This window comes from Mustela putorius, unplaced genomic scaffold, assembly GCF_011764305.1.
Source record: "Mustela putorius furo isolate JIRA1106 unplaced genomic scaffold, ASM1176430v1.1 tig00003845_pilon_pilon_pilon, whole genome shotgun sequence".
Classification (NCBI taxonomy): domain Eukaryota; kingdom Metazoa; phylum Chordata; class Mammalia; order Carnivora; family Mustelidae; genus Mustela; species Mustela putorius.
In genome coordinates this window covers 67,693,878-67,982,235 of record NW_025421998.1, presented here as the reverse complement: position 1 = coordinate 67,982,235, position 288,358 = coordinate 67,693,878, and the positions used below count along the sequence as shown (strand labels likewise).

At 35.9% G+C, this 288,358-nt stretch overlaps 1 pseudogene; it reads right to left on the bottom strand.

Moving 5' to 3' along the window:
• Positions 1–138,034: 138,034 nt before the first annotated feature.
• Positions 138,035–279,542, bottom strand: LOC101684566 (annotated as a pseudogene).
• Positions 279,543–288,358: the final 8,816 nt, after the last annotated feature.

The window sequence follows — 288,358 nt, the reverse complement described above, 5'->3', positions numbered from 1 at the left end:
AGAGAAGGGGAAGCAGAGTCCCTGAGGGAGCCCAATGCAGGGCTCAATCCCAGGACCCTGGGATCATGACCTGAGCCGAAGGCAGAGGCTTAACCCACTGAGCCACCAAGGTGCCCCAACACATTGAGTTTTTATTAATGAACACGTCTATTCTTATGTTCTAGAAATGTGTTTGTTCCTGCCTATAGAAGTACTGTAGTCTCCTAATTAATATAGTTTATGTAAGTAAGGCTTGATATCTGATTGGACAGTTGTCCCCATATTGCCCTTCAACTGCACCATTATTTTGGCTATTTTCTGTCCTCTACTCATTTATACTAGTTTAAGGACCCACTTCTAAATTCCATACATAACTGTTGGGATTTTGATTAAAATGTCATTTGCATTTAATAGGTCACTTTGGGAGAAAATTATCACCTTTTACATGTTTCTCCATGTTTTTTAAGCTTTCTGTCTATTCTTCAGAAATCTTTATACTGTTTCTATGAAAGGGACTGCATGATTTTGTTAGGTTCATTTCTAGTACTTTAGAGTTTTTGTTAATACTGAGAATAGTATCATTTTCTACTGAATTTTCTATTTCTTAATTAGATAGAGGAAGGCTCTACCACCTTTCTATAGTTGATCTTATACCAATTGGTCTTGCTGAAGCTTCCTGCCAATTCTTATATATGTTCCCCCAATTCACTTGGATTTTCAATAATCTCACCATCTTGAAATAAGGAAAAGTTTCTATTCCTTTAAAATTCCTGTACTTGAAATTTTGTTTTCTAATCTTTACATATTGGCTAGGATCTCTAGTATAATACTGAGCAGAAATTAAAACAGCTGACATGCCTCATTTAAAACAAAATAATACTAATACAATTTTGATAAAGAAGAATTAAGTAAAGGATCAGAAGTGAGAACTGTGGGTTCTTTTGTGGGTGATAGACCCACAAAAATATGCTGATTCTTGACAAAGGGAGCAAAACCAATTTTATACAGGAATAATAGCTTTTTCAAAAAATAAAGTTGGAGTAATTAAATGTCCATATGGACTCTACCCTCATACAAAATTAGCTGAAAATGGTTTATGGACTTAAATGTAAAAGCATAAGCCTATAAAAATTTTTGGGAAAAAAATACTAGAACATCCTTGAAATGTAGGGTGAGTTGAAGAGTTATTAGATTTGTCACCAAATCATCATCCATAAATGAAAATCCAACGAACTGAACCTCATTGAAATAAATTTTAAAATAAGAAAATGACTTGATGGAAATATGTGAGAACATTAATATATCCAGAAATATTAAAATACTTTAGGTTAAAAGGGAGGGAATTAGAAGAATGCACACATAATGAATATATATGACCACATAAAAATTAAATTATTTTATCACAAAATATAGATATAAACTGTTCTGTTTTAGGCTCACAAACTTCAGTCACCTAAAAGGTCAACAATATTTTGGAAGAACATATAAGTTTAAATATATTTTTGCCATATTTGAGTATCAGTTTTATCTCCCTAGAGCTCTGAGGGTAGCTGGGTTAATAGATGAGTACTTAAATCAATACATATCAAAGTGTAAAATAACTCTAAAACTTTAATTAGTATGTATCTTATTCACAGTTACCTAGAGTGATGATTAAGTTATAAAGATGTATACTGCATTATATTTTCTTATTAAAAAATATTGCTACTCTATTTATAGTTTCTTTCAATAGAATTCCCTTTCTTAATGAGACATATGCAATACTTTCATAAAAAGAATTCATTTAGATTTGAATCATTTCAACATTAACTTCAACACAGATGATAAAAATTCAACCTATGGCTCTGAGAGATTTCTCAAGCAGTTTTGAAATTTTCATGTCTATATATACACTCCTTCAGAAGAATATACTCATTGTCAATATGTCCACTTTTAAAATAAATCCTTTAAAAATAATTTAGCATTCATATAACAAGATTATGTAAGATGGAAAAAACACTTCTGATGTAGTAGAATGAGAACAGGCTGAAGAAATGGTTTTTAGGGAAAGAGAAAGCAGAACTAGTAAAAGTAAGAGGACATACAACTTAGATAATGGAAAAATCAAAAGGACCTGCAGGACCTGAGAAGCAAGATTTAAGAAAGCACCAGGAAAATAATAACGGTAAAGGAAAGAAACTCAGAAATGACAGTGAAGAGTGAAAGAATATATTATGTAGTTATGTACTTGGCCTGACATTGATGCCAGGCATTGTCTGGAAAGCCAAAACTTCTCTCCCCCACCCCAGATACATTTTAAATATATGTGTTGTGTTAGCCAAAATTTTCTGTAATCTCCGTGGCAGGGCTGGAGATTGGTATTGTTGCAATCATTCCCAGAGTGGAATAGGTGTTGCTCCATGGAAGCCAGGCAAGGGTGGGAGGGAAGATACTAAGGGAAGATACTAAGTGACAAGTTGTGCAGGAGAACCAGAGAATTACTGGACACAAACAATATAGAAATACACAGTCAGGAGTAAGGACAACTCTAGTGAAGGAGGAGAAAACTAATTGTCATTTTGATGAAATATTCTGAAGCTAAGATTTAGGATATGCACAATTCTTCAGCGGACTGATCAAGAATGAGGGAGGGTGAAGTAGATTCTCACATTGTTTGACGAAAGATATATTCAGCTTCAAAGGAACACATTATTATTCCTTATTTCTCATTTTGTATGAATTCTGAAATGGACCCATATTATCAGGAACTGTTACCTGATACCATATTCTACCCTATATGTCAGATTCTAGATTCAAAGTCCTTTTTCAGTTTGGAGGGATTGCACACTTTCCACGATCTCATAAACATAACCCCAATTAACCTACAGTTGTGTGATCTTAAAGATTTTGCTCTGGGTAAGACTGGTTAAAAGAACATGGCATATAGATAGATGGTCACCTAAGATGTGAGATCTGAAGGGCAATGGGAACACTTCTGCTGTCAAGTACATCTTCCTCACTCTGTGCCATAACCTGAAATTCTACCACTGATGTTGCATAGATTTGGACTATTGTTCATGAGGATACTAATAGTTTAGTCTAAAAGGATTTACCAGGCAATTTTTTATCAATATAAAGGAGGAAAAATTAGGAGATATGATAACATTGGTCACATAACTGGGATTTGAAATGATGGGAAAGAGTTGTTTTGTTTACCATTGCATATAGAGTATTCATTGGGACTATCCCTTCAATAAATATTGGCTGAATGAATGAACAGAAGGAGTAAAGGGGTATATTTTAGGAAAGGGAATATTATACACTGGTTGAAAATGAATGAGCCATGCAGTAACATGAATGAATCCTGGCTATATAATATTAAGGAGAAATAATAAGTATTCCAAATTGAGTATAGCATAATTAGCTTTTCATAAAATTAAGACAACTAGTACACACATGCACACACACACACCTACCTCTATGATTTACTTTTTAGGAACAAATATATATTTGCAGTACTTAAAGGAAAGAAAGGAAATGTTGGATTCAGGATTCAGGTTCCAGGAGAGGCAGATAGATGAATCAGAGGAGGTCTCTCTATGAACTCTCTGTTAAATCAAGGCTATTTCTAAGGTTCTAGACTCTATTTGGATACTGGCTTCAAGAGTTATTGCTACAATATTACAAATAACTAAATAAATAACTAAACAGATGGAAACGCATGGATTATGCTATGTTACTAACCCAGAGATGACTGGTACACTAGAAGTCCAAAATAATTAAATAAATACATGCATAGAAGAAAAGAGAAAGAACTCAAAGTTTAGACTGAGGCACGCTAAAAACAATTTGCCCACATCAGAGTGCTTGTCTTTGGCTCAGGGAATGTGAAGTAGCAGACAGCCAGTGAGGAACATGCCCCTCCATAAATAGAGAGAAATATATAGTTCTTCCCACTTGTGGACTTGAGTGTTATCTACTAAAAAGTACTGGAATGGAGTTGGCTACATAAAGAGCAAATCATCCATGGTCATAGAGTCTAATTAGAACTTTGCAAATTACTGTCTTTCTTTTTGCCCTGATTCTCCAGAAATTTGGATCCTAATGTGATGATCAATCATTGGAAATCCTTTTCACAGTTATTAAATCTTCTGCCTTCTTTTTGTAAGCATGATTTTTATATTTTGTTAAATTACTTTACATTTAGTATATCATAAATACTTAAAATTGGCCTTTTAATGATGTGGGCTATAAATGACAAAAAATACATGCCACAAATGGCTGAAGTCCTTATTTTGGAAACAGGGAAATAATTAACTGTAAGGCTAGCAAAATCCACTTGTATAGGCGAAGAAATACTTTTCTTCTGCAACAACGTGTTAGTGATTTAACTTCAATAAGAAATATGTCTAGAAAATACTATTTAAAACACGAAAAAGCAACATATTCAGCTAATACACTAAAAAAGATGACTGACCTCACCTTTTGGCTACATGTTTCAAAATCCTATGTTTCAATCTTATGATCATCTTAAGGAAGCCTCTGTTCACCATTGTAAAAATAATGGCTTCAAGGTTCTCTTCTGCTCTCTAAAATAATCCCGAAAGTAATAAAGAAGACAAAAAAGAAACAGACACACAAAGTTCATATTCAATAAAAAAAAAGACATAAGCATCCCTAACCATAGGATGTGAGAGCCAATAGAGTTACTGAGTGACTCAGTATTTCTCAAAATATTGGCCAGAAGTTTCAATGCCAATGAGGGGCACTTTCATGTTTCAGATTCAGAAAGCAGAAGAACAACTCAAGCTGTTATGGCTACTTTAGGATTGGAAAGCAAGCATGTGATTTCTAGCAGGCTGCAGGTGTAGTCTGCCAGTGATGTTCAAGCATTCTCTGATGAAAACTGCTTTGGTATATGTTCCTTGTTTCCTGAAATCTAGGGGTGGCTGTTTCATAGCCTTTTCATAACTTTAAGTACCCATTTCTTTGAATTAAATACATTCCTAAGTGGAATAACTAGTAGAGTTTTCCTGACAGATCTCTGACTGATAAAATACTAGGTAGCAAGTACTGCTCCTTATTGTGTTTTATGTTTGAAGTATATTTCATCTATTTTTAACCATACCTTTTTATAGTATTCAAATGTCAATCATTAGAAAAATATACACATGACACATACAAAGATATGTTTTTGTCTTCTCACACTTCCTATTCCTATCCCAACAATATGTAACAATTTAAAATATATTTTTATCCTTCTAATTGAAAGTTTTTCTAATTTAAAATATTAGCACCTTGAATTTAAAAACAGATTAAAGAAGAGATATAGTATTTATGATATATGTTTGGAGATCACAAATCCATCTAATAATAGGTCTATAATGAGAAAACTAAGAAAATGGATGGGGCGTTATACAAAAATACAAAAATACAAAAAAAAGAGAAAAGTTTCCCAGAACTGAAAGATAAAGTTATGCATTCTAAAAGGTTCACTGCATGCTTAGCACAAAGATCTACTTGAAGGCATGAGAGAAAACTGGAAATAAACACCAGGGAATCAGAGAAGATCTCAAAAATTTCAGAAAGGAAAAAAAATCACACACACAAAACTAGGAATCATAATGGCATCAGACTTCTCAAAAGTAGTATTGGAAACTGGAAGACAGTGGAATAATGCCTTCGATATTCTGCGTGAAATGATTTTCATCCCAATTTTATACCCAGTCGAAGTAGCAGTCAAGTGTGAAGGTAGTATCAGGACATTTTGTTGAAATCAAATTCTCAATAATATTTAGCTTCTCTGAACTCCTTCTTAGGAATCCAGTGGAGGATATGCTTTACAAAAATGAGGAAGAAAACAAAAATAGAGTAAAATACAGAATTCAGGAAACAAGGAATCAGACACAGGAAAGAGAAGTAAGCATTCCAAGGGCATAGTTCTACTGTAGTGGGCTTGGTAAGTAATTAGGCAAGATAGGAACATGGGGACAGAAAGAAAAAAGAAACGGAAGTGACAGATTGTCTGCAGTTCGATGTAATGAGTATACAAGAGATTTGAAGAAAAATAAGCACATGGAAAATAACATTGTAGTTATACTCTCTGAGAGATATAAAAATTACATAGAAAGGAAATATAATGTACAAACTTGGATCAGTGATGAACCATAAAAGCATAGTCCTTTTTTTTTTTTTTAAGATTTTATTTATTTATTTGACAGAGAGAGATCACAAGTAGGCAGAGAGGCAGGCAGAGAGAGAGAAGAGGAAGCAGGCTCCCTGCCGAGCAGAGAGCCCGACACGGGATTCGATCCCAGGACCCTGAGATCATGACCTGAGCTGAAGGCAGCGGCTTAACCCACTGAGCCACCCAGGCACCCTAAAAGTGTAGTCCTATTAACAAAAACACTAAATATGGGCTTGACAACAACAGGAAAAATCATATTAACAAGAACAGGAGAAAGGAAAGGAGATGGGGTGGGGTGAAGCACTGCTGGTTTCCATGATCATTATTTTCACAAAGGTTAATAAGAATTGAGAATGTGATCAGATATAAACATGCTCATAAATTATACATTTATTTACTTCTCTGAATAATTCAAAGATTAGGAATGTTGACACAGCTGCAAATTCTAAGCTTTCAAGATCAACTCAGGGAGAATATCTCACAATTATGTCTGAGAAAATAAGGGTCACATCAAACTCTCTAGAAAAGTATCTCTTACCCAGTAGGACCACCTTTTCCATGTATCCTGTAGTTAGGATCCTGGTTATGTTAGAATATTCTCTGGGCCTGATATTTCTCTTCAATACTAGAGTTTCATAAAACAATGCAATGCATTTAGGCAGGAATATATTTCTTATATGTCACCTTCAGATTCTCTGGGTTACTTCTTCCAATTACAAGCAAATTCCTAAATTAAATGGTACTTAGCTAGAATAAGAGCCATATATCAAATTCTTGAAGAGTCTCTAAGATTAAGATTTTACACAAAAACAAAAACAAACAAAAATATTTTAGACAATAATGATTCCATGAAGACTTTTATCATTATTTTCTTTTTAAGACCATGTACATGTATTATGTTGATCGCTTAAAAATGCTAATAAGCTTATTTTAAAAATAAATAAATACTAATATTTCAAAATTAAGCATAAAGATAAGATTCTTAATTACTTTTATGTTTGGGGTACACTGGAACACAGTTTCAGATGGAAGATCAATACAATATTACTCTTTTGTCCAGATTTCTCACTAATAACTTGCAATACCTTTCAGCAGTCCCTTGACAAATGATTTGTACATGCCTTTCATTACTTTGCTAAACCCTCTTTTCAGTCACAGGAAAAAAAAAAAGACAGACAGAGGTTTGAAGGAGACACGTGTCTAAATCCAGTCTGTACGTGGAAAGTAAGTTAACTCTCTTTCCATCTTCCTCCCTGGATCTAAATTTGTGACGGGGCCCCAGTTTACCAAAGAATAGAACCTGCTAAAAAGATCACTGCATTTATTCCTAGCTTTCTAAATAATAATTCAAAAGATCAAATTTCCCATTTAATGTCTCCACAATATGGGAATAGTGGTTTGGAATTGCAATGTTCTCACTGCTTCCCCAAACAACAATTTGGTCAAAATTTAACTGGTTCAGTGGGAATTTTCCCATCATTCGGAAAGATCATAAATGAATCATATGAGCTGTTTGCTTAGCTCTTTGCCCTCTCTGTTAGCTTGGGGATAATGAAGCTTGATAGTAACATGCTGAAAAAATCATTTCTCTCTATGAAAGCTTTTAAATCTTACCCTATAAACTATATTTGATAGTCTTTAAAGAGTTTTTCAAAAATGTTTCATTGAACCAGCTAGGTCCTTAATTTTACTTATGATTTCTCTCCAACATTTAAAACATTTTTCCTCTTTGTGGCTTTAAGTAAATATTTAAGAAGCTCTGAATGGTTTGAAATGATTAAAGGGTCTATCAAGACCATCGCTTTCAAGCCAGTTTTAATACTGGTGTTGGCTTATGACTAAATATTAGCTTATTTAAGATACCTGTTCATCACAAGTAAAATAGAAAACTTCTGAAATTTTCCCATATTTTTTTTCATTTTCTTTATGCAGTCACAAAATGTTTAAAATCACTTTTGTTTATACCAGAGTAACATAATGTTATACACCTCTGCAGTGATTCTTATCAATAAACACCATTTTCCTTCCTTGTTTTTAAATGCAAACATAAAGCAGCCTAACATCTCTCAAAGCTCCCATACCAGACAGGGGACTACAGCAAGTCATCTGGTTTATTCTCCAATTTTCAGGCAGGAACATACTGCTGATTGTATTATCAAATGCAGCCAGCTGTAGTTTGAGACAGCCTATTAGTGAGAGAGGTTGATATAGCCAATCAACAAATAAACAGGTGAAAATCTTCTCATTCCATTTGATGTGATCCTGACAAATGAGAGGAAAGTGACCCTATCAGCATTAAGAACAATAAGGTAGAAAACTACTCAAAGGAAAATCAGTGAGGCAAAATTAGATCATGGTCAAATTGCCTCCCTTCTTTAATACACCTTTCACTCTGAAACCACCTATCCTGGAATGCCTAAATTCTGCATCAGGCTGATGCACTTATTGCTATATTATTTTAACTTGCCCAGATCAGTGTGCCATCAAATGCTGAAAGACCACCTTTAGATTATAGGACTCTGGAGCAATGATGAATATTAATACAGGTCTGCCAAGCAGTTGCCTTTAGTTCTTAGAGCAATAGCTGGTGTTCTCTTGCTATTCAGAATTCTTATAGAAGCATTTATGCCTAAAGCCTGCAGTGGAGGTGTACAGATGAGCAACTCTTCACGGAATTATCATAAGCAAATCTAGACTGCTTTTTTCATTTTCTGGAAAATTGTGTACCTAGCAAAATTTCTACAAGGATACCTGCTTTTAAATTGTAATTAGAGAAGCAATACATCTTAAGTGAAATAAATAAGGAGAAGAAGAGGGTAGGTATGATTCAAGTCGGGAGGGATATGACTTTCATTAGGAGGCTAGACAAAAGGTTTAAAGTTTAGAAAGATCTGATCGGTATTAAGTAGAAATAGGCAAAGCTCCCAGGATGTAAGGGATAATGGTTATTCTTCTAGAGTCATGCTGCGGCACACACCATCTGAGGTGGTGTGTGCTCTGAGATGTATAGACCCTTGAGTAAATTTTGATCATTGGTCCAACGGTCAACAGTTGACGGTTTAATGAACACCTAGACTATAAAAAGCAACATAGTAAACACCACAGATGATATGAGCATTGCTACATGGATTAGGGTAGAAATGATAAGAATCACATTTGTGGGATCAGACTTGCATGAACATTTGGGATGCCTGGGTGGCTCAGTCGGTTAAGCGTCTGCCTTCAGTTCAGGTCATGATCTTAGGGGCCTGGGATTGAACCCCACATGGGGAGGGGTCCCTGCTCAGTGGAGGAGGGGGTCCTGCTTCTCCCTTTCTTTCTCCCTTCGCCTCTCCCCCTGCTTGTGCTCGTGCTTGCTCGCTCTCTCAAATAAGTCAAAAAAAGCTTCTGTACCCCTGAAACATAATATATTATATGTTACTAAAAAGAAACAATAAATAAATAAATAAAATATTTCAAATAAAAGGTGCATAATCCTTCAACATAACAATGTGTATAAGAACAGGCAGTTGGTCCAGGGCAGTAGTGACTTACAACTGTATCATTGCTTCTTATGAACTAATAGCTCTCTTCTGGATGTTAATTTCTGCTCCATTGTCAAGATTCAACCAGGTCTGTCACGCTGGAATAGCCCTTCTGGTTTGGGCTTCCCCTCTTTCTTTCAAAGTCCTCCACTTGGCTTGGTTATGGTGAGCCAGTTTGATAAGGCAGCATTTCCTAAGCTCACTAGATCAAAACAATCACTTGTTACATGCAGATTCCCAGGGTCAAGCCCTAAGAATACTGAATCAATAGGGTAGAAGCTGTATTTAAAAAATATATATATCTCCCTTAGTTGACTCCCATGCTCAGACCAAGGTGGGAAACATTATGATGACTGGGAAGAGTCGGTCTATCTCATTCCAGATAAAATGTTTATTTCAAGGAATGAATGTTTTAAATAACACTTCAGCTCCCCAAGGTGTCAATCATTAGTGACTGTATGGAATATTCTGTATTCTCTAAGTTTTATAATGTGCTCATTGGAGATGTGTCTGTGAAAAAGCCACAACACACTCCTTGGTCTCAAGGAGCTTGTGAGTTATATTAATGGTTACATGTGGCTTTGTTATTATTTATAGACTAAATAATAAAAGTATAGGCTAACACAAGTTTACTTCATACATACTTTACACAATGCTTCTATTAGCAATATGATCATGTCTGTTCAATTAGATAATGTTGATGAAGGTGAGACAGAGCTGGATTTATCTACCCAAGACAAGAATGCTAGAGAGTACAGGATCCTAAGCTATGCTGCAAGACTTAACTGGAGACGCAGAGGAAGCTCACTTAGCAGTTCAGAACAGGCTGCATGTAGCTGTAATACAAAGTGAAAAGCAAGATTGACAGGTAATAGATTTTGTAATTGGTCGATTTTTCTTCCTTTCACATTTCTCAAAGTACTTATCTTGATCTACCAAATTCTTTGTTTATTAAGCTTATTATATAACTAACATGTGTTCATTGAATGACTTTTCATATTCATTGGATGACTTATTTCTGGACTAATTGTCAATTTTATGTATCTACCAAGCCACATCTTTCTTCATCCTAAATCCTAATACGATGGAAATCATATGCAGTGGCCAGATTCTACTGGCTTTTTCTGGAAGCAGAGAAAAGTCCAAGACTCTTGAAAGACCCAAGGGTATTGTGTAGATGGACACACGCTAGAAAGAGATTATACCCTCCTCTCCTTCATTTTCCTTTATCAGTTTGATGAATACTGAAGTTTTCTTTCCCTGAGATTAAATCAAAGATACCAGAAAAAATAACGTATGTTCTTAGGAACACAGAAAATTAAGGGGTGCTTGAGCGGCGCAGTTGATTAAGTGTCTGACTCTTGGTTTTGGCTCAGGTTGTGATTCTGGGTTGAGAGATCTAACCCCACTTTGGGCTCTGTGGTCAGCAAGGAGTCTCCTTAGAATTTCTCTCTCCCTCTCCTTATCCCCCACCACTCCCCACTAATCCTCTCTCAAATAATACATCTTAAAAATGAAAAAGAAGGTTACGATGCATATAATTAGGGCCAAGAATGAGAAATCATGAGCAGCTGATAGGCTGAAGTTCTCAGAAGAGGCACTGGTGGAGGGATTAGGCTCAGGAAGGAAACTTTAGCAATTTTCCTCTTTCCTTGGAAGGTTGATGGCAATGAGGAGATGGCAGAAACATGGTACTGGGTGTTCCATTTAACTTATTTCCAGATGTGCACCTCAGCCTCATGCATCCACAACAATGAAGGGGCCTTTGATTTCTACTTTGCCTTTAAGAAGGTACAGGTGTGTGTTTGTTTTTCTGGTTTGATGCTCTATACCAAACCAGACAAACCGTCTGGAAAGTTTGTAATTACATGTTTAATAGTTTTTAGTTCTTCTGTTGTAATTCTTTGAAGGCCTTAAGTTAGTCTAGCAGGACATGTGTAACCATCCTAGTTCACTTTTTCCCTCAATGTCATACTGTTCAGAGCCCAAAATGGCCCAACTCCTGGAGACAAATGAAATGGTTAGACAGCAGAAGTGGGGCTATCGTGCGCTGCTCACAGAAGCTGGTTGTGTGCATATATTCCCAGCTGTGTATTCAGTGACATCATATGAGTAGCACAACATCCATCAAGGTGGGAGTACTTGTGCCACAGGACAAGAAAATGCTACAAATCATGTTTCTTCTTTTGTTTTTGTTTTCCTAGTGAGCTTGCTATTAAACATTACCCAGCAGAGTACTGGCACAGCAGAGCTCTTCTCCTCTCCTGCATGCAGCTGGGACCACCCATTCATCCTTATGGTTTAAAAGGGTATCTTGGCATAACTGGAGCAGCAAAGGCTGGCATTAGCCAGTTTTTTTTGTTGGGTTCTTTTTTTTGGGGGGGTGGCGGTGGCTGGAAGAAAGAACCAATAGTGATCATGGACATCTCTGAGCACTGCCATTAACATCTGACTCTAGGGCATAACACAGCCCTACCCACAAATGGAGAAATACAGTTCTGTCTGGTCATATTGTGGGGGCCCCCAATCTGATAGCCTCCAAGCCAAGGTCTCAGGACACTAAATGAGACAAAACATGAAGACAATAGCTGTCCCTAAAATAGAAAGGACTGATAACCATTGGGTACTCAAAAGCAAATTCATCAGTCACAATTCAAAGATCTAATACTTACAAATGTTTTCTTTTGCCAATCTGAATTTGGAAGGGAAAGGACAGCATGAAATTTTACCTTCCTCTCTTGACCATGCACCACAGATAGAGATCTGGAAAATCTGACTTTGGTAAGGACTCTCACCATTTGCCAGCTTCTGCCACTTTTCCCAGGATCACATTGGAAGGCTCTAGAGCAAATGGGACATTCCCACTGGTCTCATCCTGGCTACCAGAAACTGGAGAGGAGGAAAAATAATTTTCCCTCTACCCTTTAAAAGTTGAGTGCCTACTGAGACCCCTTTTTCCTTAGGGTCCCTCATAAATGTACAAGCTTATATAAAGATAGTAGAAAGTTCTGCACTGCAGCCACTATAATTCAAAATCATCTTTTGTAATGTTAGCCTACTTGTTCCACCCTAAAACAAAATTATACTCACCTGAGGACTTACGAGGAACACAGTCTGACCCCAAGAAGCAGTCCAATTTCTAAATCAGACCCAGTCCAACTCTAGCCAGAGCCTACATCCAGTTCTGGAAAAAGAAAGGCTCAAATAAAGTCTGAAAACCCATAAAGCAAAAAAGTAGATCTGTGAGTGACTTCCCACCATCGCAGATACAGTGAGAAAGAGGGTCAGCAGGTTCTGCCATCTTGTTGCTCATTGCTCTTGGGGTCTCCCTAAGTTCACTCTTCTGACACCAGAGCTGATAAAAGATAAGCTAAGGCTTATTAAAAAATTATAAGAATTTATTTGAGCAAAAATTGATTTGGATAAGGGAGCATGCATTCTAGCAGATAAGTTCCAAGTTGCTGTACAAAATGGAAGACTTTGATAGTCAGCAAGGATCAGGAACAAAGGAAGTTACACTGGCAAGAACGCAGGTTGGCTATTGCAAAGTTACTTTCCTTTAGGAGATGGCAGGTTTCTATCAGGCAGGTTACCTAAGTCATACTGATCAGATAATTCCTGAATGACTGGTTTAAGTTTCCATTTATGGAAGAGTCAAAACTATAGTTAAGCCTTGGTTTGGTGATGGGGGATTTAGCATAAACAATTCCATTTTTCACCTATTGTCTTGTTTCTAACTCCTATTAATAGTTATTTTCATGGCTATAAGAAGCTAAATAGTCTTACTAAATATTTGCTAAGACTGGTGATCAAGTGTTCCAAATTAATTGGTTTCTAAGGTTTGAAAATTACAAAATTCAATTTTAAAATTAAATTATATTTTTTATTATTCCTACTGGTTTCTCAAGGATAGAATCATTCTGTATACTTTTATAAGTGTTTCTGTCCCTTTCTGAAAAGCAAACTATTTCCCCCCTTTTTTGACTCTAAAATTGCAGGTTTCCATGCTAATGCATTTGCCCAGTTTTCTGTTAATATGTTTTCACAAGTAGCTACACAGGCTTGCTTTTTGCATATTGTAAATAATTAGAGGTTCTTCAAGCCCCATGTAAATTTTCTTAGGTGGATTTAAATCAAACTTTAGAAACAATGCCACCATAATGGTGTCCTCTGGGGTTGGGTAAAATATTACAGCAAAGGTTCTTCACACTAATTACAAATCTTTTCCTCTTACCAAAGTCAAAAGACTGGCTGATATTTGCAACTTTGTCAGAAATCTTATCTCAAACATTGGCTAATACTGTAAGGAGATATAGGTAATTGGTCCATGGAGTGTTAAAATCAAGTTTGCATCTTAAAATATATATATATTTTTTGGTCCTGTGCTTTTGAATATGAGTCTCTGGTGGTCGGGAGAATCATGTATCTTACTGAGCATTCAGTCGGCTCCTGAAACATCTCTGTGTTTGTAAAGGGCAGATACTGAAATCTTATCCATTAGAACACCTTACGGGAGCTGTAGCTTTGTAATTTTTAAGGAGAAAATTTAAATTCACATCAACTGATTTTTCTATTGTTTACCCAGTCTCATGCTAAATTTCTTCCTTATTTTATAAAGTTTTATATATATATATAAAATTTGTTATTTTCTACCTTCTCCTGAAGAAAGAGAAATGAAATGAGCACATTGTGTTATTCCACAGCACTCTTTACCATTCCTTTATTCACCTTCAGGATATGACCTGGGGACTGCTAATGACAAATAAAGAAGAGGAGTAAAATATTTAATAAAAATATTATCCCAAAATTCTTTGAAAATATTTTTAGTCAAAAGCCAAATCCCTGCAAGACTGAGGGAAACAGACACCGGCTACTTTAATGTGTGTGGAAGTGTTGTTTTAGGGACTCTGGTCTTGATTTGTTCCCCTGACATTTTTCATTAGTGTATCGATTATTTATTTTTATTTTCTTAGGTTTAGAATGCTACCAATAGGTCCTCAATACTGAGTCCCATGTTTAGGGGGATATGAAAAATCTCTTTAGCTTTTTCTTTTTCCTTCTGCATTTTGGACATTCTTTTTCTTCTTTGCTTCTTTGTTCTCCTTCCAACTCTGGAATGTGTGCCTGCCCCAGATTCGGGACTTGGTCCTCCTGAATTGTGGCTCCTCATTCTCTGCCTCACGGGAACATCATCCATTTGTACATTTCTACCTACCATTTCTATGCACATAATTCCCATACCTGCAAGACTGATTCCAGCTTTGTTTCTAAAGTGCAAACCTGTACACTTAATCTTTCCAACTGTTTGTTTTGAAAGCCCCTTAATGTCAACATACCAAGAACTGAACTTTCACTTCCTCCTCTTGCCACCAGCATTCTTTCAGTAAACCACGCTCTAAACCTGGGGATCACATTTGTTTCCACACTCTCTTTTGCTGTCTACACTCGAACCAGTCCCAAAAGTCATATATATTCGACTTGTGCACCTTTTGGCAACTTTTTATAATTATGTCACCACCCTGGTTGATCTGTCTTCCTCCAACGGAATTGGTATTTTCTCTGTCTCTGCTCTACAATCCATATTATACATTAAGAGAAGTTCCTGTCTTAAGGTTCAGCTTCAGTTGCCTTGTTTCTCTGATACGATTCCTTCTGTGACTTCTCAATTACTGCATTATGTATAAGCTTCTTCTTTTATCACTCAGCGCTAGTTATAATGTCTTTTTGGCTTAATATTTTACTGAATGTAGTGCTCTGATGATGTTTCCATCATGAGTATTTCCTCACAGACATTCTGACTTTTCTCTCCTCTACTCCTTTCCTCGTATTTTCCCTTCAAGCCCAAACTTTCAGCTTTACTACTTTGTAGTTCCTACCAAAACCCTACCCTAGGCACACCCCCCCCTTTTTTTGAAGAGAGAGAAAGAGTGCTCAATTACATGCCTACATGGATGGGGGGAGGGGCAGAGAGAGAAGAAGAGAGAGAATCTCAAGTAGGCTCCACGCTGAGCTCGGAGCCCAACATGGGGCTCGAATGCATGACCCTGAGATCACCAGTTGAGCCAAAATCAAGAGTTTGTTGCTTTACTGACTGAGCCACCCAGGTGCCCTTATACACAGCTTCCCTTAAACCTCAACCCCTTCCAGATTTTTCTGGTGCTTTCAATATTGATCCAACTGATCAAAATATCAATACATTTTACATATGTAAAATATCACGTATATATTTAAACTAAGTAAGACTTTTAAAAATATCATCCTTGCTTTATCAGCTGCCTGTTTGAAAACTCTCTGAGGATACCTTTGTCTTCTTTCAAGTACTCTGCACCTTGCACCAAGGTAGAGCCACGTATTATTGATTTTTTAGAACTCTGAAGACATAGGTCCTACATGCCTGACTGCAGGGAAATGGAAGAAGAGAATGTACTACAAAGTTGCTGCCGGTCTATTATCCTTTTATTTCTCTTTCTTCCTCCTGCCTTCCTCTTAAATCTGTGGCCTTCAAGCATGACAGACCTGATAGATTTTTGAAGGAAAGGACAAAAAAATGGCATCAAGTATGTATAGAGCATTGATAATTTATAAGCTGCCAAAGATACACTCTTCCCACAGTTGAAAGTGGAACGGGTTTCTCACAGGTTTTGTGCAAACAGATGAACAACTGGGAGGTTGACAAACAACAACAATTCCCTCAGGACAGTGGTTACCTGGCTCTGGGATTTGTTTCTTTCTCTTTTTCTTTCTGAAATGAATGTAGGTAATTTTCTTGCCCAGAAAATGTGCCCACTGGGAAGAATATTCCCTTAAGCAACCCGATAGAAACAAGCAAAAACCACAGGGCAGAGTTAGTTCCATCTTCATCCTCTAGTTACTGTGTTACACAAGAAAATGTTCTGAGATTTCTGGGTGTAGGGAGTGGCTTAGGGGAGGAGGTGCTTTGTCCCAGGCAGGGGCAACATGATACTGTGTTCACCTCTCTGTAATTTTTATGACTACCTTTATCAAACCTAAATACTAAACACTTAAGACACAGAGATGGGAGGGGCACCTGGGTGGCTCAGTGGGTTAAGCCTCTGCCTTTGGCTCAGGTCATGATCTCAGGGTCCTGGGATGGAGCCCCACATTGGGCTCTCTGCTAAGCAAGGAGCCTCCTTCCCCTACCCCTGCCCCGCCCCCGCCGCCTGCTGCCCTGCCTACTTGTGATCTGTCTGTCAAATAAATAAATAAAATCTTTAAATAAATAAATAAAACACAGAGACGGGAAACCTATAGACAGATACCCCTTGTTATTTTAGCTTGAGTGAGGCTAGATTAAGGATATTCTCACACACACCAGTTCTATGCACACAAACCTAGAATGGTCTTCAGTATCTGAAAAGATGGTGGTATTTCTAGTGTCCTTGTTCTTAGCAATTCCCTAGTTTTGCTATAAGAATTTAGAGATTCTTTAACTTTGTATTCCATTTATGCAACCTACAAGTTACCTCTAACCAGCAACGGTTCTTATAGCCCAGATCTTAATTGGAAAATTTGTCTTGTTGGTGGTGCTAATAGGCGACCAAAGATAGTAGTGTTTTAATATGTAGCAATAAATGCTCTTTTCTTTTTTTTTTTTTTTTTTAAAGATTTTATTTATTTATTTGTCAGAGAGAGAGCGAGCGAGGGCGAGCACAGGCAGACAGAGTGGAAGGAAGAGTCAGAGGGAGAAGCAGGCTCCCTGCGGAGCAAGGAGCCCGATGTGGGACTCGATCCCAGGACACTGGGATCATGACCTGAGCCGAAGGCAGCTGCTTAACCAACTGAGCCACCCAGGCGTCCCGCTCTTTTCTTGTTTAAATCACTGTGCTCATTATTTTCATATAACCAGATACTACCATCTGAGCATAGCTGGCAGCACAGAGTTCAGGCATGTGAGAAAGTTCCAAATGCTAAAAGGCTCATTTTATGGCTGTTAAGATTACAGTGATTTTAATGATTCTATAAAAAGGACAAGCAGTCTAATCACTGGTTGCATGGGTTTTACATCTATTTCCATTATAAATGCGGATATTCTTTTGCTTATATTCATCAAGCTTCCTAGAATAGAAATTTCTCAGTTAAGTGTCCAGCAAGGGTTATTACATGGAAAATGTTGGCTCTGTCCACAAGTTATGAGTAGTCATATTCCAGCTGTATTTATCAGTTGGAATAGTTTTACTGTCAATTTTGAGTCTTTCTTAGGTACTTCTGCCATAAAGTAGAAAGGAGCATATTTCTTCTAAATAGCCCTTGGTTTGACCAAGAACTAGTGTAAAAAAATAATGTATATATCAAATGTCTCATCATCTCAGGTTCAAATAATGAATAGGTCCTGCTCCTAGAGCAAGAGTACTACTCTTGCATGGTTCTTGATTTGGGTTACAAGAATGAGTCTGAGCAATAATTTAGTTGAAAAAACAAATTGGTTCATTTAGAATATTTTCAACCTCTGGTTTTTCAAATGTAATTGAAATTGATAAGTGATTTGGTGGTAAGGCGAAATGCATCTTTCAAATTCCGTGTGTTTTTCAGAATTTATTATGCATTTTGACTTTTCTTTGTCTAATTATATTTTGTTTTCTGCCATGCATCACAATTTATATTTTATGCAGAAAAACAGAGAAAACAAACCAAAGAGCTTTCAGCCAAATTATTTCGTTGCACTGCTGTTATAATTTTTTCTATTTTTAATTCTAAGAAAGTTGGGTTCAGGAGGCTAATGTCTAAGGCATTAGAAGAATGAGCAAAATAACATGATCTAGAATACAAAGACTTTTATCTCACATAGGGATATGAGCCTTGTAAGTAATAGAACCCTTTATAAGTAATACAAATCTGAAATGTTTTACAGCATTAGAGTGTTGCTATAAGGACATGTAGGAAAATGATTATCTTTTCTTGAAAATATGTGGGGGTATTAGTTTCCAAATGTATAATGCAAATGACCTACATATTATTGCAATAGCTTATTGTTATGGAAGACCTTTACTGCTCTAATTTTAGAGTTTAAAAAAAATCCTTGTTAGGAATGGTACCGTGTAGAATTTCTAGGACTACTTTATGGAGGGCCATGATTTTTGTGTAAAACAAAATGCTAGGCATATTTTAGTTCCTTGCTTTATGAATGTAAACTTTGTAGGAAAAGGATATTTTTTATTTATTCTGTCACTAACATACTTATATTGACAGACTAATTAACGTTCTTTCTAAATAAGCATGAAGACAGAAAGCAAAAGTTAAAAACATATTAACCAAATTTCTGTCATTTGCACTTAATGTTGTAAAGCTAACAGTCCAACCAGTAGTTATATATCTTTGAGATGGAGCAAATAGTGCAAATCTCCATTATTTTCTTACTTTTCCTTCTTGTATCTCTAAATAGCGTAAATCTTCATTAAATCTGTATTAAACCTTACAAAATTTCAAATTAATGGAATAGCACATGAATGAATGAAATTTTGCTACTTTCATAAACAAACTGAGTAGAGAGTTTAGAAATCTAGTTCATATTAATTGTGGGGAGAGGGGCAAAGGAAGAGGAAGAGAGAGAATCTTAAGCAGGCTCCATGCCTGATGGAGCCCAAGGCGGGGCTGGATCTCACAACCCTGAGATCTACAACCTGGGGCTAAGATCATGACCTGAGCTGAAATCAGGTGTCAGACACTTAATGGACTGAACCACCCAGGTGCTCTTAGATCATATTACTTTCAAAAATGTGATGTGGATAACATTTTAATAAACGTTTCTTTTTCTAAAATTCTTAAAGAATTTGTTTTATCAGTTTCACATAGATATGACTACTCCCACAGTTGAAATAATTTTTCATTAAAAATAGGAGCTCTAAGAGTTTGGTTCTGTATCTTCCTAGCCAGACAGCACTGAGTTGCAAAAAGCTGTGGGTTTGAAGCTTATTTCTTACATTCCTTCTGATTCTTAGTTTTCTCGCCCATAATGTTGAGATTCATGTAGAATCTTAGGTCAGGTTACATACACATTAAACACATGGAGGTGGAGGAGGTTCACTGGAGAGAGAAGGTGCTCTCAGGAATAGTATCTGCGAAGAAGTAAGGGAAGCAAGAGAAGTTCATCTTGTATGCATTTGCAGCAAAGGTGTCAGCCAATACCATGGAGGACTCTGTAATAGGACTAACTGAATTAAGATGCCTTGAATTGGAGTCAAGATGGCGGAGAAGTAGCAAGCTGAGACTGCTTCAGCTAGCCGGAGATCAGCTAGATAGCTTATCTAAAGATTGCAAATACCGGAAAATCCATCGGCAGATCGAAGAGAAGAAGAACAGCAATTCTGGAAACAGAAAATCAACCACTTTCTGAAAGGTAGGACCGGCGGAGAAGTGAATCCAAAGCGACGGGAAGATAGACCCCGGGGGGAGGGGCCGGCTCCCGGCAAGCGGCGGAGCAACCACGCACAAAATCAGGACTTTTAAAAGTCTGTTCCGCTGAGGGACATCGCTCCAGAGGCTAAACCGGGGCGAAGCCCACGCGGGGTCAGCGTGGCCTCAGGTCCCGCAGGGTCACAGAAGGATCGGGGGTGTCTGAGTGTCGCAGAGCTTGCGGGTATTGGAACGGGAAAGCCGGCTGCAGAGACAGAGCCGACAGTAAGCTCACAGCTCGTTGTTACCTTGAACCGGTCGCAGGCTCGGTGAGCTCGGAGCGCGGCCGGAGGTCAGGCAGACGGGAGTAACTGGGCGCTGTTCTCTGAGGGCGCACTGAGGAGTGGGGCCCTGGGCTCTCGGCTCCTCCAGGCCCGAGACCAGGAGGCCGCCATTTGTATTCCCGTCCTCCGGAACTCTATGGAAAGCGCTCAGGGAATGAAAGCAAACCCGAGCGGTTACTCACCACGGCCCCGGGTAAGGGCGGTGTAATTCCGCCTGGGGCAAAGACACTTGAGAATCACTACAACAGGCCCCTCCCCCAGAAGATCAACAAGAAATCCAGCCAAGACCAGGTTCACCTACCAAGGAGTGCGGTTTCAATACCAAGGAGAGCAGCAGAATTCCAGAGGAGGAGAAAGCCAAGCACGGAACTCATGGCTTTTTTCCTGTGATTTTTTTTAGTCTTGCAGTTAATTTAATTTTTTCTTTTTCATTGTTTTTTTTTTCTTCTCGCCTTCGGGTAAAATTGTTTTTAACTGTTACCTTTTTCTTTTTTAACGATTTTTTACTAGTTTATCTAATATATATATTTTTTCTTTTTTACATTTTTCGTAGGTGTTTTCTTTTTTAAAAAATTCTTTTCTTTCCTTTTTTTTTCTTTTTCTTTTTTCTTTTTTTTTTTTCTTTCTTCCTTTTTGAACCTCTTTTTATCCCCTTTCTCCCCACTCACGATTTTGGATCTCTTCTAATTTGGTTAAAGCATATTTTCCTGGGGTTGTTGCCACCCTTTTAGTATTTTACTTGCCCCTTCATTTACTCTTATCTGGACAAAATGGCAAGACGTAAAAATTCAACACAAAAAAAAAGAACAAGAGGCAGTACCGAAGGCTAGGGACCTAATCAATACAGACATCGGTAATATGTCAGATCTAGAGTTCAGAATGACAATTCTCAAGGTTCTAGCCGGGCTCGAAAAAGGCATGGAAGATATTAGAGAAACCCTCTCAAGAGATATAAAAGCCCTTTCTGGAGAAATAAAAGAACTAAAATCTAACCAAGTTGAAATCAAAAAAGCTATTAATGAGGTGCAATCAAAAATGGAGGCTCTCACTGCTAGGATAAATGAGGCAGAAGAAAGAATTAGTGATATAGAAGACCAAATGACAGAGAATAAAGAAGCTGAGCAAAAGAGAGACAAACAGCTACTGGACCACGAGGGGAGAATTCGAGAGATAAGTGACACCATAAGACGAAATAACATTAGAATAATTGGGATTCCAGAAGAAGAAGAAAGAGAGAGGGGAGCAGAAGGTATACTGGAGAGAATTATTGGGGAGAATTTCCCCAATATGGCAAAGGGAACGAGCATCAAAATTCAGGAGGTTTCAGAGAACGCCCCTCAAAATCAATAAGAATAGGCCCACCCCGTCCCCCCGTCACCTAATAGTAAAATTTACAAGTCTCAGTGACAAAGAGAAAATCCTGAAAGCAGCCCGGGAAAAGAGGTCTGTAACATACAATGGTAAAAATATTAGATTGGCAGCTGACTTATCCACAGAGACCTGGCAGGCCAGAAAGAGCTGGCATGATATTTTCAGAGCACTAAACGAGAAAAAACATGCAGCCAAGAATACTATATCCAGCTAGGCTATCATTGAAAATAGAAGGAGAGATTAAAAGCTTCCAGGACAAACAAAAACTGAAAGAATTCGCAAATACCAAACCAGCTCTACAGGAAATATTGAAAGGGGTCCTCTAAGCAAAGAGAGAGCCTACAAGTGGTAGATCAGAAAGGAACAGAGACCATATACAGTAACAGTCACCTTACAGGCAATACAATGGCACTAAATTCATATCTCTCAATAGTTACCCTGAATGTGAATGGGCTAAATGCCCCTGTCAAAAGACACAGGGTATCAGAATGGATAAAAAAACAAAACCCATCTATATGTTGCCTCCAAGAAACTCATTTTAAGCCCGAAGACACCTCCAGATTTAAAATGAGGGGATGGAAAAGAATTTACCATGCTAATGGACATCAGAAGAAAGCAGGAGTGGCAATCCTTATATCAGATCAATTAGATTTTAAGCCAAAGACTATAATAAGAGAAGAGGAAGGACACTATATCATACTCAAAGGGTCTGTTCAACAAGAAGATTTAACAATTTTAAATATCTATGCCTCCAACGTGGGAGCAGCCAACTATATAAACCAATTAATAACAAAATTAAAGAAACACATCAACAATAATACAATAATAGTAGGGGACTTTAACACTCCCCTCACTGAAATGGACAGGTCATCCAAGCAAAAGATCAGCAAGGAAATACAGGCCTTAAACGACACACTGGACCAGATGGACATCACGGATATATTCAGAATATTTCATCCCAAAGCAACAGAATACACATTCTTCTCTAGTGCACATGGAACATTCTCCAGAATAGATCACATCCTCGGTCCTAAATCAGGACTCAACCGGTATCAAAAGATTGGGATCATTCCCTGCATATTTTCAGACCACAATGCTCTAAAGCTAGAACTCAACCACAAAAGGAAGTTTGGAAAGAACCCAAATACATGGAGACTAAATAGTATCCTTCTAAAGAATGAATGGGTTAACCGGGAAATTAAAGAATTGAAAAAAATCATGGAAACAAATGATAATGAAAATACAACGGTTCAAAATCTGTGGGACACAACAAAGGCAGTCCTGAGAGGAAAATATATAGCGCTAAAAGCCTTTCTCAAGAAACTAGAAAGGTCTCAGGTACACAACCTAACCCTACACCTAAAGGAGCTGGAGAAAGAACAAGAAAGAAACCCTAAGCCCAGCAGGAGAAGAGAAATCATAAAGATCAGAGCAGAAATCAATGAAATAGAAACCAAAAAAACAATAGAACAAATCAACGAAACTAGGAGCTGGTTCTTTGAAAGAATTAATAAAATTGATAAACCCCTGGCACGACTTATCAAAAAGAAAAGAGAAAGGACCCAAATAAATAAAATCATGAATGAAAGAGGAGAGATCACAACTAACACCAAAGAAATACAAACTATTATAAGAACATACTATGAGCAACTCTACGGCAATAAATTTGACAATCTGGAAGAAATGGATGCATTCCTAGAAACATATAAACTACCACAACTGAACCAGGAAGAAATAGAAAGCCTGAACAGACCCATAACCAGTAAGGAGATTGAAACAGTCATTAAAAATCTCCAAACAAACAAAAGCCCAGGGCCAGATGGCTTCCCGGGGGAATTCTACCAAACATTTAAAGAAGAACTAATTCCTATTCTCCTTAAACTGTTCCAAAAAATAGAAATGGAAGGAAAACTTCCAAACTCATTTTATGAGGCCAGCATCACCTTGATCCCAAAACCAGACAAGGATCCCACCAAAAAAGAGAGCTATAGACCGATATCCTTGATGAACACAGATGCGAAAATACTCAACAAAATACTAGCCAATAGGATTCAACAGTACATTAAAAAGATCATTCACCACGACCAAGTGGGATTTATTCCAGGGCTGCAAGGTTGGTTCAACATCCGCAAATCAGTCAATGTGATACAACACATCAATAAAAGAAAGAACAAGAACCATATGATACTCTCAATAGATGCTGAAAAAGCATTTGACAAAGTACAGCATCCCTTCCTGATCAAAACTCTTCAAAGTGTAGGGATAGAGGGCACATACCTCAATATCATCAAAGCCATCTATGAAAAACCCACCGCAAATATCATTCTCAATGGAGAAAAACTGAAAGCTTTTCCGCTAAGGTCAGGAACACGGCAGGGATGTCCATTATCACCACTGCTATTCAACATCGTACTAGAGGTCCTAGCCTCAGCAATCAGACAACAAAAGGAAATTAAAGGCATCCAAATCGGCAAAGAAGAAGTCAAATTATCACTCTTCGCAGATGATATGATACTCTATGTGGAAAACCCAAAAGACTCCACTCCAAAACTGCTAGAACTTATACAGGAATTCAGTAAAGTGTCAGGATATAAAATCAATGCACAGAAATCAGTTGCATTTCTCTACACCAACAGCAAGACAGAAGAAAGAGATATTAAGGAGTCAATCCCATTTACAATTGCATCCAAAAAACCATAAGATACCTAGGAATAAACCTAACCAAAGAGACACAGAATCTATACTCAGAAAACTATAAAGTACTCATGAAAGAAATTGAGGAAGACACAAAGAAATGGAAAAATGTTCCATGCTCCTGGATTGGAAGAATAAATATTGTGAAAATGTCTATGCTACCTAAAGCAATCTACACATTTAATGCAATTCCTATCAAAGTACCATCCATCTTTTTCAAAGAAATGGAACAAATAATGCTAAAATTTATATGGAACCAGAAAAGACCTCGAATAGCCAAAGGGATATTGAAAAAGAAAGCCAACGTTGGTGGCATCACAATTCCGGATTTCAAGCTCTATTACAAAGCTGTCATCATCAAGACAGCATGGTACTGGCACAAAAACAGACACATAGATCAGTGGAACAGAATAGAGAGCCCAGAAATAGACCCTCAAATCTATGGTCAACTAATCTTCGACAAAGCAGGAAAGAATGTCCAATGGAAAAAAGACAGCCTCTTCAATAAATGGTGCTGGGAAAATTGGATAGCCACATGCAGAAAAATGAAATTGGACCATTTCCTTACACCACACACAAAAATCGACTCAAAATGGATGAAGGACCTCAATGTGCGAAAGGAATCCATCAAAATCCTTGAGGAGAACACGGGCAGCAACCTCTTCGACCTCTGCCGCAGCAACATCTTCCTAGGAACAACGCAAAAGGCAAGGGTAGCAAAGGAAAAAATGAACTATTGGGATTTCATCAAGATCAAAAGCTTTTGCACAGCAAAGGAAACAGTTAACAAAATCAAAAGACAACTGACAGAATGGGAGAAGATATTTGCAAACAACATATCAGATAAAGGACTAGTGTCCAGAATCTATAAAGAACTTAGCAAACTCAACACCCAAAGAACAAATAATCCAATCAAGAAATGGGCAGAGGACATGAACAGACATTTCTGCAAAGAAGACATCCAGATGGCCAACAGACACATGAAAAAGTGCTCCATATCACTCGGCATCAGGGAAATACAAATCAAAACCACAATGAGATATCACCTCACACCAGTCAGAATGGCTAAAATCAACAAGTCAGGAAATGACAGATGCTGGCGAGGATGCGGAGAACGGGGAACCCTCCTACACTGTTGGTGGGAATGCAAGCTGGTGCAGCCACTCTGGAAAACAGCATGGAGGTTCCTCAAAATGTTGAAAATAGAACTGCCCTATGACCCAGCAATTGCACTATTGGGTATTTACCCTAAAGATACAAATGTAGTGATCCAAAGGGGCACATGCGCCCGAATGTTTATAGCAGCAATGTCCACAATAGCCAAACTATGGAAAGAACCTAGATGTCCATCAACAGATGAATGGATCAAGAAGATGTGGTATATATACACAATGGAATACTATGCAGCCATCAAAAGAAATGAAATCTTGCCATTTGCGACAACATGGATGGAACTAGAGCGTATCATGCTTAGCGAAATAAGTCAAGCAGAGAAAGACAACTATCATATGATCTCCCTGATATGAGGAAGTGGTGATGCAACATGGGGGCTTAAGTGGGTACGAGAAGAATAAATGAAAGAAGATGGAATTGGGAGGGAGACAAACCATAAGTGACTCTTAATCTCACAAAACAAACTGAGGGTTGCTGGGGGGAGGGGGTTAGGGAGAAGGGGGTGGGATTATGGACATTGGGGAGGGTATGTGCTTGGGTGAGTGCTGTGAACTGTGTAAACCTGGTGATTCACAGACCTGTACCCCTGGGGATAAAAATATATGTTTATAAAAAATAAAAAATTTAAAAAAAAAAATTTAAAAAAAAAAAAAAAGATGCCTTGAATTGAGGTAAGTTATTCAGGCCTTTGTAACTTATCATCAAATCATTGGATGTAGGCTCTTCTGAGAAAAGGGTATGTAATTTTGAGGGAGGCAGTTCTCTTTGGAGAAATGGCCAAAGGAATTTCCTAGGAAGTAGCTCAGAAGCTACTTCACCAACTGGCAAATAAATGCCTTGTTCTTAAGAAGGCACACACTGAGTGGCACACTACAGCCTACACTACACTTGTTTAAAAAAAAAAAAAAAAGAAAAAGAAAAAGATCTGTGTGTATTCCGTGTATACTTTGTACACTTCAGTTATTGAATAAACAGTATCTATTATTTATCATTATTATTATTATCACTATCATTATTTATTATGAGGATTCATAGAATTTTTCTGAGAAGCCCATGGGATTACCTGCACATTGTTTAATAATCAATAAATACCATAAAATACACAATTAAAATATAAGGTGGTTGTTTCCTTTTGAAGCCAATCTCCAGCAAGCTGTTTCTATGCACACACACTGAAAAAAGCTGTTGGATCATTTCAATCACTGTATAATCCCTTGCATCACAAAGAGTGCATTTATTTCTGCTGCTGTTGCCTAACGTGGAATGCACTACACAGAGGTTTAATTTAAAAGCCAAATACAGACATGCATGGTGACCCAAAATAAGTGTGTAGAAGAGACTTCCTAAAGCATTAATGTTTTTCATTGGCCAGTTAACTGGCTTTGAATTATTTTTAATGGATAAAACATTTTAGCAGCATTCTCTAGAGACTGCTCTGATTTCAAATGAAGCATTTCCAATTAATCTAAGAAAGACATTATATAAACACAAATTAACAATCTCATGGCAATAGATAATAACAATATTGCTGCAAATTATTACAGCTTATTCACTAAGCAATTCAAAGACTTCTTCTAGACATAATCAAACTCATCCTTGCATCTGCACAGACTCTGTGGATGCAGGTATTAGTGCCCCATAATTAACCTCTAGGGAAGATGTTTACAATGAATTATCATTTAGCCTTTTCTAAGCTTTGAATTAATGAGAGCCTATGACTGGTTGGTGGAATAACTTGTCAGTTCTACGGCTCTGTGGGTGTGAGGAGTGGTGAGGTGGTAAAGTAACTTTTGGAGAAACACATTACAACACTCAAAGAAGAGTAAATGTTTTTCACACACCTTTTGATATTATTTATTTTTATAATTCTCTTTATATATGCCAGATTCATGAATTTAGAAGTCTGATATTCCTGATTCAATAACTTCTCCTGATTAATCTCTAAATGGATTTCCATTATAATAGAAGTTTACCTTAAAGAAGCGCCTTGTCTCACTGAGTGTTCTTAAATATATAATGTCAAGGTACTTTTACATTAAACACTTTAATGTAAGGCACAGTGCCTTGAATTTAGTATGCATCTCAATACATATTTTTTTTAAAAATTAATATCTAAATACTTGTAAAGGTAGAGTAAATTGCTATGGAGATAGCATGACAAAATAGTTTGGTTTTAGATTGGCCATAGGCTATTGCGCTCCAAATTTCATATGCTATTTTGTGGAATGTCATTTGCAAATGAGGTTTCTGGTCTGAGTCCCAGTTATAAGTATTTAATTTGGATTTCATTAATAAGTGCTTATGAGGCTCTTCTATTCCAAGTGACACCCGCTTAATTTTACTTTACACAAAGTAAGATAATGTGCAGCAAGTACAAAGTCAGCCACGAAAACAACTGTAAATATAGTGGACCCACAGATAGGAATGAGAGCACAATCAGAAAGTAATTGGATGGTGAAATACATTGCCTATGCTAATAAACATGTCAAGCAGCAACAGGTTATAAACGACCAGTGTGAACATATTTCATATTTTCTCATTATCTGAGATATGGAGCTATTGACAACACAATGCCTTTTAGGTAATTTTTTTTTTCCTCCAGAAAATCTGGCTATGAATGTAAGCAGTGCTTTGGTTTATGCGGATTACAGAACATTTTCTTTCTAATGAGGGTTATCCACACTCAGTTGAGATGATGTGGAGTTGACATATATGAGTGAGAAAGTGGTAGCGTATATCCTGAAGCAGCTGCTTCTGCTCACAGACTGTTAAGCACAATGAGAAACCCAGCTGTTAAGATGATTGTCCAGGAATGTTGTTAAGAAAAAACAGAAAGTATTTCAGCTGTATGATATTCTAAAAAAAAAGTTACTGTGCTTGAGGAAAACTGTTGACATTAGTTTCACCTACTACAAAGTAAATGGACTATAAGTTTCTAAATTTTTCTCATACAGAAAATAATCTCAAAGATGATATAAAAAAATAAGTTCAGTATAAATTAGGCAATGACTCATTCAATTTGGCTTTCACTCAAAATCAACTCTACACTGAACTCTGCGATGCATATTCTGAAACTGTGGTCATTTTTACTGTGTCATAGGTGACCACATGCTATTAAGACAACACAAAGAAAATCACAAAATTGGGGTCACTTAAATTTTTTTTCTGGCAGTCAAGACAAGCACAAAATAAAACTTTTGAATCACAATTCAGAATTCTGTACAGATACTGCTATTCTGATACTTTTGAGCCCAAATGTTTCCCAGTCACTCACTATTCCAGCATTAGCACTAGTATTCACATAAATATATACACAGAGCCTTTTCTGAAGGTAGCTCTGTTATAGATGACATAACGGGCACGGTTTTTTCTGGGAGTATACAATCTACAACTTAGCTGGATTGGATGTAACAGAAGAAGCTGAATTTCTTCTTGCTACAGTTTATTACTGTGATCTTACAAATAACAACAATGACAAAGTAAGAAACACTGAACTCGGGATGCCTGGGTGGCTCAGTCAGTTAAGCATCTGACTCAGTTTTGGCTCAGGTCATGATCTCAGGGTCCTGATATCAAGCCTGGCGTCGGACTCTGCACTCAGTATACAGAATCCACTAGAGATTTTCTCCCTCTGCCTCCCCCTCAGCTCCTTCCCCAGCTCTCATCCTCTCTCTGTCCCTCTCAAACAAACAAACAAACAAACAAACAAATAAATACTGAACTCAAGAAAGCATCTTAAATCAAGACAAATCAGATAGAGTAAATGTTGATGAAAACCAATTTGCTTCTCAACCAGCTATATCCTGTGAGAGACGAAATCTTATTCAATTCAGCAATGATTTATTATGAAATACAAGGGCTACAAAGATATGTAAGACACAATGAGTTCTCTCTTAAGTAACTGACTTACTTATAGCAAGATAAAACAAGAATATAAGTAACCATTATGTATGGTAGATTATGATAAATTCAACAGAATAAAAGACAGACTATAGGTATTGAAAGGAAATAAATACCACCTAACAGAAGAGAAGGGAACATGCACAGAAGTCAGAGGTTGGAGGAGGGTGAAATAATGCGGATAAGAAAGGATGGAAAAAAGAGTGCAGTGGGTATTTAGGAGGGAGCAGCCACAAGAATCTATTTTGATGCATGTCTCTTTGGGAAGGAAGATAGTCAATCAGAGTTAGGAAGCTATGATTTTGGAACCAGCTCTGTCACAACCTGTGTGACCTTAGACAGTTATTTGAGATAATCGGTTAATGAGCTTAACATGAAAAAAAGAACTGGATCTGCTCAGTAAACTCTAAGATTCTTTTTTAGCTCTGAAATGCTTTTGTTCTCTGGGTTTTGGCCCACAGAGTTGCAAGGATGCCCTATTTATGCTTACACAGTTAGAAACATAGATTTATCAAAGTAGGTGAATTAGCAAGGCTTTGTCTCTATATTTCATGACGTTAAACAGCCACATCTTTTTTTTTTTTTTTTAAGATTTTATTTATTTATTTGACAGGTGGAGACACAGCTAGAGAGGGAACACAAGCAGGGGGAGTGGGGATCATGACCTGAGCCAAAGGCAGCCACCCAGGCACCCAAACAGACACATCTTTAGGTCAGACCAGAATTGTGAGAGTTGGTACAGATACAGAATCAGGAGACACATGGGATGACACGTTGGAAAGGCTTTTTCTGATGTGTAGGCAGTATGACATGACTGAGGGGGACCACAGAGTCTGTGATGAAGAGTTAATGTGATGACAAAGGGGAATGGAAAGCACTACTGACTACAGTATTCTGGGAAATGTATATGATTCAGGGATATGCTTGATTTTGTGACCGAAGAATGGAAGATAAATGGAAAGTGGGGAGTTGGGGAAAGAGTGAGGAGTTAGTTTATATGATGCTGTAGCTTATGAGTGGAGAGAAAATGTGTCATACTAGAAGATCAACTGGCAGGCTCTTTTGTACCACCTCTTCAGTATGGAAGGGGTAAGTGAGCAAGACATAATGCATTGTTTTTTGAGTATTAGCTGGCTAAGGAAAGTTGGTTTGTACAGAGAGAAAGAAGACTGGGTAGGGAAAGTAGCGCACAATATTGCTTAGTAATCACATTTTTTGTCAGCAAACAAATGGTACAGTATTATATAATTTTAAATCTTAAATTTTATTTTGCTTTCATCACCTATTTTTATTAATTTATTTTATGGCATATTTAGTATTTCCAGTTTTATTTCAGTTTTTTTTTCCCTTAGTTTTTCTTTTTGGTAAGTAATTTGGAAACTATACAATAGAAAAAGTATTCATTTCAGTTCAGGAGACATTCTTGGCTTAGTGAGACTAAGAATGGCTAATAATAAGTAAGTTTTAAAGAACTTCTCCATTACTAATATGCCAGATGTCTCAATGAGTGAGGTATATAGATCAATGTAAAATTAATGAGCACCACAACACTTCAAAGCTTTGGTTTGCGCATAAAAAAGAAAAGCTATTCATGCCTATGAATGAATTTGGAGGAAATCAGGATTTTATCATTTAGATGTTTTCAACAAATGATAGGAAGCTTTATACAGGAAAATCTATTCACTATTTTGACTAGTTGCTCCATGCATTTTTGTAGTTAGGTTTAAGTTATATCCTATTTTAGAAATAAAGTAAAATGATGTGGGGCAACTTCTGTGTGTTTGTGTATGTGCATGTTTTGGGGGGCAACTTTCTAACCTAAGATAGCTTACCTGGTAGTCAGACTGTAAGCTCTAAATGTTAAGTTTATAAAGGTATGTGTATGTAGTTACTTGCATACAGAAGATCTCTATTTGTGGAGTTGAACCAAACATATGTATGTGTGTACTATAGATAGATAGATAGAGAGATAGATGGATAGATAGATAGATGGATATATATATCCACACACATATATTTTTTACATCACTGTGAAAAAATATATTTTGTCTTTTACGTGAAAGTTCTTTGAATTCACAGCAAATTATAATCAACCTAAGATACAGGCTTCCAGAACCACTCAAACTTCAGGTCTGTCTGACAGACCGGCAGGGGAAGTGTGAGCCACCGCCCCAGCTGTCTAGACAGAACTAGCCAAAAAGCCTGCTGTCACTGCTGGAAACCACTATTATACAGCTTGGCCTGGGGTATGTGTCTTTGATGGCAGCAGGTTCAGGATATGAAAGATGGGCCGTGAAGGTGCAGAAACACCAATTGATCTTGAGATAATGAAAATGGGCTGGCACACTATTTGGAAAAGCTAGAAGAAGACTCACTTACAGACAACTGGGGAAAACACTACACTAATTATAGTGTTAGAGCAAAAAGAGTACTATCAATCCTCAATATTACTTTTAAAGGATTATTTTCTGCAAAGGTTTAATCTCAAACAAAAAAGTCATCTGACCTGGAGTCTATTCCTCACATTCCATGAATGGTACTCACTTTTGAATCATTAACATTTTCTCTTTCTTTTTCCATAATTAAAGAAAAAATAGTTCAGTGGTAAAATACTACTTTGCTTTTACAGAATAAGTAAATAAGAAGTAAAGGCTATGATGTCTTGAGATGGCATATAACTCCAACATATTCAGATAATACTTCCTGTATTTTAGGCAAAATAAGTATGTAATGGATATAATATAACACACATACATAATATATATTATTTATGTTCTATAGTATATATAATATATAATATATAATTTATATAACAAGTACATAGATATACAGTATATATAAGTGACTCTCAGTAACCTAAAATAATTATAACAAAACACATCACAGAGTATTTCAGCTAGAATAACTATATAATATTATCCCCATATTACATTCTTAGCACATCTTGTTTCTATAGCAAAAATTAAAATTAAAACTCTCCCTATAGAAGCAATCTGACTCTTTATGATGAGTGCTATGAAGTGTGTAAGTCTGATGATTCACAGACCTGTACCCCTGGGGCTAATAACACATATGTTAATAAAAAAAAAAAAAAGAAAAAGAAAAAGAAAAAAAAAGAAGGAATCTAAATTTAATTGATTCTGCAGCTGAACAGCAGTTGGGGAATGTTTAAGCTTTTCAGTTTAATAATAAACTGTTTCCCTTTATTGATAAATAAGTGGCTCATTTATTATTGATTTCCATCTTTGCATATCTCATATTGTCATTTCAGGGATTTCAAAACTTAATTTTAAAAAAAAATATATAAGTTCTATAATTTGAATGAAAGTGTGGCAAATTGGAAACCATCTGACACCACCTTGCAATTTAGCTCTGAATACTGCTGATTTTTCCAGAATTTGCATTAATTTGGTTTTCATCCTTAACTTTGACTTGTATTATGTTGGCTAAAGAGGCAACATTATATTCACCATGCCAGGCAAGTTAGACAAGATTCAAGTGCTAAAACTGCCTTGGCAGCATGTTGTGAAGACTTCTTTGATGTGGCAGCTTGGGAGTCTGGCAGCTAGAGAGCAAGAATAATGTGGTATCCCAGTCTAGTTGAGCTCTGGGCATCCTCTAAATGCACAGTGAGCCTGGAACACTTGTCTTGGAAGGATAAAGTCACAGGCAGTCAACTGTGGGGGTACACATCTGTATCTGGCTGAGGGTTGTTCCACCACACTGCTGACTTTCTGCTCACTTTCTAGACAGTGAATACAGAGAAACTTCCTCCTGGGGACTATAGGCTATCCCAGGTTCTATACCCAACTTAGAAGTTTTCTTTCTTTCTTTCTTTTTTCTTCTGAGGGTATCTTTTACTTTCACTTCTCTTTTCCCTTTGAGTGAGCTGGATCATCACTATTAGATCATGGAAGGTGATGAGCTGGGGAAAGTGGGGAGAGATGAAAGGTCTGGTATGATGTATGAAGTTTGGATATTACTTGAGTCAACAAGTACCCAGCAATACATGATTTTAAAGTAATAGTGATCAAATTTGTGATGCGGATAGATAATATGACAGCAGTGATGAGGAAAGTTTGAAAGAGATTAAGCTGAGCAGCAAAATGACCACAAGAGTCAGTTGCAGCAATCCAAGCAATAAATACGGAGAGATTACATTAAGGAAACAATAATGTGAACAGAAAGAAAGGTAACAGTATTGAGACCATTGACTGAACTTGAGTAGGTTACCACTGATACATGCATTAAGGAAGGGAACACATCAAGAATATCCCCCAAATGGCTAATTTGCATTCTTAGAGGGTGACCAAGATGAGAAGGCTTAGTGTTGACCTCATTTGGGGAGGGTTGACTTCAAGGTTTAGATATCCAAGTGAAGTAGGAAATTGTATATATGGGTACAAAAACTAAGAGATATGAGTCCAAGATATAGCTTTGCAAGTCATGAGCATTTATGTTGTAATTTAAACCACATTTGTTTGATAAAGTCATCCAGAAACTGTAATGGTCACTATTGCTATTTTCTGATATTCTGGTTTAGTTTGTGCACATTACAGGATTATACTGGCCTGTTCCCTTTGAAGTTCAGTTTGTATTACTTACTTTGTCCAACAAGATTGAAAGGCAAGAATTTAAGCCTTTTGGGGGCAGAAACTTTCAAGTTGGTGCATGCTTTTCCATGCTCTCTTCCCCCTACAACTGTGACCAGGATTATGCTAAGTGATGGAGAATCTGTTAACTTGTGCATCTAAATGAAGATGACATGATGAAGATCTTTGGCTGAACTGAGATGAACATATAGTATGTATAAGAAATCAATGCTGATTGTCTTAAGCCACTGAGATCATAGTGGTTGTCAGTTGTAACTAACTTACCCTGTCTTGATAGAGTAAAAGTATGATAAGGAAGATTCAGAGACAGAATCTAAGAAAACAGTAGCTTATATGCAAGAAGTAGTGAAGGAAGAGTTTACAGAAAGGAGTGAGGAAAAACACTCAGGAGAGGCAGGAGGAAGAAGAAAATGAAAAAAGAAAAAAATGGACCTGAAGCCTAGGGAGGATGAAAGTTCCCAGTAGGAAGGAACAGTGGACATCATGGGCACTAACTGGGAACCTTGGCAAGAGTCATTTCCATAAGAGTGTGAAGTGGGCAGAATCCCAACTTTAAAGTGTTGAGGAATACAGGAAAGTGAAGAAGAGTTCCAAACTGTACCTTGTATTTTTGAGTGGCCTGGTTCTCTTTGAAAGGAGAGACAAGTATTGTGTCAGGATAGGGGAGAGAAGACTTGAAAAAAAAAATATATATATATATATATATATATATGGCTGATTATGGAGGGGTAGCACTAGGGCATATTTATAAACTAAAAGGAAAAAGTTGAGAGGGAGAGATTGAAGAGAAAGATGAAAGTGGATAATGAGTGAATTCTTATACATTAGAAGGGACCAAAACACTGGTTCACTTGAAGTGAAGAAACTAGCTCTGGAAAATACTAAAGGGATATGGTTCTTATGTCTACTTTCATGAAAGACAGTGCTTAAGAGGACTTTCATTGAACTTTCTGCCACTGAGTTTACTCTACAGCTTAGACTCACAATAAGACTAAATATACAAGAATGACATCTAGGTAAAACGGAAAGGATGCAAAGCCATGATTCCCTACATTGGCATTTAAAAAATAGAGGGTATTCCATATTCATCCTACAGCAGTATAGAAAGAAAGGTTTCTTTTGAATAATAGTACAGAAAGAAAAGTTTATTTTGAGATTAACGACATTTATGCTACTTATTTTTCTTCACAGAGTTTGGTGCTGGTGGTGGGGGTGGTGAGGTGCAGCGGTATTTTGTTTAAAATTATGCACTAAGAAGGCAGATCATTTTCTAAGTTCTTACTGATATAAAATACCAGTGCCTTGCTGGTCCTAAGGGAATGTATGGATGCAACATTAAATTTCTTTTTAGAAAATTAGATTATGAATCTCTGATTAGAGTCAGTTCTTCTCCTTATATACTGTGCAATTCCCTATAAGAATTATTTACTATGTCTATTTGTTCTTTTTTTTTTAAGATTTTATTTATTTATTTGACAGAGAGAGAGATCACACATAAACAGAGAGGCAGGCAGAGAGAGAGAAGGGGAATCAGGCTCCCTGCTGAGCAGAGAGTCCCATGCTGGGCTCTATCCCAGGACCCTGAGACCATGACCTGAGCCAAAGGCAGAGGCTTAACCCACTGAGCCACCCAGGCACCCCTGTCTATTTGTTCTTGACCGTAACACACTACATAAATACTAAGGATATTTGAAAAACAAAAAGTATTTTATACATGTTAATTTGCATTTAATATTTTAATGATTATTGTGCCGATGTAGTGTTTATAATTCTTTCAGATAAGACTTAATTAGTTTTGGGCAAAGGCTTGAAAGTTTCAAGGTTCATTTCAAATGTTCTTTTATGTTGGTATTTACAGCCCCAGAATAAGGATTCTTATGCTTTCTATAACATTATAACTTTGATACATGGTCAGAAAATGGTCACCCAATTTTCTTTTCACATTAGCTCAATACATTTTTAAAAGTTGTTTTTATGTTTGGGAAATTCTTTGGGCTTGACTTTGTATGGCATTACAAAATGAACCAAAGTGACCCAAAGTTCCTTTTCTTATTTTGTTATTGGAAAACTGTTGTAATTGACTCCACTTAGTTTGCCCTTCCAAAATGAGGGATAATGCTAGTTTCTGAGATATGACTTTATTGACCCAGAAATGCCCTGATTTTTTTATTTGTAAGTATGACCATCATTCAGTAAAAACCTATACAATGGATACAGCAAGTAAGCTAACAACTGACTGAGCAAGGCAAATATCATTAGTGATAAGGTGAGAGAGATGAACAGGCTAAGGGAAGAGAATGGGTTATGTGGAATCTTGTTGAGGCTTATAGGGACTTTGGCTTTACTCTGAGCAAGATGGGGAGATACTGAAAAAGGAAAAAAATATATATATAAAATATAATATAATATAAAATTTATATATTATATAAATATAATATAATATAAATATATATATATATTATATAATATATATAATGGTAAGGCTAGCCTAGAAATTTGAAGTTCAAAAATTAAATACAAATTCTACAGATTATCTTATGTGAGAAAACTTGTATGATATTTCACCATTGTTAGGCAACTGTTTCCTTTTACTTTATTGCAAAACCCAACATTCTTCTCAGTTCACTTTTTTAAAAAAATTATATTCAGTTAACCACTGTATAGTACATAATTAGTTCTTGATGTAGTGTTCAATGATTCATTAGTTAAGTGTTAATACCCATTGCTCAACACAGCACGTGCCTTCCACAATACTCAGCAGCCTGTTACCCCCTCCCTCTCCTCCCCTCTGAAACCCTTCAGTTTGTTTCTTGGGGTCTATTGTCTCTCATGGTTTCATAGTCAATAGTAATTATCTTGTAAGGAAATTCCACTGAAAGGATTTTAGTTTAAGATGTAAAACTTTAGGTATAAGATGATTCTAAGGTCCTGTTCAATACCAGGATTCCATGACTCCACAAACTCTAATAATTTCCATCATCCTCAGTTGTCAATTGTCTTACACCCTAGCAGATTACTCCAAATTATTTCAGACTTGAGGATCTTCCCCCAACCATCTCCCTGAGTTTTGACCTGGCCAACTGATTTACTCTGTGTTTATCTAAATTATTCAGTTTATAACTCATGCTGTAAAATGGTGTGCTGAGTTAATTATACAAAGTAGGCTGAAAAGTTCTTTTGAAAGCAATAACAGAGTAAAACGAAGGATTGATAAACTGCCATTTTAACTTAAAATTTAATGAACAGCATTTCAAAGATGCATTCTTCCAGAATGGCTCAATAAGCTCCCAAGAGACCAATTTTCCTGCAGATAAAAACTACAAAATCTGGGTAAAATATAATAAATGATTACTTGAAGGCCCTAGAGTCCACAGCAGCAGAACAGGCAGATTCTAGAGGCGACCCTAAAACTTGATGAAGGGATTCACATGGGGGTGAGATTCCAATTTTTTTTCAGCGTTAACCCTGAAAGATATTATGGCAAATCACAGCCACTGGAGTGTGAGAAAATCCAGGAAACAAATAACAGAAACACCCTAAAATTGTGTCATCCTCTACCCAACCATTTACCGAACCTACATTCAAGAGGCATACTGTGAATAGTTGGCTAAGATATGAAAAAGATATGATTCAAGAGAGCTTGCTGCTTTAACCAGCTCTAGCCACCACCTGTACTATTTCTTTTACATTAAAAACCATGCAGTCACTTTGTGTGCCATCAATACCCCCAACCGGAAGGTTTTCCCCAACCATAGATTCATTCTAGAGCCCTGGGTACCTTAAAAGTTAAACAATGATAACCTGTCTTTGAAGGGATTTGCCAAAATTTTTCACCAATCCTATAAAGAAAGGGAATAAGAGGAGAGAATGAAGCTGAAAATTTTAAAAAAAGGCTCAATTTTCCATTAGAATATCACCCGACGATGGTGAAAATAGATTGTGTGAAATGAAGTGGGCCTTACACTTGAAAAAAATGTACAAATCAATCATTCCTGGGACTACATAAAACAGTCACTGTTAAAATGCATATTGTGTAACTTGACCCAAACCTGTTACCCAAAAGAACAGATAAAATCCATAAAAAATTTGAAGACCATATAACGTTGTGCAAGATGGCAGCAGTTTCTGTTCAAATGTCCTTTTTCTTCAAGAAAATCCCAAGGAACAGAAACAAAGAAAACTGAACAAGCAGCTGGATTCTTCAAAGCCTCAAGGGTCAGTTTTTTATGTGAATGTTGCAGTTCCTGGTTATTTGGGTTAATCTTCAGCTATGTCCTAAAATGAGCCAAACTTTACGTTTTTCTTCCATGTAAGAAGAGAAGATTTGATACTCCTTTCTGCCGAAAGGAGAAGAAAAAGTAATAAGATCCATGTGCTGTAATGAGGTAAAGAATCAGACATAAAATATTCATACTTGGATCTTTGTCTTTAAATCAGCATACAATTTTCGTGCCTGAATATATGATAACAGAAGCTTAGCACTGACTGACAGTCAAGAAAATTGCTATTACTGAAAATGCTCCATGCCCTGTTACAATTAACAACACAGCTCTGGTGCAGTGAAATGAAGCACATGTCTCTATTAAACAGTGAACAACAGTCAACAACAATCAAGTCAAACAGACCTATGTTCAGCTCTGGGAGGGGGTCGGAGGAGGACAAAGCAATAGCAGTGTCCTTGTGCTCAAGGAAGGTCGGTTTTACAACATGCTAACAGATACGTTCTCAAATAAATAAAAAATGACATAAGAAGAGTAAATACAAGATGTTTTGATGGTACACTGTAGTGAATGATTATTTTTCCCAGGAACGTTGCTGAAGAATCATCAGAGTGAATTTGGCCTTTGAACTTTGGGATCAGAAAGAAGCTTATGAATCACTAAAACTGAAGATTTGTTCTTTTTTGAGAAAGGCTAGTCATTTACTTATATCTCCTATGTTCTATAAAATGAGTTTTTACTAAGCTCATTTGTTCTTATTAATCTGATTATATTTCCACCATTGATCTGCTTCACAGTTAATGTAATTTGATTAAGAAATTCATGAAACAGGATACCCATATTTAGTTTATGCCTTAATTTGTGGAGCATTAATTGGGTGTTTATTGTATGCCAGTCCTCGTACTTTTCTGATATCAGCAGACCCAATAAGTCATCATCTGGCCTTTGCTTTGACAGCTGCAGTCACGGGAAGTCAATTCTAACTGATTTCATTGCACTTGAATGAAACATGCCTCCCACAATCTCCATTCACTCATCTAACAAAGATTTCAATAACTAATGTGTGATGGACGGTATATAGGACAAAGAGGCTAGAAATTAATGCAATTCCTGTTTTTACTCCCAGGCAAGTGACAGTCCACTGATTAATTTTGACATTATCATCAATCACATAAACTGGGGTTCCCAGTCTTGGCTGTCTAATTACAACCAAGAAATTTTTTAAAAATACAGATTCTCGGGGCACCTGGGTGGCTCAGTGGGTTAAAGCCTCTGCCTTCGGCTCAGGTCATGATCCCCGGGTCCTGGGATCGAGTCCCGCATCGGGCTCTCTGCTCAGCAGGGAGTCTGCTTCCTCCTCTCTCTCTCTGCCTGCCTCTCTGCCTGCTTGTAATCTCTGCCTGTCAAATAAATAAATAAAATCTTTAAAAAAAAAAAATACAGATTCTCAAGGGCCACTCTTAATGCTTCTTATTCAGTAGTTCTGGACTGGAGTCCCCAAATCTCCATTTTATCATTTTATATCCATCTCCTTTTATCATCTTATAAGCAATACCTAAGTATAATCAAGTTCTTCATCCTATGAAATAAATAATATCTCCCTCACATTATACCCATTTAGATATGTGAAAACAGATATTCACTATATTCAATTTTCTCTCCCTCTTCTGTGATTCATTTGATTTTAAGTCTTATATAGTCAAAATCATAAGCTCAACCAACAATTTGTGATCCTTGATGTTACTTTCTTAAAATATATCTGACCATATCAAACATGCAAGACATTATTATATTTTTTTTCCCATGTGCATTTAGTTGTTCAAATTTAATACCATATTAATGGTATAAAAAGGAATAAATTTCACCTTTATTTTCCCGGTATTTGTAATTGAAAAAGACCACAGCTCAAGTTTACCAAGACATACATTTTTATAAGTATATTAAATAATACTTGCAGGAATACATGATAACTATTTTCAGGTTCCTCTAAAACACTCATTTATAAATATTATTTATGCTAATTAAAAATGAATAATTTACTCATTATTGTTTAGCCAAAAGACTCAAACAATTTTTTTATTTAATTTCTAGTCTCTTTAACTGAAATAGGAAGAGAAAGGCCTTAAATGAAAAACAGTCTTACTATGAAATGACTTTAGTCAGATAGTATACTTTTTCATTTTAAGTAAGAAGCTGAATTAAATAAATGAAAACAGCTGAGTAGGGCGCCTGGGTGGCTCAGTGGGTTAAGCCGCTACCTTCGGCTCAGGTCGTGATCTCGGGGTCCTGGGATCGAGTCCCGCATGGGGCTCTCTGCTCGGCAGGGAGTCTGCTTCCTCCTCTCTCTCTCTCTGCCTGCCTCTCTGCCTACTTGTGATCTTTCTCTGTCAAATAAATAAATAAAATCTTAAAAAAAAAAAAAAAGAAAGAAAACAGCTGAGTATCAACAGGACCTCCATGAGTTAAGGAAACAGTATTTGCCATAAAAGAGCAAAAATGCAATGTGGACATAAAGGCAAAAGTTGGAAGACTGTGCACTTTAGACTAACAGCGGTGCTTATAACATTCCACTCTCTATAATTGTAATTTCTCATTTTTCATTTACAGAGACTATAAACCACGGCAACCCAGGAATGTTGCTTCTGTGTCATACATGCAGATCAAATACCCAGATGCTCATTAGATGAACTGAATCATGATTCCACAGCTGACCCAGCCATGCTACATGGCAAAAGATTACCTGAGACCACTCCCGCCTGGGAGTGTGCGCTGCTCCACAAGGTGACCCAAAAAAGAACCTCAGAAATTAGCCTCTATGTGTGGATGCAATATTAAAACAAACTAAAAAAAGCAGAGCCTCTCTGAGATGTTACAGGTAAAACCTCATTTTAATGTTGAATGCTGTAGTTCCAAATACCTTAAAAGATGAGAAGTTAGCCATGTGATGCCAAAATCTTCACTGAAGATAGGTACAGGGCTTAAAGTTTGGTACATAGGAAGACATGGTAGGAGGAATCATTTCATCTAAAAAGGAAGAGAAATTTCTCTCTTAACATGTTATTCCACATGCACAGAAAACATATTTGTAATCATCCATAACAATTGTTTTAAATTTGGGGGTATATAACATTCATTTTTAAACAGTGGTTCTTGGAGGGCCTATAAATTATGAATCTTTCTTGTAGGTTTTGAACACAAATATTTTCATTTCAGAAAAAAATAAAAAAACCCTGAAATTTCAAAGGCACTTTACCTCTCCACTTAAAATAACATATCCTTGGTCAAAATATATATAATTTTTCAATAAAGAAAGTGTGCCTGCAGAATTATTAATAAAAATATATTGGAATAGTAAACATCCTGAAATAGTGTCAGTTCTTAAATGCCATGCCCTGAATTTAAGTGGAAAAAATGTCCAAAGTTATTTCCTCATTTATTTTAATGCAATGCCAGCCTTTTCCTTCGTAGAGAGATAAATTCATTTTAATAATTTAGTTATATTACAATCATTTTATGTTCACCATTTACATGTCATTGCCATTTTAAGACTGTTGTACCTAAGGGACAGCCACTTTCTGCCTTGATCTTTCTCATCTGTCCTTTCCTTTCTGTCATGGAGTTCATTTTAATTTTAAAGAACCCTGATCCACTGGATTATAGCTAACATTCTCCTCCGAACCCAGAAAAGGCTGGGATATAAATATGACTAATTCCAGTAGTTTCTAAGGGCCTGGAAAGAAGAGGGACCTCTGGAATAAGGAAGTCAAATAGCCACTCAAAGGCCATTGGGGGTGAATGAATAAACAATAACTCCACCAGTTTGTAGGGTTGTCTGAGTCAAGAACAAATTCTTTAAGATCATCACATCATTCCTATTGAATTGTTCTGTTTTCTCATGTTAGCTGGTCATGTGTAAAATAGCTTTACACCTCAGCTTCAGATCCCAGCAATCTAATTACATGAGTCCAAATTTGAGGTATCATTTAACCTGCACTGCTTACCACTCTCAGCAGATGAAATGTGCCTAAATTAGCAAATGGCGGCTATGTTCCTGGAGCTCTACACATCAGGCTCCATCAGCCTCATCCTCACCATCCTCCCTACTAATAGGTAAAATGTGGTTATTTTCTTAGAATCGCTCATGCTTTGTAGACACACTCTCATTTGACCATAATGACAGTCATGAGCAAAAAGGATGGCGATGACTAATTTTCATTGGTTTAATCAACACAATTCAGGTTCTGACCAACATGTTTCTCTTATTATTTGATATAACTCCACACAAGGCTGACTCCAGTCAGATTGGGAATTAGGTGAAATTTTCACTTTGCTTACTTGCTTCTCCCAAGATATATTTCTTTGCATTCTTCCTTCTGACTTTGCCTCATTTCCTTCCTTAAGTTCTTTCCCTGAATCCCCCCCCACCCCACCCCCACCTTTATTTAGTGTCTGGGGCACTAAAAAATTAAGTGGAAAAATAGTTCACCCTAAAAATAAGCATTTACCTTTTTGTGAAAACAAAACTATATTCATTTGATACTTATACATATCATACCTGTAATCTCCATTTGCCATTTCTCAGTTATAAGTAACTTATTCAAATTCAAATGAGAGTCCTTAAAGATTCTTTAAATCTACACTCTGGAAGCTAGACTCTCCACAGTATGTGCATTGAAGAAGAGTGTGTCTGGGAAGAGTAATATTTAATACAAATGAGTGAAAGCTTAAAGAGTGAGAGTTTATGCTGCAGAGGTGTTTATTGTTATCATTATTATTACTTAGAACACCATCTGCCAAGCTCAAGTTGTACCATATAAGTAGATCCCCATTCTAAGCGACTTTGATATTCTGGTATATCATGATATTATGGTATATTAATGTATAAAAATTGATAGATATTTGATGGCCCATAAACTAAAACAACTAAAGGCATATGCAGATTGACTAAAAGTGGTACCAATTGGATAATTATGACTGAAATAAATGACACAGTTTTTCTCCTTTTCGGTCATTTTGGTATTAATGAAGGAATAATGTATCATAAATGTACGGAGGTTAGAAGGCTCATTATAAGCTACTTACCTTGACAAATTTTATGTTGTAAAGAATTAATCTTGGTTGAAGTATCCCAAAGCAATGCAACAAACAAAGTAGAGACATAGAATATAAAAAGGATGCATTGTTTCTTTTGAGGATAATCCAAATTTTTTAAGGGAAGGAATGAGAATAATATTAAATGGGAGAGAATAAACATTAGACCTTTCATGAGATATTTTTCTTGTTTTTATTTATATTATATAGTATGTCTCATTTCAGTAATGGAAATTGGAAGTAAAATTTTACAATAAATTTTTATTCTCCTAGTCTATTCCTTTAGATCATTATTCTTGACCAAAGAGTAGTCAAGTTTACAAAAAGTCTTACTTCTTCATTTCTATGATATAATTAACATAGAGAATCATTTTTAGTTTTATATCCCTAATTGAATTGCTTCTATGCAGGTTGATTTTTTTTAAACAGTAATCAAAATAAGCAGATCAAATTGAAATATCCCCATATTATAGTAGTTTTAAAAAAATCATTTGAACAATTCAGTATTCCTTATAACTCAGCCATTTTGATGATTAGAATTGTTACACAACCTGAAGGTAATTGATATATATATTATCTATGTAATATTCACTTGGGTTGCATCGAAAACAGAAACAAATCCCAGTTTCTTTTTATTAAGTATGAATACAAAAACATATTTCAGATAATCTATTAAATTATCAGCCTAGATGGGGGATTTTATAAACACATAAATATTTTCAGGATGGAGGATTTTATCTTCCAATCTCTTAGTAATGGCTAGAATAGTGGGACCAAAACTGCATTTTCTTGTTTACAAATAAGATTATTTTAAAATCAATAATAGCTTCAGTTTGGGAGACCTCTAATTAATCCTTCAAGAAAAATTATATCATAAGCTAAGATTTCTGTTCCTCTCTAAACATACTCCCATACATGAATATTTTCTGAGGCATGCTTTAGCTGTTTTACTGTTCAGTAAAAATGTGAGAAAAAAATTTATGATTAAAAAAACAAATCAAGGCTACCTTCCGGGGAAGTTAGAAGATTTAATATTCAAATGGCTCCTTCCAGAGTGCTGCCAGGTCTGTTCTGGCAAGAGATAACACCAAAACATTTAATTATAGGTAAATGCAGCTTCTATTTTCCTAAAATTCTAAACAGATGAGATTTAGTGATTTGACTAACTAGATTGAAGGTGATAAGCATTGGGAATTCAGGACTAGTTTTCTATCTAGTCGCTTCAGAATGGATATGCGAGCCAATTATTTCTTAACAGATGTATGTGGGCCTATCAATTAGCAGCTTTGGAAAGAAGGTTTTGTCAAGCAACTGGAGCTCTCTTTCATTTCCCGATTCTTCATTTTAATGCCTTACCCTCCTTCCTCATGATCTCTCAAGTATGCCCTGCTGTCACCCAGTGGAATAAATTACTAAAAGTAGAATTCAGCCCATAAAAGAGAAGTTCGGGGTCAGAAGCCACATTGGCACCTTTCAAATCACACTCCTTAACCACTCACTACCTCCGTGGGAAAGGCTGATCGGAATGCAGAACTGCACGTTGGCATTATGACAAGGGAAAGTGAGGGGAGTGTTTCCAGTGAATAAAGTTTTACTTTGAAGGAAGTTTCAAACAAAAATAGACAATAAAAGTAGTAAAATGACTTGCCAAACAACTATATATAAGAATGCAGGACTTTTAACTCATTTTCTTCAGATGTGATTAATTTGTTTAATGATTAATTTGTGGGTCTATTAATAGTCATTATTTCCCTCATATTTTTTCTTCTATTTTATTCTTTTGGGGGGCTTGTGTTTAATGTTTCTTTGTGCTCACTCTCTTTTTATTTATTTAATTACTTATAAAATTTTCTCTGAACATAATTTTAACTATACTCCACTTGTTCACTTATACAGTATTTTCATCATTATGTTCAATCACTCTAAAGTCCTTATTTCCACTCTTCTCTTACCAACACATTACATGAATGAGTTTTTTAAAAGTCTCTCAATAGAAGAGCTTTTGTGTTTTTATTTTGTCATTAATTTCTAGTTTTATTGCATTGCAATCTTTTGTAAAGCCTTTATTGACTTTGGGCCTCTAATCTATCTTTTTATTTTCTTTGTGATTGTTTCCCAGGAACTTTAAGAAGAAATTACATTCTCCATTTCAGGGAACAATGCGCATGTGCTTAGTTGTCTGTATCTGTTCTATGCCTTCTGTAGCATTATTTATTTCTGCTCCCTTGATATTTTACTACATTGATAAAGATGCATTAAGTCTCCTACTATGTTTTCTTATAGATTTCTCCTTTTATCTCTTACAATTTCTGCTTTCTGAATGTTGCAACTATGGCACTCCATGTATAGATATTCAAGACCATTAGAAATGTATGGTGAATAGAAATATTTCAGAATGCTCTTCTTATTCAGTACTTTCTAGCCTGAACATCAATATTTATATTGGAAACTGCTCTGTTTTGGTTTATATTGGTTACTCTATTTCTGTATATTCTTTTTTATTATTTTTAAAAACTATTTTTAGAGGAGTTTTAGGTTTACAACAAAATTAAAAAGAACATACAGAGATCTCCCAAATAACATCCTGACCCCAACATGTAAAACCTCCCTAATTATCAACATCACACACTAGAATGATATATTCTTTTTTTTTTTTTTACCAAGTATGAACTTATATTAACACATCATAATCATCTAATGTCCACAGTTTATCTTAGTGTTCACTCTTAGTTGTGTATATTCATGGGTTTGGAGTATACCTTTTTGTTTTTAAGCTTTATGAATTACTTTAGTTTAGATTTGTCTCTTCTAAAGAGAATGGTGTCTTATTTAGTGACAGAACTAAAAAATATTTTCTTCCCATAAGCACCTTAAACCCATTTACCATTACTGATGTGACAGATAGGTTTGATGTTAATTCTGACATTCTACTACTTCATTTTCCTTTTTTTAAAAATTTACATAAGTATTAAAAAAATTACATAAGTATAGGCTAAGAAGATGGCAGGATAAGAGGACACTAAGGTGACCTCATCCCACAGATACAACTAGATAACAGTCACATCAGTGTAAATAACCCAGAAAATGACCAGAAAACTGGCAGAACAAACTTCACAACTAAAGGTAAAGAAGAGGTCACATTGAAGAGAGTAGGACTGGCAGAGACACAGTGGGCAGTTAAACAGACCTTGGCTGACTATGGAAAGAGCCTAAATGTCCACCAACAGATGAATGGATAAAGAAGTTGTGGTATATAAACACAATGGAACATTATGCAGCCATCAAAATCCCCCAAATCTTGCCATTTGCAATGACATAGTTAGAACTAGAGGGTATTATGCTAAGCGAAATATGCCAGTCAGAGAAAGACAATTACCATATGATCTCATTGAAATGAGGAATTTGAGAAACAAGACAGAGGTTCATAGAGGAAGGGAGGGAAAAATGAAACAAGATGAAACCAGAGAGGGAGAGAAACCATAAGACACTCTTAATCACAGGAAGCAAACTGAGGGTTGCTGGAGGGGGAGGGGGTGGAAGGGATGGAGTGGCTGGGGTATGGAGTGGCTGGGTGATGGACATTGGGGAGGGTATGTGCTATGGGGAGTGCTCTAAATTGTGTATGACTGATGAATCACAGACCCATACTCCTGAAACAAATAATGTATTATATGTTAATTTAAAAAAACCACACACACACACACACATGCGCGCGCGCACACACACCCCTTGGCTGTCTGCATGGGGAGGGAGTCACAGTCACAGAAAAGGGAAAGAAGCAGACTATTAACACTGAGGAGCCCATCCAGGGAAGATGAATCCTCATAACAATTGACTTTCAAAGCAGAAACCTTACAACTGGCAGGAGTTAAAGCCAGGATTTTTAAAAAAATATTTATTCATTCATTCATTCATTCATTGTGCCAAATGGTGGTTTATTAAAGCACAGGGACAGGACCCATGCGCAGAAAGAGCTGCTGCACCAGGGTTGTGGGCAGTGGCTGATTATATACTAAGGCATTGGAGGAGGTAAGGAAAATGGGAGGTTTTGAGAAAGAACTTTCTTATGTTAAAGAAGACTGGCAGGATACCAGAGGCCTTGCCATTGTCAAGTTAAGGTTGTTTTCCCTCTAGCAAGGCATTAACATAAAATGAAGATAGTTGGGAACTTCCTGGAGGAACATTACACTCTGCTCATTTCAACTGGAGGCAGGGTATAAGGACATTTAATTGTATCTACATTTCCTTCTGGAAGCTAGGCCATTCATAAAGCCAGGAATTTAAAAACAAAATCAGTGGGTTCAAATCTGGGAGAGCCTAGAGGACAACAGGAAGCTGAGTTCTGGTCCTTAAAAAGAAAATGCCACAAACAGCTCCTGGGGATTACAGTATACCAACATCAGTTTGGAAAATCCCAAGGGGCAGGTTTCACTGGAGGGACTTCTCTAGGAACAAAGAAGTTGGCAGGTACCATTTCTCTCTCCCACTCCCAAGTATTAATGCATGGCCACCTTCTGGAACCAGTGTGAGCCAACATTTAGTACTTAACTTACTTATATCAAGCACAACCATCCAGCACTTTGGTGGATCCACATTCCCAGTCACATTTGCCTTAGTCCTCAAGATCCCCTAAGACTAGCACAAACCATGCCAACACCATGTCTCCTGACCCACGCATTTCATAGGCCCTTGGTCCTAGTGGTAGTCATGGAAGTGGGCCCTGTGAAAGCCTGAAATGCACCTTGTTAAAATTGCACTCATTGCCTATGTGTGCTTTATGGATCAACATAGGCTGGGCTAGTCCCAGCGGTATAGTACCTGCAGGTCTCATTTTGTAAGCAGACCTGACATGACCTAGCTGCATGACCTATCTCAGCTGGGGACCAAACACTGCCCACAACAGGAAAAGAGAGCTTGTACAGACAACTGGAGGAAAAGGCAGCCAGGATACAACAGCAAGGGACACACAACACACATAGGAAGACAGCCCCTGATGCACCAGGTTCTGGTGACCAGGGGACGCTGTGCTACAGGACATTACAGGACCTATTCTTCACAAGTCTCTTACTTCAAGAGCATGAGAGGTAGCTGACTTTCCTAATGCATAGAAACAGACACAGATGCTAAGACAAATGCAGAGACAGAGAAATACATCCTAAATGAAAGAACAAGACAAAAAACTATAGCAAGAGACCTACGTGAAACAAATATAAGTAAAATGCCTGATAGAGAATTTATCATAATGGTCACAAAGGTACTCACTAGACTTGAGAAAAGAGTGGAGGACATCAGTGAGATAAATAAGAACCAATCAGAGATGAAGAACATAATAAATGAAATTAAAAATTCACTAGATGGAATAAATAGCTGACTAGAGGAAGCAGAGGAATAAATTAGCAATTTGGAAGACAGAGTAATAGAAAGTAATCAAGCTGAGCAGGTGAGAGGGAAAAAAATGATGCAAAATGAGGATAGACTTCGGGAATTTAGTGGCTCCATCAAGGGAAAAACAGTCACAGAATAGGGTTCCTAGAAGAAGAGAAAAAAGGGGCAGAAAATTTCTTTGAAGAAATAATAGCTTCCTTAAGTTGGGGAAGGAAACATATCCAGATCCAGGAGGCACAGAGATACCCGCAAAAAATCATCCCAAGTAGGTCCACACCAAGATATATATTAACTAAGATGGCAAAAAGGTAATGATATAAGAAAAAAAAATTAAAAGCAGCAAGAGAATAGATAGTTATAATACAAGGAAAGTCCCATAAGGCTATCAGGTATTTTTCAGCAGAGACTTAAGGCCAGAAGGGAGTGGCATGATATATTGAAAGTGCAGAAAGAAAAAAAATCTACAACCAAGAACACTCTATCCAGGAAGGCGATCATTCTTACTATAACAATTGTAAATATCTATGTATCCATCATGGGAACACCAAGATACATAAAACAGTTAATAACAAACATGAAGGAACTAATCAAAAATAATACATTAATAGTAGAGGACTTTAATATCCCAAATATGTCAATGGACAGATTATCCAAAGAGAAAATCAACAAGGAAAGAGTGGGTTTGAATGACACACTAGACCAGATGGATTTAATAGATATATTCAGAATAGTCCATCCTAAAACACAATACACATTCTTTTCAAGTGCACATGGAACACTCTCCAGAACAGATCATATATTAGGACACAAAACAAGTCTCAACAAACTTAAAAAGATTGAAGTCATACCCTGTATCTTTTCTGACCACGGGGTATGAAACTAGAAATCGACCACAAGAAAAAATTGGGAAAGAGCACATAGACAAGGAGCTTAAATAACATGCCACTAAACAATGAATGGCTCAACCAAATGTTCAAAGAAGACATGAAGAATTACATAGAAAGAAATGAAGATGAAAACACAACAGTCCAAAATCTTTGGGACACAGAAAATTGGCTCTAAGAGAGAAGTTTATAGCAATACAGGCCTACCTCAAGAAGTAAGAAAAATCTCAAACAAACAGCCTAATCTTATACCTCAAAGAGCTAGAAAAAGAACAAACAAAACCCCAAGCCAGGAGAAGAAAGGAAATAATAAAGATTAGAGCAGAAATAAATTACACAGAAACTAAAACAAAAAACAAAAAACAACGGAACAGATTAATGATACCAGGAGCTAACTCCTTGAAAAGAGCAACAAAACTGATAAACATCTAGGTGGACACACACACACACACACCATGAATGAAAAAGGAGAAATAACAACTTATACCATAGAAATACAAACAATTATAAGAGAAAATTATAAAAAATTATATGCCAACAACTTGGACAACCTAGAAGAAATTCCTAGAAACATATAACCTACAAACACTGAGGCGAGAAGTAGTAGAAAATTTGAACAGACCAATTACGAGCAAATAAATTGAATCAGTAAACAAAAAATTCCCAACAAACAAAAGTCCAGGACTGGATGCCTTCACAGGCAAATTTTACAGAACATTTAAAGAAGAGTTAATAGTATCTATTCTTCTCAAACTTTTCCAAAAAATGAAAGAGGAAGGAAAAACTCCAAATTCATTCTGTGAGGCCAGCATTACTCTGATACTGAAACCACATAAAGACCCCACAAAAAAAAAAAAGAGAACTCCAGGCCAATATCTTTGATGAATATAGATGCAAAAACCATCAATAAAATATTAGCAAACTAAATCCAATAATACATTAGAAGAATCATTAACCATGATCAAGTGGGATTTATTCCTGTGATAAGAGTGGTTCATATTCATAAGTCAATCAATATGATACATCACATCAATAAGAGAAAAAATAAGAACTATATGATCATCTCAATAAATGCAGAAAAAACATTTGACGAAGTGCAACAGCTAATCATGATTAAAAAAAAAAAAAAAAAAAAAAAAAAAACCTTGTATAAAGTAGGTTTAGAGGAAACACACCTCAACATAATAAAGGCCATCTTTGAAAAACCTACAGCTAACATCATCCTCCATGGAAAAACTGAGAGCTTTTGATACCGAATCTTCTTTGTCCATCTATTCGATCTATCTCTGGATCAATAGATAGATACATGATCCAATAATACTCAGCCATAAAAAAGGATGAAATCTCGCCATTCGAAACAACATGGGTGGAGCTAAAGAATACAATATTAAGAGAAATAAGCCAGTCAGAGAAATCCAAACACAATATGATTTCATTCATATGTGGAATTTAAGAAACAAAACAAATGAACAAAGAAGAAGAGAAAAAAACTAAAAAACAAATCCTTAACTATAAAGAGAGAACAGAAGGTTACCAGAGGGGAGGTGGTGGGTGTTGGGTGAAATATGTGACGGGGATTAAGAGTACGCTTATCTTGATGAGCACTGAATAATATATGAAGCCACTGAATCACTATATTGTACACCTGAAACTAATATAACACTGTATGTTAACTACACTGGGATTAAAATAAGTGAATTTTTAAAAATTTACATAAGCATTTAATATATGGTATGATTTCATTGCCCTGGTGTGCATGTGTGTGTGCGCACATGTGTGTGTATGTCTAGCCAGGAGAGACGGAGAGAGAGAGGAGAGGTTTTGTTTATTTTTGAAGCACATGTTTTCATTTAGAACTGTTTTTTGGGTACATTTGGGTATATCAATACATTTATTCATTTCTGGTAGTATGATATTATTGCCTTAATGATAGTCCGACATACGAGTTATGATCATTTGTTAATTTGGGAGTAAAGGTGATTTCCAAATGTTTAGCTATTATGAATAATACCCTTATATTTGAGTTTTGGTCCTTAGCTCTAATTAGTTCCTTACAGTAGATTGTTAAAGACAGAAATAGCATGTTACAGAATATGGACATCTTTAAAGCTCTGTACACGTTAGCATGTTGTTTTTCAGAAAAATCTGAAATAATTTATATTTTGTCCATATTAAACATAGCTGCCTGTCTTCCAGCAACGACTTTGTATTTGTTTAATCTCTGTCAAATCATCAGGAAAAAAATTTTTCTTATCTTTTAGTTCATTACGGCTGCTATAGCAAATTACCAAAAATTGAGAGGCACAAAACAATGCCTATGTATTGTCTTAAAATCCTGTAGGCCAGAAGTCTAGGCAGTGGCTCAGCTGGTTCTCTGTTCCTGGTTTCACAAGGCTGAAATCCGGGTGTTAGAAGGGTTCTGTTTCTCTCTGGTGGTTCTGGGACATTTCTAAGTTCATTCAGGTTGTTGGAAATATTCATTTCTGTGTCATCGTACTGAAGTCTCAGAAAACTTGCTGGCTGTTGGCTCTCAGCTTTTAAAGGCCACCCAAATTTTTGGCTAGAGCCTTTTTGTCCATATTCAAAGTTAGCAAAGACAGTTTGAGTCCTTCTTTTGCCTCTACGGTCTGTGAACACCCCTTGTGTGTCATCACTCGTCTCTTCTGTCCCATCTCTCTGACTCTTCTGCCTTCTGCTGCTGCTTTTAAAGCCATATACGATTATGGTAGACCCATTAGGATAATCATGTTTTCCTGTTTTAGTTTTTACTTCCCTGGAGAGGAGAGACATATTTTTTGTGGTTTTTATTGGTTATATGTACCATTTCCAATTTTCTACATGTAGAAACCTTGGTTATTTTCTGATTTTCATTTGTGATAATAGAATTTCTATTTTTACATATTTATATATAAATGTACATTTTATACAAATTTAGGTATGTTATATAGTTTTTAATATTAAAACTGTTGAATTTTTCTTGTTTTCATAACCTGATGGTTTATAATTAATATTTTAATGTTTTTTGGTTTTATTTTCATGTTTATATAAGGTAAGGGTCAAGTGTGGTTCTTTTCTTTCTTTCTTTTATTTTTTTTTTTAAGATTTTATTTATTTATTTGACAGACAGAGATCACAAGTAGGCAGAGAGGCAGGCAGGGGCAGAAGGGGGAAAAGGCAGAAAGGGGAGTAGAGAGCCTGACTTGGGGATCAATCCCAGCATCTTGGGATCATGATCTGAGCTGAAGGCAGATGCTTTAACCCACTGAGCTACCCAGACACCCCCTCATTATTTTCTTATAGCCGATTTTCCAAAAATCTTTTATGTACTAATTCATTCCTTGCTTAACATTAGTATTTTAGAATATATTTCAATGTTCTCTTCAAGAATTCCTATTCTGCTCCTTTGATTTTCTTTGTGCAACGGTATCATGGCATGGGCAATACTATAGTATTATCTGGAATAATAGGTGGAGGTGTTCCTCATCACTTTTGTTTCAAAATTCATGACGACATATTTTTAAAAATTTAATTCTAGAACTGTTCTCTTATAAAGAAATCAATTAGAACGTCAATGGAAGCTTTATTAATCATATAATAAATTTAAGGTAAATTTCCCTCCTTAAAATTTATTTCACTTTTAAAAGGATCCTTTTAGGAGGAGTCAAGATGGCGGAGAAGTAGCAAGCTGAGACTGCTTCAGCTAGCCGGAGATCAGCTAGATAGCTTATCTAAAGATTGCAAACACCTGAAAATCCATCGGCAGATCGAAGAGAAGAAAAACAGCAATTCTGGAAACAGAAAAACAACCACTTTCTGAAAGGTGTATTCTTTTTTTAAAAATTCTTTTCTTTTCTTTTTTTTTTTCTTTTCCTTTTTTTTTTTTTTTTTTTTCTTTCTTCCTTTTTGAACCTCTTTTTATCCCCTTTCTCCCCACTCACGATTTTGGATCTCTTCTAATTTGGTTAAAGCATATTTTCCTGGGGTTGTTGCCACCCTTTTAGTATTTTACTTGCCCCTTCATTTAGTCTTATCTGGACAAAATGACAAGACGTAAAAATTCAACACAAAAAAAAGAACAAGAGGCAGTACCGAAGGCTAGGGACCTAATCAATACAGACATCGGTAATATGTCAGATCTAGAGTTCAGAATGACAATTCTCAAGGTTCTAGCCGGGCTCGAAAAAGGCATGGAAGATATTAGAGAAACCCTCTCGAGAGATATAAAAGCCCTTTCTGGAGAAATAAAAGAACTAAAATCTAACCAAGGTGAAATCAAAAAAGCTATTAATGAGGTGCAATCAAAAATGGAGGCTCTAACTGCTAGGATAAATGAGGCAGAAGAAAGAATTAGTGATATAGAAGACCAAATGACAGAGAATAAAGAAGCTGAGCAAAAGAGGGACAAACAGCTACTGGACCACGAGGGGAGAATTCGAGAGATAAGTGACACCATAAGACGAAACAACATTAGAATAATTGGGATTCCAGAAGAAGAAGAAAGTGAGAGGGGAGCAGAAGGTATACTGGAGAGAATTATTGGGGAGAATTTCCCCAATATGGCAAAGGGAACGAGCATCAAAATACAGGAGGTTCAGAGAATGCCCCTCAAAATCAATAAGAATAGGCCCACACCCCGTCACCTAATAGTAAAATTTACAAGTCTCAATGACAAAGAGAAAATCCTGAAAGCAGCCCGGGAAAAGAAGTCTGTAACATACAATGGTAAAAATATTAGATTGGCAGCTGACTTATCCACAGAGACCTGGCAGGCCAGAAAGAGCTGGCATGATATTTTCAGAGCACTAAACGAGAAAAACATGCAGCCAAGAATACTATATCCAGCTAGGCTATCATTGAAAATAGAAGGAGAGATTAAAAGCTTCCAGGACAAACAACAACTGAAAGAATTTGCAAATACCAAACCAGCTCTACAGGAAATATTGAAAGGGGTCCTCTAAGCAAAGAGAGAGCCTACAAGTGGTAGATCAGAAAGGAACAGAGACCATATACAGTAACAGTCACCTTACAGGCAATACAATGGCACTAAATTCATATCTCTCAATAGTTACCCTGAATGTGAATGGGCTAAATGCCCCTGTCAAAAGACACAGGGTATCAGAATGGATAAAAAAACAAAACCCATCTATATGTTGCCTCCAAGAAACACATTTTAAGCCCGAAGACACCTCCAGATTTAAAGTGAGGGGGTGGAAAAGAATTTACCATGCTAATGGACATCAGAAGAAAGCAGGAGTGGCAATCCTTATATCAGATCAATTAGATTTTAAGCCAAAGACTATAATAAGAGATGAGGAAGGACACTATATCATACTCAAAGGGTCTGTCCAACAAGAAGATTTAACAATTTTAAATATCTATGCCCCCAATGTGGGAGCAGCCAACTATATAAACCAATTAATAACAAAATCAAAGAAACACATCAACAATAATACAATAATAGTAGGGGACTTTAACACTCCCCTCACTGAAATGGACAGGTCATCCAAGCAAAAGATCAGCAAGGAAATAAAGGCCTTAAACGACACAATGGACCAGATGGACATCACAGATATATTCAGAATATTTCATCCCAAAGCAACAGAATACACATTCTTCTCTAGTGCACATGGAACATTCTCCAGAATAGATCACATCCTCGGTCCTAAATCAGGACTCAACCGGTATCAAAAGATTGGGATCATTCCCTGCATATTTTCAGACCACAATGCTCTAAAGCTAGAACTCAACCACAAAAGGAAGTTTGGAAAGAACCCAAATACATGGAGACTAAACAGTATCCTTGTAAAGAATGAATGGGTCAACCGGGAAATTAAAGAAGAATTGAAAAAAATCATGGAAACAAATGATAATGAAAATACAAAGGTTCAAAATCTGTGGGACACAACAAAGGCAGTCCTGAGAGGAAAATATATAGCGCTAAAAGCCTTTCTCAAGAAACAAGAAAGGTCTCAGGTACACAACCTAACCCTACACCTAAAGGAGCTGGAGAAAGAACAAGAAAGAAACTCTAAGCCCAGCAGGAGAAGAGAAATCATAAAGATCAGAGCAGAAATCAATGAAATAGAAACCAAAAAAACAATAGAACAAATCAACGAAACTAGGAGCTGGTTCTTTGAAAGAATTAATAAAATTGATAAACCCCTGGCCCGACTTATCAAAAAGAAAAGAGAAAGGACCCAAATAAATAAAATCATGAATGAAAGAGGAGAGATCACAACTAACACCAAAGAAATACAAACTATTATAAGAACATACTATGAGCAACTCTACGCCAATAAATTTGACAATCTGGAAGAAATGGATGCATTCCTAGAAACATATAAACTACCACAACTGAACCAGGAAGAAATAGAAAGCCTGAACAGACCCATAACCAGTAAGGAGATTGAAACAGTCATTAAAAATCTCCAAACAAACAAAAGCCCAGGGCCAGATGGCTTCCCGGGGGAATTCTACCAAACATTTAAAGAAGAACTAATTCCTATTCTCCTGAAACTGTTCCAAAAAATAGAAATGGAAGGAAAACTTCCAAACTCATTTTATGAGGCCAGCATCACCTTGATCCCAAAACCAGACAAGGATCCCACCAAAAAAGAGAGCTATAGACCGATATCCTTGATGAACACAGATGCGAAAATACTCAACAAAATACTAGCCAATAGGATTCAACAGTACATTAAAAGGATTATTCACCACGACCAAGTGGGATTTATTCCAGGGCTGCAAGGTTGGTTCAACATCCGCAAATCAGTCAATGTGATACAACACATCAATAAAAGAAAGAACAAGAACCATATGATACTCTCAATAGATGCTGAAAAAGCATTTGACAAAGTACAGCATCCCTTCCTGATCAAAACTCTTCAAAGTGTAGGGATAGAGGGCACATACCTCAATATCATCAAAGCCATCTATGAAAAACCCACCGCAAATATCATTCTCAATGGAGAAAAACTGAAAGCTTTTCCGCTAAGGTCAGGAACACGGCAGGGATGAACATTATCACCACTGCTATTCAACATCGTACTAGAGGTCCTAGCCTCAGCAATCAGACAACAAAAGGAAATTAAAGGCATCCAAATCGGCAAAGAAGAAGTCAAATTATCACTCTTCGCAGATGATATGATACTCTATGTGGAAAACCCAAAAGACTCCACTCCAAAACTGCTAGAACTTATACAGGAATTCAGTAAAGTGTCAGGATATAAAATCAATGCACAGAAATCAGTTGCATTTCTCTACACCAACAGCAAGACAGAAGAAAGAGATATTAAGGAGTCAATCCCATTTACAATTGCATCCAAAACCATAAGATACCTAGGAATAAACCTAACCAAAGAGACACAGAATCTATACTCAGAAAACTATAAAGTACTCATGAAAGAAATTGAGGAAGACACAAAAGAAATGGAAAAATGTTCCATGCTCCTGGATTGGAAGAATAAATATTGTGAAAATGTCTATGCTACCTAAAGCAATCTACACATTTAATGCAATTCCTATCAAAGTACCATCCATCTTTTTCAAAGAAATGGAACAAATAATTCTAAAATTTATATGGAACCAGAAAAGACCTCGAATAGCCAAAGGGATATTGAAAAAGAAAGCCAACGTTGGTGGCATCACAATTCCGGACTTCAAGCTCTATTACAAAGCTGTCATCATCAAGACAGCATGGTACTGGCACAAAAACAGACACATAGATCAATGGAACAGAATAGAGAGCCCAGAAATAGACCCTCAAATCTATGGTCAACTAATCTTCGACAAAGCAGGAAAGAATGTCCAATGGAAAAAAAAGACAGCCTTTTCAATAAATGGTGCTGGGAAAATTGGACAGCCACATGCAGAAAAATGAAATTGGACCATTTCCTTACACCACACACAAAAATAGACTCAAAATGGATGAAGGACCTCAATGTACGAAAGGAATCCATCAAAATCCTTGAGGAGAACACGGGCAGCAACCTCTTCGACCTCTGCCGCAGCAACATCTTCCTAGGAACAACGCAAAAGGCAAGGGAAGCAAGGGAAAAAATGAACTACTGGGATTTCATCAAGATCAAAAGCTTTTGCACAGCAAAGGAAACAATTAACAAAATCAAAAGACAACTGACAGAATGGGAGAAGATATTTGCAAACGACATATCAGATAAAGGACTAGTGTCCAGAATCTATAAAGAACTTAGCAAACTCAACACCCAAAGAATAAATAATCCAATCAAGAAATGGGCAGAGGACATGAACAGACATTTCTGCAAAGAAGACATCCAGATGGCGAACAGACACATGAAAAAGTGCTCCATATCACTCGGCATCAGGGAAATACAAATCAAAAACCACAATGAGATATCACCTCACACCAGTCAGAATGGCTAAAATCAACAAGTCAGGAAATGACAGATGCTGGCGAGGATGCGGAGAAAGGGGAACCCTCCTACACTGTTGGTGGGAATGCAAGCTGGTGCAGCCACTCTGGAAAACAGCATGGAGGTTCCTCAAAATGTTGAAAATAGAACTGCCCTATGACCCAGCAATTGCACTATTGGGTATTTACCCTAAAGATACAAATGTAGTGATCCAAAGGGGCACATGCACCCGAATGTTTATAGCAGCAATGTCCACAATAGCCAAACTATGGAAAGAACCTAGATGTCCATCAACAGATGAATGGATCAAGAAGATGTGGTATATATACACAATGGAATACTATGCAGCCATCAAAAGAAATGAAATCTTGCCATTTGCAACAACGTGGATGGAACTAGAGCGTATCATGCTTAGCGAAATAAGTCAAGCAGAGAAAGACAACTATCATATGATCTCCCTGATATGAGGAAGTGGTGATACAACATGGAGGCTTAAGTGGGTAGAAGAAGAATAAATGAAACAAGATGGGATTGGGAGGGAGACAAACCATAAGTGACTCTTAATCTCACAAAACAAACTGAGGGTTGCCGGGGGCAGGGGGTTTGGGAGAAGGGGGTGGGATTATGGACATTGGGGAGGGTATGTGATTTGGTGAGTGCTGTGAAGTGTGTAAACCTGGTGATTCACAGACCTGTACCCCTGGGGATAAAAATATATGTTTATCAAAAATAAAAAATTAAAAAAAAAAAAAAATTAGTCCAAGAATAATCTTGGACTACTTCTGGATTATTAAAATATAAATAAATTTCATTATATAATGTTAAAAATAAATAAATAAATAAATAAAAGGATCCTTTTAAACCTGTGTAAATGGATGTGATTCTCTCTCTCTCTTTATATATAGTTCCCACCCATTTCCCATTATGGTTACTTTGAGGAATTTCTATTATTCTATTGCCAATGGGATTTCTTGCTTTTTCAAGCTTGTGTATTCAGCTCTTTTCTGTCACTTTTATAAGTGTTTAAATTTTGAAATTATTCTAATGTTTTTTGACATCCTATGTAAATATCTATATTCTCTATAGAAGACACAATTTTGATTATTTTGACTCTTGTTTCTTAGTGATTGCATTTGATTATATTGATTCTTGTTTTCTGATGATTATACCTTTCATTTATTTTTCTTTCTTATTGCAAGAATACTAGCTTTCACTATGGTAAAAATTAATTTTATGCAACCTTATTAACTATAATGTGAAATCATCTGCCATCACTTATTTTGTCCACCTGTTGTCAGAAAGCTAATAATGTCCTATTAAATTAATGCACAATTATGTTTCTGGTGTTGTCTCCTTATATTTTTATTAATATTTGCTTTCCTTTTTAATGCTCTTTTTAATGCTCTTGCTACTTTTAAGTTCTTATTCAAATTCCAGATTGTTAATATGCAGTGTAATATTAATTTCAGGTGTAGAATATAGTGACCAACACTTCCATACATTACCTGGTGCTCATACAAGTGCCCTTCTTAATGCCTATCACCCACCTCCCTTCTGGTAAACAATAGTTTGTTGTCTATAGTTAAGAGTCTGTTCTTTGGTTTGCTTCTCTCTCTCTCTCTCTCTCTCTCTCTCATCCCCCTTTGCTTGTTTGTTTTGTTTCTTAAATTCCACATATGAGTGAAACCATATGGTACCTGTCTTTGACTGACTTATTTTACTTAATGTTCTTGCTACTTAAACCACAATGCTTCATCAATATTCCAATTTCTTTGTACACTGCATCTTTTGGGAGTGTATCATTAACTTCCTCCTCATTTAGTGTTTTGATATGTATTTTATTTTGCATAAAATAATGATAATTGTTTACATTTGATTTTAATTTATCTGGTAAAATGATACCTTTTTTTATTTTTGACATTTCTCAGAAATTTTATTTCAGGTTTGGTTCATATAAGAAGTGTAAGCTTATATTTAAGATTCTTTTGTTTTATAACAGGGGAAGAAAAGAAAAGTTTTATTTATTATCATAATAGATATGCTTGCCTGTACTTCCCTTAGATCTAATTCTTTCTAATTTCCAAGCTTCCTTATTTTACTTTTTCAATTTTTAAAAACTTTTGCTGTGTTGATTTTATCTTTTGTTTCGCCAGTGATTTTAATGTTATCAATGTTTATAGAGTAATTATTTACAAATAATTCCCATTAAAATTTTCTTTTTTTTAAATTAACATATAATGTATTATTTGTTTCAGGGGTACAGGTCTGTGAATCAAAAGTCTTACAAAATTCACAGCACTCACCACAGCAAATACCCTCCTCAGTCGTCTACCACCCAGCCAGCCTATACTTCCCACCCCTCCCATTAAAATTCTCAAAAGTATTTTTAACATTTATTATCCTATTTAGCTATAGGATTAAAAAATGAAATATTTGCTATATTTTTATTTTTATCCACTCTTGTTTTTGTAAGATACTATATATCTTAACATCCACCTCATCTTAAATGATTTATATTTAAACATATTCCCATAAAATTGAAGTCTCCAAATAAATGTATTTTTAGATGCAATTTTATTTAACTATTTTAAATGCTTAGTTTATATTCAAAGTCAATAATAATTTTATATTTTTGTGTTCTTATTTTGCTTAAATTCTTATTTTTGAGGAATATTCATGGCCAGTATTGTTTGAGCCCTTGAGATTTTTGAGAATATTGACCCTTTTCTTGAAATATCAAAACCAATTATGTTATTAGAGGATTTTGGGGTCACCAAACTCTTATCTCTCAAAAGTCTATAAACATTATTAGCTCATTCCTATTTTATGGCAAATAGAAAACCAAAAGTTTGATTTTGTTCTTTTGTAGGCAATTTGAGTGACTGTAGAATTATTTTCATTAACCTTTTATAGAAAGAGTAAGACAATTTTTCTTGGTGTCTCTTTTCATTAATTTGATCTAAAGTTTAATGAGCTCTTTTGATCTACATATTCATGACTTTTTAAGTCTCAAGAGAGATTATTTTAAATTATTTTATCTTTCATTATTGGTTCTTTCCAGTTTTTACCCTTCCATAACAGTAATATCTTTAATCCATAGGTTGACTTCTGTTCTCTGTCACATACACCTTTTTGTGGATAACAAGTTTTTTGTTTTGTTTGTTTTGTTTTAAATTTTCTTCTTGTCCAGGGGCTACCAGGTGGCTCAGTAGTTAGCATCTGCTGTCTGCCTTTGGCTCAGGTCATGAACTCAGGGCTTGGGATCTAGCCCCACAACAGGCTCCTTGCGCAGAAGGAAGCCTCCACCCTCTCCCACTCCTTCTGCTTGTATCCCCTCTCCTGTTGTCTCTTTCTCTCTGTGTCAAATAAATAAATAAAATCTTTTAGAAAAAATTTCTTCTGGTTCAAATAAGTAAACAATTTTCAGAAACCCATATTAATTTCTTCAAATCTTCAGGACAGTAATATATATATTCCTCTTGTTCTTCAAGAACATTTTTTACAGAACACAATTTTGGTTTTTTCTTTTCTTTTTCTTTCTTTCCTTTCTTTTTTTTTAAAGGTTTATTTATTTATTGGACGGAGAGAAATCACAAGTAGGCAGAGAGGCAGGCAGAGAGAGAGGGGGAAGCAGGCTATCTGCTAGGCAGAGAGCAGAGAGTCCAATGTGGGGCTCGATCCCAGGACCCTGAGATCATGACCTGAGTCCACTGAGCCACCCAGGCGCCCCACTTTCTTTCATTTTTTAAAAATGTAATTCAATGAAGTGATATTTGTCTAGGTCTGGGCTGTCTAATAGAGTAGCCAATAGTCACACACACATGGCCATTTACATTAAGATTAGTTAAGTTAGGGCTGCCTGGGTGGCTCAGTGGGTTGAGCCTCTGCTTTCAGCTCGGGTCATGATCCCAGGGTCCTGGGATCGAACCCCGCATCAGGCTTTCTGCTCGGCGGGGAGTCTGCTTCCCCCTCTCTTTCTGCCTGTCTCTCTGCCTACTTGTGTCTCTGTCTGTTAAATAAACAAATCTTAAAAAAAAAAGAAAAAAGATTAGTTAAGTTAAATTACAAGTTAAGTTTCTTAAGATGGTGGTTACACAAAATTGTACATGTATAATACTGTACAGAATTTTAGGGCAACTGGATATCCACCTGCAAAAGAATGAAGTTGGATTCCTACCTCATACCATATACAAAAATTATTATACATTTTATAATATATATTTTTATATAATTGTGTTATTATATATTTATCCTATTTTGTATAATATTTATACGTATTTTACACACACACACACTGAAGTTTACATCTTTTTAAAAAGTATTTTTATTTATTTATTTGATAGAGATCACAAGTAGCAGAGAGGCAGGCAGAGGGGTGGGGGGGAAGCAGGCTCCCTGCTGAGCAAAGAGCTCCTTGTGGGGTTCATTCCAGGAATCTGAGATCATGACCTGAGCCAAAGGCAGAGGCTTAACCTACTAAGCCACCCAGGCATCCCCAGAAGTTTACATCTTAAAGGTAGTCTTGTCTTTTCTTTTTTTTTTAAGATTTTATTTATTTATTTGACAGAGACAGTGAGAGAGGGAACATAAGCAGGGGGAGTGGCAGAGGGAGAGGGAGAAGCAGGCCTTCTGTCGAGCAGTGAGGCTGATGCAAGGGCTTGATCCCAGGACCCTGGGATCATGACCTGAGCCAAAGGCAGATGCTTAACCACTGATCCACCCAGGCACCCCTTAAAGGTAGTCTTAAGAGACCTTTACATTATTAAAGAAACACCAAGAGTTAACTATGAGGCCTCAGAAGACTGATGAGCTCTCTCCAAAACAAAGTTGCCCTTGTTTACTCAAGGTAGATTTATGGAGAGATAACTGACTCATTATTTATTTGACATTTATTTGTATTGAAATGTCAATGCAGAAACGTAAGTAGAAAGCCACCTGTCTTTCCAAAGCAGACACTAATAATGTATGGATTTTGTTCAGCTGGTTTGTCTCATACCTTGGTGGCCATGTTTACCAGAAACTGGCTTCATTCTGCTGCTGGGAGTCTTGCAGATAGTATCCTTAATTAAATGCCATGTGAGGCAAATTGAATGGGTTTGGTCTAGCTTCTGTTTATCATATAATTCAGTGGCAGATTGGGTGTCATACTTATGGAAGAATTCTCTTTAAGTCAAGGCAGTGTAAAAATGAGTTATGGATGTTGTTGGAAGTTTCTTGCATTTTTGTATGCCTACCAAACAGAACAAATTTTTTTGTTCCAGACTATTTCCAGGATGTTTCTTTTGGCTACGGTAACAAAATATTAAAAACTGAGTGGCTTAAAATGCAGAAATGAATGTCTCAAAGTTCTCCAAGCCAGAAGTCTAAAATCAACATGTCTGTAGGGCCCAATGCCTTTTGGAGGCTGCTGAGGAAAATCTGTTCCTTGTATCTTCTGGCTTTTGGTGACTATTGGCATGACTTGTCTTTTGGCCACTTGACTCCAAACTCTGTCTCCATGAGTACTTGGCCTTCTCCTCTGTTTGTGTGAATGCTTCCTCTACATCTATCCTACAAGAATACTTGTTATTTATGTATATAAATAATATGTAAACAATGTAAATAATAAATAATAATAATAAGTTAAGATTTACGTGTTTACCATATTTTTTTACACAAAAAGTCCACAATAAGCTAGTAAGTTATACATTTGTATTAGGTGATTGTTAAGTTGGTACATATCTACCATCTCTCATGCAGAACCTTTTGTCAGATGTGATACACATTGGTTAGATAATCAAATGTCTGGAGTTTGGAACTCATAGACATTTGCAAGATAAAATGATCAAACTTGGGATTCCTGATTGGCTTGGTCAGTTAAATGTCTGCCTTTTGCTCAGGTCATGATCCCAGTGTCCTGGGATGGAGTCCTTGCTTAGCAGGGAGCCTGCTTCTCTCTCGGCCTACTGCTCACCATGCTTGTACTCTCACTCTCTCTCTGGAAATAAATACATAAAATCTTTTTTAAAAAGTGATCAAAATCAGGATACTGTCCTCATGCATCACTTTCCATCTTGTAAGGTACCATAATTATAATTCAATCTAAACAATGTCCCCAAATACATCTACTAGTGAGTGTGACTTGACTTAAGTCAGGTTTCCAGTATTTTGTCCTGGCCATAGTTTTCTCTGTCTCTAGTTCCTATTAAAGAAAGGAGAATATGACAGATCATTTTAAAGTTCACCTTGCCCTTAAATTGGTTCTCAGTTCAGGCTTCTATTACTGAGAAAAAAAAACATGATACTTTCATTGCATTCCTAGATGCTACTTTCCCCAAAGTTTCATAGAACTTAACATTTATTTTTCATATTTGAGAATGCATGTTTAGTCCCTGAACTTTCTTCCCAGTTAAAGGGAGGAGAAATTTCTCAGTGCTAAAATGGCAATCTTTGACCATGTAGCCCTGTTAAAACAAATGTAGAACTACCTTGCCACTCTCCTTGCAGGGATACTGTGCAGGAAAGGAAACAATACCTTAAAATATTTTGCATGGTTTCTTGAGTATTATACAATAAAGAGAATATGAAAAATAAGACACAAAGTTCAAAACATTTGGAATAAAATCCCATGACCTCAACTACTACAGTCAAATTAGATGTAAGGAATGCATCAGGCCAAACAGCTGAGAATTGATGAATTTACCTTTTGTATAACTAATTGTTTTTTCTGATTCCTACCTCTTGATGTTAAATAATAACAACCTTAGTGCAGTGTTTCTCAAACACCTACTCAGTCACAATGAATTGAGATTTTTTAATAAAGATAACTCTTCTGCTCCATTTCATGGCATTATAACTTAAAAAGCTTGGGGTTCCTGGCTGGCTCAGCCACTACAGCATGAGACTCTTGAACTCAGTAGTTCAAGCCCATGTTGGGGATCTAGCCTATTTGAAAAAGGGGGGGGGGCTGGGTTTGGGGGGTGGTTAAACAAATTTGTGCTTTTCAAAAACCTCACCAGGTCATTCCAATGAACAGACAAGCTTGGAAACTACTGTGAAAAGTGAACTGCCCTAATCTCAGTCTTGCCAAACGTTGACACAGTTTTATAAAAATATTAAGAAAACATACCAATGTTGAAAAATGACTAATTTTCAGTTAATTTTCTTTAAGAGGAATCCCTTCAATTTGAAAATATTTTTATTAATATAGACATACAAATTATGCTATATTTATTAGCAATTTTATATTAAAATGGTTGACCAAGGAGTAATCAAAACCTACTCAATATAGGTAAGTTCTAAACAAACATCCTTCTCAGATCATGAAATTATGGACATAGATCAAAGTAAATGCTCTTACTTGACTAATTCAAGCTACTATTTTCTATTAACTCTTGCTATTTTGCTGTTGTTGCTGTTTTTGAGGTTTGTTTTCCGCAGAATTCTATTTTCTTGTTTTGAGTCCCTAGCAATATGCAAACTTTCTCAGTTAAGCAGCCACACAAGGTGGTTACAAAACCAATCTTAAAATTTCAACTGTATGATCACTGTGATTTTGGAAAACCCATGGTGTGGCCATTAATGATGGATTTGAACCTTACTGAACCTCAAACTCAGAATGAGTTTGCACCTATCCAACGATAACTTTCTGTGGAACTTCAAGGTTTGCATCAGAGGGTTAGTTGAAGGCTGAGAATAGATCAGAAGAGCTGAAAGCACTCCGAAAAGTAGATGGGGCCTTCATCAAGTGCAAGGCAACAATCTGCTAATGGTTGTGGTCAAAATAGGAGAACTAAGAAAAATTAGTCCATTTAATTCTATGCCATCACCAAGAGCAAGGCAAGAACTGTTTAGGAGAGCTGAGAAATCCATCTTTAATCTCTAAGCGTTCACTATCCATATTAGTTGCCTTCAAAAGCCTGGGGAAGAGGTGAGAACAATGATACTAATTCCTCTAAGAGTCTCCAGGCCATCTCTAAGTGCACAACAAATGTTTTACAAAGACTGACATCTAGGTAGCAGGAGAACAAAAATCACCTAAAGGCCAAAAAAGTGGAGAGTATAATTGGGTAGCAAACAGATCACACCAAAAATTGACAGCCAAACTATAAAGAATTATACCTTCCACAGTTTGGAGAGCTGGCAGGTAGGCTATACAGAAATATGAAAATTCTGGCTGATATTCAGATCCAAACTCGGCTGCAAGGAAAGTATGGTATACCCATAACAATTTTGCAGACAGTGGTAAAGCTGAAGTGATATAGACCCAAATCAACTTCAGATTAGATTCACTCAATTTCATACATTAAAAGTCTAACAGAAAAATGGGTAAGTATTTAGTGGTAAATATTTTTTTATTTTCTCCCTATTATTCTTTTACAACCTCTGCTGTGCAACCAAAAATTAAAGCATACGTAAAAATGCAGGAAAATGTGAATATCAGTCAGAAGAAGTATAGCCCAGAAGTTAATATTACTAAGCAAGGCATTTAAAAAATAACTGTGATTGATAAGTTAAAGGAACTAATAGATAAGGAAGAAAATGGGTATACATATGCATAGAGAGATAAGCAAATATTGTAAATATTAAAATGAAAAAATATATCAGAAAATATTGGTATGGTCTTCTAGGACACAGGGTAGAGCAAGAATTCTGTGAACTTAAAGAGATACATAGGAATTGGCAAAGCCAGACATTAAAAGATAGAAGATTGAAAAATTAGAAAAATAGCTGATATCTGTGGGACAATATCAAATAGATAACACATGGGTAATTAGAATTACAGAAGGAGAGAGAGAAATTGAGCAAAAAAAATTATTTGAATAGAAAATAATAAAAAGAGAACCATCACAGAGTCGAATTTACTGATGCTAGTAACTGGATATATTGACATCTATATATTATTCCATCCAACACCAGCAGAATACACATTTTTTTTTCAAGCTTACATGAAACATTCACCAAGACAGACCACATTCTGGGCCACTAAACATACATTAACAGATTTAAAAAGCAATCACACAATGTCTGCTCACAGATCACAATGGAATAGAATTAGAAGTTCAGAAAAGTAACTGGAAAATCCCAAAATATGTGGAAATTAAACAACACACCTCTAAGTAACACATTGGTCAAAGAAGAAATATCAAAAGAAATTAAAAGATATTGAGAACTAAATGAAAATGAAAACAAAACTTACAAAAATTTGTGGGATACAGTGAAAGCAGTGTTCAGAGGCAAATTTATAGACTTGAACACATATATTAAAAAGAAAGATACAAAATCAATAATCTAAAATTCCATTTTAGGAAACAAAAAAAAGTAGAGCATATAAAATCTAAGGCAAGCAGAAAAAAAATTAGAGCAGAAATCAATGAAATTGCAAATAGGATAGCAACAAAGAAAATCAATGAAATCAAAAATTATTTCTGTGAAAAGATCAATATAATTAATAAGCCTCTGGCCAGGCTGGGAAAAAAGAGAGGACACAAATCCCTAACATTAAAAATGAAAGTGAGGACACCACTACAGATCCAATGGACATTAAAAGGATAACAACAGCAACAAAATAATATGAACAAAGCTCTATGCCATAAATATGATAACCTAGATGAAATGGATGATTTTTTAAAAGACACAAATTGCAAAAACTCATGCAAGAAGAAACAGATAATTGAATGAGACTACATCTATTAAAAAGATGAATCAATAATTAATAACCTAAAACAAAAACACATGGCCCAAATGAGTTCACTGGTGAATTTTAATGAACATTTAAAGAAGAAATTATAATGATACTCTACCATCTCTTTCATAGAATAGAAGCAGAGAGAGCAGCTCCTAACTCATTCTATGAGGTCAAGCACTGCTCTAGTACCAAAGCCAAATGAAGATAGTACAATAAAAGAAAAATTAAAAAAAGAAAAATACAGCAATATCTCTCATGCATACAGGTGCAAAAATATTAGCAAATAGAATCTAATAACGTGGGGTGCCTGGATGGCTCTGTGGGTTAAGCCTCTGCCTTCAGCTCATGTCATGATCTCAGAGTCCTGGGATTGAGCCCCGCATCTGGCTCTCTCCTCAGCAAGGAGCCTGCTTCCCTCTCTCTCTCTCTCTGCCTGCCTGTGATCTCTCTCTGTCAAATAACTAAATAAAATCTTTAAAAAAAAAAAAAGAATCTAATAATGTATAAAAATAATTTTATCCCATGACAAGTGGAATTTTTCTGAGTAGGAAAGACTGATTCAACATTCAAAAAGCAATTAATGTAATTCATCACAATAGGGGCTAAAAAAGAAAAAAAAAGCAATCATATCATCATACAAATATATGAAGAAAAAAAGTACTTGACAAAATCTAATATCCATTCATGATAAAAACTTACAGTAAACTAGGAATACAGGAATACTTTCTCAACTTGATAAAAGAAATCTAAAATATATCTGTGGAGATGTAATAGTTGATAGCAAGAAAACATGAAACTTTCCCATTATGATCAGGTACAAGGCAAGATGTCTAATCTCACTACTCCTTTTCAACACTGTACAGGAAGTTCTAGCTAATATAACAAGAAAAGGAAATAAAAGGTATATAGATTGGAAAGAAAAAATAAAACTTTTTATTCACAGATGACATAGCCAATTACATAGAAAATCTGAAAGAAATGACAAAAATAATACACTCAGAATAGGTGATTAAAGCAAGGTGGCAAGATACAAGGTTAGTGTAGAAAATTCAATTGTTTTCCCATATACCATCAAAGAATAGACAGAATTTGCATTTAAAAACACAGTATTATTCCATCCATGTTGTCGCAAATGGCAAGATTTCATTTCTTTTGATGGCTGCATAGTATTCCATTGTGTATATATACCACATCTTCTTGATCCATTCATCTGTTGATTGACATCTAAGTTCTTTCCATAGTTTGGCTATTGTGGACATTGCTGCTATAAACATTCGGGTGCACGTGCCCCTTTGGATCACTACGTTTGTATCTTTAGGGTAAATACCCAATAGTGCAATTGCTGGGTCATAGGGCAGTTCTATTTTCAACATTTTGAGGAACCTCCATGCTGTTTTCCAGAGTGGCTGCACCAGCTTTGGTGAGTGCTGTGAAGTGTGTAAACCTGGTGATTCACAGACCTGTACCCCTGGGGATAAAAATATATGTTTATAAAAAATTAAAAATTAAAAAAAAAACACAGTATTATTTACATTAGTACTCCCAAACATGAAATACTTAGGTGTAAATCTAACAAAATATACAGAAACTGTATATGAGGAAAACTATAAAACTTCGATGAACAAAGTTAAAGAAAAGTAAGTAAATGGAGAAATATTCCATGTTCAAGGGTAGGAAGACTCAATATTGTCATAATGTCAGTTTTTCTCAACTTGATTTATAGATTCAATGCAATCCCAATAAAAATCCCACATAGTTATTTTGTGACTATTGACAAACAGCTTCTAAAGTTCAGAGAGGTAGGCAAAAGACCAAGAATAACTAACATAGTATTGAAGGAGAAGAACAAGTTGGAAGGCTGACACTACCCAACTTCGAAACTTATAAAGCTGGTGGGGAGGAGACAAGATGGAGAAGAAGTAGGAGGCACTGTTTCAACCTGTCCTCTAAAGTGAGCTGATTACCTACCAAAGAACTCTGATCACCCATGAAATCAGCCTGAGATTAGAATTATACACTTCTGGATCTCTACGGGGGCAGAAGACACCAGTGGACAGGTAAATTGCAGTGGGAACATCGGACTGATATCGGACTGAAAGTGACGGGATGAAGCATCTTTCATGCCAATGGGTCTCAAAAAAGGGCTGGGGTAGCGATTCTCATATCAGATAAGTTAGCCTTTAAACTAAACACTGTAGTCAGAGATACAGAAGGACACTACATAATTTAAAAAAAATTTTTTTTTAAAATTCACTTACTTATTTATTTGACAGACAGAGATCACAAGTAGGCAGAGAGACAGGCAGGGTGCGGGGAGGAAAGCAGGATCCCCGCCAAGCAGAGAGCCCTATGTGGGGCTTGATCCCAGGACCCCAAGATCACGACCCGAGCCGAAGGCAGAGGCTTTAACCCACTGAGCCACCCAGGCACCCCAGGACACTATATAATTCTTAAAGGGACTACACCCCAAGAAGATCTAACAATTGTAAATATTTATGGCCCCAATATGGGAGCAGCCAATTACATAAGAAAACTGCTAATCAAGATAAAGAGTCATATTGATATGAATACATTAATAGTAGGAGATCTTATCATGCCACTCTCAGTAATAGACAGATCATCCAAGCAGAAATTCAATAAAGAAACAAGAGCATTGAATGACACATTAGACCAGATGGACTTTATAGACATGTACAGAACATTCCACCCTAAAACAGCAAAATACTCATTCTTCTCAAGTGCACATGGAAGCTTCTCCGGAACTGACCACATACTGGGTCACAAATCAGGGCTTAACTGATATTAAAAGACTGAGATTATTCCCTGCATATTCTCAGATCACAATGCTTTGAAACTGGAGCTCAACCACAAGGAAAAGATTGGAAGGAATTAAAACACCTGGAAGCTAAAGACCACCTTGCTTAAGAATGCTTGGATCAACCAGGAAATCAAAGAACTTAAACAATTCATGGAAACCAATGGGAATGAAGACACATTGCTCCAAAACCTATGGGATACAGCAAAGGTAGTCCTAAAGGGGAAATACATAGCCATCCAAGCCTCCCTCAAAAAAACTGAAAAATCCAGAATATACCAGCTGTCTTTACACCTTAAAGAACTAGAGAATCAACAACAAATTAAGCCAACTTCACACACAAGAAGGGAAGAGCAGAGATCAATGAGATAGAAACTAGAGATACAGTAGAATGCATCAATGAAACTAGAAGCTGGTTCTTTGAAAGAAGGAATAAGATCAATAAACCATTGGCCGGCCAAACTAATCCAAAAGAAAAGAGAGAAGGTCCAAATTAATAAAAATTATGACTGAAAAGGGAGAGATCACAACTAACATCAAGGAAATAGAAACAATCATCAGAAATTATTATCAACAGTTATATGCCAATAAATTAAGAAACCTAGATGAAATGGATGCATTCCTGGAAGACTATAAACTTTCATAATTGATCCAGGAAGAAACTGACAACCTGAATAGACTGATATCTAGTAACGAGATGGAAGCAGTGAGCAAAAACTTCCTAAAAAACAAGAGCCCAGGACCTGATGGATTCCCTGGCAAATTCTACCAAACGTTCAAAGAAGAAATAACACCTATTCTCCTGAAGCTGTTTCAAAAAAACTGAAGCAGAAGGAAAACTTCCAGACTCTTTTTATGAAGCCAGCATTACCCTGATCTCCAAACCAGCCAAAGACCCCACCAAAAAGGAGAATTCCAGACCAATATACCTGATGAATATGGAAGCTAAGATTCTCAATAAGATCCTAGCTAGGAGAATCCAACAGCACATTAAAAAGATTGTCCACCATGACCAGGTGGGATTCATCCCGGGGTTGCAAGGATGGTTCAACATTCGCAAATCAATCAATGTGATAGAACAAATCAATAAGAGAAGAGAAAAGAACCACATGGTCCTCTCAATTGATGCAGAAAAAGCATTTGACAAAATCCAGCATCCATTCCTGATTAAAAGGCTTCAAAGTATAGGGATAGAGGGAACACTCCTCAACTTCATAAAGTCCATCTATGAAAAAATCACAGCAAATATCATCCTCAATGTGAAAAACCTCACAGCCTTCCTACTGAGATCAGGAACATGACAAGGATGCCCACTCTAACCACTCTTGTTTAACATAGTATTAGAAACCTAGCAACAGCAATCAGACAACAAAGAGAAATAAAAGGTATTCAAACTGGCAATGAAGAAGTCAAATTCTCTCTCTTCACAGATGACATGATATTTTTTTTTCTCTTTTTTTTTTAATTTAATTTTTTATTTTTTATAAACATATATTTTTATCCCCAGGGGTACAGGTCTGTGAATCACCAGGTTTACACACTTCACAGCACTCACCAAAGCACATACCCTCCCTAATGTCCATAATCCCACCCCCTTCTCCCAAACCCCCTCCCCCCAGCAACCCTCAGTTTGTTTTGTGAGATTAAGAGTCACTTATGGTTTGTCTCCCTCCCAATCCCATCTTGTATCATTTATTCTTCTCGTACCCACTTAAGCCCCCATGTTGCATCACCACTTCCTCATATCAGGGAGAGATGACATGATATTTTATATGGAAAACCCGAAAGACTCTACCCCTAAACTACTAGAACTCATATAGCAATTCAGTAATGTGGCAGGATACAAAGTCAATGTACAAAATCAGTGGCTTTCTTATACACTATCAATGAAAATACAGAAAGGGAAATTAGAGAATTGATTCCATTTACTATAGCACCAAGAACCATAAGATACCTGGGAATAAACCTAACCAAAGAGGTAAAGAATCTGTACTCGAGGAACTACAGAACACTCCTGAAAGAAATTTAAGAAGACACAAAAAGATGGAAGACCATTCCATGCTCATGGATAAGAAAAATAAACATTGTTAAAATGTCTATACTGCCTAGAGCAATCTATACTTTCAATGCCATTCTGATTCAAAATTCCACTGGCATTTTTCAAAGAGCTGGAGCAAACAATCCTAAAATTTGTATGGAATCAGAAGAGACCCCGAATTGCTAAGGAAATGTTGAAAAACAAAAACAAAACCGGGGCATCATGTAGCCTGATTTCAAGCTTTACCACAAAGCTGTGATCACCAGGACGCATGGTACTGGCATAAAAACAGACAAACAGACCAGTGGAACAGAGTAGAGAGTCCAGATATTGACCCTCAACTCTGTGGTCAAATAATCTTTGACAAAGCAGGAAAAAAAATGCAGTAGAAAAAAAAAGACTCTTCAATAAATGCTGCTGGGAAAATTTGAACAGCTATGTGCAGAAGAATGAAACTCAACCATTCTCTTACACCATACACAAAGATTAACTCAAAATGGATAAAAGACCTCAAAGTGAGGCAGGAATTCATCAGAATCCTAGAGGAGAACATAGGCAGTAACCTCTTCGATATCAGCCACAGCAACTTCTTTCAAGATATGTCTCCAAAGGTAAAGGAAACGAAAGTGAAAATAAATTTTGGGGACTTCATCAATATCAAAAGCTTCTACACAGTAAAGGAAACAGTGAACAAAATAAAGAGGCAACCCACGGAATGGGAGAAGATATTCGCAAATGACAGTACAGACAAAAGGTTGATATCCAGGATCTATAAAGAACTTCTCAAACTCAACACACACAAAACTGATAATCATGTCAAAAAATGGGCAGAAGACATGAACAGACATTTCTCCAATGAAGACATGCAAATGGCTATGAGACACATGAAAAAACAAACATTCATCATCACTAGCCATCAGGGAGATTCAAATCAAAACCACATTACACCAGTTAGAATGGCCAAAACTAACAAGACAGTAAACAATGTGTATTGGAAAAGATGTGGAGAAAGGAGAACCCTCTTACACTGTTCGTAGGAATGCAAGTTGGTGCAGCCACTTTGGAAAACAGTGTGGAGATTCCTAAGGAAATTAAAAATAGAGCTTCCCTATGACCCTGCAATTTTACTGCTGAGTATTTACCCCAAAGATACAGATGTAATGAAAAGAAGGGCTATCTGTACCCCAATGTCCATAGCAGCAATGGCCACAGTTGCCAAACTGTGGAAAGAACCAAGATGCCCTTCAACTGACGAATGGATAAGGAAGATGTGGTCCATATACACTATGGAGTATTATGCCTCCATCAGAAACGATGAATACCCAACTTTTGTATCAACATGGACAGGACTGGAAGAGATTATGCGAGTGAAGTAAGTCAAGCAGAGAGAGTCAATTATCATATGGTTTCACTTATTTGCTGAGCATAAGAAATAACATGGAGGACATGGGGAGATGGAGAGGAGAAGGGAGTTGGGGGAAATTGGAGGGGGAGATGAACCATGAGAGACTATGGACTCTGAAAAACAATCTGAGGATTTTGAAGGGGTGGGGCTGGGAGGTTCGGTGAGCCTGGTGGTAGGTATTATGGAGGGCACGTATTGCATGGAACACTGGGTGTGGTGCATAAACAATGAATTCTGGTACACAGGAAAGAAATTTAAAAAATTAAAAATTAAAAAAAAAAACTTATAAAGCTATAGTCATCAAGACACTGTGGTAGTGGCAAGGAATAGACAAAGAGATCAAAGGAACAGGATAGAGAGCCCAGAAGAGATTCCTATAAATAGAGTCAACTGAGTTTTGACAAAGGAACAAAGGCAATACCATGGATCAAAATAGTCATTTCAACAAGTGGTGCTAGAACAATTGGACATCTGGATGCAATAATATGGCTCTGGACACAATCCTTACACCCTTCACACAAGTTAACATGAACCACAGATTTAAATGTAAAATATTAAACTATAAAACTCCTAGAAGATAACATAGGTAAAAACCTAGATGACCTTGAGTATGGTGATAACTTTTTTTTTTTTTTAAGCTGGGGAATAGAGGGAGAGGGAAAGAATCTTAAACAGGCTACATGCCCACTGCAGAGCCAGAGATGGGACTTGATCTTATAATCCTGAGATCATGACCTGAGCCGAAATCAAGAGTCAGACATTTAACCAACTGAGTCACCCAGGCACCCCAGTATGGTGATAACTTTAAAATAAAACACCAAAGGCAAGGTCCAGTAGAAAAATAATTGATAAAGTAGACTTCATTAAAATTAAAAAATCTGCCCTGTCACTACAAACCTTTCAAAATGGCTCAAATCCAGAATACTGACATCAAATGCTGGCAAGTATGTGGAGCAACAGAAACTCTCATTCACTGATGCTAAGAATGCAAAATGATGCAGCTACTTTGGAAGACAGTTTGGTGGTTTCTTAGTAAACTCAATATTCTTTACCATATGATCCATCAATCATCCTACCTGATGTTTACCCACATGAACTGAAAATTTCTGTCTATACAAAAACCTACATGCTAATATTTAGAGCAGTTTTATTCATAATTGTTCAAACCTGGAAGCAACCAAAACGTCCTTCAGCAAGTGAATGGAGAAACTTTGGTACATCCATCAATAGAAAATTATTTATGACTAAAAAGAAATGTGCTGTCAAGCTATCAAGCCATGAAAAGACAGAGAGGAAGCTTAAGTGCATATTACTAAATGAAAGTACCCAATCTGAAAAGGATGCAAACTATGATTTCAATATAATGACATTCTGGAAAAGGCCAACTATGGGGTCTGTAAAAAGATCAGGGGTTAACGGGTTTGGTTCAAAGAGGAGAGGGATGAATGGGTGAAGCACAGGAAATTTTTTTTTTTTTTCGAGGTGAAACTGTTGTAAATGAGATGGTAATGGCAGATACACCACATTATGCATTCGTCAAACCCCATAGAATACTACAGTACAAAACAACAACAACTAAAATACCAGAATACAAATCGTAAACATTAATGTAATCTATAGACTTCAGTTAATAAAAATTAACTACATAATAATTAGTAATAATATTGGTCCATTAATTACAACAAATGTATCATACTAATACAAGATGTTAATAAATGGGGAAACCAGGAAGAAGGTGATTATATGGAGACTCTCTTACTACCTCATTTTTTCTATAAATCTAGAACTGCTCTAAAAAGTAAACTCTATTCATTAAAAATGAAAAGAAAACAGAATCTTGTTGTTTTAATGACTATATAAATAAGAGAGAGAAAGTCAGAGAGATTTAAAGCATGGGAAAAAGGCATCAAGCACAGCTGCTGGTTCTGAAGAGCAAGGGGATCAGGCACCAATAAAATTGCAAAGCCCTACAACTGAGAAGAACTGATTTTTGTCAACAACCTGAATGAATTTAGTAGCAGATTCTTAACCAGATCTCTAGCAGTAGCCCAGGCCAGCTGACACTTGATTTCACCTTTTAAGTCCCGAACCAGCTGAGCCATGCTGTTTCCAGACTTCTCCCCTACAGAACAAATGGTGACTAAGCTTGTGGTAATTTGTTAAGCAGCAATATAATTCTAACACAATTCTCATAAAATTATTGCCATTTCATAATAGAGAAAACTGAGGCCTAGGGAAGTTACAGTTAAATTCATATGTCAATTAAATAGAATTAGTACAGTTCCATTAATCTAAGTCGCCGATGGGTCAAATGAAACATCTGTTTAGTTTACTACCAGAATATTTTTCCCTGAGAATATGAGAGCTAAAACATTTCTAGAGAAAAATCAATTTGAACCCTCTTGATTCAGGGTTCATATGATGAATTCAGCATTGTTTGCATGTTTCTTATTGTACATGAAGTTTAAAAATTAATGAAATAACCTGGAAATTTAATATTATGAGATACAATGCCACAATATTTGTTATTTGTACATCTTATTTTTGTATTAACTCAGTTCATTTTACTAGCACTAATTTATATTTTAATCTGTAGTTGTTGAAAGTAGTAAGCTAGAAAGTCATAAACATTTTAAGAAAGTATCTTTCAGTTTAAATTCAGTCAGCATTCTGCTTTTTCCTCTTTCTTTTGCTATTTAGAATAGATTATTATTGTGTAAAGTTTAAGTGAGGTTTTTTGTGCATTTTGTATTTCTAAATAAATGAGTTCTTAGCAAAGAAGATTTTTAAAGTTTGAGATAATCAATTTAGCTTCATAAGAAGCCTGGCCAAAGGATATTGACTTAAATTTAAGGAAGACATAAAAGATGATTTGAGATGATTCAAGGGAAATACTCACTTGTAAAGGTGAAATACAATTGGACTTACATAATGAAGACTGTTTCTCTGTTTTTCATGTAATATGACTTAGTATATTTCTCTAGGAAGCACCCATTACACGCTTTGAGAATTGCTTCATTAGTAGCTGTTTTTTCATCCTTTAAACATACAAGAAAATTTACTTAATCTCTAAAATTTACTCCAATCTTGTTGTTTTAATGATTATATAAATATCAGAAAATGATTTTTGTATCAAGAGATAATTCAATTGGCTTAATCACAACATCTGATTAAATGTTCACATATTCTAAACTATTGCATTGTATAATAGGCTTGATTACTCCAGGCTTTATGTATGATCTTCATGAAGCCACTGAGAATTCCCTAAGTCCTAAGAAACATAAAAATATCTGAAATACAGCAAAAAAAAAAAAAAAATCAGTGTTTTCAAAATAGGTTACTCATCTTGGAAGAAACTTAGTTAAAAGAAATGAGAATGACTCATTGTCAGTATATTTGGGGAAATGCACTAGTATGCTAAAGGTTCTGAGCTATTCCTAAGCGTAAATGACTGTTGAACTCAGTATTTCCCAAGTTGCTTTAACCTTGGGAAATTTTACTGAAATAACTACAGTAACTAAAGTTTCATGGGAAGGTACGTTTGAAACACTGGCATAGGGTAATTCCTGGAATATAACATGTGTTTGGAAGGCAGAGTGATATAGAGAACAAAAGCAGACTCTGTTACCTATACGTTGGCTCTGAAGCTAAGCCCCAGCACGCATGGGCTATAGCAAATTATTTACAGATTTAGAGAGCCACAGCTTCCTTCCTGATTAAATGGGGGATAATAAGGAAAAGCATGGCATCTTAAGATTAGACACTCTGGAGTTGGAACATCTGGATTCGGATCCTTTTTCTCTAGATACTAGTCGAATGATCTAAGCCAAGATATTTATCCTATTTGAGTCTATGGATAATCCTACTGCCTACTTCAGAAGACTGTTGAGTTAAACTTTTAAATATATGAAAAGAACTTAAATGAATACTTGGAAGAATAAGTTTTCGTAAAAATAGCTAATATTTTAATGGTTTACATGGTTGAGGTGATGATTATGTGAAACTACGACAGAATTAGAAGAATGTCTGTCATGACTCGAACTCCACAGACGTCATTTCTCCTTTCTCCCTCTTAATTGGAATTGATTCTTCCTTCATTTCTAAGCTGAGGGTTTTTGTTTTTGTTTTTTTTGATAGTTTATTTATTTGAGATAAGAGCTTGAGAGCAAGCTCAACCAGGAGACAGAGGGAGAGGGAGAAGCAGGCTTCCCACTGAGCAGGAAGCCTGATGCTGGGCTCAATCCCACGACCTTAGGATCATGACCTAAGAAAAAGGCAGACGTTTTACTGACTGAGCCACTCAGGCGCCCTTCTAAGCTAAGTTTTTATACACATGGGAATTTCTGAAGTATTTTAAACAGTGATTTTATCAAATGATATCTTGTTTCCAAAATATTTAGAGAAAGCAAACAGATGTAGAAATCAGGTCAAAGTAAAATTGAGTTTGTGGAAACAAAACTCTATCGGGAAATATTAGGAGAATGTATAGTAATCCATCCCACACGTTGCTAGAAATAGGTAAATAATTGTCTCTCAGCTTCCTAGCGGCCAAAGTTAAAAGATGAACAAGTCAGTTATAATAAGCTTTTACTATTTCCCACATATTAAAAAATTGTTCTGATGAAGTATTTTTTCTCGAACTGAGACCCAAAAAATATCTTCCATGTGTCCAAAATAAAGACAATCCTGTGTTAAACACACAGCACTCTTTTCAAGGCAAGGTGATACACAGTCACACCTTTTGGCCAAATAAATATTCCACAAGACTTTTTGATGGTCTAGGAAAACTGAAACAACTAATTAAATAAGTAAATAATTATAAGGTGATCTAGTGAAATGAGTAGACATCCTCACTGATAATCACTTCAAACGTTCAGGCAGAGATTCTATTTTGTGCTGAAGCCTGGAGTGCAGCTAACTTCTGCTGCCAACTGGGGGCAAAACCATACTGTGAGTGAAGAAATCAGTGACATCTTTGTATATACATTACTATGACCTGATAATCTGATGAGACAGTCTCTATCTTATCATGAGATAGTCTCTATCTCCACACTAAGCCTCGAACATAATTGAGGTTTTCTTCAGAATATAGTCAAGTCTATTCTAACACACAGATAAAATGGCTAAATTATTTGCCTATAGACAAATCTCAATTATTATTTTTTTTAAAAGATTTTTATTTATTTATTTGACAGAGAGAGATCACAAGTAGGCAGAGAGGCAGGCAGAGAGAGAGGAAGGGAAGCAGGCTCCCCGCGGAGCAGAGAGCCCGATGCGGGGCTCGATCCCAGGACCCCAGGATCATGACCTGAGCCGAAGGCAGAGGCTTAACCCACTGAGCCACCCAGGCGCCCCTCAATTATTTTTGTCTAGGAAAAAAGTCAAAGTAAATATTACCAATTTCCAAATTAAAAGTTTTAAAAATCTCAGTAATGTATCCCACCAAAATTTACTGTATTAATATGAATTCTTGGATCACATTTTCATATAGATTAATTACAAATGAGCTTGATAAAGAGAAGTTGGAAAAAGACTGGTTAGATATTGCTGTATGCACAGGATGACTTAATTATAGAAACATTTTCTTTAACCATGCTTCTGACAGTATTTTGTAGCAAGACACTTTGAAGCTGTATCTATTAAATGACAATAAAATCACATCAACAACATTAACAAAATACATAATATTCATTCCTCACAGCAGGAACACATGGATCCAAATCTTCCAGGTGCAGTTATGAATCAGTAAGATACAAGTTTAAGAAAACTTGGTTATGACATCTTTGTTTTCTACCAAAAGAAACTGACAATTTATCTTCAAGTGACTCTGGTTTCAGTATATTCAGATACAGTCTCAGTTTGAACAAGAATAATCAAAGGAATATTTCTTTTAGAGTATTTCTATTCCAACTGAAAAATAGCAAAATTCAGGAATGTTTAAGAGCACATTCATTACTATTATGGAAAGTAACAATTTACAAATTTATTAGGGAGCTTTTTAGATGCCATATTGATGGTAAAAACAGTAATAATAGTGATCTTAATAAGAGCACATTTTAATATTCAGTGTTTGTTATAAGGCCTTTCACTATATCCCAAAGACTAATGTTACCAAACTCAGACTCCTATTCTCTATAAAACACAAGCTGTTCATTTTAACATATAATTTAATTTCCATTTGGAGTAAATGAAATTCTTAACCAGGAAATATTGCAATCATTAATCTAGCATAATTAAAAAATGATTTTCTTTAAAAGCTACAGTGTGGATAGATGATATATAATTTGAAATTAATTTTAAAAGGAGAATAACAGATATACCAATTCACAGTGGGTTTAATATGGATAAAAACTACAGTAAGATATGAGATATGGATTAATTTTCAACCCTCAAAACATATTTACAGGTCATTGGATTCAGGGAGTGAAACTTGGCTTTGAAACTCAGTCATTGAAAGAGGTGAGGAAATAGGCAGACTTGTCTATCCCTTTATATCTCATTCTTCTGAGCATCTTGGATGCACAGTAGTCAGAGGTCCCACCCCTAAATTTACAGTTAGGCATCTGACATCCTTGCCAACAAAGGAAAGAACATAACTCACATTAATAGGAAGAACAGAATAATTTCACATAACAAATGGATAAATGGTGAAGAGGAAGAAATTTTGTTTATATCTTCATGGAATATTAATTAGGCTTATTAAATTACTATTACATAGTTACACTTGATTTGGCGATCTAGATTTTATTTTACTAATCAGGGTACCTAATTAAACTACATATCAACTGTATCTGTTTGGACACAGCTGGTATATTAATGTAGCCCTTACTGAACAGAAAGACCATTTTATTTAAGTTTAAGACTATTCATCAGAGAGCTATTATTGCTCAATTTTATTAAAGTAAATCTATTGTGATGTCATTCATTTTTTCTTATTTGTTTTTAATTCAAAAGGTATGCATCAAAATCCTGTGATGAGAAGAAAGACAAAGAAATACTAAAGTCTTCCAAAAAAATAATCTCATTCTGTAGACAAACCTGAACCTATGGAACATCATAGTCTGCCTTGTATCAATATTGGATGAAATGCTAAAAAAAGTTCTATAGGCAGTAACAGCCAAAAAACACTGAAGAAGAGAGATCAGTGAAAGATGGAACAATGAAAAAAAGCTTCATGAAGGAAGTCAGTCCAGGTGTTGAGTTACGGTTGACATTTGGATAGGCTGAAGGAAAGGGCAAAATGTTTCAGAAAAGACAAAGCCTAGGGATGAAGACTGTGTGTAAGTGTATGCTGGGGATCTATGTGTAGGTGGAACAGATAGTGTGTACCAAGAGAGAATGAGAAGAGGTGTCTGGATCGATAGGAAGAAGCCAGACTAGAGGAAGAAACGTGAGGACCAGTAATAAGATGGACAGTTGAGGCATCATTCTACTTACAAAGGAGTAATAGGGATGAGGAAAATAACGTGTTGTTTCCATTAACTTGCGAAGTCACCTCTACTCTTATCCTCTAAGTAAGGAATGTTGAGGAATACCTCTTGGGCATTCTCACTGAAAGTTCAATCACATATGAACTGGTGAATTCAGGTATCAGTCATTTCATCCCAGTATCATGCTATAGTCAAAGACATTTTCCAATGACCCTAGTGATAAAAGGGAAAGGGAAAATTAATCCTGCATCTAAACATCTAGTGGGATAGAAAAATTCATCAGTTTTGGAAACACTTTTCCCTGGTTGTACTACATAAATTGTATTCCCCTCTGTTAAGTGTAGGATCTAGTTATAAATTCTGGATGGTGAGGCAACCTTCTTAACCCTGGTACTCTGGCTGCTTAAGGATTTCACTGCCTCTTAGAAGTTGGACTAAACCTGAGGATATCAACTTTCATCTTTCCAACCATTACCTTTTTAAATTAAATGAACAAACAAACAAACAAAAAAAACCCCTTTCACTACCCTAATCTTTTGAAAGAATTTGTAGGGGTGTAACTGTGTAACTCAGTTGAGTTGGGTTTAGTAGGTCTTATGTGACTCTGAGCTGACTTAATCCAAAGATACATTCAAATATTAGCGCTTTCTATGTGTGTCATAATATGGAAAAAGGGTGATAAACACAACTTTATGTAATAGCAGCAACACTGAATCAATTTCCTGATTTTTGATTCATTCCTTCATTCAAGAAATGTTCACTTTAGGAACATCTGAGGTGCTGGGTCCTTATGAATGTGGGTTCCTGATAACCAAAAAGGCCTTATAATGTTCCCCTTAGCTTCATGAACACATACACAGGCTTCTTCCAGACTCTAGGTTTCTGACTTCTCTTTCCTTAGAGCATTTACTTTAGAAAATTTGTAATTATAAATCCTCTCTACCCTTTTAAGATGCAAATCTTTTTTAACACCTCTTACCGGTTTTATGGCCCAGGGATGTCTTTCTTAAGAACCTGGAAACCATCATCTATTTTCAATGTAATTGTCAAGGAAGATAACATCTATTTCTCAGTTTGTGGGATAGTAGGAGACTAAATTCTGCAGAGCTTATTGCTTCAAGTTATTGAATTATCTCTTGTCATAAAGATAAGAGAACGTTTACTTTTCCTTTGGATAAACTCTATTGGCAAACACAAATGGTCTATGGTCTTCATCTCACTGAAGCTCTTAAAAACCCTACAGACTTTGTTTTAGCCGAGTTGCATTTAGACTGAGTTCTAGTCTCACTCCTCTTTACAACAACTTTAAATCAAGTTTTCTTTGCTTATTTAACATTGTCCAGTGCATTTTTGCTTTAACACTCAATTTTACCCTTCTGCCTTGCATCATGTACCCTGATATGTCATTTCTTATTGGTCTTGTGTTAAGAGAAGCCACGTGTGAGGGACCTTTTATAATATACTATTTGCATCTGTCTTAACGTTATGACAATTTTAAATAAAAAGTTTTATATGCTCTTTTATTTATTTCTACTTTATCATATTACCATAATTTAATGTCTTAAATAGACTCTACAGAGATAGTACAGTACACACAAAATAGTTCATAACAACCTATGCTGAATACATGTTCTATCTATTTGATGATAATCTTATCGTTGTTGTTTATCAACAGCTTTCCTCCACATTCTATGAAAAGGTGGTTTTAGGGGAGCCTGGGTGGGTCAGTTAAATGTCTGCCTTCAGCTCAGGTCATGATCCCAGAGTCCTGGGATTGATTCCTGCATCATTGGAATCCCTGTTTATCAGGGAGCCTGCTTTCTCCTTCTCCCTCTGCATGCCTGCCACTCCTCCTATTTGTGCGTGCGCGCTCTCTCTCTCTGTCAAATAAATAAATAAAATCTTTTTTTTTTTTTAAGATTTTATTTATTTATTTGACAGACAGAGATCACAAGTAGGCAGAGAGGCAGGCAGAGAGAGAGGAAGGGAAGCAAGCTCCCTGCTGAGCAGAGAGCCCGATGCAGGGCTCGATCCCAGGACCCTGAGATCATGTCCTGAGCCGAAGGCAGAGGCTTTAATCCACTGAGCCACCCAGGTGCCCCAATAAATAAAATCTTAAAAAAAAAAAAAAGAAAGAAAGAAAGAAAAGAAAAGGTGGTTTTAGGGGCACCTGGGTGGCTCAATAGATTGAAAGTCCAGCTCTTGGTTTCTGTTTGGGTCATGATATCAAGATGTCAAGGTCAGGAGCTCAAGCCCTGCCTGGGCTCCATGCTCAGTGGGAAGTCAGCTTGAGATGCTCTCCTTTTACCTCTGTCTCTCTATCCATTTGTGCATGTTACCTCTCTCCCTCTCTCTCTCAAATAAGTAAATAAATCTTTAAAGAAATGGTGACTTTAAAAAACATTTCCCTTGGCCTTTATAGGAAACATTTGTTGCACACATTATACCCTATTATAATTCAACTATAACAAAAGAAGATGAAAAATATAGTTTTTTTACCTTGTCTTTTGAATTTACTACTATCTGTTGTTTTTTAAAATATTTTAATTTAATTATTTGAGAGAGAGAGAGCATGAGTGAAGTGGGGGGGGGGATGCAGAGGGCAAGGGAAAAGGAGAAGTAGACTCCCTCCTGAGCAGAGAGCCTGACTTGGGTTCCATCCCAGAACATCATGATCTGAGTTGTAGGCAGACATTTAACTGACTGGGTCACCCAGGTGCCCTACTATTATGTGTTTTTTAAAAGAAATAAATTTTCTATATTTTTTGGCATCGTTTTTATGAGTAACATCCAACTGTTCATTTGTATTGTTCATTTTCCAGCCTGCTCACTCATTTTCTGTAAGACAAAGGTTTTACACTCATAATAAGGAAAAACATTTTAATTTGTACATGAATGTTACATTCCATAATGACTCAATTACTTGCTGAGCGTGTTTTCTTTAAATGTTACTATGTCATTTTAACAAATATACTGTATTAATTTCAGAAGAAATCTGCAAATCATTAAAACACCCTACAATGACATCATAATAAACTTCTCAAATGCTGTTTATCCATTTCATTGCTTTATTTATATGAAGCAGCAGTGACATTTGCAAACCAGCTGTAGTGATAACAGGTGTGCTTGCCCCCTGGATATCTGATGGATATATTCCCTGCTAAGTGGTAGTCTAATCACCCAAACTCCACGGAAGACTAAATTTAAATCAGATGCTAATTGCCTCCAGAGTTCAGCTGATCTTTGCATTCAATTATCTCCCCTAAAGCCAAATGGAAAAAAGCTTTGACTCAGGAAATTGTATATGAAATTCACATCTGCTATAAGGAAAATAGGTTTACAAACGATGCATTTAAAAAAAGTAAATCCTCTCTCATTTTCAAATCTAGTATTTCCCCTGCTATCTCTTCTAATGTGGTCTTCATCAAATGAGTTCTATGAAGAAATTATATCTAGAAAATCTTTATTTTGTAATTCTTTTTGTCATTATAAGCTTCTTTAAATAAGGGACAATCTGTTTTCATCATTCTGTTTTAGGCATCACCTAGCAGAATCTGTTGTACAGATATGTTCCACATATCTATGCCAGCCTACCTTACAGACTTATGGTACCACACACTTGAACAAAATTTTGTTTTCTCAACTCTCCCTTATTCTTCGATAAACTTATTGACTAACTTTTTTAGTTTTTCCTCCTTCCTTCTCTCAATGTTTAACACAAGACATCCGAGAATGAATAAGTTCCTTTAATGCTCTTCTCTGTAATTGATTCTCTCAGGTCCTGGGCCAGCTTATCTAATGTCACTTCTGCACAGGTGACCTCTAACTCTTTGTCTTCAGTCTTGGACTTCTCCCAAGTTTCATTCCCAGTTTTCCAACTACATGTTGGCTACACAGGATAGTCTTTCTGTCCAACTAATTCCACCCACCATCTCCTTCCTCATCTGGAGGTCTGCTTCTTTTCTTTTTCTATATGACTTTTTACTACTATCTTAATGAGTATTTGAACTCAAACTTTTAATATGAGCTTGATTCCTTCACTCTTTTTCCTTCTCTTCTCAAGTAATCCACCATTATATTCAATCTATTTCAGCTTTTCTAATTTCCTTTTCTGATAAAATTTCCGGGCCTATTGAGCTTCATACACTTGTTACTGTATAAGAAATTATTATTATATAGTACATTTACACTTCCAAATATCATAGTGAGCACCTTGGTCTAGATAGTGAGAATTGGTGACAAGTCTATACACACTCTAATCATATTTTTGATTCTCCTGTATTTACTCCTTTGTTTTATAGATAATAACAATGTCAAAATGCTCTTTAGTTGTCCTGCCTACTTTATAGTTTTTATTAAAAATGAAGGGAGGAAATTGTGTGTGTGTGTGTTTTTTTTTTTTTAAGTTCAGAGCTATTGGAATTAGTTAAACAGGACACTGTATAGAAGTGTTAAATTTCTGAGCAAAACAAAAAAAAAATCCATACTATTACAAATATCTTTTCTATTGCTAAGCCAAATTAAAAGCCAGGAGTTGCAAATACGCTAAAAAAGAAAGATCAATCAACCCACTCGTGGAGATAAAAATCAATTGATGGAGAGCGGAAACGGTACTAAATACTCTATATCACAATAAGCCCCTGTTTACACATGGCACACAATTCTTGGTGAAAAAGAAGTCAATACAGTTAGTTGAAAACGCATCCAATTACCAGAAACTTATCTCATTCTCTTGTTTTCCATCATGAAATGCATGTCTATAAACCTACCTTTTTAATTTATTATTATTTTTACTTTTTAAATTCAGACAGGTTCTGAGTAAAAGAAGCTCAGATATAATGGAAGAAAAGAAATACTATGTTTTTATTTTTTTCCCTTTAAACTCTCATAACATAAAACAAGCGAACCAATTTAAACTAGATTTAGAAAATAAGTTGCTCTCTGCCTAGTTTAATCCCAGTGAATTTTATATCAGAACAATAAATCCCTGAAAATGCAGGCTTCCAATGGAACCTTGTTAAATATTTAATCTAGGCCCATAACCAGAAGCCGTGTTCCTTATTCTTATTTATTTCAACAGTAACTTTTATTCTTTTTATGGAAGAGATCAAATGATGAGGAATAATCACTCATGTGATCATATGTGTGCTTACCAATAGCATCATGGCAATACTGCTGCATACAGATTCAGTTGTATAAGGATGAAATTATAGTAATGACTACTTCTATAATGCAAAGAGAAGAAAATCTTTCCTTTCTACATTTGCTCGATGTGTGAGATGACGATAAAGGCATACAGTTTTGGGGTTTTTTTAGGCTTATATCAAAAAATTAAAATGCCATGCTGAGCTATCAGAAGGCATCAGTTTAATGCCCGAGTGTATATTGCACCAATACAGGAACAGATCATGAGTTTTTTGTGGTTTTTCTTGTTTTTGAACTTTATTCAAACGGAATCATACAGAATGTACTATTTAATGGGCTTCTTTCATTGTGTTTGTAAATCTCAAGCATATTTTCAAATGTGCTTGTAATTCATTTTTCTTTATAACAACACATTATAAAAAATGTAACCCATTGTCATTATCCTTTCTATCATCAATGTACCTTTGGGTAGTTTCAAGTTTAGAAAATTAACAAATAGTTCTTCTCTGAACATTGTTTTGCATGGTAAACATATATAGGCATTTCTGTTGGGCTTTTACCTAAAATAGGAATTTTTGGGTCATTAGGTGTATGAAAGTTCACTTAAGAAGATAACCACCAAAGAGTTTTTGAAAGGGGTTTTAACAGTTTATAATCACAGCAGTGAATGTAAGTCTAGCTACTCTCTATCCTCACCAACACTTGGCATTGGTGCAGTGATTTTTATTGCTGTCATTGTGTATTGGTATTGCACTGCGACATTTATTTATTTATTTATTGATTGATTGATTGAAAGAGAGAGAGAAGGAAAGAGAGTGTGAATGGGGGAGGGAGAGGGAAGGGCAGAGGAAAAGGGAGAGAGAGACTGTTTAGCAGGCTCCACACCCAGTGCAGAGCCCCAACTCCGGGCTTGATCTAACAACCCCGAGATCATGACCTGAGCTGAATCTAAGAGTCAAGCACTTAACTGACTGAGCCACCCAGGCGTCCCACACACTGTTTCATTTTGCAGCTTCCTGACAAGTAATGATGTTGTGAATTTTTTCATGTATTAGCAAACATTTTTTTTTTAAATCAGTGAACATTTCAACGTCAATATTTACTCATCCTTCAGAGCTGAGCTTAAGTGTCACCTCGTTAAGGAGACCTTCTTTGACTTTCCAGAATAGATCTATTCTTCTGATCTATGTTCTGCAGAAAACTGTAGTTTTCTTTCATGGCCTGATTCTCAAAGATGGAAGCTGTCAAACTAGATTCTACTCTTCCGAGGTCAGGAGCCATGCCCAACCTATTAAATACTATATTGTATTGGCTAACATTGCCATCACATATTAAGCACTCAATAAATAGAGGGTCTAGTATTGCATTTAGTGGTACAGACTTGATAATTCCATTTAATTATCAATTATTAAATAGCTGAAAAGCCAAACTTGTGAATAAAATAAAATAAAAAGAAGCCTTTGAACCCCAAAATTTCTATGGGGAAAAAAAAGGCTGAGAAAACTAACCAGCTACAAATATAGGCCACTTCCTGTGGGAAAGGAAAGATTAACTGATGATAAAAGTGTAGTGGGCAGAAGAGTAGTAGCAGTGGAGCATTAAGAGACCCTAATCAAGGAACTGCTGAGAGAACACCGTCAAGTTTCAGCATTATTAATGATGAGTGACTGTTGTGTGCCTCTCATTTCTCCTTTATTTATTTATTTATTTATTTAAAGATTTTATTTATTTATTTGACAGACAGAGATCACAAGTAGGCAGAGAGGCAGGCAGAGAGAAAGGGAGAAGCAGGCTCCCTGCCGAGCAGAGAGCCCGATGCTGAGCTCGTTCCCAGCACCCCGGTATCATGACCTGAGCTGAAGGCAGAGGCCTAACCCACTGAGCTACCCAGGCGCCCATCATTTCTCCTTTTTTTAAATTGAAATATCAATTATGCTAGTGTTAAAAAGAAAACCACAGGCCTAAAATGGCATCACTTAAGTTGAGCCCCCAAACTGGGGCTTAATACAGAAGAGAACTGCCATTTCAACACCCCTCCCCTCCAAATGTAGTCCTCACTAGTCAGTCCGGTATTTTTGGATGAGTGAGTCTACCACTTGCACCCTCTCCATTCCCCCAAAGGCAGAGGAGGTAATCTGCATAATCAGACTATCTGCTCTCTCCTGGAAGGAAAAGAAATCTTGCTGGAAAAAAAATCCTTTTCTTTTGCTAATGACTTAACTGTCCTACCCTTTTTCCTATAAAAAACCTTTCATTTTGTACAACTTGCCTAGAGCTCCACTCTACTTACTAAATGGAATGCTGCCTGATTCATGAATCCTTTAATAAAGCCAAATTGACCTTCAAATTTAGTTAATTTTTTTAATACTATCCTATATCTGACATTTTATTGTGTGCAAGGTCATCATGGAACAGAGAACTATTCCCTATAGGGTGTCAGTTTTTAAATCAAGAGGCATCAGACTAAAGAACCAAACCTCATCTGCACCTACACCTGATTTAGATAAGATTCTGCATCTTGAACTTGATTTTCTGATGGGATAAGATTTTGTTAGAGGTCTTTAGAGGAATGTAAATAATTTATGGCCAAAATCAGTCTATGGAAATTTTAAAACACGGCTGTAAGTTCTTTGTCCCATGGAAAAGTGAAAGTATATGCTTCTTCCCCTTGAGCTTGTGACAACAGGTTACTTAAACAATAGGTTATGATAAAAATTATGCTATGTCACTGAAGAGGTTAAATCAGAAAAGGCCATTAACTTCTGCCTTGCTTGTTGTAACATTAACTGATTCTATTTAAACTGTCCAACTCCTCTGGAGTTGTAATGCTACAAGGAAAGCCAGCTCTGTGGAGAAGCCAAGTCGAGACATACCAGTCAATCACCTCAGCTGAGCAAGTCTTCAAATCATTGCGCTCAATAATGTCAAAGAAGATCAGTGGTCCGCAAAGTTTAGTCCATGGACCTCTTAAGAGCTGCGGAGATTCTTTCAAGGAATCTGTGGGCTCAAAACTATTTCTTTAAAAAGCTAACACATGTCTGCCTTTTGTATGGTGTTGACATTTAAAGTGGCACAAAGACTCTCTGACGTCTTAGCATGAATCAAGGCAGAAGTGTCACACCACTAATACTCCAAATTCTTCACCACCATACATTAACAGGGCAAAAAAAAAAAAAAAAAAAAAAAAAAAGTCATTTTCACTTAAGAATATCTATGGTGATGCAGAAGAAATATTAATTATATCATATCACAACCATTTAGTACACATCTTTTTAATATTCTATGCGATAAAATGGAAAATATACATACTAAACTGTGATACCTGTCTCAAGGAATAGCACTTGTGTGACTGAGCTGTGGGCTGAACTATGTGCTTCTTCCACGGAGCACCGTTTTCCACGGAAGAATGACTGAAAAAACTATGGTTACTCATGATTAGGTTTCTGAAAAATATTTTCTCAAAAAAGGAAAAAAGCATTTCCAAGAACACATTGACAGTACTGATTGTCACTGATAAATTTTGAGTTTTTATCTGGCCCTCTCAGCTTAATAGCTTCCTGAGACTTTTCTGATGATATAGGTGATGATTTTAATAAATGTCATTTTTTATTTTTATAAGGAAATGTATCCACATTTGCAAGAGCTGCACAGCTCAATGACGCCATATTTTTCTTAAGACCTGAGCAAAGTATCAAAATCATTCAAAGGTAAAAGATCCATTCAAAGTACAATATATAACAATGGATTTTAATGTAACACCGTGCAAAAAGTTCACTGATGCTGTGAAGTGTGTAAACCTGGTGATTCACAGACCTGTACCCCTGGGGATAAAAATATATGTTTATAAAAAATAAAAAATAAAAAAAAAATAATAACAACAACAACAAAAAGTTCACTGATGTAGTCTCAGATTCCACAGTGCAACTGAACTTGAAGAAAATACCTCTTGCCCAGTTTTGGTCAGTACTGAAGGAAAATATTCTCAATTATCTGAAGAGGCTATTAAAATACTCCCCCCTTATCCAACTTTACATATGTGTAAGGTCAAATTTTCTTAAATTCTTCAATTAAAACAACATATTGTAGCATGGACATAGCAGATGTGAGAAACTGTTTTCTATTAAGTCTGAAATTGAAAGGTTTTATGAAAATGTAAAACAAAGCCACTCTTTTCACATTTTTTTCTGTTGGAAACTAAGCTTTTTATTTAAAGAGTTATAGATGATATCAATTTAAGAGCTTATTATAACTATTTTAAATAAAGAGAGTTATAAAATTTGTTTTAGTTCTCAAAATGGTGAATATCAGTGTTATAATCTGTGAAAACAAACACTGCTCTTTCGTCCTCAATAAATTTTATAAACATATGAAAGTGCCCTGGGAGGGGATTGCTCCAGATGATTCCAGATATTCTAATCACCCAAGACTTTCAAATCTTCCCTCCAGGGCCACAGACATAAGCCATTCCTGCTATGTCCTTCTGAATTCCTCACCCAGAGAAACCATGACCATAAAAGAATAGTGGTTCATTTGTGCCACTAAAAGATTTATTCTACAGTGGTGATAGATAACTGAAGCTCTAGCTTGTCTCTCAGCTTTCTTACCTAATCCAAATAAAAACACATCCTTATATTTAAGAATGCCAATGGACATTTTTTCCTGCAAGGGAAGCAAGGGCAAAAATGAACTATTGGGATTTTACCAAGATCAAAAGCTTTTGCACAGCAAAGGAAACAGTTAACAAAACCAAAAGACAACTGACAGAATGGGGAGAAGATATTTGCAAACGACATATCAGATAAAGGGCTAGTGTCCAAAATCTATAAAGAACTTAGCAAACTGAACACCCAAAGAACAAATAATCCAATGAAGAAATGGGCAGACACATGAACAGACATTTCTGCAAAGAAGACATCCAGATGGCCAACAGACACATGAAAAAGTGCTCCATATCACTCAGCATCACGGAAATACAAATCAAAACCACAATGAGATATCACCTCACACCAGTCAGAATGGCTAAAATTAACAAGTCAGAAAACGACAGATGCTGGCGAGGATGCGGAGAAAGGGGAACCCTCCTACACTGTTGGTAGGAATGTAAGCTGGTGCAACCACTCTGGAAAACAACATGGAGGTTCCTCAAAATGTTGAAAAATAGAACTATCTTAGGACACAGCAATAGCACTACTGGGTATTTACCCTAAAGATACAAACGTAATGATCTGAAGGGGCACATGCACCCGAATGTTTATAGCAGCAATGTCCACAATAGCCGAACTATGGACAGAACCTAGATGTCCATCAAAGGTTGAATGGATCAAGAAGATGTGGTATATATACACAATGGAACACTATGCAGCCATCACAATGAAATCTTGCCATTTGAGACGACGATGTGGATGGAACTAGAGGGTATCATGCTAGCGAAATAAGCAGAGAAAGACAACTATCATATGATCTCCCTGATATGAGGAAGTGGAGATGCAATATGGGGGGTTAAGGGGGTAGGAGAAGAATAAATGAAACAAGATGGGATAGGGAGGGAGACAAACCATAAGTGACTCTTAATCTCACAAAACAAACTGAGGGTTGCTGGAGGGAGGAGGGTTGGGAGAAGGGGGGTGGGGTTTATGGACATTGGGGAGGGTATGTGCTATGGTGAGTGCTGTGAAGTGTGTAAACCTGGCAATTCACATACCTGTACGCAGGGGGATAAAAATATATGTTTATAAAAAATAAAAAATTAAAAAAAATTTTTTTAATTGGGGAAAAAAAAAAGAAAAAAAGAATGCCAATGGATCCATCCACCTAAGTTGGAAGAAAGGGAATTTCCTAGATTGCCAGTTTGCTGGATTTACCAAATATTATAGATCTTTACCTATTTTACCTATTTACCTATTAGCTCAAGAAGTTCTTCACTCTTTTACCTTTTCATAGCCAGACATTTAATTCAGGCACTTAGATCTCTCCTTCTAAAGATGGCAATCACTTTCTAATTGATCTTCCTAGCACCAGTTGCTTTGTAGTCTGACACGTATTTTATGTTAGGAAAACTTTTTTTTTTTCTTTTAAGGTTAAATATGGCATTATTAGTGCCCTGCTGAAAAGCCTTCAGGAGCTAATCATCATCTTCTGGATAAAGAGTAAACTCTTCAAGGGAGTAACTAAAGCTCATATAATATGACTCCTACTGTCTGCTTGTTCTCATTTCCATCATTAGCTTTTCTAAATTTTCAATATTCTGCTATACCAATAGTACATTAAACCATTATCTCTAAAATCCCTGTGCTTATGTATTCACCTGTCCTTCTGCTATATCCTACTAGACTTTCAAGATCCATGTGAATAAATTATCTCATTTGGGAAGCAATATGGGAGTTCTAGAATTTATTCCGTAAGAATGAATTAGAATAAAAAAGAATGAATTAGATTTTTTGCCCTGTGTATTTCTATCACACTAGTTTATACCTGCATTTTAACAGCTATTAGACTACACATACTATACACACACACACACACACACACAGTCTATATATAGTCTATATATGTAATTCCATCTCTCAGTGAACTCTCAGTATAGTTTGTGTATATATTTATATACACACACACAGTCTATATAGACTATATATAGACACTATATATATATAGACACATATATATAGAGACACACAGTCTATAGTCTATATATAGTCTGTATATATAGACTGTGTGTGTGTCTCTCTCTCTATATATATACACACTATATTACATCTCTCAGTGAGCTCTCAGTATAGTGTGTATATATATATAGACACACAGTCTATATATAGACACATATATATAGACTATATATAGACTGTGTGTCTATATATATATATACACACTATACTGAGAGCTCACTGAGAGATGGAATTATATTCCATCTTTGTATATTTGAAATCCTATTATCTATCAGTGATGCACAAATATCTATAGAATGAATAAAAAAATTGTTTTATACAGTAGATATTTCTAGAAGAATTTGAAAATAACCATTCATAGTTAGAACATGGTATTAAACAAAGATTCAAAATTAAAGGACTATATACTGTCTTTAAACAAGTGAATAATAATTTTTTAAAATGTCACTCACAGTCAAGGTAAATGTTACCAATAAGAAGACATCACAGATTCTATTAGTTTTCACTTAAGATTGTTCTCTCTTTTCTTTTTTTTACTATTTAATATCTGCTTAATCTAGCATTCCAGAGCTGATTAATACTCTCATGCTTTCAAAGATATAAAACTACATAGTAACAACAGCTTAATTCTATGCTCAAATACACTTTTTCAGTGTAATATTCATGCTTCAAATATTTATACAGTATTTCAGTTTAGCACAGTGCAATTATTCTCTATGTATTACCAACTGACAACCTATATGCTTCCTTAACAAACTTGATTTAAATTTGTAATGTGCAAAAAATATAAAGTGGAGGATGGCAAATAGGCAGGGTTTTGGCCAGAGAAATGACAATCAGACTTCATTAGGTTTTAAAAGGATCATTCTGGCTACAGTTTTGAGAGTAGTCTTTAAAGGAGGTGTCCTGGGGGCACATAGGTGGCTCAGTCAGTTAAACATCTGCCTTTGGTGCAGGTCATGATCCCAGGGTCCTGGCTTTGAGACTCATGGGCTCCCTGCTCAGTCAGGAGCCTGCTTCCCCCTCTCCCTCTGTCTACTGCTCTGCCTACTGTGTTCTCTCTCTATCAAATAAATAAAATCTTTTAAAAAAATAAAAGGGTGTACTGAAGATCTTCCACTTGTGCCTCCAGATTTATTCTCCATTCTTGTCCCCCTACTTCATAACCTAGGAGGTTACTTAATATGAGTGATATCAACTGACTTCCTTTCTTCCAGCTTCTAGTTGGATATGCCCAATATAGGTGCATCATATACTCTTTAATTTCAGCCTTGCATTCTCCTTTTCAGCTGCAGCTGAACACTCACCTAAAGATTTTGACTCACTTATCTTTAATGCCCCTGGACTAATCTCAAACAACAGGGGATAGGACAAGATGGATGAATGCTTTTCCCTGATAATCTTTGGTTAACGCATCTAAAGTCCTTCTTTACATTCCTGAGAAGTTCTAAGAAGGATCAACTTCAGCTGTCTCTGGGGGGAAACACTCAGTAATCCATAATTGTACTGACTTTACATCTTATTTCATTCTTTCCTATTCCTCCTTCACACTCACTGTTACCTACTAAATATACCTGCATGAGTAATTGTTTCAGTCTTTACTTTTAGAAAACCCAGGCTAAGACACTGATGGAAGGGACTGATAGGAGATCTAGAAATTATAAGAAGAGTAAAAGCCTATTTTTCTGGCTTTTCTACCAAGTCACTGTGGGTTTACTCTATCCTGATACTGTAAAGGCAAATAGAAAATAAGAGGCTTAATTCTCCCTGCTGAAAATAAGAGAAGAGACTTCTCTCCTCTCCCTTTCTTAGAGTATTTACTTTAGAAACTTTTAAGTTATTTTTCTGTCTCCAAAATGTATGTAAATCTTTTTAGGAGCTAAATAAGGCTCTTGCCAGGCATGTCTTTCTCAAGGACCTCTGAGCCATTCTTTTGAATGTAATCAAGGAAGACAGTTCCCCTACCTCCTGGTTTCTATGGGAGAGTAGGAGCCTAACTTCAGTAGGCACTTTGCTACAAGTTGCAAAACTATTTCCTGTTATAAAGATATAAGAAGTTTATGTTTCCTTTGTGTAAAGCCAATTAATCAATACAGATGATTATTCTAAATACCAGGTAAATTGAGGATGAACTACTTGGAACAAATAGTGGTATCACACACCCTTAGCTGAGGACTAGTTATTGTTTATACTGAGAATATGTATGTAATGGATTGTGTCTGGCTACACAGGGATGAGATTTATGCCTTTCTTTGCAATCATTTAGCAGATTGCCTGTGATGCACATCAAATTCTAGTTTAATGCTTATTCAATAGTAAAACCGTTTTGTTTTCTACTTTTGTCAAGAGGATTTCTGGGTTGTCAGATTTTTTTTCCCCCTAGAGATGGGGGAGGGGCAAAAAGAGAGGGAGAGAGAATACCAAGCAGGATCCACCGCTAGTAGGGCTCTATCTCATAAGCCTGAGATCATGACCTGCAGATGCTTAAATGACTGAGCCACCCAGGTGACTCAGGAAATCTTGTTTTAAATTATATTTCCCCAACACTTCTTAAAGCTGTAAACCTTGTTATAGTGCTCCCACAGTTCTGGTAATTGCTCCTCCTCCTAAACCCTTTAAACCTAGATGTGTTAACAGCTCCTTTCTATTACTAGCCCACAACCACTGCAACTTTTTCTATTGCTTTTCTCAAACTATGTCAATAACTTGGTAAACAGCTCTTTTGTTAAACTCTCCCCAAATTCCAAATTGGAGTGTGACATTAATTTCCTTTCAGGACCTTTACTAACAAAATAGAAGAGACTGGAGTCAGAAAAATCATAAGGAATATTATCAGGTAATCTAAGTAAAAGATGATGGTGGCTGGTAAATAATAATAAAAGATGTAAGAACTAGACAAATTTTAAAAAAAAGAGCCAACAGAATTTGCTGATATATTATAAAAAAGGGGGGACAGACAGATGATTCTAAATGTTTGGATTAATGAACTAAAAGGATGGAGTTCTCTTACTGAGATGGGAAATACTGAAAAGCATTTCACAGTAGAGGAAAGCATGAGTTTATTTATGTATTAGTTAAATTTGAGATGGATATATGAAATCCAAGTAGACATGCTAAGGAGACCATTGCACGTACCTGTAGTTTAGGAGAGAAGTCCTGGCGTAGAGAATAAGTATGCTTGCATCAGGATAAAGATGATATTGAAAATCTTGGATTTAGATCAGGTCATCAAAAGAATATATATGGACAAAGGAAGAGGAGATCCAAAGACTAAGTCTTGGGTCATTCCAATGTTTAAAGTTTGGGAGGAAACCAAGAAAGTGTAACTGGTGAGTGAAGTAGGAGGAGAAGTGAAATAGAGTAGTTGTCTCAAAGCCAAGTACATAGAAGAAAGAAAGCTCAAGGGGAGCCTGGGTGGCTCAGTTCATTAAGCGTCTGCCTTTGACTCAGGTCATTATCCTCAAGTCTAAGGACCAAGTCCCATATCAGCCGCCCTGCTCAGCAGGGAGTCTGCTTCTCCTTCTGCCCTTCACCCTGCTTGTGCTCTTTCTCTCTCTCTCTAAATAAGTAAATAAATTTAAAAAAAAAAGAAAGAAAGAAAAGAAAGAGGGCTCAACTGTGCTTCTACATTTTAATCATTGTTGAGCAACATGAGAAAAAATTAAATTTAACAATGTGGAAGTCACAGGTGAGTATTTTTCATGGAGTGATAAAGACATGAAGTCACTGGAGACTATATGGAGGCAGAAAGTATCTACAGTTCATTTTAAGAAAAAAAACTGGTCAGGAGGCAATGAGATCCTGTGTACCAATAAAGAACTAAGAGAAGAGCATAGATGATTTAGGGACAGTAACAATATGGAAGATAAAGTAGCCTCTGATAATTTTGGTAGATGCATTCATGGAAGCCTGGTGAAAAATCTCTTGGATGCTCTTACTTCCTAAGTGAAAGAGGAATTAAAGTCTTCTTCTTAGAGTGAGGATGGTAGAAGAATTAGAAATTTGAGAAGAAAGAAGAAAGTATATGATGGACTACTAGAAGAGTGGAAGGATGAAAGGAATAGATAAATGTAGTAAAACTGCATGACTTTACTTAGAGGCAACTTGGTGTTAGTGACTGTGAATTAGAGATGACAGCAGTCAAAGTGGTCGTGTGCTTTTCTCTAGCATGAGTTTAACTGTATGGCTGCAGGTATAGTCCAGCCCAAGAGTATTATTTAACAAGCACTGGGCTTTATTAGGTGAGCACTGAAAGAAAGAGAGAGAGACAGAGAGACAGAGGGAGGGGGGAAGGGAGGCAAGCAAAGGTGTCGAGGATGTATTTAAGGGAGTGATATTAGTAATGACTCATGAAATATATGCTGGATAATAGTGGGAAAGTGGGCATGAGACTGGTAAGGAACAGCAAAAGTATGATCAATGGCTTTTAAATCCTAATTGGCTAAAAATATTACTATGTTAGCGTATGAGAGGAAAGTATCAGATAGATAGGAGGAGGGACGGGCTAGTAAAGTGCTTAAAGCTGTATTAAAAACAACAGAAAAAAGCATTTTTTATTTAATGGCAAAGGGGATGAGGGATGGAGTCATTTATGACTAATAAACTTATTAAAGAAGGGTACTGTGTAAGCCTAAAGACAGAGAAACCTGGAGTCAAATTCCAAATCTACCACCTAATAGACCTGTAACCTCAAGCAGATCACCTTACTAAGTCTCTGTTTCCAGAGAAACATGTTTGCATGTTTCCATGCAACTGGAAAATGACAGTACCTACCTCAATGGATCTTTGCAAGGATTAGGTAAAATAATTCTAAACTGTTTCATACACTAGATGGCACATAATAAATATTCATTATTCATACTGACATACAAACATTTATCTAATGAAGTTGTTTATTGCAGCAAATGTGACTTAAATCACACCTAGATTAAAATATTAAAATTTTTAAAAGATTTTATTTATTCATTTGACACAGAGAGAGAGATCACAAGTAAGCAGAGAGGCAGGCAGAGAGAGAGGGGGAAGCAGGCTTCCTGCTGCGCAGAAAGCTCGACCTGGGGCTCGATCCCAGGACCCTGAGATCATGACCTGAGCTGAAGGCAGTGGCTTAATCCACTGAGCCACCCAGGTGCCCCCTAAAATATTAAATATTTTAATGTCTGAAATGTTAAAGTCATACAACCACTTCTTGGTAGTTCTAATACAATTTTAAGTAAATTTAGTATACATCCAATATACACATATAATTATATTTTTAAATGTGCCCACGTTTCTAACAGTATGTATGTATCGAATCCAAAATGTTTAGTTGAATTTAATGTGAGAATGACTTAATTCTGACAGTGTGTGTGAGATGTAAACATAATGAACCTTGTTGAGCTTTACTTAAAAAGTGATTTTATCTCTCTATTTACTATGAAGATATTATATTACCAATTTAAAGGATATAAAAGGCATAATACATATTGGATGCAGAGTGAAATAACAGTCTTGGTTAACAACATGTTTCTATTCATTCATTCATTCATGATCTGCTAGTCTCAGACATGTGTCCGGGTATGGGGGAAACTAGAAAAATAAAGACACTTGATCTTACATAACTTATATTCCAGTAGGAGAATAAAAACTATCCCCTACAATCAACAATATGAACACAAAATAGGGTGTTTGGATAAAAGACAACAAAACCCATTAAAAAGAGTTATGAGAGAGAGTGACCAGAGTTGGAGGAATGCTCTGAAGAAGTTATGTTTGAGCAAGGGCCTGGATGTGAGGCCATCAGCCATGTAAAAATCATTGAACAAAAACATTCCAGGTGGAAGGAACAGTTAATACAATGTAGTCTGTAAGTTAGGGGAATATATCAGGAAGAAGAACAGTGGGAATTATATCTAGAGAGGCAACTGAAATATACAACACATTATCTCTTCAACTTCTTCTCCTACTACTCCCATGTGCTCTGTTTTCACTTTATCTGCCTCAGCATCACTTAATGTGTAAGCCGACTTTGACCACTCTCCTTTAAATTCCTCCCACTTCTACCCTCAGCGCACCTGACTGCCTTCCTTGATAATTTTTCATACACTTGTCATCTTCTTTTTTTTTTTTTAAGATTTTTTATTTATTTATTTGACAGAGAGAGAGATCACAAGTAGGCAGAGAGGCAGGCAGAGAGAGGAGAGGAGGAAGCAGGCTCCCTGCTGAGCAGAGAGCCCAATGTGGGACTCGATCCCAGGACCCTGAGATCATGACCTGAGCCGAAGGCAGCGGCTTAACCCACTGAGCCATCCAGGCGCCCGTCATCTTCTTTTTTTGAAAAGATTTTATTTATTTATTTGACAGAGAGAGCAAGAGAGCACAAGCAGGGGGAACAGTAGAGGAAAAAGGAAAAGCAGGCTCCTCATTGAGCAGGGAGCCCAACTTAATTAGGGCTTGATCCCAGGACCCTGGGATCATGACCTGAGCAGAAAGCAAATGCTTAACTGACTGAGCCACCCAGGCACCTCACTTGTCATCTTCTAAATATATTTGCATTGCTAATGGTCTTTCCCTTCCCATTACAAGTATAAACTTGATGAAGGCAGACAATTTTTGTCCTGCTGTTCACTCATGTTTTCCCAGCACAAAGAACATTGCTTGGCACAAAGCAGGTGTTCAGTAGGTTTGTGTTGAATGAATGAATGCATTAGTAGTTTAGAGACTGAGGATTTCTTTTCTTTTTTGAGGACTAACTGTGCTTTTCATCTGTTCTATTTTTTTTTAATTTAATTTTTTCAGTGTTCCAAGATTCATTGTTTATGCACCACACCCAGTGCTCCATGTGATACGTGCCCTCCTTAATACCCACCACCAGGCTCACCCAATCCCCCACTCCTCTCCCCTCCAAAACCCAGTTTGTTTCTCAGAGCTCACAGTCTCTCATGGTTTCTCTTCCCCTCTGATTTCCCCCAACTCATTCTCCTCTCCTTCTCCCAATGTCTTCTGTGTTATTCCTTATGCTCCACAAGTAAGTGAAACCATATGATAATTTACTCTCCCTGCTTGACTTATTTCACTCAGCATAACTCCTCCAGTTAAAAAAATGTTCTCTTAATAATTTATATAACTGTAGTGGCCCTTAAGACAACTGAAGAGAAGAATAGTCCTGTTTTGGTAGCACTAAGACCCTTTAAGAGTAATAATTTGTGAAAATGGCAGTTTCAATTAGAGGTAAAAACAAATAGCTACTGTGTAGGTTCCATGTTTCCTTTCTATCACAAATAGTTCTTGAAATAGTATCAACAGAACATATTTTCCTAAAAATCCAAAATATTTCTATTCTCGGATACCTTAAGTTCTTTCTTCAAAGCCTGTTTCAAGGTAGGTGGTATGGTTTCTATGAAGAGCATATCTGGTCAGAGAAGAATGTCTGGCTCGAAGCCTGTGAAAATTGTTACCACACATCCTAAGGCCATTCCCTTTATGCTACTATCCAAAGACATATCAATACTATTTCTCTGGCTTTCCAAATCTTACAGAAGATGTGGAGTCTTCACTGGCATATCTGTGTGCTTACCCTGTCTACTCTCTGGACCTGTTCTATCTATTGTCTAAGACTTTATTTTTAAATGCCAAGTAATTCTTTTATTTTTTTAAAATTTTATTTACTTTAGAGAGAGAGCATGAGTGGGGGGCAGGGAAAAGAAGTAAGCTCCTTGGCTCGATCCCAGGACCTTGGGACTATGACTTGAGCTGAAGGCAGATGCTTAACTGAATGAGCCACCCAGGCATCCCAAAGTTATTGCCTTTTTTTTTTTAAGATTTTATTTATTTATTTGACATACAGAGATCACGAGTAGGCAGAGAGGCAGGCAGAGAGAGAGGGAAGGGGAAGCAGGCTCCTTGCTGAGCAGAGAGCCTGATGCAGAGCTCGATCCTAGGACCCTGGGATCATGACCTGAGCCAAAGGCAGAGGCTTTAACCCACTGAGCCACCCAGGCGCCCCCCCAAAGTAATTGTTTTAAGTAGCAAAATAATTATTTAAAATATTTACATATTTGTGCATATGAATGTGCTGATCAGATTTAGGGGAAAGATATATTAAAATATTGCTCAAATAACAGTAGTCTAGATACAAAGTAGTCTAGTACATCTCAGTGGGTCGATAGAGCAGACTGTGAGGCAAGACAACTGGAGTTCATATTCCAACTCCACCATTTAGAAGACATGTGTCATCTAATACAATTCATTTGTTTTGCTGTTCCTCATTTTCTTGTCATGGAAATATTAATAACTAACTTATGTTATTAAAATTGAATGAATTATTTAGTATAAAGAGATCTATATAATGTGTAGGACATAGTACTTAAAAGGTGTTAGTTATTAAATTATCATTTTTTTGTTGTTGCATTGCAAGGGTATCTCTAAAGTCAATTTTGTAACTAATATCTTTGATACTTTATACTAGTAAAATCATAGTAAAACTAGGATTTTGGAAGTGGAGAACACAGGAACATGGTTGAAAATACTTCTGGTTTAACTTAGACATGCATATAATTTTAAAATCCATGTGACTTGGTGAAAACTTGATTCTTTTTGCTATGACCACCTCCAATCCTTGCGTTTTGCCTGTTTTTTTTTTTTTTCAAGTTTAATTCCTTTGCTGAAGTAAATCTTTATTCTATATGTGTGGTGACTATTAAATACAACAATTGATTGCTGCTGTATGTTCTACTAATGAGCCATAAGAAATTCTTTCTCCTGTCATTTTTACACAGCTGACTTCATTCACACTGCATAAATGAACACCTAAACACAAATCAGTGTCAGTTTTTATTAATATGTAGCTGTTTTCAGATTATAGTTATCACAACCAGAAAATGTATTTGTTGGTGAAAAGTGAAGATTAAAAAATGATGAATTTCTGAAAATTGTATTTCAATTGCACCTTTCAGTGAAGTAAATATTGGAGATAGTTAAGTGGAAAGAACAGAGGGTGAGGCAGCAGACTTGAATATGAATACCAGATCCTTCCTGGGGAGGGTGGGCAAAGTGGCTAGAGAGGAGAGGGATATTCGGCTTGCAAGATCTGATTACAAAGACAAATGAGGTCCCTAGGCCACTAAGTTGTCTTTGTGTGTGTACTAGCTGGCTATTCCCTCTGTCCAAGGCAATATCTCTTGGCTGCTGGATCCCCGCACTCACCGCTTGCTTTTTGTGCCAATCTATTCATTTGTCTTATGCTATGCTCTTGGGGAGCTCTGGTCACTCCTCTTTGCTAAATTTGTTTCCCCTTGACTCCTACTCATGTGCAGATATCTGAGAGTTGTTATATCCTCCTTCTAGCTCTGCTAAGATTATCCACCCACCTTGCACCTCTGCTGTGAAATCATTTATCTCCACCGTAACAGGGCCTCCGATGGACCCATAGGCTCTACGATTCTGAATCCACATCTCGAAGGAACTGAGGGGGGATTCAGGTCTACCTATTAGAGCCTGACCATTATACTCTATTCTCTCATCTAGGATGCATTATACCATTTTATAGTGGGGCTTCTGCTCAGGGTCTCCTCCCAGGGTCCTAATCCACTCTGGAACAAGGTGAATGCTTATGCTTTTTGTACTCCCTTCATTTTATTAAACACATATCCCAAAATGGCCCCAGATCTCAGAGCACTCAGTTTGGGCTATCCATATGACTTACTTAGTAGTGGCAAAAATGATACTTCCAAACTTCTGACTCTAGGCCAGAAGAAGCATGGCATCCTCCGTCCTAGTCTTTCAGAATGCTTTCTCAGGAGAAAGCAAGCCATTGTATGAGAAATATGAATTCCTTGGAACTGGCCTGTGAGAAAGTTCACACTAGCCATGCTGAGTGGTCACACTAGCTTCAGCTGTCCCAACCATTCGAGAGCAGGCATCAGACATGTAGTGAAAGGGGCCTTCAAATACTCTATTCCCAGCCTTCATGTGATTGCAACCTCAAAGGAGAACCATCAAGCTGAGCTCATCATCCTACAAACCCAATGACATAACAGTAACTCACCGAGTAAGTCAGCGTGCTTTCAGAGGCTATGTCCTGCAGCAACAGAAAAGCAAGAAAGTTTCTCTTGTTTAAAAGCCAAAGAAGAAAATTGGGACATGTGTCTCCTTGCATTTCTAACTACCTCTGTTTTCTTATCACATCTTTATGGACTATAAATACATATAGCTATGGTCATGGTGGTGCTGTTGATTGATGCTGGGTAATTTCCATTGTCATTGGTTTTTGCTGTATTTTGTTAGGTTATTGTTCCTATCTTCTAATCTAAGCTTTAGTGGTAAACTGGTTTCTCCCCTCTATACTGATAATCTGTAAACGTTTTTGATCTAATACTCTTCAAACAAAACAAAGCAAAACAAAATGTTGAAAATTCATGTGCAATGTGTTTATTAAGGAAATGCACGCAACAACAACAATAACAACAAAAATGATTAGATTGGGGAGGAATACAGAGAAAAAAGAGGAGAGAGAGGCCAAGCAAAAGTGCAATTTCAGGTAGTCTTGCTGGTATAGCTCTAGCCTGACCCTGCAGAGACATCCTGGAGTGTAAATTATGCCTCAAGAACTTGTCCCCGCTTAAGGCAGCAGAGCTGAGGTTGTACAATCTTGCCTTGTTTAATCAATGTCTTAGGGCTTCTTGGGGGATGGGGCAGTGGAAAGATAAACTCCCCAAACTTCTCAGCTCTCTATTCCAGCAGGCAAAGAAACTCCAGCAGCAGCGGCCATCTGAAGAAAGCTACAGGTGTGCACTTTTGAAAGAAAACCTAGACAGAAACTGAGGACTCTAAAAATAACAAAAGGAATCCAAAGGGATTGCCTGGGCACCAGCGTACCCACTACATCCCACAGTGTATGTTGTGGATGTTGTGGTGGGAAAACATGGAAAGACATAAAAAGACATGGATTTAGACTATGCTCCACACACAAAAGTTTTGAGGTTTATTACTGACACTTGGGAAATTCATGGAACTTCAAAAAAACTGCTTTGTTGGTATAGAAATAGGGATTTTAAAAAAAGGAAATTTTCATTCTCAATTCACTGCACTGCTTTAAAAACAATCTATCAGTCTGGAATGCATAGAAATCAGCCCAAAAGAATGTTTGTTCGGACTTCAAGAAAATCAGCTAACAAATAAAAAGCTGATATGACAAATGGACAGGAAAGAAAATTTGATAGGTCAGTATACAAGTAATAGATATAATATTCCAGCAAATCATATGATACAAGTTTTTAAAAACCTAATAGTTGGCTATTCTCTGTATTAAAATTACGTCTCTGGGGTTTACTTTAGAGGCTTCTTAATATTCATTATAAAAGGGAGAATCTACGTGAATACCACAATAATATATCTCTATGCTTACCATCTACATACCAATGTTAAGTGGTCACTGTCCATTCCAAAAAAATTTATGTACTTAATAGAAATTATATTAGTAGAGTATAATAATAAGAAATAAATTTTATTTATTGTATATAAACACATATAATCTTATATATTTATTTGCATACATAAAAATATATATTTATTTATTTAAAGTGATTCAAAATAAATACTACATCAGATAAATATAAAATGATTGACCTTTTAAAGATATCTGCCAATAATGACAGCATTGTGATGTAATGTATATTTTTTCAAGACACAAAAAACCTAAGGGCTAGTCGTTAGAGACTGAAACTAATATCTATTTTTAAGATAGTCTTCATTTTTTTTTAGCTTCTTGTCAGAGGTCCAATAGATTTCCATTTCTTCATTTATAATACATGAAGTGTGTATTCATACAAAAAATTGGAGTATTTATGCTGTCAAATTCTTGTTGTGTATTTGTTTTGTGGTCTACATGTACATGCATTGTGGATATTACCTTTAATGCATGGCTTCACTGCACTAATTGTTTAAGCAATTTATCTATTTTGTAAGGATTGTACTTGATCGAGGTAAGAGGGTGTAACTGTAAATCCACTTATCAGGCACATATTACTGCAATATCTAACAATATGCTGAAGATAAGCCAACTGGTGAGGAATTCATTGCTTATTATTGTAGAGCCCTTATCAGTTTACCAAAGTAGCTCATAAAACATAGGTGACATTTGACACTCTAACATAGGAACAGAATTAGGGTACCTTTTAAAGTCTATAAGTTATGCACCCCAATATTCATAGCAGCAATGTCTACATTAGTCAAAATGTGGAAAAAGCCAGATGCCTTTCAATAGATTAATGAATAAAGAAGATATGGTCCATATACACAATGGAATATTACTCAGCCACCAGAAGGGATGAATACCCAGTTTTTGCATCAACTTGGATGGGACTGGAGGAGATTATGCTAAGTGAAATAAGTCAAACAGACAAAGTCAATTATTACGTGGCTTCACTTAGTTGTGGAACATAAGGAATAACATGGAGGACATTAGGAGAAGGGAAAAAAAATGAAGAGGGAGAAATTGGAATGGGAGATGAATCAAGAGAGACTATGGACTCCAGGAAACAAACGGAGAATTTCAGAAGGGAGGGGGGTTAGGGGTGCGTGAGCCTGGTGATGGGTATTAAGGAGGGCACAGATTGCATGGAGCAACGGGTGTTACAAGAAAACTCCACTTTTTTTTTTTTTAACCTACTCTTTTTCTTCCCAATTTTAGCTAGGCTGTATCAGTGGGCAAGGACTTTATCAGAATTTACACTATAGAGTAACTTTATAATCAGAGTGCTTCGGATTTGGCTTTTACCATATTAAAAAGATCAAATAATCCTATAAATCCCCTCCTCCCATATTGTTTGGCTTTCAAGGCATATTTGTGTGGCTGAAAAATCTGGTGAATATTTACTGCTACAATTTACTTTCCTCCCCCAAACATTCAGTTTGTGGGAAAGGGCACCTGGTCTCATCAATTTTTCAAAACTTTGAAAAAGTAGAGATACTTAGATTCCACGTAGAACCCGTTTCTTCCCTTATTGCAAGGATAGAAAGCAAAGAGGGCTTTCCATGATGTCTACTGTTTCCCATTTTTCTCCTTTGGCTACTCTCACTCTAAAGATGGTTGTAATAATTAAATAGTATCACACAAATAAGTACCTAACAGGACTTACAAATCTTATGATTTCCAGGGGCCATATTAGGTGATCTTTTGACTCTGTGCATGTGTGTGTGTGCATGTGCGTGTGTGTGTGTGTGTGTGTGTCTGTGTGTCTGTGTAATAAAATTTGCCATTTCAACCATTTTAAAGCATATACTTCAGTGGCAATAATGATATTTGCAACATTGTGCAAGCCCTATCATAATCTAGTTCCACAATTTTTTCATAAATCCTAGCAAAAACTCTGCAACCATTAAGCAAACACTCACCCATATCTCCCTTTCCCCAGCCTCTGGTAATCTTAACCACTCCTGTCTCTGCGAATTTTCCTATTCTAGACATTTCATATAAGTGGAATCACAACATATTTATTCACTTTTGTGTTTCTTAGTTCTGCACTACTGAATGTCTTTCCTTTTCTGAGATGATACCTTTTGCTTGATTGTCACAAGCCCTGTCAGTCTCTTTTGCTCTGACCTTAGGAAATGTTGCTTTTCCATGTAATTATGCATTTACCACTTTATAATACAATGTAAAATATTATAGACTACAAAATACATTTATACAAGTAAATTTTTCCATAATCTATTTGAAAATATTGCTATATTATACTACCCATTATGAAGTGAATTAATTGAGAGAAAAAAGTTTCCTGCTTATAATATTAATTAATGAGATAGCACATTCTGCTAAATTTGCATATCTTACTGGTAGCTGAAACATGCCAACTGAGTGATTGTCTTAATTAATAGCTGTTCACTGGACCACGGTGTTCCATTTCATAAAAAATTAAGATAGACCACTGACTGTTTAATTCTCTTTAGTTTTGACACATTACAAATCATACTAAACTACACTAAAATAATTACAAAGTTGTATACACACATAAATCTGTTTATTTAAAACAAAAGAATAATTATGTTTATATTTTTTAGTGGCAAACAATAAAATGTAGTGTTTCTTCTTTAGCACTAAAACTAAAAAATTCAGTCCAACTTATTTGTCTACTCTAGAAAATATGAAGCAACTTCTCTGCTAAATGAAATGTAAAAATGAAATTAGTGTCTGTTTTGCTTACAAAATTTGACTATAAATTTAAAAACTGAAACACGTCTTGGTGTTTAGAATACTAAAATACACATATTTTTTTCTGGAAGATATGTTCATAACATATGATTAGATAAAAACCAGATAAAACAGCTCTTTCACTGGTAGTAAACTTGCTAGACTTCTGTGACTTTTTTGTCAAGTAATAAGATGTGGCATAGGTGCTCTAATTTTTGTAAGAGTAAATTTGATGATGTGTTCTGGGTTTCTTTGATTATAAATCCCCATAATCAAAGAGACAAATACATAGTTCCTCACAAGTAGTATGAGTATGGTGGTTATGGGCCATCAGGAAATTGTGTCTTAACAGATTGACTACTTGCTGCTTTTGCATATATCTCTGTGCTAGAACTCTGTGTGGTTTTGAGATAGTGGCATAATTGAGTATTCTTATTTACTCAAACGTCATAGTCAATGTTTATAGTGCTTACTCTGTGCCAGGAAATTTGCTAAATCTTTTTCATGCACTAACTCATTTAATCCCAATAACACTTTGAGAATAGGTACTATTATAATCTGCATCATCTTTTTTTAGATGAGGAAGCTGAGCCTCAGAGACATTGCCTTGTCTAAGATCACATATGTAGGATTTCCAGGAGCGCATTCAGCTGGAGCTCAGAGGATTTCTTCCAGAAATCATTAAAATCATTAAAATGCTGGTGCCAGTGGTTACTAACCCTTCTATCATAACTTTTCTACTTCAAAAGATGATATGCTTTTGCACAACAAAAATCTGTTTACATGTATATATGGTGTTGCAAACTCTTTTTTGTTATTGATCTCCAAGAGCAGAAGAGAACTATGAAAATAGGTTGTGCTTTCTTCTTTAATATCAATATTAATTTTTCATTAGATTAGAAAAAGATCCTCAATAATTAGTTTAACATATTAATCTCTGACAAGATATACCATATACCATAATCTTCACTCTAAAATATATTTTCTAAACCTTTATATTCTATGGGCTATAAAATTGCCTCAGAATATTTCTACATTTTTTTTACATAAAATACAGAATATAGGGTTTTCCTGCCCACTACTGCCCTTCCCTTCCTAGCAAAATATGAATATATCTTCTTTATTGATGTGCTAACTCAGTTTTGGCTCCATCTACAATACAAGGTTTTGATCTTCATTTATTAAACAGGTCCACCCATGAACTCTGTTTGTTGTTTATTTTTATTAACTCTAAAGTTGCCCTGCTTATGCCCAACTCCCCACCCCCTCCCCTCTAGCTACCATTAGTTTGTTCTCTTTGCTTATAGTTATGATTCCTTCTGTTTATTCATTTTTTAATATTCCATTTGTGAGTGGAATCTGAAAGCATTTGTCTTTCTCAGTCTGATTTATTTCACTTAGCATAATACCTTCTAGGTCCATCCATGTTGTCACAAATGGCATGATCTCATCTTTTGTATAGCTGTGTAATTAATATTGCACTGTGTACCTATGCAGGTGAGGGGCACAGAGAGAGGGAGAAGCAGAGGCCCCACCCAGCCCAATATGAGGCTCCATCCCAGGACTTGGGATCATCACTTGAGCTGAAGGCAGACACTTGCTCACTGAGCCACCCAGGCAAGCTGCCCCCAGCACCATTTAAAAAACTGTCTGGGTCTTTGGGTGGAATGGTGAGCAGGTAGGAAAGAGACACTCCTTCAAGGACTATGCTATTAACTGAGTTCTTAGGAGGATAATGTTAGGTAAATAGGCTAAAGATGGCCCTGTGTAATGGCATCAAATCATTCCTATGTTGCCCATTTCTTTGCAGCAGGCTAGGCCATTAACCAACAGTCCACTGGTGTCAATTAATTACCAATTAATTGCTTCAAATATAGTTCAAATAAATATAATCGAGCCATCTAAAGCCTACCTACTTTAAATAGCCTGTGAAACTGCACCCAATATCTGATATATTAATATTAATATATTAATATTATTAATAATATAATATAATATTATTAATAATATATTAATATAATATCTAATATATTAATAAGATAAATATTATACCAATAAAAGGCCCTTAACTGCTATTGCCCGTGGAGCTCTCTGACCAGAGGCTCTCTACTTTGCTGTTGCGTGCTGTAACCTAGACATGTTCATCACCTAGACATTTTCATTAGTAGATACATAAGCCCCTCCCAAGTTTCCCTTTCTCCCCTGAGACTTTCCACACCCTATTCCCCTCCTGGGTGGTAGGTGGCCTTGCCTTATTGTCTCTAAAACATCTCTTGCTAGGAAGTACTCGCAATCTTGCAATCCTGTCCAAATACTGCCCAATAAAGCTTGTGTGTTACCACCTCTTATGATCCTATCTCTTCCTTGATCAGACTTGAAATCCTCAAACTCACCATATATGACTGGTAACCTGATGTGATTTTGTGTTTTCTAGTGGAGGGGGGAAAAATGTCCTCAAATCTTCATTCCTCAGGCTGTAACAGAAAAGAAATTCTACCAGTAGAGATTTTCCTTCTCTGCCTCTCCTCCATGTGGCTCTTAGCTTCTTCACCAAATAAAATAGTAAACAAAGATTTAAATTCTATTGCTCAGAGGCAGTTTCAAAGTATTAGTGATTCGATAGCTTGGGGCATTATTGCTGACGGAGCACATCACAGTAAATCTTCCTGGAAATATTATGGCAATGGGTACCTTGAAGTATTGACAGGAGACCAAAGAGATCCTAACACAAAGTCAGCTACCCTAACACCTTAAACAGGGACAGCCTTATCTGAACTATTGGTTTGGTGGCTAAACTCTGATAGGTCTTTGTTTTATGTCTTAGTTTCCTTGAGATTATCCTACTGTAAACATGTTTATTCTGTATGTTATTGGTTATGTCAGCCATATCAGGTATTGTGGTGAAAATTCCACAGTGTATACCTCTAATTTTGTGTATGTAAATAAACCACGTGCTGTCATTTGCAACAAGAAATAAGGGCATGTAGGCTATTCTCTCTCTGATATGAATGGAGCTTTTCTTTCTAAACACTAATATTTTAAAACTATCTTCTCAAAGAGTGAGGTCTACTTATTTTTGGATTAGAGACTTCAGGTTATAAGGGGAAAGGAGTAGTTTCATTTAGAATAAAGAGACTTCATATGATAAAAAGAAATGATGTGTGGAAGACACATATGAGAACTTCTCAGAAAAGTCTGGCAGGAAATTAAGTGTTTCATCCAAGCTCATTAATCATGCATTCACCTTTGACTCATGACACATTCCCAGTAATGGTGACATCTGTAGGCTAACTTAATTCCATATTCTTTATTTAGGGAATGATACTTAGGACTTATTTTCTAAATAACTGTAAAATCATATTGATCATTAATTTCAGTTACTTTTTTTTTTTAAGATTTTATTTATTTATTTGTCAGAAAGAGAGAGAGAGAGAAAGCACACAAGCAGGCAGAGAGGCAGGCAGAGATGAAGAGAGAGGCAGGCTCCCTGCTGAGAGCAAGGAGCCCGATGCAGGACTCAATCTCAGAACCCTGGGATCATGACCTGAGCTGAAAGCAGTGGCTTAACCCACTGAGCCACCCAGGCATCCCAATTTCAGTTACTTTTCATCCAGCTTAAAAGTACATAATTGTGGCAGATATTTGATGAACGAAAACTAATTGATTTCTCAGCATTTAAAAGCTACTTTTGAAATTAAAGAAAAAGATTAAACAGCTAAATATGTCTTAAAATGGCTGAATGGGGGTGCCTTGGTGGCTCAGTCAAGCATCCGGCTCTCGATTTCAGGTCAGGTCATGATTTCAAGGTTGTGGGATCCAGTCCCACAACAGGCTCCATGTTCAGTGTGGAGTCTGCTTGAGATTCCATCTCTCCCTTTCCCTCTGCTCCTCCCCACTGCATGCATACATGCACACACTCTCTCTCAAATAAATAAACAAATAAATATTAAAAAAAAAAAAGATGTTGAATGAGGGCAATAGGAACTAAGTCCCAGAGCCTAAGTGGATCAGATAAGATAGAGAAATACTTTACCTACCAATAGCTGAGATGCTCAAACATTTCCTGGGGCAGTATCTATACATCTCCGTCCTTCTAGGTTCCATGGTGTGCTATAGTGAGAAGTCACACAGACCATAGCAGCAAAGTGGTCCTACCACGAACTTGAGTGGACAGAGGATCCAGAACTTACAGTCGTGGCCAAGATGGAGGAAGCCTACCACAGCCCCCGCCGTGGGATAAAATACACAAAGCAACTCTGACTATACATTGTATCCAGGAGAAACATCTTCCTCGCTGAACGGGGAAAAGAATCTGCTGTGAGTGTGTTAAAAGTCCCTGTTGTTTCTGTCTGTCTCTCCTCACTCTCTTCTCCCTCTCTACTGGTTCTGCCCAAGGTTCTGGATCTTCCCAGTTTCAGTGTTGGTGGTGTTGGCACCTAAAACTCAAGAGAAAATAATTTCTTTGCAAAGGAAATATGAAATGAGCTCTGTGGAGCAAAAACCAATGGAAGAATAGCTATTTTTGTTACTATTGTTATCATTATTATTTTGGCTCTCTTTTCTTTCCACACATAGCCAAGGATGAGTTCAGTGGATAGAATTGTACAACATAGTGGGAGAATAAAATGCTGAAAGAAAAATATCTACTTGCCAGAGAAATTGGGGAAAAGGGCCCCCGGGAGCCTGCAAATGTGAAGGAAATAATGGAGAAGAAAGATAGAGAGAAGGGGTCCCCTAAGTCTGTGTATAAAAGTATCTACGTCTTGGGCTCACCCCTAGCCTATATACAAATGTCATGCAACCAGGAGGTATAACAAAGGCTTTGAGAACTGAGTTACAAAATTAATTACCTCCTAAGTCACAAACTAACACCTGAAAGAATACCAGGGGACGAACCAAAGAGCACAGCAAAAGTTCCGAAATCTGACACTGCAACCTGGATGAGGTGAAACAACTTGCAGTATAAACCTAAATAGACTTACCTGCTAAAATAACCACAAACCTGACAATACCAAGAGCTAATGAGGATGTGTAACAAGTAGAACTTTCACACATTGCTAATAGAGATATACTCTTGAGAAGAGTTTTTGGCTGTTTATATAAATTTAAACATATTCTTACCATATGACCCAGTAATCACATTCTTAAGTATCTCATATAAAATACAAACCTTCATATAAAATTCTGCATGCTAATGTTTCAGCAGCTTTACTCAAAATCACCAAAAACTGAAAACAAGTCAAATGTTCCCCAGCAAAGGAATGGAGAAACAAATTCTGATATACTGATGCAAAGGAATATTACTTTGCAACGAAAAGGAGTGAACTATACATAAACAAATGAATCTCAAATGTTCTGTGTCATGTAAAAGAAGCTAGACTCCAAATTGTACACATTATATGTACGTTTCCACATATATTTTGAAAAAACAATACTATAGAAGTGGAGAATAGACTGGTGTTCACCAAGCATTAATGGGAAGGGGAAAAGAAGGGCCCTAGGAAGCCTGGCTGCCTTGGATACTCCCTCATTATAGACTCTGCAGAGATGATGGGCTGGGGATAGAAGGTGCTTGCTGGCAACAGGTTTCACCACAGGCACCCATAGCCAGCTTACACTGGAAGATTCACCTTTGCCCAGGTTGCCCTCACACTCTCTCCTCACAGGAATGACTGGTTGAGGTTGCTGGTTCAGCCTTGATCACACATGCAGACAGAGCCTATGCTAGATGTGGCCTTTTCAAAGGCTCATCACTCCTTTCTGACCCTTCTCTCTATGCATCTAAAATAAATAGAATTTGAACACAAAAAAGAAGGGGTATCATAGCCCTCTTGAGCATGAGATAATTTTTTTGGAAGTGATCTAACTGTTCTTTCTTGTTTATGGTGTAGATTACACAACGTTGTGTAAACTAGTAGAACTACACAGCAGAAGAATTTTACTTCATGTAAATAAAAATAAATTTTAAAATGGCTGCATATAAAACTGGTACTTTGTATTAATAAAAAGAAAGAAAACAAAAAAGATAAGCTGAAATGTCCAAATGCTATCTCTAAATACCAAAGTACATTGACTGTTTGGGGTCAAGTTGATTTGCCGGCAAGCTAAAACTCTAATTTACTGCTTGATACAGTGAGGCCATTAAGACAAATTAAACAACAAGGCAAATCTTGTTATTTTAGCTAGTGAGGAGACTGTCTTTGAACCATTGTTGGCTTTGCCTCAGACTTTTGAACACAGCTTTATTATGTGGAAAAGTACTGATATGTGAAAATCTAAGTAATTTGGTCTCTCTCAATTAGGTTTCCTGGAAAAGAATATCAGATCTTTGTTTCACTTCATACCTTTCAGTTTTACAAATGACCGAATAATAGATTAAAGAACACTTAAAATCAGCTGGGGATCATTTCTTGACAACATTTTTTGGAACAGTTCTGGAACTTAGGTAATGAATACCATTCTCCACAGGTCACAGTGACCCTACCCTCGATCTCCCTAATTATAGCACTAATTCCCCAGCTGTGGAAGTCTAAGAAGCCGCTTGGTTGGGAATTGCCCTTCATTCAAGAAAGCTGCCTTGCCTAAGTTCATGACCACTCAAGGGCAGACCACATCTAGTGAATGGTTAGTGAAGAAGTACAAAAGTCTGGCCTCCTTGCTCATAATGGAATAAATGTGAAAGGCTCTCTGAGTGTTAGATGTTGAGGTAGTATCAGCTGAGTCTTCTGTTACAAATGCTTCAGAGTTGGACTTCTCCCTTTTACTTCTTTTCTGTTTCTTTTTTATTATTATTATTTTAAAAGATGTTTTATTTATTTGAGAGAGTGTGTACCCTACAATAGTAGGGTGAAGAGCAGAGGGAGAAGCAGACTCCACTGAGTAGGAAGCCCAGTACAGGGCTTGATCCTGGGACTCCAGGATTATGACCCAAGCCAAAGGCAGCCACTTGGCTGACTGAGCCACCCAGGTGCCCCTTCTTTTTTGTTTCTTTCAGTGTCCCCAGATACTGATCTTAAGAGTAGCCACGGATACATTTACTGCATGGAAATCTCTATATCAGAGTCTGTTTCCCTGGAAACCTGACCTATAAACTTGGCCAGAGAGGGTTCAAGGAAAACAGACTCTAAAAGGAGGTATTGGAACTAAATGACCCTCTTCCTGCCTGGCAGTGAGGAATCCATCACCAATGACACATGGAGCACTAACAGTCTCTGGCATGTTGTAGTGGTGTGACTTTCATAGGTGGAAGCAAATTCACTAGAAGATGTGATACTTCAGGGTGAGTAGCAATTTCAGGGAATATATAGATTTGAATGGGTTATTCAATGTGCTGGAGAAAACAAGACTGAGGCTTATTAATCACCAATTAAATATTAAGTGTGAAAACCTTGGCAAGCATATAAAGAGATTTTCATCTCCCAGAACTCGAGGGCTGACAAATCTAAAGATGAAATCCATATCTTAAATTTTATAGATAGGAAAGCTTGAGAGCAGATTGGATTTTCAATTCTGAAAGGTCTTCTATGACTTAAGAAGTGAGATCCTAGAACTTAGAAATGGGATATCTGTGTTGATGCATTTGAAAATTTAAATTCAAATGCATGTTTTGACCTTCAGAAATACTTCAATTCCCAAAGATGATGCAGACAAATTTTCCTTGCAAGAAAATACATACTCCATCAGGATATATTGCCACCTGCTCTTCTGGCCACCAATATAACCCAATCAAGGAGAGGTGAAACATTCAATTTGGATAAAAAGAAAATAGTTTACCAATACTGGTGCACATTTCCATTATATAAAATTCACATCCTAGCAAGGATCCAGGAAACAATGATGACATATTACTAAGATGGCTCTTAGAAGCTTAAGAAACTAACGGCTTATCTTTGTGAAACAGATGTACCAGGACTCTTGTTAAAGCCAGTGAAATAAGGGAAGTAAAAAGTTTAAAAGGCAGAGGGTTCTAGAGGGATATATAGAGTAAGGCACCAGGTAACTATATTACATGTGAGATACTATGTTACTCAATTTACTGGTGGTCTGGTATACACTAATCAGAGGGGCACCAACATCACTGAGAAGCGCAGTGGTAGCTATCTTTTATAAACCTGAATATGTGGTTGAAATGCTCTTATAGAACTGGGTTCACTGATAGCAATGGGGAGTAAAGGACCCCTAAATAATAGAGATGAAGTGTTCATAGTTAACTATTAGAAGGAAGGTTGTGCACAACTATTGTATTGAATAGCAGAGTCAGAGATGCAGTCAGGACATCCTGACCTGCAGAAAGCTATGAATTTCCTAGGGACAAGAAAAATGGACAGATAACAAGGGTTGTTTCTCATCTGCAATAACAAAATACATCAAGGAAATCAAGACTGGATCATCTGGAACATGAGACCAGCCATCTCAACAAAATGTCACAATATCTTGTCCAGTTTCAGGACCTGAGCCAAATCTTAGATCTGGAAACAAGGGCTCTGAAGAAAAGGCAGGACCTAAGCAGGTAGAAACTTGCAGTGCTACAGCAATTATCTATGGTAATGAGTGCCCTAGTTTTTTTCTCAAAAAGACTTCTGGTCAGGACAAGCTTCATGGGCCTGTGATCATCCTCTGCACTCAAAAGAGCCCTCCCCTTGGTTCAATGTCTATTGTTACTATCATGAAATTCTTCTTTTTTTATTTTGTAAGATTTTATTTATTTGCCAGGGAGAGAGTGAGAGAGAGAGTGCACAAGCAGAGGAAGCAACAGGCAGAGGGAGAAGCAGACTCTCCACTGAGCAATAAGCCTGATGTGGCACTTGATCCCAGGACTCTGGGATCATGACCTGAACCAAAGGCATACGCTTAACTGACTGAGCCACCCGGGTGTCCCACTATCTTGAAATTCTTAATTTTATCTTTGAACTTGGTTTTTTAAGTGTAGTCTGATGTAAGAGAGGAGCACACAGGTGATCAGATGAGACTGATATGAACAATCTGTAAGCCCTCCCATTCTTGCTATTTCATTTGCATATAATGTTGCAAAGTTCCATGAGCACAGAATTCTGGTGGACTCATGAAGCATGAGAATTTGGTAAGACCCAGAGTACAAGTGTATTACACTTTTGACTAGGTAAACAGAATCCCTGAAGGGCTACATGTTCCAATTGAATTAGAACTTGTTTGAATTCAGGAAGAAGGCAGTCACATTCTAAGAAACATAAATGATTATCACATCCTTTCTTACTCTGTTGCTTGTGTATATTAGCCAACAACTTGTGCTGAAAATGTCAGAGAAGGAAAGAGAATGGCAGGGCAACTTAAGTTCCTTCTCCTTCAGTTCTTCCCTGCTCATCATGAACTTGAAGATAATGCTGGTAGAATGTATGCATGTCAAGAAGCAAAATGAACAGTTGAAGTTGAATTAGTTGTACAGAGAATTTCCACTATTATGGTAAGACTAAAATGCATATGCATATATGAACTACAAAATACTAATTATGTCATTCTGATGATTCTGCAAACGAGTAAGACATTCTTATACTTTATTTTAAAACTGACAGTGCACAATATAAAGATGAACAGCAAAATTTATGCTAGTGATTTAAGATTTTTTAAATTTTAGAGTATTACATAATAAGAGGCATGACAATTGATACCTCCAACCCTGACGAAAGAAGAACAATACTTGCTAAATATCTTAAGATACAAGAAGCAGCATGTCTCTCACTTGGGAATGCCTTTCAAACCCATACTGTGGTATAATATAAAATATTGTGAATAATATGAAATAATTGATAGGCTTCCAAATAATAAGAAAGGCTTCCAGCTTTGAAAAGGGCCCAGAGTAGGAAAGGCTCTGCAGCAGGTCTAATGTATAGAACTAGTTTTGACTTTATGGCAAGCTCCCACAGAAGAACCACAACAAAGATTCACAGGGTTCAGGATATAGAGTCCCCCATAGTGGAGAATGGAAAACCATTTGAAAAACAGTTCCTTGTGAGCTACTGGGTCTGGAAAAAAAATAGATCACCTAACCATGGGCATCAAGTGACCGTTTAGCCAAAATTGCTCATCAAGAGCTGTTTTCTGTCACACCAAATTACAGGTTCAATGAAAATGATAGATCATACATGAAGAAAGTCATCAAGAGGGGCAGGCACAAGTAAGTAGGATAATCAAGTGGTCCAGATCCCACCCAGATCCACCCCTCTTGAACCAGGACCTTCCACTCCTTCATACCTATAATCTGATGAGGTATACCTTATAATCAGCAGATAGAGGAGGAAAAAGTAAAAAAAATTCAGCTCAGGAATAAAATTTGATTTAGATCAATTTTCACAATGGGAAGAACTTTGAGTGGTGCTCCTAATAATCCACTTTATTGTGGAAAATGGAGTAGACTGTGCTAGCTTTTAAGATATCCAATGGGAGTAGATAATGACCTGGTTATTTAGTCAAATGCTTAGAAGGAGAAATATTGGTAGATCAGGGATAAGAAGGTCTAAGAAAATGTACAGGAAAGGGTGTGAAGATCTTTGGAGAAGTCAGCTGGTTGATGTCAGCCAGCCTCTGTCCTTCGCCAAAAATGGACCAACAGATAAATAGAATAGCAAGGTGGAAGGGATAATATTTACCCTGGTCATTGGCAGAGGGCAGGGCAAAGAAGTGGGAGCAAAGAAACGTACATTTGTCCTCTAAGTGATCCCCTGTGGTGATGCCTGCCCAATTTTGTCAATAAATAGGTAATACAGAAGTCATGGCCTAAACAGGTCAGTGGTGCCCAATGACTCAGAACCATGGATACAAAATTCTGGGTCATTCCACTAAGGCATCTAGATTAGCAGCACTAACAGAAAAGGTGAAGGGAATCTATAATGGGTGATGGAGAAAAGAGAAAATGAATATAATTTGCAACCTCAGACCAAGATGCAATGGGATGGGGACAGAAGGTCTATAGTTTAGCCCACCGGTCTTTCCTTCTGTGTGCTTCTCCAGGAAAAATGGCACACTAAAATATGGAAGTGAAGGAAATATCCAAGAAGTTATATGACATTCATGTAGCTGGAAAGTACAAGGAATAGATGGTGGCGGATGCTTCTATAGGCTATGCAGATTACTCACCCTACCCATAGGACTGAGACATCCATTCTCCCAATTATTGGGAGTATTGGAAGCTAACAGCTCTCACCTGAGTGCAGCCTCACTTGCAGGGACCACTTTACCCAGGGACCAATTCTTTCACTGGGGAAATCCCACAACTAATGACTGGCTATTATAGGGCATAAAAGCTTGTCCACTTTCCTTGCTTTTAGATAACCCAGAAGGGACATTCCAGAAAAGGAGTTCCCTGTGCTATGAACTGAGCTGTGAGGCACACCCAAACCCTGCTCAACTGTGGTTCTTTTAATCCCCTTTTCTGTACAATAAATTTCCCGCACACTTCTGCCTCAGTCTATTTCCTGAGAAATCTCACCTGTGACACAACCCATCCCACCATGATATTCAATAACTTGGCTGAAAAACTAAAGAAAATGGGGTAAATGATGGAGGAACCATTCTGCAAATCTGTGGAATGCTGAAGAGCTGTAGCATCCTCCAACCATAGAGAGTAATAGCTTTGATATAAGTATTGCTTATCACAGATAAAAATCCCAGACAAAAGTGTAGCTAAGCTACATTACCAGACAAATAAATTCCTTTCCTCATCATTGATTTAATAGGATAAATAATATGGGAGATGAGGAAAGTTCCATTTATATGCAGTGTAAATGAAACTGAGTAAAGAATTTCATTCATTTCTTTATGAGACATCAAATTAAGAAACTGATAGGAGCATGAAATGGACTGAAACAGGACAAAAAGCAAAACAATCTCCCATTATTTTTTGATTGCTGGTCACATAAACATTATAGGGATTATCAGAACTAGGCTTTATTTAGCAAGCTAACCAAAAAGAAGCAGGAATAGATGAACATTAATTGCATTTGAAATCAAATACAGAGAAGATATTTCAGGAAAATGGGATAACAGCAGTGATAATATTAAAATATCTAAAGACCATAGATTTATTTTCCCTAGATATCCACGTCACTTATATGGTCTCTATGCCACTGGAGTTTCTCTCCACTTTATTTTTGTTATATCCCAATGTCCTCTTAGAGTAGCTTCTTCTCAGGCATAGTACTCATTGTATTATTAGATCAGGCATACATTAGGTCAGGTACAAATAAAGTCTAATCACAATTCTAATCATAATTACTTTTGCTGGAACCTCATAAGTATTTTATCTCAGGGACTTTTATGATCCATTGTTCTTACCTCTAACTAGGAAAATCTTTCTTTTAAATACAACTCTTCAAATACGCTATCAATAAGGTTTTGCCACTTCTTGGGAATGCAGAGGAACCTGGACTTATATTGGAAAAAATAAGGAATGGAACCTACTTTATATTTTCATTGCAAATTCCATGACTTTAATGTCCAAAATTATTACAAAATTGATCAATATAAAGTACTTTACAACTATGCTAAACATGTCCAGATTTCTGTTCTAGCTCTACTTTGAGTGGGTTACTTACACAATCTTAGTCTCCTCCCCTGTAATAAGAATACTACAATTGTACTAAGTCCACTTTAAAAGACTTACAAAGGGATATATATTAATTAACGTGAATGAGATACTTTGAGTGTTAAATTCATATCTTCAGTAAAAACAAAACAAACAAAAAGACCCCCTCAAAAAAAGCTACGCTGACAATTTTAAGTACAACAGAAGACAGTAAATTTGCAAATGCATGACTATCATAATAAGAGTATCTTTGTGATAATCTGAGACTTGATTTTGACTATTTTCTGAGCTCCAGTTGGAAGAGGCAATGCAGATTCCCTGAGGCCCTCCAGTTTTCCTCTCCCTTGCAGGAGAAAGAAAATCAAGCCTTATAATATAGTCGAGATCTCAGTCTCTTAAAAAAGCTTTAGCTCAGTGATTGATTATATAATTGGTTTGGTGACAGAAAAGCCTTCTGAAAATATACATTGAAATTGTTTATTTGGGGAGCTTGTTTCTCTGCTTTGCTCACTACTCAGAGGTTCTGCTTATTTTCCCCATTGGCACAGGATCATTTATTTATTTCATAACATCATTGAGTTGCTATTGTATTATCTCTATTTTCAGTTCAATCCAACAAAGGGGAAAATTTAATCAATGGTCCATAGATCATTGCATCCTGATGCTGTAGTCATGTAGCATTAATGATTAGGGAAGTCGTCAGTTCAGTCTTAGGCCTCCGGCCAGAATCTTTCATGCCCCATTACCTTGGGAGTATTACCTAAATACTTCTTTTCTCCTCTTCACTTTATTTAATGTTTCTCTAGAAAGTACGTTTTCAGGTTTTATTTTTTAAATACAGCAGCTTAGGAATGCAATAAAACCTACCAAACCATCTTTGGAACATCCTTAGTCTCTCCACCCTACTGCCTCTACCCTGCACCAACAGCCTTAATTTTGAAGAAACTAAACCATAGACTCTTAGTGCCATAGCTGATGAGCTTTCATTCTAAATATAGTGACTGAGAGTTTACAGATTGAATGGGAAGACTATTTTACCCTCGTAGTTATCAGGATGTTAGCCGCCATATTTATAATCCCCAGCGGGAGACGAGAGGATCCTTTCAGAAGGAACTGACCCAAGGATAAAAGATCTTCAGATGCTGACATATGGTAACTCCAAGAAAATGATGGCTCCCAACAATACCTGGATTGTGAACAGTGAAGCCAACCAGTTGGCAAAGTCATCTTACATTACAAGAGTCCTTTAATACTTTACTCTTAAATAAAAAGACAGTTGAAGGTCACCAAACCTTTGATGGAAGCTCTAATAGAAAAGATAGAGACCCAAAGAAACTGGCAAAGAAAATGAACTGAAGGGAGGCAGCCATACAGAGAAAAACAACTGTAAGAAGAAAAAAAGCAAAACCAAGAACAAACTATAATTGATAACAGCAAAGAGATGAGAAAAGAAACTATGCACATGAGATAAGTTTTTAAAAAATGGAATCATGAAAAAAAATAATAAGAAGGTCTTGGTAATTAAATATTAAATTTCTTAATTTAAAAAAAGATTAATGTTCAGATGATGCATTTATTGATCTGATCCAGAAAATTTTAAAGAGATAAAGAGATGGAAAATAGGAGAGAAGAATTAGGGACTATCAGAGGATAAATCCAGGAGTTCAACTATCCTAATGGAATTTCCAAGAAAACAGAATTTGAATGAGAGAGAAATTATCAAAGAAAAAATGCCAATAATAAAAAACTGTAACCAACACATTATCATGTGATTTTAGGTCTCTGATAAAAAGAGGATTCTAATAGCTTTCAAAATAGAGGAAAAATTGGGGCGCCTGGGTGGCTCAGTGGGTTGAGCCGCTGCCTTCGGCTCAGGTCATGATCTCAGGGTCCTGGGATCGAGTCCCGCATCGGGCTCTCTGCTCAGCAGGGAGCCTGCTTCCTCCTCTCTCTCTCTGCCTGCCTCTCTGCCTACTTGTGATCTCTGTCAAATAAATAAATAAAATCTTTAAAAAAAAATAAAGGAAAAATCATATATAAAGGAATAAGAACTAGAGAGACATCCTCATTAGACCAACAGCAGGAGCCAAAAGGCATTAGATAATGTCTTAAGAATTCTGAATGAGGGCGCCTGGGTGGCTCAGTGGGTTGAGCCTCTGCCTTTGGCTCAGGTCATGATCTCAGGGTTCTGGGATCAAGTCCCACATCGGGCTCTCTGCTCGGCAGGGAGCCTGCTTCCTCCTTCCTCTCTCTCTGCTTGCCTCTCTGCCTACTTGTGATCTCTCTCTCTGTCAAATAAGTAAAATCTTAAAAAAAAAAAAAAAGAATTCTGAATGAAGGGGCTCCTGGGTGGCTCAGTGGGTTAAGCCTCTGCCTTCGGCTTGGGTCATGATCTCAGGGTCCTGGAATCGAGCCCCGCATGGGGCTCTCTGCTCAGCAGGGAGCCTGCTTCCCTTTCTCTCTCTCTCTGCCTGCCTCTCTGCCTACTTGTGATCTCTGTCTGTCAAATAAATAAATAAAATCTTTAAAAAAAAAAAAGAATTCTGAATGAAAATATTTTCCATTCTTGAATTCCATACTCCATATTCTCTGTGTGTGTTAATCAAGTGTAAATTTTTTAAAGCATTTGCAGATCTGCAAGTTCTTTAAAAGTATGTTTCCCTTGTACTCACTTTTGTCAGAAAGCTACTGGTAATTATACCAGTATATATATGTGGTAATTATATTCCACCAAAATAAGCAGATAAACTAAGAAAGCAGAACAACATGTAGTCAAGAAAATGTAAAAACTTCAGTCCCAGAAGGGAGGTGTGAAGGGGATTTCCAAGGTGACAAAGAAAAAGAAAGACTTGTTTAGAACAAGTCTAGATTGAGGTAGGAGTATAAAGTACTTTACCCAGGGGGCTCCCCAGTAATAAAAATGGAAAGAAAGGACTAGATATATTTGGCCATATTAAAAGGAAGTTTTACATTTTCTTCACAGCTCATTTTGGGGATGAACTAGAGATTATTAATTAAAAAGCAAGCAAATTGTAAAAATATTTATAAATGGATACTTTCTACACTATTTAGAGTAGGAAGTAGCATATATTTAGGTTATAAAATAAAAATAGAAGCTATAATTCTTTCAGAGGCTCCTATATGTCAAACATACTTTGTCTCTGAACTTTGATTCCTTGCAAGTAAGAATTATCATTATTTTACAGATGAGAAAATCAACACTCAAAAAAACTAAATGAGTTTCTTGCCCTAAGTCATACAGACAGCAAGAAGTCAACTGGGATTCAAATGTACATTCTAAAATCTATTCTTTTTCTCATAAAGTATTCTTAAATAGCATGCTGACACATATATATGTATATTATACACATAAAATGCAGTGTATGCCCAAGTATCTGGGTGGCTTAGTCAGTTAAGCATCTGCCTTTGGCTTGAGTCATGATCCCAGGGTCCCAGGATCTAGCTGGGCATCTGGCTCCCTGCTCAGTGGGGAGTGTGCTCCTCCCTTTCCCTCTGCCCCTCCCCCTGCTTGTACTCTCTCTCTCTCTCTCTCTCACTCTAGCTCTCCCTGTTTCTCTAAAATAAACAAAATCTTTTAAAAATGCAGTATTGCCATACTGATATATAATACTGTTGTCTTTATTTGTGCCATGTGTGCATATAATATAGTGTATGTATGTATGTAATTTTCTCAACTAGGCTATAAGCATTTAGTAAAGATGAATTATATACAGTCTATGCTCAAGTTAATATTAAGTGAAATATTCTTATTATCATATGCTTCCTTAGGACTTTACTTTCAAATCATTTTTACATTAAAAATGAAGTTCCTGTGGTAGATGGCAATTTTCATATTTGCCTATGCTAGGAAGGATATACTTAAACACTGGAATTTCAACATTGACTTGATCTTGAATGTTAAGCACAACTATATTCAAGGTCCCATGCTAAGTTCCTGTGTGCTGGGATTTATCCAGAACAAAACCAGAAATATAGATAGTTTATCAGATGATAATGAATTCTATGGAGAACATTTAAGCAGGGAATGAGAATAGAGAGTGCAGGAAGTAAGAGGGGTAAATGAGATTGCCACTGGGCATATCTGGGGAGGCTGCTTTAAGACTGTTATGTTCTCACAAAAACACCAAGCAGCTGAGGAGTCCTAACAAAATCTGTGGGAGGAGCATTCTGGGCAGAGGAAGAAGTCAATGAAAAACTGCTGATGTGATACTGCATCTGAAATGTTTGAGAAAAGCAAGAAAAAAAAAAATGACTGATTACTACAATTATTATATTTTTTCCAGACACCTTATAAGGTAATTTCTAGATCCATCTTGCAAATAATGAAATGGAGACTCAGAAAAGTCACTCAGTAAGTTACAGTTAGGTTCCGTTTCCACAAAATAACAATGCTTGCTATGGGCCACGGTTTCTCAACGGCAGCTCTATTGGTGTTTGGGGTTGGATAATTCACGACTGTCAGAGGTGGTCTGGTGTATCACTGGCCTCTACTCACTAGAGGCCAGGAGCACCCCTCTCTTCCCTACCCCATGTGACAGTCAGAATTTCCTTTAGGCACTGTTAAATATCTCCTGGGGGCAGAGAGGCTTAAATCATCCTTGGTTGAGAACCACAGCCAAAGAGTAGTGCAAACAACTGGCAAAGGCGTCATCAAATTGGTTGCAGCACAATGATGATAGTTAAGACCACTAATGATCATTTTATACATAATTGATTGATTGTGTGATGAGGTAATTTGAATGAGTTGTAAAGATAACCCCAAACATCAAATTGACTACAGTGGGCTTATGCTTTGCATTGATCAACAATGCCTTAAGTGTGTGTAAAACTGCCCGCACATCATGGACATTCTGAGCAGCTCTACTTAATTCTAGTCTGAGAATATTTATGCACACATTTTATTAGCCTAATTCATTTTGTTAAAGAGCATAAAATATATTTTATATTCAAAGTTTTTAGGACAAAGGTATCATCAGATTTTATTAACTTTCCAAAAAAAAAAAATAACTCTCCGGGTAATTAACTCATAATGAGTACACCCTCACTTCACAATATCTTGCTCTCTCCAACTACAATTTATATACCCCACAACTAACAGTGTGTTTTAAAATACTGTCTATGCCAAATTACTTAGGGTGTGGTTGGTGATATATTAAGTTTGCCTTATATGTCTTAATAAAAAGAAAATATCATTTGAATTAAAGAGCATGAGTCTGCATTACTTAAGTAAACACATGTAACTTTTTCCTGCCCTATAAAGGCAGACATCCAGCTCACCTTTGGGCCTATCCTTGCCTAAATGATGAATGAATGTTATCAGGGAACTGTTTGAGCAGTGCACTGGGTAAAACACCCCTGAATGCATTCAAACATGAATGGAAGAAATGCAGTTCAAAGGCTTTTCAACTGGCCTTCACCTCCTGCCCAGAATGCAGTTCTACCCTGGCTTCCTGAGCAGAGCCTGCCATTGCTGCTGGGCCAGTGAGACAAGCTTAGACACAGCTTTGCTCTCCACCAGACTGAAGACAGGCAAGCCTTTTAGAGAAGGGGTTGAACACTGGAGCTGTTGTTTTCAACATCATTTAGACTAATTAAAAATTATAATACGTAAAAACTGATGGGGAGCTTAGCATAGAGAGTGAAGTTACAATTGTAATGCTGTATAATCAAGCACCAAATCATGAGCACTTAAAAAAAATATTTTGAGACTGATGATATTTATATTAGTATGCCTACTATTAACCCATCACATTCCTACACACAGAAAACAATGTATGAAGCATGTCACTTGTGACTTTAAAGTTGTTTCTAAGAGCTCAACACAACTGAGGCATCTTTCTTTAAACCAATCTGATTTACACGGCAAAGTTGATTATGTCAAAATCGCACAGGGCAATGACCTCTCTTAGATTTGTTAAAATTTGGGCTAATGGCCTAATGATATGCACTCTGCATCCAACTAATGTTTTCTTTTTCTCTCTAAAAAATACTTATTATGTAATTTGAGGCCATCTAGTAATTTTACCCTTCAGTTATTAAAAAAAAAAATAAATATTTGAATTAATACAAGAAATCTCATCATTCTCACCAAATAAAATTTTTTATCTTAACTGCTGCTCATTTTCTTTCTCTTTTCTTTTTTTCTTTTTCTTTTCTTTTTGTTTTTTGGTGATTGTTCACTGACATCTTCTAGAAAGTACTGAAATTGAATGGAACTCTGTATCACTGGGTTGGAGACTTTGCTTATTGAAGGTTATTTTTAATATGCCAAAAGCTGATGTTTTAAGTAAAACCACTTCTTTAATTTCATTATGGATCTATAAACTAATAAAACATGGAGAGAAATTCAATGCTAGCTGTGAAAAAGAAAACAGGATTTTGAGCAAAGGGAACACTTTTGGTGGCAATAATTTTATAAGATACTATACATTCCAATGACTCTCATGAGTCTAAAAATGCAAGCATGGCATAGAAAGTTCAGATAAGATTCAAAAGTGAAGAACTAATCTTTTAAGCAAGTGCAGCTGATATGACTATTGCAATAAACATAGTTATTACCAGCAGGGTGAGGCAATTTTATAGACTTTTTGTTAAACTCTTTCTTCCCATTTATTTACCATTTTAACATTGATGTAAACAAATGAAAGATATTTCAGTAACAGATTGCATGCATACTTTTTAAAATAATTCACAGTCTTTTGTTCATTTTAGAAGAAAGGGTTTAAATCTGGGGTGTTTTGGCAGTTAAATGAGACTCATTCTTGATCATGATGCCTTGGAAGAATTAGTAAGGAGTTTCTTTTAAGATGCTTAATCGCAAATTATTCTTCAGCACTAACAATGTGCTCAAACCCTTTGTTTCTGTGCTTTTATTTTCCTTTCTCACCAAAACTACAGAATTTAAGCATGTTTTGTCAAAACTTGAAACAGGGAAATACAGTTTATTTTTCTATCATGTTTCATTTAAGCGAATGTGAATCAATATGCACTGGTTTGTGTGTGTTTGTGTGTGTATATATGAGAGAGAGAGAGAGAAGGACAGAGGTAGAGAGACACAGGGAGAGGAAACTGAGGTTTGCAAAATTCCTTGAGAAGTATGGGGAACCAATAAAGAAACTCACTAAGATGAGATAGTACTAGCATTCCAAGAAAGTAATTCACCACGTACTTTATGGCATACGTCCTATTTCTGAGAGGAAAGGGAAGAGGAGTTGTCCTCAAAGGTTGGCATGAATATAAGATGCCATATCAGCAAACGCATCCAAAGGAAAGATTGCCTTCCAAAGGCTGGACAGAAGAATGAGATAAAGTAATGAGGTGTGACTGACATTTCATACTGAGATTCATCATGTTGTCACTTTAACAATGAAAAGTCAACTCTCTTGGGGGTACAGCGGCAATTGTGAAAAGAACTGGTTGATTTATCTCTACAATTTATCTTAGAGTAAACAACAGGAGGCTGAAGGTTTTCTGCTCAACTCTATTTTATCTATAGCCCTGACTGATCCTATTAGACATAGGTCCAGCAGCACTAATTGCAGCATTCAGCTTAAAAGCCGAGTGACCAGGAATGTGTTTGACCAATTAATTGAATATTGCAATTTTAACTTATCCATAAATACAATAAAAGTAACATCTTCCCCATTTTAACCTATTCACCTACTTTTTCTACAACATAGTCAGGGTTACCCATGACAAAGAGAAAGGAAACTACCCAGAATAATAATTTTAACATGATTCAAATATTAACTAAGAGTCTGATCAAGAGTTCCTTAATTAAGGTTGCTGTTGCCTTAAAATAAGGCTGCCTACAATACTTTGAATATAGCTAATACACTCTAACGAATGAGCAGGATACAGTTTAAAGAATATTGTCAAAGAAGAATCCCATACAATATTTAAAGGGACTGAATCATCTTTCTCCTGATTGCATAATAACCTTGCATATGAATTCAATTGAACTTAAAAGCACAATTTGCTTTTGTCTTAATATTAAGTACTCAGAAATGTTTTCTCTTTATTCTAATTGCAAGTTAGATTAGTATGCTCACGGTTGATTTCCTTTCAAATAGTATAGGGCTTTTCTATTCATTTTTCAAACAAAAGTGAGAAAACGGTATAATTATAGTTTCATGACAGTTTTTTAGTATGGAGAGACATAGATAATAGTTAATACCTGAAAAATTAATTATCTATTCCATTAAAGAGGTTTCCCAATAATTTCCAAATGAGAAACCATTCTTCTGTAAGTGTCACCTTTCAATTTTTGCCTCTGTTTTGTGTCATCTACCAATGAATAGAAAAGCTGATTTTAAAAAAAGAATATTCAAATATGTACTGAGCTCTCATGTGCCATGCACTGTACTAGACATTCTGAAAATAGGAAGACATATGAGATAATGATGTGGGTTATTCAAGTTTAAATTAAAGATTAATAAAATATTCTGATAAGGAGATTTCTAATTATCGTATGCATGTATTTTAATTTTATCACTTTATTTGGTGGATGCCTTTATAAACACAAGTTAGTGTGAAAATGTACAGCATATTACCATAACATAGTCACAGTGATTTATGAGAAAAATTGAAACAATTTTTATTATATCTTTTTCCTTACTTTTATTATATGCCAAATTACTCCAAAACCTAGTGGCTTGAAACAACCCTTTACATTATATTCATAGATTCTGTGGGTCAGGAATTCAAATAAGGCATAATAAGAATTTTTGTTTTTGTTTTTGTTTGATTTTGCTCCATGGTTGCTGAGATTTCAAAAAAAGAAAGACTCTAAGATGATGAGTAACTTGATGGTTGGGGCTAGAACCATTTCAAACACATTGACTCCCATGTTTAGCACTAGGCCAGGATAACAAGAACACAAAGACCACTGTTCAGAATACCTGCACATACCATTTTTATGTGGCATGGCTTCCTCACAGTATGGCAGTCTCCAGGTAGTAAGATTTCTAACATAGGGTTGCAGGGTTCCAGTTGTGAATAGAAGATGCAGTTGCAATTATATAAATAGAAAATTATATAAATAGAAAATAAATTGCCTAGTACCCTCAACCATTTAAAATATTAAAATGGCCCTTGAATATATACTTAACTCCATTTATAACTGGCATTTGCTCACCCTCTCGGTTTGCACCATTTTTACCTTGGTTTGATTTTCCTCCTATGTGAACATGGCCTTTGATATTCCTTGTTTTTCAAGTGAAGCACATTTATCATGGTGAGTTACCATACTAGAATTTTAATTGTAATCAATCACAACTTAGTGTCATTGACCTCAGTCAAACTTTCAGTTTGTAATCACTTTGGATGAACAAAGGACTAAAGCCTGAGATCTGAGATGATACCACTAACCTACTAACATCCTGCCTAAAGCAATGGCTCCACTTAATTTTTAAATCTCTATATATCAATTATTTAACTGATCTAACAACTCAGAACCATGGCTTTTGGTAATACATAGCCAATCCTTTAACTAATTTTTGCACTTCCTCATAGGTTTGACTCATTGCAAGTGCACATGTGTGTATGTATTTAGTAATTCCTCAGTACTTCTCATCACGTACAGAACAAAATGCAGCCTCTGCTATTATAGCCTAATAAGCCATGTGTGTGTTTTCTGGTTTGTTTTGTTTGTTGATATTTTAAAGTAGCTTTATAATTTGTCTCCCTCTAATGACTATAATTTCCACCAGAACTGGAACATTCCAGAATTATTCATCATTCTAGCCTTGTCCTAAATCAGTAGTTGTTTTATAGAAATAATGAAATGTGTATCATTTACATTAATTAATCATGTTTACATAAATTTAAGAGGGAGGACCAAGGCTCTATTATCTTTAGGGACTGGTCATCTATTAGAAGCAATAATATATTTTTTTTTTCCTGAGCAGAAAAATGGAAAAAGCCATTTGTGGAATACACATAAATTTCATGGGTAATTTAAAAGACATAGGGTCAGATTTTCAAAAGAAAATAAATGCAAAGATGCATATGCTCAGGCTAATTAAAAACATGGTTAGCACTAGGCTATAAAATCAACTTTGTGCTAATGTTCCCAAATATTAAACAGTAACTAAAGACATTTTATTTGCCAGCATATGATACTAGATTGGCATTCAATGACAGCATTTACATTAAATTCATTTAGTCAATCAATGTTAACATGAGAAAGGATGACATCATGCAAAAATAAGACAGAGCTAAGTTGAAAGCTATCACAAAGAATTAGCTAATTCTGATGCAGGAGAATAAAATATAGAAAAAAAAGGAAAAAGGGTAAAATGAATTCTAATTGAAGAGTCTGAGATACTATCTTTCAGAGTGGTTATGTAGGCAGAATAGGAAAACAGGCAAAAAAAAGTTATTTTTTTGTGTGAAAAATTCGATTTGGGGAACAGTCAAGTGGAATACTATTAATAACTGAAAATATTTGACTGGTGTTGGGGCTAAAGATAAAAGTAACTGAGATGTCAGATGTCTAAGAGGTGCTGTACCCCTCAATTCCTGTTTTCTGGATATTGGATGAAATAGTAATCTATGTACTTTGGTGAAGAAATTTTGCAGAGGAATTAAGATTACTAATCAATTCAGTTTAAGTTAAGCAGAATATCCTCAATTATTCAGCTGGGCCCAATGTAATCACATGAGCCACTAAAAGCAGAAGAGGGAGGCAGAAGAGTTAGATACCACTGAAGAGAGAGGGAGAGGATAAATTAGGCAGATGAGATGGTGAAGAGATTTTGGAAGCATGAGAATAACTCAACCCACCACTGCTGACACGGAGAGTGGAGGCAACATCCTAAGGAATGGAAGAAGTCTCTAAAAACTAAAAATGATTCCCAGCCAACAGCTAGCAAGGAAAGGGAACCTCAGCCCTACAAATGTTTGGAAATAAATTCTTACAATTAGCTGAATGATCTTCAAGGAAGGTTCATCCCTGAGCTTCCAAGAAGGAATGCAGCCTGCTGACATGATTTCATGAACCAATCAACCATGATTTCATGAGCTACACTGTGACTACACTTCAGACATGGAGAACTCCTGGGTAATACATGTATATGGTTTTAAACACCTAAAACTGTAGTGATTTATTATGACAACAATAGAGTTTCTAACATAAAAATGATTTAATGACTATCACTTAAATGATAATGTAACTGAAGCACACAGAGAAGCAAGAGAAGTTCTTAATGGTTTAAGATGAAGCTTCGGAAGTCCTCCTTAAAATGAGAAGACAACTGGGGAAACTGGGCTTAGTGAAGTCGAGCCAAACAAGGTGGAGGCTAGGGAATGCACGGATGGTCAGCAATTAAAAGGCCAGTTGACAGTTACAGGACCTCTTCAGGATCATGCAAATAAAGGGAGCTAAAAACAGGAATGGATGATCAATAAGTTTAATGTTACAGAAAAGTCAAGCAGAACAAGGATGAAGAAGAAAAATCACTGTTTGAGGAAGTCATTGAAATTGGAAATCAAATTTCAGGAAGAAGGGAGTGGCAAAGAAATTGTTTGTGACAAGTATAGATTGCCTGATTTAGAAGAGTTTAGATATAAATTGCATAAAAGTGAGTTTGAGCAAAGACATGAGGAATAACTGAAATAAAAGTGACATCAGTATGAAAGATGACCTTATTTTACAAAAAAACTTGTCAATATCTTAACATTAATTTCTGTTTCATTAGCATAGTAGGCAAAAGTGAAACCTACTAATTCTAAAGTGCTTCACAAGTGCATGAGGGAAGCAGAGCAGAAAGAAAAGATAATGTGGCAAACCTGGATCCTCAAACATGAGCAAGTCCTTAACATTCCTAAATTTCAGTTACCTCAGCAAATATACAGGGTGAATAATACATGCTTCTCAAGCTTGTCATGATGATTACATGAGAAAGTATGTGCAAACCATCTAGCACAGATTTCAACAACCTGAACCAGCCTAGGATGCCCCAAGCCGAGTACCACTCTGATAGTAAAGGCAACATTAGTGTCCGTCCCAGAGGAGGTTTGAGAACTGAGAATATGGTATGTAATGGTCTACAGCCAGCTTTCCGTCTGGATAGTTTTTGTGCTTTTCTAATATTCCCTAAAAAATAAATGAGATGCTCCCCCTTAATCACAGTGCCTTAGCCTTCAATAGTGCTGATAGGTCTTCATATTTATTCTCTTTGCTCTCTTTCTCGTGGGTTACTGTAAATGGTCTTTCCTTCACACAAAGTTGCCTTGAACAACTATGTTGCTTGTGATCAGCTTCACTCCAAGGGGTACCATTTTCATCAGAAGCTACAGTACAAGGGAAGCCTGGGTGGCTCAGTCAGTTAAGGATCTGCCTTCAGCTCAGATCATGATCCCAGGATCCTGGGATCAAGACCACGTCAGGCTCTCTGCTCATCAGGGAGCCTGATTTTCCCTTTCCCTCTGCCTGCTGCTCTGACTCCTTGTGCTCTTTCTCTCTCTGTGTCAAATAAATAAATAAAATCTTAAAAAAAAAAAAACACACTATGATATGAATTGCACAAAATTGCTGGGACTTCACAGTTAAGATTAAATTGCTGGGACTTCACACTTAAGATTATAACATTAACAGACTCCATATTACATAACATAATTACTTTATAGGCTTTCTGTTTAAACAGGTTTAAGACCAGTTTTAGGCATCTGGATTAAAGTAACAAGCCTGTGACTTCTTGATTAGAGAAAAAACTGTTTTAAGATTGTTTTTGGTAGAATTTAAGTCTCAAATATGGCTTAGAGAAAAACTAGACTAAGAATAAAGCCTCTCTTAAAGACTGTTTTTAACTAACTGTGGACCCCACAGAAGTACAAATATGATCATATACCTAAATGAACCTCAACATCATCACATGAGTTGATGTCAAACTGTGAATATTATGATTATACTTTAGAACATCAAGAACCTACAGAAATATCTATTTCCTGAAAGATGCTAGTTTTTTTGTTAGAGTTGTACTATCAAAACATAATTTTGATAACTATGTTGCAGATTTTAAATTAAATAGTGATAATATATTTCAAGCATTTTTCCAAAAGATTATTTTATTTGATATTCTAGGTTTAAATTGTTTATGTAGGTTTTGATTCTATAGGTTATCATCTAGAATTTATTATCTCAAGAAATTACTAAGTAAGAATATTAAAATACTCTTTGATAGTAGAAGTTCATGCTATTATTTGTGTTGCTTTCACTTCTTTTTAATAGAAAATATACTAAGTAAGATCATCCAAAACATGTGCATTACACTGCACTAACTTAAGCCATAATTATCACTATGAAGACCTTAAAATATCAAAAAACTTTCTATTTGCCTAAGTAAAACATAAATTCTGTTTAAGTAATTATGAATGTCAATTGCTAACTTTAGAAATTATAATTTTTTATGCCATTGAACCTTCTGGCATTCTGCTGTTTCTAGCATTTTAACAAGTAATGCTATGATTTTTTTGAGGGGGGGAATATAGGTATTAATTTAGTATTGCTTTGGCATACTGTTTTTAAATTCTCTGAATCCAGAATGAGACCTTATAGATTCTCCATGGATTTTATGGTGACTTAAACAAATTAATTTTCTACATTTCAATTTCCTTACTTGTATAATAGACTTATCTTATTGAGTTGATATAACAAGTAAATAATTTAATACATTTGAAAGTAACTGGAATAAATAAATCCATAATTTGTTAGATGTTTAGTAACAGTGTCACTTTCTTTTGAATGACATAAATCTGCAATAAGTTCAGTGCTAGTTCTAAAAGAGTAAATCACTAGAGTCCACTATAAGAAAAACGTTATTTTTATGTAATCCGCTAAATTGGTAGACCAACTTGACATAGATATACCATTTTCCCACTCCAAACACACGGGAATATTGAATAAAATATAAAATTAAAAGAATTATATGAATAGCTGACACTGAAGAAAAAAACACTCTTTAGCAAAAATCCTATCTAAATATAAGGAATTTAAAGTCAGAGCCATCAGTGGGAATTCCCATGGAATGTGGGATGATTCACACAGCAACTTTAAAGTGTGGGGCTGGGATGCCTGGGTGGCTCAGTTGGTTAAGCAGCTGCCTTCAGCTCAGGTCATGATCCCAGCATCCTGGAATCGAGTCCCATATCGGGCTCCTTGCTTGGCAGGGAGCCTGCTTCTCCCTCTGCCTCTGCCTGCCACTCACTCTCACTCCTCTCTCTCTGACAAATAAATAAATAAAATCTTAAAAAAAAAATAATAAAGTGTGGAGCTGTAGGGGAGAGGCGTGGAGGGAGAATGCAATAACTCGGTGTTGGACATTAAGGAGGACATGTGATGTAATAAGCACTGGGTATCGTATAAGAGTGATGAATCACTAACTTCTACCTCTAATACACTATATGTTAATTAATTGAATTTAAATTAAAATCTCCTAAGGGGAAAAAAAGGTGTGAGGCTGAGATTATAATGCCTGTAAGAGTGGTAGCCCCAAGCTCAAGCTAAGAAGAGAACAAAGACAGAATCCATTTTATAAAGCCAAGAGCATCAAAGGGCTGCTTTCTTCACCAAAGACAAAAATAACTATTTACTCGAACAAAACATATCAAAAAAAATTCTATCACCTTCATAGAATTCTAAAGAATAAGCCATGGGATAATAAAAACTAGAAGGCACCGTTTATGAGTATGAGAATGTAGCTGTGACCCAAATAAAGACTCAACATGAAAACTGTTCTACAAGTAGGAAACCAATAGGACACAGTAGAGGCAAATGTAAATGTGCTTTGTAGAAATAATGTCATCACTCCAAGACATAGCATTCTTTCAGAAAAACAAGGTGTTCTGAGAATAAACTCACCATTAAAATTTTAAAATCCCAAAAGAGAACACAAAAATGGACCATCATAACAGAAAGCTGGCACACACAATTTAGAAGAATTAGGGTGATAATAGTACAGATGAACATTTTTAAAGAGCATTTAAAATAAGTCAACAGAGAGAATCAACTATTTCCAAAATCAATCAATAAGGGGCACCAGGATGGCTCAGTCCTTAAGCATCTGCCTTCAGCTCAGGTCATGATCTCAGAGACCTGGGACTGAGTCCCATGTTGGGCTCCCTGCTTCATGAGGAGCCTGCTTCTCCCTCTGCCTCTACTTCTCTCCCTGCTTGTGTTCTCTTGCTCTCTCCCCCAACTGTCAAATAAATAAATAATTAAAAAAATAATCAATCAATCAATCTAGACACAGACCTTACACATTTAACAAATAAACCCCCAAAACCAAAAAACAAACAAACAAAAAACCTCACAGAGCAGGAACAAGATGGTGGAGGAGTAGGAGACCTAAATATCATCAGGTCCTGGGAGTTCAGCTATATAGTTATCAAACCATTCTGAACACCTACTAACTACCTGGGAAATCGAAGAGAAGAACAGCAACAATTCTAGGAAGAGGAAATCAATCACTTTCTGGAAGGTAGCTTGTGTGGATAAGTGAATCCGAGGCAACATTCAGGAAGATAGACCATGGGAGGAGGGGCTGGTTCCCAGCAAGCAGTAGAGCAGTGGAGCACAAAATTGGAACTTTTATAAGTCTGCTCCACTGAGGAACATCACTCCTGAGGCGAAGCAGGGGGTGGGGCCCTCACAGGGACAGTGTGGTCTCACGACCTGCAAGGTCATAAAAAGACCAGAGGTGTCTGAGTGTGACAGAGCTCCCAGGTATCAGACAGGGAAAGCCGGCTGCAGAAATGGAGCTGAGGAGTGGGCTCTCAGCTTGGGGTTACCTTAAACTGGGATCCGCGGCACAGTCGGCCACTGCTGGGTAGGAACCAAACAAGTAGCAGATCCGGGGAAACTCACCTTCCTCCTCTAGGAGGAGTGGTGTGGGAGCGTGCTACAGGAATCAGCACTGGGCTTGAAGACTCTAAAGGGGGCTGTGTGCTAGAGACAGAAATGCTCAGTCACAGGCTGGTGAGCAGAGAGTGCAGCCAGAGACCAGGGAGACAGGACTGACTGCCTGTTTTTCTCTGAGAGCTCATTGAGGAGTGGGGCCTTGAGCTCTTAGCTCCTATGGGCCAGAGATTGGGAGGTTGCCATTTACAATCCTGTCCTCCAAAGCTATACTTTTCAGTGTTCAAGGAACAAAAGCTCCCCAAATCAAAACCTAGCAGATTACTTAGCTGGCCCCTGGCAAATAGGGGTACAATTCCACCTCAGGCAAAGACATTTGACAATCACTGTAGGCCCCTCTCCCAGAAGATCAGCAAGAACATTCAGCCAAGACCAAGTTCACTAATCAATGAGAACTGTAGAACTCCAGAGCTAGGGGAAACAAACACATAGAATTCATGGTTTTTTTCCCATGATCCTTTAGTCCTTCAAAGTTAAATTTTTAAAATTTTATCTTTTCTTTAATTTTTATTTTTTTCTTATTTTATAATTTATATTTGCCTTATTTTATATTTTTCTTATTGCTTTTTCTTATTCTATTTTTAAATTTCTTAATTAATCTAATTAATTTTTTGAATTTTGTTCTTTCTTATTTTAACATTTTCTAAACTATTTTATATTATCAATACCTTTTTAAACATCTTTCTTGATTCTCATTGTCATAGTCATATTTTATCCTTGCATTGTATTTAACCTTATTTTTATATACATACAGGTGTTTTTTTTTTTTTTAATTTTGGGATACAATTTCTTCTAATAGATCAAAATATACCCTAAATCTAGCACATGGATTTGTTCTAGTCTCCAGCCTGATCACATTCTTTCCTCTTTTTCTTTCTTATCTTTTTTCAATCAACTTCTTATCAATTTTTTTTAGTCTGTTTTAATTTTCATCTTTACAGTCACATTCCATCCCTTCATTGTGTTTACCCTAGTGTGTGTGTGTATGTTTTTTCTTTCGTTAAAATTTTGGGAGGTAGTTTCTTCTAAAAGACAAAAATACACCCAAAATCAAGTGTGTGGCTCTATTCTATTCACCACTCTAATATATATATTTTTTCTTTTTTTCTCCTTTCTTCTTCCCCCACTTTTGGGTCTCGTCTGATTTGGTTAGTGTATATTTTTCTTGGGTCGTTGCTACTCTTTTAGTATTTTGTTCTCTCATTCAATTATTCTTATCTGGATGAAATAACAAGGCGGAAAAACTCACCACAAAAAAAAAGAAAGTAAGAAGGAAAGAAAGAAAGCAAAAAAAAAAAAAAGAAAAAAAGAACAAGAGGCAGTATTGATTGCTAGGGACCTAATCAATACAGACATTAGTAATATGTCAGAACTAGAGTTCAGAATGACAATTGCCAAGGTGCCAGTTGGGCTTGAAAAAAGCATGAAAGATATTAGAGGACTGCTTTCTGGAGAAATAAAATCCTTTATGGAGAAATAAAAGAACTAAAATCTAACCAAGTTGAAATCCAAAATGGAGGCTCTTCTACTAAGATAAATAAGGCAGAAGAGAGAATCATTGATAAAGACCAAATTATGGAGAATAAAGAAATAGAGAGTCACAATGTGGGACTCGATCCTACGACACTGGGATCATGACCTGAGCCGAAGTCAGCTGCTTACCCAACTGAGCCACCCAAGCATCCCTCATGGCTTAGATTTTAAGTCGTATTTGCAGATGAGGAACCCTCTAGATCCAAACAGATGAACAGTGAAGTGACTATTGCTGGCAGGAATGTGTGCCCCCACCACCTGCATGTTAAGCCTAAAGCAGAGGTTTAATGTCAGAGAACACCAAACACGTCACCCTCTAGATCAGAGAACTGAAACCAGAGAAAGAGACTTGATGAAGTTCATGGAACCATCATGTGATACCTTCATCTTCATGCTGGAGAAGCAAAGGAAAGCTCTGCTACTTTTACATAAACTAGAAGGAGGTTTCCTGATCATATTAAGTAAAAAAATTCATTCATTGTTAACAGTTAGGCCAAGGGCATTAGCTACAGAAGGGTATCCACGAATAGATAAAGAGTATTAGACCAGTGAAGAAGCCACATAGATATCTTGTCTTTTCAAATATCAGAAACTTCTACATCATGGCAGTAGAGCAGTGGATCGAGTCCACCTCCCCAGAGGCTGAGTCCAAAAACTACCTGTGGGCATTTGTACAATACAAGTCCCCCTGCCCTTCTGGCGGCATTTGCTGGGCTAGGAGATCTAGCTGGCTTTCCAAAGTACTGGAAACATACTTTATGAGCTCCATCATGGATCTCAACTCCACCACTACTTCCTCTGGTAGTTAGTCTTCCTGATCAATTTGGACATCAGCATCTTTTTTGGCGGCAATTTTATACACAGAAATCGCTTTTGGCACTGCAGCCTTTACCAGAGGGAAACCTTGTGTCCTGGAAAGTACACTCACTCGGGTCCCCAGCAGTTGGTACAATCACTGGAGGACCAGCCCATCCAGTAGTACCGGGTGCCTGATTCTGTCTTTTATCACTTTGCTGAGCCTTTGTTTCGCTCCATCTGGTAATTCTGTAATAAGGTCACCTCTCTTAGGACTTTGAGTTTTGCTTGATTCATCAAATTGGATGTCTGAATTTTTTTCTGCTGTTCAATCTGCTTTTCTTTCTTCTCATAGTATTCCATAATCTTTGGTCTTTGGGTTTGACCAAGACAACCTTTCTCAATATTGAATTCTTCCTCTGCCTTTGCGTCTATTTCTTTGGCTTTCTCACTAGCTTCTTGCTCAACAAAAGCCATCACATGCTTCATCCACTTTTGCACATCAGTAGCACCTGGTGAAGGTGATGCTGGGCTGTTGGGTAACTGGCTCCAGGTTAGGTTTGAAAGAGGCAGTCGAAGGAAGGGGAAAGGAAAACCCAATGCAGGTTTTGGCTTCCTTTGCTTTGTAACTCTGGCTTCTGGCTCCTCTCAGACAATTTTTGTATCACAGATTCCATCTCGTAGTCCAAGATCGCTACTCCAGCTCTAACTATTACATCTGCATGCCAGCCAGAAGAAAGGAGAAAGAATACTGGGAAGAGACATTTCTCCTTCCTTTAAGTACATCTTCTGGAAGTTAAACACAGCTTTTCTTCCATATGAATTCCACTGCTCAGAGCAGTCAAAATAGTAAATCTACCTGCAAAGGATGCCTAGAAAGGATGCACAATTGTACACACAGGAATCAGTGGGAAGAACAATTGCTGAAGCAAAAAGAAAGAATATGTAAAGAGGAAAATAATCTGCCTTAGATTATTTGACTTTGAGAATTTGGATTATCTTCTTGTCTGGATAACTTCACCAGAAAAACTCATTAAAATATTTTAATAAAAAATTTTTAATTAAAATATTTAAAGAGGGGCACCTGGGTGGCTCAGTGGGTTAAAGCATCTGCCTTCAGCTCAGGTCATGATCCCAGGTCCTGGGATTGAGCCCCGCATCAGGCTCTCTGCTCAGCAGGGAGCCTGCTTCCCCTACTTCTCTCTATGCCTGCTTCTCTGCCTACTTGTGATCTCTGTCTGTCAAATAAATAAATAAATAAATATTTAAAAAAATAAAACAAAATATTTAAAGAGACCCTTGTAATACCTCATAAAAGTAGTACTAAAATTTCTTTGTATATTTCCAAACTGGATAGTAGTGCTGAATAGGTAAACTACATTTCCCCTTATTTTGCAGACACTTCCTAATAACTTGATATATATAGAATAAAGATTCTGAAGATCACTTTAGAGGGCTTTCTGAATCAAAGGGGATTAGTTTTTCAGGCATTCTAAGCATCTAACATCATTAGAGAAGGGCGTTAATATTTTTGTCTTATTCAACAACATACACATTGATTCTTGACATTATGCTATACAAACAAATATAAAAGACAAGACTAGCCCATTTTGAATATATTTTTTTCTAAATCTAAGCAAATTAAATGGCACATCTCACTTATTATTGACTGCTTATAAATAATTACATTCTTCTCATTTAGATACATACTTTCAGGTACTTATTTTTGTAGACTGAATAAATTTGTTCTTATTTATATGAAATTTATTTCATTTTTTATTTTAAATGTAGTAACAGTGTTTTATATTTTTTTTTACAAATTCCTTTTTATTTAATAAATTAATTTCATGGTCCATTTTCACTAGTGACATACATTTCCTTTTAAAAAAATTAATGTAAATAAATACAGCCATTTTAAAGAACTATATTGAGTACAGGTGATAGTTGGATATGGGAAAAATGTGAATGTGGCAAATAAATGACAGTTAAACAACATGGAGAAAAATGTGCTTATTATATCCTTCAAGCAATCTTTCATATATAATACTTAGACCAGTTAAACTTTTGGTGGTTATTGATATGTAATAAGTTTGACATATTTTATTTTTAGTTTTAGATATTTCTGAAGCACTTTCTCAATGTTCCAGCTTAAGGCAGAAACATGCATTAATAGCCAATGAACTGTGAAGAAATTTATACAGAAAAATGATGCACCTACTATCTATAAAAGACTTCATCTACCTTTACACAGAGTTGATACAGAAAGTGCTAGAGCACCACTATTAATAACCAATAATGAATCATGACTCATGATTTAAAATAAAATATTCATTTGCTATCTAAATTTTAGTAAAATAGCTTCTTTGATTCGCTGGAAAATATACTGCTTGCAAGAGGTATGCCCCTGGTTATTAAGTGTACTTTTGATGGTATAAGTCCTGTACTGGCCATAATTCCACAAGCAATTTGTAATGAATTGTCTTACTAACATTTCTGTGCCTGCTGGTAAAATCAGTAGTAGCCAAGAAACTTCTGCTTTACTTCTCATGCACTCAATAATAATAATGTTTTTACAGTTATTAATATTCATAAAAAACTCACAACTTAATGATATATCAGCACAACACACGTACACATTCCACACTTAGCCTACATTTCTTAAAGTGTTTTTGTGTTGTTTTTGACTGGTATACTTTAGTATATTACAGTTCTCATAGCAAAGTGATAATGGGATCCAAATCACAACATGTTAGGAATAACTAAAATATGGTCATTACCACAGAACAATAATAACTCCTAGTGCCTATGAAGGCATCTTCAGTTGCCTAATCATTAAGCTTGCCTGTCTTACAGTGTGTCAGTTTAGGTTAAAATCTTTATTTCACTGACCAAATTCTTGCCTATGTTCATGGAATGTACCTCTCACATGTTTTAATGAAGACATTTTCAAATGTCTGGCTTCACAGTGTGCTATATCTCATCTCTCACATTTCAGCTCATCAGATATTGTCATAACAGAACATATACTCAATCATACCAACATTGAACCTTCTATATTTATCAAAAGTGGGGCACACTGTGAAGACTTGGCAAGACACCAAAGGACCATGGAAAACTTTCTGAGAACCAATGGTTTCAAAAAAAAAGCAAAACAAAACAAAAACAAAAACAAAACAAAAAACTACTATTTGCTTCAATTGCAAATGGTCTATCATCCCATCTATGTTCTTCTGACTAATTTTGTGTTAGTATTCTTCATACATATTTCTTTTCCAATGTAAATGTATATTTTATTGTTCTTAGTTTTTTTTTCACTTTTTTTTAAATTTTTTATTTTTTATAAACATGTATTTTTATCCCCAGGGGTACAGGTCTGTGAATCAGCACTCACCAAAGCACATACCCTCCCCAATGTCCATAATCCCACCCCCTTCTCCCAAACCCCCTCCCCCCAGCAACCCTCAGTTTGTTTTGTGAGATTGAGTCACTTATGGTTTGTCTCCCTCCCAATCCCATCTTGTTTCATTGATTCTTCTCCTACCCACTTCAGCCCCCATGTTGCATCACCACTTCCTCATATCAGGGAGATCATATGATAGTTGTCTTTCTCTGCTTGACTTATTTCGCTAAGCATGATACGCTCTAGTTCCATTCATGTTGTCCCAAATGGCAAGATTTCATTTCTTTTGATGGCTGCATAGTATTCCATTGTGTGTTCTTAGTTTTTTTTTTACTTGAATGCCATCTATCTTCATATTTAAGAAGTAGACCTATTAGTATGTTTACAGATATTTTAATATTTTATACCCAACATGAAACTCATATCTGAGGCAGACACTATCAGAATCTTGATTATATATTCTGATGCTACCACTTCAGTATTTTCCTGAGGGTTTCCAAATCCCATTAGCTGCATTTCTATTCCTGAGGGTTATTTTTTTTTTCCCCTGAAAATATGGAAAACCATTCCTTCTGAGTGTACAATAGGCCAGAAGTCCTGGGGAATTAGCATCCCCCGGCAATAGCTCTCAACCAGAGATGGATGGTAACTGTGTATAAATGTCTCAGTGCCCTTCCTCTTTTGTTGAGGTAATTTTGAGTCCCAGAGTCTTCCTGTAGTAATGAACTCCAGATACCCATCTAGATGGATAGTTGGCTTGGTCACTCCCAATACTGGCTGCCATCTTTTCCCTGGTCCCCCTCCTCCCTCTTCCACCAGCTCTCAAAAATGGCCACTTGGACTTGTAACTTTTACTCAGATGTTTCCTCCTTAATTTGGAAAGACAAATTAAGGCAAAGTGGTAAATATATCTCTGAACTTTCCTTTTTGTAACTGTCCTTTTGTCTTGTCTTTTTTGTCAAAATATCTTAAAATCACTTGTATAAACATTTAGTTATTACTTTTTTAAAAAGATTTATTTATTGGGGTGTCTGGGTGGCTCAGTGGGTTAAAGCCTCTGCTTTCGGCTCTGGTCGCGATTCCAGGGTCCTAGGATCGAGCTCCGCAGAGAGCCTGCTTCCTCCTCTCTCTCTGCCTGCCTCTCTGCCTACTTGTGATCTCTGTCTGTCAAATAAATATATAAAATTAAAAAAAAAACAATCATTTATTTATATTAGAGGTGGGGGAGTATCAGATGGAGGGAGAGAAAGAGAGGAAGAGAGACAGATTACCAAGTAGACTCCCTGCTAAGCACAGAGACCAAAGAAGGGTTCAATCTCATGACCCCAAGATAATGACCTGAGCTAAAACTAAGAGCTGGGCACTAAGTGTGCTACCAGGCATCCCAGTAATAACCACTTTTTTGATCACTTTTGTTTGACTCACATGCCACCAGTTTTCTTCCTAAAACACAAGGTTGGACTTGACTCAAACCTTCTCCTAAATTTTCATTGCCAATTCTATAATGGCCAAATAGGCATAATCATCTAAAACTTTACTGAGCTGTTTTCCTTTAATCTTACCTTGTACTTTATTACCCAGCTTTACTCCTGCCAGACCAGAGAAATGGCTGCCTTCAAAGCAAGTTCCCATTTTCTCTCAATCTTCAGTGCTATGCTCATGCTGCTTTCTCTGCCTGGAGGGGTGTTGTTCAACACAGTAGCTATTAAATCTAAATTAATAAAAAATAAATACATTTAAAAATTCAATTCAAACATTTGAAGTTCTCAACTGAGAATTATGTAACTACCATAACAGACAATACAGATATAAAATATTTCTATCATCACAGAAAGTTCTATTAGAGCTGATCTGGAGCATTCTTTTATATCTAGTTTTTGAAATACTATTTTTTTTAAGTTCCATCTTAAAGCTAACTTTCTGGGGTGCCTGGGTAGCTCAGTTGGTTAAGGATCTGGCTCTTAATTTTGACTGATGTCATGATCTCAGGGTCATGGAGTCAAGTCCTGTGTCAGGCTAGGTGCTCAGTGGAAGTCTGCTCGAGATTCTTTCTGTCCCTCTGTCCTTCAATCTGCTCATCCTCTCTCTGTCTCTCAAACAAATAAATAAATCTTAGAAAAAAAAGTTTTTTGTGAATTAATTTTGTCACATGTCTCTATTCATTCACTGATTTAACTTTATTTCCTTCAAACAATCACAAGATAGATACTGTGTACTTTATGAATTTCGGTGCTTATATATAAATCATTAAAGACAAAATTAGTGTATTCTCATTTTCATATTTTTTTAAAAGATTTTATTTATTTATTTATTTGACAGAGAGAGATCACAAGTAGAGAGAAGCAGGCAGAGAGAGGAGGAAGCAGGCACCCTGCCGAGCAGAGAGCCCGTTGCGGGGCTCCATTCCAGGAACCTGGGATCATGACCTGAGCTGAAGGCAGAGGCTTAACCCACTGAGCCACCGAGGCACCCCTCTCATTTTTATATTTCTAACACACTTAGCAAAGTGCTTCTTGTCAACAAATACTCACTTAATTCTTGTGAACTAGTTTAATTGACTTAAACATCCCTCAAGATACTATTCTCAAAAGCTTCTTTTGAACTATTTCTTTCCTAATGCTGTATTTTTGTTGTCATTACATAGAATCTACAGTCTTTATTAAATTTTGAAAGCCTATCAAAATTACTTCGAATCTTAATTGTATAATCTACTCTAAATTAATAATGCCATTTCTATATTACATATACATTTGATACATGGTTTATTTTTCAGAGAGCTAATATTTTCATTTTTTTTTCTTTGATATCCAAAAATACTGATGGGAGCTTCTAGTTACTTTTTGTAAGATTCTAGAGAATAGAAGCCATGTCCATATCATTAAATGTGCCTTTTTCCTTGGACAGAATTTTGCTTAAGGTCTGCTTTATTTTGATGCTTGTTGTCACTTGCAGGGCCAATTTGTAGAGATAATTCATGCACACAAGTAGAGCAGGAGTGCTTAAAATGTTCTTCAGCATAGGAACTGGGTCCTTGTTGTATTCCATTTACTTAATTAAACATTAATAGATGTTTTGAATAGAGTTGCCAAAAATAACCCTGGAGAAAGCTCCACTGGAGCGTTCAATCCTCCTAAATTTGATTCACAGACACTCTTTCACATATTGCTGTTTAATTTGTTGTATATCCAAGTAGGACTATCTTCTTTCTTAGTCTTTCTGATCGACTCCACATAGGTCATATGAAAGATTCAAACCAAGTAGATTTTCATTTTTATAGGCTTCTGAATGATCAGTAAATTCTTTATAAAATCCTAGCATTTAGTGGCAGAACCTAAGCTTAGAAGAGGATCCCAAAAGAATCTTCTAAAAAGCATCTATTTATTAATACAGGCACACATTTTCAATGCATTTTTGCTTTTAAGTACCAAATAATAGATTCATTGTCTTTGGAAAAAGTGCCTAAAACAAAGAGCCAAATCTGTCATGAGCTCTCTTTTCAAAAGTAAGTGCTTATGGAACTACATCATCCTAGTTTTCTCAATTAGGATAAAGCTTGAAAATAAATGATCTCCAAACATTGACTCTTAACTATTACATGTATCAAATCCAAAATGAAAGTCAGTTAAAAATTAAAGTTCAAGAACTAATATCTTGGGGCGCCTGGGTGGCTCAGTTGGTTGGGCATCTGCCTTTGGCTCAGGTCATGATCCCAAGCTCCTGGGATCAAGCCCCACATCAGGCACCCTATTCAGCAAGGAGCCTGCTTCTCCCTCTCCCTCTGCCTGCTGCTCCCCCTGCTTGCACTTTCTCTCTCTCTCTCTCTCTCTCTCTCCCTCTCTCTAATAAATAAAATCTTTTAAAGAAAAAGAACTCATATCTTATAATCAGTTCTCTAATCCAGAAAATGATATAATTCCATACATTTTGTTATTCATGTCCAGTAACTTTAGATTTTTAACTTTTAAAATAGAAAGTGTAATCTTAGTTTCTTTAAGCTTTAATTAAGGATGGAATATTCAAAAACGTCTAACACCTGCTTTATAATAAGTAGAGTATTATTTTAAATGCCAGATGGACCAATTAAGATATTCTTTCAGATGATGCAAAATCTTCTGATGTAGGTAGTTTTTTTCAAATCCAAATTTAAATATGCACTATAAGAATGTAATATCCTCAGTACATGTTAATGAAATACTTTCATTTTTAACCTGGAGACAGCACAAAGCACTGTCATTTTTTTTCTTCTTCTTCTTCTTCAGCATCCCCTCTTCATTCTCATCTCTCAATTCCACTGTTTGAACACCCATGCTTTTGTTTCCCCATGACTACTGCTGCTGGAAGCAGCTCATATTTTACCAAGAATTGAGCTCCCCAGAACAAAGGGAGAATTACAAGCTTTTAACCTGCAAGTACACGGAAATTAAAATTGGTAAAAGATAAAAGGTACAGAGAAATACAGACTGAATTTGTATATAAAAATACTTTACAAAGACTATATCCTCAGCTGGCTCCTATTCTTACATAAATCATTTTAACACAGGTGATTCCATTAACACAGTGGGAACCCCACTGCTACCTTCTACCCAAATCAACCATCCAGCACACATTTCTAACACTCTCAAGCCACAACTTTCCTAAAGAGTTCTCTGAAAGTATTTGTTTATAGTTCCTAACACCTTTCTTACATTCACACTGTAAACAGCTGGGTTCTCCATGTCTGGCCAGAGAATAATTTCTCAACTTCATTCCCACCAGGCAAAGACAGTGGTTTTTAATCTTCTGTTGTCTTTTGATGTTTTGTTTATATTGAGCTGGTAGCATTTAATACCTTGTTTTTGATTTTCCTATTTCACATTTTTCTTCCTCAATAATCTCCAAGGTCCTCGGGAGCCAAGTCCTGGTGTCATTCATCTTTAGATCTCTGATGGTTGTAATAGCAAAGTTTTCTGTGCACTTGTTTGTGAATTATGCTCTGTGTGGTTCTTAGTCTCATCAGTATGTATGGCTCAATCTTTTCACAGTGACAAATACAATCACCACATCAATGGAGGCAACCTGAAGATAGGGTTCTATCTAAACCCACAGTTGGGACAAACTCCCCTGCTGGTCAGCAGTAACTTAGGCCAAGTATTCGTTGATTCACATTCAAACAAACCCTTTCAGCACTTGTGTGTGACAGAAGCAGTCTGTCAGATGAAATTTCACTATTTCAGGAGAGCACCATGTAGACTCCCTCTTCTTTGTCTTCCTTCCACACTAGACTTTTCATTGAGGTCCCTTGAACAGACTGTCTGTCTGAGGTTAGTATTCTATCCATCTATCTATATATACAATACAACCTACAATCATAACCTGATGGCTATAAAAATAAGGTTTAAAGACCCATAAGAATCTAACTCCATCTTAAAAGCACCATGTCCGCTATAAAGTCCTTTAAAGACTGGAGAGTTTATGGAGGTGCCCGGGTGGCTCACTTGGTTAAGCACACAACTCTTGATTTCAGCTCAGGTCATGATCTCAGGGTCCTGGGATCGAGCCCTCCCATTGGGTTCTGCAGCTCTGCACTCAGTGAGGAGTCTGCTTGATTATTTTCTCCTTTTCTCTCTGCCTCTCTTCCTGCTCATGTTCTCTCTCTCTCAAATAAATAAATAAATCTTTAAAAAAAAAAAAAGACTGGAGAGATTAGAAGACTACAGTTTAACAATTATCTATCTGTAGCCTTTGTGACATTGGGGGCACAATGGCTGAATTTTGTATCTTAAAGTGTAGTGCTGCAGCCAAATCGGAAGCTTACTGACATTCTACTGAGTCACAGAATTCGATATTCTGCCAATGACATGGGAGTGAAGTAGAAGATCTGTTTGTAATCTAGATCTTCATCAGGAAGTATGCTTTCTCCACAAAAGACTCAAGACAGATTGGAGAATGCAGAAGGCAGACCATAACACAGAACTCTAAGATGAGAAAAAACAAGAAACTCTGGGTTTTCCTAAACATAGAAAAAATCATCCTAGAGTAGTACTGAACCAAGCAGAAGGCCAGAATTTTGCTATTTTTTTTAAAAGATTTTATTTATTTATTTGACAGACAGAGATCACAAGTAGGCTGAGAGGCAGGCAGAGAGAGAGAGAGAGGAGGAAGCAGGCTCCCCGCAGAGCAGAGAGCCTGATGTGGGGCTCGATCCCAGGACCCTGGGATCATGACCCGAGCCAAAAGCAGAGGCTTTAACCCACCGAGCCACCCAGGCGCCCCAGAATTTTGCTATTTACTGGAAGTGAGAATGCATTATATGGCAAAGCTTGACAAAGGTTTAGAACTCAGAATGAACAAGTGCATAAAAAAAAATTTTTGTCGGCAAAATCAAAGTTCTTGACTGGGTGTGTGCATGTGTGTGGGAAGAGAGAGGGTGAAAATGCCAGAATATTACATTGTATACATTCCCACAAAAACATAAGAGAAATATGAATCAGATCCTAATAAAGACTACTTCTTTTTTTTTTTTAAAGATTTTATTTATTTATTTATTTGACAGAGAGAGATTACAAGTAGGCAGAGAGGCAGGCAGAGAAAGAGAAGGAAGCAGGCTCCCCGCTAAGCAGAGATCCTGATGTGGGACTCGATCCCAGGACCCTGAGATCATGACCTGAGCCGAAGGCAGCAGCTTAACCCACTGAGCCACCCAGGCGCCCTAGACTACTTCTTTTTAAGATTTTATTTATTTGACAGAGAGAGAGAGAGATTACACGTAGGCAGAGAGAGAGGAGGAAGGAGGTCCCTGCTGAGAAGAGAGCCCCATGCGGGGCTCGATCCCAGGACCCTGAGACTATGACCTGAGCCGAAGGCAGAGGCTTAACCTGCTGAGTCGCTCAGGCGGCCCAAGACTAGTTCCTTAAGACATTTCAAGAGTTCATTAGTGTGGAGGCATTAGAAGTTTATATATTTCTCCCACTATACATCATTTAGGAGCTATATATATATATATATACATATATATATGTATATATATATATATACACACACACAATATAACATTATATGTTATACTATTTTATAATATTTAATAGTACATATTAAATACTATCATTATATATAATATATAGTTCACATATATATAAAATTTCATTCTTTTCATCAAAATTTCGTTTTGTTCTTGACTTACAACCTTCAATTAAAGAAGCCCTACAGGTATTTTTATAGAGAATTTTCTGTATTGGGTAGATCTTCTCTGAGTAATGTAGTAGGCAAAAGTAGACAAAACAGGATGCAGCGCTCACTTGAGAATCTTATTTAACAGAAGGTATTTATTGAAGCCACATTATAGGTTGTGCCATGGAGTGGGGAGCCTTAAGAATATGTCGCACTTTATTTCTGTAGGCATCAGTGACACACCTAGAAGAATGAAATTCAAATCATGTTATCTTTATTCATGGATGACTTGACAGGATTCACTCTCGCGGAGCCACTCAAGCTCCTGAAAGTTTTGTTAAAACATAACCTGAAAGGTAAAGGAAGTTCAATTTTCCACCGAAGGGAAATCAATTATATAATTCAATGTTACATATATTGTGCTACATGATATGTGAGGTTCTTTCCAATTCTAAATTTTTGTAGTATATGCACATTATAGGTATGTGTATGTACACAGGAATATCAAAATTACTCTGGAGACAGAAATTCAAGCAATGATGGTAATCATCTTTCAGAGATTGTCAAAGAAGCCACTCTCTGAAGAGCTGTGCTGCCAGCAACAGTTAGAATCATCCATCTCACATTTAAGTCAGTTTTTTTTATAGTTATAATCAATGCATGAAAAAAATCACCTTACTTATTTTCAAACATACATGAAGTCAGGAACTTTTCCTCTTGCTAGATATAAAACACAACTAAGCTTCCTGCTATAGAATTATTTTCTGTAAGATTAAGGTTTACATTGATGGAAATTCAAGAAAATTTTTCTCTTTTATGTTCTTGCATTATTTTAAAGAGCTACTCAGTGAACCATTTTTCTTTCAAATTTATCAACTCTACTGTCTAATGGCCTATAGTTTCCATTTTTATGCATCAGAGCAACTATTCATTAACAGGGATATAATGAGCATCAACTGTATGCAAGGCTCTATCCTAATGAGCACACAAGCTATTTACAGTGCTTTCCTCAAAGAGCTTTAAACTAATTTATGAGGTTAAATTATATGTTAATCATAAATAAACAATGTAATAATAAGTGCAGTGCATGTATTACCAATGCATTAATACATGTGTAACATTAAGATCACACACAAATTATTTTTCAGCATGATTAGACACTAATGCAATAGTATGCCAGATTATGCACATTTCACAATGAAGTAAAATGTTTAGGGAAAGCTTAGCAATAACAATATGGAAATCAGATTGTTCCTAAAAGTGAATAAACTTCGGGACACCTGGGTGGCTCAGTCAGTTAAGCATCCAACTCAGTTTTGGCTCGGGTCATGATCTCCTGATTGCTGGGGTCAAGCCCCACTTCAGCTCTGCTCCCAGTGAGGAGTCCGCTTGAAAAGTCTCTCCCTCTGCCCCTTCCCCCAGTTGCACAGTCTCTCTCTCTCTCTCAAATAAATAAATAAATCTTTTTTAAAAAGTGAATAAGCTTCAAACACCTTCCAATAGATCTGAAAAACAGCATAAGAAATGGGCTCAAGTATAGTGTGTCCAAGACATTTTGAAGATAGGAATAGACTAGACTTGCCAGGAAGAAGGAAAGAATTGAAAGATCTACCTGAAAGGTAGATTAAACTCAGATTCTAGAGAACTCTGTGCTCCCAGCTACGGAATTTGGGGCTGCATTATTTCATATGAAATGAGAAACCATAGCAAGTTTTTTTTTTTTCTTCCCCAGAAGAAATTATGCTGGAGAAAATTCTGTGATCAGTCACATGAGAATTAGCATTAGGGAAAGGCAACCTAGAGATTTAAAAACAACAACAACAAACTGGGTTGGGACTATGTCAAACTCTGTACCTGAAGTGACTAGAGTCTGACCTGTGGGTCATCTCTATGGGGAAGAAAGAGAAAGGAAGGAAGGGATGCTTTCACTGGATGTTTTTTTTTTTTTTAAAGAATTGGCAGATCTTAGTAAAGGATTTGGAGTGGAATGGGAAAAACAGAATAATTCAGGTTTTCATGCTAGGTGACTGAAAAGTGTTTGTATCATTAATTGAGAAAAGGATGTTTGCAGTAAGGAAGCTGAGTTTGGAGTCATAATGGATTATCCAAAGGGATGTGATTATGAAAAAAAAGATGACGATATAGAACTAGAGATCAGAACCATAGATATACATGGGTAATGATGCTGGAATGAAAAGAAAGGGGACTTATTGCTGAGAAATCAACCGTGATGATCAATATCGCCATTCCACTGGGGGATGAAAGGCAAAGCAACTTTGGGGCAACAAGAAAAGAAGGAGGCAGCGGAGATTTTATATTTAAACAACTACACAATTAAGAGAAGAAATAACAGATAATAGAGGTAAGCCAAGGTAAGTTTTATTTTTTAAAAACGCACTATATTCAGCCAAGTTGTTATTCATGACTAAAAACAAACAAAAATCTCATATGTGCAAGGTCTTAGAGTATCTCCTACACAGATACTCTGCTGAATATATCATTTGAAATTTAAGAACAGGTGACGATTACCTGAAACCCAGGATAACAATAGTGAAATAACAGAAAAAATAATTTATAAATACTTAAAGTCTTTAAACATAGAGTGACATGTGTAACAAATTATGTATGTGTGTACATATATCTAAATATATGTGTATATGTATATTTACATATATTTTTATGTGAGTTCTGTGTCAATACCACCAGAGATTTTTTTTTTAAGATTTTATTTATTTATTTGACAGACAGATATCACAGGTAGGCAGAGAGAAAGGAAAGGGGGCAGGCTCGCTGCTGAGCAGACAGCCAGATGCGGGTCTCGACCCCAGGACCCTGGGATCATGACCTGAGCCGAAGGCAGAGCCTTTAACCCACTGAGCTACCCAAGCACCCCACCACCAGAGATTTTAAAAGAGTCATGAGAAAACAAAAACAAACAACAACCAAACAGACAAAAAACCAGAAAAGAATCTAGCACCAAATGGGTCTATCAGAATTTTTAAAAGATGCTCCTGAGAAAAACATTCCTGAGTTACAGAGTTATGAATCTTTGGACTTAAAAGCTCTTTGGACATGGTACATCTAGAACTTCCTGGGTTAACATGCCTACCCTTGACGGAAGCTCTTTCTATAGAGAAATGTACAGCTGTCAGGACCTTAGCTGAGGAACCAATTCCTTTCAGATAACATCATTTTACCCCAAAGTATAAGAATGAAGGCAAGAACAAGCAATGTGAGAGTCTGGTCTATGGTTTACTCAACTTTGGTAATCCTTGAAGTCCTAAGACATAGTGGAACCCGAGTTAACAACTTCTCAATGGAATTAAAGGATCTATCTTGCCATTTGCAACAATGTGAACGGCCCTGAGATGTCACACTTTAGCACCATAGTGTTTTTACAAATACATCATGAAATTAGTCCTTTCTTTTCTACAATTAATTAAAACTTTAGAATTCTCTTTGTAAGGGTTCATTAGGTGAGGTGGGTAAACCAAAGGGAATATTTATTTTGGGAATTTAATGACAAGAAATTAATTTCCATTGACATTCTGATTTAAAATTCAAGGACATCTGAACAGTAGTAGGTTTGTGAAAAGGTGTTAAAGGCCTTCTGGCTGTTTCTTTCATCAACTTTCTTTTTTTTCCCCCTTTACCATCTTACCTCATTATTTAGTAGGCAAGCCGTAGCATGACCGGGAGTTTGAAATATAAATGATTGCATCTGTCAGTGCCTCCTGTCTGAATTCTTGACTTTCTTTATGAATATGTGAGCTCTGTCGTGTTTTCTGGTAGCAAGCCATTGCAAAAGGAGGCTCTGTGGTTCTTTCATGTAAATTAATTTCTACAGCTGTAACTTTCCCACTTAGCCTGGGGCTCTTCTTTGTGACTTCTGCATTCATTTAACACATAGCATTTTGAAAATTAAAATGTATTTTTATTGAGTTTCACTTTTATTGGAGACAGCTTGAAATTATTATTTGATCTGCATTTTAAAAACAACTAATAAACATGTCTCCCTTAAATAATTGCTGGGTGACTATTTCACCACTTGGGCATTCTTTCTCTGCATAGGCTGCTTCCAGTGCTGCCCTTCTGTTCACTCTTGCCCTCGTAGCAGGGCATTCACTTTGCTGCTTTGTTTCTTTTCATTCATTGAAGGAAAACTCTACACTAGCACATGATCTAGACCAAATAAAAAAATGTTACTTTTTGAGTTGCTTGGAAATTCGCCCTTTTCAAAATTGCATTGATCACCCAAGATACTTTATTCTGGCAAATCAGACAGACTATATAATCGAAACACTCTTTCTGACGTTTACCTAGTGAAGCTCCAGATTTTGTCAATTCTAGTTACCTTTAAAAATGTACTAATAAAAAATTAAAAAATAAAAAAGTACTCTAATATTACTAAATATAGAAAATGTCATAGCTATTTATCCTGTTTATTTTCTTTATATAATCTTGAATTCTCCCTAAGGATATGAAGTATAGTTTTATTATTGAAAACAGAAACTGTAGAAATGCTTATTTTAAAGATAGTGGGTTTTTTTTTTTCATTCAAGTAGACAAATATGTTTGGCAGCAAACATATCAAAATTTAACAATAATAGGAAAAAATCTGGATTTGTATAGGTGTACAGTGTTTTTTTTTTAAAGATTTTATTTATTTATTTGACAGAGAGAGATCACAAGTAGGCAGAGAGGCAGGCAGAGAGAGAGGGGGAAGCAGGCTCCCCACTGAGGAAACAGCCTGATGCGGGGCTCGATCCCAGGACCCTGAGATCATGACCTGAACTGAAGGCAGAGGCTTAACCCACTGAGCCACCCAGGCTTAACCCACTGAGCCTCCTGTATACCCAGGTGTACAGTGTTTAAGAATAAATAAATTCATCTTTGACAGCCTGTTTCATGCAAGAAGTGTAATTTGGGATCTAAAAGTCAGGTTGACAAAATCCATAAAGAACTTATCAAACTCAATAACCAAATAACAAATAATCCAGTCAAGAAATGGGTAGAAGACACGGATAGTTCTTCAAAGAAGAAATACAAATGGCCAGCAGACACATAAAAAATGCTCAGCCTCACTCAGCATCAGGAAAATATAAATTAAAACCACAATGAGCTATCACCTTGTACTAGTCAGAATGGTTAAAACTAACAAGTCAGGAAAAAGATGTTAGCAAGGATGAGGAGAAAGGGGAACCCTCTCACCCTGCTGGTGGGGATGCAAGTTGGTACAGCCACTCTGGAAAACAGTATGGAGGTTCCTCAAGAAGTTAAAAATAGAGCCATGCTATGACCCCCTAATTGCACTACTAGGTATTTATCCCAAAGATAAAAATGTAGTGATCCAAAGGGTCACCTGTGCTCCCGATGTTTATAGCAGCAATGTCCATAATAGCCAAACTATGGAAAGAGTCTAGATGTCCATCGACAGATGAATGGATAAAGAAGATGTGGTATATGTATACGATAGAATACTATTCAGGCATCATAAAAATGAAACCTTGTCATTTCCAACAACGTGAACAGAACCAGAGGGTATATGCTAAGTGAAATAAGTCAATCAGAGAAAGACAATTATCGTATGATTTCACTCATATGTGGAATTTAAGAAACAAAACAGAGAAGCATAGAGGAAGGGAAGGAAGAGTAAAACAAGATGAAATCAGAAAATGAGATAAAAAATAAGAGACTATTAATCACAGGAAACATACTGAGGGTTGCTGGATGAGCAGTGGGTTGAGGGGATGGGGTAACTGGGTGACAGGCATTAAGGAGGGCACTTGATGTCATGAGTACTGGGTGCTGTGCACAACTGATGAATCACTGACCTCTACCTCTGAAACTAATAATACATTACATGTTAATTAACTGAATGTAAGTACAAATCAATAAATAAAAGTCAGATGGAGTAGGGTTCAAATCCTGAGGTTGCCATTTAGTTGCATGACACATAGGACAAGTTCCCCAGTAGCTCTAACCTCATATCTATCACAGTTAAAATGGGAGCTGCAACAGTACCCACCTAAAAAGTTTGTGGGGAAGATTAAATGATAAAGTACCTATTAAATGCCTGGGGAGAACCTCCCAGAGTTACATATCACTAAGAATGGAATCTATAAAGAGTACAGAGTTACTAACTGCACTGATTTGCCAGGTAGTATACTCAAATCTATGTAAGCAAATACCAGGTGTGCTTGCCTAATGGGTTTCTATTGAAATACTGTGTCCATTTATAGCTCTATGTAAAAACTTATTAGTGGTGAATAAATAGGAGATTTGACTTCTGGAAAATTCAACTCTGGGAAAAAATATCCAAAACAGTAGCAAGTAAAGGCAACTGGTACTATGGTTCTTATTAACATTTAGCACTTGTGTAGGTATAACTGATATTTCATTATCGCCTTAATCACCAAGTCCTTTAATTATCAGTAAGTTCAAATGTCTCTGCTTATATTTGTTGACCATTTGGATGTGTTATTCTGTGTAGTGCCTATTTATGTCCTTTATGCCCAGCTGGGCTACTTGCTTCAGCTCACATTGTTTGCTTAACAATTTGCACAAGCTCTTTATACTACACCAATAATAATCCTTTCTTTGTCCTTTGTGTTGTGAGCTATTTCCCCCATATCTATTGTTAGCCTATTGCCTTATTGATGATTTTCTTTTTGCTACAAAATTTGCTAGCTGTGTGACCTATACCTTAATGTTTCCATCTGTAAAAGAGAAATGATAACAACCACCTCATGTAGTTGTTAAGAAAATTCAGTCTTACTGGGAACGTGCTTAGACTAGCACTTGACATAGTGTAAGTGCTGTGTATGACTTCTTTTTTTTTTTTTTCAAGATTTTATTTATGTATTAGACAGACAGAGATCACAAGTAGGCAGGCAGAGAGAGAGGAGGAAGCAGGCTCCCTGCTGAGCAGAGAGCCTGATGTGGGGCTCAATCCCAGGACCCCAGGATCATGACCTGAGCCGAAGGCAGAGGCCTCAATCCACTGAGCCACCCAGGTGCTCCCACTGCCGTGTATGACTTCTTAAAGAAGATGTAATCAAACGTGTACCTCCTTTCCCACATAAAGTCTACATTTTCAGGCTTTCTTTCTATTTTTAAGATTTTTTCATCTTAGAGAGCAAGAGAGCCTGTGAGTATGTGAGAGTGGGAGGAGGGGCTGAGAGAGAAGGAGAGAATCTCAAGCAGATTTCCTGGCTGAGCACAGATCCTGACACAGGACTTTATCTCATGACCCTGAGATTATGACCTGAACTAAAATCAGGAATCAGATGCTCAACCAACTGAGCCACCCAGATGCCCCTAAATTTTTAGTCTTGGTTAAACATTTTTCTTATCTCTGTATCCTATATTGAATTGAACATATATACATGTTCCTGCAGAATTGGGGTATTTTTAAAATTTTGCACTTTACAAAGCTTTATTTCCAGATACCTAGACAATTGTGAAAAGTGTTTATGACATACCTCTTTTATTCTCACTGAGTTGAAATGCCATCCTTGCCATTTAATAAATTTGCATGTTATAGTATCTATTTCTGAATTCTCTTTTCTGTACCTCTAACCCTAAGCCAGTATTGTCTTGATTTGATTTTAGTGGTTTTCTATTTTTTTTGTGATATTTATCTGTCAAATTACACCTTCCTTATTGTTTATTTGCATACTCTTCACAGTTATTTTTGGAAATTTATAATTTTATGTAAGTTGTAAATCATTTGCTCAATTTTCCTAGAAAATCTACTTTGTATTCCACTTGAAATGATACAATATATGTATATTTATTTTTGAAAAGGTTACTGAATTTTATTTAATTTTTACCATTTACTGATATGATTGTTTTGATGAGATTTAAAATCTTCATTTATTTATTTATTTATTTATGTGCTTATATTATTGAAGTGTAGTTGATATACAATATTTTATTAGTTCCAGATGTACCTCCTGGTGATTGGACAATTTTATAAATTATTCAGAGTTCCCCATAATTAAGTATAGTCACCATCTGTCACCATAAAATATTATTACAATATTATTGATTATATTCCCTATGCTACACTTTACATCTCTGTGACTCATTTATTTTATAACCAGAAGTTTGTACCTCTTAATCCCCTTTACCTATTTCACCCATTCCCCCAAACTACTTCCCTCAGGCAACTACCACTTTATTCTCTGTATTTAAGGATCTGTTTTTTTTTTTTTCTTTTTTAATTTGTTTGTTCACTTGGTTTGTTTTCTAAACTCTACATGTCAGCAAAATCACATAGTATTTGTCTTTCTCTGTATGACTTATTTCACTTGGTATAATGCCTTCAAGGTCCATCCATCCTGTCATAAATGGTAAGATTGTATTCCTTTTTTTTTTTTTAAGATTTTATTTATTTATTTGAGAGAGAGAGAGAACGAACGAGAGAGGAGAGGTCAGAGTAGGATAAGCAGACTCCCCGCCAAGCAGGGAGCCCAATGTGGGCCTTGATCCCAGGACCCCAGGACCATGACCAGAGCCAAAGTCAGTTGCTTGACCAACTGAGCCACCCAGGCACCCCATGATTTCATTCCTTTTTATGGCTGAAAAATATGATTGTGTTATTTGTATTATTTAATTTGTTAATATAATGGATTATGTAAGTTTCCTGACATTGAAATACCCTTGCATTCTTGGAATAAACTTTACTTGGTCATAGCACATTTTTTTTTATACATTACTAGAATATAATGGTTTATATTTCAGTTAAAATTTTGCAGTTTAAGTGAGGCTGATTTATATTTTTTTCCTTTTTTACTATATCAGAATTTGTCATTAAAATATACTTGATTTACAAAATTCACCGTGTGCTCTCCTACATTTTTCAGCTGCTTGGAATAATCAAAATAATATTGGAATTATCTGATATTAAAGCTTAAAGAAAGTTCTGTTATGAACTTGTTTTATCCTGGTGTCAGTGGTCTTTCCTTCTTAATTGAGGTTTTATTTTTTTCACTTCTCAGGTCAGCTAGAAAGAAAAGCATCCATTCCTAAAGTTTCAAAATGTGTTCCAGTATTCACTTACAAGTGTTCTATTTTTTCATATGTACGTGTGGCTATTCCTCCTTTTCCTGAGACTATCTACTTGTGTTGTTTCTTTTTTTCTTATTTGAGTGTGAATGAGATTTATATGTTTTATTTCACTTTTTTTTTTTTAAGATTTTATTTATTTATTTGACAGAGATCACAAGTAGGCAGAGAGGCAGGCAGAGAGAGAGAGGAGGAAGCAGGCTACCCGCTGAGCAGAGAGCCCGACGTGGGGCTTGATCCCAGGACCCTGGGACCATGACCCCAGCCAAAGGCAGAGGCTTTAACCCACTGAGCCACCCAGGAGCCCCTTATTTCACTTTTCAAGGTAAAAAACTTTCTATTATTTTTTGTTGTTTACATTCCATTTGATTCAGCTTTCATCTTAATCACTTTTCCTTTCCCAATATATTTTGGTTCATTTCAACGTTCTTGAATATAAATTTCATCGAGTTTTCCCCTTTGCTCTTTATTATTAATAAATTATTGTTATTAAAAAAGGCATTCGTGGCTATAAAGTTTCACTTAAAGTAGCTTTCTTTCACTGTGCCTTATAGGTTTCAGAGTGATGCTCTTTATAGTGCTTCTGGGGAATTACAATTTCTGTTTTGATTTCCTTTTTAACCCGGTTTATATTTCTTAATTTCCAAATACTCAAAGATTTGGGTCACTTTTTTATTTTTATATCTATTTTTCTTTTTATTATGATAAGCATACATATACTAAAAGACTTCTACTTTTAAAATGTTAGTTTTCTACTTTTACTGAGAAATAATTGTTATACATTACTGTATAACTTTAAAGCATAAAAATATTACTAAGGTTGCCATGCATTTCATAAATTTTTTAACAGTTCCTTGGACATAACAAAAATATATCTACCTTCTGTCAGTATTAGGAGGTTCTAAATGTATTTAGAAAATCAACTTTATTCATTGTGTTATTCAATTTCTTTATTCCTTCACTTACTTTTATCTCTACTAGTTTTGTTCAAATTTAAAGGAAATATATGTATTTTTATCAAGTTCTCCTTGCATTTATAATAGGCTTTGCTCTGATGTTTTCTTGCCAAATTATGTGGCCTACAGGATTCAAATTGCTATGTCTTCCTGTCTTTTTTCATAATCTAATGTTTTCTTTTATCCTGTTTAGTTCTATTAACCTTGAAAAACACTTTCTGTGGTATTAATGCTTCAACTTCTGCCTTCTTCCTGTTTGAATATGCCTAAGAAACTCTTTGCCAACTCTTATTTTTGAACCATAGTACTTTGCTTTAAATATTTTCAAGAAAACAGCTTACAGCTTTTTTTAAAACCCCACCTATTCTTTTATATTTTCTTTTTAATTATTTGCAGGTTTAGTTTGTTATAATCTGGATGCAGTGATGACCTGTATTCAATGAGCTTGAAATGCTGAAACTTTCTTGGTGCACAGTAGAAGGAAGTCTAAACTCTGATGGATGTGGATATAGCAGGACGGATCTTTTACAAGTAACATGCTCAGACAGCCCGTAACTATGCTTTAAAGTGCTTTAAAGTCCAGAAAACACTCTTCACAAAGTCATTAAGAAATTTATCAGTGATGAAAATCTTGGTGTCATATCAGTGGTCTAGTTCATTATGGGGTCTAAAGAAAAAAAAAATCGTAGGCTATGTTATTTTAATATACTGTAGTATAGGGGTGCCTGGGTGGCTCAGTGGGTTAAAGCCTCTGCTTTTGGTTCAGGACATGATCTCAAGGTCCTGGGATCAAGCCCCCCATAGGGCTCTCTGCTCAGCAGGGAGCCTGCTTCCCCCTCTCCCTCTGACTGCCTCTCTGTCTACTTGTGATCTGTCTCTGTCAAAGAAATAAATAAAATCTTTTTAAAAAAGTATACTGTAGTATAAATTTATAGACATGTCCTCTCATTATTATAGACTTGCCCCCTCATAAACAGAGGCAAAAACTTTAAAAAAACATACTAGCTAAATTATTAGATATGATTCTCTAAATAGGAAATGTAAGAAATCAACAAGTAAATGCTTAAAAGTAATGAAAAATTTAACATAATAGTACTGTTCTACTATAACATTGAGATATATAAAATTCCACTTAGTGTATCAATATAATGCATATGGTATGTAGGTATAATGCCACAAAAATATGTGGGGCTTGTATGGAAAAAGTTACATAGCATCACTAAGAGTACACAGAAAGTTCTGGGTATTTATAAAACCTATCAATCTATAGATTGATAGAGAGAAAGTTAAATTACAGATGGATTAGGCAGCTAATTGCATAAAATAACATTTCTAACTGTAAAAAAACAAAGGAAATGGCCTTTGGATGAGAAAATGTTTTTTTAAAGGAAACACGAAAATCAAAAACTACAAAGAAAAATAATGATACACTGACTATACCATAATACAAATTCTAGACAGCAAAATGAAAAGAGAAAAGACAAACTGGGAAAAATGTGTAACCATAATGACTAATTTCCAGAAATAATTTATATATATATTTTCACATACGCAATCATGCACATATACATTTATAATTTATATACATATATACTAAGGTCCAGGAAAAAGAATACATAAAATATTTTTATATAGAAAATATGGAAGTGTGTATATTATGTATATAATTTTTTCTGGGCATTAATCTTTTGTTACATACCTTATAAATATCTTTTCCACAGTCTCTGGTTTGTCTTTTCATTTTGTTCTGTATTTTGTTACACAGAATATTTACATATAAATACATATTATATGCAGAGTATATATGTATGTGTGTGTGTGTATATATATATATAGAGAGAGAGAGAGAGAGAATAGAATACATATTTAAAACAGACATTTAATAGAAAAAAGAGGTGCTTCAAGGAAAATTAATAGCCAATATCCGTACTGAATATGAAAATTAAAATGACAGTAAGATTTCCCTATAAGTGGCAAGTGAAAAAAAATAAGAAATCCAATAGCTGTCCTTAACCATCCAATGCATTGCTTGCACATGTGTACATGTGAGTAGTTTGACTGACTTCTCTCAAGAGGGGATACCTGGTATCCCAGTTGGTTAAGCATCTGCCTTCATCTCAGGTCATGATCCCAAGGCCATGGAATCAAGTCCTGCATCAGGCTCCCTGCTCATGGGGAAGCCTGCTTCTCCCCTGCCTGCTGCTTCCCCTGCTTGTGCTCTCTCTCTAACAAATAAATAAATAAAAATCTTTGATTGTTCTGAAGAGGAGTTTTATAATGATAAAAATTTATGGCATGGAGCACTGGGTGTGGTGCAAAAATAATGAATACTGTTATGCTGAAAATAAATAAAAAATAAATTTAAAAAAATTTATGGTATGAATACCCTAAAATATAACAGGTACGTACAAAAATATTCTGTACATCCTGTTATAGTAATAGCTAAAAGTATCCACCAATGAATGTTAAATAAGTAGTGAAGTAGTCATGGATAGACATGAAAGCACAACTCAGAGAGATATATCCAGTCCTGTATAATTTATATAAAATTAAAAATCACATAATACTACATATAAATAAATATATTGTTCATGGAATATATATGTAGTGAAAGTACAGTGAAGTAATAACATACATAGAACCAACAGCAAACCCAGGTGTTATTTCAGTAGAGGAAAGGGAATGTGATTTGTGAGGTTTACATGGGCAATTTCCACTATAACTATGTTTTGTTCTTTAGAAGAATGAATCAGAAGAAAACACAGCAACCAAAAAGTTGAGATTTTATAAAGCTAGAGGTGACCAGTTTTTTTTTTCTGTTTATGTTCATGCTTGAAATATTTTTATTCAAAAATTTATAAAATTAGGACAATTACAATATAGCAAAGGTCCTAATAATAATCTATTGAAGGTGCTATAGGAGCACAATGAAAGGGTAAAACTTTTATTCTGTACTTCCTTTACTCTGATATAAATAGCTTAACTTGACTTCCTTTTATCTTGTCCCTTTTTAATTTTTTTTTCCTGAATTGACCAATTATCTTTTCAATCAAAGGACTCCTAAGAATTATGCACATTGATACTTCCTGAATAAGGAAACTGTTACCTTTCAAATGTTATATATGATCAAATAAAATGATAGGGAGTCATTATTTTAATTGTTTGAGAAAACAGGGAAGCAATAATTTATTCCTAGTTAAATTATATATATATAACATATATATATAATATATAACAATATATTCCTAGTTATATAATATATATAATATATACTATTCCTAGTTATATAATAAATTATTCCTAGAATAATTTATTCCTAGTCTCTCACTTTTTGTTTGAGGAATACAATATTGTTTGTGGAAAACATGTTATTAATCTCAAAAAACTCCATTCAATATTTTGGGTGAATAAGGTATCAGTGGACCCAATAAAAAAAAAACCCTGAAAATAAAAATTCCCATAGTGTTTATTTCTTGTATGATCACCACACAATTGGAAATAACAGATGCAGTTTTTATCAAAGCTTGTAAAAACCACTTAAAGAATACAGTAAATGGTTAGATGTAAATATAACTCATTTATTACTATAGTTTTTAAAAAATAACCAACTCTTTCAATGTTATGAGACAAGATATTTGTGTTTGGGATAAAATTACCAGGGAAATCATTGCAACTGTACCTTAAACATTTTGGAAGAAAACAAAGAGAATTCACCCTGGAAAATTCTATTAGGTGACTCAAGAAGTGTCTGTAATATGCTAATGAGGATTGAAATCAAAGATGCACTGGAAGAGTCTGAATTAAGTTGTTTCATAACATGTGAGTGAACAGAATAAATTTTCCAAATTAATACATTGTCATAATATGCATGTGTAATTAAAGTACTAAACTAAGTAGTCATTTGCTCTTTTATCTATAGCTTTAAAAACTTAGCCAAACATTTTTGCAAAGAAGACATACAGAGATGGGCCAACAGACAAATAAAAAAATGCTGAATATCACTAATCAGGGAAAACCACAACAAGATATTACCTGTCAGAAAGGCTAAAATCAAAAAGACAAGAAATAACATGTGTTGGAAGGAAGTGAAGAAAAAGGAACCCTAATCCATTGTTGGTAGGAATGTAAATTCGTAGAGACACTGGAAAACAGTATGGAACTTCTTCAAATAATTTAAAATAGAAATACGACATGATCCAATAATTCCATTACAGGTTACTTAACCGAGGAAAATGAAAACACTAATTTGAAAGGATATGTACACCCCTGTTTACTGCAGCATTATTTACAATGGCCGAGATATGGAAGCAACCTAAGAGACCATCAATAAACAAATGGATAAGGAATATGTGGTACGTATATGCAATGGAAAATTACATAGCCATAAAAAGGATGAAATCTTGCCACTTGTGACAAAATTGGATAGACCTAGAGGGTCTTAACACTAAACGAAATAAGGCACAGTGAGCAGGCCAAATACCATATGATTTGACTCATATGTGGAATCTAAAAAAAACGAATAAATAAACACAAAGAAAAATCAGACCTATAAATATGGTGAACAAATTGACAGTTCAAGAGGGTAGGAGAGTGGAGGGATGGGCAAAATGGTCAAGGGATGTGGGAGATATAGGCTTCCAGTTACAGAAGGAGTAAGTCACTGGAGTAAGAGGCACAGCATAAAGAATATACTCAGTGATAATGTAACAGCATTGTATGGTGATGGATGGTAGTTACATTTGTAGCGAGCATAGCATAATATATAAACCTAATTACCATATTGTACACCTGAAACTGACATTACATTATGTGTCAACTACATTCGATTACAATTTTTAATTAGCCAAAAAGGGAAGTCATTTAATTGAGAAAAATCTACTTCTTTTAATATAGATTTTTACAGAACTATTAAGTCTAGCAAATAATACTATAAGAACAGAAAAAAATAAGTGTGTATCAGGCAATTGAAATAAACTAGTCTAAAATTCATCAGAACTAATTGAAGAATTTCTTTTATTTTCATTGGATTTCCTCAAATATATTCTATTTTCAATTGTGCTTTATTATTTGAAGGGATCTCACTCCTAGTTAACTCTTTATATAAAGTTTTCCTAACCCCATTTTTGTTACAGAAATTTTATCTGTTTTACCTCAAAACCATTAAGTTGCTTTAAAGCTTTCGTGGAAAACAAAGTTTGCATATATATTTACATACATGAAAAGATATGAGATCTTGATACAGAATTCAATTAGATTTTTCATGTATCCTTCAATGGAAAATATATGTAATGTAAGATAGAAATATTTAATTAAAATGGGATGTATGAATCAAGAATATGCTGAAAAGATCATTATCAGGGAAGAGTACAAACACAAAATCTAAATCTGAAATGATAACCTAATAACTGGGAAGAGATAAAATGCAATGTACATTGTTAAATAATAAGTATACCTGAGTTTAGCCTATTTCTGTTTTCTTTTATATGAAATTTTAAAATTATATTAAAAGCATAAAATTATACACTCTTAGAAGCATAAATAGAACCTTATTTTCTAAGAAACCCTCTATTATTTATTAGATAATAGATACGACCATCTTCTTAAGGCGATTTTAATTTTATTTTTAGACATACACATATTATCTAAAGAGACAGCCGAATTTTCTAAGAGAATTTCTACGTTAGCCTTGAAACTTGTTGTCTCATTTAAGGAAGAGAATTTGTATGAGAAGAGTCAAATTACCTAAACCCTTCTTCCAAAATGTGAATTCAGTAGGTCTGATGTTGGGAACTCTGGAATCCACATTTTAAGAACTTGTGGTTTGTTGGTTTGTTTGTTTATTTAGAACTTGTGGTAATTTAAATGATGATATATGGTAAGTGCACTTTGATAATTATCACACTGTCCCAATTACTTTGTGTTGTTTTGTTTTGTTTATGAACAGGTTTTAGTTTTTAACTTTGTAGTAAGGATGATAGACAATAGTGTAAATTACCTCATTCCTCTGAGAGTTAAATAAGAAATAATGTGTATAATTAGAACAGTAATAAGTACACACTATATGCTCACTAAAGATAAGCTTCCATTTTCATTAATCATTTTCCATCATAGCTATATTAACATTATACTATCATGATCTATTTATCTATTTGTTCCGCTTTGAACTGTAATTTCCTGAGGGAAGAGAAGACTACATTTCTGTAATTCTACATCTAGAATCTTGCTTAACGTCTGACATGTCATATGTGCTCAGTACATCTGTGTTGAATTTATTAATGAACTGAGATGTGCACACAGAAAAACCTTCGAAGTTAACACGTGTCTATAGGGCAAAGGTGGGTAGGTAAAAGGGAGAAGTAAAAGAGATATAAAGAAGATAAACAGGATATAAAAGAACCAAGTGACAATTGGAGACAAAAAAAAATTGAGAAGATACATGCTCTGATGCAATTCTGCTCTCACCCCGACTCACAATCTGGTTGAGTCCCTGTATGTCTCCTCTGAGCTGAGCCAGCACCCTCACCTACTCATAGTGGTGGACCGCATTCAACTCCGCAGCTTCATCCTGCCTCTGTTTCTCTCTCCTACCACTCTTGCTCACTGTCTTTGCGGTAGTGTGGATTTTGTACCTTTTACTGAAATAAGTGTATCTTATTAGACAAAACATACTTCATATCTCTTTAAAGTGAGTGTCTATTAAATTACATTAGTGAAAAATTTCTGTAATACAAGCATGTTATCAGAAATGTTTCTATAATTTTATTCTTGCTTAGTACTTTTTTTCCCCAAGAGTACTAGGAGACTTTCTTAGGGCCAAGTACAATTAAAATATTTACCAAAATGCATACAAATAACAGCAGTTATTTAAAAACTAAATTTCCTTAGCTATAGCTAAATATTGGAAGTATTCCATCCAAACTTGTTTTAAAACCAAACATATCTTAATTTTAAAAATATTGCTCCCAGCTAACCTTAAATATGTAGTTCAACTTTCAGAGAAAAGTCTGTATTTTAAAGCATGCATTTTATTTATTTTTTAAAGATTTTATTTATTTATTTTAGAGGGAGAGAGCACAGGCAGGAGGGAGAGGGAAAAGCAGGCTGTCCGCCAAGTGAGGAGCCCGTGCGGGGCTGGATTCCAGGATCCTGAGTCAAGACCTGAGTCAAAGGCAGATGTTTAACAGACTGAGTCACCTAGGCATCCCTAAAGCATGCATTTTAAAACAATTAAGGTATTTACATCATTTCAAATGACAATGACATTTTACTAAGAATTAGCATTTGCCTCTAAAAACACTCCTAGTAATAAAATATCAGCTAATATGAGTATATTAAGTTACCACTTAATAAACTATTGTTTTATTGTGCTCAATCATGAACTGAAAGAATTACTGAAACTTCCCAAAGAAACTAAATTACTCTCAAGTGTACATTACAGGCTAGAAATATAAGGTTTAACAGATATTAAAAGTGATTTATGACAATTCTCATCTTCCTATCCATGATGACAGCTGCTTCAGGGAGGTAAACTTGAAATGTAGCAACTATTTAATCTCTCCCACAAAAATATTTTCCAGCTTCTTACTCTATGTATATTTTTGTTGTCATCTTTTTTCACTTTAACTAATTTATTTTAAATGAGACTACTTGTTAATATTTAGTCAGCAAGAATTTCTTAATGTATATTTTTAGAGGTTATGATAAAATTAGGCACTGAACATATGTACATCAGTTGCCTTGGCAGATTCAGCTTCTAGACCAGTGCGCAGGTATCAACACAAACAGAGTTGATGTGGGCATGATATTGGCGACACTGTGATACAATGTGATGACACATTAGTTATGCTGTGAAACTGCACAACAGATGCAAAGCAAGATAAGATGCTCAGAACTGTAAGCTAAATATTAACTTCAGATCATCTGAGGATGATTTAAATTATGAACAGAACAGAGTTATGTTTAGAGCAGAATTCATTCCATCAATAAATACGGAACAACTACTATGTGCCAGGCACAATTCTGGATACTTATAAAAATCAAAGCTGAAATCTCACTCTCTCTGGTCTCAACAGAGATGTTTAGTGATTGAATAACAATATAGTTTTTCCTCTCTTGATCTAAGGGTAGTTGTTTTTTTTTTTTAAAGATTTTATTTATTTATTTGACAGACAGAGATTATAAGTAGGCAGAGAGAGAGAGAGAGAGGAGGAAGCAGGCCCCCTGCCCAGCAGAGAGCCCGATGCGGGACTCGATCCCAGGACCCTGAGATCATGACCTGAGCCGAAAGCAGAGGCCCAACCCACTGAGCCACCCAGGCGCCCCTAAGGGTAGTTTTTAAAGTGATCTCCTAACTAACAGAACCCCAAACTAGAAGAACAGGAATCAACAATTTTATAGGTAATTTTTTAGGTTCTAGCTCTTGATCCTCAGACCTGTGTTTTCTAGCTATGGAAGAATCAGTGTCACACATTAGCTGCTAGTTCAAACCACATACGGTATCCTTTAGAATATACCAGAGTTCATAGAGAATAAATGTTGCAAAGTAAAAATAAAAGCATTTGTTCAATTACCACAATGCCCTACAATTGATTTGATGCTTTTGATTCTGAATTGCAAAAATGTAATTTTTGAGACATGTACATGAAGCCTTAAATTAAAGATGCCTGGGCTTTTTAGATACTACAAGCAGTTACACTACCACAAGATTACAGTTACGTAGCTATACTACCACAAGATTATGCCTGTGTTCAGGTACAAAGAAAAGAACCTGTGATAACTTTTCTCCCTAACCCTTGTCGAATAGGGGTCCAAGGCCATACTCATGAGCTTAGAATCCAGAGAAGTACCTATGATGCTTGGAAAGCTTCCCATCCATGATAATGTGCATGAGCTTTGTTAGTTTTTGCCCTTTTCTTTCTCCTCCTTTGTTTCTGTCATTTCTCTCCATTTCTTCCCTTCTTTTCTTCTTTCATACAGTTACATGTAAATAATTATTTAAATCACCTATCAGTAAATAAACTAAAAATCAAAGGCAAGGCTTTATATTATTTCAATATCTCTCATCAAACAAAACCTGAACCCTGATTTAATAGTCTCTCATTTTGCAGATTTAAGTTAAAATCCATTCATTCACTATCTCAAAACCCATATCATGTTATTGTCTCATCACCTTAAGGACTAGAAGTTTAGATGCTTGAAATCTACTAGCTAGTTTAACACAAATTGCTATCTAAAAAAAAAACACTGGCTAAAAGAGAGGGGAAAAAACTTTTATTCTGCAAACTCCCAAAACAACTGGTCTGGGGTTTGGGAAAATAACAAGAAACAAAAAATTTGTATTCTAGTTGTATGCAACCAAATTTCTAGATGGAACTTGGGTATTCTTAACTACAGGAAGAACTTTATAAATGTGATCCCAAAGCTCCTGGGTGGCTCAGTGGGTTAAGCCTCTGTCTTTGGCTCAGGTCATGATCTAAAGGTCCTGGGATCGAGGCCTGCATTGGCTCTCTGCTCAGCAGGGAACCTGCTTCCCCCCTTTCTCTGTCTGTCTCTGGGCCTACTTGTGATTTCTCTCTCTGTTAAAAAAAAAAAAAAAAAGTGATCCCAAATGCCCACAAGTAAAAGGTAGATAATTATCCCATGTTCAGAGGAAATGTTTCTCGAACTGTACGTCATAATGTTTTTAATATTTTTACATAGAACATATGTTTCAAACTACCAGGAAGACAGGCTGTAGGCATCAACTCAACAAGCTTCAGTTTTTCCTGGTATCCCTCCTTATATTCTCTACGTAAAGTAGAGATCAAATAAAGCAGGATAATGGAGAACAGTCTGCTTAGCAAATATATCCAATCAACAGATACTTCCTTCCTTTCTTTTTTTGATGACTTTGTCTAAAGGTTTACTTTGTTGATCTTTCAAAAAAAATAAACAAACAAAAAAAAAGCCCAGTTCCTGGATTCACCGATCTGCTCTGTTGTTTTCTTAGTCTCTATTTCATTTATTTCTGCTCCCGTGGTCCCCCTGGCCCCAGGTCACTTTTTTTTCCTGCCTTTGGGCTTTGTTTGCTTTTCTTTTCCTAGCTCCTTTTCATATAAGGTTAGGTTGTTTGAAATTTTTGTTTGTTTCTTGAGGTAGTCCTACATTGCTATAATCTTCCCTCTTAAAAAAGATTTTGCTGTATCCTAAAGATTTTAGGCCATTGTATTTTCATTTTCACTTGTCTCCATGTGTGTGTGTGTGTGTGTGTTTAGAGATTTTATTTCTTTATTTTAGAAAGAAAAAGTGCCTGCACATGCACAGGGGCAGGGGTAGGAGCAGAGGGGGAGGGAGTGGGACAAGCAGACTCTGCGTTGAGCTCAGAGCCCAATGCTGTTCCATGTGAACTTAGAAACAATGTGTATTCGCTGCTATTTTTGGAAAGATTATTCTGAATATATCTGTTAAGTTCTTTTATTTCTCTTTTAAAAAATATTTTTATTTCCCTTTATCCTCTCTATGGTTTCTATTGGGCCAGTGGTAGGCAATGGTATTCATAGGCTTTACCAATCTTCTAAGAAATGTTCAATAGTTACAAAATTGTTACTTAATTTTATATTGATAATCATAATCTTTCCATATATATCCAAATGTTTTTGATGGTCTTTTCCCTCAGTTTTATAAACACCAAAACATTTTTTTATATAATTTTTTATTTTTTTTTTACTTGTGAGGATTATTTTTTTAATATAATTTTTTATTTTTTATAAACATATATTTTTATCCCCAGGGGTACAGGTCTGTGAATCACCAGATTTACACACTTCACAACATTTTTGATGTAATTATGCTACCTTGGAATGTTAAATATAAACATATGTATAATATTATATATTTGCTATCAATTTTAACTAACTTTTTAATACAGAAATATATTATCTTTTATTTTAATAATATAAAAATGTGTTTGGTTTTATTTTTAAAATTTAAATTTAATTAGCCAACATATAGTACATCATTAGTTTCAGATGTAGTGTTCAAAAATTTACCAGTTGCATGTAACACCCAATGATACATTAGTACTATACTAATTTTAATGATATACTGCATTAGCTTATTGGTCCATCAGACTGTCTAGGAACTTCTTAGATAAAGTGGGCATCAATTAAATCCATATTGCAAAAGAAAAGTTGCTACTATTATCTGTTGTAATCCATGATCATGTAATAGAAACTCATGGGAAAATTGTGGGTTACTACTCTACTCTAAAGCTTTAGTTTTACCATTTCTTTACTATTATCATTAATTTATAAAACACTCAGTTTCATTATTTGTATTTTTTTAGGAATCTAAGTTTCTTTTTTTTTTTTTTTTAAGATTTTATTTATTTATTTGACACACAGAGAGAAAGAGATCACAAGTAGGGAGAGAGGCAGGCAGAGAGAGGGGGGAAGTAGGCTCCCTGCTGAGCAGAGAGCCGCATGCGGGCTTCAGTCCCAGGAACCTGGGATCATGACCTGGGCCAAAAGCAGAGGCTTAACCCACTGAGCCACCCAGGTACCCGGAACATAAGTTTCTTTTAAAGATATTTTTTTCAAATCCCAGAGATGTAAGTCTAAATCTCAGTCCTGATAGATCCCATACACAAGCCCATAGACAAGTTTTTTAATCTTTACAAACTTCAATTTTTTTTGTTGGTTGAAAAATGAATAATTAAATAGCTAAATGGGTAGATATCCATACTGTGCATCACTACCAAAGCAACTATGTTGTAATCTTCTCAATCCATCCTACACACCAACAATGCTTTTCTGAGCACCAAGGAGCTCAGCCTTGGACTGGGAAGAGGAATGGAGGGCATAGGAACAGTGGACAACTCAGACTTGAGCACAGCTAAGGTCTTAAACGTAGACAGATATAATCCACTGGTGGTTTAAAAGATTCCAGCTGAAAAATGAAGAAGACAGCTGATCAGACTCAAAGGTTTTTATCTGGGCACATGATTGGGTTTCAAGCACTCCCTGCAGGATTCTTGTATGGTCCCCTCTTTTCCACTTAGCAAGGTCTTCTGGTCCCCCTTCCAATATCAACTTTTCCAAAGTTAAGCCCTTTCCCTTTCCTTTTTTGTTGAGTAAAGAGTGCAGAGACAGAAATCTTTATAGCCATTAGCATACATGTAAAATAGAATTTATTAGGAAAAAAATTTAGAAGCAGAACAGTAGCCTTGCACTGACCACCATGGCAGTTCTCACTTTCAAACCGAGGCACGCTTGAGGGGGTGTACCTGAAATGGATATATCATGGAAAGAGCTCCTCGGGGGTGGGACTATTTTAAAGCTCTCCATATTTATTGCCAGCATAATAAATGCTCCTGTTTGAGATCAGCAACTGGAATCTGCCAGTGCTTCCTTGAGCTGATTCAAACCTACTAAGACTGATTTTTATGAAGAATCTAAAAGGGAGAAGAAATGAGCCTTTGGGGTTTCCATACTTGTTTTCTCCTCACTCTTCTACTTCATCAACTCTCATTTTCTACAGATTGAGGGAATGGGCAAAGAAATGTGGTCAACATATTCTCAGGGGGTTTTATTTCAATGTTCTCTACTAAATCTCTTTATGGTTTACTCTTTTGTTTCTCAAGAGCCCAATTAGATTTAGAAAAAAGCAAAACAAAACAAAACAAAAAATATCAGTAGTTTCTTTATAATTGCATATTTGCTGTGACAATTTCCCTTGAGACAGCACTAGAAGAGGCTAGAAGTTCTGGAAACAAGGAAAGCATGAAGATAAATATGTCAAGATCTTATCTTACTACTTCTATCTCACAAGGCTTTTCCTGAGAATTAAATGAGATAACATATGTAAAGCATTTAGCCTAATTCCTGTTAAGCACAAAATAAGGGCATGATTTATCTAGCTTCATTTAGGAGGCTTTTAGTTAGAAGTCAAGTTTGTCATGAAATGTCCCTTACACACAAGTTAAAAATGAAGACAATGACACATTTCAATATAGTAGTGACTACTTCTTTAAATTTAATCATTTTAAGCTCACTTGTGGTTTGAGGTATATTTGTTAATTATCAAATAAAACGGGCTTTGTTATTTAATCTCTAACACTGACATTTATTGTTACTAGAATGTATCTGATATATGGGATCCAATATAGAAAAATTCATAAACCATTTACAACTGCGTCTTAGCAATAAATAGGACTGGCAAGCAAAGTAAATAAAAATCTACTTTAGGAATAATACTTCTAATAAGAATCTACTTGATTCTCAAGGATTATAAATAAAATACACCTGATATCCTTAAAAATGTCCTAAATAAAAGGATTATTTAGGTCCATTTCTCGGGAAAGGAAAGTAAGTATAGGAGAAAATAAATAAATGGCCCAAATGCCACATGACTAATAAGTGTAAGGGGCAAGACTCCAGTCTAGATCCACCTCACTCTCTAGCACAACCTCTGTTAGAAAAAACTACCCAAATCATCCATTTCTCAATTCCCCAGAACCAGTAGCTTAGAGAAGATTTCACTGGTTGTATACGTAGTGTACTTATTTTCTGAGAGTTATTTTGAAATTCCTTATCCTTATAGTTCTAATAATAAAGCAAATAAATTGAAATGAAAATGCCCTGTATTCGAATAGTGAGGGATGTGTATATTAGTTATTTATCAGCTCCTTTGGTGACAACCAAGCAAGGTCTTTCTCATCTGTATCCTGGTTTTAAGCACCAGATTAATATTAACAAACAACAAATGATATCCGTATTAAGGACAATTAATGAAGCTTCCAAATTACCTAGCCTATTACTCAGTTGCTACAAGGTATGTCAGAACTTGAGTCAAATTAAAGCTAATTTCCATTGGTCACTAGAATAGCAATATTCTTGGTTATTCTTCTCCTTTTCCCTTTCAATGCTGTCAATCCAGATATTTTATATGGCCTAGAATTTTCACGCTGAATAACTCTTACATTCAAAAACTTCTTTTACTTTTAACACTTATCAGGTTACTAATAATAAATGCTTGGCAAAGGAATCACTCTAATAGTTTTGTACTGCATACAACATAATATTGTAATATGTACTTAGTAGATAGAAATAAAAACCTGAGAATATGGTCTATGTGTGCTAGTATTTAGGAGAAAGGAACATTTATTTCAGCCAAATTAGAACATATCACACAGGTATTAAACTACCCGCATTGTCTCTGCTACATTAAATTCCTATACTGAGCCCTTCAGTCCAACCTTCAAGGACCATAATGACCCAGTACTATAAATAACTAGACAGAGAAAGAGGTATGTACATTAAAATGCATGCATATTTATAAATGCATTATACATAGATATATATCATATGTACATTTGAACTACTGAATTCCAAAGCTTAGTTCTATCATTTCATTATCATCATATCATTTACTAATAAGGCACTCACAACATACAAATCATAAGACTGACTGTTGTTTGTGTACAGTAAGAAAAAGAAATTTCCTTCAAAAGGGCTTTACAGTCTCTTTTAGAATATTTAAAAATGCATGTGAATCTTAATTCTGTCACTTTCTATGCAAATACATGTCCCTTTCACCCATGCTCACTATCTCTAGATGAGGGTGTCCCTGTATTAGATGATATACGCCTGCCTACTAGTCAGGGTCCTCCAAGGAAGAACCAATAGGGTACAACAGAAAGACATAGATGATAGATAGACAGATTAATCGATCGATCTAGAAAGAGATTGTAATATATTGGTTCATGCAGTTTTGGAAACTAAGGAGGCCTATGATCTGTCACCTGTAACCTGGAGATCCACAAAGGCCAGTTGTATAGTATGAAGGCCTGAGAGCTGGAGAGCTGATGATATAGATTCCAGTCTTGGTCTAATGGCCTGATAACTAGGGGCAGTGAGGACAGGAGAATATCAGTACTCTGGCTCAGGCAATCAGTCAGAGAACAAATTCAAGATATACCACCTTTTTGTTCTATTTAAGCCTTTCTTCAGTGGCTAGATGATGACCACCCACCCACACTGGAAATAGCATCTACCTCATTCAGGTCACCAGTTCGAGTACTAATTACTTCTGGAATCATCAAAAACATACACAGAAATAAGGCTTAATCATATATCTGAGCATCCTGTGGTCCAATCAAGTTGACACAGAAAATTAACAACCACATACCAGAAACTCCAGTTCTTCCAGAAGTAAAATAAAGATCATAATTACAGTTATGTAACATTTAACAAGGGTAGGTGTACACACTATTTGGGACCACTAAATTACTTGAGAACAACTTTATTAATTTGATGGATGTTCAATGCTGGGGAAATATATACAAATGTGCTTCAGGGACAGGGTTATAGAGAAAAGCTAATTCCATAGAAACAGATTTTTAGTCTACTAATTTGAAGGGAAAATAATTAGCCGTATTTACATAGTTAAGATATTTTTTTCTTTAAGAACATTGATTCTTAAAACAAAGATAAAGTTAGATAAAATATCTCAATACCTCAACATAATTACTGGTTTACACAGAAAATGAAAATGTCATGCTATTCAAAGGTGACTGAAGGCTATTCTGAGTCACTACTTTCAACTCTGAATAACACATATAGGAAATTCTGGACACGCTATGGTGAACATGACAATTTGGGAGGATGTACCTATGTATACAATGCCATCAGGACTTTAGACCCCTTGTAAATGCTTCCAATTATCCATTTATTTAGACCTTTTATTTCCAGATGAAGGACAGTAGAATATGTACCCTAAATCCTCACTAGTATGAGATTTAGGGCTTTGTTCATAGGTGACCCTCCTTTTTCTTTTCTTTTCTTTTCTTTCTTTTTTTTTTTTTTAAGAATTTATTGATTTGACAGAGAGTGAGAGGAGAGAGAGCACAAGCAGGGGGAGCAGCTGAGGGAGAGAGGGAAGCAGGCTCCCTGCTCAGCAGGGAACCCGATGCTGAACTCAATCTCAGGACCCTGAGATCATGACTTGAGCCGAAGGCAAACGCTTAAGCCACTGAGTCACCCAGGTGCCCCCCTTTTTATTTTCTTAACAATTTTATTTATTTGATAGAGAGAGAGAGATACAGTGAGAGAGAAAACACAAGCAGGGAGAGTGGGAAAGGGAGAAGCAGTCTCTTCCCCCAGAACAGGAAGCCTGACACAGGCTTGATCCCAGGACCCTGGGAGCATGACCTGAGCTGAAGGCAGATGCTTAATGACTGAGCCACCTAGGTGCCTCTGACCCTCATTCTTAACATGTTCTGAACTAAAGATAACTTGCAATCTTGGCACTGTTAGTCTTAGTGTCCTGCAATTGCTCTCATGATTCCCCAAATAGTGGCCCATAAAATAAAAGCAAAGAAGAAAAAATAAATAAGTAACAATAGATTAATATTAACCAATTAGTAAATGAGTAGGTCCTCTCTTCTAGAAAAAAATGCTTGAGGGTCGCTAGTTATCTCATGTGGGTACAATGTGATGCTAACAATACCAGTGTCACAGGTTTGATCCCCAGACAGGACAAGAAAGCCATTAGTTCTCATGTTTAATAGAATAGGTGCCTGAGCAGAGAAATTCTAAACTCTAGAGCCCCACCTCCCCCCGCCATGCACTACATGAAGAGGAATCCCTCTTCCCACATCACCTTCAACTGATGAAATCCCACAGTGATGTTGAAATAGTTTGATGACAGGTGCTGGGGTGGCTCAGTGGTTTAAAGTCTCTGCCTTTGGCTCAGGTCACGATCCCAGGGTCCTGGGATTGAGCCCCGCATTGGGCTCTCTGCTCAATGGTGAGCCTGATTCCTCTCCTGTCTCTCTGCCTATTTGTGATCTCTGTCTGTCAAATAAATAAATAAAATCTTTTAAAAAAATGGTTTGATGAGATGTACATGTGACATTGAGAAGGTTAAGTCCAGAAGAAAAAAAAAAGGTTTATATTTCTAATTATACAAGGCAAGATCTCTTGGCATCCCCATGCACTAGAGTGTCTCAAGGCTGAGAGATGTTAGAAAATTAGTGTAGTCAAAGTGGAGCGAGAAGTAAGAAAAATGAGAAAGCAGATTTCTCAATGAAGTTGCTTACCAAAAACAGAGCTGAAAATAAGTTCACACTAGCCCTGTGGAGAAAAATGAACCAACAAATCAAAAAAAACAAACAAACAAACAAAAAAAACAAAAACAGAGTCAAGGGCTTCTCAAGATCCTGGACAGCATCAGAAACAGAAAGCTCTGGCAGAAAATCATGTAAAGTTAATGGCCTGTTCAAATCTAGTTGAGGTACATGAGCTACGAACATATAACTAAGCAATTCCTACTTGGAATGTCTTCTGTGCCCCAAGAAGACTTCATTTTGGGATACATAAAAGTGTGCATGGTGTGAAGGAGAGTTTTAAGGAGGAGGAATTAATCTATGAAGCTCTTTAAGCAATGAATAGACCCACAGTTGTGGTACATCGACAGAACTTTGTCAAGAAAACAGACCATCCTAGGTTTATTACCAGCTGCTTAAGCACTCATAGCTGTTATTAAAACTTTTGAGGCTACTTTCTTTATCTCTAAAATTGGGAAATTCTTTATTGTTCTAAAATGTCACAATTCAGTATCAGGTCCAACTGTGATATGAATATAAATCAGTAGTAATTCATTTATACAGAATTGCAAATTTCCCTTCAGGTTTCTCTTCCACTCCCCCACCTGGGACCCAATAGAGGACATTCATATGGTTTCATGCAAGGTAGAGTCACCATAGGTCTTTTTACAGTTGTCAGAGTTGTCTAAAGAATATACAAAATGGTAAATGACACGGTTTCAAAGAGCTGGTTCTTAGAAAACAAACTCGTAACAGGGAGCAAATAATAGCACCAAAGACCCTTGCAAGGAAAACAGATGAACATTGTTTTCTCAATTTAAAATAATAGCTTAAAAGAAAAGTATGCTAATTTAAAATTTGTGCCAAAAATGCACAGTACTTCTTCTCTATATTTCATACTTTCATTCATTTATGCCTACATCTAGCAAATATTTATGTAGCACTTATAATATGTCTGGAACTCTACTAGGCTTTGGTGATAGAAGAGGGAACAAAACAGATACCTCTGTGCTATTGGAACTCGCATTCCAATAGACAGTGGTGTGGGAAGATAAACACAGAATATCTGAGGGGGACATATGTTACAGTGAAAAATAACACAGGGAAGAAAAATAGGGAGTGGGTCATGGGGGCAGGAGATGCCTCCTTGTACCCAGGGCCATTGGGAGATAGCATTCTAGGAGAGGAAGTTAACCTGGGGGTTCTTGACGCCTTGAGAAAACTGACATAAATGGGAGTGAATGACATAATCAACAAAATCATCTTAGTTCTGATGTGAGATAATCAACAAAATCATCTTAGTTCTGATGTGAGATGAGAGGTTAGGGAGCCAGACTGAGGGCCATGGCAGAATTGTACAGAGGTGTGAGTACCTCCTCATTCTGCCACAATTGATGTAAGGCTCATTAGAAGGCTCAATCATGTCTAGATGGTTTGAAAACACTTAATAATCAAATATGTGGATGGACAGGAGGAAGGTTAAAAAAAATGATTCTATGTTATGTAAATCAATTTAATATTTGAGAAGAAAACGGGACATTCAGAAATGTAACTACTGAGAGGCTGGCAGGAGGATAATGATTCTTAAAACTTTCACTTTAAATGATATACATACTTTGGATTTAAGTTAGAACTAATGTAAGAAATTAGTAGGCATACTTGAAGGTATTATAAAGTTAAACTCTAAATGCAGGAATACAAATTTACTGAACATGCAAACTCTACTTAAACACTGACTGAGCTTGAATCTGTTAGGATTTTTACCAAGGTCTAAGAAATCTCAATACAAAGAATAAAAATGCACAATGCAAGGAGTAAATGAGAATTCTTACCTCAAATCTACATGTCCTATCTATTCTTGGAGGGGGAAAAATACATTAAATAAGTCTCCCACTTCTTTCCAGCACTACTATTTATTGTTACCACATGGACTTGGGGTAATTTCATTTCACCTGAAGGAAGTAATCATGGAATCTAGATTTAATATTTACACTGATTTGCAGCTACCACTGAGAGAGGTTTTAAAGACTTTAAAAGGATCAGAGTGACAATATGCAATTTCCTGATTAAAAGAAGTAAAATTTTAAAAATTCTCTTATTGCACTATTGACACTATGCACAAAAAAGAAGCATTTTGGAGGAATTCAAGAAATAAACCAACCAAATAAACCAAGCCCTATACTGAGAAACCTGCACACAAATGAAGAATTAAAGAACAAACTGGCACACAAAGCAAACCAGCCAACAAATAAACAAAAATACACACACATAAACAACAACAAAAAATCACCTCTATGTTCTGTGCTTAGATTTTTTATACCTTCTGCGTAATACTCTTCCAAGTTCTAATTAATGCATTTGCCTTTATAAAATTTAGATTTAATGATATGATTTGGTATAAATGCAATGGAATTTAAGTGTTAAAAGTTACAGGAGTATACTAATATATGTTTCAAATCTTCCAAGATAAAATTGGCTTTTATTCTACCTCTCCACGCCACATGTCACAAAGTTGTTTTTAAAATGATGAATTACAGATCCACAGAAAATATGTTAGATTTTCACAGAGAGATCATTCCACTAATGTGATTCAGTCAAAAGATATTTCATCTGTTGTAGTCAAAAAAGAAATGACAGATTGCTAAAGGAGGATGAACTTTGGATTAACAGAAATGCACACATGGCTACAGAAAAATAATTTGTTGAGAAATCTAAATAAAACTAATAGCAAAAATATTAAAAGGTACAAGAAAAATCATTTTAAGAATTAGTCTGCACTTGATCTTCAGATTGTTATTGCAATTTATACTTTTTACAAATATTTTAAATCATTAATAATCATGACCATTTAAAGAACAATGATAAAATTAAAACAAGTATTAAAAATACCAATTTTTTCCCTCGTGATTGCATTCTTCTTTCTGAATTTTGTTAAATTATTATCTTGCTTCTCTTTATAACTTTACCATATTTGTAAATGTTCCGATGCAGTATATATTTAGTTTTGCCTGCTTTTAAAGATTATTTATTTAATACATAAATAATATGTATTATTCTGCTAGTTTTATTTCAATCAACACCACATTTTTAAGATGCATTCTTGTTGTATGCAGTTCATTCATTTTCAGTGTTGTACAGCATTCAGTTGTGTGAACACATTATAATTTAATTCTGCCAGTGGACATTTTGATTGTGTGAAGTTTGTTTTTTTCCTCCTCTAATGCTGCTATGAACAGTATCTGTGTATTGGTACAATGCACAAAAGTTTCTCTAGGGTATACTTGTCTAAGAATGGAATTTCATGGCTATAGAATATGTGCATGTTTAACTTTATCAGGTAGTACCAATTTGTTTTCCAAAACACTGCTAACAAACCACACCCCAGCCTACAGTGCATGCAACCTTCTCTTTGTTTACATCCTCATCAACACTTAATTTAAAAAAAAAAAAAGTGTAAATTTTGGCACTCTGGTGAGGCAAAATCATATCTTTTCATTATTACTCAGTACCATTAATATTAATAAGCCTAAACTTTGTTTCTTAAAGTTTGTGAATTTCCTATTTATACCTCCTATCAATTTTCTAGAGTCACTTTATCTTTTTTTGATAGATCTATAGAAATATTTTATATAATAGGAGTATAACATTTTCTCAGTTATTAGCATTTTAAGTATCTTCTCACAGGTTGAGCTTTGTCTTGTAACTTTCATTTTTTTTTATTTAAAAAAATTTAAGTCTTTATTTATTTGACAAAGAGATAGAGAACACAAGTAGTCAGAGCACCAGGTAGAGGGAGAGGGGGAAGAAGACTCCCTGCTCAATGGGAAGCCTGATGTGGGGCTCGATCCCAGGACCGTGGGATTATGACCTGAGCCAAAGGCAGCTACTTAATCAACTGAGCCACCCAGGCGCCCCTTCTTGAAACTTTCTTTATATTATATTTTGATAAGCAGATGTTCTTAATCTTAAGATAATCTTAATTTAAAAGATTTATATATTGAGATAAATTAACTTGAATATGAAGCTCTGAGAAATAAATACAGCAACTGGAATAAATTCAAAAGATATCAGGGCATATAAAGGGTCAAAGTTTTTAAAATAGAAGACAAAGAAAAAGTCTTAAAAGCCATGAGAAAGGACACCATATCTATAGGGCAAAAGTAACTTCAAATGATAGCAGATTTCTTAGCAAAAAACATGGAGGCCAGAAAAAAGTGGTACAAAATTTCAAGAGCTAAAAGGAAAAAAAAGCCCAAAAACCCCACCAACACAGAATTCTGTACCCAGTGAAGTATTCTTTAAGAGTAAAATGACAATGAAGAAGTTTTCAAATAATGAAAAAGGGAAAACAAACATAAAAAACAGCAGACTTACGTCCTAGAATGTTTATAATCACATTATTTGTAAATGGCCTAAATATACCTACTAAAAAACAGAGACAAGAAGAATGAATTAAAACACATGATTCCACTATATGTTTTCTATAAGAAACTTACATTAAGGGGTGCCTGGGTGGCTCAGTGGGTTAAGCCTCTGCCTTCAGCTCGGGTCATGATCTCAGGGTCCTGGGATCGAGCTCCACATCTGGCTCTCTGCTCAGCAGTGAGCCTGCTTCCCCCTCTCTCTGCCTGCCTCTGTCTACTTGTGATCTCTTTCTCTCTCTGTCAAACAAATAAATAAAATCTTAAAAAAAAAAAAGGAAAAGAAACTTACATTAAGTGTAATGATATTGGCAGATTAAAAGTAAAATAAGGGAAGGATATAGCATAAAATTATTAATAAAAATAACAGGAGTGACTATTTTAATATCAGATAAAGTGACTCTAGAGCAAAGAAAATTACTAGAGACAGGGAAGGAAATTATATAAACAGAAAAGGGTCAATCTATCAAGAATATATAATGATCCCAAATCCAGATGTGCAAATTAAACAAAGCAAAAATTAATGAAACTGAAAGAGAAATAGAGAAATCCACAATTACAGTTAGAGACTTCGATATACTTCTTTCAACAAAAGAACAATTAGATAACTAAGTCTGACATATTAAAATTAACTCAAAACAGAACCACAGACTTACATGTAATATAAAAATTTAAATGGAAAAATACAAAACTTTTATTTAAAAACATTAAAAAATTATTGGGATGTAAGTTCAGCAAAGAATTCTCAGACTTGATTCCAAAAGCAGGATCTACAAAAGGAAAAATTAATAAGCTGGGCATCATCAAAAAAATTTTTTTAAGATTTACTATGTGAAAGGCCCTGTTAAGAGCATAAGAGACAAATTAGAGAGATGGACAAACAAAGATCTGCAGATCACATAGCCAACAAAAGACTAGTATCTAGAATACACAAAGAGCCATTAAAACTCAGTAGTAAAAAACCACCATGCAATTAGATAATGGACCAAAAAAAAAAAAAAAAAGACAAAAACTCCATTGAAGAAGTGGTACAGATAGCAAATAAGAAAACTGAATGATGTTGAATGTCACTGGCCACTAGGAAAAGGTAAATTAAAACTACAATAAGATACCCCTACATACATAATTATCAAAATGCCTAAAATAATATGCCTGGGATGCCTGGGTGGCTCAGTGGGTTAAAGCCTCTGCTTTTGGTTCAGGTCATGATCTCAGGGTCCGGTCCTGAGATCGAGCCCCGCATCAGGCTCTCTGCTCAGTAGGGAGACTGCTTCCCTTCCTCTCTCTCTCTGCCTGCCTCTCTGCCTACTTGTGATCTCTGTCTGTCAAATAAATAAATAAAATCTTTTTAAAAATGGCTAAAATAAAATAGTGACAATATCAGATGCTGGTGAGGATGTCGAGAAATTGAATCACTTATCTTACTGGTAGGAGTATAAAATATACCACTCTGGAAAACATTTTATCAGATTCCTTTAAAAATTAAACATTCAACAACTATCCAAACAAGACACTTCATTTATCAGAGAAATAAAAACTTAGGCACAAAGGGTTGCTGAAAGGGAGGTGGGTTGGGGGATAAGGGAATTGGGTGATGGGCATTAAGGAAGGCACATGATATGATGAGCACTGGGTGTTATACACAACTAATGAATCATTGAACACCATATCAAAAATAATGATGTACTACATATTGGCAAATTGAACTTAAACAAAAAAAAAGAAAAGAAAAAGAAAACAAAACTTATGCATATATAAAAACATGTACAGAATGTTTATCGTAATTTCACTCATCACAGATTAAAATGGGAAACAATCAGATATCTTTCCATGTGTGAGGAGTTACATTTTGGTTCATTCACGGAATACTACTCCATAATAGAATGGGATACTGTATTAGTTCACACACTAGTCTAGATGAATCTCTAGAGAAATAAGCTGAGTAATAAAAGGCAATCCTAAAAAATTATAATTACCTGATTTTATTTATATAACATTTTGAAATGGAAAAAAGAAATATAGTGTTTGAGAGCACATTATCATTGCCAGGGATTCAGGTTAGATGTTGCCATTGAAGGGGATATAAGGATCCTTGTGTTGTCAGAAATGTTTTATATTTTGACTACAACAATATGATTATCCTGGTGGTGGTAATGAACTACCGGTTTTTAAGATGTTTCCCATTGGGGAAAACTGGGTGAACAATACAAGAAATCTCCTGATATTATCTGTTAGAAATGCATATTAATCTAATTTTAAATAGAATAAGTTTATACCATTTATTTCTATTTTCTAAACTTACTGAATTTTTGTATTTCTATCTTTTGCCAAATATGGGGAGTTTCCAACTATTATTGAATATGTCTTTAACCAAGTCCCTTGAATGACTCCAATGACATAAACATTAGATCTTTGGTCATAGCACCATGGTTCTCTGGGCCTTGGCTCATTTAGATTTTCAGTCTATTTTCTTGGTAATTTAGATTCTGTGTTTTCTGATGTTCTGCCTCATAATTCACTAATTTTTTTCCTCTGTCTCATCCATTCTGCTGTTCAACTCATCCAATGATTGTTTTTTAAATTTCAGTTATTTTATTTTCAGTTCCATTTAGTTCTTCTTTATATCTTCTATTTCTTTGCTGTGCTCACTTCGGCAGCACATATACTAAAATATTTCTTTGCTGACACTTCTTTCCCCCATCAATTGTTTCATCTGTAATTGTTCTTTGAAGCATTTTTCTTTTCTCATGGTTGCTTTAAGGCCTTCGTCAGATAAAGGTAACTTTCCATTATCTCAGTGTTGTCATTTTTCAGTTGTATTTTTTTCATTCAATGTGAGATCATTCTGGTTCTCACTATGACAAAAGAGTTTTTAATTTGAACCTAGGTATCTGATGTATTCTGCACTGACTCTCATGGACACGATGTCAAAAGATGAGATGCATAAGATCGTGATATGCAATTGTAATGAAATTTCAAATATCTATTTAGCTTACTTAAAAAAAATAAAAACTAAAGAAAGTTTTTTCTAAAAATCCTGATGAGTAGACTCAAAAGTGTATATATAGACATATAAAGGGATAAAAATTCTTGAAGCAGGGGTCCTGGGTGGCTCAGTGGGTTAAGCCTCTGCCTTCGGCTCAGGTCATGATCTCAGGGTCCTGGGATCGAGCCCCAGTCGGGCTCTCTGCCCAGCAGGGAGCCTGCTTTCCCCCTGCCCCGCCCCTGCCTGCCTCTCTACTTGTGATCTCTGTCAATTGAATAAAAGAAATCTTAAAAAAAAAAAAAAAAGAATTCTTGAAGCATTGTTAACAGAGAGCCTAGTAAGCAGACAAGGCCTACCAAATATCAAGACTTATAAACCTATAGAAATTTAGATACACTGATAGTCACAAATATAGACAAATACACAAAAAATTAATGGAATAGATTTAAAATCTATAAGGTAATCTAAAAATATACAGAGAATGGTATATGATCCATTCATTTACAGTTTTTTCCTAGTTGAACAAATGTTTTTTAAATTAATCTAAATAATTTGAAATTCATGATAATTACAAGTCATGATCTTATGCATCTCATCTTTTACTACACTTGATCTTAGCCAAAAGGCTGAGAAGCAATGCATCTCATCTTTTGATATCCATGAATATTTATTTTTCTAGGCCTTCTTTATTGTATGCCAATATAATTTTCAATTATTTGTATCTTTTACATCTTATAGTGGACATTTTTCTATTTTTATTATATTTATAGTAAGATTTTTAATTTCATCTTCTAAGTATACAAGCCTTACTGAAATGCAGTTGACTTGTGTATGGGTCTTATATCTAGTCTGCTAAACTCACTTACAATATCAATTTATATAATCATATTATATACATTCTTAAATGTCATAGAATCTAAGTAAATCTTTATAGAATATCATTATGCTATTTTTCATGTCTTTTCATCTTTCCTAATTTTGTATCTCTTAGTCCCTCTAGTTTGGATAATTTTCATAAAAAGATTCATTAAAATTCAATGGCTTTCTTTGTGCCTATGTTTAATTATTGTTTAATCTACCCATTAAACCTGAATTATGTATTTTAAAATTGCGGAAACCCTGTGTAGTTCCTATTCCAATCTAATTGAACATATTGGTATTCTCTGGTTCTTAAATTATTTTTTATTATTTTAATCACATTAGATTTACTTATTTTACATTCTGTACGTACGTGTGATTTGTCCTATACCCACAGTTTTGGTGGGATGGATTCTGAAAGCTTTTGGTACTGTTCCTCTTAGTCATGGTGGCTTGTGCTTTCACATATTTAGTGTTCCTTGTGATTTCATGCTTCTTGAATTTTATCTGTGGAATTTTTTTTTTTCTTTAGGACTAGCTTTAAAGTGCTAATTTGCTTCTACCTGCTCCTACAAAAAATGTTGATGTTGGTCCTCTTTACACTTTTTGCTTAAGGTTTTCAGACAACATAGCTCATGGGATTCTTTTCCCAAAGAAGTGTAAGTACAGGCTAGTTGTTAAGAATTTTCAAGGGAAACTTCTTATTGCTGCCTTCTACTAGACTCAATGCCAAATTAGGCAGACATTCCAATAGATACGTCTGCAGGGTACATTCTTCATGTTTATAGTTGTAGAGGCACAGCTTCCCCTCACTTGTTACTAAGCAAAAGTTCACAATGGTCCAATCACACATAAATTTAATGAATATCTGCATTTGTATATATAGTTTATTCAGCTCCAATATCTATAAAGAAGTTCAAAATTTTCAACAATAATCATTTATCTTAAAATGACAATGTCTGACTTTGTTTCTACTTAACTCTGTATTTGACTTTCTTATTACTGGCCGGTGCTAATGTTAATGCATCAAATAGTAAAGTCAAAAATGATTCTAAGTTCATCTCTTTGCATATATGCTAGATTACAAGAGTAAGTGATATCTCCTAAATATCAGCCTCATACTGTTTCACTCTGTCCTCTTTTCTCAATGTGAAATACTATCCTACTCCATCCACCACCCAGTCCCATTTGCTGAAAATTTACTACCTTAAAGCTCAAGTGAAGTATGAAATTCAGTTAGCACTCCCTTATTGTCTGCTCCCACAACCATACCACACTATCACAGATTATTTATTTTGTCTATATATTTTGAACATTAATAAAAATTGGTTCATTCTGAGTGTCAAATCTATAATTAAAGATCTAGTTAGAGAAAACTTGATCTTTTTGCTATATTGTTAAAGTAACATGAAATAATCTGTTTCTTCAAACGGGAGAATCAGAACTCAAAATACTATATAGAAACAGAATCTTTCTTTCAAAACAATGAAAAATGACTATTGGCACAAAAAGGAAATTGATGAAGAGTGATGTCAAGTAAAAATTATGTAACTAAAATTTTCAAGACATGCATTTGGGAAGCAGTTTTGCTTTTTTTTTTTTTTTTTAATGTAATGCCGTTTTGAAATAGCAAAGAAATGAGACTTGGAAGCAATTCTTTTCAACTATGGCTTTGATATATACGCTACTTTGAAAGTGGAAAATTTACATTTTAGTAATGGTTTAGAAAAACATATGAATTAGCAGATCTGATAGAATTACTTTAGAGATGTTAACACAGAGAAGTAAAAAACAATAAATCACCCTTCAAAGGGATACAAAACAGAGTTCTCTCACAACTATGTATTTGGCAAGTGAATCATGCACTACACAAGTAAACACCTGAAGGAAAAATATAAACCGGATGCAATTTAATTGATTATACTGATCTCACTGTGACAAACAGCAATGGCCTTTCATTAACATTTATTAAGGAACTACAAAGGTTACAAACTGTTCATGGCTTTAATGTTCCTTCATCACTTTCTTCTTCACCTTCTTTTTCTACTTCTTTATATATTAAACCACATTCACTTAGCATTCAGCCAAAGAAACAGCAGGACTCTCTTGAACCTGCCACCAATGATTTATTAAGCTCATTTTCTATTCATTTGTTTATAGATCAAACACAGAAAGAAAGGTTCAACAATATTGAACATATTTAATAAAAAGCACACACACCAAGTATTTAAACTTTGTATTGTGCTAGGTTAGACATTTTGGAAGAAAGACAATAATTACACATAGGCAATTGCTTTGATGTAGCCTCTCAAATCAATACAGCTACTTAGTACAAGGTAGGCATTTATGTGTGTTTAGCATTGGCACTCTTTCTAGAGTATGACATTTCAGGTAAATGTGCTTTATTGCAGACATGGGAAAACAGATCAATGAACTTCTCATTGACAGCCTCTTTCTCACTTGCTAGCCTTTATAAATGGGATGTCATTAATCTCCCATTCGCTACAACAGCAGTCTCTAAATTGGTTGACTGTGCACCCCATTACTAAAAGGTCTTTGTTTTGGCTACTCTGCTTTATTATTTATAAATAATAAAATGTAGTGCTCTTATAAGAATATAAAATACAAAAAGATTTCCAAAAGCAGAAATTTTAAATAAACACTAGTAAAAGAGAAGTTGTAATATTTTCTTCTTGTACTTTATGGAACATCTTTGCTCTGTCTCTGAGTCATGTATGCATCATTTTAAAGACCACTATTCTAGAAAACCTATGTGTCCTGTGAGACACAGAATATTACTAAATTAAATAGACATCTACAGAATGTAGAAAACTACATTAAGTGCTCTTCTGATAGGTTCTCATAGAATCAGAAGGTTTTCATTAATAGTCATGTTTAGTGAGCATTATGAATTTTTAATATCATTTCCACATAATAGAATTTTTATTTCCCAGTCATAAAAGCAAATGTCTCACCAAGAGACCATATTCCAGAGTGAAAAGCTTGAACATAGGTCTATCATAATTATGGGATATTCACAGTCTAGCTTATTTTTTATTGTACCAGTGTTGCTGCTTTTTTTTTCTTTTTAAGATTTTTTATTTATTTATTTGACAGAGAGAGATCACAAGTAGGCAGAGAGGCAGGCAGAGAGAGAGAGGAGGGAGCAGGCTCCCCACTGAGCAGAAAGCCCAAAGTTGGCCTTGATCCCAGGACCCTGAGATCATGACCTGAGCTGAAGGCAGAGGCTTAACCCACTGAGCCACCCAGGTGCCCTGTACCCGTGTTTTTTAAATAAAATGATTTACCTATTCTAAAAATAAGGATGAGATATATTATCAAACTGAACTCCCTGGTTCTGGTATATTTAACATTTATATGTGAGAAATGAGTATCTAAGTTTTGCTCTTTATATAGTTTTACCATTGGTTTCAGTGGTCATAGTTTGTTACAATGTGCAAAGGTGTGATGGGAGCACTGGGTATGGTGCATAAATGATAAATTTTGGAACACTGAAAAGAAATAAAATAAAATAAAATGGAAAAAAATGTGATGGGAAACAGTGGTTGGCTGTACCAATTTCCATTTAGCAATGAGAACAAAAAGTAATGCTATAGAGTTGAATTTATTTTTCAAGATTTTTTATTTATTTATTCGACAGAGAAAGAAAGAGAGTATAAGCAGGGGAAGCACCGGAGGGAAGGGGAGAAAGCAGACTCCCACTGAGTAGGGAGACAGACACAGGGCTCAATCTAAGGACCCCAGGATCATGACCTGAACTGAAGACCGATGCTTGACTAAGCCACATAGGTGTCCCTATAGAATTGAATTATTACAGAAGTACTCCAGCTTAGAAATAAGTTTAAAGATGTAGGTTATTTAAATTATTAAAATAAGGGGATTTTAGGGGACAGCTACACTTGCACTAAATCCCCTGTAACTCTGCATTCTTTTTTTTTTTAAGATTATTTATTTATTTATTGGACAGAGAGAGATACAGTGGGAGAGGGAATAGAAGCAGGGGGAGTGAGAAAGGGAGAAGCAGACCTCCCTCTGAGCAGGGAGCCTGATGTGGGGTTCCATACCAGGACCCTGGAATCACGACCCCAGCAGAAGGCAGAAGCTTAACAAGTGAGCCTGCCAGGCACCCACATTCCTAACAAGTAGTAGAATGATGAAAGTGGGTGCAGTTTAAAATATTCCCACATTTTAAGTCCAGTGTCCTTTGTCAGGGTTTCACCTTAATAGTGCTGCTTTTTCATGATAAGGTAGACCAATGATTTTCTGCAGGTCATACATCTTCTTAAAGAGACCAGGATCTATCTGGTGAGTATTTCACAGATGATTAGAAGGTCTATATGATTACTAAAATATACAGTTTAACCGAAGTGAGGTACTTTAGCAAAAGAGAAATATTAATTTAAAACTGCATTTTGACACCTACCATGCAAAGCTATCTAGAAAAAGGAAGGAGAATATTGTAATTTATGACAACATTACCACTGTATTCACTAAAATTCAATTATGACCTCAGGATGTTGTTGGGCACCTACACAGGTGAACGATATACTACACTGGACACAAACAGATGTGACAGTTAATTTTAAACATCTGTGGACAACATGAAAAGTAAAGACAGTCATTTTAGGATATAAAAAACCAAAATGAGATTATGATATGTGGCCTATGACTTTTTTTTAGGGAACACCTGGAATCGTAGAAAGTGGGTGCATAGATCAAATTAATTAAACCTTCTGTTGTCTTTACAGAGGAGGAAACTGAGAGCAAGAGGTGAAATGTCTCACTCAAAGTCCCAAAGTAATATAATGCAGAACCAAGACCAAACCCTGACATCCTAATATTATTTTAGATTATTTACACCACCTACAGTACATTTCTTAGACTATTATTAAGGATTTTATGGCATAGCTTAAATGTAATTTTTATTTCTTTTAACAACAAAAAGCCACTTGAAGTTCATTTTGGGAAACAAGCTTGATATTTTAAAAAATTCGCTCTTAGAAGACATCTGAACGGCCAACAGACACATAAAAAGTGCTCAACATCACTCAGCATCAGGGAAATACAAATCAAAACCACAGTGAGCTACTATCTCACACTAGTCAGAACGGCTAAAATTAACCAGTCAGGAAGTGACAGATGTTGGCAAGGATGCAGAGAAAGGGGAACCCTCCTACACTGTTGGTGGGAATGCAAGCTGGTGCTGTCACTGTGGAAAACAGCATGCAAGTTCCTCAAAAGGTTGAAAATAAAGCTACTCTACAACCCAGCAATCGCACTTCTGGGTTATTTACACTGAAAATACAAATGTAGTGATCTGAAAGGGCATGTGCACTTGAATATTTATAGCAGCAATGTCCACAATAGCCAAACTATGGAAAGAACCTAGATGTCCATCAACAGATGAATGGATAAAGAAGAAGTGATATTTGTATAAAATGGAGTACTATGCAGCCATCAAAAAATGAACTCTTGCCATTTGCAATCATGTGGATGGAACTAGAGGGTATTATGCTGAGTGAAATAAATCAATCAGAGATCAACAATTATCATATTATCTCTCTGATATGAGGAATTTGAAAGGCAGGGCTAAGGGTCATGAGGTGTAGGGAGGGAAAAATGACACAAGATATAGGATCAGGAGGGAGACAAACCATAAGAGACTCTTAATCTCATGAAACAAACTGAGGGTTGCTGGGGGGTGGGGTCTAGGGATAGGGTGGCTGGGTTATGAACATTGGGGCAGGTATGTGTTATGGTGAGTGCTGTGAACTGTGTAAGCCTGATGATTCACAGACCTGTAGTCCTGGGGCAAATAACACATTATATGTTAATAAAAAATTTTTTTAATAATAAAAATTTAAAACTTTACTCTAACTAAAAAATAATGAAAATAATTTATTTTTCATTATTCTGAAAGCAGCTATAAAATGTTTGGATCAACAAAAGGAAAATATATATTATATAAAGTAAAATGTAATATACAAAATTAAAATACATAAATATAAATATACATAGAAATTAAAATATATAGTTATATATAAAACCTATATGTACATATATACAGACATACATATATCCATTCACACATATATACGGCATTCATGAATATTAAATTGATTTGGATTATTACATCTGCATATTTTCCAAAATCAGGTTTTCATTGTTTCATAATCATTGCCTATGAAATGAAAAATAAGTCTGTGACACACTGAAACACAGAAAAATATACAGCAAGGGAAATGTACAATTATTCATAAAGGAGATTTTACCAGAGAGAAAAGGAGGAAAACTGATAAAATAGTAGATTCTCCTTCTAATCAGCAATACAAGAATCTCAAAACTTTTCAAATGAAGTAACTCTGGGAGGTCTTCACTATATCGCAAATATATATATATTTTTTGACCTACTGTGGCACTCAGGCACCCCGCAAATATATATATATATTTAATTCACAAATCATATATGATTTGTGAAAGACTTCTTGCCAACCATAGCAAAATAAGGCATCTTGGGCAGATGGACAGACTTCTTATAGGCACAGCAATTTTGAGGAAACATGAATATTACAGTTATGCTCAGTTTATTTCACCATGTTTAATTTTATATAATTTTACTTTAATGTCTGCTTTTATCCTTTCTTTCTATTTCAGTGAAATTGATGGCTTCCTTGTAGGAAAGTCATATGTTTTGTTACTGTCCTGCCTTTGAAAATTAAAAATATATTCTTTCAGTTGGAAATGAGCAACAGAAAAGATTATGAAATAAATTCCATACAGATCTATTGTGTCATAGGGATTGTATCAGAAAAAAATGATTTGTAACGTAATCTAGGTTGTTCAGGGGAGAAATACCATCATCTTAATCTAAAGACAAAATTTCCAACAGATGAGTAAAGAACACAAGTTAGCCTTACAGCTTTTGCATTCTAACATTACACAAAGGTTACAAAACAACAGACAACCTTATCAAGGAAATAGTATGTCCCTCCGTGAAAAATGAACACAAGGAAGTGCTCTAAGGAGAGTGAGAAACTGCCAAATCTTTCCATGACACTGCTTGTTGACGTTCTCCTCAATCCATTTTGCATGGTCTCTCAACATTTAATGTGCAGAACGTTCACATTTGCTGGCCCGGTGCTTTTCAATTACATCCCTTTGCTTGGCCTAATACTTAACTTGCCACAGGGTGACAGGCAGAGCAAGAAGGAAAACTCTCTCCTATTCTCTCTCCCTTTTCCTCACCTGCCATGCCTCATGCCCTTCCCCCTTTTCAACACTATTTTATGCTAGGAAGATCACAATTTTTATGGTATATTGCCCTGGAATTCCTTCAAATATGTCTCAGTCCCTAGACTGCCCTCCATTCAAGAAATATCTATCTCCTCTTCCCCCAGTGACACAGATCTTTAGTTCTTTTATACATAATTTCCAGAGAATATAATCGGTACCAGGAAAATGGTTAAGTTATCAAATGCTTTGAGGACTACACATAACATCAGCATCGAAAGCAATATCCTGATTTCAGATGATCCAGATTTCCAAGAAGAGACTACATGGGTTACATATTCTAATTAGTCATTCTGTTGGGGTTTATTTGTAAAAATGTAATAAGTACGTTCACATTTGACCTTTTCAGCAATGGGCACATAATTTCTGGTCCTGGATTCTTTTCGCTTGGGAAAGAAAAATTGTGGTATGTAAAAGTTACTATCATAAAAAATATTACAGGAATTATCAGTGTACTACCAGGATAATCAATTATTTGTATATTTATTTTTATGTGTGAAATAAATTTACTATTCACATAGCCCATATTAACTAGAATGTCAGAAGATTAAATTGAGATATATTTTACCTTTGGTATGAGCCCTTATATCAACACATGGAAAAACTTAAATTTTATGGTTTGCAAAGCTTTGCTGTTTCACTTGAACATAGTAATACCAGTGTGGTTTTTGAACTGGGACTCTGAAGTTAGTTTCTTGCTTAGAAGTTCAATTTTTTTCCTGAAGATTTTATTTATTTACTTATTTATTTGACACAGAGAGAGAGAGATCACAGTAGGCAGAGAGGCAGGCTCCCCACTGAGCAGAGAGCCTGACGCGGGGCTCCATCCCAGGACACCGAGATCACGACCCGAGCCGAAGGCAGACGCCCAAACCACTGAGCCACCCAGGTGCCCCCAAAGTTAGATTTTAAGGTATGATTTTTGTTCTTATTTCTCTGGGGATCTGCAAGGATCCCCTCTAATGAATTAGAATTCATTATATTAGGGATTAGGAGGCAGTGCTTCCTTTCTAAACAAGTTATACAAATCCCAGACTCTTTGTTCTGTAGTGAAAATATAGGGGACTCTCTAGCAAACTATGGCTAAGATTTTTAAGTTGTAGAACGTTCTTGCTTTATACTCACCTTTATGGTACCATAAGAAATCATGAATCTCTTCGTTTTCACTTGTTTAATCAGAAAGTGTTCTCTGATTCTCAATGGGATGTGGGAGTCACTATAATCAACACACTGGGTGGGAGGTTCTGACTGAGCCTTTGGAATGGTGTAGAAAGATGGGAGATAAAACACACCGGGCATCTGGTAAAGATTTTTTTCCCCCATTATTGAAATGCATAATTGCCTTGTGAAGTTTCTAATTTCTTTGCTTTACAAACACACTGTAATATGTATTTCTTAGGTTTCACTTTTATTCTCTGTGAAGCTCAGATTTAGATTAATTTCTAGACTCTAAGCAATTGTCTTTTTGTTTTGTATACTCTAATTTCAGATGATTTATAATTAAAGTTTTATTACCAGAAGATTTTGTAGCAACTTATTCAAAAGTTTGAAAAAACAGGATAATTTGGAATAATGTATGCATAAGGATCTAATTAAACAAAAATACGTTGAAAATTCAAATTCTATTACTATCAATTAAAAGTTATGCAATATTCAGCTTAACAAATTGGCAAAATTAAATCAAAAGTTAGTTCACAATGTTCTATCAGTAGGAATTCTTATACATTAAATATGAACTCGGCAATACTAAAAGTTAAAAAGAAAAACAAAAAACAAAAAACAATGCCCACATCAGTGACTAAGAGGTAGAACTATGGAAATTTTTATTATTTTTTCTGCTTTTATGTGCTTCCACACTTTTAAAACTTCAATCGATAAATTTATTAAGCTTTATTTTAAATACAATATCACTATTATAGGGTGATTCCTTGATTATAAAATCTCCTGGAATAATAATCCTTTTGGCAGGAATAACCAAATTTCTGAAAATAATCCCATGGCAGTATAATAAAGTACATGCTCCTGTGCCCTCTCCCCACTCTTTTTGGGCCTTGATGCCCTTCTGCTCCTAGAAGCCTCTTAATCTCCTAATGAGATAAATTGGACATGCTGGAAACCAAGTGAGAATTTTTCACTATAAATTAGTTCCAATCAAGGTTCTATCTCAAACAGGTATTAGGACTTAAATCAATAGACTTTCACTTTTAATTCTTTAATTTCTCATTATAAAATGAAAAGAAAGCTCTCCCACTGAAGGAATTTGATAATGAGCTCTGCTACCAAAATAAAAAAAAAAGTGTAAGATAATGCTTCTACCTCTAAAAATTCATGCTCTAGGTAGAAAATTAGATATGGTAATCAAATAGTGACAAAACAATGTCTATGTAGAAGTGCTAAGTGAGCACAACAAAGCAAATCATATTACTTGGGGATGCTGTGTAAAAAGATGACATTTAAAAAACAGTAAATATGAAGTTGAGTGAAAGAAGAAAGCCAACGCAAAGGGAACAATCCAGGCAAAGGCATGGAGTCTCAAAAGGATGGACCATGTCTTAGGGAACAGCAAAAGTCATATTGATTAGGTTGGTGGGAGAAGAAATTGAAATATACCTTGGAGTTCCCTTCTTATAAATTAGTAGGTTGACTTTTGTGGCTATAGCTAAGAGAATAAAGGTATATCTCAGCAGAGGATCCCTTGAAATTTCAATACTTATTACAATATGAGGTTTTCATATTGAATTGAAGTCTTTTAGGGTATTTGAGTGAAGCATCGGAGGAGACAGGTCTGTAATGGAGACCAGCCACAGTTCTCCAATACCTATTAACCCCATCTCTATGTAGCAGCAGACTCATTTGTCCACAAAATCCTTGCTCTCCTAAGATAAATGAACTGAGATCGGGCAGATGATGGTAACTGAGGCAAAACTTGAAGTCTCCCTGGTCCTGGGGCACTTGTGGTTGGTCAGGCCCCTTGCTTTTCAACTCCTGCCTCCTGGGAGTTGCTTTTGATATTGTATCCCAAGGTAACCAAATACTTTATGTTTTAATAATTTGATTCCTTATTTTGGTTAGTATTAAATGTCATTTTGGTTGAAGAATTCCAGTCAAGAGAACATTCATATCTTTATTATACTATTTCTATCACAAAAAAATAGGGTCTAACAACAGTATACCTTTCATTCAGAGTTGAAGTATTATTTAATGATATCAATGAGAAACTCATCCAACTTTTTTTTGTTTTTTAACTGTACCGTTAGTAGTTTAAAGCAATTTTCAAGGTTCTCCTTAGCCCTATTTTTCTTTGATTGTGGGTATTAGTGGACATACACAGACACAGACACATATATATGTAAATGTATATATACACTATACATCAACATGCAATTGAATTGACTGAATAAAATCACTTTCTTCCCTTCTTACACAATGTTATTAATTCATTCAAAAATATTTACTAACCATGATTCCAGGCTAGGTAATTTTTTATAATGGAAAAGTACCATGAACAGAATAAAATCTCATCCACCTATAATTCTTTTTTTTTTTTTTGCCACCTATAATTCTAATGAAAAAGGCAGAAAATGAACAAATGCACAGATATATAACATAATGCAGAGTTTTAAATGTTATGAAAAAATTAAAAGCAGGATTAGGGAATCGGCTATGCATGGCAGGGAGGATTATTTCAGACTGGGCCAACAAGTAAAACTTCTCTGATGAGTTAACATTTCAACTGTGCCCTGAATGACCTGGTTTGCTTCCCCTGCCCCCCTCCCCCGGATAACTGATAACTGACAGCAGGAGAAAAGAAAAAGTCACTAAGAGCATTTACAGAAAGCAATTATAATGCTGAATTTTAGAATACATGATGGATAAGGGAGGAAATTTAGGAACTCTTAGAGGAGGCTGGTATTGATAATGAAGAAGTGGTGGAGGCCAAGGATGGGTGTCTGAGAATTACTGGAAACATGGTAAGTTAGCTAGAAAAATGGGAGGTGCTAAACTGGTTGGATTCAAGTTGTCAAAGGCAGTATTGTTACTGGTAATTGTATCAGTCAGGGCTCTTGAGGGAAACAGAACCAACAGGAGACAGACAGATATAGGTATAGACATAGATAAAGAGGGGTGCCTGGGTGGGTCAGTCTTTAAGTGTCTGTCTTTGGCACAGGACATGATCCCAGGGTTCTGGGATCGAGCTCCATGTCAGGCTCCCTGTTCGGAGGGAAGCCTGCTTCTCCCTCTCCCAATCCCCCTGCTTGTATTCCCTCTCTCGTTGTGTCTCCATCAAATAAATAAATAAAATCTTAAAATAAAAAAAAAAAGACATAGATAAAGAGACAGAGATAGGAGAAGATTTATTATAGAAATTGGTTCACACATTATGGAGGCCAAGAAGTACCACCTGGAGAGTCAGGAAAGCTAATGGTATAATTCAGTCCAAGTCTGAATATCTGAAAATGAGGGGAACCAATGGTATAAATCCAGAGTCTAAAGGTTTAAGAACAAGGACCTCCAATGTTCTAGAGCAGAAGAGGAGATTCCCAGTTAAAGAAGAAAGAGAGATATTGCCCTTCTCTCACCTTTTGTTCTTTTAGAGCCTTCAATGGATTGGATGATGCCAGCCCACATTGGTGAAAGCAGATCTTCTTTACTTGGTCTGCTAATCCCAATGCTGATATCTTCCAGAAATATTTTTTCAGACATACCCCAAAATAATGTGTTCCTAGCTATCTGGGTATCAGTAGCTCAGTCATGGCGACACATAAAGTTAACCATCACAATGAAGTGGTGGAGACTACCCAGAGTTCCCCCAAATCATTATCTCCTTTCTTGTAGCAACAGATTCATGCCATCTAGGCACATGAATGCCAAGCTACACATTATATGTCTGTGCTCTCTCTAAGGCTACCTGTGGCTACAGAATTGATGGGTGTTAGATCTAGTTCATCTCTATAAGAGAAAACCACTTTCCTGGACAATGTATTCCGCCCACCTCAAAAATTAAATTCCCAAAGTCTACAAGGTGGACATGTAAGATCCAGCTCCCATCTTGAGGATCAGGACACCTATCAAGAATGGCTAATGATACCATCGAGAAACCTGGATCTCTGAATGACCTAATGGGCAGTGCTATCCCTCCAAACTAGACTGTCCACCTCTAAACTGTTACATGACAAAGAAATAACTTTTTTTGAAGTACTGGAGGTTTGGGGTTTTTTTTTAATCAATTAGCTACTAGTATATACAACAAACTGCTACTCTAACTGTGGTCCATGGGAGCAGCACAGGTGCCATCTGGGATCTTGTTAGAAACACAGACTCTAAGATTCCCCTCCAGACCAATAAATTGGGCTACATTTTAAATAGCCCCCCAGGTAATTATTATACACATCAAAGTCTGAGCAGCACTGCCTACTGCGTAAGATCTGAATACAGAAATCTAATTCTCAGGATTAAGGTATCAACATGGCCAGGGAGCGTTAAAGTGCATGGATGGAAAGAAAATTATGCTTAAAGAGATTAAGTAAATAAGAAGCTAGGAGGTTAGCAATGTATGTATGCTGGTGGAAAAGTGATCACCTGGAATAATCACCTAGAATGATGACAAGAAAATGTCAGAAAAAGACTGAGCCAGAGCTAAAACGTTTGGTTAGGTGACTGTGACAGTTAATTTTACATAGCAACTTCACTGTGCCATGAGTTACCCAGACATTTGGTCAAATATTATTCTCAATGTCAGTGAGAATATTTCTGGATAAAATTAATATTTGAATTGGTAGACTGAGTAATAAAGAATGTCCTCCCTTTTGTGGGTGGGACTCATCTACTCAATGGAAGACCTGAACAGGACACAAAAGCTAAGAGGGAATACCTCTGGCCTAAGTACTTGAGACAGAACATTGGTATTTTCCTGTCTTTGGACTCAAAGTAGAACTACACCATCAGACTGGGGGTCTCCAGGTTTCTTCTGCAGATCTTGAGACTTCTCAGTCTTTTTAAATAAACAAATGAGCCAGTTCCTTATAATAAATCTCTATTGGTTCTGTTTCTCTAGAGAACTCCTGCAGGGAGGGAGTCATCAGGAAGACACTTGCTCAAATGATAGCAACAAGGAGGGATAATAAGAGGAAAATTTTGAATATATTCTTTTTTAGAAGAGCTGGGATTTTTTTTTCATGTTTTTATTTTTTTAATTTATTTTTAATTTTTATAAACATATATTTTTATCCCCAGGGGTACAGGTCTGTGAATCACCAGGTTTACACACTTCACAGCACTCACCAAAGCACATACCCTCCCCAATGTCCATAACCCCACCCTCCTTCCCCCAACCCCCTCCTCCCAGCAACCCTCAGTTTGTTTTGTGAGATTAAGAGTCACTTATGGTTTGTCTCCCTCCCAATCCCATCTTGTTTCATTGATTCTTCTCCTACCCCATTAACCCCCCCGTTGCACCTCCACTTCCTCATATCAGGGAGATCATATGATAGTTGTCTTTCTCCACTTGACTTATTTCACTAAGCATGATACGCTCTAGTTCCATCCATGTTGTCGCAAACGGCAAGATTTCATTTCTTTTGATGGCTGCATAGTATTCCATTGTGTATATATACCACATCTTCTTGATCCATTCATCTGTTGATGGACATCTAGGTAATTTCCATAGTTTGGCTATTGTAGACACTGCTTCTATAAACATTCGGGTGCACGCGCCCCTTCGGATCACTACGTTTGTGTCTTTAGGGTAAATACCCAGTAGTGCAATTGCTGGGTCATAGGGTAGTTCTATTTTCAGCATTTTGAGGAACCTCCATGCTGTTTTCCAGAGTGGTTGGACCAGCTTGCATTCCCACCAGGAGGGTTCCCTTTCTCCACATCCTCGCCAGCATCTGTCGTTTCCTGACTTGTTAATTTTAGCCATTCTGACTGGTGTGAGGTGATATTGCATTGTGGTTTTAATTTGTATTTCCCTGATGCCGAGTGATGTGGAGCACTTTTTCATGTGTCTGTTGGCCATCTGGATGTCTTCTTTGCAGAAATGTCTGTTCATGTTGGGTGTTGAGTTTGCTAAGCTCTTTATAGACTTTGGACACTAGCCCTTTATCTGATATGGGCAAAGAGCTGGGATTTTTAAGGTATGGAGTAAAAATTACTTAAAAGCAGTAATGAAGAACAAAGATATTTCATTACCACCAAATTATGCACTGGAGTAATTGTGCTGTGAGTGAAAAACAAACCAACCCAAATACGCCTTGAGATAAATGCAGGGGAGGAATAATTTCAGGGGAGAAGTATCTTGAGAGTAGAGCAAAACTTAAACTATAGCATACGGATAAAGAGAATATTAATAGAAATAGTTTAAAAGGGATGCCTGGATGGCTCGGTTGGTCAAGTGACTGCCTTTGGCTTGGGTCATGATCCCAGGGTGGTGGGATGAAGCCCTGCATCAGGTTCCCTGCTCCTCAAGGAGTCTGCTTCTCCCTCTGCTTGCTGCTCCCCTTGCTTATGCTCTCTCTCTATCTATCTCTAAAATAAATAAATAAATAAATAAATAAATAAATAAATAAATAAAATCTTAAAAAAGAAAGAAAGAAAGAAAGAATTTAAGAAATAGGCACATTGAAAAATCATAGGTCCAAAGAGAACCCTAAAAGAATTTGAGGGTGAGGGAAGAAAGTTGGATGGGAAGGAAGGCCAGTGATAATGTTCATATAATGACGGACAATAAAAGAGAGACTTGTGACAATGATTGAAGGAAACCTGGATAGTAAGGATGGTTGCACTTCCAAGATAACTCTTAGAAGAAATAAATAAATTAAAATATAGATGCTTTAATTGGAGAAGATGTAGTTCAAAGTGATTAAGTAGACCTAGAAATGTCAAACTCTCTTAGGAGGCTCCTCAACGCCTCCCACTGCAGGAGACTGAAGCAGCAGGGAGTTATCTGTAATCAAAATCTGTGGTGACACTGAAGCACTAGGAGAGTTGAAAGCTTAAGTGAGGTTGAGGATTCTAATGTTATTGACAAATGAACTAACATAGGCCAAACACTCGATAACCTTTGCTCTAAAACATGACACAAGTGTACTTGTGGTCTTCATAAAATATGTCAATACAGAATGATTTAACCCTGAATAATTCCTTAGAGCTATTTTGTTCTATAATACATCTGTAGACACATCTCCCTATAATCACTCAGCAAGTAAGCTCTGAGAATGTGCTATGACTTAAGGAACTTCATGAATTTGTGAATGGACAGAGAACCATGTAAACATCCCAAACCACATTGCTGCTTTGCCAATTCTTTGAATTATGGATAGGTAGTTTGGCAAGTATTTTCTTATATCATAAAAAATACTTTTTAATTGGAAACTAAAAGTTATCACTCAATCTTGGCAAATATAAGATGCCATACCATTTACTATTCAGTTAAACTAACAACTTTGAGATATTTATAATAATTGTGCCAAAGTCCTGACAGAATCATTTTGCTTGAAACTTTCAGCCTTTATTTGTGTTTAGTGTCATGCAGTATTTCTGCAACAGATGGATTTTAAAAATCATTATTATTGATTTCCCAATGTTCCTTAATATTCATGTGCTAACAAAAACATATTTCTGACAAGGAAACTAAAAGCTTAATACATAAGTTATAAGACTAGATGAAATTTTTTGCTTCCTTATCTTAGATATCTCTCATCATCTGAACCGCACCTATGTCTTGTCTTCTGTTAATTTAAATTCTCGACTTAGTGGTGGAATACAAAACATTAAATAGCTTCAATTCATTAAAAAGATTATTACACGTATTGCATGGAGCACTGGGTGTGGTGCATAAATAATGAATTTTGGAACACTGAAATAAAATAAAATTTAAAAAAATTTTTTAAAAAGATTATCACAAGGTTATTGAATTAATTATATGGCTTGAATTTATAAAATACTACTTAATGTAACAAAAAATGAGTAACAATTCTAGTTTATAATAAAAATTTCAAATATTCCCATTTATGAACAATGAAACATTGAGGTGTTCCTTCAATTTTCCACTCTGATTATAATTTTATTGGCTTTCAGTTTAGAAAATAGTTTGGCTCTTCTTCTTGACATCCCCAATATATACTTTTATTTCAGTAAAACTACAGAGATGCTTTCATAGTGAAATTTTCTATTTATCATTTCTTTCCACCTCTCTTGCTACACACACACACATGTGCGCACATGCACACACACACATTAAAAAACAGAAACAAGTAATTTCTATTTGAAATAAGAAGAAAATTAAGATGATACATAGGTTTATTTTTTTCCTCTTTAAGGTTCATTGTGTCTCCCAATAGGATTTGACAAATAGAGAGTTCGACAAAACAAAACAAAAACATTATCTGAAACATCTGATTTGAGTTCAACTTTGGCTGCATTATCAATAACATAGAACTGGATAAATTTCAAAACTACTTAGTGTTCTCCTTTGCAAAATGAGAATATATATGACTTTCTCTACTGATACTTGTGAAGAATAAACTGTTCAACCTCCCAACTTTTCCACTATGGTCCCCCTGAAGGTAAAAGAGAGGAAATGGACCTCTGAAAGGAGAGTTAAAATGAATTCAAGATACAAAATTTCTTTAAAGTTTTAAATTTTTTACATCAATATTGAATAACAAATTATTAGTTAATGGGAGTTATCAGCTTTTATCTTCGCTATTTTCTTTTTGATTACCTCCCCTGATCTATAAGGAATAAAAGATTTTATAAATATAAAATACCTATGAGGAACATTTTACTTGAAAAACAATCAAAACAAAGAAATACTATGTCATTACATTTAGGGAACTGCACAATGAAGTGTAAAATACTGTATGAAGCATATTATGCATAACTTTGAATGACATGAAAGAGCTGACAGAGGTAGAGATAATGAAGACATAGTGGCATGAACAAAATGATTCTTTGAGTCTGCAACTCTCTAGAGTTTTCAGATGCTAAAGGACTAGAAAGGAGCAAACGTAGCTCAAGGAGCAATGTTGAATTAATGTCATAATGTTGTATTAAGAGCTGTGAATTTGAGACACTGCTACAAGACTAAACCACAGGTCTCATGGCTTTGTAAGCTTACTAAAACACTTATGTACACTGCAGTGCACTCTATTATAGAGCCACTTCTATTTTAATATAAAAGTTATGTTTCTTCAGATAAGCCTTGGTAGGAAATCGGTATTACAGGAAGGATGGTGTGACTGTACTGTGATTTCAAGAGTCTGGAATCTCTACTGATAAAAACAAACAAACCAACCAACTAACCCACCTATCTTGCCTGCTTATCATAGTTGTTTACTATATTGTAGTGGATTAATAAATATTAGCTCCTATTCTGATGTATTTGTGATGATTGATTTTATGTGTCAACTCGGTTAAATAATTGTGCCAGGTATTTTATCAAACTTTATCCCAGATGTTTTAGTGAAGTTATTTTGGATGAGATTAACATCTAAATCAGGAACTTGGAGTAAAGTAGGTTTCCCTCTATAATTAGGATGAGCTTCATCTAGTCAGATACAGGTCTCAATAAGACAAAAGACTGATCTCCTCTGAGCAAGAGGGAATTCTGCAACAGAAAGCCTTTGGATCTGAATTGCAACATTGGTTCTTCCCAGGTCTCTAGTCTGTTGGCCCATCATGCACTCTTCAGATTTGCCAGTGTCCATAATCATGAGTCAATTCCTTAAAATAAATATCTATCTATCTTTAGCTATAATACATCTATATCTATTTACACATACATACACATCCTATTGATTCTGTTTCTGTGAACAACCCTAGCAGTACAACATTTAATGATAAAATAATTTACTTCACCATGGATGAAGACATCAATCCCATAAGCTCATGTAATTTTAAATACAGAAATCAAGAGACTCATAGGCTGCTGAACACCACTGAATTAGCACAGGGACCTTTTTGGGACTGAGTGGTGTCTCCTCAAATCCATACCCTGCTAGTACCTCAGAATGTATCTATATTTGGAGATAGGACCTTTACAGAGGTAATTACGGTAAAATGAGCTCGATGTGTAGGCCTGAATCCAATATGACCACTGTCCTCAGAAAGAGATTAAACACTGACGCACACATAGGGAAGACCATGTGAAGACACAAGGAGAATTTAGTTTATTTTCAAGTCAAAGAGAGAGGTTTTGCAAGAAATTAACCTTACTGATATCTTGATCTCAGACTTCGGGCCTTCGGAAGTATAACAAAACAAATTTCTATTGTGTAACCCACCCACTTGGTGGTACTTTGTTATGACAGTCCTTGTAAACTGATATGGAACCCAAACTCATTTTGGGTGGCAGGAAAATTATTCCTTGAACCATATCACAGAGCTCCATATTGAATTAAATCAGCAAGAGATGTAGATAATGAATAATAATAAATAACAATTTATTAATTTAATAAATAGATTTTGGGGCCTTTTAAATAAATGACATCTATTTAAGGGATAATACATTTTAAAGCATACAGATTTAAAATTAAAGCATTAGAAAGCCCTCCAAAAATGTTACGATAACCTTAATCAGTAGAAACTGCATGCAGCCTTCATTGCCTTCTCTTTTAAAACATGATCTCATAGTTGGACTGAAGTAGGGAGGCAAGGCTCTTGAGAGAACGATAGAAAATGACCTGATCTTTATGATCTGCTATTTAAGGGACTGCTGTTTATCAGTCCTGAAGCAGCCAGTTCTTTTCCCTTTAAGATGAAACAGTAAACATTTGAATCACTCTCTCGACGGCCTTCCTAATATCAAAATATCTTTCATTTTCCCTGGTTACCAGCCCTTCTAGGGTTTATGAAATGTTTTGAAGCATTTAAAGGTCTCATGTGGAACATACAAGTTTCTCATTTGTTGAATGCACCTAAGATAAGTGATATATCACTGCAACATTTTTATATGAAGATTATTTATCTAATAAAAAGGCCCTGAGTGTAAGAGTTGCTCATACATACATACACACACATCTCAGTATCATAAGCTGTAGTTCTAAACCAAATGATCTAAAATCTATTTAGTGAAAACTTGTTTTTCTCATGAGCATTGAGCTTTCATTATACTTTACCATGGGTAAATCTGCAATCTTATGGAAGTTTTGTTATCGTAACAGTGCTATTTTCAAATAAAGTCATATACAAAATACAGAATTGAATGTGATTCCTTCCCAGTGGTCATTCAAAAAGACTCCTCTGTACTTCAGTTTTGCAGGAAATCAAACTAGCTTTCAAATGCTGATATAAATAGCATATAAAATAGATCTCATAAAATTGGTATTTTCTGTATATTAGAAAGTATATTATATACCAACATCATACTTCATTTTTTAACTAAATAATTTTATTTTCACTTTCATTAACCTGTTCTGTATTTTTCTAAAGTTAAATTTCTCCCTAAGAAGATTAGAGACTCTGTATATTAAATCTAGCCCCAAATGTACTCTCGAGCATCAAGAAAGAATCTAGAGAGCACCACTGGTAGACCAGGACCCTTCTATCTTTTTTTCTCAAGTATTTGTATCCTTGAAATGATTAAAGCTGTTTGATGTCGGGTAAGATTTCCAACCACGAGAATCTGATTCAACAACCCAGTCTCTGTGTTAGTTAACTCCAATTGGCACTGAAAGCAGAAGTTTCTCTCAGTCTCAGGATTTGCAATGACAGACATTTTCGACAAAGAGAAGAAAAGGATGAAAACATGAGGGTTAGTTTCAGGATGGCTGTCTAGATATCCTTTGTTTAAAGTATCAAAATCTTTTGTTTAAAGTAGCAAAGTCTTTGTTTAAAGGGGCAGAATATGGAAACGAGTTTTTCCAATGGGATTTTGAGGAAATTGAGCTAGAAACATGGGACTGGCTTACCAGATGTTAAGATTGTGTTAGGGGGCACCTGGGTGGCTCAGTGGGTTAAGCCTCTGCCGTCACCTTGGGTCACAATCCCAGGGTCCTGGGATCAAGTCCTACATCAGGCTCTCTGCTTAGCAGGGAGCCTGCTTCCTCCTCTCTCTGCCTGCCTCTCTGCCTATTTGTGATCTCTCTCTCTGTCAAATAATTAAAAAAGAAAAGAAAAGAGTGTGTTAGGCAGAAGGAAAGTTAGTGAAAACCTCTACTGTCTTTTGCTATCAAAACAGTTGCTTGAAAATACTAAGAGACAAACTTCCCATGATCAGAAAATTGGCATATCCAGTGAGTATTGCCTTATCCAGTGAGTGTTGCCTTTCTACCACTAGGTTCAAGTGACTACAAATTGGTGTTAGCTATGAGCAACACTCTATTCTAGGCTTTGCTCACAATGTGCAACAACTGTACTGTCCAACTGTATGTATAACTTCTGATGACAATACATAATTCATTGATAGCACTGTACACAAATGGACAACAAAACATAAAAATATACCACGCTCCATGTCATCATCAGAGAAGTGGTTTCAATGGAAACTGAAATGGGCAAGTGTAAAAGTTATAAAATCTAGAGCTAAAAGAAAATGGAAGGTTTGGCTCCATTGTTTAAATGATTGTCATTAGGTTGAACACAAATGGAAGTAAGATAGGGACTCCACTGATGAGCTTTCTACAGTTAGTTGGTGGAAATGAGGGGACTGGGGAGGATCCAACTACATAGCTTTATTTTCAGAACTGATAAAATTTTTCTTTGGTTTGGTCTGTTACAGGTTACCGAAAGAAGGCAATATAAATGATCCAGACAAGTATTGATACTATAAAATTTGACATCAAATAATTGTAATGCATTTTAGGATGTGTCAAAACTTTACTCTTTTCACCAAATTAGGACAAATGGTGAATTTAGTCCATCACCAAGCAGTAAGAAACAATCTTGTGAATTTTCTCCTGTAGCCTCTGATATCAATCCAATGGTGAGGCCAAGAACTGATAATGAGTCGGCTGTTACTGTAAACCCTACAGCCAAGCAATACGCTAAGCCAGCTAAGCTAGACCACCTGATCATGACAGAATAAGTGTGGGTCAAATGAACATAGGCTGATATTGTAGCAAACAGAAGAGGCATTTATAAGTAGACCATGACTCTAGGGCAGAATGAGCCCTCACTATTCCTATAAGCATATAGAGTTCCAGAGTAAGAGAATACTTTTGGCAAGTGTTCAGATATGGCAGTGATTACTAGCCAAGCTCAAAGCAAAACAAAAGACAAAACAAAAAAACAAAACAACGTCAGATCTGTTTTCTTCAGAGAAGGTGACCGAGACTCCTACTAACTTATCTACTTGTAAAAAAAATTCACATGTAGTATTTGAAGAGGAATGACTCAATTATTTCAATAATTCAACTTACTAGTACCCAAATACAGCAATCATTAGGCAAATATTTTATAGGCTATATTTACAATGATTTTTCTGGATGACCCAAGAGACATATTACCAGTGAATTATATAAGATGGTAGATATTGAACAACACAGCTTCTGTACTTTATCAAGTCATAGATTATGATGATATGTAGCTAAACAGTAACCTGGTAATGATAGGAAGTAAACTGCCGCTCCATGCTCAGTGTCAGAGCTTGATTTACTCCTTATCATGTACCAAATGTAGATGAGGATGGAATACATTTAAGGGAGATATAAGTATTACCAAGGATCCTTAGAAAAATAACACATACAGTCAAATAGCTACAACACATACTAATAGTTTTGAGTAACTAAGGATGATGGAAGAAAAAGAATAAAAAAAATAACTAAGCTGGAATTTTTACTCTGCACTGAGTAGTTCTAATACTCGTTTTAAATGGATTATTTGCAAGATTATTCTTTTGCACAAAATGTTTCAGAAAATGGTATAAAAAATATAAAAATGAACCCGAGAAGTATGTAGCAAGGAGTTAACTGGCAAAGGTCAGAATTTAGACTGGGAAGAATAAGAACAGAACTGGAATCTATTCCTCCCTTTACAAGAAGACACTTGGGTAAAAACAAAACAAAACAAAACAAAACAAACAAACAAACAACTCAGATAGACTCCCTGCAAACAAGCTAGTAAAAGAGGAAAGAAACAGAGAACTCCTGGAGACATACTAATGGTAGGGACTAGCAGGAGTGCCCTTATCTATATAATGTTTAAATAAACAGAATTTGAGTCCAGGCTTTTAGTAAATGTCACAAGCTATCTAATTATAAAAGGAAGATGTTCAATGACTGAAAGAACTCCCTTTATGTAAGTGATGTTCAGCATATGTTATGCAAAGACCACTGAGATAATACCCAGGCCAAAGCAATTCTAATGTACAAAAATGGATCTGAGGGATTCTGTTATGATCCCAAACATCCTCGTGCTTTATCTATGTCTCACATTACATGTATCTTTAAAATTCTAGGGAATTTTGATACTTTGTGAGATCTCTTTTCTTGTGAGTCTGATTTGCCCCTCTGATTATCAGTGTTGTACAATGCGCCAACCAGACATAAGAAAGGTCATGCCTTGGATAGAAGGATCTTGCCCTAGAATAAGGACTACTCTAGGTTCATTCTCCAAAAAGCCTACGAAACTTAGTTAAAAGGAATTTATTTGTTTGTTAGTTATAAGAATTTACTGAATCTTGTGAATACGAAATCAGGTATTCATAAGAGCCTTTTAAATCCATATATTTTGCATCTTATTCAGATGTTACAGCTAAATGACATTAAAAAAAAAAAACAGTTCCCCTGTGTGTGTTTTATTTCCACTTATTTAATAAAATCGTATAGAAAAATAATGATACCACTATTATTTTACCTGAAAATCTGTTAAAGATACTTTATAGCAGCTTTCTTTCTTCTAGACTTGCTCAGCATAAAATGTTATATTTTAAGCACCATAAGGCTTTCAACAGCTCTACATCCTTTAGGAGGAAGAAGTGGCACATTTAGCCTAATGCTATTGATTCACTTAAACCAAGAGAGCAGTGAATCTTGACTTAACTTTATGCCATGGCATATATCCCTGCATTATATTGCCACCCTTCTGCCAAAGACATAATCCCTCCAACCCCTTAGCTCCTAGACAAAAGGCTCTACAAACACTTTTATCTACCTAGCAGCTGTTCCCCATTTGAGATTGTGGACCTCTGGAGTTTATGCATGCTGCCACACTTCCTCCCACAGCACAACAAATAGAACTGAAGTGCCACAGAAGGCTCTGTGAATAAGGCAGAATGCAGCTGTTTAGAAACAAAGGGATAACTGCTGCTTTGAAAGGGACAATTAATGATCTCCCACTGCCATGTTATTTTAATTGAGCCCACTTGTTTAAATAAGTATTAATTTTAAAATGACAGTCCACACCTCTTTTATTATCTCTCCCCGTGCTTCTCATAACTGGGAACATAAGTCCCTCTACTTGTTATGGAATATTCCTGGCTTTCAGTGGTCTATTATTGGTTTTAACATTTATGAAGGTTCTTTAGACATATACAAAACAACCATTTAAAAATGCAACAGTAACAATTATACTGGGTACAGTGTTCTCTAGTTTTCCATACCAAGAGTGGTCCACTTCACTCTCTATATACAAACTCTCCTCCGTCCTGGAAAAACGATTTCTTTTTTTCCAGAAATCCATTCAGGCCTCAGCTCTCAGTCACAACTTTACTGTGTCTTGTGTTGCAGACACAAATTAACTCTCCACCACACACCAATCCTAACAGCCAATTCACTGAAAGGCCAAGTCTCTGAGTTATGGTTGAGTTTTTTCTTCAAGTACATCCATGTCACCAAAATAACTTAACTGGAGATTTGTCAGTCCAGCTTGGTTCAACTTTAACTTCACATGTATTTTACATTTTAGACTCTAAACTCTTCTCAGATTCAATGCCTTTCATGTGGTTGGATGGGGTTTCTCTAGAAGCATGTTACCATTTCTTTCTGTTTTTATATACCTATAACTGAATCTTCCCTTCTGGTGGCAAAATCACTGAGGTAAACCATCTTCAATATGAGTGTAGGACTACAATCTGTGTGTGAGCATCATTTGAACACTGGTCAACATATATATATATATATATATATATATATATATATATATATATATTTACACACACACACACACACACACACATATATATATATATACACACTTATTAAAGATCACTTAGGTCAGTCAGAAGTAAGAGCTTAGAACCTTCCCAGATCTTTCCTGAACATATATACAGACTTATATATGGACATGGCCCCTGGATTCCCAAGAATCGATTTCCAAAGCCCTCACCAACAAGGGCTTTTTGGTTAGTCCATTGTTTGCACTAATGCCTCTGAAGAGCTTAATGTCAAAACATTCAACAAAGGCTCTAGGAGAAGTGTTTAATAGTGGGTGAATTTGAGGGAGGCCAAATGAAAGCAGTTCTTTCATATGGAATCTTTCAGAGAACCACAGATAATGGTCAAATAATGACTCCTTCCTCAGAATAAGTCTTTGAAAGAGTTCTGTGTTCTGCTCCTTCCAGGACTGCAAAGATGGTCTGTTGACTTTTCAAGGGTAGCGCTGTGCTGAGGCATTGGACTAGTACTGGACTAGCAAGTTGAAACACCAAAAAACTCTCTGGTTTAACCTAAATTCACCCAGTTTTAAAAACTAAGTGCTCTTAGGTTGTTGCAAGCCTTTAGTTAATATCTAGAGTTCTCTAACAACTAATGCTGACCAGTTTTGAGGGTTTGTTTATTGTTGTACAAAGCAGTGAACTCTGACATCTCTGCCTTGCCATTTTCACTGATGACTCTACGTATTCATTAAACAATGTATAGATTGTAATCTTTAAAGTCAAATATTCACCTCTTGGTTAGAGACTTACTTGAAGGATGTCAAATCTTTGTGGGTATAGAGTATACAAAATTAAAAATGAAAGTTTTTAGGCAATTTTACTTAAAATAATTTTAAAACTCTAAAGAGTTCTATTAGAATTGTCATCTGAATAGATCATCTATATTCTGACTCAATTTGTATGATATATTCAGCAATTCTCAGTAATATTCTACATAAGGTGTTTATTTAGTAATAAATATTTCATCAAAGCCAGGCATGGAATTTTTAAAAGAGATGCAGTAGAGTTACATGATTTCCATAGGGGACTCAGAATCATTTAAGGGTAATTTTGTCTGACATTTTTCTCTGTCAAGTTATTATGTATGCCAGATGACTGAAATATTTTACATCCATATGGTCCGGATTTTTTTTCAGTTCTGAGTTACTACATGCTGAAGTAAATCATCTTCTATGTAAAAGCCAATCATATAAAAAGTATAAAAATTGCATGTGGAACCAAGGGATTTCATACTTATAATTGACATATTACAATGTAAACTGATAATCTTATAGAAAATCCAGTTCAATATTCATGTCTCTTCCTCTAAATTTAGGCACTATGCTGTATGCTGAGTACGTAAAGATGATTGACATAGTTGATACTTTCTGAGAGCTTCTAGATGATGGAAAGACAGAAAAATTATGTCATTTAAACATAAGTAATTTATTACAGGCATTCACTAAATCCTAGCTGATCCCAGAGGAAGAAGTAAGTAACTAAGTCAAGAAAGATAACACAGAGGAAAGACATTTAAACTAAATTTTGCAAAATGAAGAGAAATTATCTAATATTAAATCAAGTATATTCCAGAAATAGGGGAAAAACATACATCTATAAAATATTATTTTCTTATGAGGCATTCATTTTTCTCTTTTCCTCCTTAAAAATCTGATTTTGTTTTCAGATAGTCTCCCATCTCCACATCATTTCATGGGAATCTAAACTCCTTACACATCTCAAGAAATGGGTCTAGTTGGTCTAAGTTTAATGAAACAGAAATATTTCCCAATTGTGACGAATATGATTTGAAAGAAGTTTAATGACAAGTTTATCAAAAAAGTTCTGCAGTTCCTAAGTGAAAATCAAGGGTATAATATCCACTTTATTCCTCTAGAAACTGTCATATCTAAAACTAATGCTTGAATTTATGCAGCAACCTGCCACAAACTTAAAATTAAAGCCAACACTGAAACTGACTAAATTGAGAATGGGAAAATACTAGATTCTTGATATCACCGAGGCCTGAATCAACCTTGAAGCAGTGCATCTTCTGGACCTCTATACCTATACTATACCTTTTATATCCTCCTAAATTCTACACATACTCTGAAATATAAATGTATACATATATGTGCATGTGCACATGATATACATGCATATGTATGTGAACGTGAGGCAAAGTTAATTGTAATCATTTTTCACCAAGATGATCTGATTTCACACTGAGAAGTTGTAATTAATTTCAACACAATTTTGAATCAGGATTGGAAAATCTCAGCTGAAGTAGAACTGTCCTCCTCCTTTGTCATGTGCTCCCAGCATCATGCCATGACATATAGAAAATTAAAGATTTCTACCATTGTGCAAAGGACCAACTATAGAAACTGCACTATCTAGGCTATGCATGAGTAATTATTTGATTAAAATTTCAAAGACATAGGAGCACCTGGGTGGCTCAGTGGGTTAAAGCCTCTGCCTTCGGCTCAGGTCATGATCCCAGGGTCCTGGAATCAAGCCCCGCATCAGGCTCTCTGCTCAGCAGGGAACCTGCTTCCTTCTCTCTCTCTGCCTGCGTCTTTCCTACTTGTGATCTCTGTCAAATAAATAAACAAAATCTTTAAAAAAATAAAAAAATTCAAAGACATATAAAACCCTTGACTCACACCTCCAAATTCCTAAAATTTCTGTCACAAATTTAAAATATTCAAGTATAGACTGTCCATAGTCTGGCCCCTAAAGTAAAAAGCATCCCCAAATCTGTCTGATCATAGCATTATTTCCAAGGTATACTGGGACAAAATACAATGCAAATAACAGTATGTATGTTGCAATGCTTTTCATGTGAATGGATTAATTAACTCATAGACTAGATAATCTCTTCTGTGCTTCCAACATGTGGTGTTTTTGCTAGGCATTGGTAATAGGGATTTGAATAAGATAGTAAGAGCCCTGTGCTTACAGATTTTAAGATCTAATAAGATAATCACTAAATGGGTAATCACACAATTATTAATTATTATAGTTATGTATATAGTGAAAGAACAGTAAAAATGATTTCAGAGCATGCTTATGGTCATATGACTAGAAGGGTAAATTAGTTGAAGAAGAAGAGAAGGAGAAAGAATTTTCTATTTCCAAGAATCCTTCAGAGTTATATAGCATGAAACATAACATAATGACAGCTACAACGTACAACAACATCAGCTCTTTGGGGAGGCTTTTTTTAACCAATTTTTAATATTTTCCTAGCTCACAACTTGTTTATAGGGGAAAAAATGGAAGTATTTCCCTGGACCCAGGAGGTATCATAAGTCTTACTAAAATTAACATTTGCAAAAGTGAAAAATGATTTATTATGTTCTTGGAAATAAGTAGCAAAAAAATTACCATCTGGCATCCTTCCAGTTTGCCAACAAAGTAGTAAAGTTAAATAAAATGAGTCTTTCAGTTAGTAATTTTAAATAAATCACTGCTCATTGTGGTCCAGATATAAGTAGGCTGTAAGACAGTTCAGTTAAAGAGCTGACTAAAATTTACAAAGGAAATGAATGAGAATAAAAAGTGTTGCTTTTTTGTCTGTTTTGGTTTAACAATAAAGATTTTATCAGAAAACATCTGATACTAAAATTTTTATGAGATAATTTTGAAGTAGGGCTAATGGTCTATATACATATATAATATACACACACAGTTACCATGTTAACTCATATGTTCTAAGAAGTAATTAAGATAACTCTTATTCTATCTTTTAGAATTATCAAGGCTATCCAAAACACAGCTCAAAGATAAATTAAGGCAAATAGAGACTATGAAAGATCTTCCACTAAACTGCCTCTGTTTGCTTCACAAGCTCCTGTAACATTTCTCCTTTGTTCTTTAGTGAAATTATCAAACTTCTCATGACAAAATATTTTGTATTCCTACCACATTTCAAGTCTACTCCAAGGAATCAGGTTAAAAAAAAAAAAAGTTTAGCTATTTCAAATGGGCATAATATACCGCCATACACTACTTCTCTTGTACACTTTTACATCTTCTTCCAAATTCCTCTTCCCATCTGATTTCTAGATGTGTGGTTTAAATAGCTTTCCTATAGAACTATATAATTGTGACCCAAAGGCATACTATCCAGGAATGATGGTCAGCATTTCTCAAGTGAATACCAGATCCCAGACACTACAGACAGGAATTTTTAGAAAATATCTTTAATCCTCCAAATCACCCTAGATAACATAATATTTGTCCTTATTATATAGATGGCATATCCAACCCAAGCAAAATAACCTACCCATGGCCACACAGTATAGCACAGAGAAAAGAGACATATTTCAAGTCCAGGACTCCCAAAGCAAAGTCTCAAAAAGTAAAAAGAGGTAACAGTTTCATGGGGGATAAAATAAGGATAGATTTCTATTTTTGAAAAAAAGCACATGTATCTCTAACTCATGAATCACATTTTTAATGTAATGAAACCTCTGAAATCAGAAGCATTTGCCCAAGAAATATAGACTATTAATTTTTTAAAAGTGTCTGAAGAAAATAAATGGCAGAGAATATAATATTCAGGATGAGAGGGAGGCTAAAAGGTGGAGGAGAATGTTTGATTTGATTTAGAAGGAGGGTAGCAGCAACTGGGAATGAGACTGGGAATGCCAGAGGAAATGAGGGAAGCTTTGGGATCAGGAGGAAACATATGTATTTAGGTGAAATTGGGAGTAGCTATTCAAGAATGTGGAAAAATAAAAAGGTATATTTTAAAAATTAGAAATATGAAATAGATATTGGTAAACCCCCACGCCCCAAGAGGGACAAGGGCAATAGCACTTGGTGTGGTAGGAAACAGACAGCCAAGTACAGAGTGAGAGCTGCAAGCACGCGATGGAAAGAGGCAAGTAGAACAGCTAACATCTGCCAGAAGCAAGAAGAGCCAAATTTGAGGACATCCTAGAATGCAGTCAATACATACACTTCTGAAGTCTTAGCAAGAAAAAATCCCGGAAACTTGCAAGCAAAGAAAATGTTTTCATCCAAACACTGATTACTGTCCTGGCAGAAGTTGTAGATCCACCACTAATTCTTCCAGTCTCATGCACACTAGTTATAAAACGACTATAAATGGTGGCTAAATATTCTTAAAATTCATAATGACCCTCTAGGCACCTTGACAAAAGGGCCGTCACGGCATGCAGAGTGGATGAATACTTACATAACAAGGAAAACAGCAATGATGACTACTTTGAAAGCAACATCCATCAAGAGGGTAGACAGGGTTCTGTAAACTATACTGCCATTTCAAGAGCAACATGATGCTGAAAATCCTCAAATTAAAATGCCAGGCATTTAGCAGCAATTATCTAATGGATTTTCATTTCCATGGATTTATTCCAAATTCCTTATTCTAAATGAGAAGTGTGCAACATCATTTCTGGGAGCTTGTGTGAAGTGGGGGCCCCTGCTGTTTTGCTTCTTTGAGCACAGCTCAAAGAAAAGCATTTCATAAAATGATACAGGGGAAAAGGTGGAAGTGTGCGTGACTATCACTTGTTGTCACCTGAGTTGGATTTTATGTATTAGCTGTGCTGAATAATACATGAATGGAATACAATTCACACTAAAATTCTTATGAAAGGGCCTTACTCCACATATGTACAAGCTGTATTTCAAGCTAAATTAACTGCCCCTCTTTTTTTTTTTTTTTAATTCCTAAGCAGAAACCCTACAAATTGAAATACATATTAGTATGGTATATAAACCATACATTCAATTTCAAAGAGAACTTTTTCCTTATTAATTTAGAAGCCTTCTTAACTGACTTCATAATTGGGTTTTTTATTTTTAAAAGAAATAGCAAATAGAGAAACCACAAACCCATATTAGTCCTATCTCTTGGTAGGAAAAACTAAAACTTTAAGTTTAAAAATGATCTTAGCTTGGGTTTCTGGAAAACTGACCTGGAAGGGAACATGGGTGCACAGATGCTTTACTCCAAAAGTGCAAACCCAGAACAGGAAGACTATGGAAAAGGAGAAATGAGGAAGATATGAAAAAATGTGTAGTTAATATACTACCATACTGACTACTTCCTTACAGTGAGCCATGAAGGAGTTCAGAGCAAGTCACCCATCAGAGACATCCACTTGGCTTCAGAGTCATCCATGAGAAGAGAAAAGAAATTGTGCTGTAGAGAATTGCATTTTATCTTCTGATTTCCCATTCTCCTGTTTCCCACTGGTCTAACTTGATACCAACAGGAAGTCATTCCCTTCAGCTTCCTGTTGCCTCACTGGGCCCTGTTAGCTATCTTTTCAGATGTCAGGCTTCATGCTCTACAGTGTTTCATTTCATCTAGATTCAAAAGTGAAAGGTGACAAAACCTCTGGGCATGTAACTGGCTGCTGCCGCTACATGAGGATGGCTAAAAATACCCAACCATTTCTAAGGGAATGACTAGTCAGACCAACATGGTGGAAATCTGTGGGTGCAAAGGAATTGATTAGGCACTTGAAGTGAAGCAAGTAGCTGAGGAGATGCCAAGGAATTTCAGAAAGTGCATACAATTCAAGTCAGATACAAAGACCAGCAAATGACAACCACAAAACATTCTCTCATATTAACATGGGTTCAAACAGAACCCAGTACTGCTTGTTCTTTAAGGATTTGGTGAATAAATGATCAGAGTGAACGGACACCAGGAAAAATGCTTTCTGCATCAGCACTGAAAATAAGTGATTTGTTAACTGTTTTGATTAGGTTAGTAGGAGTCACAGGTTTGCAATATTATATTTGTTTTATCTTTTGGGGCACAGGTAGTCTGGTTGAAATGTTTAATATAAGGAATCATGAGAAGGATAGGGGGTAACTATCACCTCATGAAAATGATAGTTCTAAGTAATTCAACCGCAGCACAACTATCACGTTTCTACTTGATAGCAGAGAGAGAAAATAAAAAGTGGATAGTCACCAGAGAAAATCTCTGTTATAAAAATCCCTTCATTTTATCATTCGACAAAACTATGTTGTAATAAAAAAATCTGCCAGGTTAAATACTTCACAGAATTCTTTTAAGTTTTGGCACTGTGTTGGGATTCTACTTCCACATATAAAGTTAGTTTTGTTTTCACTAGTTGTATGTGTCTCCAGAGATAAACTTAGAAATAAAAACAATTTCTAAAGACCCTCACTTGACTGGCTCCTATATTGAGCTAAAATATTAAGCACTTTCAAAACATATATTTATACTTTTATTTGAATATTTTTGGAGGCAAGGGACAGAACTCTGAGGAAGTTGACAATATATCATTAAGGCTTCTAACACAGTAGAGCCTCATTATTCACAGATCTCGTATCCGTGAATTCACCTACTAGCCTAAATTTATTTATAACTCCAAAATCAATACTTGGGGCACCTTTATGATCATTTGTGGGTATACACAGACTGGCAAAAAATTTTAAATTGCCTGATGTTTAATGTCCCTAACTGAAGTCCAACAAGGCAACACTCGGCCTTCTTGTTTTAGCTTTCATTCTATAAATAAATGTCTTTCTCACAATCTATTTAGTGCCACAATTTTCACATTTTTTTGTGCACTGTGTTGGTGATTTCACTGTTTTAAATGACCATGAAGCATATTGGTAACCTGCCACCTAGTGCTATTAAGCACAAATAAACTGAGGTGCTTCACAGAAAAAATAATAAAAGTCTTCTTGTGAGACCCTTTAGATGTGTATCAGTGGGTCATATAATTGGGAATGATTCTTGACACTATCTTGGAGGTTTAGAGATAAAGTTTCCTAAAGGAATTGTTGAAGTAGACTTACAGGATTCTGGTCAGACTTGTCAGGGTAGGAGGTCGGTCAGGCTAGGATTGTCCTTAGCAAAATCTCAAAGTGAGGGCAGTTAAGTCCCCAGGGGAGAGCCACTCTGTCTGTTTCAAGGGCTTGTCAATAGGTGAGGAATTTTAATGATTTTCTTCTCTCTCTGTTTCCCACATCAGCTAACCTTGAGGTGGGATGGCCTTAGTTTTCTCGGCCTTCACATATAAGCTTCCTTCAGGCATGATTATAGCACTAATGGCCCTGAGTTTGACACTAATAAATCAGCAATATATATTAAATAAGGTGTCTTTAAACAGACACACACAAAACAAGGTTCGATACTGATTAGTTGATGAACATGGTGCCATAGGAGGAACTTAACTCTGAATTTCCTATAGAAGCCATGATTCAATATTTACTAATTCAGGGTTCTTGGTGACTTCATAGAATAAAACTTCCATGAGTCACGATAATTGACCGTGTTTGGCAAAAAGGAACAACCAAAAATCATATTAAGATATTTCAAAATCTATTTGAGTTGGTAAGACTTGATTTGGGGGAAGATCTGACACTGAAGGATTACAGGATAACAGAGAGCTCAACTTGCCATCCTTCTTTTCCTCAATTCCATCCTTTCTTTCCTCCTTTCCTTACAAAAGAATTCATAGACTGATCAACAGAAATTCTTAGGATAATGAGAGGCCAAGAAGTTCCAATAAATGAAATTATTCTTAAGTATAAAACACTCCTAGTATCATTCATTCCCACATCAGCTCCCCCTTTCCCAGGGGAGAAGGTTCTAAGAGTTTAGTCTTCCACCAGGTGGAATCAAAAAATGTGGTAAGAGGACTCTTACCACATGCTCTGGAGCCATTTCATTGCATTGTAAAAAACGACTTATATAACAAAATTCTGATTGCATGGTGGTACCATAAAGGTCTACTGATGACTATAGAAAAAGTTGGCAATCACTACAGAAAAATGATTGCATTTAGAACTTTAACACAGAGGCTTATTTACAGTATATTTTGATCTACAATGTAATGTGCCATAAAACAGAGATAACTCTGTAACCGTCCAGAATTGGTTAGAAGAATCTTTCCACTTGCTAACTTGCTGTTCAATAAAGTAACAGCCATAATAAGTAAACTTCTATTCCTTTCAATTTAGGAAAAAAAATTAGTCAATAAAATATAAGCCTTCCCTTTGTGATACAACAGAATTGAGTAAAGAGTATCATAACATAGCTAAAGTTATTCCCCTGGAGGAAAAAAAAAAAAGGACACAGACTAGGACTATTGTATTTCAATGGAAATCCATCATGTCCATCACATATTAATGAAACTTGCAGTTTACCTAGATCTTTAATATGGCAGCCAATATCACAGAGACTATATGATAATACCTTCCTCTGGGTTCAAGGATGAGAGAATTAGAGAAATTAGTGGTGATGTTGCTTCCTTTTCATTCACATCAACCCAATATAAAATTCTGTTTTCCTTTCTTAAGTATAAGGTATATTGAAACCAAACAAACAGATAAAAAAAAAACTCCTCAATTCCATCTCAAATATGTAATTGGGCCAGAGAGGATTTACATAATTTAGCCCCAAAAGCACTTGTGATGCCCATTTTTCAATGTACAGTTTAGTACAGATTGGAGCAACTTCTCAAATGGAGAAAATTATTATATTGATCAAAAAGAAATCTGTCTGGGGGCACCTGGATGGCTCAGTGGGTTAGGCCGCTGCCTTCGGCTCAGGTCATGATCTCGGGGTCCCGGGATCGAGTCCTGCATCAGGCTCTCTGCTCGGCGGGGAACCTGCTTCCTCCTCTCTCTCTCTCTCTCTGCTTGCCTCTCTGCCTACTTGTGATCTCTCTCTGTCAAATAGATAAAATCTTGAAAAAAAAAAAAAAACGAAAGAAATCTGTCCAACCATTACTCTCTTTTAACTGGATAGGAATTTTGATATTAGTAGATTAGAAGACCAATAAAATTTAGAAAGAAATTTGTTTATTAAATCAATTAAAATATTATTAGTAAGAAAGTTAAATTGAATGTACTTATAAATATTCAGTAGATAAAAATCTCTTCTTATATATTGTGATTTTGGGGGTAAAATTTAATGGAAAATAGTGAATTGAATACAGACATCATTCCCTCAGTGAACTGTAGTGATGACTCTGTGGTACAGCAGTGATCTTGTAAATGTGGGACTATTTCTCCACAATCTATTCAGTTCCAGGGGTATATTTGCTTATACTTACACTGTACAGTTTTAATTGTTATATCTGAATATATAATTATCCTACTTTGGTTCTACTTCTTCAAGATGGTCATTTTGCCCCTTGAGTTTACATATAAATTTTTAAATTGACTTTTCCATTTAACTAAGGTATAAATAGTCTTCTGTAGTTTTTATTACAATTGTTTAGAATTTATATTTTGATTTTGAGACATTTGGAATATTATACAATTCAGTGTTACTACCCATGAAAATGAAATATTCCTTTATTTATATGGTCTTTAAAAGTTTCTCTCAGGAATATTTTGTGGTTTTAACATATGCTATTCACTTTAGCCCTAAGTCTTGATATTTTTTGATATAATAATTGGTATTTTTAAAATAGGACTTTCTATTGTTTATTATAATAGAGAGAACACATTTAACTTTTTACATTGTTCTTGTATCCATAAATCTTATAAATTCAAGTTTTACTCTTTAAATTTTCTATAGCTTCTTTTAGTTTTCTTTATATATAGAATCATGTCTTCTGCAAAGAATGACAAGTTTATTCAATTCTTTCTAAACTTCTTATCTTGTCAAAATGCAATGACTAGAACTTTCAATATAATTTTGGATAGAAGTAGGAAGAGTGGACATTCCTACCTAATTTATATCTAATTTATTACCTCAGAGAAAACTTACTATTTCACTGTTATGTTGGAAATTTTCCATAGAATTTTGTAGGTAGACCCCTTGGAAGGAACTAGGTAGAGGAAATATTCTGGGATTCACTTTTCTCCCAATTCCCTGGAGGGTAGGTAATGCACAATAAACAGTATTACAAAGATAAACATATCCTGTAAAGTTGGTTCCATACTCCATATTGTAAACTAAACTATTATTTATAAATTCATGATACATAGATCCCTGTGGAATATCATTTAAGCTCTAAATCTCTGAGATATAAATTAGAGATGTTTCATAGTCTAAATAATAATTCCTGCTCTGAGGGGTGCCCATTAAAATTACTTAATACATGAAGTTACTCTTTCTCTTTGATCTGAGCCACTTCATTGCTTGTATCCTTGAGAATTTTTGGTACTAAAGTTTTTGATTAATATGAGTATGCTCGGATAATCCTCTTTTGCTTCACATTAAAATGGCTGACAAAAAGTGTTTGACTGTCATAAGCTGATACATTTTACCATAAATTACTTTTACTGCCTCTTCTGAGATAATCATATGGGTTTCCTTCTATATTCTGCTAATGAGGTGATTTACAGTGAGTGGTCTCTAAATGTTAAATTGACTTTATATTACTGGAGTAAGTCACAACAGTTGTAATATGTGTGCGTTTGTGTGTTTCATTGTAGTTTGATCAATCTTTGTCTCAACTGACATAAGTAATTTGTTAATATTTAATGTAATAACTAATATATTTGGCTTTATATCTGGGTTTAAATTTACTATTTTATCCTTTGTTTTCTATGTCCATATTTTCTCTTCTTTTTTTCTTTCCTTATTTTGGATTAATCAAGTTATTGTGATCATCATCATCACTGTTGTTATTTCATTTTTGTCCCTCTGTGAGCTTCTAGTTTTACAACTTTTTATTATTCCTTTGGTGGCTGCTGTAGATATTTCAGAATACAACCTTTAACTTATTAATTTAAATGAATAATTTTAACACTTCTCATACAATGTAAGAGTATTATACTTTATATAATTTCTGCCTTATTGCTATTATTGTCATATATTTTAATTATATTTGTGTTTTAAACTCAGAAAAAAACATACTGTTAGTATCTGAAAGAGCCAATACTCATTTTGAGTTAACCCTGTATTTACTTTTGCTGTTTTCATTCCTTACTACATTTCGATGTTTCTTGTAAGGCTCATTTTCTTAACTGAAAAAATAAAAATCCCTTTAAAATTTAATACAATCAGGTCTTCTGGCCTGATACTCTTTCAGTTGTTCTTTGTGTGAAAATAGAATTAAAGGTTAGATACTATTTAAGTGTCTTAAATATGTGATTCCATTATCTTCTACCTTGAATAGTCTGTTATTAGTCTTATTTTACTTCTTTGAAAGTAATACTTCAGTTTTTCTCTAGCTGTTTTTAAGATTTTCTGTCTTTGGCTGTCACTAATAAATTCTGGATGCCTAAATATTGTTTTCTTCCTATTTATCCTGCTTAGGGTTTACACCAGTATCTATGGATTGATGTAACTTATCACTATTAAAATTTATTTTTCAGTATTTATTAAATATTGATTCTGTCAAATTATCTCTCTCTTTCTTCTTCTATGATTTCAAATGTAAATTAGAAATATTTATGAAGTCTCATGTATGTCATTTTTAAAAATTTTGTTTCCTCATTTTTTTCTTGCTTAGATATTATAATCTAGAAATTCTTTACCAACTGAACTTTCACCTCTCTATTCTCTCCAGTCACATCTAATATGCTCTGGAGCTCCTTGATAAAATTCTTAATTTTTTAAATTAAAATTCTTAAATTAAATTAATTCTTAAATTAAAATTCTCTTTTTTATTTCTCTTTGCTTTTTAATTTTGGTCTTGTTTTTTGGTAAGGCTGGTAATTCTTTACTGAATATTTTTATTGGTATTCTTTATTTAATTCCTATAATATTGTGTAGGAAAAAATATTATAGAGATATTTAATGATATTATCTTCCTTTAGTATTAAATTTACTTCTGGCAGAAATAGAAATAAAAAGGAGATCACTTTGATCTAGTTGAGGCTTGATTTTAGCCTGTTATTAGACTGCACTATATCCAGTTCACACTATTAATGTTTATTCTTATTCCTAAGACACAGTAGTTACTGTTTCAGCAAAGCCCTCTGTTCTCAACTGAAGCCTGTGTTATTCATCAGGGCTTCTGTATTTCAGATGGTCCTGAAACTCAACTTATATATTACCAACATTGTGAGATAATTTATATATCTGATCATATCTTTATCCATATACCTGTTGCTTTCTACTTATTTTCTTATAGTTTCCCCTTGCATATGCAGAAAACAAATATGTTAGGGGAAATTGTGAACAGTATTTTTGCTCTCATTTCTATATGGTTTCCTTCCTCCTGAGATCTTTACCCCTGAAAATCCTGGATGTTTTGACTGCCCAGAAATCCATGTTCCTGTCCTCTATACCTAGTAAGAATGCTTCAGAACTTAAACAACATGCTTTTGGACTGACCATTAGGAATCATCATTTTCCTAAGGGAAAAGAATATATGAATAAGGAATCATTCATTGTATTTCTCTTCTCTCTAGCAGAGAAGAAATCCCTAGCTAGCTGCCTTAGTCAATCTCCTATGCATTGAAACAGTTATTTTATAGTTTGTATCCCACTGTCCTGATTAACCTTTGTGAAAGACCTAATATGATATAAACTGTTCTGTCATGGCTGGAAGCAGAAGCTATTATTATATTTTTACTATTAAATTTATCCTAAATAGTAACACAGCCAATAACCTCAGATTTAATAAAATTAAATAATAAAAGACTCACAGGGAAATCTACAAAAGGTGAAAATGATTACTTTATACTGATTTCCCAAATATCTAAATTAAATTGATGTTTCTGATTTGTTTGAAAGATATAGAACTAAGAGAGACCTAATTTTTACCAATATAATACCATGTCTATTTCAAAAAGTTCACATTATTGTAGCATTTACATTTGCTTGAAATATCCAAATGAGGTAAATATATATATAGACAGAACACAGATTAGTGGTTGGTTGCCAGACACTAAAGGGAGGATGAAGTGTGGTATAACTACTTAATGGGTCTGAAGTTTTATTTAGGGATGATGAAAGTGTTCTGAATTAGACAGATGTGATGGTTGCATAACACTGAGGATGTACTTAATATCACTGAATTATTCCTTTACAATGGTTAATTTTATGTTATGTGAACTTCGTCTCAAAAAAATTGTATATGGACATATACTAAAGCTGTTATTACTTTTAAAAAAATCTAAGTGGAGGTGAACCATGAGAGACTATGGACTCTGAAAAACAATCTCAGGGGTTTGAAGTGGCGGGGGGGGGGTGGGAGGTTGGGGTACCAGGTGGTGGGTATTATAGAGGGCACAGATTGCATGGAGCACTGGGTGTGGTGAAAAAAATAATGAATACTGTTATGCTGAAAATAAATAAAAAATAAATTTGAAAAAAAATCTAAGTGAGGGGCGCCTGGGTGGCTCAGTGGGTTAAAGCCTCTGCCTTCAGCTCAGGTCATGATCTCAGGGTCCTGGGATCAAGGCCCGCCTTGGGCTCTCTGCTCAGCGGGGAGCCTGCTTTCTCCTCTCTCTCTCCTCTCTCTCTCCTTTCTCTCTTTCTCTCTCTCTCTCTCTCTCTGCTTTCTCGTCTCTCTCTCGTAATCTCTGTCTGTCAAATAAATAAATAAAATCTTAAAACAAAACAAAACAAAACAAAAAAACAAAACTAAGTTAGTTCTCTTAGGAGTAATGATATATGACCAAAATCTGAAAAGCTACTATAATCCTAGAACCATAAGGAAAATTATACAGGAGAAATTTTTTAATAATTTGGTTTGGGGAAGAAAAGCAAAGATTAGCAGGGCAAGGTTTGTAGAAAAGACTTTTTGTGAAGAAAATAACAAGAGCAATATTAGCTTGCAACAGAACATTGGATTGGTACTGTGGGAAGCATAGAAAAATATCAATATTTAATATAATTCTAAACCTTCTTATCAGTACTTGCAACTCATTATAAAAGAACAGTTAAGTTTTCCCTTAATTCCCTGTTTAAGATACAAAATTTACAGGGGTGCCTGAGTGGCTCAATGGGTTAAGCCTCTGCCTTCAGATCAGGTCATGATCTCAGGGTCCTGGGATCAAGTCCCCCATCAGGCTCTCTGCTCAGAAGCAGGGAACCTGCTTCCCCCTCTGTCTCTCTGCCTGCCTCTCTGCCTACTTGTCATCCCTCTCTCTCTCTGTCAAATAAATAAAAAAAAAATCTTTAAAAAAAAAAGATACAAAATTTCCAGATTAAAAAGGGGATGGCATGTGTGGCTTTATCCATATGTAAGATGTCTTAGTAAAAACAAACAAACAAACAAAAACAAAAAACACACCAAAAAATGACAGTGGAAAAACCCAAGTGATGACTGAAAATATTCAGTCAACAACTTCCACAAGTTCCATACTCCATTTGCTATTCTCAAATTAAAACCCAGAAACTCACAATCTGGGCTTCCCCAATTACCTAGATTTTGTAAATACTAACATGATTTTTACATCTAAATGCATGCATGATCACACAGGCACACAAGCACAAAGCAGCAACATTTATTCCCACCGAACAACCTTCTAAGCACTATACAAAAGCACTACACTTCACTACTTTTGTCCAAGAAAAAATATTAAGTCAAACTAGCAACTGGCACAGATGAAGATAAAACAGTCAATCCAGAGACAACGTATGAGAAGATTTAGGTTAACTCCCTAGAGAATTAAGCAAGATCAATTTCAGGCTTCTGCAGAATGCATTAGAAATATGTCAGCCATCAGCAGATGCTTTCAAAAGGAAAAGATTGTTCAAAAATGAGGAATCTGTGTGATACTAAAAGGATGCCAAGTAATACCGGTATGTCCTGAAATTGCAGATACTACTTTTATCTCAAGGGTGGGAGCAACTGGCTTCCTAGAAGATCAGAGGTTTTATCAAAAGCATTGTTTGAAAATTATGGGGGAAAAAAGAGAACAGTACAACATATTAATGCTCACCATATGACAAACCATATGCCACCCACATTCCTCAAACCCTATTTCCAAGGAACATTGGTAGAAGAATTAATGGAGAATATTACAGTGCATTTTATTTAGAAAAATTTATAGAACCAAAATTTTAGTTGTCACTATAGTTAGGATATTCCAACAAGGCAGGGCTATTCTGATAATAATCTACTATATTAAGCATCTATTGAAAATTCTAAATATTTTAAGCCACAAAAAAACAGGGTTTGTCATGAATTTTAAGTTATAAAAGTGAGATTTCAAACTAAAGGAAAAGACCACCAGAAAACAAGTCATCTGCTTTGAGTCCTCATTTACTTCAAATTCTCACTGAAGAAAAAACAAAAATTAAATGTCAGAGAAAAGTCTGGAGTGCCAATCTAATCTAAGAAAGGGGACTAACAATTCATTTTTCAAACACTTGGAGTATTATATTAATTTTCCCTTGCTGTGTAAGAATTCACCACCAACTTGGTGGCTTAAAATGGCACCCATTTGCTCTCCTATAGTTTCTGTAGTATGAGTCCAGCTAAATGAGATTCTCTGCTTTCAGTCTTACAAGACTAAAATCAAGACGTCAGCTTGTCTCTATTCCTTTCTGAGCTTGTGGGTTTTTTCCAAGTTTATTCAGGTTTGCTACCTTCTTATCTTGAATCTCTGGCCTTCCCTATAAGTAGTTTATAAAATGTCAGCACAAGGCTGCCCCTTTCTTCTAGGTCAGCAGGACGGTATCTCTCTGCTTCACCTTCTTCTAAAGGGCTTGACTGATTAGTCAATATCACCCAGGTTAATCTCACTTTTGATTGACTCAGAGTGGACTGATTAATAATATTGTCGTAGAGTGATATCTCATTATATTTGCAGGTTTTACCCATTCTGAAGAGGAGGCAATTTCATAGACTGTGTATAACAGGGGGTGGTAATCCTGGAGGACACCAAAGAATTCTGCCAACCACAGATATTACCAAAGAGTAAAGGGCGGGTAAGACAACATTTAAGGAAGGATTGGCCAGTCTTGGATCCATCTATTTAAAATAAATAGAAAGAGTAACTAGTGGTATCCATTAAGAAATATAGGTTGGCATGTAAGGAACCACACAGGAGAATGCCTTGTGGGGAATCATCAAGATCTATATCATGTGCTAAAGCTCAAGTACATAGAGGGAGAGAGGATTCCCCAGGACAGGTCAGTTTTTACATGACATTGGGGCTCCATTAAGAGAGACAGGGCTGATGAAGATGGACTACTTGAACACTTCTTTCTTTGCTTAAGAACTGTCTTCCATCACCCCTACCATGACAATTCTAAGAACCCCAGAATTTTATGTCTTGTCTTTATCAACAATTTTCTTGCTTTAACCTGTACAATTACCCAGGCAAGGGAACGTGTAAAAGTGATGATCCATCTTTGATTGGTATATTATGCTGAGATCGAATGAGTGAATAAAGATGATTGCTTACTAGGGTTAACTCTAAAATTTCCTTGTTTAACATGTCTCTATAAATGTTTTATAGCGTAACATTTAGAAAGATTCATTTTCATACTAAGCCTTTTAAATGTGCCTGGCCCTTGAACAAGATAAGATACAATCAGGCATTTTAATTAACTGAATAAATAAACAGAATATCAGATCCCAATTTATAAATGTATTATTGGGGCTTACTTGAGAGAGAACTAAGATTTATAAGTAAACCTTATTTATATTAAAACCTTTCAATTGTTTCCCTTGGAAAGGAAAAAAAAAAAAGCTTTTTTTCAACCATCTTATAAATTCCCTTTAGAAAGCAACTATTTGAATTGTTAATCATTTCATTTTTGTTTACGAATACTTCTGTAGAAGAATTAAAATAATAGAAGGACAATATAATAATCTCCTATTGCTTATATCATCACATTATAGAAACATAACTATAGCTTGGAATTATTAAAAATAATCTACTTCAAATTTCTCATTTGCTATAAAAAAGTTAATATTTGAATAATGGTAAGCTTTTCAAATGAAGGCACTGAATAAGATTAGTGAAGATACAAAAATTCATATATCTAAATTATCTAAAGAAAGTAATCGTAAGATAAAATAAATTATCTAAAATCAATAAAATATCCTAAACATGTTGATTCCATCTTATCCTATAAGAATTATGATTTAATGGGGTGCCTACATGGCTCAGTCAGTCGGTTAAGCATCCACTTTTGGCTCAGGTCATGATCACAGGGTTCCTAGACTGAGTCCCAGAGTTGGGTTCCCTGCTCAGTGGAGTGTCTACTTCTCCCTCTCCCTCTGGTTCATGCTTTCCCCCTCTATCTCTTTCTCTCTCTCTCTCTCTCTCAGATAAATAAAATCTTTTAAAAATTATTTTTAAAAAGAATTATGATTTACTAATACCATTTGGATATGGTCTTGGGAAATGTGACACAGTGAAATGTTCACAGTAGTAAAGAAAACCCCAGCTTTTCCTAAGACTCTGCCAGTTTGGCCTTAGCATTCAATAGCTCTCATGAGCAAGAAGAAAATAAGAATAAGTAGAACAATTAGAAATCAGCACAATTCCAGCCTCTATGTAGTGGCATAAGTATGTATTCTGGGCAAACAAGTAAAATTTTGCCAAAGCATACCATTTCCCAGCCCTCTGGCCCCAGAGTTAATCCTGTCCAGTGCCTCAGAGGTGAGGCAGGGGCTGGGTTCTCAAAACCCTCTGGGTCTTGCTAAAGGAGTTGGGCTGTGAAAGGTCCTCTCATGAAATAGTATGGCTTGCAGTAATTTGACTGCATTTTGTGGAATGACAATACTGTAAGACCCAGATAGGGTCCCGGGCCACATTTCCTTTAATCCTCAAAGGTTATCTGACATCTTCCAGCAATGCTGTGGAGAGACCATCAGCATTTAAATTGGAAAGATTAGTCTTGACTTGATAGAAGGCTGTATTTCATTTTCATTTCATTTTCTAAATAAGAATCTGCAAGACTTAGACAAAGTCAACTCTTCTGAAGTATTAGATTCTTTTTTGTGGTTCTTTATTGAACTCCTTTTCAAAAGGCTGTTTGATTTCTAAGCCACAGTTTCTGTATGGTTGTTTTTACGTGCAATGATTTATCAGCTGCCATGTGCCCCTCCAATAAATTTAAAAACGGTTCCCCATAACAGGCAGAGCCTTACTTTTAACAGAAATAATTGAAAAGGCACCAGGGGCTCCTTGAGAGCTCCGACTGTGCCGCTGCAAGAACACCATTTCCTGAATCAAGTTAATAAGAGAGCAGCGTGAGAAACAGGTTCCAAGCAATAGAATTTTTTCAGGAGAACAAGTAGATATCAGGTAATATTTGGAGAGTACTCTGCTTCGGAAAAGTGGAAATATATTAAATGTCTTTCCCAACCAGGTCCAGTTGTTTACCAGCGTCATTTTAGGACTCCATCTGTTTGCTCATAATTCCAATTACTGTAGAACAGCTAATGCACTGCACACTGGAATCCCTTGTTTTATTATAGAGTGACAGTATTACCTGTCCTGACCAATCTCCTGTTAATCCATGCTGATCTATAGGGCACTGATAACTACCACCATCCGGGAACTGGGCTTCAAATAGCATTGCTATTACTTCAAAATACATGTATGTGCTTTTTTATGACTCTTTATTTCAGCAATTCAAGCAGGCAAGCATACATGATGATCTAAGTATGACAAGAATGAATCTGAATGAAAATGTAATGTTTAGTAACAAACAAAACAAGATAATGAGTTTGGTCTTGCATACTTAGCTATTTATGTAAAGAAAAATGTGCCCTTGAGTCCTCTGGTAATGGGGGAAGTAGGTATAAGCAAGACTCGGGGAGCACAGCTGCAGCTTGGGGATGCCTGGGTGGCTCAGTTGGTTAAGCATCCGGCTCTTGATTTAAGCTCAGGTCAGAACCTCTAGGTCAAGATCTCAGGGTCCTGAGATCAAGACCCACATCAGGCTTGGCACTGGGCATGGAATCCGCTTAAGATGCTCCTTCTCCCTCCCTCTCTACCCCTTCTTCACTGCTTGCATGCAACATGAGCATCAACAACAATAACAGAAAAAGTAAAATAAAAGGCTGCAGTTTGAACAGCAATTATTTTTATTGACTCGTGTATAAAATTACATAGATCATAATTTGTTGAAGACCATGCCTGGTACCACTTGCTCTGTCACTCTAGTTCTTCACGTCTCTTCCTTTCTCTCTACCTTCCCTTTCTCCCTTTATTTCCCTTTTCCTACCTATTTCACTGTAAAGCCTTATTACGGGGAGAGAAGATTGTAAAATGAAAAATCTTTGTGAGCGTGAAAATAGGATCCTTTTTCCTTCCTCAGGCTGAATTGTGACTTCAGAGTGGCTTAGTAGAAAAACCGAGGAATACCTTGTCCTAGTTTTCTAAGAAAATTGCTCTGGAATATTTTGTAAGACCAATTCATTAATAGTGGAGCTTATTAAGAGAAGACGTTGCTACCCTTAGTCCATATTCTTTTAAAAATACAAATGGAACAGCTTGTCTGGCTTTTTAGCCTATTTAATTTCTTAATTTATTTATTTAACCAGATAAAACTCTGGCTTTTTAGCCTGTTATTTATTTCCTCAGATAAAACTCTGGCTTTTTAGGTATGTATTTATTTATTTTACCAGATAAAACTGGTGAATTATAAAGTTTCTTTTTCTTTGCTAATCTGTTTCTGCACAACCTCAGAAAAAATGGCTTGCTGAGGATGTCATAATTATAACATGTCCACTGGGGCTCTGAAAACAAAAATTCCCCAATTATTTAATAGTAATCACCTCTGAAATTATACTATTTTACCCTGTTAAAGATGGTGCAAATGGAACAAATGTACATTTTATTTTAAATAGCTTTAAAAATTTTATTTTGCTTTTTAATTGATAAATTTTGAGTGCTTAATTCCTTAAAATGATGCCCTGGATATTTTGCCACTCCTAAATTACTCATGCAATTTTATGTACAAACAAGAAATAAAATGGATGACAAAAAGCTTATTTAAAAGACTCTAACTGACTTCTTAGATATGTAAATAGACAGCTGAATTAGTCTCTGACCATCACTATGATAAATGATACTCTCATATCAAAGTCTTCAGGTCAAGTAAACAAAATGCTGTTGGCTCCATTTGTTCTCTCATTTTGGCTTTTTTTTCATAAGCCACATGTCATATTATTTCAAGAAAAATTAAATCATTCTTTAGAATCTAAATTAACCAAGTTATAAACTGTATTTTGTCATGAATTTTCTAGGATTCTTATACAGATCTAAAAGTATTTTTTCATATTCACTTTTTAATCAGTTATATTTATTAACTTTTTGTTGGTAATAGTCTTTATCATAGCAATAACAACAACAAAATTTCTTTTCTTTTTCATACTTAGTTAAATGTCTGTGTATGCTATTTTTCTAAAAAGCTGTGCTTAAGCTCAAATTCTTAATAATCTTTTATTAGTTAAAACATTAGTACTAAAATGACCACTATTTGCATATTTCATATAGAATAGAACAGATATCTATAACATCTCATTTGAGTTTGATAACAAACACGTAAGAGGAGTAATTAGATATTATTATGACACCATTTTATGGATAAGAAAACAGATTATAAAAAGCAAATATTATTTTTCTTAAGGTTAGTGAGCTGAGAAATATCAGAAAAAGAACACAAATGCAGGTTTTGAGACTTTCAATACACACCACTCTCTGCTAAGATCTGGAGATGTAAAGGTGAATGAGGTATGTCTTGCCTTCTAGGACCCCACAATCTACCATCACAGAATTACGCTTAGTGTTCTCTGGGTGGGAACAAATAGTAGCTTTTAATTCATTTTGACCTGGTCTGGTAAGATTAGTAAAAATGATCATTTTAGTCTTGAAGACTGAATAGAAGTCTATCACCTAAAGTCTATAGAAATGTAATAAGAAGATTCCTTCCCCAAAGTAAAAACAACATGGTGTAGCAAGGGGAGTAGACCCAGTTTCAGAATAATGAAAGAGGTGTGAAACCAAAAGTGTCAGTGGACAGGCTGGAGAGCTAAGATAATTGAGGAGTCTGAGTGATTGGGTTTTTATGTGGCATGTTTCAAGTAACAACTGAAGGGTGTTCAGAAAAAAAGTGTGATATACAAAACTTTTAGATGGATTTCTGGCACCTATGTGAATATACTTGACTAAAATAAGCCTGGAGGTAGGGGGGTCCAGTTAATTGCTTATAACAATTATCCAGTAAGAGATGATAAAGGCCTAGAACTAGAATTGGATAGGAAAAATAAGTTTGAAGCAGTTAAGTGGTAGAAGTTCACAAATGATGGATTTGGGGATGGGAGACATGAAGACTTCAAGGTTGAAAGACTAAATGGAAGATAATGAGATCACTAACTGAATGGAGAAATCCATGAAAAACCAGTGTTAGAAAAGATGTGTAAAATTTGGAACAGAATTGGTGATGTTAAATAAGTTCTTGTGAACGCAGAACTTCAGAATAGCAGGTGAAAGATTCAGTATGTAGATCTGGAAGTCCCTTGAATATTTGTGAACATTAAAAAGGATAGTAAATTGTATCTTTCAACAACTGCATGCCACATGAAATGGGCAATGAACAGAAAAAAGAAATCTGAAGAACACCACAAATTAAGGATCAGAGGGAAAAAATGTTCAGAAAATAAAAAGAATAAATAATAGATGCCTGAGGCATGGTATCAGGAATAGTTTCAAGAATAAAGGGGGGATTAACAGCCACAAATGCATAAAGAGCTTCAATAACCACAAGTGATATTAGGATTTGGCAATGGCTAGAATTTTTTTTTTGTAAAAAATTTGATTCAAATTTGTTCTTTCGTTGAATCCTCTGGAATGCTTCTTTTCACTAGTACTACAGAATCATGATTGTTTTTCCTTTATTAATCCTCCATTTAAGGTGCAGAAAATGACAGTAGGAAGATGAGGATTCCCTGGCCCCCTCATTGTAGACTTTGGCCTTGGTAACCTCCATTCTCATTTTGTATCCTTGAGTGGAAGCATAATGCTCAGTAAACCTCTGACTGAAATTTTTAAAGCAAGCTAGTTCATCTCTGTATGAACTGAGAACTACATACATCAAAACATACTACTCCAAGTACTCCTCTTGACTTTTTTGTGGCAAGGTTCTCCCTGTGTTCACTTGTTCTCCTAGGAAGTGTTGCCATTCCATTAATACTTATTTCTGTTCTTGGTGGTTTGCATAGTACATATACACTATTCCTTTATTGAATGGAACCTAAAACTCCTCTTTGGAATGGAAGTCCCCCATCTTTCGAATCCTTGTGATAGGTGGAGCTCATAATTTCTGTTGAAGTTGACAGTTATAGCTACCTGCTTTCCCATTAACTCCTCCATTAACTACTTGCTTTCCCATTAACTCCTCCATTAACAACTTCCCTCTTTTCTCCCCTTCTCAGCTCAGTTCTGTATCACAGGAAACTACAACAGACTTCTGGAGAGGTTAGATCAATGGAAGACAGTGATGGGTGTTTGAAACAGGAGGATTGGAGAAGGTAGTCATGGTACTGGTCTCTCTCATTCTGTCTCGGGCAGCATGTGTTCCATGTCCTCCATGACTCTATCTCCTGGGACACATTCTCCCTCATGGCCCCAACATTCTCTAGGCATTTTCTAATTTATTTTTGGTTCCAACCAAATCTCCCTCTCTTCTGGGCTCTGGTGACACTCATTTCTGCTCTAGCCCCAGACGTATTAATAGCTTCCCCTTATTGCTAATCTCTGGATGGTTTTAACAGTCCTCCAGTTGGCTACTCAGCTCTTCCATAACCTACTACTGATCCACAATGTTTTAAGACCAAATGGTTTCTTGATCTTACAAACTAGACCTTGACGACCCCATTCAGCCTCCTTTGTAGCTGGGGTGCAGGTCTGTGTCTCAGGACTCATCATTGATAGGCACTTAATATGGACTTTGGAAAGGTTGCTATTGCCATGATAAAGAGAGAACTGGACCACAGAGAACACTTTCTGGTTGTCCTGTGGGTTTCAGTGTGGGTTACAGTGCTAGTGATGCTAGAGCAGGTGTCCACTGCCCCTTTTCATTACTGTCGGGGGTACAAGCTCCAATGTCCAGTGCTAAGTGGTAGCAGCAGCACTTTGGAAGTGTGGATGGAGCACTGTTATCTCCTAAGTTTCTCAGCCTTCTAGCAAATTCTATACAGGATGTCTTTGCCTAAGACAAGAGGATTATTTCTCTTGCTTGCCACTAAGAACACTGAGAGTTGTTGAATCCTAGGAGTTACAGTCTTAAATCCATTATAGAACAAGAAATGCTAGAAAGAGAGATTTGTAATGAATGAGCCTGATTATGGACTGCTCAGAGAGTTCCTGTGCAATTCTGCTTAACAATAATTCGTGAGTCCCAGATTTAGGGACAGCAATTTGGAATATTCTAGGTTGGAAGGTAAAGCAGGTATAGCACAGAAATGTCTGTAAATCTCTCCAGATACTAACTTAGATCTTCCCCTCAGTTTATAGCACTGTTTGCTTGGATTTGTGTATCTTCTTCCTAGGATATTTCAATGGAATCTTAGGAGATGGCTCAGCACTGCTCACTAGCCAAAAATGTCACCACAGTGCCCACTTCCTATAAGTCATGCTGTAATGGCTGTTTATTTGCCTGTCTCTGATGAGACAATGAGCTCCTTAAAAATAAACAGTATGCCACTTTGCTCCATATTTAAAGAGCCAGTAAAGTACAGGAAATATATTCAGCCAATATTTATTGAACAAGTGCATAGATTCCTGGGAACCAGACTCAGAACTAAAATTTTGTTCTGTTTCTGTGAATACAATCAGGGAATTTAGAACATTGTGTTTGGAGACAGTATACAATGTTATTTAGTTCCACTATTCTCCAACCTCCTCCAGATTTCCTCTCTCACATCTCTTCATTATGCTCCTCTGTGATTGTTCACTAAAATGTGATCTCCAGCAAAGCACCCTTGTAAAGCACTAGTTATTCCTTCTTCTACAGTACAATATCACTTTGCAGTTATGTTGATTATAAGAATTGCTGTATTGCACTGGAGTAATTTGTCCAATTGTCTGTAGCCTCATTAGACTTGGAACATTTCAATGATAAGAACCATGATAAAGAAACTACACTGACCCTTTGCATGATACCAGGGACATTAAAGGACCAAGGTTCTTTATAGATTACTTGGAAGGATTCAGTGAAGCTCATTTTTAATGCATGCAAAACTTCATGCAAACAACATGCACTTTTTCAAAGGAAAGGTCTATAGGTACTTGGAAATGCTTGTTGAACTTAATTTGATCAAACTATACATTAAGTATATTTTTAGCTTACAGTATTTTAATTTTTTGTAACACAAACTGCAATATGTTACAATATCATCAAATCTGAGATAGTGCTGTTTCCAGACACTCTTTTCATGAAATATAAAAAGTTGTTACATAGGAAGAAAAGGATAAATAAAGAGAAAATAATTTATTATCTAGAGAATGAGTGTTCTACTCCATCTCCTTTTTCTCCACTAGGCAACAGATTTCTCCACAGTCTCTGCTGAGATGTTACCTATTATGAAATAAGAAGGAAAAAAATAAGTAGTGTAAAAAAACAAGATATAACAGCTCTGACTTGACTCCATTGAGATACTAAAGTCGCATGAGTTAAATACTCAATTTACACTATGGAGTATTATGTCTCAATTTAAAAATATGTTGCTGATATTTCTCACCAGATTTTTTTCAGTCCAATATCCTTTATTTGAACTTCTTAGGGTCAAATAGGCTTTCAAATATTAGAATTTTCTAAATACTAAAAAGGTAACAAAATGCATTTACTATTACATATTAAACAGTATCCTAGCAGAATCTGGGGTAGCAGCCCAAAATCAAACACACTAATAATGCTATAGGAAACTCTATGCATATTCAGAGCAAGAAGGATAAATAAAGACTAAAAATAAACCAGTGTCATTCTAGTCAAATTTTGAAGCCAAATAAATTAAATTAGGTCATGTTTTGTTCCTAAAAAAAAAATAAGTTTCGAAATTATTTGGATTTTGGAATTAGAGACTTCTACTTATTTTTTCACAACCAGGCTCTTTAATATAAATTTTGCAGTTGACTTCTTCATCTTACACTGTATCCATTTAAAACTCACAAAGGAGCTTAGGAAAACTAATCATTGCCAAATTAATAGTAGGGGGAAAGTAATAGGTATAGGGAGTGTGGAGAAAAGAAACACAAGCATCTTAAAATATTATCTACTAAAATAACTTAAGAGTTTAGAATTTATATATAAATGTCACATATATTAACATAAATACATGTATGCAAACACCAAATGAGCAACAGCAAATACAGAAAATTAAAAGTTACTTAGGATGCAAATATGTGTTAAAGGCTGAATGAGAAAATATGGGGCAAAAATGGGATACGGAATGAGATTGTCCTGACTTCTTCCTGACTCATTCCTGATGCTTATACTTCCCATAAGGAGATACAAAGTACATTCATGAAGCAGTTAAGAAAATTAAAAGACTAAAACTTTATGTTTATAGTGGTATTTAGAAAATACCTGATCATGTGAAATTAGTGGTTAGATTGTCTTTGGCAGAAAGTTAAGGTGTAGTTTTATGGGTCAGACATTCTAGGTAAAGCTTTTTTGCCTTTGTTTTTAACAGGAAGACCTGCTCTTTAGAGACCTTTTCAAAATTTATTGGGAAGTGAGAAATATGCAATCTTAGCATCCTATTAAAAAGTAGTTTCAGATGACTAGCAACAGAATATACTTAAGATGAAAATTTAAAAACAAAAAGCATTCATGCCTATCAAACACTAGATATCAAAATGCTTTTTAAAAATATTCATAGAAAAAATATTCATAGCACTATAAACAGTAAGAACAGAAAGAGCATATTAAACAGGAACAGTAAGTAAACAGTAAGAACAGTAAGTAAAGAGTAAGAACAGTAAGAGCAAATTAATGAACACATAGGAACCTAGTTCTTCATTCATTAAAATAACCTAGTTCATTCATTATTAAGATAATGTGTGACATGTATCAATTATTGTCAGTTATAATTTATAATACAGATAAAATTTGCTTAGTCACATATTTAGAAATGAGGTTTACACAGGGGAAGGGAAGGGAAAACAAGATGAAAATAGAGAGGGAGGCAAACCATAAGAGACACTGAACTCTAAGAAACAAACTGAGGGTTGCTGGAGGGAAGATCAGTAGGGGGAAGGGATAACTGGGTGATGGGCATTAGGGAGGGCATGTAAGGAGCACTGGGTGTTATGCAACTGATGAACCACTCAACTCTAACTCTGAAACTAGTAATGCAGTATATGTTAACTTATTTGAATTTAAATAAAGAATGAAAAAGAAACAACAACCAAAAAAAAACAAAAAAAAAAGGAAATCAGGATCAGCAATAATGGTAATAATGTTGGTAATAATGCTCTTATGAAAGTATTTCAGAATCATAAATTATATATATATATAATAAAATGAATTATATATAAATAAATATACTAATATATATCCATTCCTCCATTATTTTCCTAAACTCAAACCAGCAGCTAATGCATGGGACATAATCAAATTCTACTTGCTCCTTACAGAGCAGGGACATATATCTGAGATGCTGGAAACCACATGTTCCACTGATCGACAGAATAGCCCCCCAAATATCCACTCTTCCCTGGAAATATCCCACCATATCCTTTTATCATGAGTTAGTAAAGGAAACCCCTCTGGGGGAACAGCAGTACCTATCAGCTCACTGATGTGATAGCTCGGGCAGTGACAGATGGCACATCAGGTTACACATTCTCAGAGTAACGTAATTATAATTGATGATTGTCACAGCTTTCACATTTTCTCCAGGGAATATTTCATTCCTCCTTTGACTTCTTTTCTTGTTTGCTCCTCTTTCTGTATTTTATTTTCTTTTAAAATTCTCTGACTTTCCATTTCTCCTTAATTCCATACCTCTTGCTCTGCCTGCCTGCCTTAGATGTCTGATCTAGAGCAGGTAGATTAGAAAGAGATTTTTAAATACAATAGTATCAGAAAATAAATGCAAGCATGTAGCCTCTTAAGGTATCAGGATGTTTGATTGAGAAATATTCTAAAATAATATGCATCTTACTAATTATTGTAATTATGCTATTGTAATTATGCTGTTTATTGTTAATTTATGCTGTTTATTATATACATTAATACATGTATAAATGTGTGAAAGACCTTAACTGAACTAGCGTTCACCACAAGAAAATATTAGTGAACACTTACTCATCTGACTTCCTTCATTGTTTTGGATAATAGTTCAGGTCAGTCATGTACTATTGATCCAGCTAATAAAAATTTCTATTAAAAAAAACAGTTGTATTGGGGTACCTGGGTGACTCAGTGGGTTGGGCCTCTGTCTTCAGCTCGGGTCATGGTCTCAGGGTCCTGGGATCGAGCCCCACATCAGGCTCTCTGCTCAGAGGAGAGCCTGCTTCCCCCTTTCTTTCTGCCTGCCTCTTTGCCTACTTGTGATCTCTCTGTCAAATAAATAAAAAAAAATCTTTAAAAAAGAAGCTGTATTAAATATTTTCCATTCTTGAAATAAAAATTAACACAGCAGAGATAAATAGAGACTCAAGGAAAAGAAAGGAAGGAATATGATGGCATTTATAAAGAAAAGAGTATCACTGCAATTGTTACTACATTTTATCATTTTAAAATCATAGTAAAATGCCACTGATGATACCACACCCATAAGTCTAGAAAACAGATATATTACAGAGCTTTTTGAAGTAAATTCATCTAATACTGAAACCTGTGAAAATTTCTCAGTGGGAATGGTTATATAGAAGTGGATGCTAAAGTGATTGCTCTCAACTTCCCTCCTTCTTCTCAACTTCTATATCGGTAACAATATACACATATACATACATAAAACATACATACAACATAAGGTGTCATTATACCACATTATAACATATCAAGAAGCCATTTTCTGTCAGTTAATGAAAACATATCATTGAATTTATCATTTTTTAAATATTTATTTCTTTGTTTGTTTGAGGAAAAAGGAGGCAGAGGAAGAGGGAGAATCTCAAGCAGACACTGCAGAGCACAAAGACTGACACAGAACTCAATCTCAAGACCGAGATCACCATCTGAGCAGAAACCAGGAATCGGTGGCTGAACTGATGGCACCACCCAGGAGCCCCTGTACTCATCATTTTTTATTAAAAAATGATTCATCTCTCTCCATAGAGTTTCTATATATTCCCATGAAATTTCTATGGAAAGAATTCAAGAATTTAACAGATGATTTGCTGATAAAAAATTGAAAAGAGAAGGTAAAATGTACTTTAAGAAGCATTAAAAAAAATACTAGTCCAAATTAATAGAGTAATTTCTATCTACTGTGATCAGATTCAACCACTTAAATAATTCTTAAGGATTAGTATCCTTAGGTAAACTCATAGTCCTTCTCTAAGAAAAAGGTTTGATGTTAGTGTGTATGGCTCACAGAAGAGTTTTCTAATGATTCAGAATTTGCATATAAATATGTGTAGTAGTATAATGCTTGGGAAAAGGGAAGGTGAAAATAGAAAAATGCCTACCAATATTCTTCTTGATACAAATATCCCTAGAATTACACATTTTCTTACAAAATGATAGATGATATGCATCTGAACTTTTGCCAACGTCTATAGGCAACTGAGGGGTACAACAGAGAAAATTTAAACTTAGTTTAATCCTGATTAGACTAATCATTTTGAGAGTTCAGTTGTGACCGATGCTATGTAGATTCCACACAAGCACATGAAAATGAAATGATGTGGGATATGTAGATGAATTGTCATGAGAAAGCCCAGTGTGTGGGGGGGAAGATCAGTCTTAATAAACGCTAACCCCAAAGGGGGGAAATTAGGTGCAAACACAAACCTTCAGGTATTTGGACAAGCTACAGGTCAAAGGTAATGATATGTTAGATGAATGTAAATAGCATTACTATGAGTAAGCAAATTTTATCCATTTAGCATAGGATTTTGAAGTCATAAAAAATGTACCTACAATACAATAGGTACTGTCAGGGACGCCTGGGTGGCTCAGTTGGTTGGACGACTGCCTTAGGCTCAGGTCATGATCCCGGAGTCCCGGGATCGAGTCCCGCATCGGGCTCCCAGCTCCATGGGGAGTCTGCTTCTCCCTCTGACCTCCTCGCTCGTGCTCTCTCTCACTCTCTCTCTCTCTCTCGAATAAATAAATAAAATCTTAAAAAAAAAAAAACCAAAAACAATAGGTACTGTCATTCCTGGATATAATTACTCCTGATAATATAGAAAGTGAACTGAAATTTTCAATTAGAATTTGTTGAAGCATGTTTCATGCTTATGTAACAGACATGTTATGTAACAGACAAACTACAGTTGATCCCTGAACAATACAAGGGTTAGGGCGACTGACCCATTTGCAGTGAAATCTCCACATATAACTTCTATATCGGTAACTTACCGATAACATAAACAACTGATTAACACATATTTTGTATATCTATCTATTACATACTACATCCTTATAATAAAGTGAGCTAAAGAAAATGTTAAGAAAATCATAAGAGAAAATACATTTACAGTATTTATAGTGCTATATTTATAGAAATATATATATGTGCTGTATTTATAGAAAAAAATCCAAATATAAGTGGACCTATGTAGTTCAAATCTATATTGTTCAAGCATCAACTGTAGTATCTTTTCTTTTAATCTCTCAGCTGAACTCAAAATCCATGTACTTACACATTATGTTCCACTAAAAACCTATGCCCCTTCCTCTGCTTTTCCATATACCTTAAATATTCACTTCCACTTTGGGCATTATCTTTGTGGACCACAACCCCATACCACTCCCTATATTCCCTTTTAGCAAATTCTGCCCTGTCTTATATATCTATACCAAATGTTCAAAGTTTAAAGTTTTCCATAGGTTTATATTATAGTAACTAGAGAAGAATATTCAAGATTGAACATCTGAAAAACTACACAGTTTCTAAAAATAACAAAGTTCATAAATGAAGCTAGTTCATTATTTCCTTCCTTCTCCAACAGAATCTTAATTTGTCTTGGAGCTACTCCCACACAGCACGTTTCTTTCTCTTCACTCACAGATGTTGCATAGTTTTCCCTATATCCCTAGGTTCTCACCGACTTCTCATATTCTCCCCCTTTTAGGACCAATACATTTCAAGGTTTGTTAACAGATATCAAAGATATAAATGATAATTCCACATTTGGATTAAAGATCTTATTAATTCCAGCATTACTTTTTGCAGGAAGGACAGACTTTTAAGGTCATTTCAGCAAATATCTTCTGATTCTTTTCATAAAGAAGAGCAGAAAAACTGCTCTCTGGTGTAATCTAATCACTAGAACTTCTATATTCTTCATTGTCATCAGAAAGACCATGGGGGGGATGATATATTACATTCCCATGACTTATTTGTTTCATAACTTTAAGTTTGTACCTTTTAACATCCTTTGCTAATTTTGCCCACCCCTCCACCTCATGCCTCTGGCAACAAACAATCTGTTCTCTGTACCTATGAGTATGAGCTTAATTTTTTTTTAAAGATTTTCCCATATAAGTGAGATCATACAGTATTTTTCTTTCTCTGACTTATTTTACTTAGTATAATACCCTTAAGGTTCATCCATATTTTCACAAATGGCAAGATTTCATTCTTTCTTATGGCTGGATATTACTTCATTACATATGTATACCAAATCTTTATCTATTCATCCATCAATGGACAGGTATTTCCATATCTTGATTATTATAAATAATGCTGCAGTGAACATGGTGGTGCATAATTACCAGAACTTTTGTTTTCCTCATTGTCATCAGAATGACCATTTAACAAACCTGAGCTTAGCTAAAATTTTTTAAGTATGGAAAAGAAAAAAAATTACAAAGTTGGAAGCAACCAAAAATAAAAAAAAGGCATTATTAACTTTATAAAACTCAAATGAGAAAAGAAAATATGAAAATTTTCATATTCTGAAATTTTTCACATTTAAAAAACAATCTCTCTATCATAATCAGATATGCCAGTAAAGTTTAAATATCATTGTTTTCACTTATAACTGGATATTAATCCTTCTAAAGAGTCTCTCAATTTTTTCCATTTCGTAGTATCATTTAAGGTTATTAAGTTAAAGTCACTCTGCTACATGTAATTGCTTAATAACAGAGATTATTAAAATATGGGATAACTCATGCTCTTTAGAAGTGTAAGGAACAAACAAAAAGAAGAACAGGATAAAGTTTGCTTAAAACATGAAAGAGTTGGAAATTATGAAGTGACTTGTAAGGGATTTTAAATCATACTATAAAAGGGAGCCTGGATTTAAGAAAAAAATCCAAACTAGTTATCCTATTAGAGACACAATACAGGATAAAGTTGAAGATAGGGCAAATATTTTATTCATAGCATGCTAACTAAAATTTTAAAAGCTGAAGTAATATCCACATGCTTCAAAGGTAAATATTAATGAATAAAATAAATTTTCATACTGGTAAATGGGGAAAAAAATGTATAGTAGCAAATCAGCCTAGGTTTTTGTTGTTGCTCTTTCCTTCTCTTTGCTCTGTGATTTCAATAAAATTAGAACTATCTGAGCATTTATTTTCCTTAGGCTCATATTTTATGACAGTTGCTAAGTGAAGCTTCGCAGCAGCTCTCAGTTCACAGCCCCCTCCATCACACCAGTGTACCTACAAGTCTTTCTTTTCCTCACCCATGGGTAAAATATCACTTTTTACTGGACCAACATGGCAATTTGTTAATAGCTTCCTATTGTACTTTCTGTACCACTTTTTTTTTTTTAAAGATTTTATTTATTTATTTGACAGAGAGAGATCACAGGTAGGTAGAGAGACTGGCAGAGAGAGAGAGAGAGAGAGTGGGAAGCAGGCTCCCTGCTGAGCAGAGAGCCTGATGTGGGACTCGATCCCAGGACCCTGAGATCATGACCTGAGCCGAAGGCAGCGGCTTAACCCACTGAGCCACCCAGGCGCCCCCTTTCTGTACCACTTTAATTTTTATGTATTTGTCACATATCCTATCCCTTTGTATTCCCTACTGCTAAGAATAGTGAATTTAATTTAGTAACAGTCAGTACTTAAATTGGTATTTCTAATTGACTTCGAGTTCTGGTTTATAAAAGAATCACAAAGTCTCTTCATTCATTGAATGAGTTTATGGGGTAGAATTTTGAGATCTCATGCAAAATAAAGTCACAATTATATTTCCCACTGTATATGCCTAAAAGGAAGCAACTTCAATAACAAGAACAGAGAGATCAATTAAGAACAAGTGTCAACGCTTGAGCAATCAAAGTGAGAATAAGTGTCACAATCCCTCATCATTTATAATGTTGTCTGGAAATTATGTTACTATTAGGAAAACATTTATTTTCAAAGATATATTGCCTGGTATCAAAGTATGTCTGATTAAAAGTGTTCATATTTTAGGGACCCCTGGGTGACTCAGTCGGTTAAGCAGCGGCCTTTGGCTCAGGTCCTGGAATCAAGTTCCACATTAGGCTCCTTGCTTAGCAAGGAGTCTTCTTCTCTGTCTGCCTGCCACTCCTTTGCTTGTGCTCTGACAAATAAATAAGATCTTTAAAAAAATAAAAAGGTCATATTTTATTTTAGACTCAGGGTGATGGTTTCCAAAAGTATTTCATAAAGCATTCTTTTAATTTAGGAAAATAATGAAAATTTAAAATTTAATAATGAAAATTTAAAGTTTAAATGTTCGCTCCCCAGTTGCTGTGTTTTATAGGGACTAAATCACGATACTTGGATTAAGCTATAGGATGAACGAAAATTTAAAATATCATTTTTAATCAATAGCTTATCTTTATAATCCTTTTTCCTAGCACAGAACACAGTTTTTTGACCATAGTAGGTACTTCTAAATATTTTAAAATTAAAATCTGCTTAGGGATTAAGAGAGGTTCATTTATTATAAAAGGTCAGGGACGGAGTTTTTATAGATAGCCTGTGATCTGTGTGACTGGGAAATATTAAAGAACAACAATAAAAAATACCATCCTGGAGCGCCTGGGTGGCTCAGTGTGTTAAAGCCTCTGCCTTCAGCTCAGGTCATGATTCCAGGGTCCTGGGATCAGGCCCTGCATCAGGCTCTCTGCTCAACAGGGAGCCTGCTTCCTCCTCTCTCTCTGCCTGCCTCTCTGCCTACTTGTGATCTCTGTCAAATAAATAAATAAATAATCTTAAACAAAAAAAAATTTTCCTGGTAGACTGGTTATTACCAAAAGGCAATTTTATATACTCTGCTCTGTGATTCTAGGATTGAGAATATACAAACTATTTCCCAGACTCTCTGGAAATAAAAACCACTTAAAGGAATGTTGACCAAGTGCAAAGTCAGATAATTTTAAACCCCTCACAAATGTGGATATAAGCAAGGCACTTCTAAATAATCTATTGGGTTAAAGAAGCCAAGACAATGAAGAATTAGAAAATTAAAATTATTTTAACCAAATTTTATATCATTTTCCCATGTATGTAGGTGTGTGAAAGCAGATTGGATATATGATTTAAAAATAAAACCCCATAACAAATATTTTTGGATGAATATGGATCTTTAAAATGAATGTTACATTTGACAATATTATTCAATAATGATATAGATAAATAAAATTATTTCTTAGATGTGATATTTCAGTTAAATAGGAAAATGCCTTTGTTGTTAGGAGAATATATCTTTCATTTTTCAGTGAGCACTGTCATGATACTTAAAATATTTTCAAATGGTTCAGAAAATACACCTCCATCTATTAATAAGAGAAACAGCACAAATAAGGCAAAAATTTAACAATCTGTAAATGAGTATATCTATTTCTTGAACTATTTTTTTAAAATTTGCCTCTATCTCCACAATTTTTCAAGTGACATTTTAAGAAAAATTTTGAGGGATGAAGCTTAAGCTGTGCTCAGAGGCAAATATATAGCCTTCAAATGGATATACTAATAAAGAATAAAAGGTAAAAATCTCAAAAATCAAATCAACAAGTTAGAGAAAGAAGCAAATTGGACACAAGACAAAAGTGGAAATCAATAATTTAGAAAGCAAATATTCAGAGAGGGAACAAAGCCAAAGCATGGTTCTCTGAAAAGACTAAGAAGTTGAAAAACCTGTGGCAATGTAAATAATACAAATGTAAAATGTAAAAAATAAACCACTTTACAATATAAAAGAGAGATACTTCTGTACATCTTATAGATGTGAAAAGTAATTATTAAAGATATTCTACATATATTAAAACATAATATTGTTATAGACTGAATTATATCCCCCTAAATTCATCCTGAAATTCTAACCCCCAATACCACAGAATGTGGCCTTATTTGGGAAAAAAACCCTTTGCAAATCTAATCATATGAGGTTATTAGGGTGCACCCTAATACAATACTATTGAAGTCCTAATAGGGAATGTAAGTTTTAGACACAGGGAAAGATACTGATACAGGGGAAATGATGTGAAGAAAGAGAGAGAATGCCATTTACAAAAAACACTGAGGCCAGTAGCATCTACTAGAGAGGCATGGAACAGATTCTTTCCCAGAAAAAAACAATATTGATAATACCTTGATTTTGAACTTCTAGCAGGGAGAAATGTGAGACAATGAATTTCTGTTAAGACACCAAATGTGTGGTATTTTGTTATGGCAGCCCTAGCAAACTAATACACATTATATAAACATTTTTGCTAATATATTTTAAATGTTGATAAAGTAGGGAAGCTTGCATGGGTCAGTCAGCTAACCGTCCAACTCTTGATTTCGGCTCAGGTCACAATCTCAGGATCATTGAGATCAAGCCCTGCTTTGGATTCTGTGCTGAGCGTGGAGCTTGCTGAAGATTCTCCCTGTCCCTCTACTCCTGCTCCTGCTCTCTCTCTCCCTCTGTCTCTCAAAAAAAAGTTAAGAAAATTAAAAAATAAATAAAATGTTGGGACGCCTGGGTGGCTCAGTTGGTTAAGCAGCTGCCTTCGGCTCAGGTCATGATCCCAGCGTCCTGGGATCGAGTCCCACATCGGGCTCCTTGCTCCGCAGGGAGCCTGCTTCTCCCTCTGACTCTGCCTGTGCTCGCTCTCGCTCGCTCTCTCTCTGACAAATAAATAAAGAAAATCTTTAAAAAAAAAAAAAATTTAAATAAATAAATAAATAAAATGTTGATAAAGTAGACAAATTCCAAGAAAGACACTAAAAATAAAACAAAAATAAACACAAAATCAGATGTTTCATAATTTTAAGGAAAAGAATCCATAAATAAAACCCTTCCCACGGAGATATTTCAAGATTTATTCATTCAATGGATGGCTTCAGTAATAAACTCTATCAAACATTTTAGTTAAAACTTATACCAACATTATTCAAATGTTTGGTTTTCATATATCATGTGATGTTTCTTCTCTAACATGTTGATATTATAATTTTGAGATGTGTATCAGGCTTACTTGGATAAACTACCAGGATAAATCCCTCTTTGACATAATATATTATCCTTTTACATGTTATTCAATTTGATTTGCTAGTATTTGCAAAGGATTTTTACACCTAAGTTAACGAAGGACGTTGGCTTGTATTCCTTTTTTATAACTTCTGTTTTGCTTGGGTTTCGGCCTCAAAAAAAAAAAAAAAAAAAAAGACTAACTGGAAAGTGTTCTCTCCCTTCCTACTGTTGGACATGTTAATGTAGAAATAGTCATATTTCTTTATTGAATGTTCATTAGAATTTTCCGGTGAAAACATCTAGGCCTGAAGGTTAATTTATTGAAAGATGTTTAATTATCAGATTTAATAGACATAAGACTATTCACATTATTTGATCTTTATTAAAATTGGCTAGTTTGTATCTTTCAAGGAATTTTTCCATTTTTATCTAAGTCAACTTAAGAGCATAAAACTAACTGTAACAATCTCTTACTACCCTTTAAATAGCTATAGGAGCTGCAATAATCTCCCCCTTTCATGTCAAATTTGAAACTTTTGTGATTTCTTTTTTTTTTTAGGTTAGTCTTGTTAGAATTCCTTTTAAAAATACTTTTCTTCATCTTTTTCAAATTGGGTAATTTCTGTTTATCTATCTTCAAGTTCACTGACTTTTCTCTTTGTAATCTCTGTTTTTCTATTATGCCCACTGATAATTTTTTAATATCAAATATATTTTTCAATCCTAAAATGTTTTTCTTTTCTATGATTTCTTTATTATGATTCCTGTTTCTCAGCTGAGATTTCCTATCCATTCACTCATTACAAGCACATTTTCCTTTGCCATATTAAGCATACTCAATTTATGTTCTTTTATAATTCTACCATCTGGGATATCTAAGGCTGGTCTCAGCTGATTTTCTGCTCCCAGTCACGTTTTCCTGGTGGAGGTGGTGGTTCTCCTTCTCCTTCTTCTTGTTATTGGCTTTATTCAATGATTCATGAATTGGGCAGCATCTCATTTAGCAAGGAGAAATAAGCTTATCTGGGTTCTTATATTAAATAATTCTGGAATTTATTTTGGATATTGTGAAAATTGTGTGGTGAATTTGATATTCTTATATTGCATTAAAAAGATTTGATCTATTTTTAGCCAACAAATCATGTGATTAGGCTCGAACTGCAATTTCTGTCTCACCTGAAATAGGTAGCAACCAAGTTCTCAAGATGATTTTCAGCGAGGCTGCTTGCACATACTCTTTATAGATCAGGCAGAACTTTAGGTAGGGATTAAACACATAACAATATATACTCTCCTTTCCAGGAGTCTCTTCTCACTTTCTAGCATAGGCCACAGGCTTTTTATTACAGCTTCAGTTGTCTTTTCCTGTGCCATGAATATGCCCCACTCTCAAGACCAAACCCATAAAAATGGTAAAAATGGGACTCACCTATGCCAGTATCTTTCTTCAAGTTTCAATTTCTTGCCAAAATCAGTCTGCTTTTGTTCACTCTCTGGAGCCCTCAGTAGTTGTATTTCTTTTTTAGTTTGTTTCTTGCATTAGTCCTGGGTTTATTCATATTATATTTGAACAATTACAATATTAGACGTTTACCCTGCCAAATGATCACAGAACTTAACAAATTCTTTTTTTATGTCATCTTCTATTTAACCCATCAATTGCATTCTAAAATTTGATGATAATCTCTTTCATTTCCAAATCTTTTAATTAATTAATCAATTAATTAATTAATTTAATTATTTCTTCTTGTTTTTGTTCATTCTTTAATAACTGGTCTGATAATTTTTAGTTTCTTATCCCTTTTTTGGTTATGGTTTTTAAATTTATATCTTAATTCTTCAGGCCACTTAAAAGCATTTATTTTATATCCTACATTAATAAATTTCAGTATCAAGAGTACTTAGAAATCTAAATATGTTGTTATTTGTTTCATTCATGTGGGCTTTATTCCTTATGTATATGCTAAACTTTATTATCACACTCATATTAGGATTTCTTAAGGGAGATTATTTGATTATGTACCTGTCACATATCTTCTAGTTCTATAACAAGTCTTCCTCAATTTTTCTGTTTAGAACTTTTTGGACCTTGAAATTAGAGTATATTTAGATTATAATTAATGCGAGGAAGGTTTATGGTTACAAATTCTCAACAAGAGTTTTTTGGTTTCCCATATCTGAATGTACCAAAACTAGACAAATTATCTTGTCATCTTCTTTTGCTCAGCGATTTTCTATCACCTCTTCCTTGGCACTGCAGCTCTTCAAGTGTTCTTGCTTTATATGTGGGTCTAAATTCCAAACATCATTTTGTAAGAGCTCTACATACTATATTAATTTCACCCAAGAGCCTTCATTAAAAAAAAAAATTAAAGATTTATTTATTTCCTTACAGAGGGCTGAGGAGAGGGAGAGAGAATGAGCAGGGGAGGGCAGTGAGAAAGAGAGTCTTAAGAAGTTTCTGCTCTGAGCACAGAGTGCAGAACCTAACACGGGTCTTGATCTCAAGACTTTGAGATCAGGAGCTGAGCCAAAACCAAGAGTTGGTTTCTTAACTGACAGCATCACCCAGGCATCCCTCACCAGAGTCTTTAAAATTCAAATCTAGTTCCTAGTAATATCAAAGATCCCAAAGCAACTGCAGATTCCCTATTTGTTTACTCTTTAGGTTATGTTTTTCAATTTGCTTAAGCTCAACTATTAACTTTATAAAGCCTGTTTGCTTGAATTTTTCTGCACCTACTTGATTTATAATGGTAGTATTTTTCAGAATATCTAGGTCACCATATTGAAAGAAGAAGTTCTATACTTAACACAGGATTCTCTGTCTACTCTTTCAATTTAGTATTTCCCTTATTTTCTTCAAATTAATAGAATATGTCATGGAACTAGACAAATAGGTCTTACTGCAAACTCTTATAACTTATCAATGATTTATTCATATCCAATTGATTGCCTATTCTACTTTAAGTTCCCAATTCCTTTCAGCAAAAAATCCTGTCTACTATTTTCAGAGGCCATCCAGTATTAATTGTTTATCCCATTTTCCTGTTTTAAAATATCTGTATTTTCACATTTTCTCTTTTCTTTACCTTCAGTCTACAAGATTAATTCTGATACTTGTGCACTACTTTCAACTTTCCTGTCATCTTCACAACCATTATGCTTTAAGATTATTTTCACTATGCTTTTGAATATTCAGTCTTTCCATACTATCTCCCTGCACAATACAGTTTTTTCTCTCTTAAATCTTTTTCCTCCACTTTTTTATTTAAATTCCAGCCAGTTAACATACAGTGCAACAGGTGTGATTACCATTACATACAATTTAGTCATTCAATATTACAAACAATGTCTGATGTTCATCTCAAGTGCCTTTCTAAATCTCCATCACCTATCTAACCCATCCTCCTGCCCATTTCCCCTCCAGTAACTACTAGTTTGTTCTCTACAGTTAAGAGTACTCCTTAGGGAAGCCTGGGTGGCCCAGTAGGTTAAAGCCTCTACCTTCGGCTCATGTCATGATACCAGAGCTCTGGCATTGAGCCCTGCATTGGGCTCTCTGCTCAGCAAGGAGCCTGCTTCCCTTCCTCTCTCTCTGACTGCCTCTCTGCCTATGTGTGATCTCTCTCTCTGTCAAATAAATAAATAAAATCTTAAAAAAAAAATGAGTATTCCTTGGTTTCCCTGTCGTCTTTTTTTTTTTACACCCATCTTCATTTGTTCTGTTTCTTAAATTCCACGTGTGTAAAAACATGTATTTGTCTTGCTCTCACTTATTTTGCTCAGCTTAATACTCTAGCTCCATCCACAACACTGCAAATGGCAAGATTTCATTCATTTTTATGGCTGAGTATTATTCACTGTGTATGTATATAAACACACACACACACACACACACATATATACATACACTTTAACCATTCATCAGGTGAGGATGTAGAATATGGCGAACTCCCTATTGGTCGGAATGCAAACTGGTCAGCCACTCTGGAAAACAGTATGGAAGGCCCTCAAAAAGTTAAAAATAGGACTATCCTACAATCCAGCAATTACACTACTATGTATTTACCCAACAGATACAAAAATACTGATTCAAAGGGATACATACACCCCGGTGTTTCTATCAGCATTATGTACAATTAGCAAATTATGGAAGAGCCCAAATGTCCATCTCCTAAATCTCTTCTTGAATTTACTACCCCTCCAAGCAATAATTCTCCTTTCCCTGCTATCAATATTTTGACGGTGGGGGGAAGCCTTGCCTTCACCACCATGCACTTCATTTGAAATTGTATTGATACGATTTCACCAATGATTCACTCATCCCAGTCCTTTGACCTTTTCTCTTCTGAACCTTGCTGCAAAATATACTGAAATTATCTTATATAAACCTCATGTCATTAACTCTTCTTCCTTTGGGAAATCTTTTTACTATATATTTTCTCATTCTTATCCTTATCTAAAATATAGCCATTCTTCAAGGTTGCAGGTTTTGCTGTTAAGCATCTATCCCCATAACTCTCCACACTACATCACGTATTGATCTCTTCTCATACCATGATTCAAAAATACTACCTCCACGGAATTAATTCCTAAATGTACAGTCCTAAGTCCTTCCTTTTCTGGCAGACATTTAAGCAGAGACTTAATGTTGGAGATATTCTTTATTCCTCCAAGCAGTTGCCTCACTGAGATAATTCCACTTACACAAATTATTTTTCATTCCCACTATCATCACTTTGCCCACAATTACATCACCTAATTAGTCTCTTAATTTGTCTACTTGACTCTTCCTTCAATTCACTCTGCACACTGAAGCTGAGTTAACTTTTCAAGTATACAGCTCTCATCATGTCCCCACCATCCCGCTTAGAAACTTTCTTTTACTATTCCCTGGGTATACTGGCATCAGGGAATTCCATAATCTGACCCCACTTAACCTCACAAGCAGTTCATTCTGATTCACATAAGGTACTATGGGCACAAATCAATCTATACTCACCATGTGATCATAATATCTTAGTCAAGATTCTGACTTCCAGAAATAGAAACCAACTCAAGCTAGTCCAAATAAAGAAGATTCTATGGAAAGGGCATATAATCTTTTAAAAAAATTATTTTTTTAATTAACATATAATGTATTATTTGTTCCAGGGGTACAGGTCTGTGAATCATCAGGCTTACACATTTCACAGCATTCACCATAGCACATACCCTCCCCAATGTCCATAACCAAGCCACCCTATTATTATCCCCCCATCCTCCAGCAACCCTCAGTTTATTTTGTGAGATTAAGAGTATTTTATGGTTTGTCTCCCTCCTGATCTCATGTGGTTTCATTTTTTCCTTCCCTAACCCCCCTGCACTGCCTCTCAAATCCCTCATATCAGAGAGATCATATGATAATTATCTTTCTCTGGTTGACTTATTTAGCTCAGCATAATACCCTCTAGTTCCACCCACATTGTTGCAAATGGCAAGATTTTCTTTCTTTTGATGGCTGTGTAGTGTTTCATTTCCTGTGTGTGTGTGTGTGTGTGTACATATCACATCTTCTTTATCCATTCATCTGTTGATGGACATCTAGGTTCTTTCCATAGTTTGGCTATTGTGGACATTGCTGCTATAAACGTTTGCATGCACAGAAAGGGTTCAGAATCTTTAAACAGGACCAAAACAGAGTTAAATCACATGAAGTGTGGAGATGAAATTTAGGAAACTATTACAGATTAAAGCAATCTCTTAAAGCATTCTGTGCTTCTCAGGAGGAAATCTACCAATTATATCTTCTATTGTCTTGACTACATGCTATATTTCTATGAACCTGTCTCTATCATTGTACCTCAGTGCTTCTGTTTCTTTTTTCCAAGTTTTGAAAGACAGACTACTATTAACAGCTGACCAATCCACAATATGACTCTAGGTCCAAAGAAGGAGTCCTAAAGTGGGGAGTCAATCTAAAATGTGTTAATTTGAGAACAGAAATTGTGTTTCCTGTCTTTTTTTTTTTTGAGCTACGTTTAGATTATTTGTTCTACTTGTGATGTATGTACTTTTCCCAACCCCTCCATCTTTCCAAATACCCCAAATTACTCATCCTTCTAGATCCCACACAAATGCTACATCCTCCTTAAAGTTTTTCCTGACTTCTGAACTGAAAGTAATCTCTCCCTCCTGTGAATACCCATCAGCCTTTGACTCTCTGAGGTGGCAAGTCTTATCTCCCAAATTCAGATGAAGGCAGAAACTACAGTACTCCCTACAATGCTTAGGTCAGTACAAGGAACACAGTAACCACTCGATAAATGTTTGCTGAATGCCAAATAGGATTCTAAAGAATAATTAAAGGCAGGAAGTACTTCTAAACCTTAAACTGAAGTCTTTTTCAGAAAATGTGTTATGTATTTTCATAAATATTGATGAGCATTAGAACATATGTAAAGCCAATTCAATCTCAGTTAAAAAACAAAACAAAACAAAACAAAAACATGACATTGCATTTATGGTCCAGGTGGTAGACATAAATGATAGATTTACTTTGAAGAAGAATAAACAAGAACAACCAAAGAAACAAAAACTATCTGATCATTTAATAAGAATTCACTGTAGACTTAGAGGGCTCTACTCTTATGTTAAAACCTAACGTGGTAATAATTCTTTGTTTCCTAGCAACAATACTATCATTAGTTAACCATTCTATTACTTTCCCCTAAATAGAATAGTTGTTAAACTCTGTTTGTTGGATTGCTAATAAGTGTATTAGCTTCTGCAGTGAGGAGCAATGCAAGTGCAAAGCGAAAGATATATATTGCAATTCCTCAGTTTCTGCTAGTTTTTTAATTCTAAATTGTATGCATACTATTCTGATGATCTAAGGGGAGAGATCCTGTGCTAGATAGGGACTGCAATCTAACGTAAGGAAGGGCTATAGAGCTATGCACCAAAATGCTAAGATATTAAAGTGTTAGCTATTACTGCATGTGCGAATGGAGGCAGAAAACTTCTATCTCTTTCAAGACAGTTGCTCATTCCTCTATAGTACACAGTTGACAAATACACTGGAGTTTGGCAGAGTTTTCTTTTAGCTTTTAGGATTAATACTCAGCATGGCTTGATCTCTGCAAAGTTCATTCTGCTCACTCTGATATTTTTACTAAATATATTACCTCTGTATCAGGTCCATCTCTGGTTTATTAGAATACTTTATCTTTCTCACATATTGTTTTTAAAGATTTTATTTTTTAATTTGAGAGAGAGAGAAAGAATGAGAGAAAGAGAGAGCATGAGAAAGGGGAGGGTCAGAGGGAGAAGCAGACTACCTGCTGAGCAGGGAGCCCAATGCAGGACTGGATCCCAGGGCTCCAGGATCATGACCTGAGCCAAAGGCAATTGCTTAACCAAATGAGCCACCCAGGCACCCTTTCTCACATATTTTGAATAATACTTTCGAACTGTACACAAGAAATTGTATTTGTGGTCTCTACTCAAGGGCTTTAATTGTGAGACATCTTCTGTATGATTCTTAGATAAAGAAAGATAAGTGGCCTTTCGGAGTATCATTCATTTATTTATAAAAGTCCCTCTGCTCCTAGGAATTCCCAAAAAATTGATACTATTTTCTCTTCTTGTGATAATTTTGCTGCACATTTGTGTTTCCTAGTCCAGACTAAGGCCTTTTTTAGTGTAATTATTTTAGGTGTTTGTGCTTTGCCTAGCCAACATTTCACAATGGATTTGTCTTAGACCTGTTGACTTTCCAGTATACTTTTTAATTTAATGTTTTTTCCCCAACTAATTGTTTTGGTCATAGTCAGTGATGTCACCAAGGGATGGTTCAATCCCGTAAACCTCCATCACCCTTTTCAAATTTCCCTCTCCCAAAATAAGCATATGATATAAGAATAAATGACAGTCTGCCATGCAAATACAGTTCTAGAAATAATACCTAGAGATGCTCTCTTTCCAACTAGATTATTATCCTTATCCTCCTCATATATATGCATCTTTTCCTAATACTGCTCTCTATGCCCTCTTTGACAAATGCAAACGGATAGAATCTTATCCAAGCTTATGCCCATCTTTTAGCATCTATCAGTGACAAGCACCTTTACCAGATATTCAATAGCTATATGTTGAACAAAAGCATTTTTGAAGAGGTTCATTTTTGTCTTTGGAGTGAACGTTTTTATACAGGAGATGGTTTGTGTGTATGTTGTCAATTTGACCACAGGCCTGTATAATTAGATTAATTATAATTTGATTCAATTACAACTATGTAGGAATGTATGTAGTTAGACATAAATTTTTTTTTTTAATTTCCTTTAAAAAATGCTAAACTAACTGTCTCAATCTGCTAAGAGTCTGCCTTTGGCTCAGGTCATGATCCCAGGGTCCTGGGATTGAGCCCTGGGTTGGGCTCCCTGCTCAGCGGGGTGTCGGCTTCTCTACAGCAACCAACCTCCCCAACCGGCAGCCAATGCTCTCTCTCTTTCTCTCTCACTCTCTCTCTCTCAAACAAATAAATATTCTAAAAAATGCTAGAAGTGATTGATTCCCTTAAGCATAGAGCACATAGATATTGGCCAGATGTAGCATCTTTTCTACCATTAATATGCAGAGATTCCAGTGAAAACTTTAAGAGGTGTAAAAGATAGGTTATGTTCACTATTAATGATATTGCACTGCCACTAGTGACTTAAGTCACCAGTTCTTTAATTTTTCAGGTTGGGTCATGATATAAACGTTCATAGATACAAAACAGAACCTCAGAATCTTGGTAATTTACCTCAGAAAATAAGAATTCCATTGTTTTTGTTTGATCCACTTGTTACATGTACATTATCCTGTATTTTTCATACCTGACCCTTCCTTTGGGAGGAATAATTTAGTGGTCCCATATATGTATTTTGAGACCCTCTCTAAAAAAACACCCATTGCAGGGAGACTTTCTTAATTCCTTATTTTCATCTCTCCTTGCCTCACATTCACCAAACTGTGATAACACATACGTATATTTTGCTAAAGTTGTTTTAGATATCTGTTTTATTAAACCAGAAGGTTATCGGGATTAGTAACTTAGTCTCATTGTCTTTGTATTCTTATAGCCTCAAATAATACACAGACAACAAAATAAATGCAAATACATATCATTGTAAGCATATCATTTCAAGTATGCTTATTTTGGAAGGTTGAGTTAATATAGTGTGTACATTAAAGAATACACATTATAAGAGTGATCTTTTCAAATGTCATCTTAGAAGTACCATGACAGTAAGTGTCAATGGTGGATTGCAACTTCAGGAGTGATTCCTGATTTAAAAGTAAGACCATTCATCCTTGTCATTGCAAGGCAATTAATGTAAATTTCATTTCCATATTCTTGGATTCATTTCTTTTCATTCTTAAATCTTGTAATTACTCCTAGTAATACTCTGAAAAGATGACCTTAAAAGTGATTAACATATTTATTTAGAATAATAGAGCAATTGCTTGTTTATTAGTGTTGTGTTTGAACAAATAAACAATAGATTAACCTAGGAACAATGTTTTTCAAAATAGACAATTGGTGGACAATGCTAATAAATGTCAGAATTCTTAAAGGCAAAGTAATGAATTTATCGAAATATTAACAGAACCTAAGCTTTTGGTAGACACTTGACAGACATTTAACAGTTAGATGTCAATAATGTCATAGCTCTATCATTTCTTTGTTTCCTTATAGTTTTCCCTGTTTTCTTCCTTGATTTTTTTTATCTTTTTTTTTTTTTTTTTCAGAAAATACTCATTTATGCCTGAGGATTTATTAATGTCTTATGCTATAAAACTTCTATTCCCATAGGTTCTGCAAACTCTCCTTCCAACCTTACCCTCTTTCTCATTTCTTCTTGGTCTCGTTCTTATGAATCCTTCCTCATCTACCCTTCTTATGATGCTTTTCATTTTTTCTGGCATCCTCCACATGACTTGTCACATCTTTTTCTTGTTCCTTCCATATCCCACTCTTCAGCAGAACTTGCAGCTCTTCTTCTATCTTGTATCCCTTTCTGTTACACTGGAGCTCGTTCTTTCTCAATACTCAAAAACTCTATTTTTTAAGTACAACCCTAATTTGATTTCCTGCTCTTTGAGAGGCCACATGTAATTGCATCTGTTACAGCCATTAGAAGAGATGCATTGCACAGAAATATTTTACATTTCAGAAATTTGCGCTTTCTATCCATTTCTAAAACTCAGTTAATGAGTTTAAAATCAAACTAAAATTTATGGTATATATCCTATCTTTAATAATTCCCTATCCCATCTTAATGATTTTCATTTTCATGCCCAGAATAATCCTAAATAAGGAGTTTCTTGTTTATTTTACATTCAACAATAAAATAATACTAGTTAACACTAAACAACATATGTTGGTCCTTTTTTTAAAATTAACAGAGCATTTACTTTTATGAAAATAAAAACATCAGCATCAGAAACACATATTCAGTATATTCTTCAATGTCCAAACTGACATCACTTAATTCTTCTCAATGGGCTATAACATGACAACTGTTATTTTTAAAAATAATGGACTTTAATAGAATATGTGCTCTTTGCCAGGTGCTATCCTAAAAGTTTTGAATGTGTTAACTAAGTATTCACTACAACACTATAAGGTATATATTATTTTTATTCTATCTTATACAGATAATAAAACTGACAGAGAGCATGAGTAACTTCTTCAGGGGTCACTTAACTGATGCAACCAACCCAGTGTCCTATCAGATCCAGAGAACCTGCCTTCAGAGGCAGCACACACAAGATGCTCAAAACTATGCCTACCCTCCCTTGTAGTCTACAAAGGTTGATAGGTACTCTTTGTTCAGTGAATACTCAGTAAATACTCAGCAATAAATTATGAAAGTTAAAAATGTAACTTAAAAAGAGGGAGAATTGGTTGGTTTTGCTTTTCTCATAGTTCAGGATGGCCAATTAACTCTCAGAAGACTAAAAGAAAAATATTCACATGTTTTGTGTGAATAAGACACAAATAATGCAAGCATCATATAAATTAAATCAGCCATGATAACCAGTATGTACCTAAGTTTGAGTCATATACTGATTCCATGAAAATGGTATCAACAAACTTATAATCTTGCATTGATTATAATGAAGGATGTTTGATTACATATATACATATTTATACAGAGGATTTTTCCGCATTAATATTTGACCTAGGTTCTTTAATAAACCTATTGCAGGGGCACCTTGGTGGCTCAAATGGTTAAGCAACTGCCTTCAGCTCAGGTCATGATCCTGGAGTCCCAGGATCAAGTCTCACATCAGGCTCCCTGCTGGGATGGGAGTCTGCTTTTCCCTCTGACCTCTCCCCTCTCATGGTCTCTCTCTCTCTCAAATAAATAAATAAAATCTTTAAAATAAATAAACCAATTGCAAGGATTTCTAATTTTAATTATGTGTCATTTATTTTGGATTTTATACAATCCATTGGATATCCAATTCAAAATGAAATATATTATTCCTCACTGATAAAATATAGCTGAAGACACTAAATATAGAAGCTTATACTTACCACAACATATTTATAAAACTGATATATTTGAAGTGTTTACTTATAACAAATACACAGATTTTTTAAAATTATTTTTATCATAATAATGTAATAACTACAACTAACAGTCATGGAATATTTACTGGGTATTAAACATTATATTAGTTCTTTCCTTGCATTACAGAATTTCATTCCTAAAACAACCTTTTGTGATGGGTCCCATTATTATCATCACCTAAAGGAATTTTCACAATATTAAATAAAAGCAATAAGTAGCAAGAATGTAGACCATTCAGAATGTAAGCCAGCATGAATGATGGAGTAAAATTCTGAAGGATTTTTTCTGAGTCCAGTCTAATGTTGGGGAAGATCTGGGGAGAATATTCTGGGGAAGACTCATATAGCCAGGATAGTATTGGGGACATTTAGAGGACTCCAAGCATTCATTATTTACCAACTGATATCCTTCACGAAATGATTTTAATGTGTTTATAAAAACCATGCCGTTAGTTGCAAAGATGTTAAATAATAAAATAAAAATAGTTCCATTAATCTTAATGGAAAAAAAAATATGGTGCATTTCATCCCAACTGAAAACACCCAAACAATGTTCAAAGAGAAAAACTGGAACAGCTAAAAGAACATGCAATACCATGATAACTTATTATATTGAACAAAGGAGGAAAAAAAAATTACTGAATAGCAGGCGGAGGTAGGTGGAAAAGGGCACAAAGACATCACATCAGGAAAGGAAATAATACGAAAGGAAAGAGCCATGTGATTGACTTTCAGACAGGTAAGCCTTTTGGGAGGTACATGGTTATTCCGCACTCAAACTCCAATTGCACTTGAAAAGAGTTATGGCACAGGGGAAAAAAAAAAAAAAAACTTGAAGCACAAAATAAAGACAAAATCTGAGAGCACTTCAAAATAAATGAAACTAGTGTGTGCTCACAACAGACTGAAGTGTCAAAGAAGCATCTACCTCTTTATACCTCTCACTTCAAAGCACAGAAACATGCTAACATGGTGACTGGAAATCGTTTTGTAGAACCAAAAGACAATGTTTTGAAAAAATTAGTCAATATGTTTCTGCCTGAAACTTAAGTGTCAATATGTTTAAAGTAGATAATTTATTAAGTTGTAGGTTGAAAAAGTACTAGACTAAAACAAAGCAGTCATCTGAAAAGTGGTATAACTTTTTAAGAGTCATTATGACTCAAAAAATTGAAGAGTGGGCAATCAATACAGTCATATACATAAAAGCTGAGTATTAGAACCAATCATTCCCATTTTCCACTAAGGCAAATAAGATTGTGCAAGGTTAATTAACCAAACCTTGGTCATAAAGGTAGTAAGATACTGTCAGTACTTCATCCCCCTGTTTCATATCAAAGCCTGTGTTCTAAATAATTGTGCCATGTGTCTATAATTTCCTTGTTTATGTCTACTGCCAGCATTTGAATTTTCTATCAAAAAGTGGTATAAGTAAATTATCATATTTGCAAGGCTCAGCTTAATATACAGGTGAAGTCAGTTAGAGCTTATCTGGTGAGCAGATACCAAAAAGACCTTTCTTACAGTATTTTCACAGCTAATACACTCCTGCTAGTGACTGAAATTCTACCACTTGATGTTCTTCTCATCGGATTTAGAAATTGTCCCCAATACAATGTATCCTAGGATAAAAACTGAAGGACATTTTTATCATACATAAATACCACATAAGATTTAACTAACCAATACCTTTCTGAAGTAAGGCCATGGAAAGAATGCAGAAATATGCAACTGATAAATTATTGAACACTACAGCTGAAACTAATGATGTACTATATGTTGGCTAATGGAATTTAAATTTTAAAAAAAAGAAAGAAACAACAAAAAACGAATGCTGACGTATGTGTCAGAAGACAGAAAACCTGGGTTTTGGTTCTGCCATGGCCACTTACTGACTGGCATTGTTTATGTCACCTGACCTTTCTGAACCAAGGTTCATTATGTATGGGAGTTAACAAAGTTAACATGTTCCATATACAAAAGCTTTATTTGAAATACCAAAATAAGGAAAAGCAGGAAAGCGTCTCTGCTCAGGGAAGAAAACACAGAAACTGGAAGAGAGGTGCTATCAGGCAGGGAGAAGAAAAGCAAATTCCATCTATTCTACAATTTTGTTTCCAGATGGCCATGAAATTTAATGTACAAAAAAAAAAAAAAAAAAACAGAAAAAAAAAACAAAACTAACTTACTAAATGACAAAATAAAACGCAAGTTTTTTTCATATGTTGTCCAGAGCTAGTTCTCTTGTTCTGCTTATTCTAGAAATGCAGATTCCTTTAAAATAGAAATCATTCTTGCATATTGTTTACAAATACAAATCATTTCTAGGATAGACACTAAGTTCTAGAAAGAGAGAAGGAGAGAGGGAAGGAGGGAGGGAGAGGGAGGGGAGGAAGGAAAAAGGGAGGAGGGAGGAAGGACTAGAGGTTAGAGAAGAGATTTAAACATGAATGCTTTGAAAGAGGCAATTTCATGTTGAGAATCCCTGCTGTGGACTTAGGCTTTAAACTTCTGCTGTCACATTATTCCTCTTGGGTTATGGGATTTTTACTTGCCAACACTCATCCTGAATGCTGAGCCATTTAAAAATCATTCATTCATAGCTTGGTAAGCAAATAAGGTCAGAATATTTTCAGACAGATAAATTATGACTACCACCTTACCAGAGTTGTCTCAGCTGGACTGCTGAATGAATTTAAATTAATCTCAGTCAGTTTTAACCCACTGTAGATATGACCCCTAGGCTTTTCTTCAATAAAAATCAGTTGCAGCAAAATAACTTTTCTTCATTAGTGAACAGTCATAAGTCGACTGTGTAGCTGCTGGTTAATAAGCAATGAATTGTCCTAAGGGTGCCAAGAGCACAAATTGTGAAACACCGGAGTGTCTGTCCTCCAGTTTTATTTCAATGTAAACCTAAAGTTAATGTAAATTTTAAGAAGACCATATAACATGGGGTACCTGGGTGGTTCAGTTGGTTAACTGTTTGACTCATGGTTTTAGCTTAGGTCGTGAACTCAGGGTCCTGAGATCAAGCCCCAAGTAGGGCTCCACGTTCAGCATGGAGTCTTCTTGGGATTCTTTCTCTATCTGCCTCTCCTGCTCATGCTTTCTCTCTAAAAATAAGTAAGTAAATCTTTAAAAAAAAAAAAAAAGCCATATAACTAACATATCTATCACTGTGCTGTATTTACCACAGTTGATGCTTAAACTAATATCAAATATAACTTGAGAAATAATGGCAATATTTTTAAAAATTATGAAATGTTACAATACCACCCATACAAACTCATGACTCCAGTGAGTTATAAGAGAATATTCTGTTCATTATTGTGCTTTCCATGTGTTATTAATCAACCATAATTTAAAATGTCTGCAAATCTTCACACTTGTGAAATCTCCCACTATTTTTTTTTCCCCTCCTAATTTCAGTGAAAAAGCTTACATACCAAAACATAAACTTTACTCTTCCAATTTAGGCCCCATGAGTGATACTCAGAGAAACTGAGAGCACACCCCCTAGCTAATAAGAAATAATACTGAAATTTTGATAACCTTGTACATAATTTTTGTTCCTTTAGACAGAAGAAGAGATATGTGAGTGAAAAAGATATTTTGTTGCCCAAAGGTATCAGTTAACATATTGTATTAGTAATGAATATATGAAATAGCAATCTACTAAAAAGGCCACAGGTCTATTGCAAAAAGTGTCTTTACAAGATCCCCAAAGCTAAAGAATATTACTGAAGGCCTAGATCCCAGAATATCCATTGTATTCATACTTGACCTTTCTTGTCTCACCAGCCAAAATACCTACCAAAGCAAACAGCAATTAAGAATACATGTGGAGAAGAGGGGCAAGATGGTGAAGTAGGAGCCCCTGTTTCAACTGGTCCCCTAAAATGAGCTAATTATCTACCAGAACACTCTGAACACCCATGAAATCAGCCGGAGATGTGGGATTACACACTTCTGGATCTCTACGGGGGCAGAAGTCACCAGTGGAGAAGTAAATCATACTGGGAATGATCGGACTGATATCGGAAGATAAACAAAAGGGGGAGAGAGCCACCAGAGCGACCCACTGGAAAGTAATACCCCAATATGAAAGTGCCCTGTGATTGGGGACCAGCATTATCTTGGAGTCTGGTTAAAAGCACTCAAAAAGAGCAAAAGATCTTAAGGGGAAACTGGTGGAACCAAGTGGTCAAGGGCATGGGCCTAAGCCCTTGGACCCAGGATAGCCACCGCCAGCAACCCCCTGTGCTACAGAGAGTACAGCTGAGCCCCAGGTTTGCCGGCTTGCATCACGGCTGGGCTGGGCTCACTCCAGCCCTCACATGAGGCAATCTGATGACAGTGCCAGCCTGTGTTCCCTAGAACCTTTACTCACTACACTACCGGGATGTGACCCATTCCTTGCTGACCCTGACACAGCTCCATCCTGGTCTTTCCATCCTAGCGTGCAGTCTCTAGGACAGGCAGAGGGTTGGGACTCTCCCAGCCTCAGCGAGATCACAAGAGTTGGCAACCTGAGGTCTGCAGTCCCAGAAGAGACAGACACCAGGAACAGCAGCTTGGACCAACATTGTTCACGGTTTAGGCACGGGGGTGCAGAGATAAGCAGGAGCTCCAGGCTCCCCCTGAGATGGTGGCTGGGGATGTGCTCTGCCTGCAGCAGGTTGCACGGCTCAGCGGAGTTTGCAGAGAGGGAGTCTGTGTTCTGGACCACACATAGGGGAGCAGACTGAGGCTTCTCTCTGAAACAGAGGTCTTGGTATAGTTTGCTTTCCTCTAAACCTCCAAAATGCCTCAAAAAGCCACCAAAGGGAAAAAAAAAAAAAAAAAGAAAGAAAGAAAAAAAAAGAAAAAAAAAACTTCAGAGAACAAAGCCTGAAAAACCGGTTTCCAGAGCCCCTTGACAGGGGGCAGAAGGCCTCAACCCAAGCGAGGCTTCCTGAAAAACAACCTGGCAGGCCCCAAGCCCAGAAAGCCAGCCAAAAGAATGAGAGGACAACAACCACAGAGTCCCCGTAAAACCCCAATATTGGGGGAAACAATATATTACCTCCCAGCAATGCCCTAAAACCTGTATATTTCATAGATACAACTTTTATTTTTATTTTTAATTAGTTCTCACTATCCTTGTTCTGTTTAATTTTTTCAACCTATGTAACACCACAACGAGAGGTTCAATACAACATATTGCATAATAACATTTAACTTGAACTTTTTTCATACAGATACCTGTGTTTTTCTTTTCTATTTTTTTAATACACATATAGATATAAGCTTCAAGGTAATCCTCTTTCCCTAATCAATACTACCCCTATATATACCAGTTTTAATCTCCCTTTATATCTGGGAAGTTGAGTCCTTCAACAAAGATATCAAGATATACCCAGGAAGAATCAAAATAACCTTCCTCGCCCACACTGAGGATTTATAACCACCCTCCCACCTTTTTCTTCTGTCAGTGTTTCTGTGTATTTGTTTTTGTTCTGGTAGTATGTAAATCTTATCCTTGGGGTTCTTTTTGGCTAGGTTCCTTTTTTTATTTCCTTGTCATATACTTTTGTCAGTCTTTTTGTTTGTCTGTTTTTATTTGTTTGTTTAAAATCTTACCTCTGTGGCCCATCCTGGCTTCGTCTTCTTTCTTTTTTTCTTTTTTTTTTTTTTCTGTCTCTCTTTCTCTCTCTCTTCTTTTCTTTTTTCTTTCTTTTTGGTGGTGACTTCCGATTGCTCAGAAGTGTTCCAGGGTGCACCTTGCCTGGATCACAGTTGATACATTCAGCTACACATCCCTTCAACCACCTCTCACCAAAATGACTAGCAGGAGGAACAGCCAACAGAGGAAAAATTCAGAGACTGTGCCTTCTCCATCAGAGCTATTGGATATGGAAATAAACAGTATATCAGAAAGGGAATTCAGGGTAACAATTACTCAGGCAATGCTAGGTTGGAGAAAACCATTAATGACAACATGGAATCTATAAGGACAGAAGTGAAAGTTGCCCGGGAAGAAGTTAAAAATGCTATCAATGAGATCCAATCTAATCTAAATTCTCTAACAGCTAGAGTGATCGAGGCAGAAGACAGAATTAGTGATCTAGAGGAAAAACTGACAGAGAAGGATCAAGATGAGGCCTGGAACAAACAACTTAGAATCCATGAAAACAATTAGGGAAATAAATGATGCCATGAAACATTCCAACATCAGAATTATTGGGATCCCTGAGGGGGAGGAGAAAGAAAGAAGACTACAAGATATATTTGAACAAATTCTCCATGAAGATTTTCCCAGTCTGGTGAATGGAACCAGCATTTGTGTCCTAGAAGCAGAAAGATCACCCCCTAAGATCATAGGATCTAGAAAGACCTCAAGACCCCTGATTGTGAAACTGATGAATCATAATTTTAGACAGGAGCTCTTGAGAGCAGCTAGGGGGAAGAGATTCCTTAAGTAAAGAGGGAGGTCCATCAGAATAACATCAGATCTGCCCACAGAAGCCTGGCAAGACAAAAAGGGCTGGCATGATATATGCAGGGCACTAAATGAGAAGAACATGCAGCCAAGAATAATTTATCCAGCAAGACTGACATTCAAAATGGATGGAGAGATAAAAAGCTTCCAAGACAGGCAAGGTTTAAAAGAGTATGTGAACACCAAGCCAGGACTACAAGAAATATTAAGGTGGGTTCTATAAAAGAAAAAAGAACTGAAAAGTTTCATAGAACAGAAATTTACAGAGATAATCTATAGAAACAAGGACTTCACAGGCAAGATGATGTCAATAAAAACATCTTTCAATAATCACTCTCAACGTGAATGGCCTAAACACTCATACAATGGGACAGGGCTGCAGATTGGATAAAACGACAGGACCTGTCCATACGTTGTCTACAAGAGACCTATTTTGAACCTAAGGATACATCCAGACTGAAAGAGAAGGAATGGATAAGCATTTTTCATACTAATGAGCTTCAAAATAAAGCTGGGGTAGCGATTCTCATATCAGATAAGTTAGATTTTAAATGAAAGACTGTAGTCAGAGATATAAAAGGACACTACCTCATTCTTAAAGGGTCTATCCACCAAGAAAATATAACAATTGTAAATATTTATGCCCCCGATATGGGAGCAGCCAACTACATTAGACAACTATTAATCAAGATAAAGAGTCATATTGGTATGAATACATTAATAGCAGGGAATCTTAACATGCCACTCTCTGTAATAGACAGATCATCCAAGCAGAAAAATCAATAAAGAAACAAGACCATTGAATGACACATTGGACCAGACGGAACTCATAGATATATACAGACATTCCACCCTAAAATAACAGAATACTCATTCTTCTCGAGCACATGTGGAACTTTCTCCAGAGCAGACCATATACTGAGTCACAAATAATCAGGGCTCAACAGATACCAAAAGACAGATTATTCCCTCATATTCTCAGACCACAATGCTTTGAAACTGAAACTCAACCACAAGAAAAAAGTTTGGAAGGAATTCAAACACTTGGAAGCTAAAGACCACCATGCTTAAGAATGTGTGGATCAACCAGGAAATCAAACAAGAACTCAAACAATTCATGGAAACCAATGAGAATGAAGACACTTTGGTCCAAACCCTATGGGATATGGCAAAGGTGGTCCTAGGGGGGAAAGACATAGCCATCCAAGACCCCCTCAAAAAAACTGAAATATCCAGAATATACCAGCTCTCTTTACACCTCAAGGAACTGGAGAATCAACAACAAATTAAGCCAACCCCACATTCAAGAAGAGAATAATCAAGATTAGAGCAGAGATCAATGAGATAGAAACTAGAGACACAGCAACGAAACTAGAAGCTGGTATTTTTTGAAAGAATCAATAAGATTGATAAACCATTGGCCAAACTAATCCAAAAGAAAAGAGAAAGTACCCAAATTAATAAAATTATGAATGAAAAGGGAGAGATAATGACTAACACCAAGGAAATAGAAACAATCATCAGAAATTATTATCAACAACTATATGCCAGTAAGTTAAGCAACCTAGATGAAATATATGCATTACTAGAAACCTATAAACTTCCAAAACTGAATCAGGAAAAAACTGACAACATGAGAAAGACCAATATCTAGTAATGAGATTGAAGCAATGATCAAAAACCTCCCAAAAAACAAGAGCTCAGGGCCTGACAGATTCTCTGCAAAATTCTACCAGTCAAAGAAGAAATAATACCTATTCTCCTGAAGCTGTTTCAAAAACATAGAAACAGAAGGAAAACTTCCAGACTCTTCATGAAGCCAGCATTATCCTGACCCCCAAAATGAGCAAAGACCCCATCAAAAAGGAGAATTTCAGACCAACACCCCTAATAAATATGGATGCTAAGATTCTCAACAAGATCCTAGCTAATAGGATCCAACAGTACATGAACGACATTATCCACCATGACCAGGTGGGATTTATCTATGGGATGCAAGGGTGGTTCAACATTCGCGAATCAATCAATGTGATAGAACAAATCAATAAGAGAGAAGAACCACATAGCACTCGCAATTGATGCAGAAAAAAGCATTTGACAAGATACAGCATCTGTTCCTGACTAAAACAATTCAAAGAATAGGGATAGAGGGAACATTCCTCAACTTCATAAAATCTATCTATGAAAAACCCACAGCAAATATCATCCTCAATGGGGAAAAACTGAAGCTTTCCCTCTGAGATCAGAAACACGACCAGGTGCCCACTCTCACCACTCTTGTTCAACATAGTATTAAAATCCTAGCAACAGCAGTTAGCCAACAAAAAGAAATAAAATATATTCAAATTGGCAATGAAGAAGTCAAACTCTCTTTGCTGAGTACATGATACTTTATATGGAAAACCCAAAAGACTCCACCCCTAAACTACTAGAACTCATACAGCAATTCAGTAATGTGGCAGGATACAAAATCAATGTACAGAAATCAGTTCTTTTCTTTTACACTAACAATGAAAATATAGAAAGAGAAATTAGAGGGGCACCTGGGTGGCTCAGTGGGTTAAGCCGCTGCCTTCGGCTCAGGTCATGATCTCAGGGTCCGGGGATGGAGTCCCGCATCAGGCTCTCTGCTCAGCAGGGAGCCTGCTTCCCTCTCTCTCTTTCTCTCTCTCTCTCTCTCTGCCTGCCTCTCTGCCTGTTTGTGATCTCTGTCAAATAAATAAATAAAATTAAAAAAAAAAGAGAGAGAGAGATTATTGATTCCATTTACTATAGCACCAACAACCACAAGATACCTGGGAATGAATTTAACCAAAGAGCTAAAGGATCTATACTCGAGGAACTACCAAACACTCATGAAAGAAACTGAAGAAGATACAAAAAGATGGAAGAGCATTCCATGCTCATGGATTGGAAAAATAAACATTGTTAAAATGTCTATACTGCCCAGAGCAATCTATACTTTCAATGTCATCCCGATCAAAATTCCATTGGCATTTTTCAAAGAGCTACAAAAAACAATCCTAAAATTTGTATGGAACTACAAGAGACCATGAATTGTTAAGGAAATGTTGAAAAAAAACAAAAAACTGCGGGCATCACATTGCCTGATTTCAAGCTTTACTACACAGCTGTGATCACCAACACAGCATGGTACTGGCACAAAAACAGACACAAAGACCAATGGAACAGAGTAGAGAGCCCAGATATGGACCCTCAACTCTATAGTCAAATAATCTTCAACAAAGCAAGAAATATATACCGTGGAAAAAAGACAGTCTCTTCAATAAATGCTGCTGGGAAAACTGGAACAGCTATGTGCAGAAGAATGAAACTTGACTATTCTCTTACACCATACACAAAGATAAATTCAAAATTGATTAAAGACCTCAACATGAGGCAGAAATCTATCAAAATCCTAGAAGAGAACATAGGCAGTAACCTCTTCTACATTGGCCAAAGCAACTTCTTTCAAGATATGTCTCCAAAGACAAAGGAAACGAATTCAAAAAAGAACTTTTGGGACTTCATCAAGATCAAAAGCTTCCGCACAGCAAAGGAAATAGCCAACAAAACAAAGAGGCAACACATGGGATGGGAGAAGATATTCACAAATGACACTACAGACAAAGGGCTGATACCGAAGATCTATAAAGATCTCCTCAAACTCAACACCCAAAAAAAAGACAATCACATTAAAAAATGGGCAGAAGACATAAACAGATGCTTCTCCAAAGAAGACATACAAATGGCTAACAGGCACATGAAAAAGTGTTCATCATCATTAGCCATCAGGGAGATTCAAATCAAAACCACATTGAGATACCACCTTACACCAGTTAGAATGGCCAAAATTAGCAAGACAGTAAACAACATGTGTTGGAGAGGATGTAGAGAAAGGGGAACCCTCTTACACTGTTGGTGGGAATGTGAGTTGGTGTAGCCACTTGGAAAACAGTGTGGCGAGTCCTTAAGAAATTAAAAATAGAGCTTCCCTATGACCCTGCAATTACATTACTGGGTATTTACCCCAAAGATACAGATGTAGTGAAAAGAAGGGCCATCTGTACCCCAATGTTCATAGCAGCAATGGCCATAGTAGCCAAAGTGGAAAGAACCAAGACACCCTTCAATGGACGAATGCATAAAGACAACATGGTCCATATATACAATGGAGTATTACACCTCCATCAGAAAGGATGAATACCCAACATTTATATCAACGTGGATGGGACAAGCAAAAAAAGCCAATTATCATATGGTTTCACTTACTTGTGGAGCATAAGGAATAACACAGAGGACACTGGGAGATGGAGAAGAGAAGTGAGATGGGGGAAATCGGAGGGGGAGACAAACCATGAGAGACTGTGGACTCCGAGAAACAAACTGAGGGTTTTGGAGGACGAGGTGGGTGGAGGGGTTGGGTGAGCCTGGTGGTGGGTATTATGGAGGGCACAGACTGTATGGAGCACTGGGTGTGGTACATAAAATGAATTTTGGAACACTGAAAAGAAAATGGGGGGGAAAAGAACACATGTGATGTGTTCCTTCTCTTAGCACTCAGACTTTACCTGCCAATTCTCATCACTGCATTTTCAGGACAGAGAAACAAAAATTCATTGGTAGCACAGTGACAAAATCAGAACCCTTTTTGAAATGTGTTTCATAACTCAATATGAAATTTTTTTACACAAAAGATTTCTGAAATTATGGACTTCAAAGGAATAATCTGAGTTTGCAAATATAAAACTCATGTTTAATTACCTTTCAATCATATATACATGTGTATGTGTATATTATGTGTGTGATACACAAACATGTACAGTGTAAAGATGTTATTTTGCATGAGCAATTCTTTTATGGTTGTGATTTTTCCATTTTAATAGAATTCAAATTAACATATGGATTGCATAACAGGTACAGATATTATCCCTAACATGGTCAAGTACTAAGTGAATTTTTTCCAAAAATAATGAAAATGAACAGCTTTTCAAATATGTTTGTCAGGTCTCAAATTTGCTTAATATGTATTTTTCTGCTAAAATTTAGCCAATAGGTGGTTCTCATTTTTCAGTAAAAAACCTATACAAAGTTTATTTAACCTTATAAATCTCCCTGTTAAAATGGTACCCAGTATACTTCATTTTCCAGAAAGCATCATGCTTTAGCCAGGTAGAAATATACATAGATTCTTGGAAGGATCTATAAGGAAAATGCCAGTCATGGGAAATTCAGCCCCTATGGCAGTATCAGCCAGGGGAAATAGTTTCAAAACTTTACAAGAAGGCCTTTCAGCACTCTTAAGTGGTAACTTCCTATTCTTCTTTCCCCTAGGATATCCTGAAAATATTCCTCAGAAGGGATTATTCACTATTAAAATAAATTGCTTTCAGCTGTGAATATTTAATTACAAATAATGAGCAGCAAAAGATGGCATGAAATGTCTCTTCCTAGTGAACCAGAATATGAGTTTGGTCTGGTGTCTGACGAAGGTAGGTAGAATCAAGACCAAATCATCAATTAAATATTTGGCAAAGTGATTTAAATAAATGTCCAATGGGAATTATTACAAAAAGGCTATAGAATTTAATAGGATATGGAGTTAAGGAAACTGAAACTCTGAAGAAGCTCTCACAGGATTACTACAAAGGTTTCCTTGTCAGCTGGCTAAGTAAAGCCCCTGGAAGAGTGCAAGACCTATGTGGTGTGTTTGCACTGACAGCTGGAGGACCAAGGGATCTGTTCAGGTGACAAGGCATTGATAGTGTGCTGGAAAGGTGTGGCATGTGGCACCACAGGCAAAAGAAACACATGGTACCAAACATTGTTCGAAAAGGGTAATGCTAGACGATATTATGTATTATTTATGAATGTACATATATGTGATAAGTGTTTAAAAATACAGACTAGGAAGGACAGATCCCAAAGTCCGAATAGCAATTACTCCTGGAGAGGAAGAGAAGGAATATGAAAGAGGAACAGTCTCTTCACTATATTTACAATGTTTTATTTAAAAAAAAAAAAAAGGATTTCCTGGAAGTACGGCAAAAGCGATCTGAGAGATGATGGGTAAAATAGCTTTCTGAGCTGTGTATATAAATTTTCTGGAGGATAAATTAAAAGAGAGAAGATTGGGTGCCTAGGTAACTCAGTCTGTTAAGTGCCCAACCTTGATTTCGGCGCAGGCCATGATCTCAGGTTTGTGAGATCAAGACTCGAGTCCAGCTCCCTGCTCAGTGGGAAGTATGCTTGAGATTCTGTTTCTCCCTCTCCCTCAGTCCCTACCCCCACCTCTCATACTCTCTCTCTCTCTCAAATAAATAAATGTTTAAAAGAAAAAAAAAACAGTCTGACTCTTGATTTCAGCTCAGGTCCATCTCAGGATTGTGAGATCAAGCCCCACACTGGGCTCTGTGTGGCATAGAGCCTGCTTTAGATTCTCTTTCTCCGTCTCCATCTGCCCGCCTTCCTCCCCCCACCTAAAAATAAATATAGATAGATAAATAGATAGAAGTTTGCTTATGAGGAGGAACAAAGACATGAGAGTTAACAAGATACTAAAGATACTAATTATTCTACCAAATTAATGCCATTCCTTAAAAACATTCCACATTTTCTACATCTCTTCTATGCCAATGTTTTCCTGAAATTGTATTGTCCACCCACCAATATCTCTGCCCACCCCCCCCAAAAAAAGAATCCTACATTTCCTCAAAGCCAACTCAAGCATTAATTTCCATATCAGGCCTTACCTTAATTTCTAAAAGCATGAAAAGAGAAAATGTATTTTCTCTCTCAATACTCTATGTGCTTCCTCTGGCCCAGATTTAATGGCACTGATAAAATATTACTATTATTTACTATATCAATATGTATTTTTATCCCCAGCCAGAATGCAACACATGGGTAAAAACCTGCTTATGGAAAGTACCCAATGGATGTTTTTGACTGAAAACTTTGTTGTATTTCAGTACAGTTTTCTTCACTATTTCAGTTTTTCAGAACCAGTCTCATTTAAAAAAAAATTATATATATATATATATATATATATATATATATATGTCATCTGTGAATACAAATTTATGAAAATAAAATAGGATAATGCAATACAAGAATATGTCTGGTGTGTGGAAAGAAATGAAGATATAACCAGGCACTGTAGTTACAAAGACAATCTCTTTTAATCTTCAAAACAATTACTAAGCATAAGTTCTGTTTATTTCTCCATTTTATAACTGGGGTAACTGGGATTCACTGAGAGCAATAACCAAGTTTCTACAAGTAGTTAGTGAAGTTTGAGCCCAGAGCCTTTCCCTTCTTGATTTCGTTCTCTGTCTCTCCCTCACCCTACACACACATATCCTGCTGGACACCTCTTGATCTTTTTAAAGAAAATGTAGAACTGGTTAAAAAACAAAACAAGACAAAAAAAAAAAAACTGTTGCAATATCTAATCAAATAACTGATTTCATTAAAGAGGGGGATTAAAATTACTTCACATCTATTTAGTGCTTTAATGTCATTTCAAATTTCTCCATGTCCATCATTCATTTGATTCTCACAAATTATTAAATTTATTTACATATAATACATATTAATGATTCTCCAACAAAGATCAATACAAATCCTCCAAACGTAGCACAGTAGTTTCTAATTAACACAGACCTGTTTCGTTACTTCTCCATAATCTATTTCATCCTCCTTTATTACATAATGTGTTTTACCTTTTGGACCATTCTGCAGAGGTCATTGCATATTCATAAGGTGTATGTATTTTGCTACTGGACAGAGTCTGTATCTTCAAAGTATTGGTTCTTCATTCCTCACCCTTCCCGGAAATTTTCCTAGAACAGTAATTTACACATTTTCTTCATGATCTCGGATAGTTGGCTTTAAAAGCCTTAAAAGCCTTCTGAAGTAGCAAAGTCAGATACTAAATGTCATGGTGTCATCTCCTCTCTATATCCTTCATTTAGGCTAAGACTGTGCTCTCAACCCAAAACTTCTGTTACCTTCACCCACTGCTCAGAGTGGGAAACAGCACACATGAAACATTTACTTTATTTTAGTGCCCTTAAAAGTATCTTCCTAGTAGGGATATTGTGAAGGTTAAGTAAAATAGCACATATAAAAATATTAGAGTAAGGTTGTACAGCAAATGCTCAGCAAATAGTGACTATTAATTTATTATTATTTTTGCCTTATATCTTAATAACTTCATTTATAAAACTTATTTTCTTATTTATAAGCACAGTCATATGTTACATCTTTCTGAGTAATAACTTTCCTCCTTTTCAAGCTTTTCAATCATTCAGGATTAAATATCCTTATAATATCTTTTTCATAGTTTGGCTTTTTGTTGTAAAATGTTCCATTTAGTAGAATACTTTCTTCTCCCATTTCAATAATAGTGGAAGGAATATGAACTTAAGCAATCACTGCCATAAGTTTTCTGCCTTAATAATGAAAAACATCAGACCCTAAAAACGACTTTGTATCAGTCAGACCCAGCTTTCTTTCTTCTTGTGAATTTACCTTCTAATTCTGCAATTATATTCTACAATATATACAAGGATTATATTATATTCTACAATATATACAATATATACACTGGAACATGAGGATTAAATCAGATGTTATACATGAAATACTTAGGATCACACCTGGAAGACAGTAACTGCTCATCAAAAGTTAACATTTTGTTGTGGTATCATTACATCTGAGCAATGACATGGATGGAGACCTCAGTGCCTAGAACCAACAATACTCCTAGTACTTGGGTGGGTGTCTATAAAAGAGCTTTTCCTTTGAGTCCAAAGATATGTCCACAGTAAGTAGGAGCAAAAGAGAAGCAAAAGACATAATGGTGAATGAGAAAACTAATTTTCAAAACAGAAGATGCAACTGTAGATTCCTAGCATGATAAGGGAGGTAGTTAGCCTTATTGCAAAGACCTGGACCCTCCACATGATGCTCAGGGGCTCTGTCAAAAACAAAACAAAACAAAATAAAACAAAACCAAAAAACCCAGTTCTGATAGTTATTGCTTTTTTTTTTTTTTTTCCTATTCTCAGGGTTTATTTTTCTTGAGATAGCATAGTAAACATCTGCTTAATTCTCTCCCTTGACAGAGCTTAGATTTGTCCTAGGAAGTGCATCTTCTGGGGTGCCTGGGTGGCTCAGTCAGTTAAGGGTCCAACTCTTGATTTCAGCTCCGGTCAAGATCTCAGGATCCTGGGATCAAGTTCCATGTCCTGCTCTGTGCTCAGGAGGGAGTCTGCTAGAGAACTCTCTATCTCTTTCTGTATCTCTCCCAGCTCTCAAACCCTCTAATATATAAATAAAATATTTTTTAAAAAGAACTGCATCTTCTGTGTCAGTCCCTCATCTCTTTCCCGCAGTGTCAGTTAAGAGAAGTTCTAGAAAAATCTTTAATACCTGCCTGAAAATGCAAGTGACCTAGTTTCTAATATTTTCTATCACAATTATTAAATATCAATACCATGCCTTGCTTAATAGACTTTGCTTTATTACGCCAGAAATTGCACGTTTCTCCCATACGCTGTTGAAGAAGGCAGTCAAAGGTCTGTCCCAACAGGCCTTATGATTTCGGTAGAGCTTTGCCGTGGGGCCAGAACCTCTAAGCCCCACACTATTTTTCCACAGCTATCTCCCACAGCTCAAATCCTGAGACATAATATCTTTTATTGTCTATGTCTTCACCCTTTGGTTAACTCAGTCAGCTATCCTACAGAAAGAAAAAAATATATATCTTACTTTTGTGTCTGCAAGAGCTCTGAGTTAAATTTTCCAAAATTTCTTCCTGCTTACCTTCTTAACCTAAGCTGTTTTTCTTTCGAGTTTCACATTATCGTGTTTCAGTCATACCAACATGGATGAGTTAACCTTTTCTTACATCTCTGATCACTTTGCCCTATCTCTGTACAAAGATTTTTATGGGTAGTTTATTTTTTTCAATTTTTTCTATTTGTTTCTGAGTATACACTTTTCATTAACTACTTCTGTAGCTATAAATACCTATTTTACTATCTAAAAATTTTTGGCTTTATTTCTTCCCTTAAGATTTCATGTTTTAATTTGTCCTACTATTCTAATCTCTTCAGAAGTGAGCAAAGAGAAACATGTATTTCATTTTTATGTATGTATGTTTTATGTATATTTATTGAATTATAAAAATGCCACCTATAAGATCTCTGCTTTAAAAATTGTGTTATGATTTATTTTATAACAAAGATGATGACATATATTCTTGTAAAATTTCCAGACACATGAAGAAAGGTTTATATTCTTTCAGTAGGAAGCACATCTCTCTCACTCTGTTTGTGTGTGTATTTGTGTGTATGTGCCTTGTGCCTAAGAATTTGAGCTTGAGCAAACACATCTCTCTGACTCATCTTAGTATAACCAGTTGTCAAGTTTTTACCCCATATACATCTCTTAAGATGGTATCCCCTCTTATAGGAAAGAGAATGAAGTATAAAGGGAATCTTAGTAAGGCTGTTCTGGACATTTCTAAGAAAACTCACAATTTCTAAATGGAGGCTTTTCTATGACTGATCACTAGTAAATGGGCCCCACAGAAAGATGACTTGGTCCAACGCTAGGAAGGATTGGAGATTAGAGTACTATAATGGAATTATACAGTTTTAGTACTTGAAAATATCTTGAAGATCATCTCGTCTCTCACTGGCTGTCTCTCTCACACACACACAGACACACATTTTACTTCCTCTTCTCGACTAAAGGAATCACATGATTTCTCTCAAGATGTTTTATCCAAAGTTCCCACAGGCCACCAATATGTGTTTTACAGTGTACAACATGAAAATGTCACTTTCCCTAAATATAAGTTGTCCAATTTAGTCATCTGTTATACTTGGTAAAAAAAAATATGTGACAAAATAGCACCATATGTGTTTAAACATAAGAAGGAATCCATCAAAGTTAGGTCTGGCAAAAATAAGTATAATACATAAGGGAGGTAAATCTATGCCATAAGAAAAAAACATTTTGTAAAAGTATTGCGAGCATTATTTGTTAAATGTAGAGGAAATGCAGATGGATGATACTATCTAGTTGCTAATATCTGGAACTGAGGTATCTAAATGAGCCATAGCAAATCTGTGCCTATTCACCTGAATTGCTAAAATGCAGTATCTCCAAGGATTTATTGTCGATTTCGATTGACCTTTATACGAATCAGGGTATAATACATAAGAGGAAGCTACATCACACCCCACATCATTTCTTCTTTGGCAGTGCCAAAGAAATTAATCCCTTGTTGCTTTTAAATAGTGGAAGTAAATACATGTGAGACCACAATATAATCTTAAAGAAAAAACATTTTCTCTTCAGCAAGATACATACATTAAAGTGAACTGGCATGCACAGAAAGAACCAGCCCCTGAGTTAATAAGATACAGCTGCTTCTTTTGGAAACAGAACGATGGCTGAAGACACCTATGTATGTGATTCGCATCAGACATCAGCCATTATTCTCTCATACTTATTGGCTCAGTGAGCAAGAAGTCTCATAATTTTGAATTAAATTGACCAGATTAGTTCTTTACCAAAACTCTGATACGATATACTTGCTAAATTATTAGTCATCTCTTCAAAGCCACCATCACAATACTGTGTGGTTTATCATGGAGGTACCTTAGTAAACTAATCTGGAAAGTTAAAAGCTGAATTTCAAAAATGTTAAAACTATCTACAGGAGAACAAGGACTTGTTTTTAAAAGAAAACAGTGTTATTTAAAAATGTTCACTTTTGGGGTACCTGGGTGGCTCAGTGGGTTAAAGACTCTGCTTTCGGCTCAGGTCATGATCCCAGGGTTCTGGGATCGAGCCCCACATCAGGCTCTCTGCTCAGTGGAGAGCCTGCTTCCTCCTCTCTCTCAACCTTCCCCTCTGCCTACTTGTGATCTCTGTCTGTTAAATAAATAAAATCTTAAAAAAAAAATTAAAAAAATAAAAAAATGTTCACTTTTATGTTTCATAGGTTAAATCATGAAAACAGAACAGACTTCCATTTGTGATAAATACTTTTATAGATTTCTATGGACCCTTCAATATTAATGATATACTGTCAGCAAAAGACACAGATCAATAATTGAAATAATACAGTTTTTTCCAGTATCAGAGACAGGCTGTATGTCCTATAAACATAAAAAAAGATTAACAACAACAACAAAAGAAACAAACCAACAAAAACCCTACGTGTCATTCCTACATACCTTACGGAGCACAGGGTTATTTTATCCCATAACCCATACAACTATACTAGTATTTAAGACCATGGCTAATCTGAGATATAGTTAGTTTTTCTCACACACCTGGGAAGAATACGAAGGGTAAAACTAAGACAAAATTCTAATGATGATCAGTTGCAGAACCAAGGCCTCCAAATGCCCATAAAAGATGCACATAAAAAAAAAAAAAAAGGGTCTGGCTACAAGCATGATTCTTTCACTATAGCATCAGGAGATCATTGTATGAGCCAAGTGGAAGAATCTAACAAAGATTCTCATTTAAAAACAGACACCTGGGCCAAGGACACCACTAGAAATTTAAGAATAAGGAAATCCAAAAGGCACAGCAATGACAATTGAACCTGTTTAAATTCATCTGTAATTAATAAGTATAAAAAATAAAATACACCACTTCTTCTCTTCTAGATCAGCAAATATGAAGACTGAAAATACCTAGCATTAGAAACGGCATGAAGAAGATCTATCCCACACATAGTATCAGTAAGAAAATAAGGCATTTTTTTCTTCTGGCAATTTCATTACTAAAAATATATCTTAAGGAGAAACATAAATACGTATACAAAAAATTTAAGCAAGAAAGTTCAGAGGAGCAATTTTTAATATCAGAAGGAAGTAATCTATGGGGCGCCTGGGTGGCTCAGTGGGTTAAAGCCTCTGCCTTCGGCTCAGGTCATGATCTCAGGGTCCTGGGACCGAGCCCCACATCGGGCTCTCTGCTCAATGGGGAGCCTGCTTCTCCTCTCTCTCTCTGCCTGCCTCTCTGCCTACTTGTGATCTCTAGCTGCCAAATAAATAAGTAAAATCTTAAAAAAAAAAAAAAGGAAGTAATCTAAATTTCTATCAATTAAGAACTATCCTGAGTGATCTAATCTCCATATTAAAATGATTAAAGAGTATTGATGTTTATTTGAGTCTCTCAATTTACTGTTCCCCTTACAGCCATGTGCCCCCTCCCCCCACATTTCTCAACACTTGTTAAGTCAGGGCATGTGACAATTATGAATAATGAGTATTGAGCAGAGGTTATGGCTGACATGCCCATGTTGAAGTATATAAGAGCCAGTGTGTGAACATTCATCTCACCTCTACTCCTGACATAGAAACTGTATTTCTAAATAGCCTATCTACAAGGCAAATGTTGGCTGAAACATTAAGTCACTAATTGGAAGATAGCTACTGGAGCCACAACAGACTTCATGAGATCAAAAAACAAACCTAAGTGTGTTGTTAGGGGGATTTGGTGATTTACTAATTATTGTCATAGAGACTAGCTTACCCTAACAAAAGTGAGATACTACTATAAAATAAAAATTTAGATATATATATATAGTATATGTATATATAAAATTGGCTTAGTCATCAAGTGGAAGGTAGTAAGAAAACTATTTCCAGAGACCAGTGAAATATTATATTCATGTTACAGTAGCAAAGTATTTCATAAAATCGAATACTTGGTAACTTGAAAAAGACTCTATACCTAACGAACTTGTAGCTTTGGCCCAATGACTATGATGACTGAATGAACTAAACAGTGTGTGTTAATCGCTAATTGATGATGTTTGGCAAGTATTACAAGAAAAGTGAGATCAAGATAAAATTAGTACCAAGGAAGGTAGTGGAAAGCAAGCCCTCAAAATGAAATCTTAACGATAATTATTTTTGTCCTTGGTCTTGAAAAAAGAGCTGGTACCCTTGCTTATGGCAATGGGATGCTAGTAATCCATGGCGCTCTGCGGTATCATAATTAATCAATGAACATCTGTGACTGATTGTGAGGATCTGCCGATTCAAGTGCTTTGAGATACTGAAGGGTGCTGCATGTTTCTGTTCCATAATTGTTTTAAAAACACTGATAAGGAAGAGATATTTCTGCACCACAGAGTTTGCAGAAAGAAAATGACAAGTTTGGATTTTGAACATTCTGATTTCAAAGTAAAAAAAAAAGATTCCCAGAATATTTTTTTTTAAAGATTTTATTTATTTATTTGACAGAGAGAGATCACAAGTAGGCAGAGAGGCAGGCAGAGAGAGAGAGGAGGAAGCAGGCTCCCTGCCAAGCAGAGAGCCCGATGTGGGACTCTATCCCAGGACCCTGAGATCATGACCTGAGCCGAAGGCAGCGGCCCAACCCACTGAGCCACCCAGGCGCCCAGATTCCCAGAATATTAATAAACAAGTGGCACTGCTTAACTTCCAGTGAGACAGTAGTGGTAATTATTGGAATAGGATATAAGCATGAAGTCATAATCTGAATGCTAAGAACATGGGTTTTTTGGCTTTTAGTTTTTGACCAGTGTCTAATCAACCATAGTCCTTAGATATAAAATATATGAGCAGCATAGTAAATATTATTTGCTATGGTCTAAATGTTGTGTCTCTTCAAAATTCATCTGTTGAAATCCTAATGCCCGATGTGAGGATATTAGAATGTGGGGCCTTTGGTGATTAGGTCATGAGGCTGAAACCCTCATGAATGATAGTAATACCCTTATAAAAGAGGCCCAAGAAAGCTCCCTCACTCCTCCCACCATGTGAGGACACAATGAGAAGTCTACTGGAAAAGGATTTTTATCAGAACCAAATCATCTGGCACGCTGATCTAGGATTTCCAGCCTCCGGAACCATGAGAAATAACTTTGTTTATAAACTACCCAGGTGTTTTGTTAGACAGTCCAAACTAAGAAAGTACTTTATATAGCAGGAAAAAAAAATAGGTCTAGTGACCAAAAAGAATTGAGAAACCAAAACTGAAGTCACAGCTGCTTAGCCAGTATTTATAGATCCAAGAGTTCACAGACGCAAACTGTGATTGATAGGAAGGCTACTTCCCATGGAGGAATGACCCTGAATAACTGCCACACATATTGTAAAGTTTTCTCTTAGTCTTCCCAAAGGTATTTACCACCATTTTCTTTGGTGACTGGTACATGGGAAAAAGGAGACAGCCATGCTTTTAAAAAGGTACTAAATACAGGCTCAAAATTGGTATTCATTCTTGAAGGCCCCAAAATGCCACTATATTCTGCAAGTCAAAATAAGCATATAGTGATAATATGATAAATGGTGTTTTCATCCAAGTCTGTATGACAGTGAACTCAGTGGGCCTAAGGACCCATCCTGTGATTATATTCCCATTTCCCAGGTGCATAGTGTGAGCAGATATACTTAACAACTGGCAGACACTGCTTCTTACCTCATGGAATATGGGCTATTACTATGAAAGGCAAGACCAAGGGGACTCCCACAGAACCTCTGCTCCCTCCACCAAACACCCAGGGAAGCTGGGAGTAAGAGCCACCGGCTGAACACAGGTGGATCTCCGCAGGTAACTATGTACAGCCATAAACTCAATCAAGTGATTCCACCAATTTCAGCTGCTATTTTAGAAACAGTATCTTTAAAAAACAAATTAGCAAAGCCACTGATACCTGGTATGAGTGAGTTTCTCTGCATTCTTCTTTCAGCATCTGGACGGTGGGGATGCATGAAGCCATTGAAGGCAACAGAACAAGTGACATGAGGGAGTTCCAAGAGGGTCACGCTGATGTCTAAGAAATGTTTACCATCTTCTTCTGGTGCCCTGACTTCTCACAGTCCCAGGGGGCCTCCAAGGCCCTGTGGCTTCCTGGGGCAGAGCCAGGGATGACCCCTGCGCCACACTCTATCATATTCCTGCTCTCTCCCCACAGCAGTCCAGAAGACAGCTCGCCTAGCACCTTCTGCTTTCTGTTTTTTTAAAGATTACTAATAGTACACTGATACGTAGTTGATCTTCTGCTAGAAACCGGACATACCCAGAGTTTAAATCGAGTACAGCCAGTATTCTGTCAAAGGCAGAGGAGGCTGCCCTTGAGTGAGTAAGGCAGGCTGGTACAGTCCAGGACCGTGGACTTCACAGCAGGGAATAAAGAAGGGCTGGCGAGGAAATCGGTGTAGGTGTTCACTGAATGCTGCCTCTGTTTCATAACCACTATGGTATTCTCATTTCCAAATGTGTCAACTTCACTTTCCACCCCCTGACATTTAATCCACTGATTTAAATATATATTGTACATGAGTTACAAATCCTCACCTCTGCCACTCTACTGGAGCTTTTCCAAAAGAGTCTCCATTTCTTGCTTGATCTTGTTTCTCCACAAGTAATGCGAAGTTACTGTCAGTGTTGAGGTTAGAACTGAGGAGCTGCTGGTCGGTCATCTGGGCTAAGCAGCGCCAAGGCCAATGGAGGTGCCGTGGAAGTACCTCAGAAGGGGAGGTGGACACCCACACAGAGTCACAGCAGTGACACGTGACCATGGCGAGGTGGCACAGGTGCGGCGTGGTCACTTCCTACAAGAAGAACAAGTCCAAGTCTGCCCACAGCAAGACAGGAAAATGGGCGAACTGTTCCCATAGCCTCCCACTGAAGTTGTGCAGGAAGAGGTCCCGGCCCCTCCCTGCCACGGGCTGCCCTGCCCACAGGTGTTGTGGTCCCGGTGTTTGCTCTTGTCCACATGGCTAGACCTAAGCAAGCAAATGTCGAGAGGCTCAACAGGCTTTTGCAGAAGGGTGCTGGTACCTGGTATACAGCTATTAATAGGACTATTGCTTTTTTTTCCCCCTCTTTAACAATTTGAAAAAACATGAAGAGAAGTCAGCTTTTACCTAACATAGCTGAAAGTTGTTTAGAATCAAATTAACTCTCCATTTCTTCACCAAACTCTAGTCTGCTTAGGTTTGCATCATAGAAAATACTACAAAATAGGGCATTTCTTCCCCTACATTGATGGCTTCATGAAAATTAAACCAAATAAGCAGGAGCCAGGGATTGTCTTAGATGATCTAATAAGATACACAGGAGCCAAAAGATGAGAGAATAAATCCTATGAAAACTCAAGGGCTAATCACTTCGGTCATGTTTCTGTGAAGTAGTTGTTGTGACATGCCCTCCAAAGTGAAAGGTAAATTACTTCATTTTCACTTTTTTACTACTAAAAAACAAGTACAGTAGTTGTAGTTCTCTTTCAATTCTTGAGACAATGTACATGACTTTGGAGTATGCTTTTCTTACTAATTTATGGAAACCCATAAAATGAAGTTTTCAGAGGAGCCTGAAGCTGGCCCAGGTTTTAATGCAAGCCAGTCTGTTGGGAAACTTATAAAATTATAATTATAAACATTATTAAAATGGGAATATTATAAATAGTTCTGGTAATTTCCAATAGGAGAAATGCAGTTTCTATACACAGGGCTTAAGAATCAAAGCATTATTCCATGCTTCTCTGTCACAGAAAATTATTACTTTTTTAAAGATTTATTTATTTATTTATTTATTTGACAGACAGAGAGAGAGAGAGAGAAAGGGAATGCAAGCAGGGGGAGTGGGAGAGAGAGAAGCAGGCTTCCCGCAGAGCAGGGAGCCCGATGCAGGGCTGGATCCCAGGACCCTGGGATCATGACCTGAGCTGAAGGCAGAGGCTTAACGACTGAGCTACCCAGGCACCCCCAGAAAATTATTTTTTGACAACTCCTCCTATATTGGCTGTTTTCCCTCATGCTACATCTATGTCTTCATGGAAAATGCCATTGACAAGTTGACTGAGGAGGAAAAAAAACTCAGAATTTTATAGATGGTTCTGCACTATATTCCTGAACCAAGGAGTGGCCTTTTGTAGCATCACGGTTCTATTCAGGAATGCTCTTGAAAAATAGTACTGAAGAGAACTTCTCCAAAGAGAAGAATTTCAGACCATACATTTGATTTTCCAGTTTGCCTGGACTGAGATAGCTCCTGATACATTGGCAGTGGCCAATGGTTTGAGTGGATCTAGAGTGACATGGAAACAACTGGAATATTGGTGAGAAGAATATGTGGAGAAGAGATATGCAAAGGAACTTTTGTAATGTGCATAGAATATGAATATCTTTGTATTCATGTTAATGTTCATCAGAGGGCATTCATTGTAGAGGACAGTTTCAAATATCAGATGGAAAGAACAGCATATTCTATTCCTGTCAGTCTTACCTATGGATTCAAATAAAAAGTGCCAATGAAACTAATCTGCATGAGTCAAAAAATGTATTTCCCCTCATCTGATCCTTTTATTGCCACTATTGGGTACTTAATTCATCAACATCAGAGACCAAAACTACCATTCTTCTTAAATGTGGCTGGAGGACCAGCCAGATAGCTTCTGACAGGTTGTTCACATTGCACTTCGCTACCTGATGTTGAAACTATGATTTCCACCAACAGGGGAACTATAATTTGAAGGACACTTTAAGAGGACGGAAAAGGGATGTGGTCAATTCTAAATGCTCCCTCTTCCAGTCAGCATCATGCCAACCATGGTTCTTTATCTTAGAAGCAATAGTTAGTTCCCAGTCCTTGATTTCTTCTGGCATTCTCAGGACCAGCTTGATCACAGTCCATCTGATATACCACCAGCAGCAAAAGTGTCCCCTCAGGTATGTCAGGCCTTCCTTCATATTTCTAACTCATGATATCTATCCTCATCTTCTTCTCATTGTTCCTCAGTCCTAGAGCTGAGAGCTTCCTCCCACAACTATTATCTGTGTGGTATTTCACTATTCCCTTTTGGTTTTTCAGGTCCCTCAATACCTTTTTAACCAATTCCCAAAGTCCCGAGAATTTTCCATTTGAAATCCCATCTCACTACAAATTAGCAAACACAAATTGGAGAAACCTTATGAATTTAAGATATATAGGGAAAATCTGCCAGCAGTCAGTTCTCAATTTTTATTACATACAGAGAAACCTATGACTCTAAAAATTAATTTGAACACATATGTCACTTTATATAAGAGAACACACATCGGGAAGAAAAGTGATATAAGCATTAAATGTGGGAACGCCTTCAGCAAAAATTTCCATGTCAGTATTTACCAGAACACTCACACCAATATCTTCAGACTTATGAAACTGGTATTGCTTTCTCGAGTGTCACCATTTGAAAGACCCATTCTGGCCCTCTTTAAGCCGTATCTCTCCACAGGGACACTAAGTCCAGAACCAAAAGAAGGACCCACCCAAAGCCCTATGGCATTCTTGCTTAAATATGCTCCTTGTACACCAGATCTCATAACTGCCTGTCCAACTAGCCCTGGGACCAATTTGAGGGCCTGCATGAGCCTGTTCCTCAGATGTATCCTCTGTTGGTCAGCTTGTATGCTACACAAGAAGTGGGCATAGGAAGGAGCTTGGTTGTACACGATGAGGTGCCCCACACCCTCAGAAAATGCCCCTCAGAAAATGCCCCTCACAGCGCAGGATAATCCTGGATGTGAGAAGAGAGGGGGTGGTAGACTGCAGGCCTAGAGGACTTCCATCATATCTGCGATAATGCACATGAATTCAAGAACCAAAATACAAGCACTCATGAGCAAAAGATAACTAAAATAGGAATGAAATGTTATGAACATTTGAAAGTGTGCATGTGTTAGTAAATCAAAACTAATTATATATCAAAGAATTCAGACTCAGGGAAAATCTCATCAAATATGACATTGTGGGGAAATATAGCTTTTCTCTTAGATATAATCTTATGTTATAAATCATGTTTCAGATGTGATATCAAACATTTCTTAGAAAAGATTACAGAATTTTTTTATTAATAAGTTCAGTCACTGTGGCATAGACCTATCCAAAGCAATTCAAAAAGCAACTGAATAATTTTAATGATCAATGTGTATTAAGCATATATACAAACTTGCCCTGAGATAGAAAGGACTTATCTGAAAATGCAGAGTTACTGGACTTTCTTGTTAATCCAACATAACCATAACATAAAATTAATATAGTAAATAATACCATAACTAGGGTACATTTATCGATTTTCTACATTAATACAATCATTATGGCATAATACACAGTGGAAATATAATAACCCTTTAGAAGCTTAAACTATCACTCCACAAACCTTTTCTATTATTTCTTGGAAAATATAAATAGCTTTTGGCATTTGTAACAGAATTGTCCTTTCAATAAAAAGCTATTATTTTGGTTAAGTTGTAAAAAAGGACTTTGTGTGAAAAATACCCTGTAAAATATATCAGCAGATTGCAAAATTTCAGGGTTAAAATTAGGTTAAGGGCATTGTCAGAAAGTGAGTATGTTCATGTTATGGTTTTTGAAATGCATTTTACTGCAACTTGGGTTAAGGAGAAGCCTTGGAAGTACAAAGATAACTGAATAAACAAACTACCTCAGGGAGGATTTGAGATTCATCTCCCTAGAGGTGTGTGTTGTCTATCAAAGGGGAATGCAACCTTGGCTATGGAGTTATTATGGGGGGTTGTAAACTGGGAGAGGTCTGCTTAATCCCATTCCCACACCTCCAGATGTTTCCACGCATTCCAAAGAATAAGAACCTAGGAGGTTTGCCTTCTCTTTCCAAGGAGAATTTGTGTATATGAGGGAGTAAAGATTACTTTCCCTCTCTCAGGAGAAGAGAAATATTTGTCCTCCTATATAAACACTCAGATTCATATTTTGGGGGTTCCTCATTTAGAGTAGAGAGCCAGGTACATGTAAGGTCCCATCTATCTGGCTTTCATCACATGACCCAAGAAAGGGAAAAAATGAGACAAAATGAACTAATGCAGTTACTGCTATGAGTAATAATGTGTCCCTGCCTCAGAAACTTTATGCCCATTTTTTAGAATAATGCAAATAAATAAAAATACTGAAATGTAACAGGTATGACTTTCCTACTTTCTAATGTCATATTATATACCATTAAATTGAGAGAGAAAGGCCTCTGAAGGCAAGAAAGGAAAGAAATAAAACAGATGGAAGGGCTATGCCTAGAAAAGAATTATAGATGAGCTTACTGGCACATGGAAATGAGAATAATCGGAAAGATAGGAAGCCTTTTAAGATTATGAGAGAGTCATACTGCCAAAAAGCCATAAATTTTTGCCTTTAAAAGTCTGTGATTGTTCAGTGCTTAAAATAACCCTTGGCTCCACAGTTCTCCAAGGTCAGAAATTAGACTATGCAGCCACCAAGGAGAGTAAAACCTAAGACCCATTTAAATGTACCCAAGAAGGACAGAAAGGAGAAACAACAACCGTAACAAAAAGAACAAAACAAAAAGTGCCTCATGATAAGTGGATCCTGAACCCTCAGATTCAAGAACAGCTTTGGAGCCTAATCACCAGACTCCCCACATTCCTAGGGTAAAGGATTCCATAATACTTACCAGTAGAATTCCAGAATTTCTCTAGACCAATGAAATTTCATTCCCAGAAGTGAAGCAGAAACATTTAACGGTCACCAAAGATTCATGTGCTCCCCTACTTTCTCTAACCCCTTTTCAGTTCAAAAAAAAATGTTAGGAGTTTTAGCCAACAGACTGTGAGCAAAAGTGACCTGAGTCACTCTGATGCAAAAGCATGGAGCTACAGTTTTCTCTTCTCTATAACGGTTTACTTCAAAGCTAGGTGGTGTTTCTACATGATACAAGCCACCTGGATTCCACAGCTTAGAAGGAAGTTCCCCTTGAGAACCACTGCACTCCTGCCGATTTTGAGGGAGAAGTAAGTTGCTGTTTAAGTACGAAGTTTGGAGGATTTTGTTACTACAGTACTGGGTATCCCAGCAATGCTCAATCAGGGGTGATTTTGCCCTTAATAGAGATATTTGGGCCACATCTGGAGGCATGTTTGGTCGTCACAACTGGGAAGGGAAAGCCACGAGCATTCTAGTGAGTAGAGGCCAGGGATGTTGCAAAACATCTTATGATGCACAGGACAGCCCCCATACAGAGAACTGCTAGGCTAAAGTCATCAATGATGTCACTGTTGAGGAATCCCGGCCAAGCCCAAGCGGGTCCATGCAACATTTAAATGGCCCACGACACACTGTTAAGTGAAAAAAACCTCAGATTTATTCTGATCATCTTTATGTAGAATTTTGAAATTGTGTAAATCTCCCTGTATCTGCTTAGGCCTATAATCTATTCTTTCCACACTCTCCAGAGTGATCTTTTTTAAAAAATGTAAAGCAAATCACATCACTTCCCTGCTCAAAACTTCCAGGGCTTCAATCACAATCATAACAAAAACTCTACTCTGTACCTTGGCCTATGTGGTACCTGCCCTCCTAGGGGTCCAATGTCATTGCTATCCCTTCGATCTATCCTCACAAGGCTTTATATGGTCCTTCTAACTTGCCACATACATTCCTCTCCAGAGCCCTCTTCCTGACCTGTTTATTCTCTAGATGACTGATGTCTCTGCACTTAATCAAGGGCTCTGCTCTGAAGTCTCCTCCCCGGAGAGACTTCCCTGATTACCTTACCCCACCTGGAATAGATCCCACTTCCAGTCATTCCTTATCGCCTTACCCTACTTTATTTTCCCTCACAGAACTTAAGCATACCTGAAATTTTGCTGTGTATTTCTTTGTTTGTAATCTCCCACACCAAAATCAGCTGCACAAAGGAGAGGTTTAATATCTTCTCCACATCTCTAGACCTATAATCATGGCTAGATCTTAGAAGGGCACGATAAATACTTGTTGAATAAATTACTAAATGGATATAAATGTATTGAGGGATACTAGGAGCTACAAAAATATTAATATTGCTCACCTTTGGGTTGTATAATTTCAAAAGATTTTCAGTTTCTTCCAATTTTATACATTGCCTCATCTCCTACCTTCGTTACTTTATAAACCAATTTTTATTTTACTAATGAGAATGTCACATGTAAGAAGAGGGTTGAGTTTTAGAGGCAATTTCTTCATTACATCCATGAAGAGAGTAATTATGTAACAAAACTACATTTTGTCTTGTTATACTCTTTTGGAAACAAATGGTACAACCCAGATTCCCCTAGTTTTGTATTTTATTTTTATTTTTTTTAAAGTTTTTTTTAAATTTTTTTCATATAACAGAGATCAAGAGAGAGAAAGAGAGAGAGAGCAAAAGCAGGGGGTAGAGCAGAGGGAGAGGGAGAAGCAGGCTCTTGCTGAGCAGAGAGCTCCACACAGAGCTTGATCCCAGGACCCCAGGATCACCACCCTAGTCAAAAGCAGACATATAACCAGCCGAGCCATGCAGGTGCCCCTCCCCTAGGTTTGTATTGTAATAAAGACTTTTCTTTTGGAGGATATTAAGTCTGGCTAAGGAGATACAGCAGTAAGAAGAATATCCCCTAATGTCTCAAAGGATTTCAACTCAAAGTAACAGGATCAAGTTAAAGGAGAGTTCTAAATATATATCTCTATATATATATAGTTCTAAAATAATAAGATTCTGGGGAGCCTGGGTGGCTCAGTCAGTTAAGTGTCTGCTTCAGCTCAGGTCATGATCGCAGGGTCCTGGGGTCAAGCCCTCCATTGGGCTCCCTGCTTCTCCTTTCCTGCTCCCCCTGCTTGTGCGCTCTCTCTCTCTCTCTCTTTCTCTGTCAAATGAATGAACAAAATCTTAAAAAAAAAAAAAAGTCAGATTCCTATCCAATCTCATCCTTTGGAAGAGCTCTTAGAAACTAAGTACACTCCTATATTCATTATTGGTGGGCTCTCAGTGAACTGTAAAACAATGATAAAGAAAATATGAATTTGTTCTAATGAGAAACTCCAGGTACAATCCACATTTGAGGTAATTAAAAAATAATGGACACCGAGTATTGAGAAAGGATATTAATCATCACTAATGAATGAGACTGTATTATGATGTTATAATTAAAATGTCTGTAGTTTCTTTTGGAAATGACAAGCATCAACAAAATGGGAGGGATTTAAGATGGGCTTATGAAAGTCTAATCTGGGTGTATCTCTGAAGAAAAAATCTACAGTGAATATGGGTAAGAACAAAAAAGAACAAGCTCTTTTCATATACTAGAAAGAAAAATTTTCAGGGGGTAAAGCCAACATCGAAACTAAAGTGTTTTGTTATCAGTTTACAAACTATTTTAATAAAAATGATATCTTTTTTTAAAGATTTATTTACTTATTTGAGAGAAGGAGAGAGAGCACCAGAGCATGCAATAGAGAGGCAGAGGGACAGACTCTCAAGCAGACCCCCCACTGAGTGGGGGCTCGATCTCAGGACCCATGCGATCAAGACCTGTGCTGAAACTGAGTCAGATGCTTAACTGACTGAGTCACCCAGGTGCCCCAGTAAAAATGATGGCCTAAACAAATAATAAAACAATGAAAAACTTTCAACTAGTATTCTGTAAGTATCTCAAACAGTGCATTTGTGTTTTTACCATGTCCAGCAGGAGAGGAAAACACAAATGGACAACTGGAAAGTATTTCAAATTTAAAAAACTAGATACTGATTACAAAATTGATACAAACCATTGGATAAATAATATCCACATTGGCACAATTATTTGACTTGTGTCTTAAAGAATAAGGCTGAATAAAATACTAAGTCATTTATTAAAAAACAATCATATGTACCTTAAAAAGATAAAATACCTATTGATATAAATGGTCACTGAATCAAAATGGCACAAAAAATACTGAGATGACATATCCTAGTACTGGAGTGTGGGTGATGAAATCAAGAGCTGGAGAGTGGGTGATGAAATCAAGAGCAATAAGCCAGTAATGTGGCAAAGTTATACTTAATAATCTTTTACTTAATAGCATTACCCAATTGAAGGATATAACTATAACAGAATACAATAGATGTTTTATATTAAGGTTTTATTAAACATTTTGACATGATACCCCCTGATATTTGACTTCCAAAATTAATATTAATTGGCTTGGATATGAACAGAATCCTGTTGACAGGAAATGGATTTTTACATTAAGCAATAGTTAACCACAATCAGTTAACACAGCAGTTAACTTATGCATTGGAAGGCAGAGTTTAATGGTAACAAAGTATTTAACTGAGTACTTACTAATAGTTAAAAAATGAGCTTTAATTACATGTGTTGATTATATGAGAATGGAAGAGTTGTGAAAAATGACAGTGTTGTGCTGGGCTTTAGCAGGAACCTAGAGGTTCTAGGTGTGGGGAACAGGTGCTCTAGACGTGGATTATTTG